The following is a 267,286-nucleotide window of genomic DNA, read 5'->3' on the forward strand; positions in this document are numbered from 1 at the left end:
TCTTAGAAGCTCAGTCTGCTTTTTCCCCTCTAGCCTCCTACTTCCTTTTCCTTGTGTAAGATACTCAGGCCACTGAATTAAATCATAAATCTGGATTACCAAGGTTTAGGGCAAGCTGATCCCCAGGGGAGTTAATCCCCTGCAAAACGTCATCAAGCAAAGGTGGGGGGGGGGGACGGGGAGTTCTCAAATTCCAGCTCAGCCAGGTGGGGTGGAAACCATTCCTGAGAACCCCAGCCCCCCTGCATTGGGCCACACCGGGAACTCCGGGATATGGCCTCTGTTAGGAGGGGCGTCATGCCAGTCCCCACACCCTGACATTGACCTGCACCCTGTCACCGGAGGGTCTGTTCCTCCTCACCTTTACCTGAGGGCAGGATGCTCCAGGAACGCCAGGTCCCCAAAGTACAAGATTTGTGTCCCACCTTCCAGAAAGTTTTCCTCACATCTGAAACCCACTAAGTAGATGTATATAATAGGTCATCCAGTTCAACAGCCTTGTTTCGTAAAATTAAAATTTTGTTTTTGCCCTTCCTTCCTCCCTGTCTCCTTCCCTTCCCTCCGTGCCTTCCTCCCCTTCTGCGCTGCATTTATTCAACAGTGATATATGAAGTTGTTGCTGTAGGTGCTCTTCCAAGCATGGGGCTCCCATGATGAATGAAATACACCAATCCCCGCCCTCCTCCCAGAGAACTTACATTATAAAGGGAGGAGACAGACACAGAACAAAATACATGATTAAATATAATCCTAGTTAGTATGGTCGAAGTTGGTAAGAGATATGGAGAAAAACGGAGCAAGAAGGTGGTTTAAGGGGTCTGAGAACGAGCAGGAGTCCCCATTCCATGCAGGGATATCAGAGAGTCTACGGAGCACCAGGGGCATATCCAAAGGAAGAGCACTTCCAACACAGTGTAGAGCAAATGCAAAGGCCCTGAGGCAGGAAGGTAGTTGGCTGTGTTGGAGGAATGGTGGGAAGCCATGGTGGTCGGACAGAGGTAAGGGGGTGGATTAGGGTTAAACCATGATGATGCAATGTTCTAGATCTGCACTGTTATGGTAGTCACTCACCACATGTGGCTACTGAGTTTTAAACCTGGTGAATGAGGCTGAGAAACTGAATTTTATTTTTATTCTGCTAAATCAACATTTTACAACACTGATTTTATGAATGATGTCAGGAGGGCAAGGGGAAGGGGATTCCACATAAGCAAGGCATAGAGGCTGGAGTCGGGAATAGGGCAGGGGCTGGAGTGTACTGAATGAGGGGGCAGAGGCAGGAAGTGTGTGAGGGAAGGCTGGAGACAAGGACAAGGCACATGTAGGATCTGGGGGGCAGGAAGGCCAGGTTTCCTGTGGCATGTTTGTATGTGACTGGCGTGTAATGGTTCTTGAGCCATGGTGGAATGAGATCTTCGGGCTTCTCCAATGTCTATGCAATGTCATTTTAGACAATCAGATTGGTACCGTGTGGCTGAATGGTTAAATCTATCCCCGATGTCTGCAGGCAGTGTGGGATAGTGGTCACAATTGCTCAGTGTTTTATGAAAGAGGAGGAGGGGCAAGAGGGGGGAGGGGGAGAGGGAGAACAATAACACGAGGATGCATCTGGGCTCACAGGGAAACAGACTCTGTAATCAATTACTGATGTCTGCCACTGGCATAGGGGAAGGATAGTCAAGGTAGGATTGCAATGAATTTTCTTTTTTTTTTTTAATTCTTTATTTAAATTCCTATACTGTTAACATATACTGTATTATTAGTTTCAGGGGTAGTATTTAGTGATCTGTCAGTTGCATGTAACACCCATTACATCGAGTGCAATGACTTCTCTACATTCTCTACCTTCTGTTTACTTACAAATTTATTTATTACTGATTTAACAAGTATCTACAAATGCTCCACCCAAATCTACCATTTCCCAGAAAGAGAGAGCAGGCTGCAGTTCCTTCCTTGGGCTCCTGGGCTGAGAATCTGACCTCCCCCCATGAGACTCACCAATGCCGTCACCAATGCTTCCTTCACCACATTCCTGTCCCTCCCCATCTCTCTCATTCCAAGAGGTACAAAAAGCAGCCCTGGGGTTAACTGTGGGCTCCTGTGGTTATGCCACATTTCCCTCCGTTTTTCACAAAGGACCAAGTGATCAAGCAAAATGGCAAACAAGGTATTTCTAAAAGCGATTAAACTTGAAAGACTCAATGAAAAAAACAAAGCAGGTTCTAAACTTGGTATGTCCGTCTTCCACTGAAGATATTTTTCCTCCCCTGGAAAATAAAATCACAAGCCAGCATTCAGGTAATAGGTATGCACTAACTCAAAACACAATGTGATTACCAAAGTACTATGTTGGTTTTCAAGACTGAGTCAGAAGATGAGGAGCTGAGACACCCCTGCCCTTCACCTGGCTCACAGGGGCTGGAAAACACTGACCATGAGCCCCTCAGCCTCACCTCTACTAATAGGTTTGGTGAAAGAGGGGCCTGAAGAAGATAGTTGTGCTCTGGATGTCCACTAAAAATGTTCTTCTTTCTAGCCACAGCCTGGGGATGACTTGTGGGTGTTCTTGGTTTGGGTTTGGGTTTTGTTTTAGAGAAAAAAGAGAGAGAGAGGGAGTGGGGGGGGGATGAGGGGAAGGGAGCACAGAGTCCAACTCAGGGCTCAATTTATGACCCTGAGATCATGACCTGAGCCAAAATCAAGAGATCATGACCTGAGCCAAAATCAAGAGATGCTTGACTGACTGAGCCACCCAGGCACAACAACATGTGAGTGTTTTTAAATATCTACCCTGTTAGGATGGTACCCAGAGCCCCAAGGCCACTCCTTTGCCTCTCCTCTACTCCAAGAAGATAATTTTCATGGCCAAGCCAAAATTCAGGAGTCATCCATAAGCCACATGCGTCCTAAGGGTATATAGTGCTAGAAACATGAGAGTTGTCCCCACATCTGAGGGAAGGGCTTCTGTTTGTGTTTAAATCCCAGAATCAGAGTGATTAGGTCAGTAGAACCAGCTATTTGAGAGTTTCCACAGGCCTTAGAATACTGAAGCCAGAGGAAAGAGCTAGAAGGGAGAGTGAGGTGGATCCTGTGGAGAGATTGGAAGACTTATGCATGGAGGTGGGGGAGGGACCCACATGATGGGGAGCAGAAATGACCCCACCTTTTCCTCCACTGGCTACTTAGTGATGGGGTTAGCAGATCAACAACCTGGTGCCATGTCCTCTGGGGACTGGAGAAGTCCTGGTGGTTTCCTTTCAAGCCCATCTTTTCTTCTCATGCTCTAGAGAAATTCTGTTTTTCTTGCACACCCAAGGCCTGCTGGTCCTAAAACTTGGCATGGTAACTTTCAGGGTCTGAAAGAGTTCGTCCACCTCCTTCTAAGTCAGGAAGCTGTCCCAGTCTCTCCCACCTCACCTCTGGGTCGTGGAGCTCATCCTGTTGGGAACCTCAGTGAATCATGCTGGAAGGACACTGCACTGCCCAGGGGTACATTACGCATCTCACCTTTGCATCAACAATACACCCAGGTGCGGTCCCGGTCATAGTCATAAGACGTTGCACACCACATAAGGTTCTGCTTTGTTCCTTTGTTGGTACAGTTAAAATAATTCTTGTTTTTATAGTTGAATGGGAAGTGGCATGGAAACCCAGGAACCAAGGAGGAAATTCCTAGGGAGAAGAAAGGATAGGACAGTGGTTCTCCCTGTACCTTTACACTGTGGTGAAGTCTTAGGCTTCGGAGCCCACCCTAAAATCAAAATTGGGTCCACAATACCTTTGCGTGTGTTGTTTGGGTGCTGCTCAGAGGCTCCCATTAGTAGAGAGAAATGCTGACCCAATCCTAAATCTCACAGAGATTTTCTTCCCTGGGAAGCTATTTGAGTTTAGTTCCATGGGGTGTGGAATGGGGAACAAGGACAGAGTGAAAGCACAAGGGGTCCTGGCAGGGGGAGAGACAAGGACAACATCATGTCACCAAGGGAACCAGGGAGCGGAGCGGAAAGCACGGAGAGGACGTAATACAGGGGCTCCTCTTTAATCCCAGTTCCTCAGTGTGTGAATCCTCCACATGCTAAAATTTATTTGGAAGCCAAATCAGTACTGGTGGGGTTTCTGTGGCCGTGTGGGGACACATAGTGCCCACATTCTTAGCTGAAGCCCAGCAAGGTGCACCCTGCCTCTTCCGTGCAAATATCTAGACCAGTGCAGTGCTGGAGAGCTGTCCAGGGTCCTGACGTGCAGGCAGGCTGCCTGCAATGTGCCTTGTGAGGAAATGTTATATTACATTTACAGAAAAATGTTCTATTTTCGTTCCTTAAGGGCTTCTGCCCTGATCATCCACCAAATCTACATTTTTTCTCCTTTGTTAGAAAAATTATCCAAAACATGCAATGGCACCGAAAGATTGACACATGACCTTTTCACGTCCTCCTAGAGTATTGTCTGAAGAGTCCCTAACAGTCACCTGATTCTCCAGCTCAGTGTCATCAAACTTTTTCTAGAAGTACCAGATGGTAGGTATTTTCAGCTTCGTGCCTCATACAGTCTCTTTCTTTTATATGGGTCCCAAGTAACGAATTTCACATACTTTTGCTTGTCACAAAATACCATCCTTCTTTAGACTTTTTTCTTTTTTCTTTTTCTTTTTTTTTAAGATTTAATTTATTTATTCGACAGAGAGAGATCACAAGTAGGCAGAGAGGCAGGCAGAGAGAGAGAGAGAGGAAACAGGCTCCCTACTGAGCACAGGACCCCGAGATCATGACCTGAGCTGAAGGCAGCGGCTTAACCCACTGAGCCACCCAGGCGCCCCAGACTTTTTTCAATCATAAAAAAATGTAAAAATGATTCTTAGGTTGGGGAACAAAAAAAAATTGGTCCAGCTCTGGCCCATAGGCAGGATGGGATTCACAGACCCCCTACTCTAGGGAAACAGGGAACTTCATCTCACTTACTACCTGCTGTTGCATTTGTTGGAGGCTCCAACTCTGGAACGTATAGAAAACTGATACATTGTGAATGATTTTTGTTCCATAGAGATGCCAGTAACTTCTGTCTGGCAGACAAGATAATCACAAAGGTTTGATTGCCCATTATACGTTAATGGATTTGATAGCTAACTTAACAGTCTTGCTTGCACTCAACATTCTTCTCTTCACTGACTTTATGTGTTTCTTATAATGTCCCCTGAATTAGCTTCACTATCCTTCTAGTTCCCTTATTAATAGCCTTTTTTCTTTAAGTAGGCTCCATGCCCAGTGTGGATCCCAATGTGGGGCTTGATCCTATGACCCTAAGATCAAGACCTGAGATGAGATCAAGGGTTGGATCCTTAACCAAATGAGCCACACAGGCACCCCAGATTTTTCTTTAAACCTTAGGAACATCTGGGTGACTCAGTGGGTTAAACCTCTGCCTTTGGCTCAGGTCATGATCTCAGGGTCCTGGGATCGAGCCCCCCATATCGGGCTCTCTGCTCAGCAGGGAGCCTGCTTCCCCCTCTCTCTACCTGCCTCTCTACCTGCTTGTGATCTCTGTCTCTCAAATAAATAAATAAAATATTTTTTTAAAAACCCTTAGCATGTGCTTACTCTATGTTTGTATAAGCAAGTGTTAGGTGTTTTGCATTTTGAAAATCTGACACTGGCTCCCTTCTCTTGGATCTTCAGCAGCCTGTACTTTGCCTGTCACACAGTTGCATTGTTTATGCTCTTCACCCATCAGATCCATGAGGCAGAGACCCTGAATTACTCATCGCCAATATGCCCACCTCCCAACATATGCTAAGTAGATGGATGAAGAAACCCACCCGTGCCCACCCAGTCCCCTTCCCCGGTTACTTGTGTCGGCACAGAGGCTCCACTTCCCATCCGCATCCATGTTCTCTGTGGTTGGGCACCAGAGTTTGTTGCTTTCATTTTCAACACACTCAGAGATCGTGCTATTTCTGTAGATGGAGGGGAAGATGCAGGGCTTGCTGAAAGAATTTCCCCCATACTCTGAAAATAATCATGGAAAGGTCCCAGGGACGAGAAGAGACAACAAAAAGAGCTTCCATTTATCACACATGAACGAGGCACCACGTTTTATCTCATGAAAGGCAACATAACATTGAACACACCCAAACGAGTTCCTGGTGATGTTATCAGGTCTACTTTGCATACAAGGGAGAACCCAAAATGTCAACCACTACACAGTTTACTGTCTATTTGAACAGAGGCTTTGTGTTCTATGGGCTTCATCAACAGAGTTATTGTGAGATTTAAGGATAAGGGTGGTAGGGACAAGGATACAAGTGATGGATGGCTGGGCCAAGGATAAATTAAGGTGTTCTATGGGATTAGGATTTTTTGAGAGCCAAGGGAAGAACATAGTGAAGATTTTATGAAGGAATAAGTGTGCTCCATGGATAGGTGCCTCACGTGAATCTTCATCCCAATGGAGGCAACACTACTTAGTGAGAAACATGGACACCACCGTCATATGGACTTGAATTCAAATCCTAACTCTGACATCACCTAGGAGTGTGACCTTGGGCAGGACTTAATTTTATTGCAACCATTTATTGAATAGAGAAGAAAATGGCATCTTATAGAGCTTCCATGGAAAGATTCAATGGGAGGTTATATGTAGAGGTCATGGATCAGAGTCTAATACAGAGAGGGCTCTAGAATGAATGGAGGTCATTAAGAAGTGAAGAGATTATTAAGGTGAAATGTTAAGGAAAGGTCCAGCACTTGGTGAATCTGTTTATTGGCAATTCTGGCAACAGAAACACTTGAAAACCAATGTGAGCCCATGGTTTTTATTCTCAGGTTAACTGGATTTTCCATGCTGACATTGGGGTCTTGGGGGAGTGTGGCCTCAGGACATTCTTGTCTCCTGTGGTTGTCCTAATGTACTCTCCAAGAAGGCATTTGGTTCCTAGAAGACTGCTCCCATTCTTCTTCTCTCCCCTGTGCTACCATCCCCTCAGGAGGATCATTGTTATTTCCCTCCTCCCCACCAAACACCCCATCCCTGCGCCAGTGCCTCACCATTGATTTCACAGTATTTCCACTGCTGTTTCTCATCAAAGCTGGAGGTGACAGAACACCACAGCCTTCCAAAGAAGCTGCCCTCCATTATGCAGGTGTTATGGGACCTTCCTCGATAGATGAAGGGGAAGATGCATCGTGGGTAATCTGTACAGAAAGAAGCCCATGAGTGGTTTCACTTTCTCGGCCATTCATGGGACAGTCATCTAATCATCCTTCCATCAGAAAAGATTTTATTCACTCATTTCATCAAGCATTTCATTAAGAAAGCCTTTTCCTGTACTTTCATCCTCAAAACTTCCCCAACGAAGTTCCCAATCTCAACCATGGTGTGCTGTACAAACAACATACTTCACTGTGTCTTAAAAATGAATCTCTTAGAAAATGACCTATAGGAATAAAGTCAAGACAAAGAATTTTGATGGTTTATGACCAACAAATAAAGCCAAGACCTTGACATACAAGGAATGCTGCCATTACCAAAAAGAAAAATTGTCAAGTGTCAGAGAGGTCAAATACAGTAAAATTATCATCTAGGTGCTGGTGTCTTATGGCAACTTCCATAGACAGATTGAATTTCCCACCACAAATGTAGGGCTACAAATATAGTTTGTATTTGTTTATAATGTTTATACAAATATAAACATTATGTTTATAGTGGGTGGATTTACTCACACTAAGTGAGGGAATCAGGGTCATTTGGAAATGATGGAGGGGTTTTCATAGACGAAGGGATGAAGGAAGACTTGGAGCAGGTGGCATTTGAGAAGAGGTTCTCACAATGTGGCGAAGCCAACCATGCAAAAACTGGGGATAATTGAGGTCCAGACAGAAGGAATAAAAGTGTGAGAGTTCAAAGACAGGAAGGAGTTCAAAATACTCAGGAAGCATGTCAGTCAGTGTCGCTGGAGCTCAGCAGGCAAGGAAGGGAGGGGAAGATGGGGACAGGAAGGGCAAGGTCAAGTGGAGCTTTCCAGACCAAGGTGAGGGGTCTCCTCGTCTTGCCCTCCTTCTTCTTGCCTTCCTCCAACTCTCCCCACTCCTCTTCTTCCTCTTTCTTCCAGCTGAGTCGTAGGAGTTCTTTTGGATATTTCAGATATTAACCCCTTATCAGATACACGTTTTGCAAACACTTTCTCCCATTCTAAGGTTGCCTTTCATTTTATTGATGGTTTCTTTCTCTATACTGAAGCTTTGTAGTTTGATGTGGCCCCACTTGTTTATTTTTGCTTTTGTTGCCTTTGATTTTGGTGTCAAACCCAAAAAATCATTGCCAAGACTGATGTCTCACAGATTACTCCCATGTTTTCTTGTAGGAGGTCTGTGGTTTTACATCTTGTGTTCAAGTCTTCAATCATTTTGAGTTGATCTTTCTGTATGGTGTAAAACAGGGTCCAGTTTCATTCTTTTGCATGTGGCTATGCCATTTTCCCAACACCACTGTTGAAGAGATTGTCCTTTCCCCATTACATATTTCTGGCTCCTTTGTCATAAATTAATTGACCATATATGCATTAGTTTATTTCTGGACTCACAATTCTGTTCCATTGATCCCTGTGTCTGTTTCTATGCTAATACCATAGGTTTTTATTACTATAGTTTTGCAATATAGCCTGAAATCAGGGCATGTGATACCTCCTGCTTTGTTTTTTCTTTCTCAATATTGCATTGGCTATCTGGGGGTCAGGATATCCCTCTAAGTGTGCCGGTGAGCCACAGAGGGCATGAGCAGGGAAGTAGCCTTGCCTGACTTCACATCCCAAAAAGGTTTCTTTGACTGATATGCGGAGAATCTATTGGAGGGAGGTGAGGGGGATTTGGGAAGACCGGTTAGGAAATATTGGCTGGCAGAGTTGATGGTGATTCAAGAAGGATGGAGACAGAGGAAGCAGATGCTCCCCAGAAGCTGAAGCTAGTATCTACTTTGAAGACAAAATTAAGTCTAGTTGGTGGGTCACCTGTGGGGTGGGAAGAAAGAATTAGGGATGACTCTGTTCTTCTATTTACACAGTAGTGGCACATTGTCCTTATTGAGGAAGCCTGCAAAAGAGCAGAAAAGCATCTGCACAGTAATATATGTTTAAGTGATATGAATATTGTAAGCTAATGTCACTAGGGATTGCCATGGATATCTGTTTCTGATCTCCATATTCCACTCACGAGAAGCGTCCTGTGAGGCAGTACTTAGAAATGACCATGGAAAACCGCTTCCCCACCACTATTCACAGGGAGTGAGATACCCACCAGTATGGGTTCAAAGAGCAGTACTTGGTTCAGAAGCCAGATCTGAGGGAGAAGATGCAAAAGATGCCTTCATCTAATAGGAGCCCTTGGTGACATGGCTGAAGGGGTTAAATCAAATGCAGGTTGTTGACTCTCAGGGCCTTGACTGTGTCTAGTATATGCAGTTCTGGCAGAGTTTTGTCCCCTTTTGTACATCTTATGCATGTTTGGGGACATGTTCCAGAATTCAAAAAAAAAAAAAAAACCCTCTAATTTTCAGGTTCAGTTTCTGCCAGTTGATCCTGATTTGCATTGTTTGAGCAATATTTTCAGCCAGGGATTGTACTGCTTCCAGGTCTGGTTTGGTTTTTTCTGTGTAATGGGGCTTCTTTGTAGTCATTTTTAGCTCTTGCAATCAAAGAGATTCTGCTTGGAGGTACAAGAGTCTGGCCACTTTCTAATATCTTGTAGGTTAGATAGGGTCATGGGTGCTTAATTACTTTACAACAATATTGCTTCTTTTTATTTCTCTTCTTCTGCAGTTATGGAATTATGTTGATTTATTTTGAGGTTAGGAATTTAGAATAGGTAATGTTCTTTATAAATTTTATTTCGGGATAGTAAAAAGGGTGTTATATTTATTATCAAAGGGAGAATTCAATCTAAGAGAGTCAAGAACAGTGGTACAGGGAAAAGTAGGTTCTAAATATTCAACACCTGGTTACTAGTAGGAACAATTAAAATGTCCAACAATAGGATATTGGTTAAAACAAAATGCCCTTTGTCCCGTGCACAAAAGATAGAAATCATACAATTACAAAAATGTCTTGGGCTTTGAGAAAAAAGTAAACAGAGTCTCTTAAATCCCTTCTCAAATCCCTTATACTTTGTCTCTGTTTTTCCTTATTAATTTAGAAAATCAAGAAAGAGACAAAGAATACGGTGGTTCAGAGAGCTCCATTTTCAACACTATCGTTTTTAACATCATTACCCCATTATTAGCATCCAGTGCTTGGCCTCCTGCAGCATTTCTAGGCACACAAACACGTATCATAACTCGTGTGCAAAAATATGATCATATTATACAAATCCACACATTCTCTTTTGTGACCCATAATTTGAGGAGGCCTCCTGAGGGGACAGCATGGCACTACTCACCGTCCACCATGCAATACTTCCACTGCCCATCGTAAATGGCTCTGGTTGCACACCAAGGGGAGAGGCTATTGGTTTTGATGCAAGAAAAGTAGGAAGACCCCTTGTAGATGAAGGGAAAGACACATGAATCTTTCTGATCTGGAAGAAAGAGAGACAAAACAGAGGGGCTTCATCACAGTCAAAGAGCCAAGGATGAGTTTTGGTTTGGTTCCCATGGGGGGGGGGTCTGAAGGTGACATGTGAAGTCTTAGCATCGAGCTTTCTTGTGACATATAAGGGCATGTCCAGCTTTGTTGAGACCAAGAGTACAGGGAAGGAGTCTCATAAACCATGAAAACAACCGGGATAAAGTTGTCCTCAGACCAGCAGAGCACCATCAACATTACAGCAAACACATCTGGTAAAGGTCATAATATCACGGTAGGTAATGGAAGGACACACATTAACTAATTCTGAAAAGCAATTTCATTTTGCAGTGCTCTTTTCAATCTTTCTGATGACAAAAGAGAAAACTTCATTTTAATGCTGCTATTTCTCTATCATGTCTCTAATTTTGAATAATCTCCCTTTTAACAACAACAAAAAGAGGGCAGGTCACAAGCTCAAAGCTGTATTGGGACAATAGCATCTAGTAGAATCTAATAATAGGATTTTGTTTTCACAGTATTTTTGTTTGCAATTTCTATTTATGGCAAGTAGTAGCATTTTTATAGATTATAGACCTGATGTTAACTATCCTTTAAAATAAGGGTGTTGGGGCACCTGGGTGGCTCAGTGGGTTAAGCCTCTGCCTTCAGCTCAAGTCATGATCCCAGGGTCCTGGGATGAAGGCCCACATCAGGCTCTCTGCTCAGCAGGGAGCCTGCTTCCCCCCTCCTCTGCCTGCCTACTTGTAATCCCTCTCTCTCAAATAAATTTTAAAAATCTTTTAAAAAAATAAAATAAGGGTGTTAAAGTGAAGAAGAGATCATATCTAAAGAAGAAGGTGGAGCCAGTGATGCTGGGGTGCAGATATGGCAAATGTTGAGGAGGTGGTACTTGGATGAGGAAAGTTAGAGAAATGCAACCCTTGGCCTTTGTATTCCTCGGTGTGAGGACAGGGACTTTGTCTTTGACGCAGTGTATCCTTGGAAACTAGAACAGTCACTTGCTCATAGGAGATGCTTAAGAAAGAACTGACAAAATGAAGATGGAAGTTCAGAAAATGCCACGTGAAAAAAAAAAAGCTAGACAGATTTCCTTAATGCAGGACTCATTAGCAGAGCCAGTATGCAAATGAGAACTGAATTAGCAAGAGGTGTATGGAGTATCTTAAATTGTCCTTTTCCCCAATCCCTTGATAGCTTTGGAGAATAATGTTCCCTGAAACACATCTTAGGAAATTCTATTCTAGGGGCGCCTGGGTGGCTCAGATGTTAAGTGTCTGCCTTTGGCTCAGGTCATGATCCCAGGGTCCTGGGATCGAGCCCTGCATCGGATTCCCTGCTCGGCAGGAAGCCTGCTTCTCCCTCTCCCACTCCCCCTGCTTGTGTTCCCTCTCTCACTCTCTCTCTGTCAAATAAATAAATAATATATTGAAAGAAAGAAATAGAAAGAAAGAAAGAAATTAAAAGAAAGAGAGAAAGAAATTCTAGCTCAAATTCTTCACATCATGGAGAAGGGAGTAAAGACCCATGTAAGATAAGGAATCATTTCAACTTAATGCCTTTTTTTTTTTTTTTTGAGCAGAACTAGAATGAGAACTAGAATTTTTTATCTAATGGTCCAAAATCATAGCTTTTCTCTTTGCCTTCATCCTGTGATTCCCTCCTCCTCTCTCTTTTTCCCTCCCACAAGGATATAACGAAGGCTTACTATGATAAAGACATTCTGATAGGTTATATAGTGTGTGTGCATGTGTGTGTATGTGTATGTGTGTGTGTGTGTTCCTATTCCAAACACGGTGAGACAAAGCTTCCGTGGACTCACTAAATGGGTTCCTAGCTCGAACCTATTTTTTGACTTTCTTATAGTTAGGTGGGGTCACGTGACTCAGTTACAACTCATGTGGGTGGAAATGATGTTAGCTACTTCCTTGCTCCCAAGCAAACCTCCATGCTCCTTTCTTCTGTCAGCTAGATATACAGCCATGGTTCTCAATGGAGAAAAAGACATTAGACAAAGTTTGGAGGCATTTTGGTTGTTACAGCTGGGAGAAGGGGATACTGGTAGGTGTACTCCTGGGATCTACTAGGTAGAGGCCAGGGTTGTTGCTAAACTTCTTACCATGCACAGGTTCCACAACAAAGCCAACTGGCCCCAAATGCCAACAGTGGCCAGGTTGAGAAACTCAGATAAAAAGGATGACCCTGCAGAGAACCTTGAGGCTCTAGGGGCTGGAGGAGCCATGATACAGAAGGATCCTGTGTCTCTGAATCTCAACAGAAGAGGCTTCCCACCACACATCCACATCGAAGTGCTAGCTGAGTTTGATGTGAACGCTACTGAGTTCAGCCACTGACGTTTGGGGATAGTTAGTCTGTTACCAATACAGATGAACAAGACATCCTCTCTACCTTCAACCTAGTAGCCCCATCTCTTCTGGATCAGATTCTTAGCCTGTATGATCTGACCTAAGCCATCATAAGGGTGGATGAGGGATGTCCTGGGAGGGGGTGGAAAGGCAGACCTCAATCTTTGAGCTTCGCTGGTGGGTTGACGCAAGTAGAGGCCTTGAACTCACATTGCGCTTTCAACCTCTGGGTCTCAGAACTTTCTGGTCTTGGTTTTATACAGTTGAAATCAGTTAATATTTGGAAAGTGCTTAAAAGAGCACATGACTGCTACCCAGCGAATGCTAGCGATCGTCACCATCACCGTCATCATCATCATCAATGATTCTCAGTCAGGGACACCACCAGAGCATAGGATGCTGGTGGTGAAGTGAGGGCAGGCAGATGCCCCCTTGACCCAGGATTAAGATTATCCTTGGGAGTTGTTAGTAAGAATCAACACATAATAGATACTATTAGCCATCTGCAAAGTAACCCAGCAGATGGTCTGATCTTCTTAACTGGGTTGAAATCCTCTCTCATCTGGGCCCTGCTGACCTCTCTGTTCTCACTGTCTGATTAACATTTCCTCGACCTTCCTCCATGCTCTTTCTTGTCTTTGGCATTTGGCTCATGCCCTCACCCTGCTCTTTTCTTTCTTCCTAGCCTTATTCCCCATTACTCAACCACACGACTTGGTTCAGTCCAGATTAATACTCTTCCACACTCTTCCAATACTCTGAGCCAATCTTTATCAATATACTTACCAAATAGTCAAAAAATACAGTTATCTGTTTCCATGTCTATCACTCCCGTTTGCTGTGAGGTCTCTGAGTATAGGGCATAAGTTTATTTACTGCCATGTTTCTGACCCATTGCACGGTGCCCGGCCTTTGGGAATCACTCAGTCAATGTGTACTGAATAAGTTAACCATAAATATGTGCCAAGTCTCGCCACAGGAATGTGGAGGTGGTCTCAGGAAGGTATGACCAGAATGAGACAAGAACTGGGAAATCTGGCATGGTTCCCTGTCTGAATAAACTCTGGGTTCTTAGCCTTTTGGGTCTCCTCAGTTCTTGTGAGAAGCCAGACCTTCTCTCGGGAAAACGCTCATAATTCCCTGCGGCAGAGACTGCTGTGGATTCAAAACCAGCTTCATCTTCCTCCTAAACATACTGTTCAAAGCCACATTTCCCAGACTCCCTTGCAGCTAAGCATTCTGTGAGTTCAGGCCAGTGGAAATGGGAGAAAGGAACAGATATCACTTCCTGGCCAAAAAAAAAAAAAAAAAAAAAAAACCTCTCTTCCAAGATTATCACACTCTTGGCTCTTGTCTATCAGCTGCAAGCAAAGAATCCACACAGCACCCAAAAGCCCTCGGTGTTGGTGGAGAGCCCCATAGCGGAAGGTGAATGGACCCCTGCTGACCAGACGCACTCTTACTGGGCTTTATGGGAACGAGAAATAAAATGTTTCATGCTAAGCTGCTGATGGTTTGGAGTTTGTCTGTTTCAAGATCTGTTCTCACTACCCTGGTAAGTGCACACCTTTTTTTTATACCAATCCGGGATTTCATGGACTGTAGTGCCTGTCCAGTGACCTATATTCCAAAGATATTAGAAATCTCTGGAATATAGAATGTGATCATTGAAAAATGACTACATGGGGGCACCTGGGTGGCTCAGCCATTGGGCGGCTGCCTTCAGCTCAGGTCATGATCCCAGGGCCCTGGGATGGAGCCCTGCATCGGGCCCCCTGCTCGGTGGGAAGCCTGCTTCTCCCTCTCCACTCCCCTGATTGTGTTCCCTCTCTCACTGTGTCTCTCTGTGTCAAATAAGTAAATAAAATCTTTTAAAAATATTATTTAAAAAAAAGAAAAAGGGCTTCATGGAATCCAAGTGCATGAAAATAGGAGTGTTTCTTGAGGGAGGCCCGGGTGGCTCAGTTGGTTAAACCTCTGCCTTCAGCTCAGGTCATGGTCCCAGGATCCTGGAATTGAGTCGCTCATCAGGCTCCCTATTGAGTGGGGATCCTGCTTCTCCCCCTGCTCCTCCCTCTGCTTATGCTCTCTCTTTCTCTCTCTCTGACAAATAAATAAACAAAATCTTAAAAAAAAAAAATGAGGGTTTCTTGAGCCTATCCAAGGGAAAGGGCTTGTCAGGTAGAAAAGGATATTCATTGTGGGGAATTGTTTCACCATAGCTTGAGTGAACTACATATAATCAGGGTCTCTCTTGGTTCTGCTTCTGTGTTTACCATATGATCTTTGGGGAGCTGATTTAGATTCCTAGATATATTAAGAGCATGGACTCACACCCACTAGAATGGCTACTGGGTTTTTGTTTGTTTATTTGTTTTGGGTTTTGTTTTTTTTTTGACAGAAAACAAGTGTTAGCAAGGATGTGGAAAATTTGAAACTTTATGCCCTGTTGATGGGAATACAAAATGATGCAGCTGCTTTGGAAAATAGTGTGGCAGTTCCTCAAAAACTTAAACACAGAATTACCATATGACCCAGCAATTCCCTTTCTGGCTATATCCCCCCAAAGAATTGAAAGTGGGTTCTCTTGGGGCGCCTGGGTGGCTCGGTCATTAAGCATCTGCCTTTGGCTCAAGTCATGATCCCAGGGTCCTGGGATTGAGCCCCGTGTCAGGCTCTCTGCCCAGCATAGGGCCTGCTTCTCCCTCTTCCTCTGTCTGCCACTCTCCCTGCTTGTGCTCTCTCTCTGTAAAATAAGTAAATAATTTTTTTTAAGTGGGTACTCAAGGAAGTACTTGTAACACCTAATGTTTATAACAGCATTATTCACAATAGCCAGAAGATAGAAACAATCCAAGTCCATCAATGGATGAGTGGATAAACAAAATGTATGTGTATGTGTGTACACACACACAGTGAAATATCATTCAGCCTTAAAAGGAACGGGAATTCTGACAGCTGCTGCGACATGGATGAATCTCGAGGACACTATGCTCAGTGACACAAGCCAGTCACAATAAGACAAGTACGATTTGATTCCACTTTCATCAAGTATCTAGAGCGGTCAAATTCACAGAGACGGAAAATAGAACGGTGGTTGGCAGAGCTGGAGGGAGGGCAAGTGTGAGTCGTTTAATGGGTACAGAGTTCTAGTTTTGCAAGCTGAAAAGAGTGTTGGCTCTTGGTTGTACAACAAAGTCAATGCTGTTCTACTGAACTGTGTGCTTCAAAATAGTTGAAATAGTAGATTTCAGGTTCTGGGCATTTTACCACAATCTAAGAAAAAGAGTGGAAGATCTGAGTTGGAGTCTGAGGACTCAATCTATTGGAATTATAGACACCCCTCCTTTTATGTAGAGAAAGAGGGAGACTGAGCGTACGAGTGGTGGGGGAGTGGCAAAGGGAGAGGGAGAGAATCCTCAGCAGGCTCCATGCCCAACTCAGAGCCTGACGCGGGGCTCAATCTCATGGATCTGAGCTAAAATCCAGAGTTGGATGTGTAACCAACTGAGCCACTCAGGCACCCCTAGAGCCCCCTCCTTTTAATTAACACATCTGCACTTCCTTACCATGTGCTGACCGCCATGAAAAATGCCCATGTCCATTATAGCCCCTACCCACTTATCTTGCTTCCCACATTTTCAGTTATCCATGGTCAAGGCAGTCCAGAAGCAAATGATTCTCTATTCTCCATCTCCTCTCTACCTGACTCCAGCAATCTTTGCTTTGGCCCCATTCGTTCTTTCTGGTTTCCAAATCCTCCCCATCATTTTCCAGTATACTCACTTCCACTTGTCTCAAAGGAGTAGAGGACGAAGGTCGTCCATCCCAACAGGTAACTGGACCATGGGTTCATCTCAACTGGCCTCTTCTTTCTGGTCTCAAGGAAGGGGAAAAAAAATTTTTTTTAATATTTTATTTATTTATTTGAGAAAGAGAGAGTGTGTGTGCCCAAGTGGCAAAGGGAGAGGGAGAAGCTGACTCCTCTCTGAGCAGGGAGCCTGACACGGAGCCAGGTCCCTGGACCCCAAGATCAAGACCCGAGCCGGAGGCAGATGCTCAACTGACTGAGCCACCCAGCGCCCCAGGAAGACAAAAATTTTGCTCCTATGTGTTCCTTCTTCTTCCACTAATTCCAGGGTTCGGTGTCACACATGCCATTTTACTTCCTACCCCTAGAGGGCAGTGAAGAATAATTTACTCTTACAGGAAAGAAAAAATATATCCACAGTCATTACGGAGGGGTCCTTGTGCTGGGAAGGAGAAACATAGTATTCGCTGAGCACCAGGCTAGGAGCTCAGCGATTACTATGTTTCTCCCTTCCAGGCTAGGAGCTCAACACACACTATGAAATGAAATGATAGCTAGTTTAATCCCATTTTACAGATGAGCAAGCTGAGGCTCAGAGAAGCCAAGTGATCTGCCTCAGTTGGTTACACAGCGAGGAAATGGCAGGATTCTAATCCATGTAAGTGGCTCCAAAGGCTCTACTCATCATGGGGGTCTTAACAGTAGCCTTAAACCCTCCTCGTGCTCACACCCACCTCCAGCTGGATATTAAAGTACCTTTATGATCCCCATTTACCATCCTCCCCAGCCTTAACTTCTACCTCCATTTGCCTCTGTGCCCTTTGCTTAATGACACATAGGTGTGCCGTTCTCCACAGAAACAGCAACCCAGGGTTGGAATGGGTGGTCTGGTTTTGTGTCGAGTTTCAGTTACTATTACCGCTCCTGCTGTCTACCTGGTATTGAGCGCCTGATGAGCAGGCATGACCAGCTCTGTTTACAGAAGAGCGAAATCAAGATTTCAGAGGGTAAGTCTAACCCTAACTTATCCGAGCACCGCAGATGGTAGGTGACAGACTTCGGGTTCAACGGCAGAACTGTTTACACCAGCGTCGGAGTTCTCAAGTTCAGTAAACCACTTCCCCTCTGTGGGCCTTTGTCTTCTCACCTGCAGAGCATAGGTTCATAACTCCTGGCTCTGGGGGAAGCCGTGAGGGTCCAGGCGGACCCTGATATGAAAGTATGTTTCCATTGTCAATTGTTAATTGTGTTCATGAATAATTAAGGCAAAGATTAGGGAAGCTCGGAGAGACATCAGATGACATCAATTCTTAAAAACAAATCTGAATGATGGGTTGGGAAAACAAAATCCCAAAACCATTGATTCCAGTCCTCCAACAGGACCAGGGTCTGAGCACCAGGGTCTCTGAACATACCCTTTCACTTGGCTTTTTGCTACATATGGGAGCATTTTCTGATTTCTCTCATTCTCTTTAACCACAGCACCATGCCCCAAACTTTTTTTCTGAGTAATGCCTCATTCACTGCCTACCGACTCATGACTAACCCTGACTGGTGGGTCAGACTCCAAGGTTGGACACCCCCCCCCAACTTTGATTGTGAAGGCTAGCTTGTCCTGGCTGAAATCCTGACTCTACCATTTACCACCCGGGTGACCTTCAGATTTACTTAAATTCTCCAAGCCTTAGGTTCATCACCTAAAAAATGGGGCTACTGGGGTGCCTGGGTGGCTCAGTTAGTTAAGCACCTGTGTTTGGCTCAGGTCATGATCTTGGAGTCATGGGACTGAGCCCAAAGTCGGGCTCCCTGCTCAATGGGGAGTCTGCCCCTTCTCCTGCTCATGATCTCTCTCTCTCTCTATCAAATAAATAAAACACTTTTTAAAAAAGATTTTATTTATTTATTTGACAGACAGAGATCACAAGTAGGCAGAGAGGCAGGCAGAGAGAGAGGAAGGGAAGCAGGCTCCCCACTGAGCAGAGAGCCCGATGCGGGGCTCGATCCCTGGGATCATGACGTGAGCCGAAAGCAGAGGCTTTAACCCACTGAGTCACCCAGGCGCCACTAAAATACTTTTTTAAAAATGGGGATACTAATCTTACCTACCATTTAGGCTTGTTATGACTAAGAGAGATCATTAAAAAAAAAAAAAAAAACAGGTAATACTGAGTGCTATACACTATTCTAAATTCATTATGATCCTGATAGTACCCCAAAGTGGGAGGCACCAGTATCTCTGTTGCACATTTGGGGAAATGGAGGCACAGAAAACTTAAGCGTCTTGCTGAGGATCACAAACCTCGAAAACGGTGGGGCTCCTACCTGAATTCTGACAACCTAATACCAGAAACTGGGCTCTTAGCTGCTGTGCGACGCTGTCTTCAGGCTTACCTCATGTGCACTAAGCCCACCAGAAGTATCAGCCAACATCATCGTCCATACCAGACCTCTCCAGGCAAATTTCACTTCTGAGTGTCAAGATTGTATTTTCACCTTCCTCCTGGATATGTCCATCTGGATGGCCCTCAAGCACCTCAGATTCCAAGACTGGGCTCCTGATATAAAGCCCCAAATATCCCTTTCGCCCACCCCCCCACACACATGACTTCGCTTAATTGCACTATGTTTCTTATGGTCTGAATGTTTTTGTCTCCCCCAAATTCATAGGTTGGAATCCTAACCCCCAAGTGTTGGCAATAGGAAGTAGGATCTTTGGGAGTGATGAGGTCATGAGGGTGAAGCTTCATGAGTGGGATTAGTGCCCTTGTCAAAGGGACCCTAGAGATCTCCCTTGTGTATTCCACCACACGAGGACTCAGTGACGAGGGGGTTATCTACCACGAAATGGGTTTTCCCCAGACCCTGGATCTGCCAGTGCCACGGTCTTGGACTTCCAGATAACCGAACCACGAGAAACCTGCTATTTCTAAGTCCCCCGGTGTATGATATTTCTGTAACAGCAGCCCAAACGGACTAAGTGTTCTTCCCCATCTCTCAAGTGGTCAGCCCAAGAGTAAAGCTTTCTCCATGTCATGTCTTAGCAATCATCAAAGCCCCGGTAGCTTCTACTTCCTGAAGGGCTCTTGAAACCAGCACCTTCTCTCTGTCTCTCCTGCTCCTGCAAAGCCAGGCTTTCACCTTCTCTCCCCCAAGCAGTGGTCATGTTCCCTCATGGATGTCCTGGCCTCCAGGCTCTCCTCTGTCCCATCCACAGGGCTGCAGATTGGGCCTCTCTTGGTGCTTGCTTCAAAGCATTCGTTTAAATATTACTGAGCCTGCAACATGCGTAGTCTGCAGAGCTCAGAGATGAGCGACAGCTGTGTGTGAGACAGGCCTGGACCCTGCCTTCGTGGGTCTGGCTGTCTGCGAAGGAGATAGGCAGGAAGGAAATAAACCAGAGACAAGCATGAAACTCTTGCTCATGATCGTGGTTATAAAAGAGAAGGACCAAGGCTGCCATAAGGAATAACTGGGGCAAGGTGACATCTGGTCAGGAGGTCAAGGGAGGCTTTTCTGAGAAGATGACACTGAAACAGGCTTGCAGGAAGTGTGGGATGTAGATGTGAGGGGAGCCTGGGGCAGTGGCAGCTCTTCTGGGCCAAAGAGGCAGGATGTAAGAAAGAGCTAGATGTATTTAAGGATCACCTGGAATGCCTGAGCAGGGAGGAGTGAGGCCTGAGAGATGCTTGATAAGGTGGATGGAGGCGGACCCTGCAGAGCCACCCTTAGATTCTAAATGTAAATGGAAGCCACTGGAGAGACTAAAGTGGGGGCAAGTGGCATCCATTAATTCATAGTTCTCCATCCCTTTTGTGATACAATCCACAGTCCCTACCATGGCCTTCCCTTCAAAGTTTATTCTTTATCACTCTTGTTCTCCCTTGATCTGCCTCAGCTACACTAAGCTTTCCACTGCTTCCAGCACAGGCCAAGCTTCCTTCCACCTCAGGACCTTTGCACTTCCTCTTCTTTCTACATGGATGCTTCCCCTTAGGTATCTGAGGTGTTGTATGTATGCAAGGAGCCAATAGGAACTGATAGTCTGGAATGTTAATGAGTCTCCTTGGATTGACATTTGGATATTAATAGAAAATGTTTGGGGGTGGTTCAAGACAATGGTTGAACCATAAAGTGAGCCATAATAGCCAGACACCCACGTCTGGAACATTCAGGTTAGGACCAAGCTATTCTCTGAGCACTGGCACATTCAAACGTTGCAGAGGACCTTTTGTCCTGGGCCGTGGGGTAGTTGGAGTTGGCATCCTGCCATTCTCACCATAGTTTTGGTTGATAGGATCTCTGAGAAGTGAGAATGAGCAGCTGAGGACAACTGTGAGACTCTCCATTTAAATGTTTTACCATAGATGTGTGTGACTTTCATAATTAAAAATAATAATTATGTATATGCACCCATATATATGTACATGTGCACATGTTACAGGTGTGTATACTTACACATATGCACAAATACACACACATTATATACATACACGTACAGGTGTTTGGATGTACACATGCTCACACACTAATGTGCAAATGGTTAAAATTTGGATAAAGCAATATGAGGCCATTCAAAATTACGAAATTGAAAATCTATAAAATCTATATAGATGTCTGGCTTTAGAATGTTAATTTTCAGAAGGAGCTATGTTGGACCAGATCTAGCAAACACCCACAGAGCAAAGCACATTGCTAGGGTGCCAGCATTTCACAGGGATCACATCCACAGCCCGTGTGGATACATCCCCGGAAGCTGGCAGAGTGATGGTGGGCAGGGCACTTCCTCATCCACAAAATGAGAATCATACCTACTCCACAGAGTTGTTGGATAAAAGATATAAAGTACTTAACACAGTGCCTGCTGTAGAGAAAGATCACAGTAGATATTGGCCATTAATGGTATGATGATGATAGTATCAGCCAGTCTTCTCTTCACCATGTTAGGCTTGTAGTAATTAATTCATTAAGTAAGTTTATTTGGGGAATGTTCTATGATAGTCTTCTTTCTTTTACTTTTTGTTATTTATCATCTTCCAAGCTTTTCTGAAAATGTTACCTTCTAGGGCTACCTGGGCGGCTCAGTTGGTTAAGCATCTGCCTTAGGGTCAAGTTATGATTTCAAGATCTTGGGATCAAGCCCCACATCGGACTCCTTGCTCAACAGGAAACCTGCTTCTCCCTCTCTCTCTGCCTCTCCCCAGCTTGTGCTCACTCTCTCTTTCTATGTCAAATAAGTAAATAAAATCTTTTTTTAAAATGTTACCTTCTAGGAAATGCTTTTCTTGCTTAATGATATTCTTCATTGTTAATATCATTTTATCCATCCTTCCACCCTCCACCCATCCTTCCATCCATCCATCCATCCATCATCCAACCATCCAATCATCCAACCATCCATCCATCCACCATCCATCCTTCCATTCTTCCATCCACCCATTCATCCATCTTTCTATCCATCCATCCATCCATCCATCCATCTATCCATCCACCATCCATCCTTCCATCCAACCATCCAATCATCCAACGATCCATCCATCCACCATCCATCCTTCCATTCTTCCATCCACACATTCATCCATCCTTCTATCCATCCACCCATCCTTCCATCCATCCATCCATCTATCCATCCACCATCCATCCTTCCATCCATCCACCAACCCATCCATCATCCTTCCATCCATTCCTCCACCATCTACTTTTTTATCCATCCATCGAATAAGTATTCCAGAACCCTACCATCTATACAGAGCAGTGGCAACTACCAAGAGGAACTGGATGTGATTTCTGACCTCGGTAATCAGAGATGAGACATGGGCACCCATATCTGTCACCCAACATGGAACAGCAAGGCCAGGTAGTATTAAGGTGCTAAAAGGGTCACCAGGGGGCAGCCTAGCCTACCACCTCAGCTTGCTGGTTCTCTTGAGCCAAAATGTCACAGTGGAGTCATGAGAAGAAGATGGCACTCAACCAACCAGGGTTGATAGCCCACCTCTCCCATTTATTTCCTGGGTGGCCTTGGGAAGATCATTTGACCTCTCTGATTTCCAGTTTTCAAGTTCTCATCTGTTAAGTGGAGATAAAAATCCAACTATGGAAGGTATGTGGGAATTACAAGAGCTCATGGACGTAAGGTCACTGAACTTTAATGTTGCTTCAAAACACTGAGTCCTTCCATTCTTTGGCCGCAGATGATGACTCCATGTGTGAAACAAAACCTCTGTGTGAGACCTCCTCACACATGCACACGCACGCACCCCTTCTATTACGTATTTAGACTGCCTTTCGAAGGAGCAGTAACAGGACCTCAGAAAGATGTCTGAATCTCAGCTTTCTGCTCCATAAAACAGGGAGAGTGAGCCTTACCTTAGAGGGACAGTGCAAAGATTCATGGGACCATGAAGACAGTAGTTGACTACCAGGAACTTAATAGGCAATTTGTCCGGGCTAGTTCTCTTCTTCCATCTCCTTTCCCCAGACTTGGGGAACAGATAGCCTTCCGTAGCTTTACATAGCTCAGTCAGTCTGAAGCCAGCCAGAGGTGGCTTCACCCACCCCTTTGAGTTGCCTAAAAGAGAAAGGAATCTGCCCCATACGGCCCCCTTCCCCACTTTCTCTGAACTTTCCTTCCCAAAGCTCCAGGGCACCATCCAGTATGGTGGCCACTGGCCACTTGTGGCTCTTGAGCACTTGAAATGTGGTGAGTTCTCATTGCCCCATGTTGTAAGTGTAAAATACTTACTAGGCTCTGGAGATGAAGTATGGAAAAGAGAAACATAAAAGTATCTCATTAAATTTTTTGGTGTTGATTATACATTAAATGATAATATTTTCAATATTATGATTCAACAAAAATATAATTAAAATAAACTAAACCTGTTCTTATTTGTTTTTTAATGTGGCCACTATACAATTTACAATGATATTTATGGCTCTTGTTCCATTTCCTCCAAAGGACAGCATTGCTCTAAACCCTCCTTCTTTGCTGTGGGGGGTGGGGGGGCAGGACCCATTTCTCACACCCCTCCCGAGTTTCTAGGTTGAGGTGTACCTTTGAGAGAAGTCCTTCTTGGCCCTAGCTGTCTCCACGAGCCCTCTTTAAGGTTGTGCTCCCCAAATCTCTGGATTGTTTGGGGATAGGCCCGACCGTTTTGGCCCCAACCTGTCTGTAGGAAGACACTGCAGCTCCCTAAAGGAAGGTTTGCTGTAACTGGTTACAACTGGGGAAATTTGGATGGGATAGCCCCATGGTTAATGATGCCCCAAGATGAGCTCATGCATATCCATGAGGCCCATAAAATTCAGTCATGTGTACATTAATGGGATCGTGCAGGGACTGGTATCATGAGCAAGAATATTTTTTTAAAGATTTTTATTTACTTACTGGACAGACAGAGATCCCAAGTAGACAGAGAGAGAGGAAGAGAAGCAGGCTCACCACTGAGCAGAGAGCCCGATGCGGGGCTCGATCCCAGGACCTTGAGATCATGACCTGAGCCGAAGGCAGAGGCTGAACCCACTGAGACACCCAGGTGCCCCAGGAGCAGGAATATTAATTAACAGAGAAGAAAGTGCTCCTGGATATGCAGCTACAATGAAGTGGGTAGGTTTTAAGTGAATAATGCGAGACCAAGTGCCCTAGAATTTTCTAGTGAGAAGGGAGGTGTGAGCGAATCAAACCACCCGCTCTCTGAGACACATCATCTCATTTTCCCTCGTTTTTAAATCCCATTCTACCATTCTGAAAATTTTGCCAGAAGTCCACAGCCCTGTCTTGGTATCTTTCAGGACTGACACCATTGAAATTTACCAAACATTACCACTGATCACAGGTAGGACCTCTTGGTTTTAAGGATGAAGAAATGGGGGCTCAGATGGGCTCAGGGACTTGCTAAAATCATCCAGCAAATATGTGAGGAAAGTGGAACTTGGAGCAGCTGAGTCTGGGGTCTCATGTGATTGTCACTTTGATGCCAGGTTCTCATCTCACAGGTTTGGGGGTTTTTTTCAGATAAGGGGTTTAAGGTCTCCGATGTCTGACATGGCAGCCTCCTTCCTGCCTTCCTCCTTCCAGCTCCTGTCTCTGTCTCCGCTCTGTGTCGTGGAGATCCACTCTCTCAGCCTCTTCTGAACCATCTTTCTTCCCCCTCTCCCTTTTGCTCTAAGCCCCGTCTCCTCTTCCCTCCTCTTTCTCTCTCTTTCTCTGGGTGTTGTTCGGTCTCCTCGTGTCATTCTGACTCGAATGTCTCACCGGATACATGTGCACACTTGTATGTATACGTGTGTGTGTCCATAAATTCGTGCATTTGGCTCTGTCCCTCCCTCTTTCTTTTTTTCTCTCAGTCCATCCCCCTGCCTCTCTTTCTCTCTCAACCATGCTTTATTTTATTTGTCTTTGAAGGTTTTATTCTTCAGTCATCTCTATACCCAACATGTGCTCAAACCCACAACCCCAAGATCAAGAGTCGTGTGCTCTGACAGAGCCAGCCAAGCGCCCCCAACCACTCCTTATCTTAAAATAAGAATGTAGGGGTGCCTGGGTGGCTCAGTGGGTTAAAGCCTCTGTCTTCGGCTCAGGTCATGATCTCAGGGTCCTGGGATCGAGCCCCGCATTGGGCTCTCTGCTCAGCGGGGAGCCTGCTTCCTCCTCTTTCTCCGCCTGCCTCTCTGCTTACTTGTGTTCTCTCTCTCTCTCTGTCAAATAAATAAATAAAATCTTTAAAGAAATAAATAAAAGAGGAATGTATGTTGGAATCACTGGAGAGCTTTATTTAAGAATAAAGTCTTCCAGGCTCCAGCCTCGACCTACTGGCATTTGTAATTTTTTAACAGCTCTCTTGAGATATAACTGGACACATTTCCTGTCTGATGACAAGTTTGGAGACAGGCATACACCTGTGAGACCATCACAACAATCAAGGTAACAACAGGTCCATCACCTCCAAAAGCTCCCTCCCATCCCTTTGTTTGTGTTTGCTTTGTGTGCAAGAACACTCAACGTGAGATTTCCCCTTAACAAACTGTTAAGCACATAGGATAGTGTTGCTGGGTATGGACACTGCGTTAGCTAGTTAGCTAGTTAGCTAGAGATAGCACATGTCCAGAACGTACTCATCTTGGGTGGCTGAAACCTTATACATGCTGAACAACAACGTTAGAGACCTCATCTCTGCCTCGGAACCACCAATCGAAAGGGAGCCCCAAGCCCTCCTGCGGTGTCTTCCAGCACCACGCTCTCTCATACACACAGAGCGAGCTACCATCCTCTTAGCTAGGATGCCAACATGGCTCTCTACTTCAAATGACTTTCCTGGTACCATCCATTCCTGCTTAGGGTGGAACCTTCATGAGGACAAGGCTGGCTCTCTTTTCCTCAGGCTTCCCATATACTGAGAGATAACAGGGCTTGACACACTGGTGGCGGCAACAGTGGGTGCCAATGGCACTTCTAAGGCAAGACAGGGCACAGTGGGGACGGCGAGGCAGAGAGCGTTCCTTGAAACGTTTCCTGCCTCCTTCTGTGGTGAAGAATTTTCCTCAATTCTTCCCCTTCGGAGGTACAGAGGAAAAGACAGTGAACTGGCACTCAGCCAGCCCTTCCCCCACTAGAACTTATTTAATCCCCCCCAACAAGCCCTGTCAGGCAGATACTATTAGTCCTGTCTTAGAGAAGAGGAAGTTGGGGACCAGGCTCACACAGCTGCTAAGGACTAAGCTATGAGCCGGCATGCCCGACCTCAGTTGCAGGACACCCTCCCATCCCCCCGACCAGGAGTGAGAAGATGGGCATCCTGAGGCTCAGGTGAGAGTGGGGCAGCAGGGGTAGGTGTTTGCATTGTCTAGGACTGACTTGGCCTTAATACCTAGCATACTCGAGGAATTCATGCAGATCATAAGAAAAAGGCAAAGAACCCAGTACAAATGTAGTCAAAGGGAACGAACAGGAGATGAATGCTGAATGGCTTATTTTGCAAGAGAGGAAGAAACACTCAATCGCATTAGTGTTCAGATAAACGCAAATTTAAGTAAAAGGGAGGAATCATCTGGTGTGAATTAGACAGAAAGTTTGGTTTTGATCATGTTATTTGGCTAAAATGTGTATTCAACTTTGACCTTTGGCCAGACGGTCCAATTGCCTCAGCCCATATCTTCCCTGGAATCCCCAACTGTTTGTTTGATCAATGACTTTTTTTTTCCTTTTCATTTTTCCAAAGAAGACAGACAGATGGCCAACTTGATCGGTGATTTTTGTGATCACGTCAGCTGTTTTCATTGTTAATATGCACAGAATGCGTTTTAATAGGTAAAACATCAGTAACACTAATGAGGCATGGTTTCCGATTCATTTTTCATGTTTACATTTACATTTAGATATTAAATATTAGATATTAATATTAAATTAATATTAAATATTAAATTAAATATTAGTATGCATTCTAGACATAAGGAGCAAACAAATCTTGTGTACTTTATATGTAGAGATTACAGCAGTGAGATGTGTAATTTGTTATGCAAGAGCAAAATGTGACCATAATCAATGTTACTGTTACAAAATAGCTTTGGGAGGGCCATTAATTTTGTATAAAAATTAGTTGTTAAAAACTTTCAGGGGCGCCTGGGTGGCTCAGTGGGTTAAAGCCTCTGCCTTCAGCTCAGGTCATGATCTTAGGGTCCTGGGATCTAGCCGCCCATCCGGCTCTCTGCTCAGCGGGGAGCCTGCTTCCTCCTCTCTCTCTGGCTGACTCTCTGCCTACTTGTGATCATTGTCGGTCAAATAAATAAATAAAATCTTAAATAAAAAAAAACTTTCAAACAGGCATATAGAATAAGGGAATTTATTTACAGGAAGATTAAGAAAGTTAGATTGTTAACTTTCAGAAGAACATTGTTGTCAGAGGCAGGCCCCTGGCCAAGGCGGCCTCCACCATTAAAAGATGGCGCCTGGCTAGTTGCCAGGTTAGGATTGCCTCGTGAGACTAAGCAGAACGCCCAAAGAGGAGGTAAACAGCATTGGTTGCTAGCGAAGTTGTTCATTTAGGTGCACAGCCTGATTCGCTCGCTCCTGTACCCTGCTCGCTGATTGGTCATGTAAACGTATATAAGTGTGTAGACTTGCGGAAATAAAGAGAGAGAAGAGAGAGAAGATGCATCCGAACCAGGGCGTCTTGTCGTCCTTGCGGGGCGAGGGCGATAAATGGCGCCAGCACCTGGGAACTAAATAAAGGAATCTTGCAAGGTAATCCGCAGGAAAGCGGGGAGTAAAGGTCCACAGGTAAGTGGGGACATTAGCCACGTTCAAAAGTGGGAATTCAGCGGTAAAGCGAGGAGTAAAAATAGAAAAACCTTGCAAGGGAGAAGTCCACAGGTATGCGGGGTAAAACCACGACAAAGGTGGTGGGAAACTTGTACAAGACCGCAACAAGAAGCGGGGCGGCCATAGAGCCGGGATTTTCTTATTAAAACAGCAGGTAATCGGGGAAGGGACCACGATCAAAGTGGTGGGAATCTTGTACAAGTCCTCAATAAGAAGCGGGGCGGCCTTAGAGCCGGGATTTAGCGGCGAGTCTTTAACGTCCACATAAAAGCAAAAACTGCTTGGGCCTTTTTGAATATAGTGGAAAAGGCGGCTCCAAAGTTCCTAGATGAAGGCTTGCTAAACATACCTCAATGGGACCACTTAGGGGAGGATTTGAAGAAACAGGATGCTTTAACTCTTCGCCTCAAATTTAACATAACAAAAGCACAGGCACGGGACATAGTAGTCTCCTGCAGAAATTGCGTGATCTTACTACCTGCACCGTCCTTGGGGGTTAATCCTAAGGGTTTGTTACCTAATCATATATGGCATATGGATGTCACACGTTTCAGAATTTGGAAAGTTAAGATATGTTCATGTCTGTAGATACCTGCTCTGGAATAATTTTCGCCTCGGTGCATACAGGGGAAAAATCCAGAGATGTTATCGCCCATTGCCTACAGGCTTTTGCGGCATGGGGAAAGCCACGCCAATTAAAGACAGATTATGGTCCAGCCTATAGCCCACAACCCTTTAAAGCCTTCCTACAACAACTTGACATTCACTTGATACATGGAATACCCTACAACCCACAAGGACAGAGTGTTGTGGAGCGTGCGCATCTTACAATAAAAAATGCGCTTTATAAACAAAAAGGGGGAATAGGGGACACCTTCAGGTCCCCTAAAGATAAGCTCAACACCATTCTCTTTATTTTGAATTTTTTAACGTTGGACAAAACGAGTAAATCAGCTGCAGACAGACATGTAAGTGATGCTGTCGCTTCCCCTAAGCCTATAGTACTTTGGAAGGACATCCTCACAGGAAAGTGGAATGGACCAGATCCAGTGTTAGTATGGAGTAGGGGGTCTGTATGTGTTTTTCCACAGGAAAAGGAGGCTCCAATTTGGATCCCAGAACGGCTGGTGCGTGCAGCCTTGCCTCCGAACACCAGTCATGATGCTGAAGATGCTGATGATAACTCTGGGGATGCTACACCTCCTGTGGCAGACTCAAGCCAGAGAGCTGTGAGCAGTGGTTAAAGCATGGCTTATCCTTTACCAGTGACTAACTCTTCTCTCATATTCCCTCCTCTCCCTTTGATGCATGGCAGGTCTGTAACTTGCTAGGAGCATGTACTGATATCTCAGCAGTGTCCATGTTAAATGGTGGCAAATTCCTCAACTGTTCTTATATGCGTCTGGCCACCATTCCTTTTCCTCTTAACAAATGCTAGTGAGCTGAATGATACATTGAATTGCACTAAGAATTGCTATCTTTCCCAGTGCTGGAATGTCACGGCCTTCAAGCTGGCTGTGATTATGCGTATCCCTACCCATGTTCCTATCCCAGTTTCCATTCCAGAGGACAAGTTACCGGTGGTGCTATCCAGAAAGAAGAAAGATTTTGGTATCACAGCTGCCGTTGTGACAGCATTGGCTATATCTACAGCAGCTGCCACGGCAGCAGCAGTCTCGCTTGCTGCAACTATACCCACTGCGGAAGCTGTGAACACCCTTGCAGAAGGAACGGCGGCTGCCCTTCAAACATAGACTCAGATCAATGCACATCTGCAAGCAGAAATCCTGATAGTCAACACCAGAGAGTGGATTTGGTTCAAGAACAAGTGGACATATGGGGGGCCCTATTGAGACTGGGATGTATAACACCCTTCCCGGCAATTTGTGTAACTCCCATAGCCTACAGAATGTCTCCCGACAGCTCTCCCAATACTTGCGGGGGAATTAGTCCGCAGAATTCCAAAACTATACTCAGCACCTGGTACTAGGCATAACAAGGATAAATAACACCAGAGTTGAGCTTGCAACCCTTCCAGAGATAATCAAAACATTGCAAGATGTGTTAATCTTTACGAAACAATGGGCTAGCATAATTGGTCTGATGATAATCCTCGTAGTGGGCCTGATTCTGCTAGTATTTGGAGGCGACAGCAACATAGGCAACAGCAAGCCATGGTGCAGGCCTTGTTAGCCATTGAGGTTGTGACATCCCCCCAAGTGTGGCTAAGTATGCTGGATCGGTAGTCAACGACGGGTAAGATTGGTGGGGGAAATAAACCAACCTAAGACAGGACGCAGATCATTGATATCTGCCATCTGATGACGGGTAAGGATATTCCCCGCCACTGACAACCTAAGACAGGCACGATCCCTGCCATAAAAGAAAAAAGGGGGAGATGTCGGAGGCAGGCCCCTGGCCAGGGCGGCCTCCACCATTAAAAAATGGCACCTGGCTAGTTGCCAGTTTAGGATTGCCTCGTGAGACTAAGCGGAACGCCCAAAGAGGAAGTAAACAGCATTGTTTGCTAGCAAAGTTGTTCATTTAGGTGCACAGCCTGATTCGCTCGCTCCTGTACCCTGCTCGCTGATTGGTCATGTATATAAGTGTGTAGACTTGAGGAAATAAAGAGAGAGAAGAGAGAGAAGATGCATCCGAACCAGGGCGTCTTGTCGTCCTTGCGGGGCGAGGGCGATACATTGTATCCCTTTAGGGTAAAATATTGGGATGATTTAAATGATTATAAACAAGGCAGAATAAGCAGAAAATAAGTGTTTATGTGTAAATAATTGCTCAGTACTCCACATTCATACTGCTAAACAAAATCTTTAGGAATCACATTTCTTCCCTGTAGGCCACCTGTCTTCCAAAAAATCCTGTTTCAGAACACTTTCAATAGTATGAACATAAATTAAAAGCATAATGACAGTTTTGGCACTCTTGCTGGTAACCGTGTGCAATCATCTTTCTTTCTAGATATAATAAAAATATTGATTTTTAATGAGAGACCCTAATACATTTTGTTCTCACCAATCAAACCTCTCCCCTCTCTCTCTGCCTGCCTCTCTGCCTACTTGTGATTTCTCTCTCTGTGTCAAATAAATAAAATCTTAAAAAAAAAAAAAAAAAAGAAAGAAGAAAAGAAAAGCAGGAGGAGGAAGGGGAGCTGAGAGGGAGAAAGAGCCCTACGAGAAGGGAGGGGAGGAGAGAAGGAGGAGCCTGGGGGAAGGAGGGAGGGGGGAGGGAGGAGGGAAGTGAAGTAGGAAGGAGGAGGCGGCGGCGGCGGTGTTGGCTATAAAGCCCTGAGGATGAGCAAGTCGCAAGTCGACCAGCAGTTTCTGAGAGGAGCAGCATGGCCTTGCCGGTGGGGTTCCTGTTGCTCTGGGTCTGTGGATTTCACCGTGTGGTCTGTCCTGACTATGAGGGTGAGTCGCGATGTGACACGTCGGGGGTGAGCATTGACAACTCGAGTCTTGGGGTGCCTGGGTGGCTTCGTGGGTTAAGCCTCCATGTTCGGCTCAGGCCATGGTCTCAGGGTCCTAGGATCGAGCCCCGCATTGGGCTCTCTGTTCAGCGGGGAGTCTGCTTCCTCCTCTCTCTCTGCCTGCCTCTCTGACTATTTGTGATCTCTCTGTCTCTGTCAGATAAATAAATAAATAAAACTTAAAAAAAAAAGGAAAAGAAAAACTGAGTCTTGCACATTTTCTGCCATATGTAATCCAACTTGAGTGTAAGAGCCATCCTAATTCCATGTACCCTAAAAGAGAAAAAGATACCCTCTCTATTTTTCTAGTATTTCTATTGAATAGACACACGCCACTGGTGGGCCTTAAAAACACACACACGGGGTGCCTGGGTGGCTCAGTGGGTTAAGCCTCTGCCTTGGGCTCGGGTCATGATCTCAGGGTCCTGGGATCGAGCCCCACATCGGGCTCTCTGCTCAGCGGGGAGCCTGCTTCCTCCTCTCTCTCTGCCTGCCTCTCTGCCTACTTGTGATCTCTGTCTGTCAAATAAATAAATAACATCTTCAAAAAAATAAAAATACTAAAAACACACACAAATATAAAAAGGTTTGACTAATAAAAATGAAAGAATCGGAAGGCAAGCTGGACGAGCCCATTGGCAGAGTCGTGTTCCTTCATAACCGCGTGTCTCCCATCTCCCCTACCATATTTTAAATGCTTTATTCGAGGCTTTGAAGATGGAACTGAGTTTTGGCAAGTCTGTTTTAGTCCTTTACCAAATCGTGTGGCCTTCAGTGATTGCGGATGACCATATAAGAAGGGAATTTCATCACAGAAGCATTTCCTACACATCTGGTGGGGGCGTCACGCAGACCTGGGAAAACAGTTATTTTGTGAAATTCTTTCAAAATGATGGTCTCGCAGGTCCTACGTGGAAGTATCCGCCAGGACACGTTTGCATTGAAAAGTAAATCGAATACAGTGTGGATAAACGTCTTAAAAAAAAGAGAGAGAGAGAGAGAGGTTCTTAGTGTGGCTGTGACCACTAATTTCTTACGTGTTAGAATGTTCTTTTTGTGCTTATGGAACAATAATACTTTTGTCTAGGACATTGATTTTTTCATGAGATACCACTTTTGTATGTATGTTAAAAAAGAAAAGAAAAGAAAGTATAAGGGTCAGAAGCTGGTTAAGATAGTCCTAAAATTTCTCCACTTTCAGTGCCTGGCCTCCTGAATTAGGAAGGTCACATTTTCCCACGTGACGCTCTCTCGATGCTGCCCAGTCTCAGTGAATGAAGACCCACAGGGCCCAGGCACAGTCTTTCCACTTACGTGGTGCTCAGCACACTTCTGAGTCTTTGGAAATGTTGCTCATTCACGTTGTCTGTCTCCACACACAAGTATCTGCTCCCCCGAGGTGAAGAGGGCCCCATTGTCATCTCTGGGGGCCAGCCACCCGGCCTGCGGGCAGTAAGATGCCTTCGAGAATAAGGGGCATTCTGCTCCCGGAGACAGAACATGAAAGCATTGGATTTTAGCATTTTAGAAGCAAAGAGGTAGGAGGCTTGGATCGCGCTGGGGGCACACGGTGTAGAGAGTAAGTGGCAAGAGTGACTACACCTGTGAGCCCACTGGCAGGTGAGGAGATGGAGAGGAGACAGATGAGCTGTGTGACCCCAACCGCCTTCATGCCTCGGGCAAGCCTGGAGATACGACTGACCTGGCAAGACTTCACAGAGGGTCCAGCTGAGTGATCCCGTTCTAGGACTAGACGCTGGCGGTGTACGTGGGTAACGTTTCCATGGTTACGAGCTGTTGGGGCGCACTCAGGGATGACACGACAGGGGGGTCCCTTACAGGAGGACCATCCAGGCGGGCAGCCCCTGACATGCAGCATGAACCCCCAAATTCTGGAGTTTTCACCTGCTGCCTGTTACCATTTCATGCTCCTGGGGGAGACACTGCCCGTCGGCCCACAGCTGAATTTCAGCAAACGCTTGTGCTAAAATACAAACCTTGCATTGCAAAAGCCTTTATCATTTTATGGGACCGGAGGGCAGGAGAATGATAGCCCAGCGCTCCCGGGGGGACCCCACTGGCCCAGAGCTGAGCAGCCTCCTGGCCACCTCTGTCCCACCTCCCTCCAGCAGGGGCTCCCATGTCCAGCCCCAACCTGGCTTCTCTGACTCCACCCTGAGTTTCTTCCGTGACCTCGGGCCAAGCTCTGCGTTCCCACACCCGACACAGGAGAATGTTTCTTGCTGCCCCCTCCCCGACGGATGCTGGGAGGATGCCAGGTTATTATTATTATTATTATTATTATTAATACCTACCACCAGCAGGTATTAGAGACACAGTATAAGTGTTTGGATTTAACTGCTAACAACATTCACAGAGGGCGTCTGTTTTGGATACCTCATGTGAAGTTTTGTCCTTCTGCCTCTGGCTTATTTCCTTTAGCCTGATGTCCTCCACGTCCATCCCTGTTGTTGCCTACGGCAGGAGTTCCTTCTCTTTGGATACTATTTATTTATTTATTTAATGAGTGTATTTCTCTCTAATTAATTTCCGCGGCACGCAGAGACTGCCTTCTCCTGATCCACTGTCCACCCGTCCGGGGATGGACTTTCGGGTGGTTCTCCCATCCTGGCTATTAGGATTCAGTGAGCGTGAGAATACAGAAAGCTCTTCAAGATCCAGATTTCAAAGCTTTTGGGTAAATACCCAGAAGTGGGATTGCCAGGTCACATGGTAGTTCTATTTTTAATTTTTTTGAGCAACCTCCGTGCTGTTTTCCAGAGCAGCCATGCTGTTTTATATCCCCTCCCCAGCATGTGCACTCTGTAATTCTTTGCCATCATGGTTAGGTCAGGTTTCCTTTTAAAAACCTTTAACTCACTGTATTATGGAAATATTCCCACATACTCAGAAGAATTGTCTATGCTGCACCCCTGTGGATGGCAGACAGAATTTCTAGGGTGAAGCAGAATCATATGCTAAGGGCACCTGGGTGGCTCAGTGGGTTAAAGCCTCTGTCTTTGGCTCAGGTCATGGTCTCAGGGTCCTGGGATTGAGCCCTGCATCGGGCTCTCTGCTCAGAGGGGAGCCTGCTTCCTCCTCTCTCTCTGCCTGCCTTTCTGCCTACTTGTGATCTCTGCCTGTCAAATAAATAAATAAAATCTTTAAAAATAATAATAATGGGAGAAGATATTTGCAAATGACAGTACAGACAAAAGGTTGATATCCAGGATCTATAATGAACTCCTCAAACTCAACCCACATGAAACAGGCAAAGATCAAAAAATGGGCAGAAGATATGAACAGACACTTCTCCAATCAAGATATACAAATGGCTATCAGACACATGAAAAAATGTTCATCATCATTAGCCCTCAGGGAGATTCAAATTAAAACCACATTGAGATATCACCTTACACCAGTTAGAATGGCCAAAATTAACAAGACAGGAAACAACATGTGTTGGAGAGGATGTGGAGAAAGGGGAACCCTCTTACACTGTTGGTGGGAACGCAAGTTGGTGCAGCCACTTTGGAGAACAGTGTGGAGATTCCTCAAGAAATAAAAATAGAGCTTCCCTATGACCCTGCAATTGCACTCCTGGGTATTTACCCCAAGGATACAGATGTCGTGAAAAGAAGGGCCATCTGTACCCCAATGTTTATAGCAGCAATGGCCACGGTCGTCAAACTATGGAAAGAACCAAGATGCCCTTCAACGGACGAATGGATAAGGAAGATGTGGTCCATATACACTATGGAGTATTATGCCTCCATCAGAAACGATGAATGCCCAACTTTTGTAGCAACATGGACAGGACTGGAAGAGATTATGTGGAGTGAAATAAGTCAAGCAGAGAAAGTCAATTATCATATGGTTTCACTTATTTGTGGAGCATAACAAATAGCATGGTGGACAAGGGGTGTTAGAAAGGAGAAGGGAGTTGGGGTAAATTGGAAGGGGAGGTGAATCACGAGAGACTATGGACTCTGAAAAACAATCTGAGGGGTTTGAAGTGGTGGGGGGGTGGGAGGTTGGGGTACCAGGTGGTGGGTATTATAGAGGGCATGGACTGCATGGAGCACTGGGTATGGTGAAAAAATAATGAATACTGTTTTTCTGAAAATAAATAAATTGAAAAAATTTAAAATAATAATAATAATAAAGAAGAGTTCTCCCTTAAAAAAAAAAAAAAGAATCATATGCTGAGGACTTGATATGTGTAATAAGTACGTTCCTCATAACAATCCCATGAGGTAGGTACAGTTATGGCCCTCGTTTTGTAGAAAGGGATCTGACGCACAGAGATGTCGAGTCATGGACCCAAAGTCACACAGTTAGCTGGGGATGAAGGAGCTAAAGAGTCTGAGAAAGTGTATTTCTTTTTTTTTTTTTACAGATTTTATTTATTTAGGGACGCCTGGGTGGCTCAGTTGGTTGAGCAGCTGCCATCGGCTCAGGTCGTGATCCCAGCGTCCTGGGATCGAGTCCCGCATCAGGCTCCTTGCTCCGCAGGGAGCCTGCTTCTCCCTCTGACTCTGCCTGCCACTCTGTCTGCCTGTGCTCGCTCTCTCTCTCTCTGACAAATAAATTTTAAAAAAAAGATTTTATTTATTTATTTGACAGAGATCACAAGTAGGCAGAGAGGCAGGCAGAGAGAGAGGAGGAAGCAGGCTCCCCACCTAGCAGACAGCCCCAAGCAGGACTCAATCCCAGGACCCGGAGATCACGACCCGACCCCAGCGGAACGCAGAAGCCCAACCCACTGAGCCACCCAGGCACCCTCTATTTTTTTTTTTTTTTAAGAGAAAGTGTACTTCTTTAGCTACACCTCTGCACCATCAGTTTACATTCTGAACGTGTCCTCCCCCTGGAATCCTTCCTACTTGTAAGGGTGAAAAAGTAAGTCATTTCTAAATGTCTTTTTCACATTGTGCTTCCTGCTCTGGGGGGTGGGGGGGTGCTTCATGTTCAGTACCAGTTGCCAGTTCGACATTTATAGGCAAAAACATAGCCATCAAGATCCTGTCTCTTTCAGTCTCAGAGAAGAGCGTTGAAGATCTGCAAGCAATGGACAGGCCATTTATGATGAAATGCCTTAGCCCTTTCTGGGAGGTTTCTTGGCATTTCAATACTTGCAAGACATCAGAGTCTCCTAAACTTGAATTCCGGAGCCATTTTTAGTGGATGTAAGTTCTCTACTGTTTGCGAAAATCGATTGCGAATTTGAAAGAGTCTTCCATCTCATTGGGGAGAAAATAATAATGATTACTGTAAGGAGAGAAATCCTTTATCACCGAAATAAAACAGGTGCCATGTGATAACATGGAGCCCCAGAAAATACAGTTAAAACAAAAGGAAAAATTACAAATCACCCACAATTACACTACTGAAAGAAAGCACCACTGAAATTCTGACGCAGCTCCTTCAAAATATTATCCTTACTGGATTATAATTTAGGAAAATATTTGCATTTCATTCTAGTCTAAAGGTTAAATCTAGTGAAATAAGTATTTGCTAAAATTTGTGTCTTTCGGGGCACCCGCCTGGCTTAGTTGGTGGAAGGTGTAACTCTTGATCTCTGGGTTGTAAGTTCAAGTCCCATGTTGGGTGGAGAGATTAATTTAAAAATAAAATTGTGTCTTTCAGATGATGATCCTCCAGCTGTAGGTGAGTTGATAAAAACTCTTAGAGTTGTTTTTTTAATTTGGCAATAAAATATAAAATCGTTCAATATTATGCTCCTTTTCCTGGCAAGAAATCATATTTTATGTCCTCATATGTAAGATTACGTACAATCTATGTTAAGAATAGTTAAAGAAAGGGGAGCCTGGGTTGCTCAGTCAGTTAGGCATCTGCCTTGGGCTTAGGTTATGACCACAGGGTCCTGGGATCAAGCCCCACATTGGGGTCCCTGCTCAGGGGGAAGCCTGCATCTCCCTCTCCCTCTGCTCCTCACCCTGCTTGTGCTCTCTCTCTCTCTCTCTCTCTCTCTGTCAAATAAATAACTTTTTTAAAATATTATTTATTTATTTATTTATTTGACAGACAGAGATCACAAGCAGGCAGAGAGGCAGGCAGAGAGAGAGAGAGGGAAGCAGGCTCCCTGCTGAGCAGAGAGCCCAATGCAGGGACCCAATCCCAGGACCCTGGGATCATGACCTGAGTTGAAGCAGAGGCTTTAACCCACTGAGCCACCCAGGCACTCCTCAAATAAATAATTCTTTAAAAAGAATAGATAAGGAAAAAGAAGAAGAAAGCAATTATAATGCTACTGTCAATTTTACTGTTAATATTTTTGAGTGACCGAATGTATCATCTCATACAACTCCATAATGGGCTTTTCTTTTTTGTAAAAACAGAGTCTTATAGAACATAATGAAATAGAAAATGCCTTTTGTCACCTAAAGATGAAGTTCAAATGTTTTCATATCTATTTATATGTTCCTCTTTGTTAATGTCTGCAGTATTATAAAGCTATGTATTGAAGGGGCGCCTGAGGGGCTCAGGAGGTCAAGCGTCTGACTCTTGATTTCAGCTCAGGTTGTGATCTCAGTGTTGTGGACTGAGCTCCTCTTCTGGCTCCGCACTCAGCGCAGAGTCTGCTTGTCCCTCTCCCTCTGCTCCTCCCCCTGCTCATGCTCTCTCTCTCTTTCAAATAAAAAATAATAATACTTTATTTTTAAATTCCCTTACTGATTGGTATTTTTGGATTGATCTCTATCTGAGGGGTTATTATCAGCTGTGCTGAAATGAACATTCTTTAAAAAAAAAAAAAGATTTTATTTATTTACTTGACAGACAGAGATCACAAGTAGGCAGAGAGGCAGACAGAGAGAGAGGAAGGGAAGCAGGCTCCCTGCCGTGCAGAGAGCCCGATGCGGGACTCAATCCCAGGATCCCGGGATCATGACCTGAGCTGAAGGCAGAGGCTTTAACCCACTGAGCCACCCAGGCACCCCTGAAATGAACATTCTTAACCCAAATATCACTCCGTCTGCACGGATGTATCGATTGTGACCAGTACTAGTTAACATTGTCAGGGGTGGAGGGGCCCTAAGGCAGGTGATATTGCAAAAAGGAAATAACCCATTAAGCAGAGAAAATAAGAAGTATAATTGTATGATTACATACTTCAAAAAGCCCTAGGAAAACTAGTAAATGTTCCTAGCTTCAATAAGAAAATCTGAACTATATGAAAATTAAAATGAAACTTAATAAGAAATTTTTTAAAAATAAGAGAATCTGGATGTGTGGCTAGATATAAGATAAACATGTAACAACCACTTGTTTTACCCTATACTGGTAAGAACCCAGTAGACACTCATAGAAAAGAAAATCATTCTATTTTATGTCAGTGACAAAAAACACTTTGGGGTTAAATCAGCAAGAAGTGTCCAGGACTGGGGCGCCTGGGTGGCTCAGTGGGTTAAGGCCTCTGCCTTCAGCTCTGGTCGTAATCTCAGGGTCCCGGGATCAGCCCCGTGCTGGGCTCTCTGCTCATCGGTGAGCCTGCTTCCTCCTCTCTCTCTGCCTGCCTCTCTGCTTACTTGTGATCTCTGTCTGTTAAATAAATAAATAAATAAAATCGAAAAAAAAAGAAAAAAAGAAATGTCCAGGACTTAAATAAGTAAATGATAAAATCATATTGAAGAACATAAAGCGAGTCCTAAATGACAGATCATGCCATGTTCTGGGTTGGAAGAAATAAGAATAGTGAAATAAACATCGGCTTCCAATTTTCTTTTTCAGAAACTATAATTCACTTTCCAGAAGTCAAAGGTAAGATGATCAGAAAACTTTTGTGATTAAAGGATATTTTCTTTTAATTTTGTAAAAATGGGGAGATCAGTGGGTTTTTTCCTGATAAAATGTTTTCTCTCTTTTTGTAAATTTGATAAAAGGAATTTGTAAACAGATAAAGAAAAACAAGAAATAAGAGTCACCCTGATCTTTACCAGCACTACTCTTTAATTTCTGCCAATAAACCAGAAAATACCTAATTTTAAAATTCACATGGGAAAAATGTCCAATAGTAATTAGGAATATTATGGGGGGGAAAGCGTTGGAGAAACGCCTTGTATTATCAGATATTTAAACAAACCATAACCATAGTAATATAAATAGCATATCAGCCAAGAATGCATCAAATAGTAATAATAAGTAACCTTTTCTAATGCTTGCTGGCTTCAGACCCTGGTCATTCTACTTTGTATCATCTATTTTAAAGCAAGACAGGAATAATCTGTTTTAAAGGTATACACCTGGGGCCTGGGTGGCTCAGTGGGTTAAAGCCTCTGCCTTCAGCTCAGGTCATGATCTCAGGGTCCTGGGATCCAGCCCCGCATTGGGCTCTCTGCTCAAGCGGGAAGCCTGCTTCCTCCTCTCTCTCTAACTGCCTCTCTGCCTACTTGTGATCTCCCTCTGTCAAATAAGTAAATAAAATCTTTTAAAAGATAAAAAGGTATACACCTTAAGATTGTATAAATACTTCAGGGTGAAGAAAATCCAGGTAAAAGGGCACATTGGTAGGAAACATGAATTGCTACTGTCCTTTGAGAAAGCAATATCCAATAACATTAACAGTTCATATGTGCGTTAACCTAAGAATCTTACTTTTGGGATTCCATTCTGTAGAAATAAATGCTTCAGTACCTAAGAATTTACATACATGAAAAGTTTGCTTCAGCTTTGCAGAGAGGGAAAACAATCTGAATACAGGAAATGTTGAGTCAATTTGGCAAAATCCGTATCACAGAATATGAATTGACATTAGAAAGGAGTTAGAGCTACAAATGTTAAAAGGATACATGGGGTAAGGGTTTTTTTGGGCTCAGGTAGGTGGATAGAGATGCCCTTCACGGAGGAAGAATATAAGTGAGAGAGAAAGATGATGAGTTCAATTCTAGAGAAAGTTCTGAACACTGTCTTAAATGGAGGCCAGGAGGGGGGAAGAAAAAGATACATTGGGGAGGATTTTTGTGATAAGCTAAGTTAGAAACAAGTTACGGATATAAAGTATGATTCATTTTACGAGGGAGCAAAAACTCTGTGCAGAGAGCCCATGTATAGTATGTATCCTGTGTGTGTCTTGTAGAGACTTACAGGTGTGTATACGTAATGTCCGTATACACGTTATGTCCATATAGGCATGGAGAAAACTGAATAGATACAAACTAGGCTATATACTATGTGTGTGTGTGTGTGTGTGTGTGTGTGTGTGTGTGTGTGTGTGTGTGTAATAAGGTGAAGAAAAGAGATGGAGGGGAAATTGTTCAATAGATAAGTCTCACATTTATGTTTCTAAGCTTATGAGAGTTTTCTGGAACTGGGGCCAAATGCTAAGCAAAATATATCAAGAGTGTTTATACCATGGAGAAAAGTGTTAAATGACTCAGTATTCAACAGGACCCCAGGGAGCAGCTCTCACTTCAGTGCAACCAGGGGAAGACAAAAGTCAATTTGTAGGGCACCTGGGTGCCTCAGTTAGTTAAGCGACTGCCTTCAGCTCAGGTCATGATCCCAGGGTCCTGGGATCGAGTCCCACATCGGGCTCCCTGTTCAGCAGGAAGCCTGCTTGTCCCTCTGACCTTCCCCTTCTCATGCTCTCTCCCTCTCTCTCTCAATGTCAAATTGAGATCGATCAAATGGACCGATAATATATTAAGAAAAAAAAGTAAGTTTGTAACATCCCAAGTAACACTCCCAGAGAAAGACCAAGAATTTTTGTTTTCTCCAGATGGCAAATGTTTCTTTCCATTCCATTACAAAAATGGAATATTCTATGACTGCATCAAGCTCAAGACGAAACACAAGTGGTGTTCCCTAAATGAGACTTACCAAGGCTATTGGAAATACTGCTCTGAAGACGGTGAGTGTCCGGCCTCTGAATACGGCAGGGAGGTTGGGTGATATTTGTTCAATAGGATCCACAAGAGGGCGCTGTACGGGGACTCCATGGTCAATGACACTGTGAAAAGGAGATCTGTGCAGGTAGGTCTCTGACAGTATGCAAATCACATTGCACCAAGGACATTATGAGAGCTGCAAACACATGACCTTGAAAGCAAACTTTTAGCAAAACCTCAATCTCCCACCAATATTGCCAAGCAGACGGTGCTGAATGCGGGGGAAGGGTTTGGGGGGGCACAGACATGTGTGCATGAGAGACATGGCAAAGAAGAAATAACAAAATAGAAAGATTTCTTATTCTGATTGCTTCCCTCCTCTGTAGACTTTGCAAAATGCGTGTTTCCCTTCTGGTACAGACACATGATCTACAGGGAATGTACTGAAGATGGGGATGCCTTTGGGAAAAAATGGTGTTCCCTGACCCAGCATTATAACAAAGACAAGATTTGGAAATATTGTGACTGATGGTGAGATTTTTGGGGAAGGGCATGAAAAGGTCTAATCATTCTCCTGAGAAGTAATCTTCAGTTTCTTTTGTGAAAGGAGAAACTAGGACCCTCCTTATAAGGCTTTTTTAATTTTCTTTCTTCCTGAGATATGAGTTGAAGGTGATCCGGCTGTTAATAATGGGGTTTTGGCTATGGATGGTGGATGATGAGGTTTTGATATGAAAACCTACATTCTGGGGCGCCTGGGTGGCTCAGTCGTTAAGCATCTGCCTTGGGCTCAGGTCATGATCCCAGGTTCCTGGGATTGAGCCCCACATCAGGCTCCCTGCACAGTGGGAAACCTGCTTCTCCCTCTCCCACTCCCCCTGCATGTGTTCCTTCTCTCACTGTGTCTCTATCAAATAAATAAGTAAAATCTTTTAAAAAATAAAATTAAAAAATTAAGATAAAAAATACATTTAAAAAATAATTAAAATGCCACAGAATTGGAGGGGAAATCACAGAGTATAACATGTGTACCCAATATAATATTTCTAATATTTTAAGGTGATTTTATAAATAGAAACGGATGCCTATCTACACATATATACATGGATAAGTCCCAGGGATGTGATGTCAAGCATGGTGACTGTAGTCTGCGGTGTTGTCGTGCATATCTGAAGGTTGCTGGAAGAGTGAATCTTGCAAGTTCTCATCCCAAGGAAAAGAATGTTTTGTAACTTTTTATGGTAACAGATGGTGACCAGACGGGGGTAATCATTTCACAGTGAACGTAATGTCAAATCATTCCATTGCTCACCCGAAACAGTGCTATGTGTCAATATAATTCAATAAAAAAACATATACATGAATATGTGTCAAATCATATTTTCAAATGTATTATTACTGTAGGTCATGGCGTCCCCTAAAAAAGAGTTTGGAAGCACTGTCTTTATGGACCCAAAAGACTCCTCATAATCTTTCATAAGAAACAGGAACCCCAAAAAGAATGTTGGTGACTTATCTTTCTAGTCTTTGAAATGGGCTTACTTGTAACGGGAGAGCCATAGAACGCACTGCGACCAAGCCAGGGTGTTGGCAATTAGTCCTTAAGGTGCACAGTGATTTTGGTTATTATTCTAGGCATCAGGAATTACTTACTAATCAGATCCTAGGGAATGGTTGGCCAGAGAGACATCTAGTGGTGATAAATGGATCATAGGGGTTTTTTAAGAAAGAAAATCCGTTGAAAATCAGCTTGCTATGCATGTTACATGGAAGAGCCAGAGCCAACCTCCTACCAGATTTCCAAGCATGAATTAGTCCACAGCCTTGATGCCCCTTGAATGATTGGGAGTCCGGACGACTGTGAAGCGGGCACCAGAGGCATACACTCTCAGCCTTCTTGGGAGACTTCCCCAATGGGGCACAGTGTTTAGTGTCCAGGAGAAAGGGAAATACATAAACTTTCCTGGGTCTCCTGAATACTGGTTCCAAGTAGAGATAAATTTTCAAGGACTCGGACCGCCACTGGAGTCCAGTAATTCAAGTGGAAGTTTCTAGAAACGTAAGACAAGAGTCCTCACTTAAGTTCACTTCACTCTTGGCTCAGTGCCATACTAACACACCTTGCAATTACTTTCTCAGGTCCTGGGAGTGATACAGTTTGGATAAATATCTTCACAACCCCCTGGTGGATCCTTTTAATAGGTAGCTTCTGATCTTCTTTTATCTTGGCATAATTTTCTTAGGTTATGTCTCAAATATTATTTTTCCCCCTTTGTCTTGATGTTCTTGTTCAGGGACACACATCGTAAGTTCCTTTATCTCGATCACACCCTCTATAACTCCCTTTACATTTTTATCTTGTTTTCATCCTTGTGGATGTTGTAGGGTTTTCGGTTTTGTTTTTTTGTTTTGTTTTGTTTTGTTTTTAGGATTTTATTTATTTATTTGTCAGAGAGAGACAGAGAGAGAACACAAGCACAGGGAAAGGCAAGCAGAGAGGGAAGCAGGAAGGAGCCTGATGTGGGACTCAATCCCAAACCCCCGGGATCATGACCTGAGCCAGAGGCAGAGGCTTAACCCACTGAGCCACCCAGGCATCCCTGCAGTGCTTTTCTTAATGCCCCTTCTTGAGTCTGCACTTAGATCTACTGTACCTTGGCCACATTTTAATTTAGTTTTCACTTTGGACATTTTAATTTCTTTTTCTCCATTTCCAGCTTGTTCCATTTTTCCCCCTCATTTTTAAAAATTCATTTTAGCTTTTCAAATTTCTAATTCAAAATGTCTTTCCTATCTTCAAATATTAATTTGAGGCTCTTTCACGCCCTTGGTTCATTTGCTTCTGGGGTGTGCCGGCCAGGAGGGAGAGATCGCTACCTTGTTGCTTTTCACCCTCAGAGGGGGGGGGGTTAATGGTTTATAAGATTCTTAGTTCAAGGGCGCCGTCTGCTGTCCATGCAGGGAGAGGCAGTTTCTTTCCTGAATGGCTTTTTGCTGGGGAGGTGGGGATCTCGGTGGTGGGATGGTTTGTGGTTTCTTCTATTTTGGGGTTCTGTTTTATTTTATAGTGCCCTAAAGTGTGCCCCTCCCTTTCTTTCATCAGCCAGCCCTCAAAGGCTTTCTCCCTTCTGTTTACCTTCGTGTCCTACAGAAAGCATCCCCATCAGCCACTCAGGTCTCTTCACTTCCAAGGTCCTCTGCTCGTGACCTTCTTTCTCTGATCCACTGGGATTCCTTTCCAGTTAGGGTGGAATTTCTCCTCTGGGGACCACTGTAACCATCACTATGTCTTTCCCAGAATACCTTATAGTTGGAACCACACAGTACGCAGCGTTTTAGGAATGGTTTCTTCCGATGCACGATATGCATGTAAGGTTCCCCAGTGGTTTTTATGTGGCTCGGGATAGTTCATTTCATTTTATCACTAATAATAAATATCCCATTGTCTGGATGTACTGGTTTATTTATCCACTGACCTGCTGATGGACATCTTGGTTGCTCCCAATTTTTGGCAGTTATGAATAAAACTGTTGTAAACCTCTGTGTGCAGGTTCTTATGTGGACATGAGTTTGGGGTTTTTTGCTTTGTTTGGTTTTGTTTTTTAAGTAGGCTCCCAGTGTGGTGCTTGAAATCACAACCCTCACATCAAGCCCAAGCTGAGATCAAGATTCCAACACTTAACCAACTGAGCCCCCCAGATGCCCCTGGATGTGCCCTTCCAACTCATTTGGATCATACCGGGTCATATGGTAGGAGCCAGTTTAGTTCTGTAGGAGACCGCCAGTCTCCGAAAGTGGTCGTACCATTTTGCATTCCCATCAACAATGAAGGAGAGCTCCTGCCGCCCCACATCCTTGCCAGCATCGGTGGTGTTGGTATTTGGATTTTAACCATCTTAATTAGGATGTGATGGCATTTCATTATTTTAACTTGCAATCCCCTAGTGACCAGTGATATTGATCATTTGTCCATAAGCTTCATTGTCACCTGTGTATCTTCTTTAGTGAGATATCTGTGCAGATCTTTTGCTCTTTTTTTTTTTTTAACTGGGTTGTTTGTTTTCTAATTGCTGAGTTGTAAGAATTCTTCATATATCCTGGATACCATCCTTTGGCAGACGGATGTTTTGCAAACATGGTGTTTCAACATCATTATATTTATTTATTTATTTATTTATTTATTTATTTGAGAGAGAGAGAGAGCGAGAGCATGAGAGGGGAGAAGGTCAGAGGGAGAAACAGACTCCCCATAGAGCTCGCAGCCTGGGACTCTAGGATCATGACCCGAGCCGAAGGCACTGAGGGCTTAACCCACCGAACCACCCAGGCGCCCTCCCACACCATTTTTTGAAAACACTACCTTGCGTCCATTGAATTGCATTTGCTCCGTTGTCCAGATTAGCTGACTCTATATATGTGAGTCTGTTTCCAGATTCTATCCTGTTCCATCGATCTACTTGTCTATTACATCATTAATATTGATTGCATTGTCTTGATTACTGTCTTAATCAGATTGGGTTTACAGTAAGGCTTCCAATTGTACCCTTTGACCAGCATCTCCCCATTTTCACTGCCCTTCTCCTCTGTTTCTGTGACTTCAACTTTTTTAGATTCTAGATATAAGTGTGATCATACTTTTTTTTTCTGTGTGTGACTTGTTTTGTTTCACATAATATCCTCTGGGTTAATTCATGTTGTCACAGATCACAGGACTGCCTTTTTAAAGGATGAATAATGGTTCATTATACATATGTACATTATATGTACATTTTCTTTATCCATTCATCCATCAATGGACACTTGGGTTGCTTCCATATTTGGGCTATTGTGAGCAAAGCTGCAATGAACATGGGAGAGCAGATACCTCTCCAGGGTGGTGACATTATTTCTTTTGCATAGAAACCTAGAAGTAAGATTGCTGGAGTATATGGTAGTTCAATTTTTAGCTTTTTGGAGATCCTCCATACTGTTTTCTACAGTGACTGTACCAATGGGCAAAGGACCCCAATCGACGTTTTTCCCAAGAAAACATATAAATGGCCAGTGGGTGTATAAAAAGGTGTTCAACATCACTAACCATGGAAATTCAAGTCAAAACCACTGAGAAGTCGTCTTATTCATGTTGGGATGGCCATCATCAAAATGTCAAAGCATTATAAATATTGGTGGAGGGGTGAAGGAAAGCAAACCCTCACATGTTCTTCTTGAGGAATCTACTAGGGGTCAGGCTTGAGCCCCTCGCTGGTGAAGCTCCAGGTTGAAATTAAGTTCCTCCTCAGTGGTCATCCACCTGCTTGGAGTAAAGCATGATTTCTTGAACTTAGTCGGTTCTGTCCAAAGGGTACACAGTAGCTTAGGGCCCTTTGGAATCAGACTCTATCGAATGTGAAACCCACTCCACATTTTTCCAGCTGTGAGACTTCCGACAAGTCACTTAACTTTTGGGGGCCTCAGTTTTTCCATCCACAAATTGGGTTCATACCTATTGCTTACCTGATAGAGGTTTTGTCTGGGTTGTAGAATGATCATTTTATTTTATTTTATTTTTGTTAAAGATTTTATTTTTATTTATTTGACAGAGAGACATCACAAGTAGGCAGAGAAGCAGGCAGAGAGAGAGAGAGGAGGAAGCAGGCTCCCCGCTGAGCAGAGAGCCCGAAGTGGGGCTCAATCCCAAGACCCTGGGATCATGACCTGAGCAGTAGGCAGAGGCTTTAACCCACTGAGCCACCCAGGTGCCCCTGTACAATGATCATTTTAAAATAAAAACTTTGTTATTACTTCCAGTAATAACTGGGGTGGTGACAGCCACAGTCAAACCCCACACTTACATGGGCCCTCCTTACTCTAGGCCAAGGATTGTTTAAATTGCTTTGCACATACCAACGCTTGTAATACAACACTCCTATGAATTAGACACAATTGTCATGTCCAGCTTACATGTCAGGAAAGTGAGGCACGAAGCATTCGGGTCACATAGCTAGTAAGTGAAACAGCCAGGAGCAGAATCGAGCAGCTGGACATTGAGCAGCTGTGTTCCTAACATGAATAGCGACTAATGGTGACGGTCTTCTCCGGGACAGAGGTGGGAATCAAACCCAGACTCACCTGACTTGAAGATTCACAGTATTTTCCACCCAACCAAAGGGCTTCTGTCCAAAATACATACCTGCATACTTTTTCCTGCAATGTTCCGCACACAGGGCGATCATGAGGACATCAAGGCGTGCTGACCGATTGGCCATTTGGCCCCGCTAAGGAGGCACTGCTTGCCTTGGGCAACGGGCCAGAGATGTTTGCTGGACGTCCTTGTCCAAATTTCCTTAAATCTGTTCTCTGCTCCTCAAAATCGGAAATCTGTTGTGTACGCCTGATGATTCACAGACCTGTACCCCTGGGGCAAATAATACATTATATGTTAATAAAATAATTAATTTTAAAAATCGGAAATTTTCAAAAATCGGAAATCTGGGAGGATCCTTCTCCTCTACTCTCTGTCTGGCATGAACATGAGAAACGCCTTTCCGAGTGTGACAACGACCACCCTGCCATGATCGTGTGGCCTGGGCCGCGTTCTGGCCTCACTGTTTTATTTCCTAGAACCCTCACCGCAGACCCCGCGGGAGGCGCGCTCTCATCTGTCATTCAGTGATGGCTACTGAGCATGCGCCGCCTGTGGGGCACTGGAGATAAGGTATTGAACTGGAGAAGGGCCTCTGGAGTCTGCAATCCAGACGGGAGAAATGTAATAAAGAAACAAACGCACAGGCATAGAAATGGATATGCATCTAAACACAGGTGTGAGTGCTGGAAATTGGGCCAGGGAGAGAGAATCCCTGTGTAAAAGATTACATCAGGGAAGAACGAGAGACAGAGTTATCTCAGGGTCGTGGAATCAAGCCCTGCATCAGCCTCCCTGCTCTGCAGGGTATCTCCTTCTCCCTTTCCCTCTGCCCCTTTCATGCTTTCTCTCTTGCTCACTCTCTCTCAAATAAATAAATAAATAACAGGGTATCTAAAACACTCACAGAGCTCTGAAGAAAGAGAAGGAAAGGGCGCCTGGGTGACTCAGTGGGTTAAGCCTCTGCCTTCGGCTCAGGTCATGATCTCAGGGTCCTGGGGTCGCATTGGGCGCATTGGGCGCTCTGCTCAGCAGGGAGCCTGCTTCCCTCTCTCTCTCTGCCTGCCTCTCTGCCTACTTGTGATCTCTCTGTCAAATAAATAAATGATATTTTTTTAACTAAAAAAAAAAAAAAAGAAGAAGAAAGAGAAGGAAGAAGTCCTGCCCTGTGTCTTCTAGGAATGGTGTTTCTGCAGGACAGACACACGATGAGATCCCACAGGCCTGAGGTCCCACAGTGTTTGGGGAGCTGCAGAAATAGCAGGAAGGCTGCTTGGTTTGGGTGAGCAATGGGGAAAGTCTGAGGTCAGATGAAACAGGGGCTTTGGCATTTTCCCCTAAGTTTCATGGATGCCATGGGGGATACTCATCGCAGCAGCAGCACACCTTGCTGTAGCTACTATGTAGCGAGAATGGAGCGGGTGCAGAGCTGCCGAGCAGGGAGCCTGGTCAGGGAGCTGTGTGCTGTGCTGGGGGAATCATGGTGCTTGGATTAGAGAGAGAGCATCAGCAGAAGTAGGATGTGGCTGGGTCCAGGAAACTCTCAGCTCCACGAGAGCTACCGATTAAAGGTAAGTTATCATTTGTTTGCCTATGGATATGACTCAACTTTTCTAGGAACTGATACAACTTTGCTTGTTACGTTGACTTTCAATTGATGCCCATCATCTCAGATTTTCCCATGGTTCAGACAAGCTGTAGCCAATGAGCTCATTTTGCACAGCTGAATCAGGCTGTTATGGGCTAAATTGTGGTTCCCAGCCCTGCAAATGTACACACAGATGCCCTAATTCCCAATGTGACTGAATCTGGGGGATAGAACCCATAGGGAGGTAATAAAGGTTAAAGTGAGGGGATAAATCTGGGACTTAAGCCAATAGGGCTTGTGTCCTTATGAGAAGAGACTCCAGAGATCTCTTTCTCTATATACAAGCATAGGGGAAGGGCCATTTACAAGTCACAAAGAGAGTCTTTACCCAGAAATCAAATCTGCCAGCACCTTGACCATGGACTTCTGGGCTCCAGAACTCTGAGAAAAGACATTTCTGTTGTCCAAACCACCCGGTCTGGAGTATGTTGTTACGGCAGCCCTTGCAAATTCATACATGGGGTTTCAGGAAGATGTATGCATCTTACCTACAATGACTCAACTCTCAAACACAACAGTGTCTGGAGAAGGGTAAAGGTCTATAGTGTACTCACTGTGGACTGGGTGGCTCTGAAACATGGTGGCTAACGTCCCCAACTACTAAGTGGGAAACCCAGAAGCTGAAAGTTAGTCTATGTGACATTAATGCCCATATATTTTCCACTGGGTCTAGAGCTGCCCTTACAAGGAGACCTGAGTCCAAACCCAGGGCCACTTTTGCAGAAGAGAAAGAGACCCATGTAATCCTCTCTCTGCTAGAATCATGGGTAATTTCTCTCTTGGGTCTCCCTGTGATTCACATAAAAACTCTAGACTCTAAGGTCACTTCTGCCCTTTGGTAGGTTTAGGACCTTAAGTGTTTGGGGGTTTTTTCCTTTCCTTTTTCTTTTTCTCATCTCAACTCTACAAGCATTGTTGGCTAGATACCACCTCTGATTCTGAAAAATATTTTATCACAGTTGGTTGAGTGCCTTGGGGCATAATGACGATTCAGTTGAGCAAGAAAGGAATAATGGGTCCCCTCTGATGACCATGACAGCCCTTCGAGAGGGTAGGGTGTTCTGGGTCCTGCTCAGAGTGTCCTGGACATGCCTTTAGGGAGTGGTTCCAGGTGAACCTCCAGAAGGTTCCTCACCAACACTGCACATACTTACCACCACCTCTGATGACCTCATGAAGATTCAGGAATATAACTTTCCATGATCTTTGGGAGAAGTGATCATTAGAACCTAGAGCATTTTTCTAAATTTACCCATGGGGCACCTGGGCAGCTCAATCGGTTGAGCGGCTGACTCAGTATCCACTCATGTCGTGATCCCAAGGTCCTGGGATCAAGACCTGCATCAGGTTCCACTCTCTATGAAGAGTCTACATCAGGATTCTCTCTCTCTCTCATAAATAAATCTTTTTTTTAAAGAAAAGAAACACTTTAAAAATAAATAAATAAAAATCAATAAAATTTGCCCCCCGAAAGGGAGAAATAAATCAAAGCCAAAGATGGTCTCTTCCCTGACAGCAGAAACTCCCGTATCTGCCACAAACATTAACTGATTTAAATAAGAGGAATGGAGAACGGGTCTCACATTGCCACTGATTTTGTTTGTAGCATCCGAAACAGTCATGGTTAGGGACTGGGAACAATGGTGTGATGGAAAATGATTAACTCAAGAAAGAAAAAAGGAAAGGATGGAAGAAAGGAAGGAAGGAAGGAAGAGTGAGGAGGGAGGAGAACGGAGGGAGGGAGGAAGGGAAAGAAAAGGAAAGAAGAGAGGGAGGGAAAGAATATTCACTGGGTTCTCCAATGGCATGTATGTAGTCCCAACATTTCAGAGATCTGGAGTACAGGCTCAGAGAACAAAAAGAACTCTTCAGAGCCACTCAGCTGGTTGCCTGGAGTGAACCTGTGCTCTGCCACTTTGGCCTCAGTTTCCCCAGCTGTCAAGCCAGGGAAACTGGGACATGGAGCTGTGTGAGACTCCTCCCAGCCTGGGGCGGCGCTGTTGCTTCCCAGGACTACCTACCGACTGACCTCTCTGGCTGCAGGAGAGGTCAGAGACTGTGTTCCGCTCCATCCCTTTTAGCAAAATAGCAAAAGGGGAAAAAGCAAACCCCACATGCTAGGTGGGGGACACGCAGCTTCTCCAGGCTTCGTGCCTTTATCAAAGTTTCTCCTGTTCCATTTTCTCATCTCTGTTTGGAAAAGGCAGATGTGGTTCTCACCAGTAGCCGGTCCCCCAGTGCTTACAAAGGGGCAGCAAGTGAGTGAAGTAACCATGGGAAGAACTTAGCTCAAACAGACGGACGCGCAAGGGTGAGGTGAGTGCCCTCCCTTCCCCACAGTCGGCCATGGTGATGCTTGTCTTGTTCCTCATCTTGGATTGCCCTAGGGGTCCACCAGGACACCCCCGCCCCCTTTACCGGTACTCACCTTTCCATCCCTCGCCTCTCGTGCAAAGTGTGCCGGCCTCTCCCCCCAGATCCCTCCAGAGGGGGAGGGGGTGACTGGGAGAGGGGTCTAACGTGGGCCACGCCCACACGTGGGAACTGGGTAAGCATCTGTCCTTTATGTGGGGTCCCTGGGTGGCTCAGTCATTAAGCTTCTGGCTCTTGTTTTCGGCTCAGGTCAAGATCTCAGGGTCATGAGATCGATCCCTGCGCTAGGCTCCGGGCTCAGGCTCAGTGCTGAGTTGGTCTGAGATTCTCTCTCTCCCTCTGCTCCTCCCTTCCACTCCCGTGCCCTCGCTCCCTTGCTCTCGCTCTCTCTTTCCAAAGTAAACAGAAAAATAAAATCTTTAAAAAAAGAAAAACAGTAATGAAGGGAATAAATGGTACAAAATGGATATGGAAAGATCAAGCAAGCTACGGAGCTGGAGCCGGAGTTCCCAAACTTAAGCATTGTGGCACTGGGGGGATAGGGGAGGGGATGGGGGGGGCGAAGGAGTTGCATTTCTGACTCGTGTGCAGGTGAGGAGGCTGGAACCGGTGCAGGGAGCCCACTCTCAGCACGTGCATTCTCAGGGGGATGTTGCTGATTCTTCTATGCACCCCCCACCCCGAGTTAGGGCGCTGAGAGCCTGCTGTGGAGTCAGTCCGGGTGCCCTGTGCCGGGAGAGCAGCTCCCGTGGGAGGGGCAGACGCTGAGAGTATAAACCAGAGGTGACACTGGCTCTGAGGCAGGCCGTCTACAGGTGCACGAAGGTGATGAGGAGTCCAGTGAGCTGGCTACCCCTGGCTGTCTGTGTGGGTGGGCTGAAAGCAGGTGGGTGAAGGAGGGAGCAGGGGTCACGCAGGAAGGGGAGACCCCCTGGGATGCAACGGTTGCGGTAAGCAGGGCAGGAACCGGATTCCACTGGGGTCTTTGACCTACAGCATTAACAGCTGGTGCAAAATAAAGGGTGAGGGGGCTCCGCTTGTATCAAGTGTCTGAGATTGTCAGACTCCCAGAAACACCGTGCGGAGGGGTGCACGCCAAGGCTGGGGAGAAGGGAGCCCGGGAGCTTGCTGTTCCGTGGGTGTAGGCTGAGGACCGTCTGCCCGCTGTTGGCAGGACTGTAATGCGGACTGAAACCTGTGTTAAGAAGGGAGATCTGCCGCAGAATGTTCTTACCACAACTTAAAAACAAAAATAAACAGAAATAAGAGAAAGAGGACACTTAACACGTGCTGCTTTGCAAAGTTCTCTTTCACGATCTCCCTTTTATCACTCAGTTGCTGTTTGAACCGTATAAATTGCCTCCCCAGGAAACAGATCAATTCAGTAGAGAGCAAGTGGTCTTTATCTCAGGTCGCCGTCGCCGGAGTAAGGATTAAAACCCTGGACGAGCCCTGCCTGCACCACGCCGGAGGGGTCCGCGTTGGTTCCCACTCCCACCACCCCCCACCCGGCCCAGCTCCGGAGCCGTGGAGACTGCGCATGCGCGGGGCACCCCGGGCTGCCCAAGCCCAGGGTGCTGGAATCTGCTCCAGGGTTTGGACTCTGGTTGAGAGATCTGGGGGGCTGGTTCAGAGAAGCCGGGGCTGACTCCGTTGAATGCTGCGGGGGAGCGGGGATTCTGTCTGGGTGTCGGCAAACCCTCCGGGAGGGGGAAGACAGAACAGCTCGAGGAGGAAGATTTGGTCAGTAGGTCAAGAAGCAGCAGCCACCCAGGGCACAGGCGTGGTTGGTAATCTGTGGCACAGGGAGCGGTGGAGGACCAGGGTTTCGGTGTCGGGCGTCGGGCGGCTGTGTTTTTCCCTTTCTCAAAACACAGGGGACACACTGTAGGTCCTCAGTCAGTATCTGTGGTCCTCAGTCAGCATCATTAGCTGGAGGCGGACCAGGAGGACCCGGTGGGAGGGGTCAAAACCATTTATCAAATGGTAAAAAGTAGTCATGTTTGGCCGGAGGCGCAGTGTGATAGTGACCTAAAAGCACAGTGACAGATGATCTGTAAGGATCTGGTGGGGTTCCGCCATATCAGTAGATGGGAATGGCAAGGACCTTTTCTGGGGGAACCGGCGTCTGCAAGAAATAGCCCGTTCCTTGGAACCAGAAGACCGAGGTGGTCAGGAGCCCAGGCCGCTCGCATTTTTGACTGTGGCCAATGTTTGGATGAAAGTGTCTCTCTGCTCTTTCACGTGTAAAATGAGAAGGCTGTGGGGATTACAGACCGCAGGGATGAGACATGGGCGAACATTAGTGGTTCTGTGGCAAGCCGAGAGCACTGCGACAAACAAAGCAGAAACTTCAGCACCCATGGTTTTATGCTAAAAGTATCCTAACTCACCACCAGCATCCAGAGTGGGGGCTCAGCTTTGTGGCAGCTCCCAGCAGGGTTTCAGGGACAGAAACAACACCCCCCAGAGGCAGGATCATTTTAAAGGCTCGGTTTCTGGAGCGCCTACCTATTCAGTTTTACGGCTTTGACAGTGATTTCCCTCTCTACACTTCCATTTGTGTACCTACAAAATGGATGTCATTGTCAATATGTAACCAAGAAATGTAATATATAATAATAATCCCAATCTTTCAGGGGCCGTGCAAGCAACCAGTGTTAAGTAGATAATTGGCATAAGGCACTAAATACGAAGGTGGACACCTAGAAAACTACCCCAGTGACTATTTATTTAACCATGCCTTCAAAATCGTTGATACGTTAGTTTCTTTCTGAAGAGCAGGGCTGCGATCACCTAACATTGGTGCCAGACAGCAACTCCTGAGTTAGAGTCTCATGTGAACCTACAAATGAGCATTGTTGTATCAGAGACAAAGTCAGGTTCATGGATTGCACAGGTAAGTCACTTGCCTGCACAGGTCATTTGCACTTGGCAATTCCAAGATGGCATCAATATCATGGTCAGAATACAGCCTCTGAAGTCAGACGTCTTGACTTTGGACCTGGTTCCTACCAGTTGGTGGTCATGTGACTCTCTCTGTTCCTATTTTCTCATCTGTAAACTTTCGGGGGAATGAGGAGGAAGAGAGAGCTCCAAATGAGAAGCTCTCCAAGGGCTTTTTTAGGTCAACTGAGGAGAACAGCTGGAACATGGCAACAGCGCAGCAGACATTAGTCAATGTTATTGGGTAACAAACCTTTGTATTTCTCTTCTAGTCTTTAGCAAGGTCTAACCTGGCTTTTATGGTCTAACCTTACTCCCCACAATGGACTCAGGGATGATACAAGAGCAAAATTTTCCAAGAAGTGAAACACTACAGAACAAAATCACCATTGAGGGCACACTGAGCAAACAGGTTGTTTTCCTGAAACGTTGACATGTGGGCAAAAGCTAGAACGTTTCCTCCAACCTTCAGACTTGTGGAATTTCAACCAATGATTGGGTGACACTAGACTTCCTCGAACTTACTCCAAGAAAGACCGTGGGGACAGTCAGAGCTCACACCTGAGTTAAGTTAAGGGGCTTTCTTGGATGGATGTGAGACATCTCCTCAGTTGACCTAAAACAACCCTCGGAGAGTGGCTACATGTACTTCAAGGTATTTTAATAGTCAGTAGTCGGGCACCTGTTTGACCCAGTGGGTTAAGCAGCTCAGGTCATGATCCTAGAGTCCAGGATCCAGTCCCAAATTAGGTTCCCCACTCGGCAGGGGGTCTGCTTCTCCCTCTGACCTTCCCCACTCTCTTAGTCTCTCTGAAATAAATCATAATAATAACAATAATATAAAAAATAAAATCTCTAATAGTCATTAGTCTAGGAATGGAGTATTTTAGGAGCTGGGTCTAAATTTTATTCATTTCTTTTCACTTTCAGAATTGATTACCCATTTGCACCCGCCGGTTCTAGGTAAGAAGACATCTCTTCATTTGTTAGTGTCTCAAATGTTAGCCTCACCCACAAAACAATGTCATGATCTTGGAGATCCTTGTACTTCCCACCATTTTGCTCTTCTGTTATTCTTCCAGCTGTAAAGGTCCTCCCTGGTCATGACAGCCAAATCCCAGATTGATAAAATTCACCCATTTTAAGTGTACCATTCAATGATTTTTTAGTAAATCTACAGAGGCATATAAACATCACCACAATCCAGTTCTAGAACATGTTCGTCACCCCCAAGAAGACCTCTCGTATCCATTTGCCGTCACCTGCCTCCAAATTCCCATCCCCAGGCACAGGCAACCACCAGTCTCCTTCCCGTCTCTAGAGATTGGTCATTTGTGGACATTTCATATAAATGGAAGCCTACATGTGATCTTCTGCATCTGCTTTTTAAGTTAGAAAGTGAGTCATGGAACTCTTAACTGCTCACGTTAGCTAACGTTGTCTCAGGGTCTCAGTTTTTGAAAGAAGTGGCCCATTTCCACCTGTGCATGACTGGTACTCAGTTTTAACCTACACACATGAAATTGGGGGTTTGGGGAGAGAAATGCAGAGGTGGGAACACTTTGTGGGGTAGTCAAGCCAGGGAAAGGGACATTTGAGTCAGAAAAAATTGGTTGGTTTCTTAATTGCTTCAGTGACCAATTACTTGTTTGAGGGTTGAACTAACGTATCCTCTTGGCTTTTGAGTCAGAAGGAAGCTGTTTTCAGGGCAGTTGGCAGGCAGCAGCGTCTCTGGGTGTAGGGATCGCATGCTGAGGACCAAAGCTGACCTTTGCAGGAGTTTCATGACAATACCCAGTTCACAGGACTGATGTGGGGATATCATCGCGTGCATTATTGCTTGTAAACTATGTCCAATCCGTCTAGCAGAGAGTAAGCTATATTCTGTAACTACATAATAATAACTAAATAATCATAAGCATAACAATTACTAATGGTATACAAATTGTTAAATGATTTAAATATTAAATGATAAATTTCACAATGACAAATAACATGGTTAAATATTAACATAATAAAGGTGCTAATATAATTGTTAATAAATAACATATTATTAAATAGTAAATCTAAATAACATATAGCAATATAAGTAGCATATAGCAATATATATATATATTATAACATATATATAATATATATAATGAAAATATAAATAACATATAGCAAATATAAACAACATATAGCAATAAATTAATCTGGGTCAAAATTACTTCAGGCTTATGAAGGGTCAACCAATATTTATTCATTAAGTCTCTATCATGTGCCAGTCCCTATCAGTTGATATCGGGTCTAGCTTTGGATAAGATACATGGGGTCATTTCTGACAAATGAGAAAGACTCTGAACAATTCATTATGCATTAAATAATTAAAAGGAATGGGAACCTGTATGAGAGTGCAATACAAGTGGATCTAGCGCAGTCTGGATTTTCCAGAAGGTTCCATGGAGATTCACATCTAGGCTGAACCTAAGAAGAGGGTTAAACAGGCAAAGGGTGTGTGGTTTTCCTGCCAAGCAGAGAAAGTCTTCGGTAAATCCCCAAGGCAAGAAAGATGGCGGCACCCTCAGGACACCTAACAAGGGGTGAGCAGAGAGAACACAGGAAGGAAAGTCCAAGGTGAGGCTTCAAGTCCAAGAGCGAGCAGAGTATTGTGAGCCATTTCAATGCTGCTTCTGATTCTAAGAGCCATTTGGTGTTAATAGGTTGTTAATTGGCTGGTCTTTGCGAATGGACTTTCTCTCCGCAGTGTGGAGATGGATGGAACAAATAGGTTGGAAGCTTCCAGAAATAAGTTATTGTCATGGTCAAGGCAAGATGCAACGCTACGGTAGTGATGAAAGTGCAGAGAGAATAGCTTCGCGAGATACGTGGGAGCCAATTCTGGCAAGCTAACAGTTTTACTTTTCTGAGAGAGAGGGAGAAAGGAGACTATGAGAAAGACTCCAGAATTTCGGCTTAGGAAATGAAGTGTGGGTCCTCTGCTCATGGGTATTTTGTGCCACGCACAGGGAAGACAAGTAGGAGAGACCAGCCCCATGCAGACACAGGGCAGCGGGTGGGCGAGTGTAGTGCGGATCGTTGGGATGGACGTTAGAAAGTTAGTTCCCCTTGCAAGCTTGCCCCACACCGGCATGTTTCTTTTCTTCCAGAGTTTGTTAACAGTACGTGTGTCTTTCCATTTATGTATGGCGACTCCATGTACTACAACTGCATCTCCCTCCACAGCGATTATGACTGGTGCTCACTCGACAAGAAATTCCAAGGCAGATGGCGGTACTGCACGGGGAAAGGTGAGCGTCGCTATGACGGGCTGTCTTGGATGCCAGGGATCCAAGATTCGACTGATAGGAGCTGACTGTGTGATTTTGATGTTGGGTAAACCCGAGTCCGAATGACTGTTCTCTTGTGTTGACCACTTTGAAAAGAGCTGGGTGTGGGAGACAAAGCACGGGTTTTGAGTTTAGTGATGGTTGATCCCAAAATTTGCCATGTTCATACTTCCGCTTCTGCTCCTTCCTTTCTCTGCAGATCCCCCCAAGTGTGCCTTCCCCTTCCTCTACAGAAAAAAGCTCTTTTATGAATGCACCAAGAATGGCTATGTTTTGAATCGGAGTTGGTGCTCATTGACAAAAAATTATAACCAAGATGGGAAATGGAAGCAGTGCTCTCCTTTTGGGTGAGTTGGCTGGTTAAGAAGGCTGTGTGTGTGTGTGTGTGTGTGTGTGTTGTGTTGGGGGGAATCTCTTAAAGTGGGGAACTTTCTAGGTTAATGAAAAGGGAAGGTTGAGGTTTACATTACCCAGTAATGGATGAGATTGGGGCTCAGCAAACATTTCCAGTAAAAGGCCCATTCATAAGTATTTTAGACTTCGCAGGTTTTATGGTCTCTCACATACTCAACTCTACCCAGTAGCACAAAAGTAGCCACAGGCAATAAAAAACAAATGAACGTGGCTGTTCCAATAAAACTTTATTTATAGACCCTGAAATTTGAATCTCATATAATTTTCAGGGGTCGCAAAGTTTCAATCACCTTTTGACTTCCATTTTTAGCTAAAATTCACTTAAAAATAAGAAAACCAATAGCTCATGGGTCATAAAAACAGTCCGTTGAATTTGGCCTCTGGGCTCTAGCTTGCTGGTCCCTGGATTGAGCAACCTGTCCTTGACCCTGTGAGGACAAAAAAATGAGGCTAGTTTCCATTAAAAAGAAAACACGAGGAGAAGAGCCTGGTCGACAGACCACAGAGAGCTCACTCATCTCCATGCTCTTAAATTACAGTGAGGATTTTTACTGAGTGTAAAAGAGTGTCTTAGTCAACCTTCACGATGACCTCAGGGAGTGATTACAGACATGTGTTTATGCCCACAGAGAAATGAGGAAACAAGGCTCAAAGGAATAGATTATACCCAAACTCAGTGTTAAATCCCATCATCTTTTTTTTTTATATAGTTTATTTATTTATTTGACAGACAGAGATCACAAGTAGTCAGAGAGGCAGGCAGAGAGAGAGAAGGAAGCAGGCTCCCCACTGAGCAGAGAGCCCGACGCGGGACTCGATCCCAGGACCCTGAGATCACGACCTGAGCCGAAGGCAGCGGCTTAACCCACTGAGCCACCCAGGCGCCCCTAAATCCCATCATCTTAATGAGGCTTTGTGCAAGCCACTTACTAGCTGTTCCCATTAAATGAGCCCCTACGATAGGCTCAGTTATGAACTTTCCACTCATTACCTCTCTCCCCACCAAAATTGCCTTTTTATGGATCTGGAAACAGACATCGAGAATATGCCCATCGAGATCATGACCTGAGCTGAAGGCTTAACCAACTGAGCCACCCAAGCACCCTGACTTTTATTTTTTAAATTCCGATTTTGATTTACACAAGTGATGCATGAACTCTTGCTCACTTCAACATTGAGGCAGCACGTGAATATGGGTAAAACGTTACCCCTTCCCTGTCCCACTCACATCCCTCTGTTTCCTACTCTCTTCCATGGCAGAAAATCCAACCAACCGCTCAGGACATGCTCTTCTGGGTTTATTCTAGGCATTTACACAAAGATAACAATTTCAAGGTCCTTTAAAACATGAATGAGTAATACTGTTTCTTTTGTTCTGTGACTTGATACTTGATCTTCATTTAAATATACACATTATGGTGATTTTTCCACCTGAATTCATAAAACTACCTCCCTTTTCTTCATGCTTTCACCAAATTTCAAAATACAGATATACTATTCTATGAGAGTATAACTTGTTTGTCTTCAATGGTTACCTTCCACATTGCTTTTTAAGTGAGTGTGCGAGGGTTGGCTTTTTAAAAGTTATTAGTAGACTAACTGAGCGGAATCACAAGGTCAAAGGGTATGTACATCTCGAGGGTCTGTGTTACATTTGGGGTTATTCCAATTTATCCTCTGTCAACATTACAGGACTGCCTGTTTTTAACTTTCTTACCACTGAAAATAACCAATTTAGTGAATCTGTTCAAATAAAACTGTGATTTGTGTTAAATAATCAAGAAACTAAAATGATCAATAGTGGCATACTGAACTTCGAAGGGAGAGAGAAAGTCTTAAGCCTTCCTATGGCCACTGATTTACAACACATCTCTCTTTCTCCTGTTCTACTTATTCATGCTAGTTAGTTCTGGGTAGACCAGATCTCCCATCAGAGAGGCACCTGATCATTCTGTCTTGAAGGGTGATAAACTGATACTATCCAAACCTCTGTTTTTCTTCCACAGTCTCTAAATGAGTCTTGGTGTCCTTGAGGAGACAGAAGTTATAGGACTCATCAGCTGCCTCTCAGAATATATCATTTCCCTGATTATTATGACAATAAAGATTTGGTGTCTCTAACCTGTGGATGACTCCTTTTGTTGAAAAAAAAATAAGCCATGAATAGTGTTCAGTGGTAATCAGTACACTACTGACCGTGGTGGGGTGGTGAGCCAGGGGGACATTTGTGGGGAAGAGCTTGCCTTCAGATCCAAATCCTGCTGAATGGCTAACTGTATGATCTTTGGTAAGTGAAGTAAGTTCTCAGAGACTCAAGCTTCTGCTCATGGACTTTTTGAAGTATAATATACACTTTGAATTTTTTTTTGAGGCAAAATTTATGACATAGAATTGCCCATTGTAATGTGAACAATTTAATGGGACTTAACTTCATCGAGATGTTGCACAAACAACACCTCTACTGAGATCCAAAACATTTTCACCACCCCAGAAGGAAACCCCGTACCCATGAAGCAGACAGTCCCCCTCGCCTCTCCTCCAGCCCTCAGCCACCACTCGTCTTCTTCTGCTGTCACTATGGATTGACCCATTCTGGATGTTTTATATAAGTGGAATCATCCAATACGTGACTTTTTGTGTCCGGCTTCTTTCTCTTAGAATAATGTGGTTTTTGGGGTTTGTATTTTTTGAAGTGAACATAACTTCAAGGTTTTATTGTCTTCATAATATAACAAAATATGAAACTTAGAACTGGATCACTCGGCCCTTCTTCTTCTTATCTCCTCCCAGTTCAAAATGTTTGCATCTCTTAGTAGCCAGCGTTCTCTTAAATCTGCAATTGGGCTCAACACATTCAAACCTCAGCACAATATTCTTTTTTTTTTTTAATTTATTTGACAGACAAAGATCACAAGTAGGCAGAGAGAAGAAGGAAAGCAGGCTCCTCTGTGGAGCAGGGAGCCCGATGCGGGGCTCGATCCCAGGACCCTAGGATCATGACCTGAGCCGAAAGCAGAGGCTTTAACCCACTGAGCCACCCAGGCACCCCTCAGCACAATATTCTTTATAGAGTTAGCCTTTTTCCGGAAAATCAGCTTAGTCTGCCCACCATAGCCACTCTGCTTCCTGTCATAATGTCACTTTCCCTGGGCATAAAGAGAATCTTTGCCTTTCTTGTACTGTGTCACTTTGTGGGGTTAATGCTTGTCACACTTCTTGCAGAAAAGTCCAGCGGGTTTAGGAACATTTACCATGTTTGCGAGAGGGCTATCAGCACCGAAAGCTGGAAGAACATTTCTGAAGCTCGTCCATTTTGTCGCACACATATCCATAGTTCACTTCCTTTTTTATGGCCAAGTAATATTCCATTTTATGGCTATACCACATTTGATTTATCCACTAATATGTATATTTTATAAAGCACATAGGTGATGTGTGTAGAGGCAGGTGAATTTTCACAAACTAAATGCTTCACGTAACTGACAGTTACTAAGAAACAGGTCATTTCTGGGGCTCCTGGTGGCTCAGTCGGTTAAGTGTCTACCTTCATCTCAGGTCGTCATCCTGGGGGGGCCTGGGATCAAGCCCCAGGTCAAGCCCCTTGCTCAGTGGGGTGTCTGCTTCTCCCTCTACCCCTCCTTCCCACTTGTGATCTCTCATGCTCTCTCTCAAATAAATAAAATATTTTTAAAAAATGAAACCATATTGAGACACTGGGTGAGTGTTGTAAGTATAAGACGAGGCGGCGTATAAACAACAGAACAACAGCAGTTTATTTTTCATGGTGCAGGAGGCTGGAGGTCTGAGATCAGGGCGCCAGCATGATCCCGTGAGAGCCCTCTAGCGGGGACAGGGGTGGGGGGATGGGCAGACTTCTGCTTGTCTCTGAACAGGGTAGAAGAGGGGGAGCTAGCTCTCTGGGACCTCCCTTGTAAGAGCCCACTCATTATCAATCCATTCGCCCTCCTGAACTAATCAGCTCCCAAAAGCCCCCCACCTCCTAATACCATCACTGGGGGCATTAGGGTTTCTAGATAAGAATTTGAAAGGGGGGGCGCCTGGGTGGCTCAGTGGGTTAAAGCCTCTGCCTTCGGCTCAGGTCATTATTCCCGGGGTCCTGGGATAGAGCCCTGCATCAGGCTCCCTGCTAAGCAGAGAGCCCGCTTCCCCCTCTCTCTCTGCCTGCCTCTCTGACTACTTGTGATCTCTCTCTGTCAAATAAATAAATAAAATCTTAAAAAAAAAAAAAAAGAATTCGAAAGGGGCACAAACTTCAAGCCCTAGCACTAGCAGAAATGCAAAATCGTAAGCCACTCTGGAAAGCAGGCAGCCTCTCAGCAAGTGCTATGCTCTCCATAAGTTCAATGTCACATTCTATGTCCCGCTCACTTGACTTGCGGTCATTACGCTCCTGATATTTGAGCTCCTGTAACACTATTTCATTGCACAAATGCCCCCAAACTTAGTTTATCCTTTTCATTCCTGATAGGTATTTGGGAAGCTGCTCGCTTGGGTTTATAATCCTTAATGCACCTTCGACTGTATCTGTCTGTACATGTCTTGGAGCACGTTTCTTTCGGATACACACCAAGGACTGGGATTGCCTGATCCTAAAATGCGTGAACATTGCAATTTGGTGACTTCGGGTCACTGCTTTCCAAGGAGATTGCTCCGATTTAAATTCGAACCAGCCACTGTTCCAAAATCCTTGCCAAATTAGTATTTTCTAGCTTTTTGGCTTTAAATTATAGGAATGGAAGCAAATATTATGTTACCTCTGTCTTTTTCCTGTTTTCCTCCCAGGAAAAACGCAGAGCCTCTCTCCCATCCTGCCCAAGGTCCTGGCTCAGAGGCGGCGGTGTGTGGGTGCCCCCTGGTGGCCTCAAGACATCACAACAGGCTTCTCTGTCCCCTCAAAGGAGGCCCTGAAGGAACCCCATCTTTTTTTATTTAAGATTTTTTATTTATTTATTCATCAGAGAGAGAGAGAGAGAGCACACAAGTAGGCAGAGGCAAAGAGAGAAGCAGGCCTCCCACTGAGCAAGGATTCCCCCCCCCCACCAAAGTGGGACTCAATCCCAGGACCCCAGGATCATGACCTGAGCCAAAGGCAGTGGCTTAACCACTGGGCCACTCAGGTGTCCCATGAAGGAACCCCACCTTTGATCTGACCTGTGTCTCCAGGCACATTGTTTACCGTGACAACAATATTAAAGCTATACTAGTTTAGAGGTATTTCCTGTTAGGCACTTATCTAGAGGAATTTTAGGTAAAGACTAAAAAAATGGGGGGGCTTTAATTTTTTACAAACAAAATCATTGGTGGATACTGTGTTCGCTTACTATAAAAACAACTACCCTTAAAAACCTTTCTTTTTTGTGGCACTTGACTTTTTTTAGATGGATTTTAGCCAAAAGGGTGATGTAGTGTTCCATGATTCATTATGTATAACACCCAGTGCTCCCTGCAATCCGTGCCCTCCTTAATACCCACCACCGGGGTCACCCCTCCCCTCAGAAACCCTCAGTTGGTTTCTTGGAGTCCACAGTCTCTCATGTTTCATCTCCCCCTCCGATCTCCACCCCTTCACTTTTCCTTTCCTTCTCCTAATGTCCTCCATGCTATTCCTCATGCTCCACAAGTTAGTGAAACCATATGATAATTGACTTTCTCAGCTTGACTTACTTCACTCAGCACAATCCCCTCCAGTCCTGTCCATGTTGATGCAAAAGTTGTGTATTCATCCTTTCTGATGGCTGAAGAATATTCCATTGTGTATATGGACCACGTCTTCTTCATCCATTCATCTGTAGAAGGGCATCTTGGCTCCTTCCACAGTTTGGCTATTGTGGACCTTGCTGCTATGAACACTGGGGTGCACAGTAGAGTCTTACCTCTACCCACTGATGCCATGGATGCCAGCAGACCTTGCACCAAGAGGGAGCCCTCTGGATCATAGGGGTCACCATGGGTCCCTCCAGATCAACAATGTTGGCTAGCCGTGTGATTGAGTGATCCACGTACCATTGTATTTATTTATTTATTTATTTATTTATTTAGGTTGGAAAACAATAATTCTTGCTCTGGTTGCTGCTTTGAGGGATACAGATATAAGGGAGTCCCAAGACCTGCCTTTAAGAATTTACCACTCCCTCCCCTCCTTCCTGAGCTGAGCAGAAGGTCCAGATGCTTCCCCTCTGGGATGGTCCCGATGCAGCCCAGGAAAGTTTCCTGGGGGATAACAAAGTTTCTTGGATTCAGAGGGGGCAGGGGGCCTGGGGCTGTTTAGGTAAAAGGTGAAATGTAATTAGAAAGGTGAGTAGGGAGGGATCTGTGCTATTTAATCTGCTCAGGTCCTGTGCAGCTGGTCAAGGCAAAAGAGAACTGTCTCCACTGTTAGAAAATCCGTCGATTTGCCATTCCATGGTTTGCCATTCCTGGCGGTTCCCAGGGTCAGCAGCCTCCCTCCCTCTGACCAGGGTGTGAGTCTGAAGCTCATCTGACCCCTCACCTTACTCCCCCCCCCCGCCGTCCCCCAGAAGGCTTCAGGGATGTTCCTGATCTCAGCTCCCTCGCCTGGGATAGATGCAAAATTAGGTATCTCCCAGGGACAACTGGAGTGGGGTTTGGGCGGTTTGTGTGTACATTTAGTAGGGTCTGTCAGATAAGGACCAGCTTTCGGTACTTCCCAGCAGTGTCTCCACATTCGAACCATACACACACACACACACACACACACTCTCTCTCTCTCTCTCTTCTACTCCAACCCTGACACACACACTTCTCCCCTTCCCCCTTCCCCCTCCACAGACATGGTCACATGAGTGTCCCTCCCCCAAATCTGATCTAATTCTCTCTCTGCTCTGCTGAGGCCCTCCCGGCTTAAGAGGATTGGAGTATTTGCTAAATGGGACCAGGACAGGGTTAGAGAAACAGCTGTGGGGAGACCCAGGGGCCAAGATGGCCATGGCGGGGGGCGGGGGGGGGGCAGTAGAATTTGGGGAGGGAGGAGACAAAGAAGCCGAGAGAAGGGGTGAGGGGTTCTCCTGGAGTGTTGGGGGGGGTGGATGAGAAGGTCAAAGAAGGGCATAAATCTAGCTGACTCTGCAGTAGAAAAAGCGTTTCCAAGAGGACCATGAGCTCTATTAATTTTCAAAGTATCAATCCCTCAAACAAGATCCAGATTAAGTCATTAGAATTAAAAGCTGCAAACCAGGTTCCTGGATACATAGTAAATATATCAGCCGAACCCTCTATATAAGACAAACAGATCAGAAAAATAAAATATTCAATTGTCATCTAAAAAGTCAGGCATAAGAGATAAAACACTGCAACTATACCTCCAGAAAGACGTCTGTAAGACCTCTGCGGATAAATAGGAACATCTGAACAACCAAATGAAGGAATAAATACTATCCATTGATCGGAGCGCTGGTATGGTAAGGATTCAGTTCATCCCCAGACCACTGACGGATGTCATGCAATTTTGATTAAATTCCCCCACAAGGCTGCTTGAGGACTTTAGTAAGATCTCAGAGCATCTCTGAAGCAGAGGTCCCGTGGGATACCTGGGAGCCAGGAGAAATGCCCACAGGGGCCCCTGAGTACCAGTGGGGACACACAACAGCATGACCTGTGGGGACCACAGTGGACACAATATCCCATCTCAGCGGGTGGCATGGGGGGGGGGGGTCCCAGTGAGAAGGAGTAATCTGGGGTGCAGCCTGACCCGCCACCGCTGTCCCCGCCCACGTGGAGGCGATGCATGAAGCCGAAGCCGAAGGACCCCCTAGTCCCCTCTGACCCCGTGGGAACTGCAGGACTCCGTGGGGACAGATTGCCCTATGTATCCAGTAACAGCATCTGAGTCACTTGTCCTCTGGGAGGTGGGGAGGCGGGCGTGGGAGGTGTCCTCTCCCTCTTGGGATCTGGATATCAAAGGGAAAGAGAGAGGGTTCCTCCAAGGGGTCTTGGGTAAGAGGGGCGCTGTGAAATCGGGGGCCAGGACGGGGTCTAGAGAAAAGTCTGAGGCAAAGGGGTTCTGAGGCCTGGCTGGGTCCAGGGCTGGGACAGGGGTGTGGGTAGAGGGGACACGCCTCGGGGAGCCCCGCTCTGGGTCCCGCTGGGCAGGCGGAAGCTAGAGCCGGGAGACCCGCGTGGGCTGCGCCCAGCCACACTGGAGACGCCTGGGATCCCTGGGAACGCGAGGCAAGCAGGGCCCGGGGCCCGGGTGGGGACAGGGAAGGGGACAGGGACGGATGCGGGGACTCTATGGCCCCTCAGTGCAGCAGGGGGTCCCAGCCTCACCCTTTGGGCAGTCGCTGAAGCCTGGGAGCTTGGCCCACCTGGAGGCAGGGACAGAGGGGACAAGGAGAAGGTGTGAAAAAGGGCTTGGCTCTGGCCAGGGGTGGGGTTGCTCCGGAGAAAAAATCAGGCCTCACACTGCTCCCTATGGCCCCAAGTCCAATTTGAGGCCCCTGGGATGTGGAGTGCAGGAAGCTACAGGGTCAAGTGCAGGGGGCAGCAGGGGCAGGGCATGGGCACCCCGCACCCCAGGGGCAGGGCTTCACCGAGGCCCTGAACGCTGGTGCCTAGAGGCCCAGCCCCGCGGCTTCAGTCCAGGCGGGATCACGTTGGCGGGTTTGGACAGCACAGGGGCTTGGCTGAACTTGGGGTCCGGTCCGGCTTCTACACGGGGGCCCCTTGTTAGCCGCGTGAGCCTCTGGCCTCAGTCTGCTCGGCGGGCTCGGGGGAGGGCCCAGCCCCCACGAAGTGCCACCTTCCCAGTAGATCTCGTGAACACTGAGGACCCGGGCGCGGGGTCCTACCCGAATTTGCTGTTCGTCCAGGTGGAGCCTGGCGGCCAGGGCGAGGCGCTCCTGGTGGCTGGGGTAGCGGTTCCTCGCGAAATGTTTCCTCAGCTCCCGCAGCTGCGCCTTGAGGTACACCGTGCGCTTCTTCCGGGGCCTCGGGAGCCTTTGGGGTGCTGGGGGCCCTGAGCAAAGGACCCAGGGTCAGACAAGCCCCGGGTCTGAGCCCCCAGCCCGCCGCCGCCCCTCCCCCGCCGCCGCCTGGGCCAAGCCGGGTGAGCAGGTGGGAGGCTCCGGCCCCGGGGTGGGAGCACAGCTGCGGGTGGGCGGCGGCGCGTGGCCCAGACGCCCTGCGGGCTCGGGCCCAGGCTCTCCCGCTGCCGGCCTAAGTCCCTGCGCGTGTCGGGGCCTCGGTGTCCCCGTCCTTGAAACGGGCCGATTACAGGTCCTGTCTTGTGATTCCCGGGCCCGCAGCCACGGAAGGCGGGCAGGGTGGGCGTCCCAGGCTCAGGCGGGCTCCCACTCCCACCTGCCCCCCAGCTCCTCCCTCGAAGGGCCAGAGCCTCGCTCACACTTGTGAGGGGGCGACTGCGCCCTCTGCTCAGCCCACCCCCAAGAACTTAAGCCCAGCTCCAGCCCCACAGAAGTCCCCACAGCACAGTGTGGGACCCCCTTCCCGGACGGGGGTCCCTCCCCAGCCTCAGCCCCGGCTCTGGCCCCTCAGGCAGGCCCAGGCGCACCTGCGGGAGGGCCTGGGGCCATCATCCTCCGCTCTCCTCGCTCCCCGGAGGCCTGTGTGTGAGGTTCTGCCCCCAGGACCCGGGGCTTAAATCCCACCGGCCAGCGGTGCCCACCCACACCCCTCCTGAGGGGCCCGGAGCTCTCCCTTACTCAGCCCCCTCGGCCCCGCCCCTGCCGGACTCGCACGGAGCCAGGGATCCTTTCCACCCTGTGGGTGGGGGCGGGGCTGGGGGCTGGGACCTCCGAGAACCCCCCGCCTGGGTCCCACCCTCGGGGGCTCTCGCCCAGGGGAACCCCACGTTGCCCATCATGTGGGGTCCCCGTCGCAGGAAAGGGCCCCTCCAGCCAGCGCCCTGGGGTCATCCCATCCCTGCCCAGTCCTGGGAGCCCCAGTCACCGGCTTCCCTGTCCAGTCTCCATCCTGTCCTGCCGGCTTGGTCCAGCAGCCTCTCTGCTTGCCCCCCAACACCACTCTCGCCTTCTGTTTCCTTCTCTAAATGGCCCCCTCTAAGAGTCCTGAACAGAGAGGAGCGCAAAAACACGCTGGCCCCCGATGCTGGTTTGGATCCGTGCTGGTTTTCCTATGGGATGGAGGCCGCCGGGGGTGCAGGTGGACCCCCCCCTTCCTCTTAGTGAATGAGTGAACAGGCTGCTCCGAGTACGGACTCGGGACTCGGGAGCTCGAGGGGAGACCAGCTCCTCGAACGACACAGACCCACATCTCAGCACCAGACGGGCTCCTCCCTGGCGCTGGGTCTGCTCAGGACTGGAGTCCGGGGAGAACACAGCTTACAAGGCTCAGGGCTGGGGGAGGGCTGTTATTGTCATGAGCGGGAGATGAGGGGTAGGTAGGTTGGGGGATCAGACACAAAATGAGGGAAAACAAAACGTTCTTACTGGAGGTTTGCCTGAGTGTCTCACGGGGCATTCTACCGTAAGCGGACATTCGTGCCCCTTCCTTTCTGGCAAGATTCTGGCTTAATTGGACATCTTTTTCTCCTCGGGCAGATAGGAACCCACGGGTCACCAAGTCAATGGCTCTGCTGTCCACAGGGGGCATCTAGCAATTTCCTTGGTGTAGAAGATGTAGCTGGAGGCCACCTTCTCTCTCATTTTTTTTTTCCTGAAAGATTTCATTTATTTGAGAGAGAGAGAAAGTGAGCAGGAGAGACAGCGAGCACCTGCAGGCAGAAAGACAGAGGGAGAAGGAGGGGCAGGATCCCTCTCTCGTTTTGTTTTGTTTTAAGATTTTATTTATTTGTTTGACATAGGGAGAGAGAGATCACAAGTAGGCAAAGAGGCAGGCAGAGAGAGAGGAAGGGAAGCAGGTTCCCTGCGGAGCAGAGAGCCCAATTCGGGGCTCGATCCCAGGACCCTGAGACCATGACCCGAGCCCAAGGCAGAGGCTTAACCCACTGAGCCATCCAGGCGCCCCGCCCTCTCTCGTTTTTAAAAGAAGGTAAATGTACCATTTTGTGGATGAGATTGGCCCAGACTGAGAAGAAGGGTCTCCCTGGGGTTGGCGGGTAGGATGGTGAGCACACTCCCACCCGTGTTAAGAGTTAACTTGCTTCAAGCTTCTTGCTTGGTGACCTAAACCCCTCGGTTTGTAGCAGAACTAACTAGCTGCTTCCTTGAGATCCTGCTGCCCGCTGACTTTGAGGCACAAAGGACCAGGCTTTCCAGAAGGGGAGCCCTGGAAAGCAGCCTCAGGTACCTCAGTGATTGGTTCCCGGTGCAGGGAAGAGTCCGGATGTAACTTGTTGGGCTGCTGAACCAGTCCGTACTGGGAGACACCTGGGAGCCTTGAGGACTGGCAGGTTATCGGGGGAATCTGGAAGCCTTCAAGGACAAATGGTCCGGTGCTGAGCACCAGCTTTGCCTGCACACAACCCCCTCACCATATCCCACACCTTCCCCTTTAAGCCCTCCAGCTCCCTCCAGGTGAAGAGGGTGGTCTTTGAGATGTGGGTCCACCATTGTCCCTAATCGCCAGCCTCCTCAATAAGGCCACCAATGTCCTTTCCCACCAATGTTTGTGTCTTGAGTATTGGCTTTCCAGCCACAAACAGCCAAACCTGAGTTTGGAACCGGTCGTCTCTCCAGTGACAGGGAGATGGGGAGTCTGACTGTTTCGTAGGCTGGTTTTCTAGACAGACTTGGTGATAGCTGTCAGCGTCCCTGAGCCAAGGCTGTCAGGAGGACGCCAGGAGGTGAGCACATGTGGGTTTAACATCTCACACATATGGGCATCTCAATGAGACCCACACAGGACACAGGCTTGTATTTTATTGGGGGAGAAGGGGAAGGTTCAAAGAAAAGTGATTTTTATTATTTTTTTATGATTTTGAATTGAAGTCAGGGGGATGGATGCCTGGGGGCCTCAGTCATTAACCGTCTGCCTTCGGCTCAGGTCATGATTCCAGGGTCTGGGAATGCAGTCCCAGGTTAGCAGGGGCTGGCTGGGGGTGGGGGGAGCAGAATGGGGAGTTAGTGTTTAATGGGAACAAAACAGTGACGGTCACACAACACTGTGAAAGTACATAACACCACAGCCTTGTGCATTTTATTTTTTTTTAAGATTTTATTTTTTTATTTGACAGAGATCACAAGTAGGCAGAGAGGCAGGCAGAGAGAGAGGGAGAAGCAGGCTCCCCGCTGAGCGGAGAGCCCGATGTGGGGCTCGATCCCAGGACCCTGAGATCAAGACCTGAGCGGAAGGCAGTGGCTTAACCCACTGAGCCACTCAGGCACCCCGCCTCCTGCATTTTAAAACAGTAAAAAGGATACATTTTGCATCCTGTAGATTTCACCACAGTTTTTAAAGAACGTATTATTTATTTTATTTTAGGGAGCAAGAGCAAGCTGGGGGCATGGGGGTGGGCAGAGGGCGAGGGAGAGAATCTCAAGCAGACTCTGAGCCCGGAGCCCCATGGGGGGGCTCCATCCCACGACCCTGAGATCAGGACCTGAGCCAAAACCAAGAATCGGACGCTCCACCCACTGTGCCGCTCCGCTGCCCCTATTTTACCACAATTTTTGAGGAAGGAAGCGAGGCTGTGCTCTGGGTTGGATGATGCCCGGAAAAAGAGGTCGGGCTGTAACAGGACGCCGCCTCTGGAAGGCCAGGAGGTGCTGGGTCGGGAGCCGAGGTTAGCAGGGGTGTCTCCCGTGCTAGCCTGTGTGGGAAACAGCCCTCTCTTTGGCGGTTGGGACAGTGTTTGTGTTTCTGCTCGGGAGAACCACCTGTTGCAGCCACTGGGAGAACCCACCCCTGGCCCCGCAGCTTTGTCCTCCCCGCCCCCACCCCCCCACCGCCGCAGGCAGGGTCCCTGGGTGTAAGCCGGGGCTCCACCCGGGATCACAGACCACACAATCAGGATTGCCTGGAGAGCCAGCCTCTCTCCGCAGCACCTCCTGGCGGCGGATATTTGAAATCTGTGCACGTCAGAATCCCCTGGAGGCTTGTTATAACCCAGACTACCCTGCTTCTCCCGCTCCTCCGGTTTCTGGGTTTCTGATTCTTAGGGTATGGGGGCGGAACCCCAAATTTGCATTTCGGACAGGTTCCCAGATGATGCAGATGGAGCTGGTCTGAATCAGAGACGAATCAGGGACCCAGGGACCCTACTTTGAGAACCAGCTCTGTAGGAGCCGGCAAGCCTCCCTCTTCCACCTGGGCCCCTACCCCTGGTTTTGGTCCCAGACCTTAGCTTCTCTTAGGGGCAGCAAGAGACCAGCCAAGCAGAAAGAGGAGGATGGAGAGGCAAGCCACCGCAGAGTCTTGCCTGACCTTGGGAGAGCTTTGAGGTTATCCGAAAAGAGGAGAGTGCTAAGAGGTAAGACAGGCAGATAGGAGCAACAAAGGCAAAAACAAAAGAGAGAGAAATTCAAATGCATTTTTCTTAAACGCCAGGCACTATTCTAAGTGCTGTATCATCTTTAACTGGGGTCTCAGCTGGCTGTACCCCCAGCCTTAGTCCCTCTCTCTGTCCGTCTGTCCTGCAGACGGTGGACAGGACACCATCCTCCATTCCTCAGAACCCCCTAGTGGCTTGCCACTCCCTTCCACATACATTCTTTGTACTTTCGTGCCCTCAGAATCTTCCCTCGTGCCCCAGATATCCAGCTTCCAAACTCCAGTCCGGTTTTTAAGACTGTTTCCTCCCGTCCGTCCATCTCTCCACTATCTTTCCATCATTCCCCCTCTGCCTATCTATATCTCCACTGGTTCTGAGAACAGAGATTTCTAGAACCAAAATTAAGAAGCAAACCAGAGAGCCCAGAGAGTGCAGACATCTGGGCAAGAGGACACGGGTATGATTTTGCCCACAGCTGGGAGTGATGGAGCTGACACCCCACAACCCGTCCCCGCCACCCCACCCCGCGGGGGGCAGAGTAAGGGTCTGCATGACATTCCTCAGGCACTTTCTTTTCTAAAGAAAGGCAAGGGAAAAACAAAAGGTTAATTTATAAAGATCATAGCCCTACAAGACAGGAGTCCCCAACAGTTTGCAAACGTCTTTGTGAAAGAAATCTACAAGAAAACCTGGAAGTTAGTTTATTGCTAGACCGTCCATAGACTCCATTTCCTGGGGCTCTAACATCACCCCACACCCTCCACATTGACATAGAAAACCAAGGTCAAAGGAAATGCAGCTCAAATTAAATTTCCTTCTAACCTGCAGCCCAGTGACGGATACTTGAGGCAAAGTATAACCTTCCTCCAGGAAACTCCCAACTGTCTCAATGTTAAGGCTTTGCTAGAGGGAAAAGCAACCTTAGCTTGACAAGGGCAAGGCTTCCAGTATCTTGTAGGTCCTCTTTAGCCTAGGAAAGTTCTTTGGCAAACCTCCCTTCTTCCTTGCCTCCCCAACTCCCAAGTATATAATCCGTCACCCTTCACAACCCAGAGGGAAGCCGGGGTCCTGTCCCCTTGCTTTAGTATATGTGCTGCCGAAGGGAGCACTGTCCCCTTGCTTTAATAAAATAACCTTTTTGCACCAAAGATGTCTCAGGAATTCTTTCTTGGCCGTGGGCTCCAGACCTCACCCACATCCAAACACTGCATCAGGAGGACAACGGAGGAGCTGCAGAGTCTGCGAACCCAGAAAAATCCGATAAAGGCTATGTGCAAAAGAGTCCTATAGAAAACATTATGTTTAATGTTTAACGTTTAATTAACAGGACTTAGGGGCTGGGAGATCTTTCCTGGCACTCCCTGAAAATTCCCCACAGCCCAGTTAGGATCACTGTTACTGTATAATAATGTGAGAGGGAAGCCTGGCTGGCTAAGTCAGTAAGCGTCTGCCTTTGGCTCAGGTCATGATCCCAGTGTCCTGAGATCAAGCCCCACATCAGGCTCCCTGCTCAGTGGGAAGCCTGCTTCTCCCTCTCCCACTTCCCCTGCTTGTGTTCCCTCTCTTGCTGTGTCTCTTTATGTCAAATAAATAAATAAATCTTAAAAAAAAAAAAAAAAAGAATGAACATGAGATAGGGCATTATGAAAAATCCTACATTAAGATATCAAAGATCATAGGGTGCCTGGGTGGCTCAGTGGGTTAAACCTCTGCCTTCGGCTCAGGTCATGATCCCAGAGTCCTGGGATGGAGCCCCGCATCGGGCTCTCTGCTTGGCAGGGAGCCTGCTTCCCCCTCTCTCTCTCTGCCTACTTGTGATCTCTGTCTGTCAAATAAGTTAATAAAGTCTTTTTTTAAAAAAAGATGTCAATGATCATAAAAGGATATTGTGAATGATTGTATGTCTAGAAATTTGAAAATTTAGATGACAAACTCCAAGCTAAACACAACTTACCCAAGCAAGCACATATACAAATTAAAAGTCCAAATAGTCCTATTAAAGAAGAATAATCCAGGGGTGCCTGGCTGGCTCAGGTGGTGGAGAGTGTGACTCTTAATCTCGGGGTCATGAGTTCGAGTCCCTGGTTGGGGTAGAGATTACTGAAAAATAAATAACTAAATAAAAACACAAGTACATTATTTTTTTAAAAGAGGAGTAATCCATAATTAACATTTTTCATACAAATAACACGCCTTGACCATTTGGTTTTGCCCAGGCATTTCATAGAACAATTGAGAAGAAAATGACATCAGTCTTATGCAAGCTTCCAGAGAACTGAAAGAGAGGAAACATTTTCCATTTTGTTCCATGAGGCCTTGATATCTAAAACCTGGCAAGAACGCTGAGATAAAGGAAAGTTATAGATCATGGAATCAAAGTCCTAGACAAAATCAGAAGGAATCCCGCTCATATAAAGGATAATTACATCCTGACCAAGTTGAGTTTATTCCAGGAACGCAAGACAGATTTAATACTTAAATACCAAGGGAGGCAATTTGTCACATTAATATAATAAAGAGAAGATCATATCATCCCAATATAGGTAGGAAGAACCATTGATAAAACTCAAAATCCAATTTTTAATGAAAAATAACAAACTTTTATTTTTTTATTTTTTAAAGATTTATTAATCAATACCCATCCCCCATCCATGTGATAACTTGTTGCATTTTCCTTCATGGGATACTTAGTGAAATTTTCCCTTTAATTTTTTTTTTTAATGGTTCCCCCGGGGTGATACAGCTAAAGCCCATTTTCTGGGTCAAACGGAAGACGTTTTTCAGTGAAAACCTAGAGAAAGAGTAGTGATTGTGAAAGGGGGTATCTTCCATGAATCCATGGGAGTCTCAGAAGAATTTGGAAGTTCCCAGAAGTGTGGTCCAGAAAGATAAGAACAAAAGGAACCAAGACTGGATCTTCTTTTCTTTTCTTTTTTCCAAGTTTTTATTTATTTATTTGACAGAGACACAGCAAGAGAGGGAACACAAGCAGGGGGAGTGAAGAGGCAGAAGCAGGCTTCCCGCTGAGCAGGGAGCCCGATGCGGGGCTCGATCCCAGGACCCCGGGATCATGACCTAAGCTGAAAACAGATGCTTAACAGAGCCACCCAGACGTTAAAGATGGTTGGTTTTAGGCTTTCTTCTTATCTGGATCTGCTATGTCATTTAATGCTACAGCCAAATCAAACGGAAATTAGGAGATCGTGAGCAAATGTTTGCCCACAAATCTGACAACGTAGAGAAAAATGGACAAATTCCTTGAGAAATGCAACTTTCTGAAACTGACCCAAGAAGAGATCTTAAAATACAAACAATGATATGTCTGTTAAGTGAATTAAGCACATAATTGCCTCCTACAAGAAAACCCCAGACCCATATGCTTCACTGGAGAAGTCTACCTCCTACTTAAGGAAGAAAGCCTCCCTTGCACGGAAGTCCCCTCCTGGCATCTGTCTTGGCTTTTTCCCCTACCTAATCCCTTCCTCTACTGTTCTTTCTGGGCTCCCTCCCAGAGCACACTTTCCTCTCCAGGTTCCACCCCCTCCTGCTGCCCCCCATCTCCTCCCTACTCTGAGGGGCTGAAACCAGGATCCCCGAGGTCACACTTCCACAAGGCGTAGCAACAGCCACACCATCCTCCCCGCCGCCCAGCCTCTGTTCCATCTTCACCCTGAAAAGCACCGGGAAGGCTGGGGCTAGACCCCGATTGCCTTGGGAAGGTTCTTCACCCCCTCCTGGCCCATGAAATAGGGGAGCTGGGGGATGGCCCCCACCACGTGAGCCTCTAATGAAGATAGGGGGAGGGGTAAGAGAAATTCAAGGAAAGTGCCTAACTGTCCCTAGCACGTCATAAGCACCCCATGAAGCGTTCGGCTGTGATTTTACTATTACTGCATGTCCTAGGCACGATTTACTGCGGAGGAGGGCATCACTTAGTTAAAACTCACTTGTCAGGGGCGTCTGAGTGGCTCAATTGGTTAAGCAGCTGCCTTTGGCTCAGATCATGATCTCAGGGTCCTGGGCTGGGCTCCCTGCTCAGTGGGGAGTTCGCTTCTCCCTCTGTTCCTCATCGCCACCCACCCCCACCGCCACTCAAGTGCTCTCTCTCTCTCTCAAATAAATAAATAAAATATTTTTAAAAAATAAATGAATAAAACTCATCTGTCTCCCCAGAGCCCCTCCCCCAGGGAGGAGGGTCATGTGTCCGAACCTAATCCCTGCTAATTCCCGGCCATTCTGCTGAGGCCATTCTTCCAATCGTAAGAAGATTGGAGCATTTGCTAAATTAGTCCTGTTCGGGGACAGAGGAGACAAGCAGGGAGGGGCTCAGAGAGCAGGAGGCATGGAGTGGGGGGAGGACCCAGACATATGGGAGTGGGGGAGAGACATACGCACACCTGAGCTTGAGACTTCGGAGGAAGGGAGAAGGAGGGAGGACCCAAGTCGGAGGGGAGGGGAGAAACGCCAGCAGGGTCTGGAGGCCCCAGCAAGATGAATATAAAGCCCAAGTACCTCTTCCTAGTGGTGGGATCTTGGCCAGGTCCCCTGACCTCCCACAGCCTCGGTTTTCTCATCTGTGAAATGGGGAGCGTAAGAGTGTCTTATCTGATACACATAGCATCTCTCTGCTGGATTGTTCTGAGAATCAGCAGTCTTTGGACTGGCTTTCTCCAGTGTCTGGCCAACAGTACATGCTCTGTGGGTTTTTCTTTTTTCCTTCCATTGAGGTATAATTTATATCCTGCAAAATCTACCCATTGTAACAGTACAGTTTGAGGAGTTTGAACCATCCTATATGGCCATGGAGCCACCACTGTAATCGAAATCTAGGACACACCCGGGGTGACTGGCTGGCTGGGTTGGACAAGCATGTGACCCTTGATCTCAGGGTTATGAGTTCGAGCCCCATGTTGGGTGTAAAGATTACTAAGAAAATATAAATAAGCTCTTCTTTTTTGTGGCCAAGTAAGAGTCCATCAGATGGGGCGCCTGGGTGGCTCAGTCGGTTAAGCATCTGCCTTTGGCTCAGGTCATGATCTCAGGGTCCTGGGATCGAGTCCTGCATGGGGCTCCCTGCCCCTGCTTCTCCGTCTCCCACTCCCCCTGCTTGTGTTCCTCTCTCGCTGTGTGTCTCTGTCAAATAAATAAATAAAATCTTTAAAAAGAAAAAAAGTCCACTGGATGGCCTGACCACATTTTGTGTGTCCATTTAATAGCTGATGGAGGTCTGGCTTGTTTCTTTCCTTTGCCTATTGCAAACAATGCTACAATGAACAGGAACCCTCAGGCTTTTGCTTGAACACCTGTTGTCAGTTCTTTGGGGTATATACTTCGAGGTGAAATTAATGGGTCGCTACCCAGTTCCAGAACTTTTTTGTCCCTTGAATAGAAACCCATACCTGTTAAGCAGTCATTCCCCATTCCGTCCCTCCCTGCCAGCTCCTGGCACCCAACCACCCTGCTTTGCCCTCCCTGTGGATTTGCCTCTTCCGGACTGTTCATATGAATGGAATCCTACAATACGTGGCCTTTAGTGTCTGCTTTCCTCTGTGAATGCCCTGAACTGCACACTTCAAGGTGATAATAATGGAGGCACCTGACTGCCTCAGTAGGTAGAGCATGAAAATTTTGATCTTGAGGTGGTCCGCTCGAGCCCCAAACTGGGTGTAGAGTATACTTAAAAAATAGAATCTTTACTTAAAAAAAAAAAAATAAGATGATTGTAATGGTCAGTTTTATGTGCTGTGTGTTTTACAACAAATAAACTTTTATTGGGCTCTTACCACAGACCAGAGAGAGGTTCAAGACTAGGTACTTAAGAAAATGATCTCATGGGGTGCCTAGGTGGCTCAGTGGGTTAAGCCTCTGCCTTTGGCTCAGGTCATGATCTCAGGGCCCTGGGATCGAGTCCTGCATTGGGCTCTCTGCTCAGCAGGGAGCCTGCTTCCCTTCTTCTCTCTCTGCCTGCCTCTCTGCCTACTTGTGATCTCTGTCTGTCAAATAAATAAATAAAATCTTAAGAAAAAAAAAAAAGAAAGAAAAGAAAATGATCTCATTTCATTCCCTTGAGGTAGGTTTTCTTGGTGTTACAGGAGGGGAAGCTGAAGCTGGGAGAAATGAATCACCTGGATCCTGGGACCAGAAGGGGCCAACCCAGGCTCTGATAGCAAGTGTGTCTGACCTCACCAACACTGTGTCCCCCTCTGCACACCCCACAACACACGCACACGCAGATCTTAACCTGGGGCTCCTCTAGGACTGAGAGGGACAGAAGCAGACAATGATGACTTAACATTTGGAGAAACAGAAAAAGGAGCAGAGAAAACAGAAAAAGGAAAAGGTACAAATCCAGCAAAGAGGAAGGGGGGCCTGGGAGTCTGAGGGACAGTCAGAAGGAAAAGAAAGAGAGAAGCAGAGGTGAGAGGGACATGGCAGGGACCCGAGGCTGGCGGACAGGGAGGGCCTGTGTCCTCACATGGGCCACTGATTCAGGATGCGTGGCCACCCCCTCCCCCCCTCCTTGCAGAGGGAAACTCAGGGACCCAGCGATGTCACAGCAGATGGAAGCTGGCATCTGGAGCCCATGTCCCTGATTAATTGGCTTTAGGGAGCTACCAAGGAAAAGACAGTGACCAGACAGAGAAAGCACATGGACAGACCCATCTCCCCAGAGACGGGGGGTGGGGGCAGAAGGAGAGGGATGGAGTGACCCCTTTTTCTACCTCTCCTGGTCTGCCCCTCCTCAGAAATTTTAAAAAATAAAAATCACCCAGACTTTAAGCGGGATTGAGCATTTTAATCATTGTCACTCTGTGGGTGGCCTGGAGGGAAGGAGACCGGAGTCCCAGTGAGTGAGAAAGGGCACCCAGAATGAGGGGGCTCCCGGCTGCTTCCTTTTCCCCCTTGTCACTCATCGGCTTTAGGAAGTAGAACCTCTGCCATCCCGAGTTCAAGAAGCTGGCCCCAGGAAAGGAAACTGGACTCTCCTAACTGATTCACCCCTACAAATTCTGCCTGGACCGCCCATCCCCCACTCCAGCTGGCATCGTCCTTGTCTGTTTGTGCCCCACACTGGACTCTGAGTCACTCCCAGGTCTAATGTCCCAGAAGCCTGCATGACTCAGGCCCATGAGGGATGGTCCCGGGTGTGCTGAGGAACCTACCCTTGTGGGTTCTAGTGATCTCAACACGCCCGTCAGAGGGCTTGGGGGTCTGGGCCATGTGGACCTCTCTCGGCCTGGACCCAGAAAACCCATCTGAGGCCTCCTGACCTTCCTTCCTGCACGGAGGGCCTGAAGCCATCTCCTACCAGCCCATGAGGGTAGATGGCAGGCTCTGCATCCCTGACCTCAGATCAGACCCTAGAAATCAGCCACAGTGGGAGAATTGACACCACAGAAATGGACAAAGGCTACAAATCAGAGCTTTTCCTCTTCTTTGGGGCGGGTGGGGGTGGCTCGTGGTCACCATGTACCAGAACACCACCTTCCCGCCCTACCTCCAGCTGCCTTGTGAAGCCCCCAAGGAAAGACCCATGGCTGCTGTCTCCCCCAGGGCCGAAAATGAAAGAAAAATTCAGACTGAGGAAGCAAAGGCAAACCACCACACTTCCAAGAGCGTCAACATGCTTGACTCCTTAAAATTCTCTTGGTGCTTGTCTCTGTCGCTGAGGATCAAGTCCTCATGGGAAGAAAGACTCCCCCCACCCCAGAGGCACTCCCTTGGGCCAGGCTCTCTGGTCCAGTCCCCGCAATGGGAACAGGAAACGGAATCTAAGAGAGAGACTGTGTATTTGAAATGCAGGCTTCCTCCAAATCCACGTGTCTTCCCCCCATGCCTATCTCTTGCCCATTTACAGTTGGGAAGCTGGCCACCTCCTCTTCCTTTTTGAAATACCCACAGCTAGAGTTGGGGCTCACGGTCGGCCCCAGTCCTAACCACCACGGTGCCTCCAAAGCTCGGATGAAATTCACCTTTAGAAAATCCTCCAACCAAAGGAGGGGCAAAGGAGACATGAAACAGGCAGCTTGCCTTCCCTTCGCGCACCAAATACGCCCATTCTCACCGTCCGGAAGAATGTATGAGTGATGCAATGTCCTTAAGAAGAAACTAAGAAGAGAAGAAGATGAAAAAGAAGAAGAAGAAAAAAAAAATATATATATATATATATATATATATATATATATATATATATATATGTATATGTATCAAAGAGCCCCCTAACCTATCATACAAAATCTGACCTGTGAAATCTGTAACATGCCAAGTGGATTGTTTTAATTGAACTGGACAGTTGGCCTAAGCTTCCACGATGGGGCTGCTTAAAAGACTGTCTTTGGATTTTCTAGAAGGATCTCTAGACATACGCTAAGCAAGCGTCCCAAACGGAAGGTATGGAATTGAGCCTTCCCACCTGTGTCTGTTCAAGGGCACCTCGAGGCCAACCTCTCCAGGACCCCCCACATCAACCACCAAGGGTGGTTTAATTCCGTCCCGGGGCACCCTCTCAGCACCCATGTCAGGAGTCTGGGGCTCATGGTTTAAAACGGCAGCTGGGTTGAGGGTTACTAAGTCCTACTGAACTGCCCCCCAGAGAGCGAGAGGACCCTCCTCGGGGCAGGGGGAGACAGGGATGCGGGTGGGCTGCTCCGCCCATGAGTCCAGAGGGGCCACTGCCTTTGGAGGGAGGCCCGACCCCGCAGACGCCAGAGAGGGTTTTCTACAAGATCTGAAACTTCCAGGCACTCTGGTCCTTGTAGTCCAAAGAATCCATAGGGTTGTAGGTGAACTTCCAGGTGCCTGTGGGGTCCTTGAACTCCAAGCTGTCCACAGGACTGTAGGTGCCGTAGCTCTGGCCGGACAGGGAGGTGGGGGACTGAGCCAGGGAGGGCCCCACGGAGGGGCCAGAAAGGGGGCTGAGAGCCGGGCCCCCCAACTGGGGCACCATAGGGGAAAGGTAGGGATCCAGGCCGCTGAAATAGGAGCTCGGAGACCCGTAGGCTGAGGGGGAAGAGCAGAACGCAGAGGCGGGGGCGTAGGTCATGGCGTAGGGCGCGGAGGTCAGAGGCGGCCCTGAGGCCACCAGGCCCGCCCGCTGGGCGTCCGGCAGCGGGGACTCTGAGGCCGGGCTCCAGATGGACACCGTGGCCACGGCTGTGGTGGGGGAGCCTGAGGGGCCGGGGAGAGGGGGGCTGTAGGAGTCCGAGATGCCCAGGGGGTCTGGACAGACGTCCGAGGAAGATCTCGGTGACATTCCTGCCTTCCTCTTGGCAGGCCGGGCCTTGGTCTGTGCACCCGGGGGCTGCGGCTGCTGCTTCTGCTGCTGGCGCTGCTGGCGGCATTTTGCTCTGCGGTTCTTGAACCAAACCTGGGGGGGGGGCAAGGGGAGATGGGGTGGGTGAGTGGGGAGGGAGCCCAGAGAGCCCCCACGGTGCCCTGAATGATGGCGTTTATGGGGGAGGCACGTCCCAATCACACCACCGTACCTTGCCGTCGGTTATGGGGCACCCCGTCTGTCCATCCGACCTACCATTCACATCTGCAATTATCCACACATGCACAGTCATAGGCACACACGTATTATCACACATGCACATGTGCAGGTAATCATGCACACACACACATGCAATCACACGTACGCCCGTATGTACACTTATCCATCCTTCCGCATAATCAATCACCATGCACGAACTAGGACTTTGGGGATGCCTCTGTGGACGGACCTTCTTGTCAAGGGCAACAGGTTATATACATCGACAGTAAGTATGCTGCATAGTATTTTAGAAGGTGATCAATACTTGGAAAGACCCCACAGAGCGGGAGGAGGGAGCAGCAGGGTAGGGCCCCCGGGGACATTGCACCTGTAAGTGCGAGGGTACAGCTAGGTCTCATTGATGGACACGGTGACCTGATCGGTCAATAAACAAAGGCTTGAGCAAAGTGATGGAATAAGCAACTCCAGGTAGAAGGAACAGGGAGTGCAAAGGGCCTGGGGCTGGTGTGTGCGTAGCAGGTGTGTTAGGGGAAGAATCGGCAGATGTGGCTGGCAAAGAAAGTGGAGGGAGGGGTGAGGGGCAGTAACGGGGACGAGGGGTCATATTCAGGCCATACATGACTTTGGGTGTTACTCTAGGACTACTCCCCCTCTCTTCACTCTGGGTCCCAGGAAGGGCTGGAAGACACCCAGGGCTCGGACCACCCCCACCTGAACCCGGGACTCAGGCAGGTTGATCTTCAGAGCCACTTCCTCGCGAGCATACACATCCGGGTACTGAGTCTTGGCGAACAGGGCCTCCAGCTCCTCCAGCTGGCTCCGGGTGAAGGTGGTCCGCTCCCGCCGCTGCTTTCTCGGGGCACCTGAAGCAGGGACAGGACAATAGGACCATCACGGGACCTGGACCTGCCAGTCTCTTTGTCCCCCGGCGGGAGGTCCTGAGGTCCGGTGGAATGCCGAGAAGCCCTCCCTGGGCATTCATCTGCCCACCTACTTCCTGACCTTGTAGACCTCACTCTGTCCCCCTGCGAAATGGGGCCCCTCTTTGCCCGTCATCTTGGGGCTCATGCCTCACCCCAAGAACTGGCTTTAGCCCTCTAAGGAGGTGTATGAGTTCGGTTTTTATACTCTTTCTAAAATTTCTTATGCATGAAGGCATGTCCAATTGAAACACATAATCGAGAATATTCAGCTCCTTCTAGTGTAGAAGAGTGACAGGTCCACGTAGAAGGAACCCTTCCTAAATTGTTATGAACGCCCCTACACTTTCCTGCACCCCTAAAGGACGTGGAGAAGTGTTTAGCAAATTGCAAATGACTACATATAGTCAGTATGTGACTCCAATATTACCCTGGCAAATTCCCAGCTTCTTCCTGAGGGAGGATAAGGGACCCTAGGGGTCACCGAGAGCTGGAGGGAGGTGGCATCGGGAGAAGGATGGTACTCACTTGGATAGGACACAGCTTGGTGCATCAGATCCACGCTGGGACCACTCAAGGCCAAGGCGTTGACCGAGTAGTGGGGCCCCGGGTTCATATACGCCATCATGATCTTTGGGGACACCGCGGCCCAGGTCCACGGCCCTGCAAGATAGGAGGAGGCGCTCAGGCACTTCCCAGGTACCACGTGGTGCCCGACAGGCTCAGGTCCAAGTCCTGCTTCAGACTCTTCTTAGGTGTGTGCCCATGAGTACGTATCTCTCTGTGCCTCAGTTTCCCCGCCTATTGCCCTCTACTTAAGATGGGCAAAGCTTCCCCAAAACCCCGTCCGCATCAGCAGCTGAAACTGGAATGCCCATCCTAGGCCCCAGAAAAGATGTTCAGCCCCGCAGAGAATCACGGACAGCAGGGCCACCCCTTGCTTGGGACCTGGAGGTTTCTAGAGACATGGGCATTTCCCCCATAAACACCGGAAGCGTCCCGCACAAATTTGGGATGGCAGAACAGCATGCAGACAAGTGAAAGGCGATCTTCCACGACCACGTGTGACCCATCAGGTGGGCAAAGGAAAAGAGGAGGTCCTTTAGCTCCAGTGCCAGCCTGAGTGCAGAGAAGCAGGCGCTCCGGTGTCCAGTCAGGAGCGGCGTCTGAATATACTGGAAGCATTGATCAAAGTGAAATACCATCTTTCCTCTCCCCGCCATACACTCCTCCCCGGGGCTGTTTGCCTTCAGGGCAACTCCGTCCCCTCCAGGGAAAATGAGAATGCAAACAGTATTTCCATCCTTAGGCGGCTGGGAGGGGAAATGCACCGCGTACCAGCTCCTTAACCGAGCCCCTGACTTTGCGGTCATCAGCGAACAGCAGGGGGCGCCCCTCCCCACTTGCAAGCGGATATTTGCACAGACTGCAAGCGGAGCCTGCCAGTGCCCAAGTGTCCAGTCGCCCAAATGTGGAAGCAGTCCCTTTGCCCACCAAAGGGGAGGTAGGAAGTAAATGATGCAAGTAGATGATGGCGCATGTATTCAAGGGAATTCCATGACGTCACTAAAAAGTGTAAGGCTGCAGCGAACTGATTCTTAAAGTTCTCTAGCAAATAGTTACGAGAAATGATCCCAAATTTGGCAATAAGAGGGGACGCGGTGTCATTTCTAGATCATCCTGGGAGCCTGTTTCGCAGAACCCCTCCCTGCTCCAGGGTTAGTTCATCTTCTAAGGGACCAGATCTCTGTTCAGGTTGCTATTTGCTATGGACCAGCGAGGGGAGTCTGATAAGGGAAACGGTAACTTGCAAGAAGTTTGGTTGCAAAGGATTTGTCTCCAGTAGAAAGGATGACCTTAGGGTTACAGAGGATTCGCTCTCCTGCTGTCCAGTTTCCTTTCTGTTTTCCACACGTTCCCTGAAGAACGGTATGAGCCTGTATTCCTTGACTTCTCCCTTGGAAACAGCTGGTCTCATTTAATAACTTAAATAAATTTTTAATCAGGTTTTTCAATTTTGTTAAAATTAGAAGCACCTGGGGTGCTCAGTCAGTTAAGTGTCTGCTTCGGCTCAGGTCATGATGATCCCAGGGTCCTGGGATCCAGCCCTGCATTGGGCTCCTTGCTCCTTGCTCGGCAGAGAGCCTGCCTGCCTCTCTCTGCCTACCTCTCTGCCTACTTGTGATCTGTCAAATAAATAAATAAAATCCTTTAAAAAAGATATTTAATTTAATATATATTAGATGATATATACATATGTGACATATATATTGTCAAAGGAAAAGATGTGGTGCTGAACAGTGCGTATAGCAGGCTACCATCCGTGACTTTTAAAACAAGGCAGCAATTATATATAATATAGTGTGTGTGTGTGTGTATGCATATGTATGCACAGAAAATTGCCAGGAAGAACACAGGATACCGCTAGAAGTGAGGCTTTCTGGAAAGCGCTATATCCAAGCCTCGTTTCTTCAATTTGGATTGCCTTGTAACCATAGAGACATATAAGTTTTTCAAAAACAAAAGCAACAATAAAGTCTAAACAAAACAAAAAACCCTAAGACCCTTTCCGGGGCTCCCTATGACCCCTCCCTATGACCCCCAGTCTCTCTGGGTGTGCGCATAAGCCTTCCCCTGAGCCACGAATGCCTCTTGTCCGGTCCCTGTCACCGCTAACCCCGTCTCTTCCTGCAGGCTCCAACTCCACATCCCACACGCTAACCTGGATTTCTCTTGCTCCCTCTTTCTGTCTCTCTCTCTCTCTCTCTCTCTCTCACACACACACACACACACCAATATTTCAGAAATAAGTAAAAGGAAAAAACAGAAGACCTTTGCCTTAGCTCCTTCCCCCTTTCTGCTCCCACGAGCGTGTCCTTCTCACCTCCCACTTGGGGGGTGGTGCTCTATTTATCATAAATTGGGGTCCTACTGCCCCTCCAGGAAATAGTTTTAATATTCCATCTAGCTGTAGGAGATGGGGAGGTAGCAAGAAATGAGGCACACGGCATCTCTGTTCTCATGGGATCAAATTCCTGGGAAAACGAAATGGGGTAATGGCGTAATGACGGGGTTTGGGGCGAGGGGAAGACAGCTCATCTAGACGGATGGTCCGGGAAGACCTCTCCGTGAGGAGAGGACCCTGGGGGCTAAAAAGCGACGGGCTCCTCGTCCCATGGGGAGACACCTCCAGGCAGAGGGAACAGCAGGCAGCTGCGAAGGGTCCTGGGATTGAGCCCCGCATCAGGCTCTCTGCTCAGCGGGGAGCCTGCTTCCTCCTCTCTCTCTCTGCTTGCTTGTGTTCTCTCTCTCTCAAATAAATGAATAAATAAAATCTTTAAAAAAAAAAAAAAGCCGCTTTAAATCCCAAGTAATGGTGGGCATTCTAGGAAGCCCCCAATAATCCCCCCCACCCCACGCCGGGGATTCAGCCCCTTGTGTTGTCCCTTCCTACAGAGCAGGGCTGCCATGGGCTCCCCGTTCAGCACTGCAGAAATGACAGAGGGACCTCCAAGGCTGGTGCCGCTCTGGGGATAGGCAGCCGGGGTCGTGCGGACATGCCAAGACCAAGAACTGAGGTCATAGGACCAAGCCCCCTGGGGAAAGTCATTTCCAAAGCATCAGGCAAGCCGGCCAAGGACTCAGCCTTGGCCAGCATCAGACTACATACAGCAGCACAAAGAGACCTGGGCCAGCATTATGCAGTGGGGCCGCCCGGGGATCCCTGTCCCTCAGACACTGTATGGGACCAGAAGTGTTTGATGCGCTAAGCGACTAAGTTTTAGTGTAACTCGGTACAAGGCTAGGGCCAACTCACACACCAGCCTTCTCTACGCTGGACACCCTTCTACACCCTCTGTCCTCAGCAGAGCCTGGGGAGGCTGACGCGGCATTCCTGTTATGCTCCCATTTCACAGACGGGAACATCTTCAGCCTCAGGCCGGGCCACTTGCCCAGGGTCACACACAGATTGTCAGTGGGGACCTGGGATTCCCACCCTGGGATGGAGGCTCCGGAAGGCTCTTCTCCCAGCACCCAGCATGGGTTCCCTCTGTCCTCTCCCTCTTCCCCAAGGGGGCGAGGATGCTTCATTGGAGCTTCTGGGGGGTGCAGAGAAAAGGAGATGGGTAGCACTGCCCTGCTAGGGTCCAAGGGCATGGCCCGGAATGAGAACATCCAAGCTCATCATCTTCCCCATCGACCGTGTGAGGGGCTAACCAGGCTACATGGTGGGCTTTCCAGGAAAGCACGGCCGTCTCGTGCTGGGCTGAGCCACCTACAGACAGGAACTCCGAGCGTGGGGCAAGGCAGGTGCTCCCCCAAGACCAGGCAACTGGTCATGACAGTGCCCTCCAGGACTGAGCATCTGCTGGCTCGTCAGACAATCCACGAGTGCTTTGTGGACAAGACGTCCTCAAAGAATAATAAACAAAAATATCGTCGGACAACCACTGAAATGTTTCTCTGGGAACAAGATGAGACAGATAGCGAGCGACGTCATGGCCTCGGGATTTCCCCGCTCCACTCCGTACAGGCTTTGGATGTCCCGTCCTGGGAAGCCCAGACAGCAACGGTGATGATGTCTACCTTTTGTTGAGAATTTCCAATCAGCCTGACAACAACCCCATCATCACCCTGCCAGGCGAAGTTCAAGGCAATGATACAGCCTTGTCCCAAAGGTGGGCTGAGGGACACCACTCTCCCTGCCCTGGGGACCAAGGTGCGGGACCCGAGGCTGGCATTCCCGGGGTTCACAGGCTCCCACCTGAGCAGGTGCTCTGACAGGTAAGGCCTGAAGGCTCACGCCCAAGCTTGTGAGTCGCCAAGGAGATGGTCCCATTCTACAGGTGGGGAAACCAAGCCTGAGGGGTGCAGAGGACGGTAACCACCCCCAGTCAGGCAGCTGACAACCATGGGGACCTCACCATCCCCCAACTTCTCAGAGACGCACTGAGGGCCTCGGGAATAAGATCTCAGGGAACAATCATCCTGATAAAACTCCCTCCAGTGTAGGTCCTACTATGATCCTTGCTTCACAGAGGCAGAAACCAAGTCTCAGAGAGTAGCATCCCCTGCTCTCGACCCCCAGATCTGTCCCCAAGTCCCCCAAAGCAAGATGAAGCCAGCTGTCTCTCCTGGGCTCATGGCAACCCAGGCCTGTGACAGCCTCCCCATGGCCCTTCATGGCAACTTGTCATTGTCAACACTTAGAAGACAAGGAAACTGAGACCCAGGGAGGTCATGTGAATGACCCAAGAACACACAGTGAGTAAAAGCCAGGCTTTAAGCCCAGACCCAGGGGGACCCACATTAGCCGTGACAAGACTCCCCCAGCTCAGCCGCATTCAAGGTCCTCCTTTGCCTTGTCCGAGCTGCCCCCCTGACGCAGATGCCCTCGTGCCCTCCTGCTGCGCTCACAGGTGCCCTATACTTCCAAACACCACGATGGGGCCTCCATTCCCTAGAGAAACCTGCAGCAAACATTGCACACCCCCTCCTCTCGGCCCTATGCCTGGGCGCTGAGATGCAGACACTCACCTTCCAGAAATGGGAGAGGGTTCTCCTGGTGGCCCAGGTCCTGGACAGAGTCAGCAGGTAGCAGAAGCTGAAGGAAGCGGGTCCCCTCAAATGGGGAGGTTTTAAGCCCAGGCTGGGAGTGATGTCATTTGCGGTGGCCTGGATCTCAGAGGGTAATCCTGGCCCCTGGTGGGGGACTTGATTGGACGCCAGGAGGTGACATTGGCTGGGAGGGGGAGGGGCCCCCATCTGCCTAATCCCCTCCCCTCCTCCCTGCAACATCTTGGCAATTAGGGCTGATGGGGATGGGAAGCCCCAGCTCCTGCCTGAGACCAGGAGCCCCCACTCTTCAGGGAAGTTCTTCCGAAGGTCTAACTGGTGTCCCTCCCACTTTGGCGTCCCATCAAAGAGGAAGGAGAGAAGTGCGGGGTGTTCTGAGAGATTATTTGAAAAATAAGGGGCACAGGGCTTTCTGCCTCCCCTCCTGGGCCACCCTTTGTCTCCCCAACATTCTGTCTGCGGACTAATTCAAACCTGTCTGGCCCCATTATTCGTGGCTTCTGCCTCAGTTTCCCCTTTTCTCTCTTTGAGTCTCGGACTCTATCACTCTGGTCTCTGAACTGTCTCTGTGGGACATCAGCTTCTCCTCCTCCCTCTCTCTCTTCCTCCCTCCACACCACTGGTCTTTGTTTGGGAGCTCTGTGCCTCAGTTTCTCTCTTCCTTGGGCCTCCAGCTATGCCACTCCTGCCCCTTTGCATGTGTGCCCCCTTCCTCGCCCTCCAGCTCGGGTCTCTCTGTCCCTGTGTCCCTGTCTGTCCACCTGTCCCCGCAACTCCGGCCAACCCCATTCCTCTGGGCTTCTTTATCCAACCCCCAGGTTCCAAGTTCTAGTCCTGTTTCTCTCTCTTTTTCTCCAACACCTCATCTGACGGTAGGATTTTCGTTTTCCTTCTCCCAACTTTCCCTCCAATTCTGCTTTCTCCCTATCTTGGTAGCCTCTCTTGCTCTGTACTTCCGATTGTCTTTGTTTCCATCACCCTCCCTGGGTCTGTTCTATTTCGCCGTACACCAGAGCCTGCACACAGGCGTGCCCCCAACCTCGCAGGGTATATACATGGGAGAGATGGTGGTAATCCTGCCTTGTGGCTGGGTCATTGTGTCTCACCATAGGGGCTCTTTCTTTCTCCACCCCCAAGAACCCCCTGCTGGGAGTGGGGGGAGATTAAGGCCAGCAGCCTGGCTGGGGAATCAGGGCTGGTCTCATTAGCTTGAATGGGGGAGGGGGGGTTGGGGATGACAGGGAGAGAGGGAGGGGCTGTCTGACCCTCAGTGACCAGTCAGGAGGCTACTGATGGGACAATCCAGTGCTGTTAACAGACCATCCTGGCCCTCCGGAGTAGGGAAGGAAAGGAGGCCGAGCAGGGACAGGGGGAGAGTCCTTATGGCCCCATGGGAGAAGAGTATCAGCGTCTCCACATCACCTCCTCCTGGGACTGGGCACCCATCTACCCATGGGACCCCCCCCACCCCGGGTGGGAGGGTGTGCAGAGGTGTGTCTCAGAAGGTCATGCACATGGCCCTGGGGGCAACTGAGTCCAGATTCAGGCCTTTCTTCTTCTGAGCTGGATTCCTACCAGGAGAAGTCGCTTTCCTTCTCATCTCCACCCAGCCATCTAGGAAGAGATTTTGACATTTACCCTTGCCTACTCCCTTTTTCCTCACGACTCACTGCCAATCCATCCCTAAATCCTGTCATCTCTTCTTTCAGCTAATTGCCCCTCTGCAAACATCAAAGCTCTGCTGGGAGACGTTCAAGGAGACCCAAGTCAAGAGTGAAATAAACCAGGGACTGGGAACCTCCATATTGTTAAGATCTGTCAATGCTTCTTAGACTAATCATTAGAGTCCCAGCAATCCCAACCAAAACCTCTCTAAAGAGTGTATTTTTTTTTTTTTAGAAACCGACAACCCCATTCAAAAATCTCTACGAAAATATAAAGAATATAGACTATCGAAACAATCTGGGGAAAAAAAAAAACTGGAAACTTCTATTACCTGACTTCAGGACTTGCTGCAAAGCTACCGCACATGAGGCAGCATGATACCGGGTAAGGACAAGCAAATCAATTAAGGGAACAGAATACACACTTCAGAAAATAGCCAAAACTTCGTGGTCAACTGATTTTTGACAAAAATGCCAAAGCAAGTCTACAGGGAAGTCTTTTCAAGACATCATTTTGAGCAATACAATATCCACATAAGAAAAAAAGAAGACAGAACCTCAATCACAAGACACAAAAACTAATTTGAGAGCCATCACAGTCCTAAACGTGAAAAGTGAAAGTAAAATGTTCCCAGGCGTGGAAAATAAATTAAAAAAAATAAAAACAGAGAAATGTGTTTCTTGATCTGAGGATAGGCAAAAGTCTTTTAAACAGGCCACAGAAAGCAATCACCACAAAATAGAAAACTGATAAGTTAGAGGTGATCAAACCTGGAAAACTCTGCTCTTCAAAAAACGTCATTAGGTACAAGAAAATGCTAGGCACAGTCTGTTAGGAAGCATTTGCAAAACATACAGGCTAGCAAAGACCTTACATCCAGAATACAGAATATTCCAGAATACTCCTTCAATTCAGTAATCAGACCATGGGAAGAAGCACTTCATAAAAGATATCCTGATAGCCCATGAGGACACACACACACACACACACACATTCTCGACATTGTCATCAGGGAAACACAAATTAAAACCACAACAGCATGCCACAACACGCCCACCAAAACTGTCAACATGATAAAACCCGGAGTGGAGAGGGGGTACAGACTGCGAAGTGGCCTGAGGGAAACTTTACAGGCAGTGCAACATTGTGTTATCTCGAGAGGCACGTGAGAGCACCAGTTTGTCCAAATGCAACAAACTGATCATTTAAAATGGATGTATTTTATTGACGTAAATAGTGCCTCAATTAAAAAAAAAAAAAAAAAAAAGAGGATGAGGGAAGTATCATTATCTCCGGTGTAACCTGTTCTCATTACCTGGTACCTGGACCAGGGGAAGCAGAAGCAGGTTGCAGCAGGAGGCCCCGCCCGCAACGCGGAAGCCCCGCCCCTCCGTCGGCCCCGCCCCTACCCTCCCCCCTCGCAAAGCTCCCGGGCCTGGGCTCAGCGTGGGAAGATCAAAGCCTCAACTCCGGCCAACACTAGAAGAAAACCCACCCTGTGTCCAGCTCTGTGCGATCTGGCTTCTAACCCCTCAGTCCCCTTCTGTCCCTCTGGCCTCTTCCTGTCCCCAAACAAGTCAAGCGCAGGAAAGTAGCCCAGAGGAGACTGGAGGTCATGAGTCCCCGACAGGGTCCAGGGTCGTGGGGCAGCCGGGGTTGACAGACCCTGGGGGAGATCAGACAGCCCCGGAGACAAAGGGAGAAACAGGAGGGCTGTAAAGAGCAAATCAATATTCATTTGTTCAATAATTAAATACTCGGAGAGATGTATAAAAGCAAAGAATCTCGGGGTTCTTCAAGGACTGCCCAGGCCCGCAGGACTGCAGCAAGAAGGAGTGGATTAGATTGTGGGGGTCCCTCCCCCTGCACCTCGTAGCTTCCTAGCACACTCTCGTGGCTTTATTTTCTGCAAAACTCTTAACACCCTCTTGTCTCTCCTCCGCCTCTCTCAGAGGACGTTAGCTCCAGGAGGGCTGGGACCTTGTCTGTCTGGGACAGTCCCAGCACACAGCAGGTGCTCAATAAAGGAGTGGATGAAGGGCCGAGTGAATGGCAAAGGGGCAGAGACACGCACACACAGGGCAGAGGTGGGGTTTGGTTTTACGGAAAGGAGAAAGACCTGGGATTTCCGCAGGAGTCAGTGAGGTCCGACTTGGGAGGGCCCAACTGTGTCTGCGCATGCTTCGCACATCACATTATTGCTGAGTTGGTTAGTTCAGGATCTAACTGTCCCTGAAACCCAGGTTTTCTCCACGTCCCATGCTGGGCAAGGTGGCATCCACCCCAGCTCCTTGTTCCCACAGGACAGGGAGCCTTCCGGTCTGCAGAGCAAGGGTGAACCCCGTGGAGCTCAAGGAATCTTCCCAGAACTCATGTGCAGAGTCACTTGGGTCTGGGTTGAAAACCTGTCTTTCACTCAGTACAGGGTCTGAGCAGTGGGGACTGGAGGTCCTCAGGCTTGTCAGCTGTCTGACTAGGGGGGGGGCACTTTCCTCTGCACCCCTGAGGCTCAGTCTCCCCCTCTGTAAAATAGGCTTACCTCCTTGACCACCCCCAACGTGGGTAGGAGCCTCCAGGCCTCACCTGTCAGAGCACCTGCTCAGATGGGAGGCTGGGCCCAGTGGCTGTTGATCATTGGGAACCCAGAGCACCACCCTCGGGTTCCAGAGGTTGGCCCCCAGGGCTGAGAGAGTGGTCCCCCTTAGCCCATCCTTTGGGATTTTGAAGCATCACGTTGCTTTGAAATTTGCCCAGGTTGCAGAAGACTTAGGCATTTCAGAAGGGAAGGTAGCCTTCCCTTCTGGCTATTCATCCATGCATGACCCAAGACTCGGTTTCATCAGTCGCCAGGCAAATGGAAGTGAAAACCTCACAGCGATACCTCTGTGTCCCACCAGATGGCTACAATGAATGCCTGACAATTCTAAGTGTTGACTTGCACATGGCTGGTAGGCACTGGTGGAGTAAGGCACTCCAGCCCCTCTAGGAAACCACGTGGCCATACCGTTAAAAGGTGAATGTGTGCCTATTATGTAACTCAGCCATTTCCATTCCTTGGTCCGTACCCAACAGGAACACAGGCTTATGTCATGAAGAAGATCAGAAGAACGTTTAGAGCACATTGTCACAATAGCCCCAAACAGGAAGCACACTCAGAGACTATGGTATCGTCCCACTGACACCATTAACATCTGGCACCCCAGGTCTGTGGGGTTAGAAGTCAAGTTGAAGTCATTGATGAGGGGAGGCGGAACAGGTGGAGAGATACAAGAAAACGTTCTTGGGGGGCCCTGGTGGTATCCATTTCTTATTCTTTATTTTTAAAGATTTATTTATTGGGAAGGGGAGAGGCAGAGGGAGAGGGAGAGGGAGAGAGAGAAAATCTCAAGCAGACCCCCGCTGTGTGCAGAGCTTGATCTCACGCCCCTGAGATCATGACCTGAGCTGACATTGAGAGTGTGATGCGCCCCTGGTTGGAACCATTTCTTGATCTGGGTGTTGCTAACTGAGTGTGTTCACTTTGTGAAGATTTATAAAGATGTACTCCTCTTCACACATAAAAGAGACATAGACAGACATGTATATGTGTGTTGCATGTATTATATTATATATCCTAGATCGCATGACCTTATACATTATAGGCACATCACATATTACATTTATCTGTGTGTGTATGCATGAATGCACAGAACACACAGGGTCCTGGGGATACAAGCCCTGTAGCAACTAGACCACAGGGACACACAGGGTTCTCAAAGATGGGGTTCTTGAGGGATATAGGGGTAACGTGGCCAACCAACTCAGTTTTCTTGGGACTGTCCTGGGTTAGCCCTGGAAGTTCCATATCCCAGAGACCCCTGAACCCAGGGAAATGGGGTGAGTTGTCCCCATACTTTGCAGAGGGGATGTTGGCCAAGCTCAGGGGTAGGTTTCCATATGACGGCTGGACCCTTCGGGGTGGTGACCCTGCTGGAGGCATGGACCGCTCTGGAGGTGAGGGTTCTCAACACCAGCCTTCCTGGAAGGAACACGGAGACTGAGAGAGAGGAGTGCCTGGCCCACAGATACTCAGCTAACAATGAAGAGACACAATATCTGGGTCTTTGCCGGTTTGCCATCAAAACTGTGCCTGGGGCGCCTGGATGGATCAGAGGGTTAAACGTCTGCCTTCAGCTCCGGTCATGATCTCGGGGTCCTGGGCCCCACGTTGGACTCTCTCCTCAGCGGGGAGCCTACTTCCCCCTCTCTCTCTGCCTGCCTCTCTGCCTACTTGTGCTTTCTCTCTCTGTGTGTCAAATAAATAAAACCTTTAAAAACAAAAACAAAAACCCATACCTGGGTCTGAATGGGGTTTTCACGGAGGATGGACATACCTCTGGATCCTGTCCAGCTCCCAAAAGTTACCAAAGATACTGGTTATGTCAGTTGCTCTGACATAACTTACTGTATTAGGCATTAAAACTGAGGAATTTTAAAAAATATTTTAAATGCTTTTCAATTTACTTAAAATGTATTTTTTTTAAATAAAATATATTTAAAATTCTATGTTAAAATTTTTTTTGATGATTTCCTTGGACACCGCAAAGCTGCGTGATGCCCCGTGTCAGAAGAAGACCTCACTCAGGGCTCTACGTAGACTCCTGATGGGTCAGAGCCTTCCAGAACATTCCCAGGTCATTTCTGAGGGCCCCGGTCCGATGCCCCCAGACCTCCATACCTATACCCCCAGAACCCCCTGTTACTTCCAAAAAGACAGAGAAGGGAGAGTGGATAGGAGGAGATCAGGAAACCGGTTCATGATAAATGTTTAAAATCAACAATGTTGGCCTCCTCCTAACCCTTTTAATACAGTTTCCTAAACACCACAGGTGCCTCTCTCTCTTCTCCTCTCCCTGCTCTGTCCACCTCCTGGCTCCCCATCTCCTCTGCCGCCCCCCTGTGGCCATCCTGGTCCCTGGGTCTCCCCAGCAGCAGGCTCTCTGACCCTGTCCAGGTCCCCATTTAGCAAATGCTCCAATCCTCTTAGGCAGGGCAGGTCTCAGCAGAGCAGAGAGAGAATTAGATCAGATTTGGGGGAGGGAAGGGGGGACACGTGACAGGCCGTGGGGGGAGGCCGGACAGCCTGTCCAGATAGAATGAAAACTCCTTCTGCTTCTCTGAAACCCCACAAGGTCTGAGACCTCTCGCACACTGAGCTCCCCATGCCTGGAATGTTTTCTCCATCTTTGGCTCTCACCTTCACGGTCAGCGTGGAACCTAAGGCTTCTGTCTACATTTCCAGATCTCGCCTGCCCATAGAGACCCTATTTTCTCCGCCAGAATTATTAATTCCTGACATGTGTGTTTTTAGGAGACAGAAGTTGACCGCCCTCAGCCACCGCATCCCCTGCGTCCTTCCACACACAGCAGCACGGACAGCGCTTAGACTACAAAAGGGTTTTCAGAGCAGAGCAGCAAGTCGCCCCCCAGGACAGTCAGTTCCTTTAAGCATCTGATGAAGGTTCTGGTCCTCTTCCCAATGACACCATTCTGTAGAGACACGCCCTACCCCAGGAACTCACAAACCACATTCTTTCCGAAACCTTCTGAACAGGGAAGGGCAAGACATCAAGAACTTGTGGGGACAGACGGCTGTCTGGTCAGGGAACCAGCACTACGTTTCTCTTCCCACATACCTTGCACTTGGCTGGGAATTTTTGAAACTCTTCCCCCACCTGAAGAGATGCGGACCCTTATCATAGCCTCTCCCTGTAAAGCTCAGATACAAGTTGACTTTTTTTTTTTTTTTTTTTTTTTTAAGGAACCCAACATGGGGCTTGAACTCACGGACCCTGAGATTAGGACCCAGGCTGAGATCAAGAGTCAGACACCCAACCAACTGAGCCACCCAGGCACCTCAGATGTGGCTTTTGATCTCAGGGTCGTGAGTTCGACCCCCGTGTTGGGTGTAAAGATTACTTAAAAATCTTAAATTTTTAAAAATAAGGACATTTTGCTTAGTGAATAAGCCAGACACAGAAGGACAAATATCACACGATTCTACTTACATGATTTAATTAGTCAAATTCATAGGGTGGGATAATGGATTGGACATTACCAGGGGCGGAGGGAGGGCAGAAGGAGGGGTTCTTGTTTCTGCCCCGGGGAGGATGAAAAAGTCTTTTAAGTATGGGCAGTGGTGATGGTTACACAATATTGTAACCACTTAATATTGTGATTGTACTTAATGCCACTAAATTGTATACTTACGAATGGTTAAAATGACAAATATCACGTATTTTATATATATATATAACCACAATTTTTTAAAAGATTTTATTTATTTGGGCGCCTGGGTGGCTCAGTGGGTTAAGCCACTACCTTCGGCTCAGGTCATGATCTCAGGGTCCTGGGATCAAGTCCCACATCGGGCTCTCTGCTCAGCGGGGAGCCTGCTTCCCTCTCTCTCTCTGCCTGCCTCTCTGCCTACTTGTGATCTCTCTCTGTCAAATAAATAAATAAAAATCTTTAAAAAAGAAAAAAAGATTTTATTTATTTATTTGACAGAGGTCACAAGTAGGCAGAGAGGCAGGCAGAGGGAGAATGGAGGAAGCAGGCTCCCTGCCGAGTAGAGAGCCCGATGGGGGGCTCCATCCCAAGACCCCGGGATCACGACCTGAGCTGAAGGCAGAGGCTTTAACCCGCTGAGCCACCCAGGTGCCCCTATATAACCACAATTTTTAAAAGCACAAAAATACTAAAACATATTAAAAGCTTTCAATATTCTCCCAAAGGACACTTGTTTACAGTGTAAGAGCTGAAATGAAATGGCTGCTGGAAACAGCATGAAGTCAATTGCTCGACTGCTCTGCATGTGCCTGTGAAGGGCCCCGGGGCAGGGGGGGGCGGGGGGAGGGCAGGGAGCATTCGTTTTGGGGGTGACAAAGAAATTTTAGCGAGTAGGCAGATTCACCAATACAGAATGCATGGGGGGGTGTACTTCAAAAAAATGAAGGAGGAAGAGGAGAGAGCAAAGTCCAGAGACACGGGGAGAAATGGCAATCACAGAAAGCCCAGAAGGTTCTAGAAGGCAGAGGCCAACTCCCCCGCCCCCATCTGTCCATCTCTCCAAGGTTGCCTTCAAAGTTCTGCTTGCTTGTCTTTGACCACCCTGCCTGGGGCCCCCTCTCACTTGGGAAATGATGCCTCAGTCGCACGGAGTGCAGGGAGCAGTCTGGCGGTCTGTGAGCATCTCCTAGGCCGAAAGCGGAGAGGAGCCAACCTTACTTAGAGGACCCAAATCAGGGCTTGCCTGGGAGGGGGTGCAGAGAAGATAAGGAATTGACTGATGGGGAGAGAGCCATTGTTTCCATTCTGATTGAATAAAAAAAATCAATGGATTAATTATTTCTTCTTAGCACAGATTTCCACTCACTCCCTTCAGACCTCCCTCTCTGTTTGCGCGGGTAGATTCTGGGCTACCGACAACTTCCCCATCCAGCTGAATCTGGGAAGCCCAATGAGGAACTCCTGCTCCCCCAGCTGGTTTCCATCCAGCCCTGGAAGGAGTCAGGTCGGAAGAACCAACAGCCCAGCACTCACGTGCTCCACGCAGCACCCAAAGCCAGAAACTGTCCTTGTTTTCCTGCTTGCAAATCAAACAAATAATTAATCATAATAATAAGTGGTAGAAAAGAGAGAAAATGCACATCCTCCTTAATCCCTGGTAATTACCCAGGGATTATGGGCATTTTGCTGCTGTTGTTAAGTATATTATATATGTATGTGCATGTGTATACTTATCTTTTGAGTGTGCTTATTAAATCCGTAAGTCTCAGAAGTGAACAGTGTCTCCGAGACATTATTGGGTGTCGGAAACTGCAGCTCGTTCAATCATTTAACACAGTAGTCATTCACTTTGTACCTTTCTAATTCTAGAATCAGATTCTAAATCTGATTCTAGATGTTGTTTGGCAAAAACAAAAACAAACAAACAAACAAAAACACCAGCAACAACAGCAAAAAAAGCAAAAACCCAACAAGGACCCTGTGTTCAGGACACACTTATTTTGCAAAGACAGACCTCCGCCACTCAAAACAAAATAAAAGATACATTACAAATCATCAACGGTTACTAAAAGTTCTATCCCTGATTCCTTTTTTGCTGTTAATGAGCTTTCCGCAGTCTGGGATGGCCAAATAGTATTTAATCATCTTCTTGGTGAACATGAGCTCCTGTAATGAACTCCATTCCCTAAAATTTCAAATAGGTGTGTTGGTGCCTATTCACAGTAGACAAACAGCTCCCAGGATAAACCTCTTATGATAAGACCGCTGAGTCAGAGGGCACTGTGCTCATTCGATTCTTTTATCAGATCCTCACTGGCACCAACTCAAAAATTCTCGGTTACCAACCTCTACCCCACCAATGGCAACAGAAAGCCACGTTCCCATCCTCCGTCTCCCCTCCCCCAGCTCTAGATGTAACCCGTCCCTCGGATCTTCAACAATCCCACGCACAACATAACAAACACTGCATTAATGTATTTTTTATTGATCTATATCCACATACTACAAAATCGTCCTATTTAAGGTGTACAATTCAATGTTTTGTCTTTTTTCTTACTGTACGTCCATGACCACGATCAACCACAGACCATGACATCGCCTCAAATCGAAACCCCGTAACCATTCAAAGTAGTCCCCATTTTCCCCTGCTGCGGCTCCTGCGGCTCCACAAATCCAGCTGCCGTGTCCATGGATTTCTCTATCGTGCACATTTTATGTAAATAGAATCGTACATAGGTGACCTCTTGTGTCTGGCTTCTTTCCCTTCAGGTGACATCTGCAAGGTGCATGAGCACTCCCTTGTACGGCTGGAGTTAAAGAATATTCCACTGTATGAACATACACATTGTGTCCTGTCACCAGTTGACGGACACCTCGGTTTGATTCTACCCTTTTGCTCTTCTGAATGGTGCTGCCATGACTTTCCTGTATTTCGTGTGTATTTGCACAGCCTAACTGAGCTTGTCCCTCCATTGACGCCTCTGTTGGACAAATGCATTGCTACACAGTGAAACCTAGGAGGGCAGGGACATTATGTCCCTGACGACCACTGTGTTCCCAGAGTATTTGTGAAGTGTTCCACCTGTCTGATGAGGAAGAGATTATGGTACTTTCCACCAAGGAACGCTAAGCAAGGGATAGCCATTGACCCCCACTCTCTCACCCACATCACCCGGCCCCTGGAGGAGTCACCGTGAGTGATTAGTCCTTTCCCCACTGTGATAAGGGGGCCTGGGTTGGGGGCTGGGACCTCAGTGGCAAGACAGCCTTGGTCCCACCCTCAGGGGTCTCTAGCCCAGGGGAGCCAGACCTACAATAATGATGAGCTACGCCTACAGTAACGATATTCGTATGCTTTATTAAATTTTGAACTTGATCTTTTGTGTGATACAGTCCAAAACCATGAGAAGGTCAGATTCCCCATCCCCCCATCCGCCAACCCAGGCGTGACCCTTCTTCTCCGCCGTGCCAATCTACCAGCAAAATGTTATTTCATTTGCTTGTTTAAATTTTTAAAAATATTTTATTTATTTATTTGACAGAGAGAGATTGAGAGAGAGAGAGAGCACAACCCATGGGAGCAGGAGAGGAAGAAGCACGCTCCCTGCTAAGCAGGGACTCCATCCCGGGATCCTGGGATCATGATCTGAGCCAAAGGCAGATGCTTAATCGACTGAGCCACTCAGGCATCCTTCATTTCTTTTATTTATTTTTAAAAGATTTTATTTATTTATTTATTTGACAAAGAGAGATCACAAGTAGGCAGAGAGGCAGGCAGAGAGAGGTGGGGGAGGCAGGCTCCCTGTCGAGCAGAGAGCCCTATGCGGGGTTCAATCCCAGAACCCTGAGATCATGACCTGAGTCAAAGGCAGGGGCTTAACCCACTGAGCCACCCAGGTGCCTCTCCTTCATTTCTTTTAAAAATGAAAGAGAAGCTGGCCTTGGGTCACATCTTCTACACCAAGGAAATTGCTAGATGCCCACTGTGGACAGCAGAGCCATTGACTTGGTGACCCGTGGGTTCCTATCTGCCCAAGGAGAAAAAGATGTCCAATTAAGCCAGAATCTTGCCAGAAAGGAAGGGGCACGAATGTCCGCTTACGGTAGAATGCCCCGTGAGACACTCAGGCAAACCTCCAATAAGAACGTTTTGTTTTCCCTCATTTTGGGTCCGATCCCCCAACCTACCTACCCCTCATCTCCCGCTCATGACAGTAAGAGCCCTCCCCCAGCCCTGAGCCTTGTAAGCTGTGTTCTCCCCGAACTCCAGTCCTGAGCAGACCCAGCGCCAGGGAGGAGCCTTTCTGGTGCCGAGATGTGGGTCTGTGTCGTTCGAGGAGCTGGTCTCCCCTCGAGCTCCCGAGTCCAGAGTCCCCACACGGAGCAGCCCGTTCACTCATTCACTAAGAGGAAGGGGGGGTCCACCTGCACCCCCGGCGGCCTCCATCCCATAGGAAAACCAGCACGGATCCAAACCAGCATCGGGGGCCAGCGTGTTTTTGCGCTCCTCTCTGTTCAGGACTCTTAGAGGGGGCCATTTAGAGAAGGAAACAGAAGGCGAGAGTGGTGTTGGGGGGCAAGCAGAGAGGCTGCTGGACCAAGCCGGCAGGACAGGATGGAGACTGGACAGGGAAGCCGGTGACTGGGGCTCCCAGGACTGGGCAGGGATGGGATGACCCCAGGGCGCTGGCTGGAGGGGCCCTTTCCTGCGACGGGGACCCCACATGATGGGCAACGTGGGGTTCCCCTGGGCGAGAGCCCCCGAGGGTGGGACCCAGGCGGGGGGTTCTCGGAGGTCCCAGCCCCCAGCCCCGCCCCCACCCACAGGGTGGAAAGGATCCCTGGCTCCGTGCGAGTCCGGCAGGGGCGGGGCCGAGGGGGCTGAGTAAGGGAGAGCTCCGGGCCCCTCAGGAGGGGTGTGGGTGGGCACCGCTGGCCGGTGGGATTTAAGCCCCGGGTCCTGGGGGCAGAACCTCACACACAGGCCTCCGGGGAGCGAGGAGAGCGGAGGATGATGGCCCCAGGCCCTCCCGCAGGTGCGCCTGGGCCTGCCTGAGGGGCCAGAGCCGGGGCTGAGGCTGGGGAGGGACCCCCGTCCGGGAAGGGGGTCCCACACTGTGCTGTGGGGACTTCTGTGGGGCTGGGGCTGGGCTTAAGTTCTTGGGGGTGGGCTGAGCAGAGGGCGCAGTCGCCCCCTCACAAGTGTGAGCGAGGCTCTGGCCCTTCGAGGGAGGAGCTGGGGGGCAGGTGGGAGTGGGAGCCCGCCTGAGCCTGGGACGCCCACCCTGCCCGCCTTCCGTGGCTGCGGGCCCGGGAATCACAAGACAGGACCTGTAATCGGCCCGTTTCAAGGACGGGGACACCGAGGCCCCGACACGCGCAGGGACTTAGGCCGGCAGCGGGAGAGCCTGGGCCCGAGCCCGCAGGGCGTCTGGGCCACGCGCCGCCGCCCACCCGCAGCTGTGCTCCCACCCCGGGGCCGGAGCCTCCCACCTGCTCACCCGGCTTGGCCCAGGCGGCGGCGGGGGAGGGGCGGCGGCGGGCTGGGGGCTCAGACCCGGGGCTTGTCTGACCCTGGGTCCTTTGCTCAGGGCCCCCAGCACCCCAAAGGCTCCCGAGGCCCCGGAAGAAGCGCACGGTGTACCTCAAGGCGCAGCTGCGGGAGCTGAGGAAACATTTCGCGAGGAACCGCTACCCCAGCCACCAGGAGCGCCTCGCCCTGGCCGCCAGGCTCCACCTGGACGAACAGCAAATTCGGGTAGGACCCCCGCGGCCCCGGGTCCTCAGTGATCACGAGATCTACTGGGAAGGTGGCACTTCGTGAGGGCTGGGCCCTCCCCCGCGCCCGCCGAGCAGACTGAGGCCAGAGGCTCCCACGCGGCTAAAAAGGGGCCCCCGTGTAGACGCGGGGCCGGACCCCAAGTTCAGTTCAAGCCCTGTGCTGTCCAAACCCGCCAACGTGATCCCGCCCGGACTGAAGCCGCGGGGCTGGGCCTCCAGGCACCAGCGTTCAGGGCCTCGGTGAGGTCCTGCACCTGGGGTGCGGGGTGCCCACGCCCTGCCCCTGTAGCTTCCTGCACTCCACATCCCAGAGGGCTCGATTTGGACCTGGGGCCATAGGACAGTGGTATGAGGCCAGCTTTTTTTTTAATTTATTTAAATTCAATTAATATATAAGGTATTACTGGTTTCCGAGGTAGAAGTCAGCAGTCTTCTATAACACCCAGCGCTCATCACATCACGTGCCTCCTTAATGCCCGTCCCCGGTTACTGCATCCCCCCCCCACCTCCCTCCAGCAACCGTCGGCTTGTCTCCTTCTCTGATTTCCTCTTGTTTTATTTTTTTCCTCCCTTCCCCATGCTCCTCTGTTTCGTTAATTAAATTTCACATAGGAGTGAAAGTATATGATACTTCTCTTTCTCTGATGGACTAGTTCCATCCAGGTCACTGCAAATGGCAAGATTTCCTTTTTGATGGCTGCACAGTATTCCACTGTAGATCTCTACCACGTCTTCTTTATCCATTCATCTGTCGATGGACATCTGGGGTCTTTCCATAGTTTAGCTATTATGGACATTGCTAGTTTAAACATTGGGGGGGCAGGTGCCCCTTCAGATGGCTATGTTTGTATCTTTGGGTAGATCCCCAGTAGTGCGATTGCTGGGTCGTGGGGTAGCTCTATTTTCAACTTTCTGAGGAACGTCCATGCTGTTGTCCAGAGTGGCTGCACCAGCTTGCCTTCCCACCAACAGTGTAGGAGGGCTCCCCTTTCTCCGCATCCTCGCCAGCATCTGTCATTTCCTGACTTGTTCATTTGAACCCTTCCGACTGGTATGAGGTGGGATCTCATTGTGGTTTTGATCCGCATTTCCTTGATGAGATGGGGCTTTTGTCCTCCCAGTAGCCCCACCTCTGGGACAGAGGCAAGCCCCTTCTCACCTCTTCCTTGTCCCCCTGTCCCTCCCTCCAGGTGTGGTTCAAGAACCATCTGGCCAGGCACGCCAGGCTTCAGGGACTGCCCATAGGGTGAGGTCGGGGAGCCCGCTCTGCACCCCAGAGCCCTGGAACTCCTGCCTCTGATTCTATCCCTGTGCCTGACCCCTTCCCAGTCCCTTTTGCTTTCCCTCCTCTGATCCCTGTCCCCACCCCTGTTCCTGCCCCTGATCCTGCCCCAGTCCTGGCTCCTGGGAGACCCATGTTCCCAGGGAGCATCTGTGTCTACAGCCTCCACCAAAACTGGTGGGACCCAGAGCTGGGCTCCCAGGACCATGTCCCGGCTGCCCAGGCCCTTGTCCCAGCCCTGGACCCGACCTGGCCTCAGAACTCCTTCTCCTCGGACTTCTCGCCACGTCCCGTGCTGGCCCCTAATTTCACAGCACTCCTCTTGCCTCAAGACCCCCTGGAGGAACCCTCTTTCCCCTTGATGTCCGGATCCACCGAGGACAGTGACTTGGACCTCAGGAGGTTACTGGATTTATAGGGGAATCTGTCCCCACGGAATCCCGCAGTTCCCACGGGGTCAGAGGGGACAATGGTTTGATCGGCCTGCAGATGGCCTCATGTGAGTGGGGACAGGGGTCACGGTCAGGAACACACTTCCCTTTGTCCCGCCCCTGCCCTCAGAGGTGGCCTCTCATGTTCACAGCAAACCCACCCCCCCTGTGAGTGTCCCGCCAGCATTATATAGGGCGCATGTGGACATCTGTGTGGGATCCTAGGGGTCACGTGGTGGAGCCTCTGCTTGCCTCCTCTGTTTGCTTCACCAACGCTTCAAGAGCTTTCTACCATCCTTCACCAGCCGGGTTCACCCAGCTCTCCTCTGGTGGGGGCCTTCAGAAACATTTAGGATGTTGGACCTTTCAATGCTTGCCAGTCAGCTGGTTTGAGCCTTCACTATGGTTTTAATATTCATATACTGCTGATCTAGAAGTTACGCCTCACACGTCTCACACATCTCACACATCCTCGGACTTTAGGAATATTCACAAGGGGTTTGTTTTTTTTAATCCCATTTTTTTTTTTAAGTAAGCTTTACTCCCCGTGTGGGGCTTGAACTCAGGACCCTGAGGTCAAGAGTCACATGCTCTACTGCCCAGAGCTAGACAGGGCCCCATTTTTATCTTTAACCCATTTATCCTTACCTCCTTCTTGATGATAATGTATTGCAAATATTTTTCCTATTTGTATTTTTTTCATAATTTTAATAAATAAAATTCCGCTATTTGAATGTTGTCAAGTTCAGTGCTTCTCATTATGTCATTGTGGACCAGTTTCTTCCTTTTTCCTTACCATCCCTGGCATGGTGATATGCTGGAAAGCAACTACACTTATTAACAAAAAGGAAAAATGACTTTCACAAGAAAAGCCCCATTTTCAAGTCGACATAAAAGTTTACAAAAGCTGACATCCCTGGGTCTACATGCCTTGTGGAAAAGTGTAGAATCTGTGCACAGAGGGCACAGGGTTGAGAACCCTGGGATACTGCTTTGACTATAGCTTGGGTGTGATTTGGTTTCATTTGCTTTTCCTGCTTGAAGTTAATGCTTTTCACTTTTGCTTTCTTGTTTAAGAACGTTTTCCAGTGACGGGTGGGGGGCGGGTCTTTCATTAGCAGTTGGTCCTAAAGATATTCTGTTTTGTTCTCTAAAATCTTTATCTTATCATTTTATCTCGTGTTTAGGAGGTCTTGAATACATCTAGAATTGGTTCTGTATGGTGTGAGGTAGGGATTCGGGGATTTTTTTTCTTAGCCCTCAGGGATTTTCAGTGGTCAGTTGATGACGAGCCTGGTAATTTGTCATACGTGGGGGACCCTTTCACCTATGGGTCAGTATCTACAAAATCTATATTTGGGGTCCGCCATCTCTCTACCCTTCCACCAGTGTGTACTCCCTCTTGGCTCCTGCCTCTAGTCTCTCTGCTGCCCCCCTGTGGCCATTCTGGCCCCTAGGCCTCCCCACAGCAGGTTCTCTGACCTCCTCCTGTTCCTATTTAGCAAATGCTCCAATCCTCTTAGGGCAGGCCAGCCTCAGCAAAATATAGGGAGAATTAGCAGGGATTTAGAGGGACATGTGACAGACTTGGGGTGGGGGTGAACAACTGCCAGGATATAATGAAACCCCTCCTGCTTATGAGAGAGCCCCCAGTAGGAATGTACACAGAAAAACACCCTGAGACCCCATAAGGAGACTGAAGGGCAGAGTAACAGGTAGAGAGAGGGTAGAGATTGGGGGGGGGGGGCAGAAAGAAGGGGAAACTGAGGCACCGGAATTTCTTGCTCTCAAAACCAGAACATGCAGCCCCCTTCCCCCAACATGTGTCACTTCCCATGTGACAGCAGCTGTCCTGTGTGCTCTAATACCCTTACAGAAAGGTCCTTTAAGGCAGGCAGCTTAATCCCTTGCCTCCTGGAGGTCACACCAAACATCAGAGCATCCGAGTGCCTTTCCGAGAAGACAGCAAGCGCCCAAGCTCCATGAGCCAGCACCAGGCAGCCCAGCTGGAGAGCATAGCCCTTAACCTGCACCAGCAAATTGTGCCAAGCCCATCTGCTTCTTGGACTCTTTGGAATAGGACATGTGGACAGCTGGACGTCCATGAGACTCTGGGTACCAACCATACCCTCTCCACGTGTACGAGTGGGAGTCAGATGGAGTGTGCCATTTATTTGCTCCACAAAGAGCCTGATTTCCAGGAAGCGCTGAGCAAATAGGTGGTCTTACCCTTCTGCCACCAGACAACCCCCATCCCCACAACTCTTCCCTCTTCCTCCACCTCTCTGCGCTGCCTGCCCCCATGTTTCCTCTTCCTTCTCCTTCTCTGGTTCCTGCCCACACCCACCCAATCCTCCCCCTCCATCCCCAGGCTTCTCCCCAGGAGGTTTCCTTGGCCTTGACCTGACTTACCACCTGCCCCCACCCTCTTAGGCCAGGTCAGCATCTACAGAATCTGAGACTGTTCGTAGCAGCTTTATCCATGGTGGACAAAAATGCAGACAGAGCAAGGGGATGGATCCAAAAATTATGGTCTGTCCATACAGCAGGTGCCATTTGGCAATGGAAAGAACAAACTACGGATACACACAGCAACAGGGGAGAATCTCAAAATCCTTATACCGAGTGGGAAAGAAAACAGGCACGAGAGACGATATGCTGTGTGATTTTGTTTCTGTGACACTCTAAAGGAGGCAAAAACGCATCTGTTGTTACAGAAAGCAAGTCGGTGGTCGCTGAGGTTGGAGGCTTGGAGGGAAACACAAGTATGCCCCTGGGATATTTGGGGGAAGTGGGACTGCTATTGAGTCAGTTATACCTAACGTGTCAGACCTGCACACTTTAGTGAATGCAAATTAAATAACATTTTTAAAGGTTTAAAGAAAGATTTTTTTAGAAGTGTGTAAGCTTTTCATGTGAGGGTTTCTTGGTAAGAAGGAGGGATTTGAGAAGGATTAAATGAGCCAAATCATATAATTTTTATTTTATTTTATTTTATTTTTTAGAGAAAGAGTGGGGGCGGGGCAGAGGGGGAGAATCCCAAAGCAGGCTCCACACCCAGCACCCAGCATGGAGCCAGACGTGGGGCTCGATCTCACGACCCTGAGCTCACGACCTGAGCCCAAATCAAGAGTCAGATGCTTAACCAACTGAGCCCCCCAGACACCCAAATCATATAAATCTTAACTGAGCCTGAGCATCTTAAGTGCTCAGCAAATAGAATCCGCCATCACAATGGTTAAGGATAGCATCACGTAAAGAATTTTCTCGGTGTCTGCCTCTGCCTCTGTCTCTCTCCACCCCTCGCCTGGTGCGTTCCTTCATGCCCTTCTTGTCTGGGTCCCCAGTCTCCATGGCTCACTCAACTCCTCCCAGGCTCCCATCTTCTTCCTGCCTCCTGACCCCTTCCCTTCTCTTTCCCCTCATGCATTTTGGGCTCTCTTCTCTCCTCTGTAGCTCTCTCACCCCGCGTCTCTGTAGTGTAGAGTGACGCAGGGCCGGACGAGACCAGCAGCACCAGAAATCTGCTGTGTGACTTGGGGCAGGTGACAACACCTCTCTGAGCCTCAGCAGGTAAAGCCAGACCCACAGCAGGGCTCCCCAAAGTGACTTCCTCCCAACGAGCACAGGCAGGGAAGGAGAGAACCCGGACAGACCCTACCATGGCCAGATGATTGTGTAGCCTTGATCTGATGTGACCTCCACAGTCTTCCTCCCCAGACCCATAACCCCAATCTGGTCATGAGAAAACCTTCAGACAAATTCCCACAGAGGGGCATTCTCCAAATATCTGACCCATACTCCTCAACACCACCCAGGTCATCAAAACGAGGACAGACCGAGAAACTGTCACAGGAGACGCATCATGTAGTGCCCCGGGTGGGATCCTGGAACAGAAAAAGGACATTTGGGAAAAACTAACCAAAACCGAATCAACTAAGGGCATTCGTCAATGAGAGTTTATCACTGTTGGTTCACTCATTGTAATAAACGTACCTGCTAAGGTAAGGTGTGAATGGAGCGCTGGATACGTATTTTCTCAATTTTTCTGTAAATCTGAAATCACCCCCAACCCCCAGTCCTCCTTTCCAGAACTTCCCCCTCCTTCTGTCCTCTCTGGCGGGACCCCCGCTTGCCCCCTCTCCTGGGGCGCTGTCTCCCCAGCTCCCCTTTCCCTCTGCTGCCCCCCTGTGGCCATCCTCTGCAAGCAGTTCTCTGACCCTGACCGCTTCCCTTTAGACAAGGTTCCAATCCTCTTAGGTCAGGACAGCCTCTGCGAGCAGAGAAAGAATTAGATCTGATGGAGGGAGGGAAGGGGGGGGGCACGTGACAGGCTGTCAGGGATTGGCGGACAGATATAACAGAGCGGACAGGCCCCGGGGCTGCCTGGGCTTAATGAAACTCCTCCTGCTTATCCAACAGCCACTGGACAGACACTGAAGGGCACAGGGGAGACAGATGTAGAGGGCGGGGAGACCAGCACAGAAACACTGGCGTGGGCAGCGTCTGGCGTCTTGACCCGCTGAATGCCTGCAGATTTCGCTACCTCTCCTCTAGATTTCTAGGGGGACGGGCTATTGCCTTCAAACAGCATCTCCTTCCCAGGGTGACCCGCAGTTTTTCAGGGACAAGGCTGACCCCAGTTCCGAGGCAGGGAAAAACTAAAACAAGCCTGCAACACCTTGTCCCCCGCAGAGATGCGAAGCTCTCAAGAGATTGCTGGGGTTCTATGTCCAAGGGTCCAGGGGCCACCTCCAAGAAGTTCAGTCTGATCTTCAAAAGAAGTCCGTCTGGCACAAGTTGAGAGAAGTGGAGACCCAGATGGGTTCACAGAGGCCCTCAAAAAAGAAAGAAAGAAAAAAAACTGGAGAAAGTTGTTGAGGCTCTGGTGTACTATTCCAGACATTGCTATATTAGGAAGAATTATGTATTCCTCTCGCCTTTCTTGTGGAAACTGTAGTTCAGTGTAAACAAATAGCTAAAGAAGGCATGTTAGAATTAAGCTACCTTGGGGGCAACTGGGTGGCTCAGCCTTTGGCTCAGGTCATGATCCTGGGGTCCTGGGATCGAGCCCTGAGTTGGGCTCTCGGCTCAGCAGGGAGCCTGCTTCTCCCTCTGCCTGCTGCTTGTGTTCGCTCTGTCTGACAAATAAATAAATAAAATCTTTTTTAAAGACCTTGTTTTTTTCTGAGCAGTTGTAGGTTCACAGCAAAGGAGAGCAGAAAACTCAGGGAGTTCCTGTATACCAACCACCTGCCTTCATGCACGCACAGTCTCCCCCAAATCGACACCTACGATAGTGGTACTTCTGTGGCAATCAGTGAAATTCTATTGACATGTTGTCACCCAGAGTACACGATTTACATTAGGGTTCATTCTTGGTGTTGTGCATTCTGTGGGTTTTGGCAAATAATGACAGGTATCCGCCATTCCAGTGCCCTACAATACCCTACACGTATTCCCCACTGCAATGCCCTCACTGCCCTCGAAGTCCTCTGTGCTCCACTGGTACCTGGAAAACTCTGATCACTCTACTGTGTCCATGGCTCTTCCTCTCCCAGAATGTCTTGTAGTTGGACTCACACTGCACGTAGCCTTTTCAGATTGGCTTGTTTCAATTAGGAATATGCATTTAACTTGCATGAACACAGGTACTCAGCTAAATGAGCCACCCAGGGGCCCGCAGAATAGGCATATCTATAAAGCAGATTGGTGGGTGCCAATCAATTGGGAGGGAGGAAGGATTGAGGGGTGGGTGTTTACTGGGTTCAGTTTCTTTTTGGAGTGAAGAAATGTTCTAGAACTGGAAATTAGTGATATTTGCTCATGATTGGAAATATATTAAATGTTACCCAATCGATCGTGTACCTTAAGATGGTCAAAATGGCAAATTTTGGGTTATGTGTATTTTACCTTGATTCAAAAAATTGAGGGGGGGGACAGGTACAAAAAAAAAAGTGTACTGGCAGGATGTCTTCCTCTTCCTTCCTGTTTTGGACACAGATGTGATGCTTGGAGCTGCAATGGACATCTTGCCGTCATAAGGCAAAACAGCAAGTACATAAAAACTCAACAAACTAAAGAAAAGAGAATAGAGAGAACGATTCTGAAACCTGAATCCCATTGTTGAGTTGACCACCAACCTCAAGAGTTCTTAACTATACATGGCCTTGGGGCCCCTGGGTGGTTCAGTAGATTAAAACCTCTCTGCCTTCAGCTCAGGCCATGATCTCGGGGTCCTGGGATTGAGCCCCGTGCTCAGCAGGAAGCCTGCTTCCCCCTCTCTCTTTGCCTGCCTCTCTGCCTACTTGTGATCTCTGTCTGTCTATAAACAAAATCTTTAAAAAAAAAAATACATGGCCTTGAATTTCTTTTAAGTAGGCTCCACCCCCAACTTGGGGCTTGAACTCACCACCCTGAGATCAAGAGTCAAAGGCTTGGGTGCCTGGGTGGCACAGTGCGTTGAGCTTCTGCCTTCAGCTCAGGTCATGGTCTCAGGGTCCTGGGATCGAGGCCTGCATCAGGCTCTTTGCTCGGCAGGGAGCTTGCTTCCTCCTCCTCTCTCTCTCTCTCTGCCTGCCTCTCTGCCTGCCTGTGATCTCTCTCTCTCTCTCTCTCTGTCAAATAAATAAATAAAATCTTAAAAAAAAAAAAAAAAAAACAAGAGAGAGAGAGAGAGAGTCGAAGGCTCTATGGGCTGAGCCAGCCAGGTGCCCCAGTAAATATCCTTGAAGTTAAAATATATATATGTTTTTTTTAAGGTGGGAGGAACTGCCCGGCATGAGGCGCTGTAACGTGGAGCCACGTGGAGGTGGGGCTGATGGGAGAGGAGAGTTCAGTCTTTCCCCCAGATGGAGAAAAGTCAGGAAGGGCAGGGAGGCAAGACAGGCAGTTCTCTGAGTCAGAGGGAAGAGGCTTCAGAAGCACGGAGGGCAGACTCTCCCATTTTGCACTTGACCCTGGTGACGCCCAGCCTCCCCCTGGGGTTGCCTGGACCCCACATTCCCATTTCCCTCGCCTCCTCCTTCCACTAAATCATCACCCTGAGAGATAAAGACACTTGTCTGAGGTCCCATGGCCAGCAAGTATTGAAGCTGGGATCGGTCGTAGACTAAATGGAAGGGGCCAGAGAAAGAAGAGATGATATATTTTTCCCTCTTCCGTATTTATTTGAAAAGGGTCATGTCACTACACCGAAAATGGTGACTCGCTCCGCTAGACGAGTCTCAATGACCAGAAGGGATTCCATGTGGATGATGCTCTGGTTACCCGGAATGATAGGGGTGCAGTTCTCAATATGGCCACACGGAGTCGCTGTTGGACAAGAATTCACTGTGTCTCCCCGTTCAGGAAAGGAGGGACCTTCCCGGCTGCCTCCTTTTATTTTCTTGAAGGTGTGAATTGTCCCAGTTTAGCAAAAATAGGACCATGGCACTTTCCCTCCCAGGCACAAGATAAACTTAAAATAAAAGGACCGGGGCAGATATTTCTAGCGCTCACCGATTATTCAGGCTCACCTCCCCTTCCTGAATACAAGAAGAACTGCAGTCCCCAGCCCTGCGGGGCAGATGGGCGGGGCCGTGCGCCTGTTCTGGCCAATGGGCTGCGAGGAGAGGGGATGTGCGTCACTTCCTGGCTGACGCCTTTAAGAGCCGGTGCGTGGGCCTCTCCGCTCTTTCCCGGGCAGGTGCGCTGAGGATGCTGTGGGGTTAGAGGCAGCGACAGGGCTCTCCAAAAGTTTAGATCTGCAATTGCTCTATAAGGGAACCAAACTGGGTGGCTCAGTCCGTTAAGCGTCTGCCTTCAGCTCAGGTCATGATCTCAGGCTCCTGAGATCCAGCCTTACCTCAGGGGTCTCTGCCCAGTGGGGAGTCAGCTTCTCCCTCTCCCTCTGTGCCTGCGCTCTCTCTCTCTCTCTCAAATAAATAAATAAAATCTTTTTTTTTTTTTAAATAAGGTAACCCCTCGCAGATGCCATGCGTATTTGATTGTAACTTTTTTTTTTTTTTTTTTTTTTTTTTTTTTAAGATTTACTTATTAGAGCTAGAGCATGCACCAGGTAGAGGGGCAGAGGAAGAAGGAGAGAGAGAACTTAAGCGGGTTCCACGCTCAGCACAGAGGCAGATGAGGGGCTCGACCCCACTACCCCAAGACCACCGCTCCAGCTGAAACCAAGAGTGGGATGCTTAACGGACTGCTCCACTCAGCCGCCCCTGAGTAAATTTAAGTAAATAAAATAACACACTGAACTCCTCAGTGACACTTGCCACATCTCACGTGCCCGAAAGCACCCTGCGGCCCGCCACTAAGTGTTGCACGGAAAGGTCCATCCTCACAGAAAATTCTGCTGGACAGTGCCTCTCCAGACCACGGAATGCACACACAGAGGACGGCTGCCCTGGAGAGGACTTTGCTTCGGTTGTGCTCATCTGCTGAGACCTGGGTTTGCTTTGTTTCCGCTGAAGCATAACCCAGCGTGGCCTCACCCATCGGACGTCTCGCTTGAAAGACCAATTGCCGGTTGGCAGCACAACACTAAGCCAAATGGAGAAGTGAGAGCTGCGGGTGGTGTCACCAGGCAGCCCCCAATATGAGCCGAGCAGGCAGACGGGGTCGAGGTCAGGCTCCAACAAGTCTTAGCTGCCCACTTTCTGTGATCTGTCTTGACCTGGCTTAGACCTCAACCACAAAGAATTGCTTCCTAAGAAAAGCACCGGGATCGTTAGAAATGAAGACCTGCTCAGGGGTGTGGAGCACTCTTTCTCGTCGCTGTTGTTGGCGGTTGTCCTGTGACTTCTCCCGGATACTGCGGCAAACAGACCCGCGCAACACAGGCACAGCCTCGTGAGCCATTGGCATTGACTTCAGACAAGAACCACGGTGTCTCTGGAGTGAGAGGCTCAGGTCTGAGAGTTCACCCGATGAGCACTGTATCTGAGTTGAGGCAAGTGCTCTCCATCCTTCCAAAGGCATTAAGAGCTCCCCAGTCCCGAGGGAATCTAAGGGTCTGTGTGTGACCCGCCACCACGGAGGTTGTAAAATACCATTGCCATTGACCCTGCAATCTCACTTCTAGGCGTCCGCACAAAGGAACCGAAGGCAGTTCAGACACACCCCTGTGAGCTCGTGGTCTCAGGGGCAGGATTCATTCACAGGGGCCAAAAAGTCTGGAAAAAAGCTAAGTGCCCATCGGCGGAGGAGCGGACAAACAAAAAGGGGCGGTCCCTACAGCGGAATATTATTCAGCCGCGAAAAGAAATGCTGATCCATGCTACTAAGGGGATGAACCTCGAAAACGCTAAACTAAAGCGAAAGCAGCAAGACACAAAAGGCAAAGCCTTGTCCGATTCCGTTGATAGGACATCTTGGGACTAGGCACATGCCCAGAACCGGAAAGCAAATTACTGGATGCTCGCGGCGGGGAGGGGAGGGGCTTCCCTCCGTGGTGCCCATGTTCTCAGATGGTGGGTGCTGATTGCTTTTATCTGTGAATTTAGTAAAACCGTCAAATTAAGACACTTTCAAAGGGGTGAGTAGGGCCACCTGGGTGGCTCAGTGAGCCAGCGTCTGCCCTCAGCTCAGGTCGTGATCTCGGGGTCCTGGGATCGAGTCCCACATTGGGCTCCTTGCTCAGCGGGGAGCCTGCTTCTCGAGCTCTGCCTGCCCCTCACCCTCTCTCTCTAACAAAATCTTTTTTTAAAAAGAAGGGGGAATGAGTTGTATGGTATGCGTTGTATCTCAATAAAGCTATTTTTAAAGGTAAAGAGTAACATTCGTTGGACTGTGATCTCTTCTGTTTCTCCAGCTCTGTTCCTCTGGTCTCCAGCCCATGACCAGTCCCGAATGCGGTTTCGTGGGTGTCTCCAAATCAACAGCCTCATAGAATGGGATGTTTGCATCTAGATGCTTTTTTGTGGCATCTAGTGGGGTGGGTGTCCTCACCTCGCCCATGCCACCCGATGGCCCGGCTCAGACGACCTGAGAGAAGAATTGAGCTTAATTCGGTGTGACCCGTCTGCTTCAGCACGATCCAGAGTTGGGTTCACAGAATTGCCAGAGCTCCCACTCTGTCCGCCCACAACGAGGCGTTGGAGCGGACAGAACAGCAACATCCTTGTTTGGGGGGCTTTTGCAAAGATCCTGGTGCACGGTACACAAATGAAATTTTGTTTACGTGTTTTGGTGATTTCATTTTTCCAGGACATGTACAAACATTTAAGATAGAAACGGGCCTCCGTGAAAGGGGTTCCAAGATATCAAGTGGGTGGTCTGTTTGAAGCGAGACTGGAGGGCCAGCCTCCCTGTGGGTCTTATAAATGGTCCAGGCCCAGAAGGAGCTCCCAAGTGGGCTTGAGACTCCTGATCACTGCCCCCCCCCAATCCCCGACAGTCCCAATGCTGTGGTCCAAGGGGTACCCGAGTCTCCAACTCCCCAAGTGGCCCTAACACCCAACCCAGCACGGAGACAGAATGACAGCTGACCATGGGGTCCTCAGCAAGCTTCGTCCACCAACGACATCCGCTCACCTTTCTCTACCAGGGGCTAATCCAACTTAACCAATTCCTAATTCCACCGTCAAGGGCGATAGCCCACTTAGGATCCCAGTCCCCTAGCCAGTCGGCTCAGTGCTGTGACTCACTCGAAGAGCCAACAGAACAGAGCATGGGAAGCGCTCTCTGGGCTCTGAAGGTGGTGACCAAAGCCGGCTCTGCTGTCCCAGGACTCCCCTGCTTTCTGTCCCATGGCTGCTGGAGTCACCAACCCACCCAGATGCGGAGGAGGGGGGCGTGCCCTGGCTCTCATGGGAGCCCCGTCATCATGGGCTGCCATCAGTGCCCCCCACCACCCACCTCAAGCTCACACACTGATGCCCAGGTTCCACGAGCAAAATGGAAACTCGCAGAAACGTTCCATTAAACTCACCCAATGTTTAATGAACAGTGAACCATAGACAAGTCTGCCGAAATCTGCAACTCACTCACCTGGATCTCTCTCTCGCCACCACCCCCCAAGAAGGAAGCCAGGAGCAGGACCACCCCAAATGCCAGAGAGTAGCCAGGGGGCTGGGGGATGCAGGGAAAGGGTGGGGAGAGGAAGGAGCAAGGCAGAGTGCGAAGTTACACTCCTGGGGGGGCACACGTGTGCCACACACACACACACACAAACACACACAGGCAAGGACCAGGGGCGTCAGTCTCAGCCCCCACTCAGCGGCCGCAGGAACATCAGGGAAAGACCAGGCGTCCACGAGACATTTCAGTCCTTCCCGTCATGAAGCGTCTGCCAGCAGGGGCTGGGCCAAGGTCACTGGACTGTGCGGAGAAGAGGCGGGGGAGGGGTGAGTTTACAGGGACCAAGACCAGTGGGGACCCCATGATAAAGGAAGACAGACAAGTGAGGGGCAAAATGCAGTCCCAGGGAGAAACTGATGCACGAAGACAACAATGCCCATGGGAGAGAAGCTGTAATCCAACGGGGAAGGTGGGCCAAGACTTCGTTCTTAATAAATTTGGGGGTGGGGATGTGCTGCTGGGCAGCCACTGGCAGGAGAGTACACCTGTCACCTGTGCCCCACGGGGACACAGCTCTCCAGACAAGCTGCCTACTGAAATGGGGTTTGGGGATGCCTGTGCCAGCTGCAAGCCCCAGAAAGACCTCTTCATGGCTCCCAACCCGCAGGACCCACCTGGCCACCAGCTCCCGGGAGCCGGGGGAGGATCTCAAAGCACTGGGAATGGAATGTCCTGCCTGGGTGACATCCCAGTTCACCTGGGGTCTTGGGCTACGGTGCCCAGCTATGCTAATGACATGATTTAAAGCGGGGGAGCCTTGGACCACAAGATAACCGCTCCTGCTTCTGGAGGGGCCAGAGGCCAAGGTCAACCACGGAGGGCGAGCTTCCCTGTGGTGATACTCCGACCATGGGGACAATGAGGAGTCCTGATGCCGCCCCATACTTCTGCTCTTCACTGACTTTCACGGCTACCCTGCTGCTATGATCATCGTACCACCCGTGTAACTTGGTGAGTCCCGAGTGTCCTTCTAGCGAATCCCTGAACCCGAGGGTGGTCTCAGGGACCCCAGAAACTGCACACACAAAACATGCAAACAAGACCCAATGCTCCCTCTCTCCTTTCCCCAACGTAAGTCCCATGTTTGCTCATGTGGGAGGAAAGCATCCACTGACGGCCCTCCCTGGAACCCCAGGCAACCCCGGGCTGATGTCAGGGGCCACCTGTCAATTCCCACTTCCAGCTTGAAGAACTGAAAGCCCCGCCCCCACCCTCACAGCTGCCAGCACATAACTGAGTCAGCTCAAGCCGCTTTGGAATTACATAATTCTTGACTTTCTCTGTTTAGCGGAGCTTCATCTCAGAGCTGCACAGGAGGCAAGATGCTGCTCTGTATCGTATTAATTCAATCTTCGTGTTCAAGTTCACAGCCAAGGTGACCTCACTCTGCTCTGCTAAAGAACTCTAGGAAATGGAACGTGAGTTTCAAGCATTTGAAAACCAGTTTTCTGGACCCAAGTTTCCTGGGGACAGGAAATTGGGTCTACTGTTTACTGACGGAAGGCGGGGATGCTCAAAGAGAGAGAATGGGAGAGTGCTTCCAGGCTCTCGGCCGTCAGGAGCCAGAACCTGGTTCTGGAGTGGGCTAGCATGGGGTGTCCAGTTTTGGCAGTTGGGGCTCATCTGGAACACACTGACTTGGAAACGGGAAATCAGGCTCAGGAAGTCCTGAAAAGCAGTTCCGTGATCTAGAGAATACAGACAATGCTACCCATTCTGGATGGTATCAGGTTAGAAACGAGTCTTAGGTTCGGGGTATGTGGACCGCAGTGTGTACGAGCTGGGACCCCCTCACCTCTGCCTTCAGGGCACATTAGCCCTGAGCCAAGGCAGCCTTGACAGCGGCTACCAGCTTCAGAAACTTGCTCTCTGTGTCCACGTAGCCATCACCTCTCTGGGGAGTGGAAGAAGAGGAAAGCAGTGAGATCCCAATGCCCAGCCAGCCTGAGAATAAGACGAGAAAGATGGATGGACAAACAGCCAGCCATACCTTCTTGGAGTGAACCAACTTCCCAGCTACCATCACTTCAAAGAAGCCGGTGGCCTGGGGAGTCCCCTCGCCGCACTAGGGAGAGAGATGACGTTGGAGGGGTGGAGCGGCCCACCTGGGGACACCTGCACCTATGGGGTGAAGGGTGGGGCCAGCCCGAGCCACCTGAGATACTGGGATCCCGACCCCCTCAGGGCTGAGGGACACACAAGGAGACCCATCTCTGATTCTCCTCCCCACCACCAAGACTCACGATGTCCAGGCATCCCGGGAACTCATCTTCTAACTTCTTCTTGAGTTGAAGATACTGCAAAGGAGGTGCGGGGGTGAAAACGGGGGTCAACAGGGGCCACGCCGGCTCGCCCTCCTCCCTCATCTCCCAGGGCCACCCTGGGGCTGGCCAGTCTGCTTACCTTGGACTTGTAGCCTCAAGCGCCACTGGTGGGAGGGAGTCCAAGAGAGTGGGTTCCAGGGGAGAGAGGGAGACGGTGGGGATCCAGAAGAGGAAGGAAGTGGGGGGGAGAGGCAGGTGGGTGGCAGACGGAGACACAAAGGGAAATGGAAGGGGGCCCAGAAAGACATGAAGAGGAACGCAGACAGACGACAAAGCCAAAGAGGGGACAGACAGAGGAGAGGACAGACACACAGAAAATGTTGACAACGGCACAGGGACAGGAACAGGAGGCAGACACCCACACACACAGAAAACCGACACCCAACAGAGGAGCCAAGCAACAGAGAGGGGGCGCAGAGCAAGGGGGTGACAAGGAGAGACCACAAGTATGAGACACAGGCGGAAGGAAGGGAAACAGAAAACGGGTTAGGATGAGAACCAGAGAAACAGCATCCCCACCCACAGCCCAGGGAGGTGTCCTGAAAACCTTCACTCCTGGATCCCCAGGTCCTCCCAGCCCTGAGGCTGGAATCCAAACGCCTCCCCAACCCCCACAGCAGGCTATTTCAGGAGTGGAGTCTGGCACAGGCCTCCTGGGGGCCTCAAAATCACTCCTCTCTCTGTTTTCCGGAGGGTGAGGGGACATTTCTAATGGGCCCGGGGCCAGCAGATCTCAGCCTTTCAAAACCAGAAGCTGTCCCAGGGCATTTGACTCACGCTGGGACGTGACACACCCCCGGGACATGACCCACCCCCACCCTCCCCTATAACGAAGGCAGAGCTAATATTCTCCTGCAAGCACTCTCTGGGAGGAGAAATGTGCGGAACGTGCATTTACTAGGCGCCCACAGGCAGGCCTGCCTATGCAATTGGGGCGGGGGTGTGTGTGTGTAAGGAGCAGTCAACGAGAAAATCCCCTGTCCACTCGGGACGTTTTCACGCTAGCGAGGAAGCTGGATCAAACATGCACTCCCTTCCGCGGGCCCTACCAAGATCACTCTCTCTCTCTCTCTCTCTCTCTGCAGATGGGGAAACCCAGGCCCGAAAGGGAGGATTACTAACGATGGGCACCCACCGTCTTCATTCCTTTCAAACCCACGCTTCTCGAACCTTCCCGACTCTCGCCGTCCCCACCCCATGACTATTCATGGTACTAGGGGAGGGGAACCCTCAACGTGCAGAGAGGTTCCGCTCCCGTTACAAAGGTGACCTCCACCCCCAGCTCCGCAAACGGAGCCCCCCCGGAGTCGAGTGTCTTAAATAGCCTCACACGTGTCTCGGTTCCACCTTCGGAAACCTGAGCTGTCCTGAACGCCACGGACCCGGGAGGTGGACCAACGCCCTTCCTTCGCGCCAGTCCCCTCACACCCACCCCACCCGCAGGGAACCCCTTTTCTCGGGCAGGGAGCCCCGTGGGTCCAGCCCCCAGCCCCCAGGGCCCAGCACCGTCGGGCCGAGGAGGGGTGCGGGCGGGGGACGCGGAGGGGGCCCCCGGCCATCGTGCTTACCAATAAACGACTCGGATGGCGAGGGCCATGGCTGGGGACCGCAGCATGGGCGGGACGCGGACTGCGACCCACCTGCGGCTGGGACGGACGCACTCGGCGGCTCCCGGACCTCAGCACAAAGGTTGTTACTCCGCTTTCCACGGCGCGAACCAACGCGGGGGGGAGCGGGGACGGCGGGGGCCGACGGGCCCCCACGGCGGGAGTGCAGGGACCCTGTGACCCGCCACCCTGAGACCCCACACAGCCCCTTCCCTTCCCCTGCTGGGGTCGGGCCGCGTCCGACAGGAGCCCCAGGGGAAGCCTCTGCGCGACCCCTCCCGGCCCCCCCTCCGGGCCGGAATGGTACAGCCCCGCGGGGCGGGGTTCGGACCGGCGGATCCGTAAAGAAAACGGAATTGCCAAGGAAGGTGGTGGTTTTCCAGTGTGGGCCGGGAGGGGGGGCTCTCGGGCCCCTTTTCTGCCTGGGAGAGGGTGGGAGGACCGAGCCCGAAAGCACTGGGGGTGCGCAGGGGCGCGCCGGGGAGGCCCAGGTTTCCTGCGAGCGCTACAGGGTCGCCGCTGCCTGATGCGAGCAGGGCCGCTGGACTGGGCGCCTCCTGAGCCGCGAGGCGAGGGGGTTCAGGAAAGTGCTGGAAGCGGGCACCTAGCTAAGGGATTAATTAGAGCGTGGGCGCCTCTCCGAGCCTCAGTTTCTCTGTGCGGAAGATGGGCGTAATCGCCTACAGGGATGACTCATTCATTTACCAAATATGTAGTGCGGACCCACCTGCAGCCCTGGATGAAAATGATGAGGGAGCAGGAGGCTGGCTGAGGACAGAGCAAAAGCTGGCGCCTTGCACCCCCCCACACACCCGCTCTCCTCCATAATATGTGTAGCATTCCTCAGGCACCCCTGACTGCCATAAACGATAAACAAATAGTTAACTTGCAGAGATCACAATCCTGCAAGACCGGAATCTCCCTTGCTCTACAAATGTCCTGGAGATCTACAAACAGGGAGGTTACCTTATCAATAGCACAAATTTCCAGAGGCAAATAACTCTCAGTTCCTCAAGCCCTGATGACTCCCTCCCCATCATAAAGGAAACTGGTGGAGGCAGAGGTAGAAGGGAAGGTAAATGATATCAGGATCATAACACCCCACCAAGAATCTCCCAACTATCTTGATGTTAATGGCTGACCTAAGACGACATTGATCAAGCCACAAGGGCAAGCCCCCCCCCCCCACCCCGCCCTGCACCTTGTAGGCCCTCGTTAGCATATGAAACTCCGTTGAACCCTCCCTTCCCCTCACCTTCCCCCAACCGCAGGGTACGTAACCTGCCATCCCTCACAGCCCGGGGCAGCAGCTCTTCCTGCCCACGGGTCGTCCCCGTGCTTTAATAAACCACCATTTTGCACCAAAGATGTCTCAAGAATTCTTTCTCGGTCATCGGCTCCGGACCTCAGCCCACCGAACCTCACCTAGGTTCTAGAACTTCATCAAAAATATAGACAAAATCCCTTCCCTACTGGGAGTGATTTAGCCTGCCGGCTGGAGGACATGAGGGGGTTGGTGAGCGGGTATATGGCACTTGTGGAAGGCTTAGTAGAGACCAAATCAGCGGAGATCTTCCTGCCCCCGCTTCTGTCTCTGCCTCCTGGTCCTTGGTCCTCGCTTGCTATAACCCTGGCTCAGGGTGGATGGCAGACAAGGTTCAAGTTCCACTCCCCCTCTGTTGTGTGACTTCTGATCCCCCTGGTCTTGGAAGGATAATAATAAGCCTGGGATATAGAGCACCCAACAGGGCTGTGTGCAATCAATGGCCCCTAAACAGAGATCTTCCAGAGCCGTCAGAACAAAAACCCAAATCTTGGCACCGTCTGCCCTTGTCTGGTCCCATCCTTCCCTCCTTGCCCCATCTCCCAGTGCCCTAGCCACGTCGAATCACCGCAGTCCCATCTCAGACCTCCCCTGCTTTCCTCCTTCTCCAGCTTGGCACGTGCTGGTTTCTACCCTCTCCTGCTGCCCGAGTCTGGCTCATCGACAGTAATCAGCTCCAATGTACTGTCTGTGGCCAGCTAGACCCCCAGACCTGACCTTGACTGCCCACCTGCTGGTACGCATCGACCTTTGTTCCACATTTTCTCTTAAGCTCCTCTTTTCAGCTTGTCTCTTAACTCTGGCAGATGGAAAGCAAAGCCACTCCACCAGCCATAGCAATTGCCCTAAAAAGACTTCCAGACCCCCCAGACCACCCTGGGGTGGGGTTAAGCTCCCCAGACTCACACCTGAGCAGATGGTCAGAGGATGGAGTGATCTCTAAAATGACAAGTACAATACTGAAATCTCCACACAAAGAGGAGCACAAGCCTCATTTACACAACAGCCAACACAGCATGTTCGCTGCACGTTGCCTTAAAGCGCAAGCGCGATCTTGTGCCAGCCTCTACGTAGGATGAACTACTCATCCTAACCCTACATGAAAGAACCCACTGAGCCTTGCTTGGGAGTCACTTTTGGAAGCCCTTCTCCGTGATCTCCTCTTATTTGCTGCAAATAAACTTGTCCTTGTCCTAGTGTCGTTTCTGACTCATGAGGAGAGAACTCAGGGTGGTTCTGTTACAATATTATAAGGAAAACATTGTGCTTCCGGGGAAAGCTGTGCCTTCTGCATAGTACATCTGTATTTGTTTGTCTGTCATCACTGAGTACGTGGCTTAAGCCACTGAGAGTTGGTTCCCGGTTCTAGAGGTCGGAAACTGGGAGATCCAGAGACGCCTGTCTAGCTCAGTCTGTGGAACGTGGGACTCTTGATCTCAAGGTTGTGAGTTTGAGCCCAAAGATGGGTGTACAGGTTACTTAAAAATAAAATCTCCGGGGCACCTGGGTGGCTCAGTGGGTTAAGCCGCTGCCTTCAGCTCAGGTCATGATCTCAGGGTCCTGGGATCGAGTCCCGCATTGGGCTCTCTGCTCAGCAGGGTGCCTGCTTCCCTCTCTCTCTCTCTCCCTGCCTGCCTCTCTGCCTACTTGTGATCTCTCTCTGTCAAATAAATAAATAAAATCTTTAAAAAAAATAAAAATAAAAAAAAAATAAAATCTCCAAAAAAAAAAAAAAAAGAAAGAAAGAAAGAAAGAAAATAAAATAAAATCTCCAGGCGCCTGGGTGGTTCAGTTGTTGAGCAAGTGCTTTAGACTGAGGTCGCATCCCAGGGTTCTGGGATCCAGCCCCGCAACAGGCTCCTTGCTCAGCAGAGCACCTGCTTCTCCCTCGCCTGCTGCTTCCCCTGCTTGCACTCTCTCCGTCTCTCTCTGACAAAAAAATAAATAAAATCTTTTTAAAAGTTTAAAATTTTTTAAAAATTAAAATAAAGTAAAAAATCTAAAAACAAAAAAAAAAAAAAAAAAAGAAGAAGAAGAAGAAGAAGAAAAGAAAAGAAAGAAGATGGAGATCAAGGTGTCCATAAAGTTGATTCCCTCTGAGGGCTGGGAGAAAGACTTCATGCTTTTTTCCTTGCTTGTGGTGTTTTGCTGGCTATCTTGGTGTTCCTCGTAAAAGCGACACTTGGCTCTCTGCCTTCATCTTTACATGGCATTGTGTGTGTGTGTCTCTCTCTCCAAATTTCCCCATTTTATAAGGACATAAATCATGTTGGATTAGAGACACCCCCCCTCAGTCCAGTAGGACCTCATCGTAACTACTTATATCCGCAAAGAACCTATTTCCAAATAAGATCACATCCTGAGGTCCTGGGGGCTAGGACCTCAACATACATGAATCTGGGGCAGGACACCATTCAGCCTAGAACAAATCCTTCCAAGCTGTGGGCTGTTTTATAATCCTGTCCATTGGGGCGCCTGGGTGGCTCAGTGGGTTAAAACCTCTGCCTTTGGCTCAGGTCATGATCCCAGGGTCCTGGGATTGAGACCCGAGTTGGGCTCTCTGCTCAGCAGGGAGCCTGCTTCCTCCTCTCTCTCTCCTGCCTGCCTCTCTGCCTACTTGTGATCTCTGTCTGTCAAATAAATAAAAATTAAAAAAAAATAATCCTGTCCATTTCGGATACGTGGAAGCAATGCACAGTAATTCTCCATGTGGCTTATAAACGACAAACATTAATGGAGGGGAAGGGGACACAAATATTCAGGCCATAGCACCTCCCCAAATGTTCTGCCTCCAATATTGGCTTCAACCTTCCCGATCTGTAAATGTGTCTGTTCTTCGAGCGTCCTCTGAACAGGGGAGGCTCAGCCTCGATCTCACGTTCACTTTTAGATCTGCATGCGTCATGATTTTCCCAAAACTCATCTTGTAACAACCGTCCTCCAGCAAGGTCTCCTGAGCCTAGGTCAGGGTCGGGGTCCCCTCAGTGCTCCCCCTTCTCTGCTGCCGTTACCGCTCTAGTTCTCACAGGTCTGGTGACCCCTGGCTTTCCCAGCACACCCAGCCAGTGGCCGGGCACAGCACAGAAGCTCTGAGTGTTTTGTTGGCCAGGCTCTGGGTTGAGACCTTGCCAGGAGCTTCAGAGAAAAGGAACACCAGCCCCCTCTTCTGCCCTGAGAACAAAGGGGTCTCTTGTCCAGAAGTTGGGGAGGCCGGAAGAATTAGTGGTGGCTTTGGGGGGCTGGGACTCTCCCTCTCTCTCACACACATGCACATAGACCAATGGTAACACACAAGGACTCACCCCCCCACCCGGGTACACAACTGCGCAGCCAACCAAACAGCAACCCAGCCGGAAACACAGTAACACAACAGCCCACACCTCTCCAGTCGGCCACACAATGACACCAAAGGCACACCAGGACCTCTGTAGACCACAGCTGAGCTGGGGCCACCAAATGTGCCAGACCCAAGGGCAGCCACCCCCACATGCACACAGGGGACACACAGCCACACTCCAGACACACAACGCGATCCAGCCAGCGGCTCAGCAGCTCACCCCAAGATCCAGCTCACTGGGGACATATGACTGCAGACAAGGCACATCCTGCAGAATGAGGCCCCAAGCGCCGACACACGTCACAGGGTCACTGAGGCCAGCCGGCGTGGCCTCCCCAACCCCGGCAACACACAACTCCACCCACCCAGGACACAGAAACAAATATGTACTACGTGAGGGGCATCGTGGGCTCTGGGAAAGAAAATAAAGCCAGGAAGGGTGGTGGGCAGGGCTGGGGCAGCGAGTTTTATAAACAGAATGAGGAAGCGGCTATGTCCTTCATGAGAGCATCCTGCCCTTGAAGAGCCAGGAACTGTGATGGTCCCATTTCACAGATGTGCACCCTAAAGGCACTCACCTGAGGCCGGGTGAGCCCAGCGTCAGGCTACAGAACCAGCTACCTATGGGCAAGATGAGAAAAGTGGGGTCAGGTTGAGTGGGGCCCAGGTGGTGTTCTCAGGGACCCCAAAAGCCCTGGGGGTGAAAGAGGCCTGAACTTCTGAGGGTCCAGGACACCCAGCCTCTGCCTGTCCAGACCCCAGGGAAGATGTTGCTCAAGGCTTTGTGTCTGATGTGTCCCTGGAGCATGACATGCCGACCCCTGCCTGTTCTTCGATGTCTTCAACACCGGGTGCAGGCAAGGCCAGCGGCCAGGCCACCTCTGTCTGTCTGTCTGTCTGTCATTCTGCAGGGAGTCAGGGCCTCCCGGAGGCTCCTTTTCATTCCCTCTGCCCCCATCCCCAAGCCCCCCAGATGGGGAGGACCCCGTCTCCTCCATTCTTGGGAGCCACATGAGCCGAGGCCCCCTTTTTACTGGGGTTATCGATCTTCTAGGTTATTAGTTTGTAAGAGTTCTTTACATATTCTAGCTCCGAGTCCTTTGCTGGAAATAACGTTTTGCAGACACTTTCCTAGTCGGCGGTGTGCCCTCCCGGACTCACAGTAGCATCTTTTGGAGAGCAAAGGATTTTAATTTTGATGAAGTCCCACTTGGTTTTGCTTTAATCATGCTTTGTCCCTTTTGGGTGTCACACCTAGGGTATCTCTGTCAAACCTAGGGCCACTAAGATTTCCTCCGATGTTTTCTTCCGGAAGTGTTTGTGGGTTTTTTCCTCTACTTTTAGATCTTGTGTTTTCTTTCCCTCATCTGGCATTTTATTTTTTTTTTTTAAGATCTTAATTTATTTGTCAGAGATAGAGAAAGAGCACAAACAGGAGGAGGGGAGGGCAGAGGGAGAAGCAGGATCCCTGCTGAGCAAGGAGCCGGATGGGGGACTGGATGTCCGCACCCTGGAATTGACCTGAGTGAAGGCAAACGCTTAACTGACTGAGCCACCCAGGTGTCCGTGTCTTGCCTGGCTTTTTATCTTGTCCAAACCAATCACTGCCACCAGGCCTCTGAGCAGCGTGGCAGGGGCGGGGGGGGGGGGGGCAGTGCAAGGAACCGCCCGCGCTAACCTTCCGGGTTTTTGAGCTTGGGAGCTTGGCCCTTGCCTTACAACTGGGAAATTGCCTGATAAACATTTCCCTCCGGTGATATAAAACTTCCCTAAATGATAAGTGGGCTCACCGAGCCTCAGCCCTTTGTACAAAACAATATGGTTCACACTGACACCTGCTGTCCTTCTGGAAGCCTGGAGTACCCGCCAGGCAGATGGTGCCCACGTACCAGCCCTCCGCCAAAGCCTGCAGCTCCGAGGATCTAGTGGGCTTCCACGGGCAAAAGCGTTGCGCGCAGGTGACGTCATGTTCGCTGCTGGGAGGGAGCGGCAGATGGATCCCTCCAGACAGCACCTGTCCGATCCACCGTGTGTCCTTACTATGTCGCTGTCATCGGTCAACTAGATATGGACTCTACAGGCCCTTCTGGCGATCCTCAGAACGCGGTGCAGGGGTGTGGGGGTTTGGGGCCCCCATCCCCACAGGGGATCCTCGCCGGACCCTGATGGAGAGGAAAGAATGTGGAAGAAAAAGTCAGTAAGACCCAGAGTTTAACACGTTGTTTGACTGTGTTTGGGCTTGAGGGACCTGACCGGAATCACTCTAGGAAATGAAAATTCTAACTGCGCTAGGTAGGGAGACAAGGGGCCGTTTGCACAGAGGTGGGGTCTAATGCAAATTCCAAATGCCTATCTCCAGCCCCTCATTTCCAGATTTTTGCAACCAACTGTCTACTTGGCACCTACAATTGGGTGTCTAACTGGCACCTGAAACCGCGACTCCAGATTCCCCCCAAGTCCTCCCCTCTTCCTCTGTCCCCTGCAGCCTGTCCCCCTACAGGCCACCAGGGGCGCCAGACCCACGTCTGGCAGCTCAGAACCCTCCATGGCTCCCGCATTACCTGGTCTAAGTAGAGTCCTCACTGGGGACACAAAGGCGCTCATCTCCAAACTTACCCCCTCCTTACAGAGTTTTTTGGCTTTTTAAAAAATTTTTTAAAGATTTTATTTATTTATTTGACAGACAGAAATCAGTAGTGCCTAAGTAAGTGCCTAAGTAAGTAGGCAGAGAGGCAGGCAGAGAGAGAAGAGGAAGCAGGCTCCCTGCTGAGCAGAGAGCCCAATGCGGGGCTTGATCCCAGGACCCTGAGACCATGACCCAAGCAGAAGGCAGAGCTTTTTGTTCTGAATTAATCATTTTAGAGCGTGCAATTCAGCGACTTTTAGTACCTTCAGAGCTTCTTTCTAATTTTTAAAATGATCCTTAAGATTCTTAAGTTTAAAAGATCCTTAAGGGCTCCTGGGCGGCTCAGTCAGCTGAGCACCCAGCTCTTGATTTCAGCTCAGGTCATGATCTCGGGGTCGTGAGACCAAGCCCCACATCAGGCTCCACGCTCCGCTGGGAGTCTGCTTCAGGTGCTCTCTCTTCCCTCTTCCCCTCCCCCCCATGGTCACGTTCTCTCTCTCTCGCTCATAAATAAACCTTTTCAAAAAATGAAAAAAAAAAAATATGATCCCAAGTAATTATTTCTTCTAGGAAACGACGGCGATGAGGGATGGGAGGTGTGTGTATGTCTTTTTTTTGGGGGGGGGGTTATTTATTTAACAGAAAGAGAGACAGCGAGAGAGGGAACACAAGCAGGGGGAGTGGGAGAGGGAGAAGCAGGCTTCCCACCCGGATCAAGATACAGATCATTTCCATTTTCCAAGAAGTTGGCTCCTGCATCTTCCTTGCCAGTTTCCGGTAGCCTGACCTGCATCACCACACATCAGTCTGGCGTGTCCTGGGGCTTCAGGTAAATGGAATTGGAGGGCCCGCGTTCTTTATATCCCGATGCACACGGATGATACTCCGATGGGTGGGGAAGGGGACCGATGGATGGGTCAACAGATGGAGAGAGAGACCCACTGATGGATGGAGGGGGTGAACTGATGACCGCTGGCCACTGGGTTTCTGGGTAAGGTCTCCGCCTGGCAATAGGGGAAGACACAGGGCAGGGGAACAGTGTGGGATAGTCAGGCTTGAGGCTTGACGCCCCTTGCCCACAGCAAAGTGACAGGGACCTGTACAGCAACTGTCTGCGAGCTTCTGGCCTCATCCCTGCGCACGGATCGGCGGCCGTCCTATCCTCCCGCTGGCTCTCACCCTTTAACCCTGCTCATCCGGCCGCCCCCTCCAAGGTCTGGGACCCCTGCTCACCCCACTCCCTCTCTCCACCTGGTCCAGGCCCAAGTGGGGGTTAGTGACCAGTGTGGACATGTTAATCAAATTTCATCGGCTGACCTGGACCTTCGAGCCTCCAGCCTCAGCTCACTGACCGGCAGACCCCCAGGAGACCCTCTGGGCGGACTTACAGAGACTTCTCGAATCTGCTCCTCCTCATTCGGAAAGCAGCAGCTTCCTCCCACTTGGGTCTAGCTTTTATCCCACTTACTGCAGTGTGGCCCTTTGAGGGGTCCTGAGTAGGGGCGACGCTGGAGTTAGGGTCGCGAGGGAACCACCCCCCCCCCCACGGCTGGCCCCAGGCGCCGGCTCTTGGCGCCTCCTGGCGGCCACCGTCTCTATCGCATCTCCGCACGCTTCCCCCTTGAACTTGGGAGATGCTGCATTTTGACGGTCCAAACCAGTCCCTCAGAGAGGAGGACGTTAACGTTCACTCAGAACCACTGGCGGCGCCACGAGACCCCTCCCCGCACGGTCATCAGGGGCATCCACCCCCTGCCCTGGATCCCCCGCGGCAGGTCTCAGCAATCCAGCCCCCCGACCCCCTCCCTCCCACCTCTGCAGAGCACCTCCATCCATCCAAAAGTTCTGCCTGGAATATCCTTGGTGTTATCCTTGATCTCCCTCTGGCCTTCGCACCCATACCATCTGTGCACTCCACCTTCAAAACCTATCAGGATTCTAGCAGCTTCTACCTCACCGATTCCACACCGGTCTGGCAGCAGCGTCTCCCGCTTGGACTACAGTGGTTGCTTTCTCACTGGGTTCCCTGCTGCATCTCTGGCCCCCTAGAATCTGCTCCCCACCCACAGTCAGAGGGACTCTTCTCACGTGGTCCCTATGGCCCAGCACAATCTGGCTACAGGGTGCATCAGGGAGCTCACCTTCCACGCTCTCTCCTTGGTTCACTTGGTTGCAGGTAGAGGAGTCTCCCTCGCCCTTTGTGAAGTTCCCAACCTCAGGGCCTTTGCACTGACTGTTCCAGGCCCCTGAAAATTTTTCCCTGTGATATCCACAAGCCCCCCCCCCCACTTTATTCCGGTCTCTGCTCAAATGTCAGCTACCAGGAGAAGACTCAGTATTTTGGCTTAGTACTTAGGTGGCTGAATGGGGCTGGGGACTTTTAAAAATTGTATTATTGCTGTTGAAGGAAAAGGAGGAATCCATCATGGTGCCAGGTTTCTGACCAGGGGGGCTCCTGTGAGTGTCATTCTAGAGTTCAGGTCATGGGACTTTCAATCATCACTCGACATTCCCTGCACCCGACGCCCCAGATTCTGTGGACATGTAGAAAAGATACGGCACAGAGTGGTGCAGGCATACTCAGCTGTCTGTGCTGCTGCCTCACTCAAGAAAGGCTGGGCTCTCCAAGGGGAATGGAGAAAGTCCTGGCTGGACTCAGACTCTCAGCAAGTCTGTGTGGCCTTGGGTAAACCTTTGCCCTCTCTGGGCCACCATCTCGTTTGCTGGCAAATGAACACAGCAAAAATGTCAGCTCTTCACAGTGGTTTACACTCACACAGACCTTAGAAATCTCTTAGTATTTTAAACATGATTTCCCTGAGTATGAAAGCAACACGTGGTTGTGCGGGGCAGGGATCAGAGTCTGGGTGGGGCCCTCAGGAATGACTCCCAGGACAACAGCATGGAACCCCGAGGCCACCACTGCCGGGAGCGCTGGGTGCAAACATGACCGGCCCCAGTCGTGACCCCGGGGGTGTCTTCTGCCACCCCGAGTCTCTGGAGGGGGTCCACCTGCTGGCACCTGCTCTGTGGCGAGGGGAGGTGGTCAGGCGGGCCCACCTGGCACCTCCACTGTGGGCAACACGGGAGGAATTGAGGAGGTGCAGGAACATGACAGAAGGAGGAAGAACCCCCCACGATCTACCTGCGGGGGCAGAGCCTCCAGCGTCCTCCTCCGCGCACGTGTTTCCAGACAGCTACAAATTGGTGAACATCCTGCAGTGCTCTTGGCCCCTTGAACGGTTCTGGGAGACAGATCCTAAGTGTTTCCCCAGCTCATTGCACTTTCGTCTGAAAGCGGACTCTTCACGAATGGCGGAGCAATGGCCTGAGTATAGACACCCCACTCGTATATAACCGTGTCCTGCCCTTGCATGTCTGGACTATTTCTGTTTTTAATGTCCCAAACAGCGCAACAGCAGACACCTTTATTTGCATCAAGGGCTCTGTCTGCTTCTGAATTTCCGCTTTTAAAAAGGCTTCGCCCATTATGAAAATAGAAGGGGAAAGAATCCCCTGGAATCCCCCCCACCCGAGAGACCCTGGGCACCAAGGGGTTTGGATCCAGTTGGGCTTCTTTGCACAAAGCATCTGCACAGACACAGAGGCTGCTTATCACCTGCACGTCTGCCCCCTCGGTCCCCTTGGTTCGTGGCAGGAGCCATGAGCCGCTTCCTTCCATTCTGCACCGCACTCTACCCCCCAACATCCCTGCACACGGTGCCTCTCCCCCAGCTTCTGGCTGCTTCCTTAGGGCCCTTCCCGAGAGAGCAATTAGTCGGTCAAAAGGTAAGAGCGTTTGTGAGGAGTCTTTGGCACGGACTGCAAGTTTCCACTTAAATTTTTTTTTTTGTTTTTTTCCCTAACATTGTTATAAGAGCAAACACTCAGGGAGCGCTAACTCTGTGCTCTGAACTTTCCCCGGGTGGACTCCCTTAATCCACATCATAAGGCACAGTGAGGTATCATTATGCCCCTTTTGCAGATGGGGCCTCGGAGGCACAGAAAGCTTGAGTAACCTTCACAAGGTCACGCAGCCAGGAAACCAGCTCCCAAATCCAGGTTCCTGATCATTCTTTCATTTGTTGGTGTCGGGACAGTCAGAAGCAGATCGAGATTTTGCAGTGCCTGGAGCTTTCACCATTTAGGGGAACCCACTGCAGGTTAAAGGATGTTGCAGACTGAAACCTTCAGGTGCAGGGCATGGAAGGAACCCCGGGGACAAATCTGTGGCCCTGACACTTGAACTCCAACATCGCGCTGAGGTGCCCCCCTCCCCACCCAGCTATGCTCTTTTCAAAACATGTCACTGTCTTTGTTTTATGAGGCATCCAGGCGTCTGTCCACTTAACCCCCCTATTGTTCTATGTGTTTCAAAGGAAGTTCCAGACCTGAGTGTGGCCTTCAGCTTGCAAATCTTCAGGAGCTCAGAGTTCAGCATTTTTTCTGCCTTTGATGTAAAATTCAGATGCGGAGTGTAATTTACGTGCAGAAAACCGCCCCCATGTATCTTTGCCACAGACCCGTGTTCCGTCCGCAGGGGAACAGACGCATTTCCCCAGGCGATGGAGCAGCACGAGCTTCCGGAGGGCTCTGCCTAGAGTCCGGGCTGTGGGGCGTGACCTTGAACCCAAGTCCCCCCTATTTGACACAGGAGCTGGTGGCTGGCTCTGGCCATTAAGAGTTTCCTCTCTCGAATGGGTTTCTGGGATTTCGGGGTCAGAGGCTAAGGCTTACGGCTCCCTTCACGGAGTGGCTCTCCTGCTCACCACAGTGGACGGTCCCCCGCGCCCTCCCCAGCCAGGCGCGCGGACAGCCACTCTCCTGTCTGCACTACATTCCTTATTTTCACAAGGGGATGCGGGCGGAACAGGAGCCGCTCCTTGAAGCCGTGACGTTCCCCAGGATGCGAGAGGAAGTGGGGAGGTGAGGGCCCTGACTTTGGTCTCTCCCTTCCACCCACTTCTTTCATAAACTGCTTGCTCGGCTTTTATAGACACTGTGTCCCCGTGAAACGTCTCCAAGGGCCACAACAAAAAAGAGGGAAAGGCTAACAGAACACGACACTGTTTTCTGACAGGGGATACTGGACACAAAGTAAAATGGCAACGCCCTGGGGGAAACGTCTGGAACGTGCAGGACGGACTTCAAGAGCTGTAACAAACAGAGCTCCTCCAAGTCAACAAGGAGAGGACAATCTAGGAGGAAAATGGTCCGAAGGTTGACGCCAGCAGAGTGCGCCAGTGAGTGATACGGACACATAGACTCAACCTCAAGGACCACCATATGGGGTAAAATGAGAACCGGGAGATCCTACAGTCGGAGAGCTCCAAGCAAACAAGTGGGCTGCTGTGTTGCTGGCGGGTAAAAACCAGCCCGTCGTATGGGGAGAGGATTTCACGGAATCTATCAATAAGCTCTGCCATGTATTCGCCCTCACAGCCCAGACATCACTCCCAGGTTCCCATCCTCCGGATACATGTGGCGCAGCCCAGGACGACCCTCCTTCCCGTTTCCTTAGATGGGCCAGTGGGAGCCAGAGTCCTGTGAGTCACACACTCACACCCTCCAGTTCTAAGCAGCTGGAAGGAAGTAAAATAAAGGAGCGCCCTGCACACACACACAAGTTCTCCCAGACACACTGAAAAAAGCCGAATACAGACCCACTTACAGTGTGATCATTTCCAAAACATAGAAAGATTAAAAAGCCGTTTGTTCGATGTTTCCATGTACACGTATAGAGTTCAATGAACTCACACATGGGACATACCAGAATCGTTCAGCCTGAACTGCGGTGACAGTTACTTCCGCAGAAGAGGGACGGGCTGGACTGGAACACAAAGGCTCCAAGCAACACACGGTGCTGCGGTACCTCCGTGCATGGGGTCAATGACACAGCAGGAATGTGGGCCTTTGTTACCTGGAGAAAAAAGGTTTTTCAAAAAACTCCTTTTTAGGGGCACCTGGGTGGCCCAGTGGGTTGAGCCTCTGTCTTTGGCTCAGGTCATGATCTCAGGGTCCTGGGATCGAGCCCCACATCAGGCTCTCTGCTCAGCGGGGAGCCTTCTTCCTCCTGTCTCTCTCTGCCTGCCTCTCTGCATACTTGTGATCTCTGTCCCTCTGTCAAATAAATAAATAAAATCTTTAAAAAAAAAATCCTTTTTAAATTGGTGTGGGGAGGAGGGATCAGTCCCTTCTGATGTGCCTCAGGTCCATCACCTTTCGGACAGAGAGGACTGGCCACCTCCTGCAGGGGGAATCCATCCGCTTGAAAGTACTGTAGGTTTGGGGCACCTGGTCTGAAGCTGAAGCGTTTGTCTTTGGCTCAGGTCATGACCCCGGGGTCCTGAGATTGAGTCCCACATGGGGCTCCTTGCTTAGCAGACAGCCTGCTTCTCCCCCTGCCTGTGCTTACTCTCTCTCTAATGAATAAATAAAATCTTTAAAAAAAGGACAGCAGGTGCTCGGCGACCATTAGAACTGCCCATCGCCTGTGCAGCAGGATGGCAACCGAGACCTGCCTCTCAGTCACCTGGGCAGAGACGTGGGCCATTTCCCTCACACCCAGCTGTGATCCCCACTCTCCCTTCTTGGCTCCCCACCAGCCGGCGAGCCCCATCTCCTCTGCTCCCTTCCCCAAACATCTTGCTGCGCCAGGCTTTGGTGGAGATGAATGTTCTGGTACCGGCACCCCCAAAGTGCTAGGGAGGGACAGAGAGAGACGCTGCCCCCAGGAGGGGGACAAGTCACACGTGAGCCCGAGGGGTCAGCCAGCAGTGATTTATTGTGGGGTAGGGGCTCCGGCATCCGTGGTGGCTACAACCTGGGGACAGAGGAGAGGGGGCTGAGGGTGCGGGGGCGGAGGAAGAGCCCCACGACCTCATCCCCTTGACACCGGCCAACTCGGGTTTGGACCCTTCCATTTCCCTCTGGGGATCCTCCCCCGCCTGGACTCTGGGTTCAAAGGCATCTAGTGCAGTGTCCCCTCCCAAGTAGGACCAGGGATCCCACCAGGAAGGAGGAGCAGACTGGGGCTCCTTCTCCTTGGGCAGCTTAGAGGGGCTCCTGCCACTGCCCGGAGCCCCGTCAGCCAGGCAGGGAAGGGGGCGCCACTCACTGGATCTCGCGGAACGCGCGCTTCTCCACAAGCTTCACTTTGTACTTGCGCTTGAACCTGCAGGAGGGAACGGAGCGGTCAGTGGCCAGCAAGCCCACCAAGTGCAGGGGCGGGAGGTTTCCCAAAGCCCTCACTCCCCGCAGCAGCCCCGGGGACCCTCACTTGGCTCTCTCCCGGGGCTCGATCATGTTTCTCTTCTGGAAGCTCTTGAAACGGTCGCGGAGAATGTTGCCTTCCGGCTGCGGGACACAGAGAGGGAGGCCTCAGTTGGGGGGGCCCATCCTGACCCTGGGCTGGTGGGGTGATGTGGAGGGACTCCTGGGCTAGGTCCGCAGCACCAGCGGGATGGAGGCTGAAGAGGCAGAGAGCGTGCCAGGCATGGGGCAGCAGCAGCATGGGCAGGGTTCAGACCAACAGGGTGCGCAGCCCCTGGATGAATTAGAGTTGGCTGCAGCCCTGAGCTAGGCCCAAACCGCAGGGCCTGTGGCCGTGGCGAGGCACCCAGGGCCACTGAGCAGGTTCTAAGTGCGTGCAGGACAAGACCGTGCTGAGCTTTAAGGAGACCTGCCCAGCACTGAAGGGGAGAAAGGTGGGGCCAGGACCCCAGTGGCTGCTTTGGGACCCGGCTGGGAGGGCCTTCCACAGGCCGTAGGCTCCAGTCATACCAGCGGGCCCCTCAGCCCCGAAGACCCCGTGCCCTCAGCCCCCAGGCGTCAGCCCAACCGGCCCAACCCGGGGGCAGCCGTGATGTCGCCCATAGCCCCTGCGGGCACGGGGAGCAAGGATGGGTATCATCACTGGGCACGGGGGTCTCCCCTACAGCACAACACCCCAGGCGGGCAAATACCTTCAGGGTCCTGAGCGAGTCAGACAGCTCCGAGCTGAGCTGCACGTCGATGTCGGGGGCCTGGTATCTAGAGAAAATGGGCAGGGGTGTTCAGGGGGTTGGCCTCACCCAGGGCAGCAGGCCTTCCAGAACAGGGGGCTCTGTGGGGAGATGATCTTCCAGGAGGAGGCCAGGAGGGAACTGGGACCCCAGATCCCTGCTCCCCACCCCAAGCCAAGCCTCACTTGAGCCGCCCCAGCCTGCGGGGTCTGTCCGCCTCGGCCAGCCGCTGTGCCTGCCGCCGCTCCCGCCTCCGCGCCAGCTCCGCCAGCCGCCGTGCCACCTGGGCCTTGATCCCACGTAGCCTGAAGAGCTCCTGGTGCCGGAGCCGGGCTGCCCGCACCTCGGCCTGCTGTACCCGCTGCAGCAGGGCCGGGTGGAGTCAGGGACCCGGCCGAGCACCATCCCCTGGGAGACCTCTCCCCTGCTGAGACCCCTCCAATGCCACCTCCCCTGACTTCCCAGCAGTTTCCCGAAACCACCTTCCTTACCCACTGGTGGTCTGCAAATCCCACACCCCCAATATAAGCATCAGGGCAGCAGAGACTCGATCTAGAACATGCCCTGTCACATCCTGAGCCCACACGCTGCCAGAGAAGCAGCAGGCTAGAGCCCACAGTGCTCACCATCTTCCGTGCAGCCTTCTCCCGCCGCCGCTGTTGCTCGGTCTTCTTCTCCGCTGCAGCCAGCCGCATGGGTGCTGGGGAGGCCTCCACTCCTTCAGCCGGCTCCCCTCCAGCCTCGGGCCCCGTATCCTGGCCCTCACCTGGCTCCCCCTCCCCGTCTGACTCCTCCAGCAGCCCCTGACACAGCTCCTGGAACGCAGACTCCTGGGGGCGGGGGGGGGGGGGGGTAGCGGCGTGTCAGGGGCAGGGTGGGGGGCGGAGGGCAGGCAGGGGCAGGGCGGGGCAGGCAGGTGTGGGCTCACCTGGGTGGCAGGCTGCTCCGAGGCGGGCAGCGCCAGCCGCCTTTCCAGCTTCTCCGCCTCCTTCTGCCGCTGCAGTTCGACCTCGTGGGCCGCCCGCAGCAGGGTCTGGGAGTGGGAGGGGAAGGGGTCAGGGCTGAGGACCCAGGGACTTACAGACAAACCCAGCCTCCCACCACTGTGCCCCAGGCCTTCCTCCACCCCACCCCACCCCCGCGCTGTCAGGGGGTGCGCCCTCCTCCCGCGCCCGTCTGCTCCGCCAGTTCTCTTAGAGGATGGCCTGATCCCTGATCTCTGCACTCGGTAGTTTTGTTCATGCAAAACGCAGAACAGGCAAACATGTAAAAAGACAGGAACGACAATGGGGGCCGCTGAGGGAAGATGGGGCGGGGGGTGGTGATGGCTGATGGGCGCCAAGTTTCTTTTGAGGGGATAAAAACATTCTAACATACTGGTGAGGGCCACTCAGGCCACACAACTCTGCAGAGATGCTAAAAACCATTACATTCCACGCAGTGAGTGGGCGAGTCCTAAGGCGTGGGAGCACTCTCTCTGACACAGTTCAAAGAAGAACAAGAGACACGGACCAATCTTCCCATGTTCTCCCCCCACAGCCAAGCCAGCCTGTGGGGGACGGCGACGGCCTCCGCCTGTGACCGGCCTCCTCCTCCTCCTGCTCGGTGGCGGGCGCTGGCTTCGCCCACACCGTGCATCAGGCGCAGAAAACTGCTCGCTCTGTTCCGGGTCAGCTAAGGGGCCCATTCGTCATGAACGAGGTGGAAGGGCACTCGCTCAAGCGTCCCCCGTCTGCTCCACAATCTCGATCTGTCTCTGGGAACCTGTGCTCCCCGAGGCCAAAGAGTGTCCCCACTGCTCACGATACCCGCGCTCAACGGACACCACGGACATACAGTGACTCTCACAGCCAGGTGTCCGCTGGTGACCTAGCCTAGACCTTAGAAAAATCTCACCGGCTCAGACTACTACCATTTCTTTGAGGCCTTTTGCATCTAAGCCCGTGGACTTCCCGAAAAGTGGCATGGCGTGGTCTCATACACCCCCAGGCCTTTGTACACACGGTCTCTGGTACACGCCTGAGAACACCCATTCCCCTTGCTCCCCACAGCAAACTCCTCCTCAGACCTCTGGTCTAAGCTCTGATATCCCCTTCCTCCAGGAAGCCCTCCCTGACCCCCAAGGCTGGGCCTGGCGACTCCTCTGGGTTCCCTCATCCCAGCCCTCTGGGTCATCACTGTCTGTCTCCCCTGCTGGACCATGGGCCCCAGGAGGGGAAATGGGGGGGTCGCCTCAGTCACTGTCGACTCCCCAGCAGCGGGCAGACACAGGAGCCCAGGGAGGCCAAGCCAACCAGGTGGCCAGGCCACAGCTGAGGAGCGGCTGCATACCTGGTGGTCCTCGAAGGACGGGTTGTAGGAGGCTCCAGCCGGTGTCACCTCCACGGCAGGGACCTGGGAAGGCTTGGTGTGCAGACGCGGCGGCCGCTGGAGGAGGACAGGACTTATGAAGGCTGGCAGCCCCGCAACTCGAGAACGTGCATGCGCTGAAGCCGGTTCTCCAGGCAGGGAAGGTGGCAGAGGCCTCCGCAGCGCCCACGAACCTTCCAACTGGGAGGTGCCGGTGGGTCCGGCGTCTAAGACAATGGACACCTGCTACCCAGCTGCCGCGCTACCCAAGGGAGCCACAGCCCCAGGACGAGAAAGCTCCCTGCGGGGGGTGGGGGGGCCCTGCCTGCCTTTCCTGAGAAAAGTCCCCATGACCCCTGTGGTGGGCACCACTGATAAAAACATGGGTACAGGGCACCTTGACTCTAGTCCTCAGTCTGTCATCCTGACATCTGCAGCAGCCTTGGCAGAGGATGGGAGATGGTCTCTGTCATTCAGAGCACAGGACAGTGGACAGAGGGCTGGCAGAAGCCCCTGGTGTGGCCCGGCCCCTGCCGGGAGCTTGTGACAAATGCAGAAACCCGGGTCTACCAGGCCCAAATCTGAATCCGATCAAGACCTGTGCCTCAACAAGACCACGGCAGGGATAGGGGATGGTGGTGGATGTCCCTCTGGCCTTCGCCCAGAAGCCTGGGAGTAACCCCAGAAGCCTCCGGCCTCCACCCACTCCCCACACCCAACTGCCCACCTGTCAAAGTGCTTCTGCCCCAGGGCGTCATCTTGGGTCCCCCCTCCCCGATCCTGGCACGTCCACCCACCACGATCCCGCCTCCTCAGAGCTGCCACCAGGACCCCACTCTTCTATGCAAAATCACTAACAGGAAAACTCCAAAACCCAAGCTCCTTCCCACCAGGCCAGCCTCCTCTGAGCTGTTACTCAGCCCCGCCCTTGTACTCCCTCGTTCCCTGCCCGGAGGCCCTGTCGGCAGAGGCCCCTTCTCAGGGAAGCTTTGCTCATCCCCCAAAGCACCCCACCGACCGCCAGCACGTGGCCCTCTCCTCTGGAGGCACCAGCTCGAGGCCTGGCTCCTGCACGCACGGTCTTGGCCCCCGGCTGAGACCGAGGTTCTAGGGCCCTAGTGCAGCGCCCACCACCCCAGCCAAGGACTGGTCGCCAAGGACCTCTGTGCCACAGTCTCACCTTCACCCCTTTCTTCTTGGTCTGCTCCAGGAAAAAGGCATCCTGGCCAGCCAGGGGCCGCTCCAGAGGGTCTGTGGAGGCATTATAGGGTGGCTGCTGGGGGCTTGCCAGTGTGGCCTAAAGGGCTCCCTCCCACCCCTCCACCCAATAAAGACAGCACCAAAACATGGACAAGGGAAGGACGGACTCTCAGACCCCAAAGGGTTTTGAACGCCAGGCCAAAGAGCATATGGACAGGTCCCAAAGCAGAAGAAAGCCAAGGGGCAGGGGGCAGCCCTCAGGAAAGGGAAGCCCAAGACACTGAACTCTGTGGAGGATCATCGAATTGCCGGCCAATACCTCCCTCTGACCCTGTGCTCTTGTGCAGCACACAACCTGTAAAACTGTGCATGGCAGCCTTGTCCCCACCCACAAGTAACAGCAGGGGCACTCACTGTCTTTGGCCCAGAGATCATAGAAAGGCCGCTCGACGGTGTCTTGGGGCCCGGGCTTGGCTTTGGTAGCGGGAGGGTTGAGAAGCCGGGCCTGTGCCCTGCGCACCTCCCGGGGCAGCTCGCCCTGCTTGGCCAGCTTCTCCCATAGCTGCTCCTTCCGTTTGAGCTTCTTGGCATTGGGGACCTGGTGAGCGAGGACGCTGGGTGGAGGAGAAGTAGCACAGATGGATAAAGCAGAGGCCTAAGAAAGGGCCCAGCTCCTCCCACTCAGGCTCTGCACCCCCACTACCCAGCAGCTCCTCTCCCAAGCACCCCGTACAAGGTGCACCTCCTCTGCACTCCTCCTGCCTCTCCCACCCAGCCAGGTCTATCTCCAGCTCGGGCCTCTCCCCTGACCCGAGAGCCAACAACGTGGGGGCCTCTGCAGGTCTCCCAGGAACCTCACACATCATTTCAAAACTGACCTCAGTTGGTCCCCACAGCCGCTCCTCCCATACCCCCATTTCAGGAGTCTACCCCGTCACTCATCCAACCTCCCCTCCTTCACAGCTGTCACTAAGCCAGCCTGCTGGGCCTCCCGATGGCTCCCAGCCATCCCTCCTCTCCATCCCCAGAGCTCCTGGCTGGGCCGAGGCCCCGGCCCCCACCTCATTTCCTCCAACCCACCCGCAAAGGCCCTGTCGGATCCCATCCCTCTCCTCCAAGTGACGCTCACCTGACCTGACCCCCTCCCCCCGGAAGTAAGTGGCGGCTGTTGCACAGGACAAGAAGCCAGAGCCCAGCAGGAAAGACGGGTCAGGGGCGGGGGGCGGAGGGAGACACTCACTCTTTGGGGGCAGGAACCTTGGATGTGTTCTCTAGGATGAGGTCAACACGAAGAGGTTTCTTGAGAAGAAGTGATCTTTTCTGGCTTTTGGTCCTCTTCTTCAGCTCTGGGGCTGGGAGAAAGGAGAGCAGTCGAGGGCTCGGGCTTCCTCACTTCCCAGGAGCAACTCCCCACCCACGGCGTTTCAGCCCCACAGCAACCATCAGACCCGCATCCCAGGGCAGACGAGGAGGCCCCAGGCTGGCCCCAGGCTTCTACCTGGGGAAAGAAGTGCCCAGAGTGTCCAAGCTCTGCCCAGCCCCCCCACTACACCCATTTACTGGGCCACCTGGAAACAGCCCTGTGCTTGGAACAGAGAGAGGGTCAAACCCACAGCCCTGTCCTCTAAGGGCCTCCAGACAAGGCAGGAAAACCAGGAATGCTAACGAGAAAGAAGGTGACCAAGGAACACTGAGGCCCAGGGAGCTGAACTCGGGACCCAAAATGGCTGCTTCTCAACACGATGCTTTTCCACCTTCTCTCACCTGACAGTGAAAAGCAAACTCCAGGACCAAACACGCTAGGACAGAACCCACGTCCTTCCGTTTCCTAGGCTACGTCCTAAAGACTTCACTCCTCTGTGCTTCCAAATGGGAACCTTATACGCCTAACTCACGGGGTTGTCTGGAAAGGTCATGACTGCAACAGCAAGAGGCACCGTGATCACCTGGGAAAGCCCGCAGTCACTATTACCTTTCTTTTTCCTCCCTGTGTCCCCAGGACCTGAAACTGAGAGCCACGAGTCGGTCAGTCACGTGTCCCTGGAGCTGCTATGGCACCGGAATGGAGCCCGTAAGCCACGGCCAGACTAACAGGCCACGAACAGTGCCTCTTTCTTTTTTGCCAAAACCAGAATCTATCAACTGCTTCTCCTCTGTTCCCAAAGAGACTTCATACTCGCCAAAGCAGGCCTTCGGGATTTCCCTACCTGGTCCCTGGGGCAGGTCCTGCCTTCCCCTTGCTGTTCACATGCCCATCGGCTCCCTCCTGTGAAAGGTGACCTCTTCAATCATCACCTCTCACTCGCTAGCTTAGTCTCCTGCACCTCAAAGCAGGTCCTTTTCTGCTCACGGAAACAGACCCTCTCATGTTCATTGGAACCGATCCCTGGACTGAACCCACACTTGCTCCCTAAGGGCACCCTGCTGTTAAAGAGCTTGCCATTTGCTCATTAAAGACCCTTAGCTTTTTTTCTAGCTCCTGGTTAAAGCGATTGTCTATTTTTGGTCTGTTCTACTTACCCTTGGAAAACCTACTATTCACTCAAACCATCCATAACTCACCTCTCCTGCACTGTTTCAGCAGTGCCCCTGCCCCGCCTTTCGGCAAATAAACCAAATTAAGACCAGCTCCTTACCTACTTGTTAAACTAGATCTTATTCATACTCAAGCATGTCTTACTAAAACAGGTCTCATTCCTTCCAGCTTTTCTGCAAGTTAATGAGAGGGCTGCTCATTTACGTCTGATCTACTCACAGGCAGACCCCTGCTGGCTTCCGTGCACCAGATGGAGACTCGATGAGAATTGCCAGACTGAAGACTGAGAGCTCGGATACCCCAAAATAAAAATCTGACTTGTTAGTCTTTCATTTCAGATCCTCTTGTTTATAGTAAAGACCTTTCCAGGCGGATGCCTGCCACCCAAGCCCTGTCAATCATAGCGACTAAGATGGACTATACAGAAGGACCGAGCGGGCACCACCGAAAGCTGTTCCTCACCCTTTTTCTTGGAGCCGGTGTCCACGAAGAAGAGTTTCTCATCCGGGGCCTCTGATATCAAGCCACTGGGAGACAGGAAGGAGAATGTCAGCCAGAGATGGGGAGGCTGCCAGTTGCTAGGGAGGGAGGCTTAACCTCTCAGGGGGCCCGGCTTTCCTCTAGTACTATGCACATTCAGGCACCTTCTTCCCGCCATAGGATTCCACCAGACTGAGGCCTTTCCCTTAAAATCACAGAACTCAGTACTTAACAGATCACAGCGCTTAAAATATCGTAATATTTCATTCTCAGCATTACACAAAGGTGGGTGCACGGGACGCACTTAGGCTACAATTACTAGTCACTTGCCTGAATTATAATTTAACACTGGGGGTCCTGTATCTGGTAACCCAACCAAGACCCTCAACCTCACCTCAGAGGGCAGAGACACGATACAGACACGCGCAGCACCCCGGATGTCCCCCCCCCAAGCACGCTTGGCCTCGTACCCCGCCTGGCCGAACGTGACCCAGCTCCCGGAAGTCCCGCCCCACGCACCCGCTCGTGCGCTCCTGCAGCCGCACGTCCTCCAGGAACTGGTCAACTTCCAGCCCCAGCGGCTCCTGGGCGAGCCGTCGCCAGCCTCGTTTCCTGTTTCTTGGGCCTCGCCGACGCCGCCTCAGCGCCGGGTCCACCGAAGTGGGACGGAAGCCCAGGAAGCCAGAATCGGCCTCGCTTTTCAAGCACGGCGTGCTGCCACGGCCACTGCCTCCCGGCGCCATCTTGGCAAAGGAAGCATTCGGTCGCCGGCGCCCCAAAGCCCGTTTCTGGCTTGCGCGCGCAGATCTCCCGCCCCCTCCCGTGACCTACTTCCGGTAACCGCAATCTGGGTAAAGTGAGTGGAGCTGCCAAGGGGCGGGGATAAAGGGTAAATGTCTCCTCCCTCTTATGCAAATTCCCGTGGGCCTCGGGTCGTGGGTTGGCGGCTCCGGCCCTGAGCAAACACCTCTGCGACCGCCTAGGAAAACTTTTAAAATCTGCGTATATTTTTAGTTTTTAACTTACTATTTATTATTTTTAATCCAGTTGTCTTAAAAAGGAAAATCAGAACCGTCCGTGGCGGATTCGGCGAAAGACACGCTCCAGTCTCAGAACGCTTGTGTTTTTAGTGTTCTGATCCTAGAATCTTGGAAATCTAGGAGCTCTCCAAGTGCCGAGTTGGGAGCACAGAATCTCCTATGCAAAGAGTGTTAGAAACATACAGAGTTGCCAGTGCAGGCTGGGAATCATAAATCCTGGACAAGGTGCATAGCTGTGCCTCACTTTCCCCGTCTGTGAAATAGGGACAATAACGGTACATCAGCCTTGTAAGTCTTTCAGGAGAGGAAACGAAATAATAAACCCACAACAGTGTAAGATTGTACTTGGGTGGGTGGGGTGCCTGAGTAGCTCAGTCGGTTAAGGGTCTGCCTTCACTGCGGTCATGATTTCGGGGTCCTGGGTTCAAGCCCCAAGTTGGGCTCTCCCGCTCCCTCTCGCTCTGTGCTTTCTCTCTTTTTCTCTCTCAAATAAATAATTGTCTTAAAAAGAAAAAAAATGTGCCTGGTATCCAAATGTTAGCTATTGTTACTGGCTGGCCCCCTGAAGTTTCATCTTAGAATCAACTAATCCTTGCTGTTTACAAATAAGGAAGGAAGCTTGGAGGCCCTTGGGCGCTGGCAACCATTCATAGGGATCCAGGAAGCCCAGAGAGGGAGGGGGCCACGCCGGGGATCGCACAGCGGGATCTTTGCGACCCGCCCTGGAGCCCCCGAGCCGGGACTAAAACCTGGGATTCAGCGCGAAGTCCGTGCAGCTTCCGAGTGCCCGCCAGGGGGCGCTGGGAGCCGCGAAAGCTGGAGAGCTCGCGTGGGCGGCAGGAGCGCGAGGTCAGCGTGCCCCGGCCGCGGTGGGTGTGGTCGGGGCGTGGGTCCGGGGCTCAGCCCGCGGGGTCCGCAGGCCGAAGCCCCCGGGAGAGAGCGCGTGCGCACACATGGTAGTCCCTGTGGACAGCGTCACCTCTCCTCCAGGAGCCAGCTTGTCTTCGGTGTTACGTGTCAGGGGTGGCGTCCCAGGTGGCGCACGCTGGCGGGCCGGGCGGGGGCGGGGGGTGTTGGCGGAGGCACGATGTGCCCGAGCCCGCGCGATCACAACCCCACGCCCCAGGGCTTGGTTCCCAGGCCCCCGCGGCGGGAGGCGAGAGAGAGGGCTGTCCCGGAGGGAGGGCCCCAGAGTAACTTTTCTTCGGAAAATATGTCGGTCTGGCCCCCAGCCCAGGCCTGAGTCATCAGACTCTGCAGCATTGAGTCATGGCCTCCAACCCCCCGCCCCGCTTCTGGGACCTTGGAGGGGAGACCCCCCCCCAACCAAACTCAAGCCCTGCCCGGGGCTCTCCTTCCGGGGGAGTCAGGGAGAGAGCGATTCCCCCCCCCACCCCGAGACAGCGTGACTTCCACGTGGAAAGAAGCCTTGGCTTTATTTGCTCTGTGGGAACGCTGTTTGCTGTTCGGTTCACAGGCCCCTCCTAGGCATGGGGTCGGAGCAGGGCGGGGTTGGGGGGTGGTGCGTGCTGATGGGTGTGGGAATCCCCGAGAGCATCGTGGGGGGGCATCATCCCCACCTATGTCACCCTTCCCCATCTTTCCCATGGGATCCCCAAGCACTAGTATATGGTGAAGGCACCAAAGGGTAGAGGGCAGGACGGGAGGGGTCCCTTTAGGGAGGAGAGGGGAGGGCTATAGCACCAAGAGCCCCTCCCCCCAACACATCCCCAGAAAGGGGACTAAAATAAAGCCCAGGCGCCTTTATCTCTGGTAGGGGCTCTACTTAAATAGGGGCTGTTGGCAGAGGAGCTGTGCCTCAGTCTACAATTCAGGCCACCAACGGTGGGGAGCCTGGGGGAGGGGACCTCCAGGCTGGGTTTTCAAACCAGGGTGGTGGGCGGAGGCCAAAAATACCTCAAAGTGGGCACCCAGTCTGGGCGAAGCAAAGCTCCAAGGGGCTTTTCTGTTTGCTGAGAATCCTTATTAAAGAAAGGGGTGTGCCCAGAAGTGGGCAGAGGAGCTGAAGAGGGGTCCCTTTGAGGAAGTAATGTCTCCCCTCTGAGCTCCCAGGTCCCAAGGCCTGAGAACAGGGTGGAGTTGTGGGCTGGATGGGCAAGAAGTGAGGAAGGGGGTCTTTGTGTTGGTTATTGCAACCGGATGGCCACTGAACTATGGGGAGAGGCAAGGGGTTCTGTCCAGAATTGGGGCTCAGACTGGTTAGGGCCGGGTGTGTGTCTGTGTGCATTTGTGTGACGGTGTGGGTGCTCTCTCCTGAGGATGTCAGCCCCCTGAGGGCAGATGCATGTGTCTGGGTTGCTGTCTGCTGTAAGGCCCGGGCCCCAGAACAATCCCTGCCCATCCAAACGTAGTACGTGCTCAATAAATACTTGAATGAACAATGATTGAATCGACGCCTCTGTGTGTGGGTGTGCACGCGCGTGCGCGTGTGTTAATGTCCCCATGATGTGCCTAAGTGTACGTGAGGGTAGGGGGCATGGGCCAGGCAGAGAAGCCTTGCCCCTCCCCTGGTCCCCATGGTCTGGCGGAGGGGAGTGGAGAGAGGCCCAGCTGTACAACTGAGAAGGTGGGCAGGTGGCAAGCGTGCAGGCTGGGGTGGGGGTGTGCGTGCAGCCGGCTGGCGCTTGGGGCCACAGCAGGGCAGGAGGGAGGGAGGGAGGGCTGCTGGCTCATTCCGCAGAGCCCTTGTGGCGCCGCTTAGAGGGCGGCACGAGGCGGCGGGGCAGGTTGGCGGGCAGCCCGTGGCCCTCAAGCTTGGCCTCGATGAGGTGGCTGGCTAGAGCAAACTCCTCGTCATCCAGCATGCCATCCCGGTCGACGTCGCTCAGCTTCCAGATGCGGCCCAGCACCGAGTTGGGGAGCTTGGTGCCCACCATCCAGGTCTTGGCCTTGGTGCCGCTCAGCTTGCCATCGGCCGGCGCCAGGTTGTAGAAGATCTCATCGTACTTGGACTTGTCCTTGGTCACTACCCACTCGGCCTCGTCGTCCGAGCCCTCCTCGCCGTCCTCCAGGGCCTCATCGGGCCCCCGCTCCACGAATGGGCCCATGTGAGTGCCCTCGAAGGCGCCGCCCTGCACCCCCACCTCGGTGCTCTCCAGCTCTTCCTGCCGCAGCAGCGGCATGAGCTTGGCGATGTCGTGGGTCAGCATCTCGTCCAGGGCTTCCAGCAGCTTCGGCTTCAGCGAGTGGAACTTGGTGAAGTCGTGAGCCATCAGCATCTCCTGTTGCGGGGGAGGGGGGAGGAGAGAGGAGCCCTGAGAAGTCAGGGGGCAGCGGAATTCTTGGGCGGCAGGTGTTGACGGAGAGGTGCGAACCTGTACAACCCGCCTGTCCCAGTCGGACACCCACCGCTCAGAAGAGACTGGGGCAGCGGGGTCCTGGGGGCCCTCCCCCTGTGCCAGGCATGCCCCCAGAATTACTGGACGGGGGGCCCTCTGATGACTTGCCAGCTGGTAGAGAAGGATTTCAATATTCCGATATCAGTCCCAGCCTTTCCTGAGCACAGCCCTGGCTCTAGCCAGCCTCTGTGGCACCCCAGGCTGCAGCTGGCCGGCACCCCCACCCTGGTGCAAATCGAGAAAATTCCATTCCTGCCGTTAGTTCCGTCACCCCATTTCACAGAAACGGGGGAGCGTGGCTTGCTGCCAAGTTTGGAGGTTTAGCCTGGGATGGCCAGATTGTCAGGAACTTGGGGGACACCCTGCCCACAGAAGATGACTTCTTCTAGAGCAGCCATGCGGCTGGATCTGTAGTCGTGCTGCTTCTGTCCCGCGGCCCCTCTGAGTCGCCTGCACCAGGAGACTCACAGCACAGACCGATCCGTTTCATGGACCGCACTGATTTCCAGCACCAAGGCAGAGAAGCCCGCTGATCTGGACACAAAGGGGTAGAGGTTGGCGGGGGTCTGGACTCCAGGGCCTGCCTGCCCAGGTCCCAACCCAGTTCTGCCACCTAGGAGCTGTGTGTCCTCAGGCAAGTGACTTCACCTCTTTGGGCCTCGGTTTCCACATGTGTGAAACGGCTCAATAACATTAGCGCTCCCCTCCCTTGGGGGGTAGGAAAGGCTAAATGAATTCATCTGGATAAAGCGTTCCAGAACTGTCAGTGTAATCGTATTAGCTGCTGTTTATCTAGCCCCGTGCTTCCCAACAACAGGAGATGTTGCCCTTCCCCAGTGGATGCTTGGCAAGATCTAGAGACATTTTTGATTGTCACATCTGGGGCATGCTACTAGCACTAGAAGCCAGGAGGATATGAACATCCCGCAATGCCCAGGACACCCCAGACCACAAACGCTCTGACCCCAAATATCAGTAGTGCTGAGGCTGAGAAACTTGATCTAGACCCCCAGCTTGGTGCCACACACAGGTCTCTAGAATTGTCCTTTCCAGTAGAGGAGCTACATGTGGTTATTTAAATTTAACTGAGCTAAAACTAAATAAAACCTAATGGGGCTAGCGGCTACCAAACTGGAAGTCAGAGTACAGAACATTTCCATCATGGCAGAAAGTACTATTGGACAGCACCATCCTAGAAAGTGTCCTTAGAGAGACTGGACCAGGAGCTTTCCGCCCCTTCTCCCTCATCCCTCCTTGCTGGCTGGGAGGCATACAGAATGGCTGGAGTTTGGGAGCCATTCTGTACCATGTAGGGATCTTGGAACTGGAGGCCAGGGATGGGAGGAGAACGGAGAGAAAAGGGGACGCTGTCCCTGGCTCTGGAAAGCACCAAACCAGACCACCTTCTAGGACTTTATGGAGAGAAACAAACTTCCATCCTATTGAAGCCGAGGTTCCCTGGGGTTTTGTCTTCATTTCCTTGTCCTAACTCACAAAACCGTGCCCTCAGGGAACCATTTGCAGGAGGTGCTTTCCAGAACCTGCCCTGCATCCCTTCTGTTCTCAAGGCCCCACCCTGAAGCCCACAGAAGCTGACCCCTTCCGCCTCCCCGACGCCCCCCATGCCCCTCCAAACCCCGCTCCTGGGGACAACCTCCCACCTGCATCTTCTGACAGTCCGGAAAGTCGCCGGGGGATATGTGATGCTCCAGCTGGATCTTGGCAAAGATGACGGGCAGCTTGAGGATAAGCTGCTTCTTCTTGTTCTCCTTTCCAAACACGGAGGGCATCTCCTTCTTCAGGTAGCTGATGATGTATGCGTGGACCTGCGGGAGGACAGTGTCATCACCCGGGGCCCCGAACCCAGAGCTCCTGATCCGCGTGGCCCGGAGGGGGCCTGAAAATGTGCATTCTGACCCTTCCAGGTGAGAAGCTGCTGCAAGAGCAGAAGGGCCCCTCCTTTCCTAGGCAATCCACTCCCCACCCCCCATCTACATACCAGCTGGAGCCTCTGCCTAGATTGCCTTGTCCACATTCCTGGACAGCTCCGTCTTTTGACGCCCAGCAGAATCTGGGCCCGGACCCCATCTGTTTTCACTGCTTCCCACCTCAGGGGCCAGCAACCCCATGGGCCCTGGCAGCACTGCCAGCCTGGGGAGACACAGCAGGCCCCCCACTGGTTTTCTGGCTTCTCTTGTCCCTACCATGCCTTCTCCAGGCAGCAGCGGCTGCAGAGGTCTTTCTGATTTTTAGGAAACAACACCAGATCATGAGACACAGCTCCAAAGTCTCCATCTGCTTTTTATCCAAGTACAAAATTCCGACCATAGCTGACAAGTCCCTACGGCAGCAATTCTCAAAGTGTGGTCCGGGGAACCCCAGGGATTCCCTCCCCTCCCCAACCTCTTTCAGGGGTTCACATAGTCAAAACTATTTTTATTACAATACCAAGGTGCTATGTGTCTTTTGTGCTCCCATTCCCCCTCCCTGGGTTGGGGGGGCAGTGGAGTTTTTAAAGCCAACAGGATTCGTGATACTGTAACTGACTGAGTGCAGGAACAGATGTGAAAATGCAGAGGTCTTCTCAGGAGCCAGACATTTAAGGGACTTGCAAAAATGTAAAACCGGGCCACCGTCCTCTGTAATTTTTTGTTTGTTTGTTTGTTTATTTGGAGATAATTTTCATAAAATATATGGGACTTAGCCCATGTCCTAGGCTTATGGTTATTTAAAAACTGATCTTCTGGGGCGCCTGGGTGGCTCAGTGGGTTAAAGCCTCTGCTTTCGGCTCAGGTCATGATCCCAATGTCCTGGGATGGAGCCCCGCATCAGGCTCTCTGCTCAGCAGGGAGCCTGCTTCCTCCTCTCTCTGCCTGGCTCTCTGCCTACTTGTGATTTCTCTCTGTCAAATAAATAAATAAAATCTTAAAAAAAACCCCTGATCTTCTAATATCTACTATCCTTATTAATATAAGTTGAACTATCATAACTCATGCATAACATTTATAATCCACTAACTGCTGCTTACTAATAGTTACATGGTTATTGTTGGTTCAGCAATAATACTAGATGAATATTAAACATTTTCTTCAGTTTTAACTTCTGGTATGGCCAATGTAGACAGATTCAACCCATGTACCCATACAGTCTTTGGGGCGCTCAATCATTTTCAAGAGTGTCATTTGCTCCTGTGACTGAAAGTTTTGAGAACTGCTGCCCTCCAGGATTTGGCTCCTAGTGTTTTATCCCATATCCTTCACCCTTCCCTGCAGCCCCATGTCAGCTTCCTCACCTGCCATCTTTGTACCAGCATGCTAATCTTTTTCTTGCCACAGGGCCTTTGCACATGCCACTGTCTGCCTACTACTCTGCTCTGATTTCCCCAAGCTGGTTCCCTCAGTATTTCCTCACAGAGGCCAACCTATGAGAAGCAGGTGCCCCAACCACCGCCATCCAATTATTTTCTACTGTCACTTCCCTGGCCCCCATGATGTTTATTGCAACCCATCCTTATTTTGCTTATCTCGTGGCTTACTTATTCTGTCTCCTTTCATCAGAATGGGAGCTCCAGGAGGGCTGGGACCTTATCTGTTCCCTCTGTCCCCAGTACCGGCAAAATATGCACAGAAAGCACTCAAGAAATACTTGTGGAGGGTAGCAATGAACTTGGGAACCTTTGAGCCCCAATCTCCAAAGTTATCAAAAAATAAACAAGAAGGGCAGAATTGTGAACATTCGCATTTTTGAGCAGGAAGCTCAGTAATTAACTGCATATGCTCAAATAAAAATAGACTATATCTGTAAAAAGACACAAGAAACTCCTCATGGGGGCTGCCTCCAGGGAAGAGGCACTGTGAGGCGGTGGGGGCAATCAGGACTGGGAGGGAGCATGTTTAACCCAGCTTAACTGCTTTACCATGAGATGGTCTTAAAGGTTCAATGGAAAACATTCGTTTGAAAGTTCTCTCAATGAATCATAGGTTTAGAATGCTAAACATTTTGGCGGTCCCTGGCTGGTTCTAAAACCTCATGTCCTCCCAACTCCACCACTCTGCCTCCTCCAGCCACCCTGGGCTCCTCCTTCCAGGCTGTTCTGCCTCAGGGCCTTTGCACTTACTGTTCCCTCTGCCTGGTAGGGCCTCCCCCAGACCATCACTCTCCCTCCTTCAGGTTTCTACTGGGAGACCCTCCCTGACCTCCTTAAAACAGTCCCTTGCCAGTTTCCTTTCCTCTGCTTCATTTTCCTTCCTGATCCTTATCACATACAATACTGTATGATATTATAGATTCATTTGTTTAATACCCACTTCCCCAGTAAAAAGTAATTCTACAAGAAAAAAAAAAAAAAAAAAAAAACAGCATTAACTCATTTGTTCCCTGCTGTAACTTCAGGGCTCAACAGAGTGCAGAAGCATGTTGTAGTGCTCGGTAACTGTTTGTTGAATGAATATCACGGGGCTGCCTCAGAGAAGCTTGGTAAGAAGGTTCAGGGCATCTTGGCCTCTTTGGAATCAGACCCACAAGATCTTGGCCTCCAGTATCGCAAAAACAGTGAAATCACCCCTTCTCGCAGCTATCACTTCAACCAAAGGGCAGCGCCGGGTGACTCATCCACTCCCTATACGTACAGACGGGGAAACCGAGGCACTGAGGGGTAGCTACTCAGAGTCCTGAGTGTTTGGGAAGGTAAATGGTGTGAACTGTTGCTCGATGGCCAGACCAAGTGTGCCGGAATCACACGTGGGGAATGGGTGGGTGACATGGTACAGCGGAGGGGCATAGGGAGGCTTGGTCATAGTTGGACCCTGTGTGAGGGGCACTGGAGAGCCACAGACGGGTCGAGGGAGGGAGGGGAAGGAATGGTCCCTAGGGGTCCGGGGCCAGTGGGGCAGGGGCGTGGTCAGGATGGTGGGCGGGGCCTGTGAGCGCGGGCCAATTGATGTGAGGGGCGGGGCCTAAGGCGGCTCCTCGGGGACCCAGAAGAGGGAAGGCGGGAGGGCGCTGATGGCTTTTCCAGAGAGGAAGCGGGGGAAGGTGCCAGGAAGAGATAAGGTGGGAGGGCGGGCTGGGCCGGGGCGCGGGTCCCGGACTCCGGGGTTTGTCCGGGTTTCCGGAGCCGCCTCCTGCCCGGCGGGGGCACCAGGTGTCCGGCCCGGCCCCGCCCCTCTGTCCCACGGCCCTGGGCCCCAGCTCCCGCCGCTGTCTTCGTCCTCGAGGGGCCGGGGGCCAGGGGCCAGGGGTCCGTGGGGGACCAGGGCGAACCAGAGTAGGGCCTCAGAGAGACACGGAGGAAGACAGAGAGGGAGAAATAAGAAGAGGGGAGGAAGAGACAGAAGGAGAGAGCGAGGAGAGAGGGACAGAGACTGAGGGAAGGGGAGAGGAAGAGCCCGAAAGAGAGAAGGAATAGGAGGGAAGAGATGGCCGCTGGGAAAGAGGTAGAAATGAGGAGAAACACACACGGAGAGACAGAGACACAGAGACGGTCCAGAGCCTGGGAGGGGGAGGAGGGAAAGGTGGATTCCGAGGCCCTGCTGGGCCGCTCCCTCCCAGGGAGGATTCCTGGGGTGGGGGTAGGGGCCCTGACTCACCCCTTCTTTGCTGCTCCTTAAACCAACACCTCAGGCTCCTCCACCCCCCATAGCCTTCTAGGCCTCCCTGCCTGCCCGGTTTCCTGCCCCACCTCCACCCTGGCAGCCTCCCCTGTGAATGTTCCATTTGGCCTCCAAAATCGCTCTCAAACCAGTGCTCTCCTCCCCCTCCCAAAGCCCTGCTCTGGATCCAGGCTCCTCTCTGTTCCTCGGTCCCCAAGCTCCTCCTTGGTCTCTAGCCTCAGTCTAACAGCCCTTAAATTCCTCTACCAGAAGGCAGCCTGAGTGAGACCCTATCTCTCCTGTAATCTGAACCCTTCCATGGCTCCCCAGTACCCTCAGGACAAAACGCAGGTTCCAGGCCACAGCCCTGGGTGGTCTGACTCCCACCTCACTGGGCTCAGATTCAGTTACTTGCACTGTCTACACAGGGTTCAACACTGACAATTTCCCTCTTCCTTGAACTGGCCACCTTCTCATCTCTGGTCCACGCACTTGTTGGTCCCACGGTCTAGAATTCCTTCCCCTCCTCATCCTCCCTTTCCTCCACTTTGCAGCTCAGATGCCATCTCCTCCAAGAAGTCCCCCACCCCAATTCCCCATGTACCAGCCCGGCCCATGATGGGTCATCACTGTCTGGGGATGAGTCTGTCTCCTCCCCTGAATTTCCTTAGTCACTGCTGTGTCCTCAATACCACCTAACGCAGGCTGGGCATAGGGGAGGTTTTGTCAAATGAAGAGTGTTGGTTCAACGCCATTCATTCAATACATATTCACTGAGCACAAACTCTGTGCCAGGTGCTGGGGATACAGCAGCGAACAAATCGCGACGTCTGGCTCAGTGGCGCTTTCATGCGAGTGGAGACAGGCAGTAAACCCAGAAGCCCAGTGAATGGGCAATGTCCGGCCAGGCAGCAATGAATGCTATGAAGGAAACTACAACAAGGATAAAGCAAGACTCAGAGGCGCCTGGGTGGCTCAGTGGGTTAAAGCCTCTGCCTTCGGCTCAGGTCATGATCCCGGGGTCCTGGGATGGAGCCTCGCATCCGACTCTCTGCTCAGCAGGGAGCCTGCTTCCCCCTCTCTCTCTGCCTGCCTCTCTGCCTACTTGTGATCTCTGTCTGTCAAATAAATAAATAAATAAATCTTTGGGGGGGAAAAAAAGAAAGATAAAAAGGATAAAGCAAGACTCACATGATGGGAGCCGGGAGGGACTTACAGTCATCAGAAGGGAGGGCAGACAGGGAAATGTTCTGGAGCTTGTTGAGCAAAGACTTGAAGGAGGTGGGGAGTGAGCCAAGTGGGAGGGAGGCAAGGAAGAGGTGGTTTCCAGGAAGCAGGAAAAGTACGTGCAAAGGCCCTGAGGTAGAAGCAATGGGAGGCAGGGCAAGGGCAGTTCCTGCCCCCATGCTCCAGCCTTGCCTGCACATTCCACACACACACACACCACACACACCACACCCCATGTGCTGCTCACCCGCACCAGCCGGGCCCTCTTCACCAGGTCGTTGAGCTTGCGCAGGGCAGCGTGACGTGGTAAGCCCTGGATGTCTCGGAAGAGGTCCTGCTCCTCCAGCTCAAAGAGGCGCCGGTTGTCCGGCACCAGGAGGGGCTGGGACCAGAAGGAGCCGATGTAGACGCGCAGCACCTCGGGCGTGCCCACCACCTTGCCCAGCGCCCACATGAGCGCCCCGTAGACGCGCATCAGCTGCTGGGTCTCCACCATGTCCGCCTTGTTGAGCACAACGCGGATCTTGTCCTCATGGCCCCGCAGGGCGCCGATGGCCTCGGAGAACTCATCAGAGATCTCCAGCTTGTGCGCATCAAAGAGCAGGATGATGAGGTCCACACGCTCCGCGAACCAGCGCAGCACGGCTGGGAAGTCGTAGCCTGGAGGTACACAGAGGAAGCGGTGGAAAGGGCTGAGGTCAGCCCCGCACCCTCCAGCCTTTCGCAAGCATTCACTCCTTTGGATGGACAGTGGACTGTACGGATGTTCAGGTTGTTAACTTTTGAAAACCTTCTCTGGGCGAAACAGCCAAGGCCCCAAGAGTATCCTGCAGCTCTGCACCCACCCCCGCACCCAGAATTAAACCATCCCTCTGGCCCCAGGCCCTCAGAATTACCCCATCCCTCTGGCCCCTGGCTACAGAGGGCCATCATCTGCCCCCTTTTCATTCATTCCTCAGGCAGGTATTAGTGGCATGCCCCCGTCTGGATGTACGGGTTGTTAAAATACTGAAGTGTTTCTTAACAGACTCCCTGTGCCCCTATGAACCTCCCCCTACCCCGGGGGTCTTCCAAGTGCCTCCATCACCCCAGCCCCTCCCTAAGGCTTCTGGATCTCCCCACAATCCAGCAACTGAAGAGTTCACATTGGCTCTAGTTCGGCTCTCACCAGAGGAGATGGTAAATATTTTGAATTTATTTAACAATATTTACAGAGAGTCTTTTGTGTGCCAGGCCCTATCCTGGGCACCCAGAGATACCACAGATGACACAGAGACAAGTCCTGGCCTTCATAGAGTACCTGTCTCAAGAGGCTTCATTCATTCATTCATTCATTCATTCATTCCTTGGTTCATTCATTCATTCACACCCTTCGCTTTTGCTGCTCACTCACATATTCAGCAAGCGAGGCTTAGGAGAGCAGAGAGGAGCCACGGTGGGTGGAGTGGGGGGGCAGGCCTGACTTAGCGGTCAGGAAGTCCTGGGTTTGAATTTCACCTCTGCCCAACCCCCCACTCCCCCCAGCTGTGTGAACTTAAGCAAGTAGGAAACCTCTCTGAACTTGTTTCCTCTTCTGTAAAATGGAGGTCCTAACAGAATGCGACTTGGAGGGCTGTTGTGGAGATGAAATGAATATAAATGAGCTAATATATAATATACCAAAAAAGCTTATCTGTAAAGAGCCTAAAACAGTGCCTGTTTTAAAATGCATGAGCTCGGAGTGCCAGGGTGGCTAAGTCGTTAAGCCTCTGCCTTCAGCTTAGGTCATGATGCCAGGATTCTGGGATGGAGCCTGCTTCTCCCTCTCCCACTCCCCCTGCTTCTGTTCCCTCTCTCGATGTGTCTCTCTCTCTGTCAAATAAATAAATAAAATCTTTTAAAAAATAAAATAAGTAAGAATAAATTACATGGGCGAGCTTTAGGCATGTCAGTGTATACCTGAATTAAACTGTTAAAATAGGGGCAGCCTGGGTGGCTCAGTAGGTTAAGCACGCCACTCTTGGCTTCTCAGGTCGTGCTCTCAGGGTTGCGGGATCGAGCCCCCCATTGGGCCCTGAGCTCAGTGTGGATCTGCTTGAGATTCTTTCCCTTCTCCTTCTCTCTCCCTCTCGCTCTTTCTAAAAATAAATAAATAAATAAATAAATAAATAAATAAATAAAATCTATAAAAAAATAAACCGTTAAAACAAGGAAACACAGGGGCGCCTGTGGCTCAGTGGGTTAAAGCCTCTGCCTTTGGCTTGGGTCATGATCCCAGGGTCCTCGATCGAGCCCCGCATCTGGGCTCTCTGCTCAGCAGGGAGCCTGCTTCCTCCTCTTTCTCTGCCTGTCTCTCTGCTTCCTTGTGATCTCTGTCAAATAAATGAATAAAATCTTAAAAAAAAAACAAAAAACAAAAAAAAAAAACAAGGAAACACAGTCTGGGAACTCGGTAAATGCTCAACAAGTTTTAGTTGTGACACATGCGGGGTGCAGTGGAGGTCTCCCTTCAGGAACTGTCCCCAGAGCCATCCTGGTCCTGTTCTCTCATTCAGCTCAGGCACTGAGGACACAGACCCGTTCCCAAGAGTGGTCAGGCCAGGGAGGGGGAGCCTAGAGAGACTTAGGAGCCCAGTGGGGGCACTTGACCCAGCCTTGGGGAGTCAAGAAGGGCTTCTCAGAACCGGGGACACCGTGGTGACCTGGGGGACAAGGTGCTACCTGTCAGAACAGGAAGCTGCTGCTGACTCCCCTGCCATTGCTGCTTTCTCTCCCTGAATCATGGAGTTGGATCTTCAAAACACCCTCGGGAGACAGGTGCTTTTGTGATCCCCATTTTCCAGATGAGGAAACTGAGGCATGGACAGGTTGAGGGAATGACTCAAGACACATGGGTGGGAGGTGTGGAGCAGGAGTCTGCATGGGTCCCTATGCTCTAGTGAGGAGTGGGTGCTGGGGGCACCCTGTCCAGCAGGAGCAGGGTCCTTGTGGCCCCTTGGGACTTGATGGGGTGGGGGAGGGGGAATCTGCTTGTGGGGAGAAAGTGCCAGGGAACTAGGACCTCCTTCCCTCCCCAGCGTACACACACACACACACACACACACACACACAAGCCAGGATTTGGAAAGTGTGTCTCATGCAAGGCGGGAGGAAGGGAGGGAGGTTGAGTCAGCGCGGGAGCAGGAGACGTGGCAGAGTCCCCGGGGTGCACAGCTATGACACTCACCAGGAACACAGTTGACCGCACACCCAGAGCGCCTACTGTGTGTCGCACACCGAAGTGCTTCACAGGTTTGACACTGAACGTGAACCCCCCGTGCCACCTACAAGGCTGAGGCTGTTTTTACCCTCCTTTTACAAATGAGGAGACTAAAACAGGGAGATGAGTGGCTTGCCCAGCGCCCGTGGTTTAAAAGTAGCAGGGACCAGATTTGAACCCCACCAGAGACCCCCCCCTTTGCTTCAATCACACAGGGAGAGGCAGCCAGCCACGCCTCCCACCAATGCACGCACACGTGCGCACACATCCTGACACAATCATAGCCACAGGCTCCAAGATGCGGACTCCCATACATACCCTTGTGCTCTCTCCAACCTCCCACACACTTGCACACAGACAGACCGACAGACTCTCCTCCTCTTCCTCTACCCAACCTGCCAGGGAAAGAAACCCCGTTCCCTTCTTTCTCCTCTTCCCACAACCTCGGCCCTGACCCGGCTCCCCTCACTGCTCTCTCCTCCTGCTCCCACAGGCCCAGCTCCGGGGGGCGGCGCCCCAGGAACTCCCAGCCCCTCCCTCCTGTCTTCCCCCTCGTACTGGCCGCTCGCCCTCCCATTGCTTCTGCAGCTGCCCCCTGCTTGTCTCCCAGGGGGACCCGCGCCCGCTGGGCAGCAGCCAGGGACGCCGTCACCCTCCGCTCCCGCCCTGCCTGGTGGCCCAACCTCCTGTCCCCTCTGCCCCACAAGGCAGACTCCTTTTACCCAGTCCCAGGCTGGCCAGGCAGACACTGCGGGGTGGCTGGGGGGGGGGTGGGGTGCGGGCTAGGCAGGGGTGGGGGCCGGCTCCCCCGGAGGCCCCATTGGAATTCACCCTCAGCCGCTCCCCCTGCACAGCTGTTTATAAATTCCAGGCCCGTCTTGGCCTGCGCCCAGATTCCCCCTCCCAAGCCTTGCTCAGCCCCATCTGCGGCCCAGAGGTGAAGCCAGGAACATGCCCAGAGCCCAGGGCCTCCGTGCTCGGCCTCTTGCCTCCTCCCTGAGTCTCCTGGGTCTCTCTCTAAGGCTGCCCACACTTGGGATCTCTCTCTGACTTCGCGTGTCTCCCTCCGTCTCTCTTGATCTCTCCCTGCCTCATCCTCCAGACCAGCCCAGACACGGAGCTGAGGCCTGCTCCCACGTGTGCACGCCCATGCCTCCCCTGTCCCCTTGGCATGCACAGACATGGAGCAGCACAGCCTTCCACGGGCTCCCTTTTGCCACCCAGCCAGCTCTGCGCCAGCTGACGCAGGCCCATGTCCGAGCAGAGAGCCAGCTGCCGTCTCCCTCAGACCCAGGAGTCCGGGCCCACTCACCCCGGCTCACTCTCTGTTTGGCGCCTGACAGGATGCCCGGGGTGTCGATGATACTGATGCTCTCCAGGACCTGATTGGGGAGCTGGGCGCACATGAACCTGAGGCAGAGGGAGAGCCGTGGGTCAGCGCAGGGAGAGGCAGGAGAGGACCCATAAGAAGGGAAAACCAGGACAGCACAGTGGGGGACTCAGGTACAGAGAAGGGAAGAATCTCAAAAGATCGGGACAGAGAATAAGAACCACAACCAAAATAAATAAATAAACAAGTTAATTAATTAACCCAGAGCTGATGTTTACTGAGCACTTATTCTATGCCTTGTGCTGTGCTAATAAGCACCTCATACAGAAGTGGGACTATGGTTACCCCCATTTTCCAGTTGAAGATAAGAGAGGCACAGAGAGGGTGCCTGGGTGGCTCAGTGGTTAAGCCGCTGCCTTCGGCTCAGGTCATGATCTCAGGGTCCTGGGATCGAGTCCCGCATCGGGCTCTCTGCTCGGCAGGGAGCCTGCTTCCCTCTCTCTCTCTCTCTGTCTGCCTCTCCGTCTACTTGTGATTTGATTTCTCTCTGTCAAATAAATAAAATAAAATCTTTAAAAAAAAAAAAAAAAAAAAAAAAAAAGAGAGGCACAGAGACATGAAGTCACCTGCCCAAGGCCGCCCAGGTAGAGGGCAGGTGGACTGGGGCAGGCTGGCCACCGGCTTCAATGGAGGAGGCAGGAAGGGGGAGGAGAGGAGGGAATTGGAGCGCGAAAGAAAGAAACAAAGGCAGGGGTTGGGGGGCAGAGGCAGGGAGATGCACCCCTGCTTCTCAAGCTGCACACCTGTTGAGGAAGGTGTTCCCGAAAGGGTTGAGCTTGCGGAAGGGCTTGTCCGGGTCAACCACAAGGGCGTTCCCCGGCACGGTGCCCTCGGTGTCCCCATGCATGACTGCCACGAAGCAGTCGGTGGTGGGCTCGGGCCCCACGCGGGAGCCTGGCACCTCCTGCTCCAGCAGGTACTGGATGAAGCTGGTCTTGCCCGTGCTGTACTGGCCGGCCACCAGGACCATGGGCTTGCCGTCGAAATCGGCATCTTCCAGGGCTGGCGAGTGGAAGGCGCCGAATCGGTAGTGCTCCTCCAGGGGCAGCAGCTTGGTGCGGTAGAGCTCCTTGAGGGACGAGGTCACTGTGCGGATGGCCTCGGGCTGCTGGCCCCGGGCACCGCCCCGCTTCATCCAGCTGAACATGGTGGCTCCACGCTCCCCACTGGGCTCGCTGATGGAGATGGGCACAGGTTGGGGGAGATCTGCCTGCAAGAGGGGCACAGGGTGTGTTGGGGGCCTGCCTCACAGAGGAGGAGGAGGAGAAGGAAGGGAGCCGGAAGGTGGGATGGGTGGAGGAGGATGGGAGAACTGGCTGGGGGTGGGGTGGGGGCAGCAGAGAGCACGGGAGGGCAGGAGGTGAGGGTTCCCGGAGGAAGATGGTGATTTCAGCTTGAGGAAGAGAAAGAGATGAGTTGTGGGATGATGGAAGTAGCAAGACTGATGATGGGAGACCAAGGGATGATGAGCACCAGATGCGGACACAGTAAACTGACCACGGATCAGCAAACTCTGGCCGAGCTGACTTTTGAACAGCTCCCTTCCATGCACAGCAAGGATCCTGTGCAAGACGGGCAGAGAGGATGGTGTGTGCCAAGGCCCCGAGCTGGGAACGGCATGGAGCAGGTTGCGGGACACAGGAGGGGTGAGAAATAAGGCTGAAGGGTTGGCTGAGTGCACCCAGGTCATGAGGGGCCTCAGGTGATCCCAAGAATATGAAGATTTCTGATCACTGCATGCCAGATGCTGCTCTAACTCATTTAATCTTCCTAACAATGTGGTAAGGTAGGGCTATTATTATCCCCATGTTTCTGATGCACAAAGGAAGCTCACAAAGATAGCAATAACTTGTTCAAGATCACTTGGTTAGAAAACGCTCAGTCTGGGACACCAGGCAACCTGACCTTGGAACATGTACTCCTATCACAGGTCTGTGTTAGAGAGAATTGCCAACTCAGCAGCAACAAGCACCCCCATCCAGACTGTGTTTTCAGTATCCTCTTACTATCTTTTCATTCTCTGTAGGATCTGTAGTAATGTCCCCTCTTTCATTCTTGATATCAATCATTTGTGTCTTTTTTTTTCTTTTTTTTTTCTTCCTTGATCAGTCTAAGTGGATGCTTATAATTTACTGATCTTTTCACAGAACCAGGCTTTGGTCAGGTTGGAGTCTCCAAATACCATTTTCCATTAAACAAACAAAAACAGAGCTTCTTGTAGAAATGACTGATTCCAAGGCCGGAGCAGGAGAACAAAATGAGCCTGATCAGGTAGTGGGAAGGTGGGCAAAGATGTAAGGGACATGCTACTGGGAAATTGGACCAGCCTAAAGGAGTTCCCACTGGCCAAAGATAGGACGATTTGAGCATCAAAATTAACTGCATATCAAAAATGTTAAAACCCATAAAATCACAATGATACTTAAAGGAAAATAAATATATAGAGAGGAAAAGGAGTAGAGGGGAAAGAGTGTCAGAGAGATAAAGGAGAGGCGGGAGCTGGGACCTGGGATGTTGGCAGAGAGGGGCAGGCCTGGGTGGTGTCCTGGGCAGGGAGGGGTCTGAGGGACATTTTAGAGGTAGCTGGACAGGCCATTGCGTTGGCGAAGTAGCAGAGGAGCTCTTGAGTGGGAGGAGGGGCCAAATAGGACAGAGATGGGTGAGGTCAGTAGAGGGAGACTCCAAGGAGGGCATCTCTTCTGTCTGAGAGGATGGGAAGACCACTTGGGAGTGGGAGCAACTGAGCACGAGGGGAAGGAACAGGGAGGTCAGGGGGGCACTGGCACAGGCTGGAAGGAGCTGGAGGGAGACAAGGAGGTTTCACGGAACGGGGTGCTGAGGAAGCGCTACACACTGCGGGGGGTGGGGATTGAGAGTCTTGGGGGCGGCAGGGGAATAATCAGGCTTCTAGGCTCCGCGGACCGGGCGGGCTTTGGCAGGCGACAGTGGCGGTCGGGGACCACTCACCGATGGGCGCGCAGGCGGCTGCACCGGGCGGCGGGCTGGACGGGGGTCCCGCGGGGATCCGAGGCGCCCGCGGAGCGGCCTGTGCTCCAGGTCCTGTCCCGAGCCGTCTGAGCCGGGTGGGGCCCAGAGCCGGGAGGAGGGAAGGGAGGGGCGGGGGAGGCGGGACCAGGCGCCCCCCCCTCCCTAAACGGGAACCCGGCCTCTGGAGCCCCCTGGTGGACGGTGGCAGGGCGGCTTCTCGAGATGGGTGAGTGCGAGGCTTTCAATCCCGGTTCAAAATCCAGATCTCTGCCGCTCCTCTTAACCTGGGAATGCTAATATTAATACTACGACTAACAACCACAGCAGCAGCAGCAGCAGCAGCAGCAGCAATAATAATAATAATAATAATAATAATAATAATAATAATAATTTTAAAACTTACCTGACTTCATGAAATTCCTCTTCTCACAACCCATCCTGGCTTCTCTCTTGAGAACTCAAAGTAAAAGCCAAAGCCCTCAATGGGGCCCACAAGGCCCTACGCGCATCTGCCTGTTCCCTCTGCCCTCACCTCCCTCCTTTTCCCCCTGGCTCACTCTGCTCCAACCACACTGACTCCTTTGCTGCTCCTCAAGCACTCCAACAGCCCTCCAACTTCAGGGCCTTTGCACCTGCTCTTCCTGCCACCTAAACGGCTCTTCCCCCAGGGATGCGAACAGCTCACTCCCTCCCCTCATTCGTGTCTGCTCAAATGTCACCTCTTCACAGGATCCCTTCCTGATCTCCCTATTTAAGGCTGCCCCCCCCCCATCCATCCATCCATTTTCACTGTTTTATTTTTCTCCAAAGTTCGGATTATTCCATATTTCTCTGCCTAAGTGACTACCTCCCTAGCAAGAGCACAAGCCCTCCGAGGACTGGGATTTCCAACTGGGTGGTTTTCTGCCATGTCCCCAGGCTAGCACCGTGCCAGACACACCAAAAGGACTCAGTAAATATTTGTTGATTTAATCTTTCCCGATCATTGAATGTCTCCTTACATGCAGATTTATTAGTTAAGAGCATTAGCTCATTGAGTTCTTAGAATGTCCATGAGATGTGACAATCGTTATCCCCATTTTACAGATGAGATAAATGAGTCCCAGAGAAGTGAAATCAAAAAGCACAGAGAGATCATTCAGGGCTTAGAGCTGTACCTGGCCCCTAGCAGATGCTTAAAAAAAATCAGGTCTTATAATCCAGATCTGGAGCTGAGTTTTCTCTCTCAGCATGGGAGTCAGAGCCTTGAGTCAAATCCCAGCCCTGCTACTTGCTTGCAAGAGAACGTCAGGGAAGAGATTTTGCCTCTCTGAGCCTCAGTTTCCCCATCCGTCTTGCTACACAGGACCATTTCCTTTGGGTCTTTGTTCAGATGGTGCCTCCTTTGTGAGTCCTACCCTGACCCGCCCCAACGCCCCCCACCCCAGTTCCTACTTCTTTTTCCTTCCTAGCACTTAGCACCATCAGCCAGAAGAGAGATGTTCCTTATTTTTACTTTTATTTTTACTTCTTTATGAGATTTTATTTTCATGTATTTATTTTCAGTGTGACTTATTTTGAATATTTCCCTACAGGAATGTCGGCTTCTCACAGGCAGTGGCTTGGGTCTGTTTTGTTTACTGTTGTCACCCCAGTGCCTAGAACAGGGTCCAGCATCCAGTAGGCACTCAGTTAAATAGTAATTGGCTGAATTCAGTAAGGTACATAATGGGGAGGGGGGTGCCTGGGTGGCTCAGTTGGTTAAGCATCTGTCTTCCTGGCTCAGTTTGTGATCCCAGGGTCCTGAGATCGAGCCCCCGCATCAGGCTCCCTGCTCAGCCCGGAGCCTGCTTCTCCCTCTCCCTGCCACTCCCCCTGCTTGTGCTCTCACTCTCTGTGTCAAATAAATAAATAAAATCTTTTTAAAAAAGGAGTCAACTGTATTCCATAAAGAGGTATATGAATATAATATATTTTATACATAATTATAATATATAATTATAATACATGATCACATATAATGCATAACAGAATATATATTATAAATATTTAATAACAGGCCTGAGTATAGTGGTGACTAACGTTATTATAGCCAAGAGCAAGGTCCTCTTCTAGAATCTTCCCATGGGGCACCTCCCTTCCCCCTCAGAGGCAACCCCTCAGATGAGTTTCGGGAGGGTCTGTGAATTTGGACAAGGAGAGAAAAATGACATCTGGATCTTTCACTGAGATTTCACGGTTTCCATCAACCATGAACAAAACAAAGCACAATGATATCAGGGGGACTTGTGTCACTGCCATGGGGGGGAGTGTGGCAGTTTTCACCACATCGTGGTTATTTTGGAGATTCCCAGTGATTGTTTACTCGCCGCTGATGAGACCACCACTAGCTCTTTCTAATTAGTGTCTTGATACAAGAGCTCTTATTACCGTGTCACAGATTCATGGTGGGGGGAGCAGGGGCTTTAAATACACTGACAGCTGGATCTCAGGATAATTGGCCCCCTTGTCAACTGCCCTGCCTCCTTTTATTTTTATTTTTATTAATATTTTATTTATTTGAGAGAGAGAGAGCCCATGAGTGAGGGGGGGAGGGGCAGAGGGAGTGGGAGAAGCAGACTCCCTGCGGATGGGGGAACCTGATGCGGGCTCAACCCCAGGACCCTGAGATCATGACCTGAGCCCAGGGCAGAGGCTTAAAGGACTGAGCCACCCACGCACCCAGGACGATCCTGCCTCATTAAATAGGCTTTGAGCTCTCAGTTACTGTGGCTACTGTCTTGTGTCCCTGGGTCACTGATCTCTGAATCAGGGAGTCTCCGTGTGACAAGTCTCCCTGTGCTCTTACAGCCCCTGGAGCCCTCTTTCCAAGGCATAAGCTCACAGTTTTGTGGGTTTTTTTTTCCCCCCAGCTCTCTCCCTGCTCAGCTGTCAAAACCTGGTGGAGAAATTCTGGCATATTCTACAACACGAAACCTTGGGGACATCATGCCAAGTGGAATAAGCCAGTCACAAAAGAACAGATACTGTCTGATCCCACTGGGGAGGTGCTGAGAGCGTCAGAGCCATTGGGCCTGGATGCAGAATGGTGATGGGCAGGGCTCGAGGAGAGAGAGATGGGGTGTGTGGGGTTAGAGTTTCAAGTTCCAAGGTTAGCCAGTGGTGGTGTTTGCACAACGTGAAGGGAGCTACTTAATGCCACTGGGCAGTATACTCAGAAATGGTTAAAGTGGTCAGTTATATTATGTCGTGTGTATTCTCCCACAATCAAAGAAAAAAAAACAAAACAGATGGAGCAGGTGGCCAGCCAGAAGTTAGGGATGAACTTTGGATGCTGTCAGTTTAGGGTTCCAATCCTGCTCTGTGCCCAGGTCTCTTTTTTCCCCAGATGCCTCAGCTACAGAAAAGGGGACGCCATACGCACCCACCCAGCTGCTTCTGGGATCTGGGAACAAGGGTCTATGAGGTTTGGTGTCCAGTTTGGTCTCCAGTGAGGGGTGGCTGGGGGTGTGTGTGGGGGGTGGGAGGTGGGGTGGTTCTGGCTCCCTCGTTGCCCTCTCAGAAAGGCCTGTTCTTGCCCCTCTCTCCTCACCTCCCTGGAAGCTGGGAGTGCAGAGGCCAAGATTATGGGCTTGCAGCCAGACCGCCTATGGTGCAGCCCAGCCTGCCACTGACTGCCCCGGGACCTCAGTTTCTTCATCTGCAAGATGGAGCTATCAGTCCCCACAAAAGGGGACTCTGGGAGGACCAGACAAAACATCCTGGGTGAAGGGCTTGAAAGAGCGTCCACGGTTAAGTGTTCTATAGCTAGTCATCGCTGATCCTCTGCTGGGGCTGCATGGAGTCAACCTTCCAGAACCAAGACCCCAAGCCTGGAGAAATCACCCGCAAGCTTTTTTGCGCAACCACGTGGGGTGTCCCGGAGCGCGCGGGGATCCAAGGATGTTAAGAACTGCGTTTTCGCGTGGGGTAGTAGATACAGAGCTAGGAAGGGGGACTGTCTCTCCCCCCACCCCACCCCGAGACCCTACATACCAGCTTGCCCGCCACCAACACTCCCAGGGCCTGCAGAGAAACTGGGAGCATCAACCTGGTCCAGCAGCGTCACTGGGCACCTGGACCTTAGCAGGGGCCTCTTGGGGGTGGGGTGGTGCTCCGGTTCCGCACTCGCCCCACCCCTTTCCCAAGCGGCCGCCAGAGGGCGCTCAGAAAACCGAGTCGGCTCCAGCCCTTGGCTTCGCACCTTCGAGGTGGTTCCCCCCCACCTCCCCACATCACTCAGCAGAATCATCACCAAGAAGCACAGGGTCCCACACCACAGACCTGCTTTGCTCCCTCCCTCCCACTCTCATCCCCCAGCTTCCAGCCACGTTGGCCTCCTTGCTGTCCCTCAACGCTATAGACATTCTCCTGCCTCCTTCCCACCAAAATCTCCCAGTGGCTCCCTCCGTCACTTCATGTATGTCTCTGCTCACATGTCACCTCCTCAAAGAAGTCTTCCCTTCCCACCTGATCCCGGGTGCCTGAATGTGCAGTTACACAGGTTGTCCACTGCGCAAAGCACTCACTGAAGGGGTGAGAGGCGCCTGGAGTCCACCTCACATTCAGTCCTTCAAAACTCAGTGCCCAGGAGAAAGGGGAACTGCTTTCTAGTTCGCACAAAGGCGTTCTGGTTTGGGACTAGCCTCATCCATTCTTCTACCCCTTGTTATGAATTGTGTCCTCCCCCTCCCCCAAGGGGATGTGCTGATGTCCTAAACTCCTGTGCCTGTGAAGGAGATCTTATTTGGAAACAGGATCTCGGCAGATGTAAGCAAGTGAAGAGGAGAGTATATTGGAGTCGGGTAGGCTATTGTTCCACATGGTCTCTCTCTCTCTCTCTCTTTTTTTTTTTAAGATTTTATTTATTTATTTGACAGAGAGAGATCACAGTAGGAGAGAGGAAGGGAAGAGATCACAGAGAGAGGAAGGGAAGCAGGCCCCCTGCTGAGCAGAGAGCCCGATGTGGGACTCGATCCCAGGACCCTGAGATCATGACCTGAGCCGAAGGCAGCGGCTTAACCACCTGAGCCACCCAGGCGCCCCCCACATGGTCTCTTTTTAAGAAGAGACACCAGCGCCAACAAAGGATGTAGCCACAGACTAGGAACACCTGGAAAGTGGAAAGTCAAGGAAGGATCCCCCTGCAGCGTTTCTAGAGGGAACATGGTGCTCGTGGTGCCTCGATGTGGGATGTCCAGTCTCCAGAAGGGGGAAGAATAAATCTCTGTTCTTCTTCTTCTGCTTCTTCTTTTTTTTAAAGGTGTATTTATTTATTTAGAGAAGAGAGCAGGCACATGAAAAGGAGGGGTAGAAGGAGAGAGAATCTGAAGCAGATTCCCTCCTGTACGGAGTCCAAGGTGGGGCTTGATCTCATCACTCCACAAGCTGAAACCAAGAGTCGGCGGCTTAACCAATTGCGCCATCCAGGCACCCCAAATCTGTCCTTGGAGGCCACCCATTTCCAAGGGCAGCCACAGGAAACAGCCTGCTTTTCCTCCCTCCATCCCACGCTGTTCACACTCATAGGTGATCCTCATTCTTTGTGGATGCCCTATCTGTGAACTCATCTGCTTGTTAAAATTTATTTGTAACCCTCCCCAAACTCAAAGCACCTTCATAGACGTGTGCAGAGAGGCAAAAAATCTGGGTCACCCAACATGTGTGTTTCCAACTGAAGTTGAATAAAGCAACGCTCTACCTTCTGGTTTCTGCTCTCATGCCCAAGAAGCGTCCTTTTCAAGGCCTGTTTCGCACTGTGGTTTCACCTTTTTGTGCTTTTGTTGGTGACTTCACTGTTTAAAATGCCCTTGTACTGAAACATTGTCCTGCGTGCCGAAGGGGACAAAGCTGAGATGTGTCTTATATAGAACATAACTGTGCTGGGGGCACTTGGGTGGTTCGGTCTGTTAAGCCTTGGCCTTCGGCTCCAATCATGATCCAAGGTCCCAGGTTCCAGCCAAGAGTCAGGCTCCCTGCTCAGCGGGGAGTCTGCTTCTCCCTCTGCCTGCCTCTCCCCCTGCTTCTCTGACAAATTAATAAAATCTTAAAAAAAAAAAAAAAACACACACGTGTTAGATGAGCTTCGTTCAGGCATGAGTTATAGTCTGTTGGCCATGAGCCCAATGTGCACTAATCTAGAATATATTATTAAGGTGTCTTTACAGAAATACACACAACACAAGGTTATGTATGAAAACAACTTACAAAAATGTTGTGACTGGAGGTTTGTAGGAAGCTAGCCCTGTATTTCCTCCAGGAGCGGTATTTCAGTATTCTCCAATTCCAAGTTCACAGAGACCACAGAACCTTATAGGGGAATGCTGAGAACTCCCCATTTGGTCTCGATGTTTTCCATCTGGTTTCTCCACTAAGAAGTCAGCTCCCCTCGGGTAGGGACTTCCATCTGCCGTGTTCAGTGGCACCCATGAGCCCAGACCAGGGCCCAGCACCCCGAATATGTGTTTAACAAATAAGATGTGCAATGAACCCTCACAACCTCCGCCCCGCCCCCGCCCCTGCAGGTAGGGACCCAACCCCCAGACTTCAAACAACTCCCACCCCCTAAAGACCCAAAAGTAACTGGGCTGAGATGGAGTCAGTACAGTTTTAAAAAAAGGATCAGTTTTTAATTTACAAGAGTTCTAAATGTACAGAATTCTCCTTTAAAAAAATTGTTATACACAATAAATACAGTACAAAAAAATTTATCTTACAGTACTAGTTTTGTCTCCGAGATTTCAAAATCTGGCGCGGGTGGCTGGCGACAGGAAGAACAGAGGGAAGACTGGCTGGGGAGGAATGGCGGGGTGGGGAGGAAGACCCCGGTTTCCTGTTTTGGAGGTGCTCGGATTTCAGTCGAGGGGCCGGGAGGGTTCGAAATCTCACTCTCTCTCTCGCTCACTCGAGCACACACACAGGGACACGGGACACGGAACTGGACGCACACATGCGGATGGGACACAGGTGCCCGCGGGCACAGCCCTCCGAGGAGGGGGTCTGGGACGCTGGCTGACGCCCGCCCTTCCCTGCATTTCCTTTTACAGCCTCTGGGGGGCGGTAGGGAGAGGCTGAGCGAGGCTCACAAAGGACCCTCCAGGCTTTGAGCACCTTCGACGCCTCGATCTGTGCGGCCACACGGACAAGCCCAGTACCGGGACACGCGGGAGCAGTGGGAACGACCAGGTTACCCCCTTCCCTGGCAAACACACGTGTGTCCCCCCCCACCCCACCTTCCCCACGGAGGGGCGGAGTGTGGCAGGAAGCGGGAAGAAATAGGAAATGACACACCGGGATTACCCCCACCTTTGGCAGGGGCACATTTTACATTACAGCCTCCTCCCCTCAATCCACGACCCCCACCCAACAACCCGGCTGACGCAGGAAGTGGGGGAGGAGGCCTTTGTGACTCAAATAACTTAGGCAAGAAAAACTGTCAGGGGATCCCCGGCTCGCGTCCCCCACGAGGCTGAGGTCAGGCGCCCAGAGGCCTCCCTGCCCCCCGATGTCCGCGCGCAAACACACGCGCACAACTTGGGAGGTGTGTGTGTCGGGGGGAGACAAGGAAGCGAAGACCAGCCCGGTGTTATCTGTTCAACGTCCTGGCGCCGAGGCCACCGTTGTGACTGGAGGGCGGGTAGGCCTCTGGCCTGTGCAGGGGCGCCGGGGAGGCAGGCGAGACGGCTGTCGGGGCGGCGTGGGGATATGGGGGTGCAGGTGTCCGCCCCGGGGCCTGCTGGAGGTTCAGGATGCTGTCGATAGCGCTCTGGAGGTGTTCCGTGAGCGTGTCGTCCTGCGGGCTGTCGCTGGAGAAGCTGGCCTGGTCCACGTCGGGCGACTCGGACTTGCGCCGCTTGGCTGGGGGCGCCTCCCAGCCGGGGTCCCGGCTGCCGCTGCCCTGCCCGGCGCTGGCCGCGGGCTCCGGGGGCGCCCCCTTCAGCATGCGCTGGTACAGCTCGTCCTCCACCGCGGCCAGCTCGCGGATGAGCCCGCTGGTGGCCTCGTCCACTTTGGTGGGCAGCTGCGCGGGGCTGCTGCCCCGGGCCCTGACGCTCCCGGCCCCCTCCCCGGCCCCGCCACCCAGGGCCTCCACGTTCTCGCGGTACGTCTTCCGGAGGGGCAGCCGGGGACAGTGGGGGGCCTGGGCCGCGGTGGGCTTGCGGTCAGTGGTGGCAGGCGGCGGGTGGTCCATTGTGCCGTTCATCTGGCCCGTGGCAGGGGGTGGCGCGGGGGGCCGGGGTGGGGGCTCCGCTGCCTTGAGGGCAGCAGGGGGCGGGGGCTGGTGCACGGGGTCCAGCGCGGTGTTGTGGACGACCTTGCTGAGCCCGGCTTCCTGCTTGATCTTGAGCTTGAGGCCGATGCGGCTGCGGGCCTCATAGGTCTTGATAGGAGGCCGGTTGCGGGAGGGCATGGGACCGTCCTCATCAGCATCCAAGGAGGAGGCAGCGGAGGAGGATGCCCGAGCCCAGGTCACCGAAGGGGAGCCACCCGCCCCACCGTGCCGAATCACCAGCTTGGTTGGCAGGTGCAGAGGCGGCTGGGTGGGGACCCCGGACACTGAGGATGGTGCTGGGCCGTGGCCAGGGAGCCGGTGTCCCTCGGAAGAGGCAGCGATGGGGAGGCCAAGAGAGCGCGAGGAAGACACATACTCGTCTGCAAAATGGAGGAGGGGGGCCGGGCAAAGAACAGCCACGGGGGCAGGGAAAGCATGAGACGCCTGGGGGAGCACAGCTAAGAGGAGCCCCCGCGTGATGGGCATCGACCATCTGCCAGGCCTGGGGCCAAGCCCTTGGCTCATCAGACTCTCAGGACGCTTTGCTGGGTACTGCTCTACTCAGCAATTCCCAAACCCCCGAACCTGCAAGCAGGAGCTCACGCCTCAGAAGGGCCCTTAAAACCTGCAAGCACCTCAGTCCTGACTCTAGTCCCCCGCTTTTCTGTCCCCCTGGGGGTGGTGGAATGTCCCAGCCAGGAGACAGCGGAATGGACACACAGGGATGGAGGAGAACCAACTCAGCTCTCTCCAGTCCCAGAGCCCAGAGGTCAGAGTAGACCTCTGCCACGGCAGGAAGGTGGGGGCACGGGTGTCGCCCGGTGGTGGAGAAAGGTCGGGCTCAGGTACCTGTCCTCCTGCACCCAGATCGAATTCCTCAGTGAGGCAGGAGCTGGGGACCCCTCTCCCACCCCTCCTTTCCCCTCTCCTCTCACCGGGCTTCTCCTTGGCCAGCTGTTTGTCCAAGGCAAGGGTGGTCTTCTCCTCCTGAATGAACATTCGGTCGATCATCACCATCTCCGCGGAGGGGCTCACCCTCTGAGGGGAAAGAGGGGCAGATCGGCGGGGGGAAGGAGGAAGGCGGGGAGGGCACATGGGCAACCCAGAAAGATGGGAGCGGATTCCGAGCTGTCCCTCTTGGGATCAGACTTGCACCAGCCTCCTTCCCTTCCTCCCGGAGCTTCGAGGAGCAGCCCCCGCAACCCTACCCAAATGGGCCCTGCGCAGGGCGAGGGGCGAGGGCAGGGTCTCCCAGGGAAGAAGGGGCCAGCGCCCTACCCGGGACTCCTCCAGGAGCAGGAGGCGGTATTTATTGAGCATGGCCTGGGTGCGTTTCAGCAGCTGCGTGGACACGGTCTCAAACTCCTCATCCACTGCGGAAGAATAGGAAAGGTCCCGAGGCACAGACACTGGAAAGTGTGGCTTATCCGGAGCTGAGGTCTAGCAGACGCACTGGGGTGGTGCAGCTGCTCCCCCACCCCCACCCCACGCTAGGGACCAGGGAGGGAGAGTCCTGGGGGAGTGAGGTGGACAGGGTGGAGGGCTCACCTTTGTGGTAGTCGCTGGGGGAGGGGAGTGCACCCTGGTAGACATGGTAGGGAAGGAGGCGATGCAGGGCGTCCTCAAAGGAGGGGAAGGCTGTCTTGTAGTCAGGGTGCAGGACGGAGCCCTGATGTTTGTGCAAATGTTCCAGGAAACTGGGGGGCAGGGTGGGGAGAGGTCACACACACACAGCTGGTGGTAAGGCCAGGAGAAACCAGACCCTGACCCCGACCACCCCCCGGGGCCCCAACACAGACAGCAGGGAAACGCGCTAATGTGGGCAGGATGTGCTCATTCTCTTCCATGGCCTCTGGCGACAACCCAAGGGACCAGGTGCTATCATCATCCCCACTCTGCAGATGGGGAAACTGAGGCCAGGCAGAGTGATGTTTCTCCACCCAAAACACAGAGTGGGGAGGAGGCCGAGCTGGGAGCGGGCAGAGCCGGAGGCCAGGATTTGAAACTCATCCTCCTCATGCTATACCCTCTCCCGCCACCTGGGGTCAGCACGTCCTTATTCTGCCTCAAACGGGTCACCAACCCCAGGTAAGGTGGGAAGGACAAGGAACAGAGGGAGGAAAGAAGGGAGCTTGGTCCGCTGGGTGGTACAATCCAGTTCTCTCCCGGTCTGTTTTCTACCACATCGGGGGGCAGTGAGTTACGTCTCTTTATTGTGTGATTCTCTCTCTCTCCCCCCAAATATGCTCATTTCCACCCTGAGCTGAAGACTGACCCGCACCACACCACTGGGGCCGGAACCCTGCCTTGTTTCCAGAACCCAGCAGGGCGCTGAGCATTTGCTAAACACTTGATGTGGAAGGAAAGCAGGAGAGGGAGAATGCAGGCAAGCACCCAACATGTACCCACTGCCCTCCCAGACCCCATCCATCCAGACACCCCTCTCTCCACCCCGCACCCAGCCAGCCAGCCAGCCAAGCACCTACCCCAGACCCCATCCATCCAGCCTGCATCCATCCATCTAGCTAAACACCTGTCAATCCGTTTATCCAAATCTACCCATTCAACCGCCCAATCACCCATCTATCCAAACACCCATCCGTCCACCCAAACACCCTTCTATCCAGCCATGCGCCCTCCCCAGACCCCCTCCATCCATCTATCTAGCCAAACACCCCCCCGCCCCCCCTGGCGCCCACAGAGACCCACATTCGTCCATGCACCTTCCTGGACTCCCCTCCACATCCACTCCCCCAAACACCACCCATCTTACCACAGTCACAGGGGATCTGCACCTGTCACCCTATCGTCACTACTATCCTCACCTCACTCTCTAGAAGGGAAACTGGGGGTCTCTGAGGGAAATTATACTGCCCCAAAGCACACAGCTAACAAGAGGCGGCTCCCAGGCCTACCAGAAGGCGCAGTGGGGGGGGGGCGCACAGTGCTGCGACTCACCAGGCCTCTTTGCTAGGCTGCAGGGCCGGGGTTTTCTTCAGACTGCCCATCTTGCTCTCATACTGCGGGGCAGAGAGGTGAGTGAGAGGCAGAGCCGCAGAGAGGCCTTCCCTTGGCGCCCTGAGCCCCCTCCAACCCTGCCTGTGACCAACAGGAGAGCTGGCCCCCCTCTTCTATCCTGGGGTGGGGTCCTGGCCCCAGCTGCCGGAGGCACTGTCTGGCACACTTTGCCTGGCTCCATGGGGCTTGGCTTCCACCGGACTCTTGGTCTGGACACTGGGCAGGCTCCCTCCCTGCTCATCAGATCAAGGCCTTGGCTGATGGTCCAGCATCTGGCCCACCTGGCTGTCCAGGTTCCCTCTTTCTGCCTGACTCCACCTACCAGGCTGCTAGAGGGGATCTCACCCCGGAGGCTGCCGGCACTGGGTCCCTCTACCAGCTGTGTTCTTGTCTTTCTGCCTCCCCCTACCCATTTCCCTGCAGAAGGTCTCTGCCTCAGTTTCCCCCACACTGCTTTGTCCCCTCCATTCTGGGCCCCCCACCACGTGACTTCCCAGCCCTCCCCCCTCCCCCTGCACGGTCTAGGCTCTCACCACCTCCTTTCTCTTGCCTTTCTGGGCCAATGGTCTCCCCACGTCCCTCCTCCTCCAGCCTCAAGCTCTCCTTGCTCCTGCCCCCAGTGATGGCCTCAGGGACCCAGGCGAGCCATTGCTCCTCTCATCACCCTGTGTCTTGGTGTCTGTGGGTCTCCATCTGTCTCGCTCTCTGGTATGCGCCCACCTGGGCTGTCCTTGTGTTTGACCCACTGCCCAGTTTGCTTTCTGATAGCCTTTCGGTTGGCCTGCTCCGCCCCGCTTGGCACGTCCCCAGCTCCCCTGTGACAATGCTCTGACCCTAGATGCCCCACCCCCATGCTGGTGGCCTCTTACCTGCAGCCCGGAGGACTTCCCTGGCCCGGCGGCGGCGGCCTTGGCCACACTCAGGGTCGGGAGGCTGCTGGCAAAAGCTTTGCCCTCGGCAGGAAGCAGGGGAGGGAGGCCTGAGGGGTGGGGTTGGAGGCAGACAGGGCTCAGGGTCACTGGCACAAAGGCCCCTCCACAATGCGATCCCCAAGCCTACACCCCGCTCTCTTCTAGTCCTCTGGCCTCGGCAGTGCCGCTAGCCCTGAATTGAGTGCCCCCCTTGGATCTGAGGCGACAGCCCTTCCTCTTCCACCTTCCCTGTCCTGTGAGGTCTGGGGGAACCCCTCGGGCTCACACACCCACAGCTCTGCCCCAGCCCATCCCCCTCCCCCTGCCCGCCCATCTTCAGGCCCCCCCACTTCTCCTGCATGGGCTACCTCTCCCCTACCTGCAGTGGCCATGGGTGCCGGGGCAGGGGGATGGCTGGGGGCGGTGGGGGTCCCAGATGGGGCCTGCCCGCTGACCAGCACAGAGGCAGTGGGGCTGGCGAGGGGCCCCAGGTTGGCGGAGGTCTGCGGGGCGGCGGGGGCCCCCCCGGCCTTGTTCTGGAGAATGATTCCGGACGGCACCTGAGGAGGGGGACAGGTGGTTGAGGGGTAGGGGGCACACACTAGGAGGGGCGGCGGCCAGGCACCAGGGCTGGGGACACAGAGACAGCTGGACAGCTGGAACGTGGGAGGGCCTCCCCACGGGACCAGGAGGGCAGGGCTGGCGGGGTAGGAGGAGGGCTGGTCCCCGCCTCCGATTACCTGGTGAAACCTCTCCAGAAGAGCCTTCGGCTGGGGCAGCGCCGGGAAGGGGGCAGTCACCATCTGGAAGGTCCGAGGAGGCGGTGGGGGGGGCACGGCGGGCTCAGGGACCAGGTGGAGGGTCGGAGGGGGCGTGGGGGACTTGTGGGGCCCCTGGCTGGGCGGGAACTGGAGCTGGAAGTCAGGGGGCGTAGGGGCTGGCAGCCTGGTGGCCACATCCGTGGAGGCCGCGACAGAGGATGTGGAGGCGGGAGGGAGGTGGGGAGCTGGGGGCAGCGGCCCCTCAGGGGGTTGGGATGGGGGGCACAAGGGGGGCTGGGGTGGGCCCGGGGCAGCAGGGGCTGGGGTGCTGGCAGGTGGGGGGACTCCCAGCTGGTTCTGGATAACAAAGATGCCAGGCAGAGTGGGGGGTGCCTGGGGCGGGGGGCAAGGGTGCAGGGTGGGCTCTGAGGGTGGGCGGGACAAGCTCTGGGGCTGGGAGGGAGGGCGGGAGTGGGGTCGAGAGGGGGGTCGGGAGGGAGGCCTGGCAGGATGTGGGGAGGGCAGGTGGGGGCTGTCTCCCAGAGGGGCCTGGTGAGGTAGTGACGGGGACGAGGAGGGGCCTGGGCCCTTCAGCGGAGCCGCTGCCGGGATCTGGGCAGGGGAGGGAGGTAGAGGGGAGGGGGCGGGGGTCAGAACCAACCTTGGCTCCCATTGCCCCAAGACACTGGGGACCCCAGCCACGCCCACCAGAAACCCTCCTTCTTAGTCACCCCTGTCTTGAGAGAAAGGACCCCGCCGCCATGGCTCTCCTTCCCACCTCTCGTTTCTGAACTCCCCACTTCGCCTTTCTACCTCTGCCCCCCAACCCCACCCCAGCCCCCATCTCTGCCTCACCCCTCCACCTGCCCCCGCCTCATCTCCAGACCTTTCCCTCTGCTCTCGCCCCCCTCCCCACGTGCCCCCCTCCTCCCCCACCCCCCAGATGAAGGGGAGCTCTGCAGGATTTGGGGAAGCAGCAGAGGAAGCGGTGGCGGCGGCAGGGGGCACCACACCAGCTGCCCAGCGGGGAGGCAGAGGGCTGGGGAGCACGAGCACAGCAGCGGAGGGGAAGGTGGTGGCTGGAGCGGGGGTGGGGGGAGGTAGCATCCCGGCCACCATCCCCATGGCGCCTGACTGTCCAGGTCCCCCCACCTCCCCCCCAAGAATGGACACCAGCACAGATGGAGCGGCTACAGAAGGCACGGGGCAGGGGTGGGGCCAGGTCCCCCTAAGTGTCCGTGACCTCTGCCTCCCTTTGCCTATGTGGCTATGGCTGCGACTGCAGGCCTCCCGGGTCCCCTGTGAGCATGCAAGTATGGGTACGTGTGTTTGTGTGTGATCAGACTCGCACAAGACATCCGGGCACTAGCCTGTGATCCGTCCCCTGTGACCTTGCTGAAAACACACCCTAGACCTGGCACCTCCGCACTGCTCTCCCGCAGAGTCCCGACCTCAGCAGCCACAGTTGCCCCAACGACTACCAGCCAGCTGAGTCCCTGACACAGGGTGGGTTGGGTACCTTTTGATGGTCGCCAAATCCATACCCCGGGGACAGAGGAGAAACTGAGGCCAGGGAGCCAAAATGGCTGGTCCCAAGGCTCCCTGAGTCCCAAGTCTCCCTCTCGACCTCCAAATTGTCCAAGGATGACTCAGGCTCACAGGCCCAAGGCCACCAAAGCTGCCACACTCCAAAGCTGGGGCTCTTTACCGTGAGCTCACGATACCAAGGTTACGACTTGCCTGATGCTTCCAACACCCCGCCTGAGGCTGCCCTTGAATAACTCTGGCAATTCAGAACAAAAGCCCCCAAACCAATCCACCCACACGCATGCCCAAAGGCAGCCCCCTCTAAGATGAGATGGGAGGTGCCCTTGGCTCTCAGAAGGGCTGCGGAGGTTGTCGCTGGGACAGCACTCTGGTCTGCAAACCAAAAGGGTCGCACGCTGGTAGACCTGGTAACCCGCCTTCTAGGATCAGCAATGAGAAGCACCACGGGGCTCCTCCACTGTGGAAGCATTTACAGTCAAGAACGGAGGAAAACAACAGGTTTCAGTAAGGGGAAAGAAGACAGCTGGCCACATCATGAAGCCCTGGGCAGCATATGGTGTGGAGAAAGAAACACACCCGAAAGTTAAGAGCAATTGGGAGAGAAACACATGACAGGATCGCAGGACGACCGCTGACTTTAGGCTGTGCACAGTGGATAAGGGTATTGTCTCAGGACTGAATCGGCTGAACCTGATGATTGTGCCGTGGTCAACTAAGAGAATGTTCCTGTTTTCGAAGGTTGAGATGTTAAGGAGTAAAGGAGCAGAACGTCTGCAATTTATTCTCCAATGATTCTGAATAAAAATGTGTACGTATCGAGAGAACGGAAGAGAAAGTGAATTAGCCAGACACTGACGGTGGAAAAATCTGGGCAGCAGCCAGATTCCAAGGCAGGATCCCCACCTCCTCATTATTCGGTCTCCCCCGCACGGTCCCCAGGTTGATTCCTGGGACCAACCGATTTCATGAAAGTGATTTGATACTACTTCCAAGATTCAGTTATAAAAAAGGGTGGTAGATCATTTCCTTTGGGGAAACCGACTGTGGAGCATGTTACAAGCTGCCCTTTGGAGAAGCCGGCGGAGGGAAGAGCTGAGGCATGTTCTCCAGCCCAGTCGAGCCTTCTGATGACCGCAGCCCTGGTTGACTAGAACCTCACAAGGGATGACGAGGCAGCACCTGCCAGCTAAGCTGCTTCCAGACTCCTGATTCTTACAAGCTACAGAGAAGTTAATGTTTGCTGTTTAAGGCTGCTAAATTTGGGGGGAGGGTCATTTGTTACATGGCAACAGGTAACTAATATATGTGCGTAAAGAGTAAAGAACTCCTGTGAGTTCTCTGCACAGCGCTGCTGTTTGAAATTCTAAGTGTTTAAAAATAAAAACTGAAAAAAGTAAGCTCGCACTCATTAAAAGTATAGACTAATGCCCCTCTCCCCCAATCAGATCAAAATCCCAAATGATACACTGAGGGTAAACAGCTGCAATTCACAGCATACACAAAGCCCATTTTCATCATATATAAACAGTCTCCAGAAATCACTAAGAGTAACAACTGGTGAGAAAAAGTGGCCAAGGATATGATCAGACAGTGCAGTGAGAAGGAAACACAGAAGGCTTTGACAGTCCAAGAGACACTCCAGCCTCATTTGTAATATGAGTAATGCCCATTGAAAGCACCCTCTGGAACCTTCTTTACTCATTGCATTAGGAACAAACCAGGTCTCATAAAGACACCCTCTTCTACCGCCTCTGAGGGTTACTGGCACAATTTGCCACAACTCCAGGACAAGGCAATTCAGCAGCAGCTGCACAAATTACAAGAAAACATTTGCTTTGATCCAGCAAACCTGCTTCCAGGAAATGATGCAACAGAAGCACGTGCATATGTAGGAAATGACAGGTCAGCAAGTTGTTTACTACAGCTGTGTGGGGAGGGACGGAGCCCGGACTTGGCTGGTGTGCATCTAAATAGCATTTATGGGGGAGAGGAAGGACACCGCTCTAACAAGATCAAGGAAACTCTCCACATGCTGACAAAGCTCGCACGCAATGTGCTACCTTCTGGGCGGACAGAAATGGGAGAGAAAGGTAAACCCACTTTTACTCTAGGCTGTGCCTGCGCGAGGAACTGGAAAGATAGACGGCAGCTAAGTAACTTTTTCTGGAGGGGCAGGTGGGCTGGGAACATAGGCACAGCTTTGGGACACTTTCCCCTTTCTAAAAAAATTTTTAAAGAGAGAGTGTGAGAAAGAGCACAAGCAAGGGGAGAGGCAGGTAGAGGGAGAGGGAGTAGCAGGCTCCCTGCTGAGCAAAGAGCCCGATGTGGGACTCGATCCCAGGACCCGAGATCATGACCTGAGTCGAAGGCAGATGGCTTAACCAATCCCCTTACTTTAAAAAAATGCTTTTTGGAGCACCTGGGTGGCTAGTCCATGAAGTGTCCAACTCTTGATCTTGGCTCAGGTCATGATTTTAGGAGAGTCATGAGATCAAGTCCCATGTTGGGCTCCATGCTTAAGGTCCCCTCTCTCTTTCCCTCTGTCCCTCCTCCTGCTTGGGCTCTCTCTTTCTCTCTCAAAAAAACCCCAAAACTGCTTTTTGATGACTGAGTCATGTGAAGGTGATACCTAATTCTAAAAATTTTAAATGTTTTAAATGGCTGGGAAAAAAAAAAATTAGGCTAAAAGAAAACTTCAGGGGCACCTGGGTGGCTCAGTGGGTTAAGCCTCTGCTTTTGGCTCAAGTTATGATCTCAGGGTCCTAGGATCGAGCCCCACATTGGGCTCTCTGCTCAGCCGGGTGTTTGCTTCTCCCTCTTCCCCTCCCCCTGCTCATGTGCTCTCTCTCTCTGAAATAAAAATCTTTAAAAACAACAACAACAAAAAAAAAACTACCACACGAGGGAACTGTTCACCAGGAAATTCCAGCTGCCCAGCTAGAGCTGGCAAGATGTGTTCAGATTCATGCAGAATTCAACAGAAAGCGCAGAGGGGTGCTACCCAGCAGCCTGGCGGGGAGCAGAGTGCGTGCTGATCTGGGACTGATGAAGCTTCTGGAAGAAGCCTGCACAGGCATAAACCCCAAGGAGGCGTGACGGGGTTCGCACTTTCCACAGACTGTCCGGGAAGCACTTATACCCTCTGAACCAGCCGTTCTGTTTTTAGAAATTTACCCACATGTACATGCAAAAGCCCGGGCACCTGAAGAGTCAGAGGAGGGTTATTTGTTGACACACACAGGAAACCACCTGGAGTGCTCTCCCTCAAGCAGGGAACCAAGTCAGTCAGTCACGGTGGGTCCGTGTAACGACAGTAAGATGGCAGCAAACTTTCCAACTCAAGCCGGTCTGGCCTGCCTGGTCTGTCATTTTGCATGATCCACAGGCTGAAAGCGGGTTTTACATTTTTAAATGCTGGGAGAGAGGGGCATCTGGGTGGCTCCATCGGTTAAGCACCCGACTCTGGATTTCAGCTTGGGGCATGATCTCAGGGTCGTGAGATTGAGCCCCGGGTTGTGCTTTCCACTCAGCAGAAGTCTGCTTGAGTTTCTCTCTCTCCCTTTCCCTGGCTCTACCCCCATGTGCATTCGCTCTCCCTCTCTCTCTTTTAAATAAACAAATATATTTTTTTTAATGGTGGAAAAGAAATCAAAAGACTAGATTGTGATTGGTGACAACGATATGAAATTCAAATTTCAGTGTCCATAAATAAGGTTTTATTGGTACAGGTCTGTGCTCACTGATGTGTGGTCTGGGGTGGCTTGCGTGCAAAGCCTAAAATGTTTACCCATGGCCCTTTGTAGTGTTTCTCTGGCTTCCTTTGGTTTGAGGCACTTTCAATGTGCCTGACCCTGTTCAAGCACCTTAACCTGTATTAGCTTATTTATTCCTCATGACGACGCTATAACCTAGATGCTGTTTTCCTCATCCTCATTTTCAGGGAAGAAAACTGAGGCACACAGAGGCAGGGGACTTGGCTAAGGTCACTGAGCCTCTAAGTGGCAGAGTTGGGATTTTGGAGTCCCAGTGCCTAATGACTACCCCGGACGGTGGCTTTCAAATCACATCTAGTGTCTGTGAGTAATGGCTCCTGGCATTTTGGTGGGTCACGACCAGCATTTAAGAACAGAGGGGGGGGGCACCTGGGTGGCTCAGTGGGTTAAAGCCTCTGCCTTCGGCTCAGGTCATGGTCTCAGGGTTCTGGGATCGAGCCCTACATAGGGCTCTCGCAGAGAGCCTGCTTCTTCCCTTCTCTCTCTGCCTGCCTATCTGCCTACTTGTGATCTCTGTCTGTCAAATAGATAAATAAAATCTTTAAAAAAAAAAAAAAGAACAGAGGAGGGGTGCCTGGGTGGCTCAGTAGGCTAAACATCTGCCTTCAGCTCAGGTCAGGATCCTAGAGTCCCGAGATCAAGTCGTGCAATTGGGATCCCTGCTCAGCAGGAAGCCTGCTTCTCCCTCTGACCCTCCCCAGCTTGTTCTCTCTCTCTCTCATATAAATAAAATCTTTAAAAAATAATAAAAATAAGAACAGAGGAAACCAAATACAAAATATCAGCGTGCATTGCACACTGTATTATCCCGTGGGAGCTGTTTTGGTGATATGCACATGTACATACGCATGCGTGCATCCCATGGGGTGCTGTCGAGTGGGATTCTCATGCAAGTCGGTGGTCCAAGAGATCTGGCCAATCAAACAAAGCGCAGTTCAAAAGAACGGGACAGTGTGCTTCTGCGTGTAAGGAGGGAGCACGTGCACACGCAGGCTGTCACGTCTGGCTGGATCCGAGCTCAGACGAGGGAGGTCTGTCATGTGCACAGGATGGCGGTGCCCCACCCAGGTGACTCCGTCTCTCAGGGACACCTGGCAATCTCCAGCGATCACCACAGCTGTCCCACCTGCAGCAGGACCGCTGCCGGCAATAAACGGTTGGAGGCTGAGGGGTGCTACCATGCTCAGGACAGCCCCCTGACAACACAGAACAACCCGGCCCCAAGTGTCCCTAGTGCCTGTGTGATAAGGACACGGTGGGGCTCCACAGGGAAATCCAAGGGGGTGGGGGTCTACAAGGGGGTGGGGAGGACCAGAAATTCCATGAACAGAAGACTCACTTTCCCTGTGTGCCCTTTGTCTGTAAACTCAATTTTTAAAACCACGTCTGGGTAACACTCTTTGAATCACAACAACAAAGCATGTGTGTGTGTGTTTTAAGCCTACCGTAAGCCATACAAAGCAGGCCTTAAGCCTCCTGAGTAGGACGGTCAGTGTTGCCTCCCTGAAAAGTCAGTCGGGGGCCCCCATCGAGGGCCAATTTCAAGAGCTGGGGATTGACGACAAAACCCATCCCTGGAGTGTGAGCCCCAAGAGGGCAGGGCTGCCTCCCCTGTACCTCTCTGCAAAAGGCTGGGTACAAAGCACGCACCAGGAGAACGGGGGCTGCATGAAGGACCCACCTCCAGTCTGGGAGCAGCTCTAGTGCATGCGCACGCACACAAGTTTGTACGTCGTTGGTATTTATGTGCATCTGTATTCTTTGTTTAATCCACTCACTCATCTGTCCACCTGTCCGTCTGTCCATCCATCCATCCATCATTCATCCACCCTCCCCCACCCCCACCCCTCCATCCACTTGCTTCCCCAACACTCATCAAGAACTCCCCTCATGCAGTGCGGCATTGCAGGCGCGAAAGGGGCAGCAGGGTGACCACGTGTCTAGCCTGGCGCCGGCCCGCAAGGGGATGACCAGGATCAGCTCATGGGCACAGCTGACCTTTCCTCTTAAAGACCATCCACAGCTTCTTTACTACTCTTACTGCAAATGCCAGGGATCTCTGCTCATCGAAACGCTGAGGACTCTGTGTAGAGCTGCTGTGAGGTTGGTGGCTCTACTCCCACTTGGCGGACAGGTAGACCAGGTCCCGGGAGCGTTTCATGCTGAGCAGAGCTGGGATTCGTGCTCAGGTCTGGCTTTCTTGAGACCTCAGCTGTTCTGGCCACTAACCATTCAGGTTTAAATCCAGGCCCTACCAGTGGGGTAACCTTGGGCAAGCTACTTAATCTCTGTGCCTCAGTTTCCTCATCTGTAAATTAAGGAGAATATCTTCCACCTGCCTGATGGGAGCTTTCAATGAGACAATGCTTGGAAAGGGTTTTGAATAGCACTTAAAACAGAAATGTTACGATGCACTTTAGTTTTTACCATGATGCACTTAGTTTTTACTGTGATGCCCTCCTCTTCATGCCTCCAATCCCTAAAGTAAGCTCCAGATTATGGCCCGAATCCTCCAGCATCCCTCCATCATTGCCGGGACCACCCTGGTCTTTGAAGCCCTGTCATCTTGACCCACGAGGGTCTCTGGACTTTTTTTTGCCCACTAAACCATTTTCCAATGAAAGCCAGAGGGATCGCTGAAAATCGTTACCAGCCCATGCCATAGTCCAGTTGAAAGCCCTCCACTGGTTTGGCCACGAGGCACTGCCAACCTCTCTGATCTGGCCTCCCTCCACTCCCCTCCAGCCTACTTTCCATTCCTTGACAACCCAAGCTTGTCCTTGCCTCAGGGCCTTAACACATGCTATTGTCCCTCCCCACAATTTCTCTTCCTTGGAGCCTGGGCTTAAATACAACCCGCCCCCCCCCCCCCCCCGCAGTTCCTTCCCGTTTTCCCTAGAGTGGATTCCTCCCATGTCCCCCATGGGGACCCTGCTCCCTTCAATGCTTTCATCTCCTGGGCTCTTTCCCTACAGCTGACCCACATCTCCGAAAACACTCTCTCCCTTTGATTGCACTGCGGCATACTCAGCACGGAGCCTCACGTGTTGGGCGGACTCCTGTGAGTGTGCTTGATTTCATCAATAAATGATTTCCACCACTGATTTACCCAGTTCTACAACCCCCTGGTACAGCTGATTGTGGGAGGCTCAGGGAGGGGAAGCCGCTTGCCAGAGGGACCTCAGCCAGCACTGGACCCACTCTAGAGACGCTGCTTCCAACTTGAGTCACTCAAAGGCCAGGAGACTCCTGACCTCTTGTCCCTCCACTTCTGCTTCTTTCTCCTCCTGGAGGAGAGATGGTCTGAGGCCACCTTGGCCCCGTGTCCCTCTAGACTGTGTGAATCTGGACCAGATCCTGTTCTACCCCACAACAATAATAATGATAATAATAACAAGTATTTCTTGAGGCCTTACTCTGTGCTAGCATACGTTAACTCACTCACTCCTAATAGGCCTCTAAGAAAGTATTATTCCCATTTTCCAGATGAGGACGTCAAGGTCCAACAGTTATGGGGAATTGCTCCAGGTCAGCACAAGGCCAGACACATACTAAGTGCCCTCCTTCCCCAAAGAATCTGTTTAAGGAAACAAGAAACTGGTTGCTTAAGGTCACATGGCAAGCAACAGAACTGGACGGCGAAATCATGGCTGTTTAAAGCCAAAGCCCATGCTGCTTTCTGCCACCCTGACCTTGCTGAGGTCATTCCCTCTTCTTCCTTTTACCTACCTCCTCTACCTATCCTTTCTAAAAGAGTATAAAATCCACCCCTGCAGAATAAAAGGGGCTCTCTCTAAACTATCATGTGCTTATGACTCTTATGAGACAAAGGCAAATTTTCCTAATATGTAAAGAGTTTCTACAAATCAACAAGAATAGGACCACTCACACCAAGTTTAAATTTGGCAAGGGGTATGGGCTGATGATTCCAGAGAAAACATAAACAGCTCCACATCTAAGAAAACCTGCCCCACCTCATTCACAGTAAAAGAAATGCAAATTAAAACAAAACAAGGAGCAGCTTTTCACCTTACAAGACCCGCTAACTTCAATACACCACCGAGGTTATGGAAGAACCGGCACAGGCAACAGACTACTGATCAAGGACAAACCCAGTGGTAACTCCCCAGAGAGCAATCTGCAGAGAGCAATCAACACTGCATGTGCAAATGGCCTCCGATGGACCCAGCACTTTCCTTTTCAAAAACAGTGACATATGTACAGTTATCCTCTGCGGCTTCACTCATCACAGCTAAAGACTGGAAGGGACTTAACCACCTGACAGCGGGAGTACCGTGCGGTCACACGGAAGAAGAAAGAAGGAAGTACCGTCTCCAAGATGCATCTTTCAATGATCAAAAGCACAGAGCTGCCTAGTATGTTACCACATTTGTAACAATGGGAGGGAAAGAATCGGTGCCATTCACCTTGTCCATGTGTATGTGTATGCATGTGCCCATGTGCAAGAAACCGCCCTCGGGGAAGGCAAGCAGCTGTGGTTCAGGAGAACGGGCTTTTCAGCAAGACCTCTGGTAGCTTTGGAGATAAGAGCCCTCTGAATGTCCTGCTTACCTGATATGATACGAAAATGAGAATTCTAGCAAACACCTGCCTGCCGTGTGTCCCTCTGCCTAGAGTGTGGGCTCCCCCCAGTGTGGCCTGGGTTCTAGGAGTCCATCACTGTCAGAAGACTCTCGGGAACTATCCGGGGAGCAAAGGAGCACCCTTCCCAAGCCAGCAAGACAGAGAGGCAAGGCAGGGCAGCCAGAGCGGGGAGGAGTGAGCAGGAGAAGGAGTCGCAGGGGCAAGGCTCTGTCTGAGCTGGGACAGAGGCTGCTGGGATTTGTCTACCTGGGGGGCCGGCGCTGGGGAAGCCTGGCTGTCGGGGGCCTGAGGGCCGAGGCCAGCTCCTTTGGCGATGGGGGTGCTCGGGGCTGGGTCTTGGGCGGGAGGCGGGGCGCTGACTATGACCGAGGCGGGCACGGAGAGGTGGGGGCCGTCTGCGGAGAGGGGCTGCTGGCTCCTCTCCTGAAACGGGGAGCCCGCACAGGGTCAGAAGGCCATCCTGTGGACCCGCGGCCTCCCCAGGATCCCAGCCTCCCCAAGGCTCCAGAGAGCAGAGTGGTGGGAACTGGGCTGAGGGGCACCGAGAGGCTGGGCACAGAGGGCAGGGTGGCCAGGAGCCCCGGGATCCAGGCACCAGGGAGGCCGCAACCCCAGCTCCTTTGGCCTGGGGCCCCGCCCATCTTCCAGCCGGCAGACACCCGCCCCATCTGTCTGTCTGTCTGTCCTTGTCTTGCCTGTTCTCTCTGTGATTCTTGTGCCCTCCAGCAAGAGGACGGATGATCAGTCTGTGAGCCAGTCGGGCCCCCTCTTTGCCTGTGTCAGTCCCTGTCACCCTTTGGCTTCCCCAAAGGGGACGCACGTACTGGGCACAGGGGTGCCACCTCGGAGATGCTCTTCAGACCCTGCCAGACCCTCCCCAGTTGCTGCCTCCACCACACATAGTTTCAGCTCCAGCTCTGGCCCCTCTCTGCAGCACACCTCCGTCCCCTGCCCGCCCCCACGCCAATGTCCCTGCCAGCCCATCCCCAGTTACCTGGGGCAGGAACATCTGCAGGGAGTCCTGAGTGAGGATGGCCGTGGTGGCGGCAGAGGGCGGCTGTCCCAGGACGATCTTCTCTGGGCTGGACGCCAGGCCTGGGCTGGGCTGGGGGGTGGTGGCCTGAGGCGGGGCGGCGGCCTGAGGGGTAGGGGCCTGCGGGGGCGGTGGTGGCGGCGGCTGCTGCTGCTGCTGCTGCTGCTGCTGCTGCTGCGCTGGTGGCTGCTGGAGGCCCAAAGGCAGAGGGGTGCTGACCGCCGGGGGTGCCTGGGGGGCTGTCTGCACCGCAAGAACAGGTGTGGCCTCCCCCGTGGCGGCAGGGGTGGCCGGCTGTACCAGCCCGTCGGGGGTGTTGAGCATGGCCACGGCACTGGGGGGCAGAGTGACGCCCTGGAGGACAGTCGTGGCGGCAGGGCCGGTGGGGGCCGGCTGGCTCTGCGTGGGCAGACTGCCCGCGGCCAGCGACACAGGCATCTGGAAGAGTGCTGGCTGGCCCACCTGGATGGGGGCAGCCGAGAGGATGTGGGCGGCACTGTGGGCCCCGGAGTGGGGGGCCAGCACGGGGCCCAGGCTCAGTGGCCCCGCCAGGTTCTGGTTGGTGAGAATGGGGTTTGCGATGAGCTGTCCGCCCGCGTGTGGGGCCGCGGCTGCCAGGATCTGCCCGCCAACGTTGGTGGGCAAGGCCGAGAGCGTCTGGGGGAGCTGGACGGCAGGCGCACCCGGCAGCAGGAACTGGTTCTGGCCCGGCAGCATGTGCTGCGCGGGGATGACGATGCTGCTGCCTTGATTCAAGAGGTGGACGCTCATGGGCTTGCTCAGGGCCCCGGGGGGCTGGGGCGGGGCGGCCCCGGTGGTGGTGGCAGGAGGCTGCTTGAAGACATTTGCCTGCAGCGCGGGTGCGGGGAAGCCCGACAGCACCACGTTCTGGCCGGCCTTTCCTGCTGCCATGAAAGTCAGGTTCTGGGGGGCCTTGGGCTGCTGTGGGAGGCCCCCCGCCTCGCCCTGGATGGTGAGCGTGGTGCCCGCTGGAGCGAAGGGCTTGGGTGTCAGCTGGTAGAGCTTGGGGGGCAGCACGCCAGCGGGCTTCGGCTGGATGGGTGTGGGCGTGCGATGCAGGATCACGTTGGGCGCTGGGACCAGCGGTGATGTGCCAAGGCCAGGGGCCACCGCCAGCGGTTGCCCCGAGGGCGCCCCGCCGGCTGCCGCCGTGGCTGCCCCTGCCCCTCCAAACACCGAGTTCCCGTTGAGCGTGGTGGCCACAGCTGTGGGGAGATTCTTCTGGATGACTAGGCCAGCCCCCTGGGGCGAGACGCCGGCAGACGCCAAGGTCACGGGCTCTGATGGGCCGGCTGCCGAGGCCAGATAGCCGCTGACAGGCACCTGCTTGGCGAGGAGCTGGGAAGTGGGCGGGTTGAGTGCCATGACAGGCTGGCCCACCACCTGGATGGGGGCCAGGCCAAGCGTGGCCGCCGTGGCGCCCCCGGGGCTGCCGTTGGGCAGACCCTGGAGGCCTGGGATGGGCTGCAGGGTCACGTTGCCCAGGCCCACGGGCTGCAGGAAGGGCTGGACACTCAAGGCCTTGTTGACCACATCCTGGGGCGGCACCAGGGCCTGGTGGGTCAGCACGGTGGGCGGGGCCTGCAGTCCCAACAGGTCCGGGCCGCCCGGGAACAGGGCCTGGGGCCCAGCGGCCACGGCAGCAGCCCCTCCAGCACCGGCCGGGCCGGCTCCACCATCCGCAGGCTGGAGGGTAGGCAGCTGGAAGGGACCCAGGTCCAGCTCGGCCTCAGCCTCAAGTGTCTGCTCAGTGATGTTGGCCTCTTGGAGGCTCTGCTGGAGGATGTCACAGGGCTGGTCGGCGCCGCCACCGCCCCCGCCACCGCCCCCTGCGGCCGGTGACCCCAGGATCGCATCCTCCAGGAAATCTAGGTCCACGCTGGGGGCCGGCTGCGTGGGCTCTGGGCTCAAGTGGTTGCCAGAAGCTTCTTGCACGTGGAGCTGGAGGCCGGGTAAGATGGGAAGGGAAGAGCGGAGGTTAGCGAGGGGCTGGCTCCGGGCACGGCTGAACCGACAGGACCTGCACTGCCCGAGCAGTACGGGCAGAGAGAATATTCCATCTGGAAGGGGCTGGACCTAGGTTCAAATCCCAGCTCCGCTGAGCCATACAACCTGGGCTCAGTCTGGCCTGTCGCCCTGTCTATACACATCCGTAGGACGGAATAAAGCCCATCCTTTAAAAAGCCAGAAGGGCCCATAATACTTAATCTGCAATTCCAAAGCAATTTGAGACTTGCAAATGTCAAATTTCAAAGCAATCTGAAAACTGCAAATGTCTTCCTAACTCTTCCAGAGTAAAACCTGACCAAAAGTGACGTAGTGCTCTTGGGGAAGGCTATGCTTTGTCCACATGACGGGACTCTTTTGGACCATGGGAAGGTGAGCGAGTGTGCTACGTGACACTCTGCATCACCTTCCTGGCATCTGGAAAATTCTGAATTCTGAAATGCGCCTGGCCCCAAGGGTTTCGGGTAAGAGACCACGGCTGTGTTAATGGCAGCCGCAGCTATCCCCATGAACTTGGTTTTGTGTGGGAGGCGCTGAGCTGGACCCGTCTTCAGGACCCCCACACTGCCCCAGATCACGATCCAGGAGGAGCACAATCGATACGCGTGTGACCATTTGAGCAAATACCGCACAAGCGATAATTAATGCTTAGAGCACAGAACCCTCGCTGCTATTCGACCAGAGAACAGATCAAAACTTGGGAGTTTAAAAGGATGGGAGGTCAATCCCATGGAGGGCTGACCGCGGTACTTGACACCCGCAGGTGTGCGAGAAACCCTCACCTAACATGACGATTATGCCTTCCATGTTGTCGTTGTCAGTAACAAGCTCAGTGAGGCTGGCACTACCCCATCCTCCTTTCCCAGATGGAAGGAGGGGAGTGCTTGGGAGGAGGGGGTCCCTACGCAGTCCCCAACCCAGAACCAGGTGGTTCTGAGTTCTTCACCGCTAAATGGCCACAACCAAACCCACCTCCCAGGACGGGCGTGACATTTGCTGACCTCACATCAGGGAGAACCTGACCAAGGACTTTACAGGTGTTCATACTGTGAAAAATAAACTGTTCCGCATATATTTTTAGAGTTGTGGGCACTAAATAAAAAACACTGAAAGGGACTTGGCGGCACATAGTAAGTGTTCAGTGAATCCTAGTTACGGTGACCATGAGGGAGGGGGGAGAAGAGCTGGGGGGGGCGGGGAGGTGGGAGAAAGGAGGTGGGGGGAGAGAAGGAAGAAGCAGCAGAAGGGAAGGCAGAGGGGGAAGGACAAGAGGCACAGGCAGGCATAGAGTAGGTGCTCAGTTAATGTCCACTGCTGTCCCCACTCTGGGCTCGGTCATCACCCCCGCCCCCACCTTGGTTTTCCAGATGGAGACGGAGGTCTGCATTACTTGATCCCCTTCCCCTAGGTCACACCCCACCGTGGCTAAGCAAGGACAGGCCCCCAGGCCCCCATACTCTCTGCTCCCGAGAACAGTGTCCCCCGGTGAGCCCCAGAGCTGGCACCTGCCCAACTCCCAGGACCCTCACCTCTTCTTGTGGGCAGAGCCAGATCATCCCACTGTGGCTCCCCTCTTGCCCCACACTGCTGTCAGTGACTGACCCCACCATACCCCAACCCTCCACCTGGCAACATGCCCCAGGGGGACAATCATGGGTCCGTCCCTCTCACCATTAGGACCTCCCTCCCTCCCTCCTGCCACCACCAGGGGCAACTTGAGCCATGACCAAGAGCCTGGGGCCCTCCCAGAACCCCTGGGCCACTTACCCCAGGACCTTCATAGAAGGCACTTTGGGCTTCCCCGGGGTTATCCAGGAGGTCATCACCATCGAGCTGCAACAAGACCCGCCCCCACCCAAGGTCAACAGTCAGCCAGGCAGCCCGCAGGCCTTGCTCTAGAACAAAAACCAATTTAAAGTTACACTGCACCAAAGGAAAAAGACGGGGTCGGGGTGGGGGACAAAGAGTACGGGACATTGCCCCTCTGGAACAGAGGCCCCAAAGAATGGGGCTCAGCAGCATGTTCGAAACCCAAGAATCTTGCCTTCATGCCTTTGCCCAAGCCATGCCCTGTCTTCCCCCTTCATCTCTCCAGCAGAAGGTCTGTCAGGACCTGTCACTGTCACCGCCTCCTCCCAATAGCTACCTTTCCCCCCGACAAAGTCACTCCTTCCTCTGGGCGGCCCAAGTCACCGGCATGCCCCACTGTCCGGGCACCCAACATGCCACGCCACACTCATCTCCAGGAGGGCAGGGACCGGGCTGATTCCCAGGGACGTCTCTAGTGCCAGAACAGGGCCTGGCATCCACATGGATGCCTGCTGAATGTCTGTCTGTAGCAGAGCCTCCCTGGTTTCTCTCTACGTGGACGTCTCCCCAGAACCCGAGCCGGGCACAGCCAACAGCTTTCCTTGGGGAGCCTGCCCCAAACTCCCCACCTCTGGGGACCCAGCTCACTCTGCAGCTCAGGCCCAAATCCAGGGGCCAACCTGCCACTCTCCTCCTTGACATCTCCACCACCAGCACATCTATCTGACTCTGCCCCTGGAGAGACCCCAGAGCCAGCGCCTGCCACCCCCTCCATGGCCTGCCCTGACCAGCCTCAGCCCACTGCACTTGCCCCCACTCCAAAAATCATCGACCATTTCTCCTTCTAAGATTCCGTTCACTTCCCGGGGAGTGTAGGCTGGCTTGGTGACCCACTTCTAGTGAGTACAAGGTGACAAAAGGGATGGTGTGTGACTTCAGAGACGAGATCATAAGAGGCACTGAGCTTCCTCCTGGCTCTCTCCTTTGGGTCCCTCACTCTGGAGGAAGCTGCCTGCCCTGTCGTGAGGATGTTTGAGGATCCTGTGGAGAGGCCGCTGTGGTGAGGCCCCGAGGCCTTCAGCCCGCACCCGAGGGAAAGGACCATCGGAGAAGCATGGCCTCTGGCCCCATATGAGCCTTCAGATGATGGTGGCCCCAGACAACATCCTGACTGCAACCTCAGGACAGACCCCAAGCCAGAGGGACCCAGCTGAACCACTCCCTGAGCCCCGACCCTCAAAACTGGGAGAGCACCGACAAGTTGTTATATGTCACTAAGTGCTGGGATAATTTGTTACGCGGCCCCAGATAACCAATACACCTCCTTGTGGCTCAGCACTTCCGCTCCACCCCACTTTGTTCCAGGCCCTGCATGTCCTGTGACTTCTGTTCATGACAGTCTCACCACTACTAGCCTCCCTTCTGTCTGGCCACACCAGTCTTCTTTCCACTCCTCAAATACGGCAAATTTTCCTGTATTTCTACCTGTTCCTCCCCTGCCCAGAGCACCATGGAGGCCTCCATCTGATCCTTCAAGGTCACGTTCAAGGTTACCTCCCTGCCCACGCTAACTAAAGAAGCCACCACCCCAGTCTCCCATTCGTTTTGTTTTAAACCATTTCCATTGTGTGGGCGACATTCTTATCTCTTATTCTGCGCTGTCCGAGATCACCTTGAACAGTTACTGCTCTATTTACTAAGGAAACATATAGGGCGTGAGGGCAGGGATTTGTCATCTCTTCTGCTCTTTCCATAACCCAAGGGCCCAGCTCCCAGAAGGCATGAGGCAGATGTCTACTGAATCAGGGTACAGGTCTCTTAGCCCCCCAATTCCACAGTTCCCTAGCCCAGGAAGGCCCCTGCCTACCCCCGCACTCACCTTCTCGGATCCATGTAGGAAGTCATTGAGGGCCTGAGGGTCACTGAAAGACAGAAGGGGAGAGACACTGAGGAGGTGAGGGGTGGGGAAGCGGGGAGACAGGGAGGGCAGAGGGAGTCCGTTACTCACCAAATCACGTCTAGTAAGCATCTCCCATCCTCATCATCCATCGCCACTGAACCGGGGGCGGGGAGGGGGGGCAGGAAGGGGGAGGGAGACAAGGTTAGATGTAGGCAGCATGTGCCAGGACCCTCCCTTCCAGGACAGCTCACTGGAACCAAGGTCTTTGGAAGGTCAGACTTTCTGTTCCCTTGAGCCTATGGGTGTGGCTGAGGCTGGTGACCAGCCAGAGCGAGCTGCCTTTCCCCTCTCCCGCCCCGTGTCTTCCCAGCATGTGATGCCCACAGTGAGGACATCCACCGAGACAGAATGAGCCCTGATCACACAAGCAGGCCTGTGCTGAGTGCTTCACACACCCATAAATAGGGCCCCAGAGCCTGTCATTCAGCTCCAAGCCAGCAGGGGGCAGAGCCAGGCCTTAAGCCTGAGTCTGGGCTGCCGGGCCTCCCTGGGACTGGGTCAGGCTCAGAGCAAGAGTGTGACAGGGGTCTGCCCTGCATACCAATGGTCCTAAATGGTTCAGGTCATCTCTGAACAGTACCTTGGAGAATCTGACAAAGGCAAAAGACCCTTCTGCCAAAAACATGCAGGTGGGCCAAAACTGTGACACACACTTTCCCAAGGGCCGTGGGACATACATGCACACCCCAGGGGCCTTGGGTCAAAAAGCCCAGCCTAGAACATGCCATGCGAAGCTAGTGGGAACATCCCCCTGAACACACACACCAGTGACTCTCCCTTCCAGAGCTGGCCATGGGGACCGTCCCTGGAGGTCCTTCCCAGGCTCTGGCTGCACTTGGCAGTGGTGACAATAGACTCTCTCTGGCTCCATATCCCAGCCCCACCTATGCTTCCTTCTTCCCGAGTTACCACCAGGTCTGTGACCTACAAGCCCTTCCCTTCCCGAACAGCCTAGGGCAGGGGTGGGGTGGGAGGGGAAGGCCCAGCCAGGGGACAGAGAGGCTAGACCTGCAAAGAATCCGGAAAAAATGGTAAAATGGGAGAAGATCCCACCTGCAGTTGGTAGGGAGGCAGGGGAACGGTCCAGATGACCCCGGGGGCCGAGACCAGAGGGGGAGGGACAGAAGAGTTTCTAAGCCAGTTTCTAAGTAAGGAAGCCAGTTTCTAAGCCAGGCTCTGCCAAGGAGTGTTCCTTCCTCCCCTGGGGGTCGTGGAGAGCCCAGGGAGGTACAAGGAGGGGCAAGTACCCCTCCGGGCACCAACTGGGACCCTTGGCCCGTTACCTGCGCTACAAACGAATCATGAAGGGAAGGAGGGGGTGTCCACTCCAGGTCTACGCGGGGCCCCCAGCTGGGGACTTGGGGAGTGTCCTTTTGGGGGCCAGCTGTGGAGAGAATAAGAGGCTATAAGAAAGTCCGTGGCAAGAAGGATGGGGGAAGGGAGGGAGTGGGGAGCTCAGGACAGGGGCTGACCAGACCACGCGTGAGGAGGTAAGAAAAGAAGGGGTCACACTCAAGTTTAAGAGGAGGTGAGACGACACTACATGTGATCCCATGTGACACCCACACACAGAGCGCCGGGTAGAGCACTACACAGCCGTGTGTGCCCCGGCAATGTGGGACGTCCCATGACGTAATTTACTGACACCTGGACCTCATAAAACACAGTCAATTCTCGTTACCTGAGGCACTTGCATTCCGCACAGTTGCCGTGAGCACGTGGCTGTGGATTCTGGGTCCCTGATCCTGGGAGGGGGACACAGGGGGCCTCCTGCGAGCCTTTGCTCACATGCACATCAACGCAGTGATACACAGCCTCAGTCTACCGTGTCTCCGTTTATGGACACCTCATGTAATATAAACTGTTGGTTCGTTAACTCCAAACCCACCACCAACAGCTCCGTGACTCAGGCCTGAAGGACGCTTCTCGAACACACGTGCTCCTTCAGAGGGCGTATCCCGGCCTTCCCGCACTTGGGGACACCAGGGAGCACTTCAGCCCTATGCTGGTAGCTGTTTTCAGCAGCAAACCCCCACAAAGAGCACAGACATGGAAAAACCACGGCACTCGACAATACGGGAGCTGAACCAAGACGGCAAAAAATAGCCTTGTTCCACCCCGGTGGGCACATGCGCTCAGGGCCACTCAAATTTTTCACAAGTCCCCCGGGGACCATGGAAATGCATCCATATCGATCTGCAAGTTACAGGTATTCTCGAGCAGGCAACTTCACAAATACAGAATCACTGGTAACCACCATGATGATGGTGCCCGCCCACCACTGTTTTTTTGTGTGTGTGTGTTTTTTTAAGATTTCATTTGAGATAGAGTGAGTGAGCAGAGTGAGAGAGAGAGAGAGAGAACAGAAGCAGGGCCAGGACAGAAGGAGAAGCAGGCTCCCCCTTGATCAGGGAGTCTGGCGTGGGGCTCAATCCCAGGATTCTGGGATCATGACCTGGGCTGAAGGCAGAAGCCCGACCACTGAGACACCCAGGCACCCGTCCAGCACTGGCTTTAAGTGTTCTACCTGTAGGAACCCATTTCACCTTCTCTAGATCCCTGTGAGGCTGGCACTTTGATGAGCCCTATTCTGCAGATGGGGAAACAGAGGCTCAGCACAGCGCTCAACACACCCAAGAGCCCTCAACTGGCAAAGGGGCCAGGCTGGGGTTTGAGCCAAGGCAGGCTTGTTCAAAGTCCCTGCCCTTAACCACTGTGCTGCGCAGAATCCTCTCATCATGCTGCTTCTCTCCAAAATCTAAAGCAAATATGGCAAAAATGTCAAGATTAGATGAAGCCGGGTGGCAGCCTTTGTTATCATTGCAAGAATGCTTGGAATAGTTCAGATTTGAAAAAGCGAGAGGAATGGGAGCACCCAGGGTTTCCCCTCTTGCTTGGCAGGCCCAGGCCCTGGAAAGATCTAGAAAGGATCTGCCATGGGATCCTGTCCCAGCTAGATTCCAGATGTACTGCCATGGCTTGAGGGTGTCCATGAGCTTGAGAGGTGGCTTTGCCTCAGCAGCCGGCTTTGTGTGGGGTCTTCCCTCCCCCCTGAACTGAGTTTCAGGTGCGGCCAGGCTCTGCAAACCTTAGGCCAGCAGAATTAGAGCTGGGAGTGGGTGCTTCCTGACCAGGACACTCCACATGGAGTCTGTGGGTGAATGCCCACTGGGAGATTCCTGACGTCTCTGTGAGAATTTTTTTTTATTTGTGTGCATATATGTGTGCGTGCGTGTGTGTGTGTGCACGCATTTTAAAATTTCTTTATTTATTTGAGGGAGAGGGGCACAGAGAGAGCAAGTCCTCAGGCAGACTCCCCGCTGAGCACGGAGCCCGACTTGGGGCCTGATTTCACGGAGATCATGACCCGAGCCAAAAGCAGGAGTCGGCGCTCAGCTGTGCCACACAGGTGACCCCATTCGTGCATTTTCATTCCACTGAGGAACAGCAGAGAAATGAAGGGGGGGCTTTTAGGCAAGAGGGAAATGCTCTGCCTCACGATGGGGTGCCCGTTCCATGAGGGTTTAAAATGTCACAGCTCAGATCTGCACATTTAAGTTCAAAACATTTAAATCTGATCTTAAAAAGTTCTAAAAAAACCAAATTGTCACCATTAGGTGGTAGTGGGCAGGGAATTGGGGAGGGCCGGGTGTGGCAGGAAATTGATCATGGTTAAGACTGGGTGAGGGGCACCTGGGGGCTTCATGGTACCGTCTTTGTCAGTCTGTACATTCTGGAGAGTCTCCACAATAAAAGGAAAACAATATGTCAACAATCAGCAGGTCTGGTACCTCGGCCTCCCGTGTCTCCCATCAGGTTGATGCTAAGAGGTCCAGCATGAGAGGACAGGGCCTCGAGACCAGGGTTCGGGTCCCCACCCCACCAGGCATGGGCTATGGGACCCTGGGCAAGTGACTTCACCTCTCTGGGCCTCCCTATGTCCACTGGTCAAATGAGTGGAAGTGTAGTCCACATGGCAGCTGCTGGCATGGATTCCAGCCTTGACCTTGCTGTTCTGGGAGTTGGCTAGCCAGAAAAGGTCAGGGGCACAGTGGCCCCCAGCTTCTACCCTCTGCCTCCCTGACCCTTGTCTCATCCCCCCTGCCATGGTCTTCACACTGATCACACTGATTCCCAGGACCTATCCTGGATCTCAGAGGTTGGAAATTGGGAGAGGGGCCAGAGTTGCTACATTTGGAATAAATGCTTCAGATTCCAGCGCAGCTGGATGCCAGTGGCTCACGGTGGGTATCAGGTGCCCCCGGACTGATGAAAGTCCCTTGTGGGATGGCGGGGTGGTATCCCAGCCACCCCAGTGCCCACCCCTGCACTGCCACCTGCTAGCTGTGTGCCCTATGACCAGTTACTCAGACCTCCCCCCGCCTGCCTCAGTTTACCCACCTGGAAAATGCAGATAAAGGTACGTCCCCCCACCCCCCCACCGTGGGACTGTTCCATAGGAACGCCATTAATCATCACACATGGTAAGTATTTTGTGCGTCAAATATCCCGCTGTAACAATTTCAACTGCCATTGTGAACATGATCTCATGGGGCAACCCTCAAAGCTTTCCGGCCCAAGCCGAGAAAAAAGTTGGGGAAACTTGGGGAAAAAAGTCCCCAAGCTTTGGCCTTGCCACCTGTTGCCAGGTGCCCCACTGTCACCCTGAGCACTTTTGGAAGGCTTTATATACCACCTGCTTTGGCCCTGGGTTGTGCACACGGTCCTACTTAAACCGCCAGAGACCACATCTCCTCGAATCCTTACAAGCCCGTTCTTACCCCCAATTCTCAGATGAGATAAATGAGGCTAAAAAGAATGGTTATGGAGAAGCCACGGCCAAACACAGTGGAGGAAACATGGCCACGTGGGGCTAAGGAGGTACCCTGCAGCCCTCAGTCCAGCAGGCAGAGGGAGGCTTGAAGGACACAAATGAAGCTGAAAGAGAGAATCTGAACGCTGCCTGGATATTTGACAATATTAAGAAATTGTGATTAAGATTCAAAGCGGACAGGGTGCCTAGGTGGCTCAGTCGGTTAGGCGGCTGCTCTTGGCTCAAGTCATGATTCCAGGGTCCTGGGATGGAGCCCCTGTGTTGGGCTCCTTGCTCAGCAGGGTGTCTGCTTCTCCCTCTCCTCCCTGCTCATGCTCTCTGTTGCTAGCTCTCTTGCTATCTCTGGCTTTCTCTCTCAAATAAACAAATAAATAAAATCTTTAAAAAAAAATGATTCAAAGTGGAAGGGTGCCTGGGTGCTTCAGGCACCCCTCTCTTTTTTAAAGATTTTATTCATTTATTTGACAGAGAGAGACACAGCAAGAGAGGGAACAAAAGCAGGGCATGTGGGAGAGGGAGAAGCAGGAGCCCTGCTGAGCAGAGAGCCTGATGCAGAGTTCGATCCCAGGACCCTGATATCATGACCTGAGCTAAAGGCAGATGCTTAACGACTTGAGCCACCCAGGTGCCCTGAAGCGTCCGACTCTTGATCTCAGCTCAGGTCTTGATCTCGGGGTCATGAGTTCAAGGACTAAAATAGGCTCCACTGAGAGCGTGGAGTCTACTTTAAAAAGAAAAGGTTGAGGGGCGCCTGGGTGGCTCAGTGGGTTAAGCCTCTGCCTTCGGCTCAGGTTATGATCCCAGGGGCCTGGGATCGAGTCCCACATAGGGCTCTCTGCTCAGCAGGGAGCCTGCTTCTCCTTATCTCTCTCTCTGTCTGTCTCTCTGCCTATTAAAAAAAAAAGAAAAAGAAAAAGAAAAGGTTGAAAGTGTAATAATGGCATCGTGTTATTGTTTTTCTTTTTCACTAGGGCCCTTACCCGATAAAAACATACCCTGAGGGATGCCTGGGTGGCTCAGTGGGTTAAGCCTCTACCTTCGGCTCAGGTCATGATCTCAGGGTCCTGGGATCGAGCCCCGCATCGGGCTCTCTGCTCAGCAGGCAGCCTGCTTCCTCCTCTCTCTGCCTGCCTCTCTGCCTACTTGTGATCACTCTGTGTCAAATAAAAAAATAAAAAACCCTGAAATATTTAGGGATGAAATGGTAAAATGTCTGGGATTTTGCCCAAAAGAACCCAATTGTGGGTGTTCGGGGCAGGGGTGGGGGCGGGCACACAGACCCACGCGCTGACCAATACAGCTGACCCCAGCCACATGTGGCTACGTAAAAATTCAGGTTAATTCAATGGAACTGGGACAGAGGACTTCAATAAGACATTTCTCCAAAGAAGACAGACAGCCAGCCACAGGCATGTGAGAAGATGCTCAAGATGGTTTATCGTTAGGGCAATGCAGCTGGGACCACAGATATCAGCTCACACTCATTCCGATGGCTACTATCAAACACATACAAAGTAAAACCACCCCAGAAAACACACATTGCTGAGGATGTGCGGACACTGGAGCCCTCAGGCCCTGCTGGTGGGAATGCAGACTGGCGCAGCCGCTGTGGAAACTGGTCCGGCGGTCCCTCCAGTCAAAATACCACTACCTCATAATCCAGCAAGTCTGCTCTTGGGTATATACCCCTGCTGTCCCTCTCCCCAACAAGAACTGAAAAAGGAGGGTCTCGGGCAGATCTCAGGGCATCCCTTGTCACAGTAGCGTGCCCCACAATCGCCAAAAGGTGACAACAGCCCGTGCATCCGCAGACAGATGCACGGAGAAGCAAGACCGTGGTGCCGACTTACAGTATTATCCAGGAAGGACACCCAGACACAGACCCAACACAGATGACCCGGGAGACATCGCGCTGCCTGCAACGAGTCAGTAGACAAAGAGACCCACGCTACACCATCCGACGTGTACCGTGCACAGAGGCAGAAAGCGGAATGGTGGCCACCAGGGGCCAGGGAGAAGGGGGCATGGGGAGTTACTGTTTAGTGGGCGCGGACAAAGGGCAAAGGGTTCTGGAGGTGGACGGGGGCCGCGGCTGCACAACAGGGTGAGCGACCCAATTCCACTGAACTGTACACTGCACAGTGGCTGTAAGGTCGGGGGGTGCCCAGCTGACCCGGCGTCACGAGTTCGAGCCCCACAATGGCAGAGAGAAGACTTAGATACAATGTTAAAAAAAAAATGGCTAAGGTGGCCAATTTTACGTTATGCGTCTTTCACCACGATTAAAAAAAATAAGAAAAATTTTTGGGACACCTGGGTGGCTCAGTTGGTTAAGCGGCTGCCTTCGGCTCGGGTCATGATCCCAGCATCCTGGGATAGAGTCCCATATCGGGCTCCTTGCTCAGCAGGGAGCCTGCTTCTCCCTCTGCCTCTGCCTGCCATTCTGTCTGCCTGTGCTCACTCTCTCTCCCTCTCTCTCTGATAAATAAATAAATAAATCTTAAAAAAAAAAAAAAAAAGAAAATTTTTAAAAAGGACAATGAGGAGTATCAGAGATTTTTTTAAATTCCCATAAGAGAGTTCAATGACTTTAAGATGTATCCTCAATCCTGCTTACCTCATTTTTAGTGGCTGGGGCAGCATGGATTGGGAACATTTCCATCATGGCAGCAAGCTCTCTCACTGGACAGAGCTGATCTGTAAGAGGGGCAGCAACTGAAAAGGGATGCAGGTGGCTGATGGACCGGAGGGGGGTCCCTGTACAGCTGTTCTCTCTACTTGGTGCACATTTGAAATTTTCCGCAATGAAAAATGCTTATTTTTTTTTTAAAAGAAAAAGACAATTTTTAATACCAAGTAGCGAACGTCTGTCTGATCACTTATTGTCTGTTTTGTTCTCTGCGGGACGCCCGTGCCTGCACGGGAGCAGCTCCGTAAATATTTGGGGAATGAAGAAATGAGCATACCGCTCTCAGACAAATCCATTCATTTGTTCACAGCAGCCTGGTGGTAAGGGCAGTTATGAAGTATGCACGGCATGTCCAGCCTGGGGGATACTCTAATGAGCAAAAGCACACTCAGTCCTTGGCCCTGGGTGGGGAGGGGAGTATGACCCGTGGTTCTCCATCAGGGGTGGCATTACATGCCCCTCTCCTCCACACACACATACCCGAAAGCTATTAAAAATAAAGGTGACTGGGGGCCATGGTTAGTGTGCAAACTGTCCACCTGGGAGTGGAGCGGAAGCTTTAAGAGCTGTCTCACAGCTCTGCCTGAGTCCCACAACAAAGGGGACAGACACATGGACCCACGAGGTTATGACACGAGCCTTTGGCACTGAAAGCCCTGGAGGAGTGGGGCTCCCTTGTTACTGCACAAACCCAGCCAGAGCCAACCGAGGCACCCCAAAGAGTCCGCACTGCCCCAATGCTTCCCTGGGATCGGCCCTCGTGCTGACGTCACACCCCTGACCCCTCCTGGTTGCATGAGGCGGGAGGGACGCTGCCTTGAGCATTACAGCTCAAGCAAGATGCAGGGACTCGGGGGGTCAGGACACTTGCCCCAAACCATACCGGTGGCCACAGTGGTGGTGGGGGTGGGGTGGGGGTGGATAGTCAAGATTCGAACTCAGACCCTGTGATGCTGAAGACCTCATTCCTCACCACCATGCTATAAAAAGCAGGACAAGCCGGGGCTGAAAACCACACGCCGCTCGCGAGAACAGCCCTGACGCAACAATGACAAAGTGTCCTTCCAGAAGATCGTGTGAGTGCCTCCTGCGCTGGGGAGGCGAGTGGAGTTCTGCATTGTCATTGGGAGGCAGGCACGCGCCAGATCGCCCGGCAGGACGCGGGAGTCAGAGTCTGGACTCCAGAAACAGGCTCCTTCAAACTGCCCAGCAACCCCTGTGGGGGACGGACAGACAACCAACACTCAAGTCCACAGCCGTCTCCTCCGCCGATGGGGACGGATAGGAAGAGAAACCCATGTGGCAAAGCCCAAGTGTTGTTTTCCAAGCCCCACTTCCCCAGCCCTCCCCTCCCTTACTCACAGAAGCCTGAAGCCTTGCAGGGTAACACTTGCCAATTCTGAGATGTAAACAAAGCCTGCTCTGAGTCAGTCTTTTTTTTTTTTTTTCCAAAGGACGGGTCACGCCTTGGAGGGTTGTGAAATCAAATGAGCAGGTTGTGACCAGGAGTTTTATTTTCCCCTCTTAATTAAATAGTATGGGGCAAAATGGAACGGGACTGCATAGAAAATATTAAAAGGCACCATCCGTGGTTAAGCGTTAAATATCAGTTTGTGAGATTGGTTTCAATTATGTTTGTCTGTATGTGGACGTATTTCCTACTGTGGATTGAGGTCCAAACGGCTTGAAAATAATTAGACTACACGAGGGGCACTCTTATCCCTTGTATCATGTGTTCATTTTCCTAAGCTTCCATGTAGACAGGGCAGCCACGGTTCTGCAACTAGGAAGAGCCAAAGGACACAGACCTGGGGAGAGTTTTTCTTCCAGAATATAAAGACAGAGCTCCTCTAGGGAGAAAATCCTCTGTTCTCCATTTCCAGCTTCTAGTACAGTTGAGAAGACTGGAGCGGTCGTGGCCATTTTGTAACAATGAGGCAATAAACCTAGGGCAGATAAGCCCACCAGCAGAGGATAGCCATTGGGAGGACAGAAGAAGGCTGGGTTCTTAACAACTCCTCATGCACTGCCTGCCTCCGGACTTCTTAATTCTTACAGCTCAAACCACTATTAGGTTTTCCATTATTTGCAGCCAGACCTGAGCCGACCACTTAGCTTGCATTTCTAGATATCTCTGCAAACCACTGCAAGGACTCTCTCTAGCTCCCACAGGTGGTCAAGGACAGTCCTCTGTGTGGGACTGACTGTGAGGGCTCAGCAACATGGAACATGGCTGGCGGAAAGGGGATCTGAAAAAGAGATCAGTCTGATCGCAAAAGCAGCCAGATAGTCTTCTCCCTGGTCCCATACTCTTTGCAGCAACTCCCCCTAAAGGATGGGCTCTGTCACCCACTCTTAGACGTCGGGCTGGCCTTCTGACTCACTTTGGCTAACAGAATGTGGCAGAAGTGATGGTGTGTCTTTCTGAGGCTATACCTCAAAAGACCCACCAGACTTCTGTTCTCTGCCCAGGTGCTGTGTGATGAAGCCTAGGCTAGCTCACCGGGTGACAACAGTCACATGCCCATCACCTCCCATCGTCCCAGTAGACATCCAGTCAGGTTCCAGAAGCAGAGCCACCTCGCTCGCCTTCAACTGACCACAGACACCAAAGCAAGACTAAAAATACACAGCTGTACCCAGTCCAGATTCCAACCACCGGGAGCATGGCTTTAACAGTGAGACAAGCAGTCTTCCTGCTAAGTGGGGAGGCAGATGCGGGGCTCGATCCCAAGACCCAGAGACCATGACCTGAGCCAAAGGCAGACACTCAACTGACTGAAGCACTCAGGCGTCCGGTGGCTAATCTGTTAAGCAGCAATAGTTTGGGGGCTGTTTGTTGCGTAGCAGCAGCTAACTGATACAGCCCTCTCCAGAAATGAAGGACCAATCTTGGCCTCACACCTCTGACTCCACCTGAGTCTTATCCATTCACTCACCTCCCAAACCTCCCGGAGCCCTCTCCTCCTCTCCATGGCCACTATTCCTACTCACATCGAGACCCCCATCATTTTTCTTTTCATCTATTTATGCACCCAGCCTGTGCTAATATCCCGCTTGCCCACAACTGACTGCACCTGTGGTTAAAATACTCAAACACAGGGCGCCTGGGTGGCTCAGTGGGTTAAGCCTCTGCCTTCGGCTCAGGTCATGATCTCAGGGTCCTGGGATCGAGCTCCGCATCAGGCTCTCGGCTCGGTGGGGAGCCTGCTTCCTCCTTTCTCTCTGCCTGCCTCTCCACCTGCTTGTAATCTCTCTCTCTGTCAAATAAATAAATAAAACCTTTAAAAAATATACTCAGACATCTCCATTCTGAAATACCTCTAGGACCCAGCAACTGCAGTGTGACACCAGGCACCACCTAATCTGTGCTAATGGTCTACTGCTTGTTACGAATTTTAAATTTATTTTATTTTTATTTATTTTGAGAGAGAGAGTGAGTGGGGGTTTGGGGTGAAGGAAGAGAGAGAGAGACTCTGAAACAGGCTCCACACTCAGCACAGAGCCCTATGTGGGGCTCGATCCCACAACACTGGGATCATAACCTGAGTCAAGATCAAGGGTCAGACACTCAAACAACTGAGCTACCGGGTGCCTTGCTTGTTACAAATTTTAGATGTTACTATATTCATTCATTCATTCATTCATTCAGCACCTCCTATATTTCTGCCGGGCACCAACAGACTGGAGTGGGCAATGACAGCTCAAGTGCATCAGAAAAACATCAGTCAAACCACATACAAACTTCATCACCCTTCCTGCTCCATCACCCTCTTCACCACCAAAGCCAAGGTTTGCAGAGCACTTACGAAGTGGCTGGTGCTGATCTAAGCGTTCCATCTTCCTACATTTCATTCTCACAACAACTCTTGTACTAAGTGCCATGACCCTCGTGCCCATTTCACAGCTGACAAAACCGAGGCAGACAAAGGGGTTAGGTAACTTGCCCAAGGTCACTCAGTTAGCAGAATGGTAGAGCCAGGATGTGAACCCAGGCCAACGGGCTCCCAAGCTCGTGGGAACTATGCGAGAGTGCCAGGCTGACAAGGTGCTCTCACCCCAACCTCCAGGGGAACATTCCCTGCAGTGAACTTATACTGCCCCACCTCTTATGCCTTCTTCCCCTTACACTGTCCTGAAGCGCCATAGAAAACTCAGTTCATATCCCACATGGCCTGGTCCAACACTGAGTGATGAGTTCCTGCAGTGGATCTGACCTACCACAATGCCCAGATGCTGCCCTCTTCCGATTTTTCCCATGGCCTCTGTAGCACATTGAATAGTAGTTCACCCAAATGATAGGTCTATGACCCCAGAGCTGTGAATATGGTCTTCCCCATTTGAAAAAAAGGGTCTAGATGTATCCTGGGTATACAATATATATACACAAACAACTATGTATAGTTGCACAGGTTGTTCCCTATACAAAGGAATTAAGTCATGGGGATAAGTGCGGCCTCAAATGCAGCTGAGGCTCTGCTCACACCAGGAAGACCCAGAGAAGGGCAACATCCACCTGGAGAAAGGACTCTCTTCTAGTTCACACAAAGGAGACGAAGGGACTGTGCCCTCCCAGAGAAGGCACCTCTTCCAATTCCACTGGAAAGCTCAATAAGAGCTAGCTTGGCCCAGGCTATGTAGCCACTGGCATGCTGTGTCTATTTCAAAGTAAAAAAAGGAAAACAGGGAAAAAATGTTGATTCCTCGCCCACTCCCACCCCTCTGGGGAAGAGAGAGAAAAAGCAATTTGAAGAGCAATTAAAATCTACACCATCTTTATTTTCAGTGACCTTTAGAGTTCTAAAATCATTGAATTAGTTTAACAACATAAAAGCGTGCCCTATAAAACTTGGATTGCTCATAAAGCGACTGGTGTCTAGTTCCTAAAAGCCTAGTTTAACCAGGTAGTTACACACTAGAATGTTCTGCACCTCCCCCCACCCCCCACTTTCTACCATCCACCACTGTTCTAAATGCAGCTATAAAGCTGCGGGTTTGCCAAGAAAACCAGGTATCTCAAAAGGTTTTACATGTTCTCCTGAACACTGGTTTAAAAAAGAACAGAGGAAACTCCCAAGAAGGTGGGAAACAGGCAGTGGGGTGGGGGAAGGGAACAAAAGGAATAAATACACTGACACGGGGCCTCCTGTGGCATTGGTCAGCAGGGAAGGCTCCGAGGTCGGGACCAAGTGGAGCTCGGAGGAGCGAAAGGGAAACAAAAACTCCAACAACACTGCGCATGCTTTAGGCCACTGGGTCCTAAACTTGAACATGCATCAGAATCACCTGAAGGGCTTTTAAAGTAAGGACTGGGTTTTGTGCTCAGAAGGGCTGGGGCAGGGCCTGGGAATGTGCCTTTTGAACAATTTCCCAGGTGATGCAGATGCTGCTGGCCCAGGGACCACACTCAGGAGAATCTCTGTTCTAGAAACTTCTGTCTATTCATTTTCCTCCCAGGGCTCTTGTTCTCATACTACACAAGCCACTGGTTCCTAGCCAATGACAAGGTTGTGTTTTGGGGCAATGGGCCTAAAGAGGTGGTGGCCCATTATCCAAAGCCACTCCCAGCCTGACTTCCTGGTCAACAGAACTTGCATTTGGTTTCATTCAGCAATGTACCCGCTCACGAGGATGAGTCACTACAAGCATAGGCCTTTGCCCTGTGGTCAGAAACATCCTTCCTCATCCTCTTTGCAGTTAAGTTGTAGACATGGGAAAGATTTTTACATTTGGATAAAGAGAGCCCTACATTGGGAAGACTATTTGCCCCTGCTCCTTCTTCCTCCTTAAAAAACTGACGTGAAGCATGATGTTAATGTCTGGTGCTGTGGCAGCTATTCTGTGCCCCAGAGGGAGGAGGTCAAAAGAGTCAGATCCCAGCAGCCTGGCAATCCTGAGCTGCCCCAAATCCCTAGAATGGCCTACTAGACACCTTGTTCCAGAAGAGAATGAAAAACCTGGCTTAATTTAAGTGAAACATACACCTACTCTATGACCTTAGTGAAAAGAATGTGTATGAAAGCATTTCCGCAAAAAATTTTCACACCAGCCATCTTTACCAGCCCCAGACTGCAAACAGCACAGATGTACACGGCCTGGTAAATGAAAAAACAAACCATGTAACAGCCCACACAGTGGACAGTAAAAGCGACTACGCCACCGTTACCATACAGAAACACGGATGAATCCCAAACGCATCCTGATGGAGCAAAGGAAGCCAGACGAAGAAGACCACCCACAGTATGATCCCGTCACGTGAAGTTCCGAATCAGTGACACCCGTGGGAAGAAATCAGAGCTGTGGTGGCCTCAAGGAGGCAGGCAGAGGGACAGAAGGAGGGGGACTCTTCCCCGATGGAAATGTGCTGGATCTGGATCTGGGTTAATGGTTACCTGAGTAAGATCTGTCAAAATTCATCACGCTGTGTACTGAAGATGTGTGCATTTGGTTGCATGTAAATTATATCCCAATAAAGCACAGCCAGGATATAAAGGAGGAAAAAAAAAGCCGTACAATCGATTCTTGTTATTCATGGTAGTTATGTTCTATAAAGTTACCACGATCGCTGAATTAGGGAATCCTGAACTATCGCTCCTGGGGGAAATCAAGGGTTAGGTCCCTGTGAGCCTCTGGTCACATTTCCATCAGGCGATCAATACGTAACCTTGTTTTATGTGTGTTTCCGTTTAAATACACCTTATTTAATAGATATTACTGACTGGGTCCCAAGGAACTCATGGCCCACAGCACTATAACTCACGTCTGAAAGAAGTTCGCCCTGCACATGTGTTTTCTACATGAGGCACTTTCCAACCTTCTCGCCCTAGGCGGGGGGGCATTTTTAAATGGGGAAATCACCACCACCCAGTGCACTGATGTGAAAAACAGGGCGCTAAAGGTTAGACCACAAAAAGGGCACTCGTTTGCAGTGTGGGAGCTGAAACAAGAAGGCAGACTGTTTTCTTTTTCGATCTGCACTAGGAATGGGCACACAGGAAGACTCGAAGTTTCCCCCCCACCGCTCTGTGCATGTGTGCAGACAACCAAGACAGTGCGGGGAGGACCGATGGCTGGTTTGCAAGAATGAATACAGAGCAAGGGGATGAATTCATGAATATGGCATCTTTAAATAATGAGGCTCTCCAGATACTAATGCATGTATCCCTTACTCACAACTTCACTTATGTACCAATCTCACTTCCGTATCCTGCAGGTACAACGTGAGGTATGCAACCTTGTAAATGTCCCCGGCTGTTGTTTATAACAGCAAGATACTAGAAACAATCCACTGGCCATCAGTAGAAAACAGGTTGAACAAAAAACTACGATCTATCCAAACAGGGGAAGACATTTGTTAAAGAAGTGTTGTTTTTTTAAAATAGGAATATTATTTAAGCCATCGCCGGTCAGGTAAACTGTTACTTGTAGCCAAATGTGTACAGACCAAAAGCTACTACTCCACGGTAAAAGGAAGCGCTGGGATTTGAACCCAGATTTCATGGACACTGTGACCTGGATGGTTTTCTGATGCCTGTCAAACCCCGGACGCCTGAGGATCTGCTGGCAGCGAGTTACTGTCCTCCCCTCCACCCTCCTGCAGTGAAACGCTTTTCTTCCTGGATTCAAGCACAGCTTTCTAATTGCTCATCAGAGCGGAGCTGTCTTCAGGAACCAGCTAAGCCCAGTGGCTCCGAGACACCACGCTTCCTCCTGTTTCTTAATAAATCTGCCATCCTTCCCTGGGTTTTGCAACCAGCACCGTCCGTGTAGAGATGCCCGTGAGTGCTGCCTGAAGTGCTGCGGGGGAGTCGCTCACTGCCTTCCTGCTTCCTCTCCAGTTCCTTCTAAACTCGGTTCCCCACTCAGTGGCCAAAAAAATGATTCCATTTTATTTAAGGTTGTGTCGTTTCCAGCAGCACCGGGGAGGCAGCAGCAAAGACAACAGACATCCCTGCTCTCCTGGAGGGGGCACTCTGCTGGCAGGAGTCAGACCACAGAACATAAGACATACAGCAGAGTGGGCAGTGGCAAGGATAGAGGCGAAAGGTGGTGGGGGAAGGGGGTAGGGAAGGAGGGGGATGCACTCTTAGTAGTGGTCAAGATAGCCTCACAGATAAGAGGAATTTGAGCATATGTGGAGAGAACAGAAGAAACGTGGACACGTGGGGAAAGGCATCCAAGGCAGAGGGTACAGCAGATGCAAAGGCCCTGGGGTGGAAATGCACCAGGGTGCTTGAGCAATGGTAAGGAGATGAAGAGGGGTCAAAGAGGCAAGTTCAAAGGCCAAACGATGGGGGGCCCGGTGGGCCAAGGTGAGGACCTGGACTTTTATTCTGAAGAAGCCCAAGAGATGGGAAGGCTCGGAACATGTGGGCCATGATCTGACTCAGGTTTTCACAGGATCCCTCTGGCTGCTGAGTGGAAAATGGATTTTAGAAAGTGAGGATGGGGCAGGCAGCCCAGAGGCGAGACGCTGGTGGTAGGGGAAGAAGTGAAAACTGGCCAGATTCTGGATCTGATTGTAAAGCAGCAGAGACTACAGATCCACGGGCTAGGGGTGGGGGGGGGGGGGCAGGGAGAGAGCAGAATCCAGGGCCCTGCAGAGTTTGAGAGGGATTGGAATAAACGGGATAATTGAGAGCAGCCATGTAGGACATGCAAACACAGCCTTATACAAGCTGCCTTGTTTGCTCTAGCACCTTCTTCGGTGAAGACATTTCTGTCTTAGGTATTCTGATGGTCCCAAAGCTAATAATTACCTGGGTTAACGCACCCTACCCAGGACGAGGGGTGTGTGTGTGAGAGAGAGAGAGCGAGAGAGAGAGCACGTGCATGCGTGCTTGGAGCCTCAGAGAGAGAAAGGGCTGCAGGGGAACACACAGGCCAGAGCTGCGCAGCCTTCCTCTCACAGAAATGCCTTTTGTATCTTGTTTCAGGATCTGTGCTCCACCCCAAATCTAAAGAGTTTCTAAGTTTACATCTGACTTCGAATCCGTAAACTATCTTGGGGTATAAATGGTAAAAATGGAAAATGGTAAAAATCCATTTTCCACGGTGTGAGGTAGGGATCCAAAATCATCTCTTTCTATACGGAGGACTACTTTTTTGGCACCAGCTCCATGTACTGTGTCCCCCCCTTACCCACTGGTCTAACCAGAGCCCACTGTGTCTCATGACGTGCTCACACATGCCTGCCTCTCGTCTTGGGCTCTCTGTTCTGTTCCATTGGTAGAACGTCAATTTCTATTTATTCCCTAACCTCAGAGATAAAACCGATTCAGCCGGACAGGTAATCGATATATGGATTGACACTGGGCAAAGGTGACAAGGTGTCAAAGATGACAAGTGAGGTGTCTCAGGGAAGGGCACAGGATCCCCAAAACGGACAGCGGGATGTCCTTTAGCCTGAGAATACACTCCAGACTAAGTTGACTTATATATCTTACACCACTGACCTTAAACTAATCCTCATAATAGAGATGGAAGGCACAAAAAAGGGCTCAAAAAGAGACCAAAAGATTAAAAATAAAGTATAGACACAAAAGCTCACATATCATATAATTCCATTTAAATGAAATTAGATGGAGGTGATGGTCACATAACGTGTATATGTGTACTTTATAATAAACAGATGACAGCAAAGAGCCTGGACTTTGCAAACCGACCTCTTGGGTTCAAATCCCACTTCCGCCACTTAACTGATGTGCTACCCTGGGTGAACTACAACAACCTCCTTGTGCCTCAGTTTGCTTCTCTGTAAAATCAGGTTCCAAGTTGCGCCCCTCCCCAAAGAGTTGTGAGTACAGAAATGAGTCGACACGTGCAAATATATCTACATGTAGTCGAATGCTTACCATCTTCACAGCCAGGAGCAGAAAATCAAAAGTACTGTGCTCTCAGTCACAGCAATCAAGGTCAGTCACAGCGATCAAGGTCAGTCTCACCAGTCATAAATCAAGCTGACAGTGTGCAGTACCTTTAATATAACGTGAGGAGAAGTGTACTTCACCACTGTGGTCTTCCTTTCCCAAACCCTAACTGCCAGTCTAATCACGAGAAAAACATCAGACAAACCCCCAAGTGAGGCACAGTCTCCAAGATGATCGACCGGTACTACTCAAAACCAACAAGGTCATCAACAGTAAGGAAAGTCTGAGAAACTGTCACCGCCAACAGGAGCCTCAGGAAACATGATGATTAAATGCAGTGTGGTTTCCTGGACGGGATCCTGGAACAGGAGCATCAGGGGAAAACTAGGCAGATCTGAGTATGTTCTCCAGTTGTGTGATGGCAACGGACAGTGCTGGTTTCACGGTAACACCGTACGATGTGAACATTAGGGAAAGCGAGGCGCGGGCTACACGAAAGCTCTGCACACTTCTGCTGCTTTTCTGATCTAAAACTATTTGAAAATTAAGACTTTATTACAGAAATAAAAACCTCAACGGTCTTCAACGAACCTGAAAGTGTTGGGGGCGCAGCTCTGGCCAACTTCCTGAGGCCTGAGCTGCACTTCTGAGGGTCCACTTGAATGAAGGTTCAGACACGCTGGGATGTGCCAGTCCAGCACAGCTCCAGAGCAAGGCGGGGCAGCCCTCCGCCTTCCTGTGTGGCCTTATCAGCTTCTGTCCCCTCTGTCCCCCTAACCCTGCCCTCTCATCCCCATATGGCAGTTAAAGGGCTCGCATCAGAACCCCAGTCAGACTGCGCCCCTCCTCTGCTCAGAGCCCTTCCAGGGCTCCTGCCTTCCCCAGTAAATCTGCCCCCACTTCCTGTTGCTGTCTCTCACCCTCTGCCCCTCATCCATACCCTTCTGACCACACCAGGTGCATGCCTCCCACAGGACCTTTGCACGAGCTGCTTCCTGTCTGGTAGGCATTTGCCCTTACCTCCTTTTCTCTACTGTCATCCCATGAAGACTCAACCCAATTCTGTCTACAGCTACAATCCCTACCCGCCCCCTGGGCATTTCCACCTCCTCGCTTTGCTCTCTCTCCTTCACAGCGCTGATTACTATCGGACATGTTGTAAATGTGATTTATCTTATCTGCTGTCTGTCTCCACCAGGAGGGGATGAATGCCGGGTCTGTTTTGTTCACTTTGTGTAAACTCTGACGGAATGACTGAGGGGGACCATTCTCAGTGACCACAGCAGACGCTGGAGAGTGTAGGCGCCTGATTCGTCATTGACCAGGGCTGGGGGAGGGAGGGGGGTGGGGGGACCCATGCCTAGGCTGGCCAGAGACCCATGGGGCTGGGCTCAGAATGGAGGACTGGCTACTAGGATGGGAGGGAGGCCCGCGGCGCCCAGAAGAAACCTGTGTGAGCTGGAGAGGAGGTGAGAGGTCTTGCGGGGGGACGTCACAGCTCGGGTGACAACTGTGGGCTCCTGTGGGCTCCAATGAGCCCGATCTGTTGGGGAGGGTACTGAGTCTGGGCTTCAGCCCAGAGAGCTGCTCAGAGGAGGGGAAGTGAGCAGAAGTAAGCTGGGGTGGAGGTGCGGGAAGGAAGGGCACTCTGGAGAGACAGAGGGCAAGCGAGAGGAAGAGAGGTGGGCACAGCTCCACACCTCAGTGCAGGACACTCCACAGGACTTGTTTGCTTCTCCCATCCTGCGCACTAGCCCAGGAGGCAGATTACTCCAGTCACAGTCTACACCCATGGTTCTTGCCCACTGAGTGCCAGGAGCCACCACAACAAGGAGGGTGACCAGAACTCTGGGCAAATGTGCAGAATGCCCCCTAGGGGGCGAGAGCACCTCCTGTGAACCAGGTCAAACCCAACAGGACCCCCAGGCAGCGACTCCCCATCTACACTGACCGCATGGGTGTCCAGCGTCTGGGTACCATGAAAGAGAACAACTGTTAAGTCTGTAGAGCAAGTGTGAAGGAGCTAAAACCAGCAGCAAGGACCACAACCAAGGCTTTCAGTCCTCAATGAGGAAGGATTCTAGAACACATGATGTGGGACACGCAGGCATCAAGAAGGGAGGGGAGCCTACAGGTAAATTCTACCTGGTGTCACACAGAGCCTGGGGCTACTCTCCGTGTAATTCCGCCCTTATGAGTAATGGCAGATGGGGACCAGAGAGCGCGTTCACAGCACCCCTGAACTGCAAACAACCTAGATGTCCCACCAATGGGAGGATGTGCAAATGCCCTGGGGTATAGCCACATAATGGAATACTACGCAGCAACGAAAAGGGAAGGACCCATGACTGATCTACTCACACGGGAGGATCTCAAAAACACGACACAGACTGAAAGAAAACACTACCATAGGATTTGATACATCAGGTACAAACCCAGGCAACACTCATCTGTGGAATTATAATGGGGATGGAGGCTCCTGGTGAGGTGGGCATGCGGGACGCAGAGGTCAGGGAGCAAGGTAAGTCATGCTCTGTTTCTCATCTGGGAGCCGGTTCCATGAGTGCATCCAATCTGTGAAAATTCACGCAGCTGCCCACTTAGGATATGTGCGCCTTTCTGTACAATTCAACAAAAAGATCCCCCGAAGAGAAGAAAACACTCTCACACCCTTGTCTACTCCTGATAGGATGCAAAATGGAGCAACTGTGTGCCATGCTGGTTGTTCATGCATGTTAAATGTATAGCCACCCCATGGCCCAGCAATCTTACTCCCGGCGGATGCCCAGGAAAAGTAAGAACACACATCCGCAGACAAAGCAGCACGCGGATGTTCAGAGCAGAATGCTTCCTAACAGCCCCAGAGGTGGTAACAAACCAAATACTCATCAACGGATGAACAGAGAAACAAACTGCGGTTCATCCGCACAGCGGAGTATTAGCTGGCAAGGACACAGGAATGATGTCCTGACCCATGCTACGACACAGAGGAACGGAGAAACCACCGTGCAAAGTGAACGAAGCCAGACACGGAAGACCACCTGTTCTATGACTCTGCCCACACACAATGTCCAGAATAGACACGTCCACAGGGACAGAAACTAGATCAGCGGTTGCCAGGCGTCGGGCAGACGGGAGGGATGAGAGGACAACCAAGGGGCTCAGGGCTTCTTTTTCAAGAGGAAAATGTTCTAAAATTGACACTAGGGATGGTTACACAACCCTGCAAATGTATGAAAAAACCATAGAACTGTATGATTTACATGGATGAGTTGTATGGCATGAAAATTTTATCTCAACAAAGCTGTTGGTTTTTTCCTTAAGTATCTATGGGGAAGTGTGCCTGGGTGGCTCAGTCAGTTAAGTGTCTGCCTTTGGCTCAGGTCATGATCCCATGGCCCTGGGATCAAGCCCCACATTGGGCTCCCGGCTCAGTGGGGAGCCTGCTTCTCCCTCTGCCTGCTGCTCCCCACTGCTGTGCTCTCTTGCTTGCATGTGCTCGCTCTCTCTCTCTCAAATGAATAAAATATTTAAAGAAATTACAAAAATAAAAGAAGTATCTATGGGGTAAGGGTGGGCAAAATGGGTGAAGGGGGTCAAGAGGTACAAATTTCCAGTTCTAAAATAATTCACAGGGATATAACACACAGGACAGTAACTACAGGTAATAATATACTGAATATTTGCAAGTCGCTAAGACAGTAAAATCTAAAAAGTTCTCATCACAAGAAAAAAAAATTATTTCTGTATGGTGACAAATGTCCACTAGACATACAGAGGTGCTCATTTTTCAGTACACAGAAATAACGAATCAATACCTTGCACATCTGAAACTAATATTTCATGTGTCAAATAAGCCTCAATATAAAAAAAAGAAAAAGTAGGGGTACCTGCGTGACTCAGTCAGCTACATGACTGGATTTTGACTCTCAGGGTCATGGGATCAACCCCTGCATCAGGCTCTGCCCTGGGCATGAAGCCTACTTAAGATCTTCTCTTTCTCCCTCTGCTTCTCCTCCCCCTCCTCCATGCAGTCAGGTCTCTTTCTCTCTCTCAAAAAATAAAAAGATAAAATAAAGAAAGAAGGAAGGAAAAGAAAAGAAAAAGAAAAAGTAACATGTATGATAGTATTCGTGGACCCTTTATTTCACATTTCAAAGAAGGCAAAGTAGCAAGTACTTACTGACCACCTCAAGTCCCCTGTTTATCCTATGTTACACAGTGAAAACTGAGCATGCCCCTGGTCACGGAACAGGTCTGCTTGGAAGCTGGGCTCCCAGCTCTCTCATGGCTGGTTCCTTCCAAGACCCCACTCTGTGCCCAGAGGGAAGCAAGGAGGAACCAGCATGGGGGGGGGGGGGCGCGGTTGTGGTGCCTGGGAGAGACCTTCCGAAACTCTCCTTTGAGCCTCTGCTACAGCAAATGCCTCCTTCCGCTTCGCTGAAAGCATCCGTAAATTCACTCAAAATTCGTATTACGCTTGAATTTCTTGGATGTTCTCCCCACTGGTCTCTCTGTCCCCACCCCACCAGCATCTGGTTAGAAACTGAGTCGGCTAATGTGCCTTATTGGCTGAGAACCCTTAGGTTCCTGTCTCACTCACAGCAAAAACAAAGTCCTCTCTGGGACCCATAAGGCCCCATTAGATGTGCCATGGTACCTTCTGCCCTCATAACCTGCTCTCTCCCCTTGGTTTGCCCAGCTCCCACCACATGGGCCTCCTCAATATTCTTCAAACTCACCAGGCACCGACCTGTCTCAGGGCCTTTGCACTGGCTCTTCCCTCTCCCTGGACTGCTCTCCCCCCAAACCTTACACAGCCTATCCCCTAACCTCCCTCAGTTCTCTACATAAACATCAGCCTCAGTGACCTCACCTTCCCTGACCACTCTATTTAAAAGTGCAGCCCAACCCCCTGCACCATGAGCCCTCTTATCCTGCTTTATCTTTGTTAAGAACACTTACTGACATCTGACATAGTAAATATTTTACTGGCTTATCTTGTTTACTATAGATCTCTGAAGTAGACACTTGAGAAATATTTGTTAAATATTGGGTAACTGTGCACAGTTGTGCAGGTTGTACACTGCACAATCCCCCTGGCCCTTCCACTCCCACCCCTCAGGGAAGCAGTCCCATCTCAGGACACTGTAGATTTGTGTATACATATGACCACAATTTTCTGGCAGATGGCAGAAAAGGGTCATGAGAAAGGGGCATCTGTTTTTAGTTCCACAAAAGCACCACATGGGCTCATGGAGGCCTGAGTTAAATAAATAGGCAAACTGCTGCTTCAGATGCGGCCAGAAAGCACCACACACTCCCAGACTCCATGGGCTGAGATCCCCCTCTGCTATTCAAGGATCTGTCTGACCTTGGGCAAGTTACTTCTCTCTGCACCTCTGTTCTACTTTGGGTCTACGGGAACTGTAACACTCCCACGATATGGGTGTGAGGCTTAAACAAATCAATATGTACTGAGTACACGACCTGCAGCTCAGAGGACGTGCTGGAGAAGCGTGCACTATTATCACAGCAGCTATTGTTCCCAAATCCCCAGGCTCAGGCTTCGAAAAATACAACTCCAGGTAGGGGGTGGGGACCAATCTTAGATGCAATGCGTTTCTGCCTGGTTTGTGCTCGACTGAGCCGCCCCTAGGTTTTGGGTTCGGAGCCACCTTGAGGGGCTCTGGGGATCCAGCCTTACTCACCGAGGTCTGATCTCCTCCCAGGGACAGTGGGAAACACTGGTGTCCACATAGTGGGGTGGAAACCCCAGCTCCAGGGGCACAAGCTCTCAGCAGGCATCCCTGACCCGTGATGTGTCCGCCTGGCCAGTTCCCAAAATGCCCCTAGACTGAGCTTGACCTCCCAAATGTTCCTCCTCTCTTTAGCTCTCAACACATACTTCACTCTACTCAACTGTGTAAGAATGAGCGCCCCGAGGGCAAGGGGGATAAAGCAGATCGATTGGGAGGAATTATGCCAAAACTTACACTAACGAGGCTATGCTACTCCAAGTGACAGAATTACAAGTCACTTTTGTGTTCTCAGCATTTCTAGAACTTGTATATTCCAATGTCATCTCCCCGCTCCTTTGTTCCTTCTAATGATCTTGTACTGGCTTTTTTTTTCTGTTGAGAAACTGTGTTTTGCTTTCACTTTTTATCGAAACCGCATGCCTCCCAGACGCACGCGTTGTAAGTCCCACAGATCGTCCCCGAAACATGCCAGCTGCTGGGATGGGACCAAGATGAGCTCAGGCCGGCCAAGTGTCCCTTTGACAGGAAGAACCTCAGGGTGGTCAAGAGAGCAGGTTCTGACCATCCCAAGCAGGGATCTGTAACCTGAGTGTCTGAATCTCACGAGGAGGAACCAGAAGGCAATGGAGGTGCCTCCTGCAAGACAACTGTTCTGGATCCTTCCAAAAGGCAATGTCACAGAACACACAGAAAAGCTGAAAAGAGCCTCCCAACTGAAGGGAAAGAGATAAGATAAGCTAAAATGCACTGTGTGATTCCAAACAGCATCCTGTGGGTAGTTGGAGGGGGGGAGATCCAGCTCTTCGGGGAGTTACTAGGACAACTGACAAAACCAGAATACAAAGACTTGTAGACCAGATAAAGAGTGCTGGGTCAATGCTCAACCAGGAGCACCTGATCAGTATCCTGGGCTTACGTAGGAGAATATCCTCCGTCTTCTGAAACACACATCAAAGTGTCCAGGGCCAAAAAAGCACGCAGTCCTGTTCCTAATCTCTTAACAGCTTAGGAAAAGAAAGAAGAGCGTATGTGTGTTGTGTGTGTATGTGTGCAGTTCTGGTTGGACTGGCCCATTTTTCAGATGAGAGCACTGAGACTCATGGGCAAAATAACTTTTGTGCCCCTGGCCTGCAGAGCAAAAGAAGAGGAGGGTGACAAAGGAAACATGATATAATGCTACACACCCGTGAATCCGGAGAAAAATTTCTCTGCGTTATTTTTTTTTAATTTAAGATTTTATTTATTTATTTGACAGACAGAGATCGCAAGTAGGCAGAGAGGCAGGCAGAGAGAGCGGAGGAAGCAGGCTGCCTGCTGAGCAGAGAGCCTGATGAGGGGCGAGCCCTGAGATCATGACCTGAGCCAAAGGCAGAGGCTTTAACCCACTGAGCCACCCAGGTGCCCCTGTGTTTGTTATTCTTAAAACTTGTCCAGAGATTTGAAATTTTCTTCAAAATAGGAAGTCCAGCCGGCTCTGGGGCCACACTGCTTAGATCTGCCCCTGGCTCTGTCCTTCTAGGCTGTGCAACCTCGAGTCAGTGACTCCCCCTCTCTGTGCCCCCTCTTCTGCATCTATAAAACGGACCTCACGGGCCAGCAGTGTTCTGCACGAACATGCATAGTGGTATTTTACTACCAATCTACATTCCAACGGGGCTTAAACAGTCTCACCATTACCCCTGTGTATCCTGTGTATGGACTGTTTTAGGATTTCATGAGTCCACACACCAAAGACATCAAATGCTCAACGTTGTTACCACCATGAGCGAACTAAGGCCACGAAAATGGATGCCTCCTTTGCTTCTCCCTTATCTCTCTGTCCATGGACACCTACCGGGGGGCTGGCTCCTGTCTGGTGCTAGGGAGCTTGGCGACAGCACTGTGGACCATGAGATAGGGCCCTGTGTCCTCGGACATGGGTGCTCCTGCAAAGCCTGGACCAAACCCCATTCAACTGTGTCACTCTGACAGGATACTCTGAGAAGCCCCAGATACAGATCTGGTTTACACAGAGTCCCTCTGTGGCCAAATTTTAGAAAGCCAGAGACATGTTCTGTAAGAGACACCCAGGTTTCCAGCTCTTCTTGAAAAACTGGAATATCAGCCCTAGAACGAGAAGCGAGTGGCACCCGAATGACCCCTTCAGACAAAGGACAGGGGTGCAGTGACACGAAGAAACCGACCACCCGATAAAAAAGATGACAAACAACCTGATTTCAGAACGAAATAAGATCAACAAGGGGCACAGAAGCCAACAGAGACGTTCAACCTCTGTAGTCAGCAGGCAGATTTAAACTGTGACCATAATGAGACAGCACTAGGTACCCAACAGAATGTCTAAAATGAAACGGATGGACGCCAGCATGCAGTGGCTAACAACGTGGACAGAGCCACTGGAACTCTTCAGCCTTGCTGGGGGTGACTCAAACCATCACAGCCTCTTTGAAAAACAGCAGGGGCAGTTTCAACTCCCATGAAATACATCCTTATCTGCCTTAGTCCTACACTGAGGTATTTACCCAAAAGAAATGATAGCATGTGTCCACACAGAGGTTACCACATGGAAGTTCACAGCAGCCACCCTGGTCAGGGCCAAATGCTGAAAACAACCCAAAGGTCCACCAAAAGGTGAGCAGATAAACAAATCATGATCTACCCACATGATGGGAATCTGCTCAGCCACGAACGGGAGCCAACGACTGACAAAGCCATCACAGATGAAACTCAGAATCACTCTACTGAGTGGCAGAAGCCAGAAGATGAAGAGTCCATGCTGTGTGAATCCATTTATATCAAATTCTAGGAAAAGAAAATCAAATCTGTTGTCACAGAAAGCAGATTTCACTGTCTGAGCTCAGGAGGCGGGGAGCACTGACTGAGAAAAGGCAGGAGGGACTCTTTGGGAAAGGCAAATGTTGTGTCCTGACTGTGAAGGTGGTTTATAGGATGGTACCATTTGTCAAAATGCAGCCAATAGTACTCTCAAAATGGATGTATCACATTGTATATAAATTATATCTCCATAAAGTTCATGGGAAAAAAACAACAACAACAAAAAAAACAACCCAGACTCTGACTGGTCTGTCTGGTTTCAATCCTGGCTCCATCGCTTACTTGCTGTGACCTGGGGCAAATATCTTCAATTCTCTGTCTCAGGGCCTTTGCACTTGCTATTCTTGTTGCTGGGAACACCCTTCCTGAAGACCACAACAGCCCTGGCCCCCTGGCTTTCAGGTCTTTGCTCCAATGAGAGCTTTCCAGGGAGAGCTAGTTAAAATGGCCACTCACACCACCAGCCCTCTCCTCCCACTTTCCCTGTTTTGTTTTTTCCCCGCAGCACTCAGCACCTTCTGAGGGGTCCTAGAGTGGGTCTCCCCACCCTCCCAACAGGCCAGCTCCCCAAAGGCAGGGAGCTTCGTCTAGTTCATGACAGCACCTGCCTGGCACATCGGAGCCACTCTAAAAAACTGTAGAAGTAAACAAAGGGATACATATTACTCCCACGTGGGGATATGAATTGTAAACAATGATAAAGGGGAAAAGTGCACCTCAAATGGACAATCAGAGCGGTGAAGACACGGACTCCAGGTCACTCAGCAAGTAAGGCAAGGTGTGGAGCTGAGCTGGGGTCCTCCCAGCCGCCCCAGGGCAGTCTGACTCCATCAAGTGCCTTCACTGTATCCTGCAGTCCGCCCCAGGGGAGGGCGTGATCGAGGATCTCCAAGAGATCCAGATTTTATCCCCTGAATAACAGGCAAGAGGGATTGGGGATTTCTGTATCAGAAGACTAGTTCCTCAAGACCAGGCACTGTGAGGCTGAGAGACCAGGGCCAGATTGGAAACTGATCAGAATTCATGACACACATGCCCCCCCCCCCCATGGAAAGGCGCCCTACATTATCCGCCGTCAGGGCCTCCCAAATCAAAACCATAATGAGCCACCACTTCACACCCACTGGGATGATTATAATAAAAAAGATGAAAAAATTAGAGTCCTTGTGACTTATTGATGGAAAAATGGAAAATGGTGCAGCCGCTGGAGAAAACATCTGGTGGGTGGGTGGTTCCTCAAGAAGTCAACAGAGACTCGGCGTATGATCCAGCAATTCCGCTGGCAGGCGTACACATCCACGCAAGAGGAAAAACGCATGTCCACACGTGTGCTGGTATGAGAACATTCACAGTGGCACGACCCGCAACAGCCAGAAAGCAGAAACAGCACATGCGCTCCTTGACCACTGGGTGGGGAAGCCATAAGCTGCAAATCCACAGTGGAATATTATTCAGCCGGGAAAAGGCAGGCAAGTACTGATCCACCGCTACAGAGCAGGAGAACCCAGAAACACCACGCTGAGCGAGGAAGGCTGGGCTAGAAAGACCGCACGTTGCAGGAATCCACTTACATGAAATCTCCAGGACAGAGGCAAATCTACAGAAATGGAAAGCAGATTCATGGCTGCCAGCAACTCCCAAGGGGAAAGGCAGGATTTGGGGAAATGAGGGCACCATCCGAGAGCGTGGGTTTCTCTCTGGGGTGATGGAATACTCCAGAATTCGATGTGGTAATGGCCACACAACCCTGTGACTATACTAAAAAAAACCCATTAAACTGTCTACCTCAAAAGGATGAATTTTATGGCATGCAAATTACATCTCCATTAACAAAATGTAAAAAGTAAAACAAAACAAAAGAAAGCACATCCCTTGATGATACCAAACGATTTTAATTTTCTCAGATTTGGTAATGTCATGGTGGTCACGGTAGAAAATGCTTATTGTTCTTTAAACACATACTAAAGTATGTAGCATTGACCTGGGATTTAAAATCCTTTAAAATCCTTCAACAACAACAAAACAGAGATCAATAAAGCCAGCATGGCCAAATCTGGATGTATGTGGAATTTGGGGATATAAGTAACAGGAGTTCATTACGCTGCTGTCTCCACTTTCCGGTACATCTGGAAATTTTCATCATTTTGGTTTTTTTTAATTTGCTCCCAGCGATTCTACCTCTGGGATTTTAACTGAACAGCTCTACTCGCATTCACGCAAATCAATGCTGTACAATTACTCACAGTTGCCTTGTTCGTAAGAGACTGTAGCTAACCTAAGTGTCCAGCAAATGGACACTGGTTCAGTAAGTTAGGGCTCTCCAATGGGATACTATGCAGCTGTGAGAGGCCCTGAAGTCAATAAGGTAGAACCTCCAGGATATATATATATTTTTTAAAGATTTTATTTATTTATTTGACAGACAGAGATCACAAGTAGGCAGAAAGGCAGGCAGAGAGAGAGAGAAAGGAGGAAGCAGGCTCCCTGCTGAGCAGAGAGCCTGATGCAGGGCTTGATCCCAGGACCCTGAGACCATGACCATGAGCCACCCACTGAGCCACCCAGGCGCCCCCAGAATATGTTATTAAAAGAAAAGAGCAGAGCAGTGTTTGAATACCCTGTTATTAGTGCCTTAAAAAAAAGTGTGTGTGTGTGAGTGTGTATGTCCACATGCCTGTGTGCAATGCTCACACATGCATGGAACATCTCTTAGGAAAGACTAAAAACTATAACCATTTTACCTCCAGGAAGAGGATAGCTCGGAGGGAGAGAGGGAGACTTTTCACGAGAAATCTTTGAGACCATTCGAGTTTTGTACTTGAGCATGTATACCCACCGCTCCCAAAAATAAATAAACACATACATTTTTAAAAAGCCCTCAAGAAAAGCTGTTTCCTAAGTGTGGCTGTGTCCCCATACATCCCCCCTGGGGCTGGATTAGAAGGATCAGGTTGTCCCTTCTGCTCCCTCCCTTGGGGTGGGCAGCGGGCACCAGGCTGGGGCCAAGGCCTCCCTCCAGGGAGAGCAGAAACAACCCATGGGCCCACCCAGGGCCCCCCAGGAGCGATTTCCAGATTCATACTCCCTTGGCTCCCTCTGGGGGAGAGGGAGATACAATACAAAAAGAACTGAAGGAAGAGAAAGGAGAAGAAGAAGGAGGAGGGCGAGGGAGGAGGGGGAGGAGGAGGCCTGAGCGCCTGTGAGAACAAAGCAAGGACAGGCCTGGGCAGGAAGCCGCGGGCAATACCAACCCCCACTTCAGCAGAAGAAATGGCCACCAAGAAGCTTTATTCATAAGCAACAACAAACTGGAAAACAATCCAAATGTCCATCGACTGATGAATGGAGAGACGCAATGTGGTAGGTCCATACAACGGAATGTTATTCAGCCATAAACAGGAGAGAGGCCCTGACACACGCTCACAACACGAGTGAACCTGAGCACGTCATGCCACGGGAAAGCAGCCAGACACAAAAGGCCACATAGTGTAGGATCCCGTGTATAGGAAATGACCAGGGCAGGCAGATCTGCAGAGATGGAAAGTAGATTACTGGCTGCCCAGGGCTGAGGGGTGGGGGGTGGGGAAGAAATTAGGTACAGAGTTTCCTCCTGGGTGATGAAAATGTTCTAGAACTAGATTGTGGTCACAGTTGCACAACTCTGTGAATATACTAAAAACCACTGAGCTGTCCACTTGAGGAAAAAAAAAGGAGACATTTATGGCAAGCAGATAGCTTAACTGTGAAGAAGAAAATGAAAAGAGAAAAACAACAACAGTGGGAATGAACTAGGGATGAGAGGCAACCGTATAGACGGACCTTAAGAACATTCCACTGAGTGAAAGAAGCCAGGTGCACAAAAGGCCACATAGCATGGTGCTCCACGAAATGTAAGCTTTACATGAAATCTCCAGAAAGGCAAATCCACAGAGACAGAAAGCAGATTAGGGGGGGTGAATGGGACTGGAGTGGGGACAAAGACTTCATGACTATAGGATTTCCTTTTGGGGTGAGGAGAACATTCCAGAAACCAGAGAGTGGTGAATATCCTAGCCAGTGGATGGTACAACTTTAAGTGGATGAGTTTTATAGTATGTGAATTATGTCTCAATAAAGCTGTTTAAAATTTTAAGCAAGGGGAGAAAAAAAAGAGAGAGAGAGAAACTGGTCACGTGAACCTCTCACCACCCCAACCCATTCACTCACTCGGGGGATCTCCCATCACTATGGCCCCCAACCCCCCAACAGGCCTGGTTAAGAATGGCAGAACCAGGACTCCCACCTCCAGTCCCAGTTGTATCTCCTGGGACCCCCGTACATGACACAGAGCTCCCTGTCCCCCCACCCCTGGAGCCATCCTGGGTTGCTTTCATTCCATATCCACAGCTGGATGGAGGCACCACGACGGTGGGCACCAAGTTTTGGCTTCATATTCTCCTCCCCCCACCAACCCGAGCCCAAAATGGGCAAGACGACATAGAAACCACAAAGGAATGTGAAATGTGCAGGGTTTGTAGAATTTCCTAAGTGCAAAATGCTGATTTCAGAAGCACAAACGCCTTTATACAGCAACAAAACAAAACACGGACACTTTCATACTTCGCTAGAAAGTAAACACACACACACAGGAAACCAGACTCGAGGGACAAGATCAGAGGGAACCCCCGCTCTCCCCACTCCCCATCTACCACCACCTGCTCTTTCTGGGGCCTCAGGAGGTTAAGTTGGTAAGAGGTAAGGTTTAGGTCTGGTATCAAGCAGGGAGGAAGGAACAACCACATTGCTTGTAAGCAATTCTTTTTCCCAGAGCTACTGGGAAGGGTTTTCCTGGCTCCAGTTTCTCTCCTCCCCAACGCCCCCCCCCCCCACTTTGTCCTTCCAGTGCAATACTTGTGCTTTCCCACTTTGGGGAAAACACCTTTGACTCATTCCCTCCACAACACATACTTAGTGAGCACCCACTGTGCCCTGGGAGACCCCTCCAGTAAAGAGGAGCACCATACCTTCGTAAACAAACTGATCTATAACCTAATCTCTGCTGGTGGTAAATGGCTAGGAGGCGATCATGATACAGGAGGAGGGAATGATGGGGAAGGGGAGGTTTCTATTTTAAAATAGGGTCCTGGACAGAAGTGACACTGAAGCAGAGACTGGAATGAAGTAAGGAGAGAGCCATGCAAATACATGGGGCAAAGCACCTCGGAGAGCTGAGGGAATGGTGCAAAGGCCCTGAGGCAGGACAGTGCCCAACAAGATCACTGTGTGGTGAGGACAGGGCATCAGTAATGATGTTAGAGAGGGAGTTGGGGAGGGGAAGAGGCATGGGAGGGCCTGTGGATTTTGTTCTAAATGCTCTCAAACTGGGGTTGGGACCCATGGGGCATCGAGGTAGTCCTCTCAGGAGCCCAGGAGTTGCCCATACAGTTCAAGTCAAACAGCTAATCCAGATGCCTCATCTGCTAGTACTGAGTCCTTCCCATCCAGTCCACTGCCTTTGCTAGCATCAACAAAAACACATCAACTGGGTGAAAGCTATTGCATGTTCCCCCAAAACCAGGTTTTCCTCCTAGATGCACTGTGGGACTACCTTTCCCAGCATCCCTTGTAGCTGGGTGTGGTCACATGATTACACTCCGCCCACAGGAAAGCAGGCGGAAGCAACATGGGCTCTTTCCAGGTCTGGCACATGATCTATTCCACCATACTTCCTTATCCACGGTGCACCCCACAGACTCAGGGGATGGCAGAACCACAAGAGGGAAGGCATCTGATTCCTCAGTGCCTCACAAGAGGCTGGCCGACCAGAAACACCCTCACTGGTCTTTAATGTGCAAGAAGAAAACTTTCACGCAAATAAGGACTAGTTGTCACAGCAGCTAGCAGGACCCCCACTGACTCACACACCCACCTAACAAAGGCTGGTCAACCTGGCAGCCTGCTCGAATAAGGAACCTCTTGCAGAAGTTCCAGAAAGGGAAGCAAGGAGAGGGGAAACTGAGTCTCTACGTGCCTTGAGGTGTGCCCAACTCAGAAGAGACTAGAGCAAAAGTTCAGGGCCGCACCCAGGGCCCAAGAGTTTATGTCCCCAAAATGCTCTCAGCCACGTCAAGTTCATATTTGGAAAAGAAATGCCAGCTCCACAGTCAAGGATCAGCCTCTATCCCAGCCTGACACCACATCAAGGATGAGAGTCCCAATTTATAAACCATAAGGACTATTCCCGAGGTGCCGGGCCACCCCGAAACCCTGCACAGTAGCTCCCTTTATCCCATAGATGAGGAAAGCTGACACCTATAGCCGCTAACCCAACAACCGGAAGTGCAGGGCCCCAAGAAGTGGGAGCCTAGAATAGAAGCACCTCAGTGATGCCAAGCACAGTGCCTGGCACACAGGAGGTGTGTAGGGAATACCTGTTGAATAAATGAACAAACACTTCTTATTTTCCCTTTTTCCAGATGAGGCAACGAGGCTCAGAGAGGGCATGTCACTGACTTGAGGTCACCCATTTGCTGGGTGAGGGGACCAGGTTGTGGGTCAAGATCCAACCCCAAGCACTCACCCTCCCTACTCTGCCAGCCTGCTCCTAATGCCTCTCACCCCCAACCCAGAGCCTGAACCGGACCAGCTGAAAGCCTCAGGGCTTTTTCTCAACTGTTCTCAACTCCCCCCATCACCCCTGCCCCAGTACATTTTCCTTCAGCTTATTCACATCCTCCCAAGTTCCTTGCTCACTAAGTATTCATCCATTCAGCAATTAAGGATGAAGACGCATGCGTGCCAGGCTCTGTTCTAGAAACTGTGGGGGGCGAGTGAAGGGGGAGGACAGCCATGAACAAAACAAAAATCCCTGTTTACCCAAAGCTTACGCTTTTGACCAGCATTAGGGCAGAGACACAAAAGGACAATGCAACCTATCATACCACGTATTTACAAATTAAATTTCCATGTATTTCATTTCTATCTATTAAATAAAAATGTAGGGTGCCTGGGTGGCTCAGTGGGTTGAGGCCTCTGTTTTGGCTTGGGTCGTGATCCCAGGGTCCTGGCATCGAGCTCCACGAGCTCCACGTCGGGCTCTCTGCTCAGCGGGGAGCCTGTTTCCCTGTCTCTTGTCTGCCTTTCTGCCTACTTGTGATCTCTGTCTGTCAAATAAATAAAACCTTTAAAAAAAAAATGCAACATGCACTCTAAATTATATCTATAAATGTTAAAATAGAAATGCCATGTTATGTATGAAATTAGTTCTATTAAAACCATTTACAAATATTGTCAAATATTGATATATATAAAACAATAAAATATCAAATAGATGGTAAGTCAGAAGTTGCTAAGTGCTATGGAGGAAAAGCAGAGAGACAGAAGGACCAGGGCTTTGGACAGTTTTAAATAGGGTGATGAAGGCAGGCATGTGTGAGGAGGAGGGACCCAAAGAAGAGGGGGACAGCAAGTACAAAGGCCCTGAGGTGGACAAGTCAGGACATACTGCCTGACTTGAGGAAGGAGGCCAATGTCACTGAAGCAGAGTGAGCGAGGGTGAGTAGTTAGTGGAAGACGAGCTTAGATTGTAAGCCAGGGACCAGACTGCGTATAACAACAGCCAAACTTGCGTATGAAACAACCCTAGTGTCCATCCATAGAAGAATGGATGAACAAAACATGCTTGATCCATGCAATGGAATACTACTCAAGACTCAAAAAAGAATGGAATTCTGATCCAGGATGCAATGCTGATGAACCTTGAAAACATGAGGCCAGGTGAAATAGGCCAGACACAGAAGGACAAACACTGTAGGGTTCCACTTAAATGAGGTGCCTACAAAAGACAAATTCATGGAGACAGAAAGGAGATTAGAGGCTACCAGGGGCTGGCGGGAGGAGGAATGGGGAGTTCCTGAGTAATGGGTACAGTTTCTGTTTGGAGTGATGAGAACATTCTGGAAATGGACAGGGATGATAATCGCACAACACCGTGAAGGTGCTTAGTGCCACTGGACTGTATACTTAAAAAAGGTGAAAATGGTAAATTTTATGTTAAGCGTAACTTACTGTAATCACAAAGTGGCTGACACTGTACTCACACTGGGTTGGCTATATTGGGCAATGCTCTAAAAGCTGTATGGATCTTAATTCATTTGCTAACCCAATGACTCTTTTAGAGAGGAACCTTCTAGACCAGGGCTGCCTGAGAGAAATATGATGCAAGTCATATACATCATTTTCTAGCAAAAAGAGCATGTGAGTTTCAATATGTTAATTTAATTTAATTTAACTAGGGGAGAAGGGGCAGGGGAGGGAGAGAATCTTAAGTAGGCTCCATGCTGCCCGGCACGGGGCCTGACACAGGGCCCAATCTCACCATCCTGAGATCCAGACCTGAGCCGAAATCAAGAGTCAGAGGCTCAAATGACTGAGCCACCCAGACACCCCTGAATATGTTAATTTTAATAATATAGTTTATGTAACCTGAAATTTACAATCATGATCATTCCATGTGTCATCAGTATAAAATCCTTAGTGAGGTCATTTATACCCCCTACCCACTTCATGCTAAAACTTTGAAATCTAGGGTATATTTCACACTCGGCTCTGCTAGTGTTCAAGGGCACATGTGGTCCGTGGCTGCTGCACCGGACAGAGGAACTCGGGGCCACTGTAAGGACTCTGGCTTCCCCTGGGAGTGACAGGAGCCACAGGAGGGACGTGAGCAGTCTCAGGTTACAGCAGGGTCACTCTGGCCATCTAAGGGCGGGGGTGGTGGTGTTGGGGTGGTGGGAGCACCAGGAGGAAGAGAGGCAGTGGCGCAGGTGGGAGGTGACAGGGGCTGGACCAGGCTGGGGGCAGACAAGGCCAGATGCTAGAGACATTCTGCAGGCAGAGCTCCCAGGCCAAGCTGTGGGACTGACCAGGAAGAGGAGACAGGAGAAGAAACCACCAATTCGACAACGTGAATATACTTAACACTACTGAATGGTTTAAGATGGTGAGTTTTATGTTATGTGTTGTTTCCTAGAATAAAAAAAAAAAAAATTAAATTTAGGGGTACCAGGGGGGCTATGTCGGTTAAATGTCTGCCTTCGGCTCAGGTCATGATTCCAGGGTCCTGGGATGGAGCCCCAGATCTGGCTCCCTGATCAGCGGGGAGCCTGCTTCTCCCTCTCCCTCTCTCAAATAAATAAATAAATAAAATCTTTTTTAAAATAGATTTAAATTTAAAAGAGAGAGAGAAGAGGTTTCAGAGATGCTGCCAAAGTACAGAGCCCAAGGCCACTGGGAGCCTCGTGCTGCCACTGAGAGATGGGTGACAGCCGGGAGGGAGCAGCCTTGGTTTCAGTTTTGGTTTTGGGGTGGGTGGGAGGTGGGGAGTTTGGTGCTGAGGACTTTAAATCTGGGGTGCCTAGTAAACAAGCCAGGGCGGGGATTTCAGCAGAGGGGTACAGGCTGCACACACAATGCCAGAAACCAAGGGGAGAGGGAGTAAGATCCTTGCCCTGGCGTCCCTGCCCTTCATCCTCGCTCCCCTGACATTTACGGGACTTGGCCTCTCTCGCCCAGTTCCCACAGATCTGGCCCCGCAGGGAGCATCGACCTCAAGGGCAGGCTCCCATCCTCTGGCCCATCACTCCATCCCCCACCCTGTCTTCCTCCTCCAACGCCAGCCGCAGCCCGACACAGACTCCAGGCTCCGCAGGCTTTCGGAGAACGGGTTTCCAGAAGCCTCACCACCCACTTGTGCCGCCCACCCTGCTTCCTAGCCTGCAGACCCCGTCAAGGCTTGACACGCCTGCTCATTAGATCGTCTAGCAACGAGCAGAGGAACGCAAGTAGTAAATATAATCCAGCAGACGGCCTGAAGACGCCGAGCTTTCCGTGCACTGTGAGACCCCCGCACATGGTTGGGTGGCTCCCGATCGCTCCTTCCAAACCCGTGGGGTGAGATGTGCCCTGAAATGCAGCTTTTTGGCTGCCTCTGCAGGAGGATAGCGCGCACACGCATCTCTCCTCAAACACCCTTGGCTCCGCGGGGGCACCCTGGGATTGAACACTGATCCTTTTGCAGCCAAACGTGTGAGCAGTCGCAAGCGGTATGACAAAGATGGACCAGGAACAGCCCGGCTTCGGGTCAGGTCCTGCTGCCCACCGGGGGCTGTTGGGGTGCCGCCGTGGGCGTCACTGAGCTTGGGGTTGGCGCGTGGATGGCACATGGATGGCTCGCCAGCCGTCCTAAGTGGGGAGGCATCTTCATGTGCCAACCGGGGAGGCTCCCCAAAGGCCCAGAAGGAGGCAGCCCATGGTTTCTGGGTCGGAAAACCCAATTTCAAATTCCCGCTCTGCCATGCTCTTGACCCCTGGCAAGCAGCCTCATTTCCTGGGGGTCTCGGTCCTGGGGGACAAGGAAGGATCTGGCTGGTGCCGTACAGGCCTTGAATGAATGCTGGTGACAGCGCCGATGAAAGCAAGAGTAAAAGGGGCTCAGCTTTACCAAGCCTGACTGTGGCCCTGGCAGGAACCGCGCTCTGTGCTGACAGCATCTTGATGTTGAGGACCCTCTCGTCACGCTCCTGGGAGGCAGGGAGCGTTTACTTCTAGCTTTTTTTTTTCTGAGTGAGAGAGAGAGCAAGTGGGGAGGGGCAGAGGGAGAGAGAGAATCCCTGGCAGTCTCCAAGTACAGCGCAGAGTCTGATGCGGGCCTAGATCTCACAACTCCAAGGTCACGACTTGAGCCAAAGTCAAGAAGGGCATGCCCCGCCGACTGGGCCACCCAGGCGCCCCTACTTTTATCCTCTTTTAACAGAGATCTGGAGTAACCTGCCCAAGGAAGGAACAAGCTGGGACCCCAAGCCCAAGTTTATCTGACATGGGCCTTAAACATTGTCCAAAACTTGGGTCAAGCCTGTTGGGTCTGCCTGTTCTGATGCTGATCTCTCCCCTACTCTGGTAACAAGCTAGTCAAACACCAACGCGTGTACTCTCTGCCCTCCTGTGAAATCCTCCCAAACGAAGCTCCACAAGGGAGGTACTGTTATTTTACCCATCGGTAGCACCCCCAGTATGCCCCCGCACTGATGGGGAGCCCACACATGGAGTCCCCAGACCGCTACAGGATGTCTCCTGGTCCAGCTAGATCGAAGGCCACCTGGGACGTGCCGGACCTCCTCCACCATCTAGAATATCTTCAGGCCTCTCTCCTTTTTTGGTTCCTGTGAAAGCTTCTCCTTCCTTTGAGCTCAGAGGCAGTTCTAGAAGCTGGCCTGGGACTCGAGGACTGAGAATAATGTAAGCAGCAGGACCTGGGCCATTTCTCACCAGTGTCCCTAGGGCCCGGCATGGGCCCGGCATGGGCCTGGCACCAAGCAGCCACTCAGTAAATCCTGGCTGCTGTTTGCAAGGGGTGCGAATGGTAAAGCCTTTCTGGAATGCAATTTGGCAGGACTCACCCAAGTCTAAATGCACACTTCCCCCTGCCTTAGCAATTCCTCTTCCAGGAATCTGGCCGGTAGAAACACTTTAACACAAGTGACTGAAGAGGTAGATACAAAAATGTTCGGTCGGGTCACTCCCCAGCTCAAAAGCTTCCCATGGCTCCCACCTTAGTAAGAATTGAAGCCCACATGGTAGTTCAAGGCACATAATGAACACTCTAGAGCAACAAAGAGGTAGCATGAATCAGCTAATAATGGAGAAAAGACGGGATACTAAAACACTCATTTAATCTAACAGCAGCAAGGGATGAGAAGAAAAGGCACCAAAACACATAGGCAATAAACAGAAAACAAACGGCAGGACAGGATATTTAAATCCAGCTGCGTCAAAGAGGACAATAAACAGAAGTGGTCTGAAGGGGGCTTCTCAAGCCGAGCAGGTTCACGTGACAGCTGAGCACGTGACATGTACCTAGTCCAAACACAGAGGCGCCATGTGCAAAATACACACTGGAGGGGCGCCTGGGTGGCTCAGTCCGTACAGTACACAACTCCTGACCACAGGGTCATGAGTTCAAGCCCCACACTGGGTGTGGAGTCTACTTTAAAAAAAAAAAAAGAAAAAGAAAAAGAAATTGGAATCCTTGTGCATTGCTGGTGGGAACAAGAAATGGTGCAGCCACTGTGAAAACCAGCAGTACTTCCAAGTTCAACACAGAATTCCCACAGGATGCAGCAGTTCCACGCCCAGGTGTATGTCCAAAAGAACCCAAAGCAGGGACTCGGATGTACATCAACGTTCACAGCAGAGTACTTGCCACAGCCAATAGCTGGACACAACCCAAATGGCCACTGAAGCATGAACGGAGGAAAAATGGGGTGTATACAGACAACGGACTATTATTCAGCCTTAAAAGGGAAATAACACCGATCCAGGCTGTAGCCCGGACGAGCCTTGAGAACATGACGCCGAGTGAGGGAAGCCAGACACAGAAGGAGGACTACTATATGACTACTCTTCTGTCAGGTGCTGAGGGAAGGCAAATTCATGGGGACAGAAAGGAGAATAGAGGTTCCGAGCGGGTGGGGGGAGAGGGCGTATTTAATGGGTAGAGAGCTTCTGTTTGGAACGAAGAACAAGTTCTAGAATGGACAGTGGTGACAGTTTCACAACTCTACAGACAGACATGCCACTAAACCGCAGACTTAAAAAAACAGTTAAAATGGGGGGAGGGGTGCGTGGGTGGCTCAGCTGGTTAAGCATCTGCCTTCAGCTCAGGTTGTGATCCCAGGGTCCTGGGATCAATCCCCGACAAGTACGCTCTCGCTCTCATAAATAAATAAAATCTTTAAAAAATATACTTAAAATGGTAAATTGTATGTTCCATGTATTTTGCTGCAATAAAAAGACTATAAATATCTCAGTGACTTCTACATTGATCCCATGTCCGTATAAAAATATTTGGGATATATTAGATTATATAAAATATACTCCCTTTAGTTTTCCATCTCTTTCTACCACAGCTACTAGAAAATTTAAAATAACATGTAAGGGGCGCCTGGGTGGCTCAGTGGGTTAAGTCTCCAACTCCTAATTTCGGCTTAGGTCACCGTATCAGGCTCGTGAGATCAATGGGGGATGGAAACTGCTTAGGATTCTCTCTCTCTCTGTCCTGCCCCCCCAAGCACCCTCAAGTAAATAACTTAGTAATTAAAATACAAGAAAATAATGTGTAAGTGGCTAGCATTTCATTTCTACTGGACACCGTTGGTCTCAACATTACAACCATCCAATGGACATTGTTGGACTGCAATGGTATCTCCAAGAGACACACTTTCAATGTAAAGATACCTATAGGCTCAGAGCAAAAACTGGAACTTAACTATAAAGGGCATCCTCAGAGCAGAGGTTAAATAATTTAGGGAAGGCTTCCTAGCTGCTAAAAGAATGAGATTCTAGACTACAGACACGGAACCAACTCTAAGACGTCTGTTCAATTTAAAAAGTAAGACGTAGGGGAGTGGGGGGGCAGACAAAATAAAAATAATTATAATATGGTAACTACACTTCCTATAATGAGTGGTCCCTAATGCACAGAACTGTCAAATTGCTACATTGTACTAATACAGGTTGAAACTCCTAGGATATTGCACGCAGACCATACTCCCAAGTGGAGAAAGAGGTTCAGATCAATGAACACATAAAAATAAGGTGTGGCGGAATCGACATAGTCTGTGCGATCAAAGGGACAAAAACGTATACAGGGAGAAGAGCTGTGGATGAACCCCAAATTCCTCGCAGAGTCTCCTGTGGAGAGGGAAGGAAGGGGGGGCGGGGACAAGACGATCCAGTAAGCAGTGTTATTACTTACACGCCTTTCTTCCTCGTGTAATAATTCATACACAGCCGCCCTCAAAACCCCAAAAGCTAAGAGTTAGGGAATCCCATTTTAGCCTTGGGGCCCCACATGTCCCTCCCATTTGCAAGCGCCCTGGAAGCAAGTCAAACACGGTCCAGTCTGATATCCGCCAGGCACCATGCTGCTCAAGTGTGTGGTTCCCCATGTCCCAAACCCGGGTCGTCCCCAGCTCACCCCCAACCCCGCCCACCCCCACCGCCGAGCAGCAGTGGCCTCAATAGGGCGCTTGTCAGAAACCAGTTCAGGTTTGAGAAACTGGATCTCTGGCATGTCCCAAGCTGCCTGCACCAGCAGGCCCAGACTAAAGGCTGGCTGGTGACAGTCACAGCCCAACGCAGGGACAGCAACAGCGAGCAGAACTTACAACGGGCTTACGAGGCACCTGACCGCACATGAGCTCAATCCAACTCCACAGAGGGTCGCCCCTCCCCCACCAGGTATTTCCCATCTCTGACCAGGCATCTCCGGTTCCAACCTTCAGAGGGCTCTGACAACCATCCTTCTCCTTTCTTCCTGACTCCCTTGGGGGCACCGCCAGGCGGCCGGGGGTGTTTCACCTTACTCAGTGTGGGCTCCCCTCTGAAATAGCCAGCATTTCCAAACACCTACCATGCCTACCGGGCACTGCCATGAACGTGGGGCTGCTGCTGATGGTGAGGTCACCGAGCCGGAGGGCTTGCTGACTGATGAGGAAACTGAGGCTCGGAGAACTGGTGGGGCCGGGGGTGGGGAGCTCTGGCTCTCCATCCCCATGGGTGGCTCCAGGCCAGCGCTGCCTGCAGTCCTGACCTTCCAGCCCTCAAGGGCCCGGCTGACTCACACGAGCTCACAAGCAAGCTCTCACACACACATCCGCCGTCTGGAGGAAGCTGGGCGGCTGCCTCGCTTATGTTAATGAAGACACCACAGAGGGTAAAAAGAGAAAGAGGAGGGAGGGATGGAGCCCTGCTGAGCCAGGGCTCCCGAAGGCTGAGCTGAGGCCCAAGCTGGATCTCAGGGCAAACCCGGGGAAGGCTGAGGGTAGTGGTGGGGGGGGAAGGGCAGCTTCCGGGATTGTGGCTTACTCATGGTGTGGGGGGTGGGGGGAGGCTGTAACTAGGAAGTGGCAAGATTGAGGGCTAAAGACCTGTGCTGCAGCTGGTGGGGGGCAAACCACGTGCGGGGGGAATCCCCACTCTGCCCGTTAGCAGCTGTGTGACTGGGCAAGTCACTTAACCACTCTGGGCCTTGGCTTTCTCATCTGTAAAATGGGGATGCTCACTCACTTGCCTCTGCAGGTTCTCCTGTGCAATGAGTCAGTCCTGGTAAGGGGCCTGGACTAGTGCCTGGCACAGTGCTGCTTGTTAGGCTTGTTGCTACACGGACAACCTGGGCAAAGCTCCTAACTGGGTCCACATCCCCCGAAATCTTTGGCCCGAAGCCGCAATGTGGCGTCAAGTGTGCGGATCTCTGGGGAAATGTCTGCGGTAAAAGGTGACTCTCCTGTAATGAGTGGCGAGCAGGAAGGCTCGCCCCCAGCCACCAGCTGGCAGTACTGTGGGGCACCCCGCACCCCACCCCGGCCACCTCTGTTCCTGTCCCCAAGCAGCCGCACACTGCACGGACCCCCACCCCCAAAGTCCTTCCCAACTGTACCACCTTTCTTCTGCCTTTACGCCCTGCTCCTTCCTCACCTTCTGACCTTCAAGAAAAGGTGACTCCTGAGCCCCACCCAGTACCACCCCCTCCTGCTCTTCTAGAATCTTCCTTGGCTCCTTTCCTTTCCTCTCCTGAGACTGAGCCTGCTCAGCTCCTAAAAAGAAGCTCCAATGTGCTCGTCCCAAGACCCACAGGAAGGTGGCCTGGCCCTCACTGGTTCAAGAAACCCTGATCACAGGCTTATTCTCAGTCAGGTGCTGGGGAGGAATCCTAACCCGGGAACAAGCTCAGTGAAGTGAAGGCAATGGGCCGGGGGTTGACAAGGAAGGCTTCCCGGAGCAGGGGGGACCTAAGCAGAGGCCTGTTGGAAACAGAAAGGAGTTGGGGAGGTGGAGGGCACAGCAAGGGCAAAGGTGCAGGGGCAGGAACCAGCTGGGGCACGAAGAAGGCAAGGGGTAAAGGTCAGGGTAATTCAGGCCACCAGACCAGGGTTTTGTCAGAAGAGGGAAGGGGCAGACCTACCTGAGGGCACTAGGGAGCCAAAGAGTGCAGTAAGAGTTTATTTTTTTAAAGGTCTGGCTGCTAGGAGCTCTCGTCTTCCTTCTATCATCCATCCATGACACCATCCTTCCCCTTCCTCTGGCTCTTCACCCTATTCCTGTCTGGGTTCTGCCCCTACCTATTTCTCAGACCCAGGAAGCCCCCCTCAAGTCCATTTAAGCTAAGACCTTTCTGGAAGCTCTCCCTTTGCTCCTGAGACGGGGACAGTGCCTGATCCCAGCCCTCCTCTTCTCGTCCTGTTTTGGCCACGAAAAGTTTCACCAATACACAGTGGAGCTGATTCTCCATTCACTCCGGTCCTCTCCCTGGGGAACTGTCCCCATCCCGGGGGACTGATCACTCAACATCACCGTCTCTCACGCGTGACCCCAACAGTTCATCCATTCTGCATCTCTCCCCTCTGCGTCCCTCCACCCTCCAAGAGGGTGTTAAAGCAGTTCTCCTGGGGTCTGGGAATAGCCTTGAGCCCAAAGCCTGTCCTCAAGAAACCCCCTCCTCCAGGAAGCCTGGCCTGATGCCTCCTCCTGACCTTCCCAAGCTCAGGAGCATCCCTGAGAGGAATTTCACCTTGCAGGGAAGATGGATGAGTTTGTGGCTTCCCTGGAGATAATGCCCCCCTGCTTCAGAAAGGTCTAAATGAGGGGCGCCTGGGTGGCTCAGTGGGTTGAGCCGCTGCCTTCGGCTCAGGTCATGATCTCAGGGTCCTGGGATCGAGTCCCGCATCGGGCTCTCTGCTCAGCAGGGAGCCTGCTTCCTCCTCTCTCTCTGCCTGCCTCTCTGCCTACTTGTGATCTCTCTCTGTCAAATAAATAAATAAAAAAAAAAAATCTTTAAAAAAAAAAAAAAAAAAAAAAAAAAAAAGAAAGGTCTAAATGAGACAGGACCATGGAAGGGAAATCGCAAAGGGCTGGCCATGGTCCAAATGTGCCCCACAGGCTCCGACTCCTGCTGGAGAGCACACGGGGACCACAGATAGGGCTGTGGGGAGGCAGCGATGGCAGGATAGACAATGTGCATGGAAAGGGCATCTGGGGTGGCTGGAAGACCCATGGCTCCCCGTCCCAGGGGAGGGGATTGCAGGCTGAGCCCTGCAACTCTGAGAGGTGGCCTTCTGAGCAAACTGGGGCCCTGAGATGAGCACAAACACCTCTGGTGATTTGGAAGCAGGTGGGTCACTGCTGGAGAACCAGCACACGGATCCCAAACACAGGCTCTGACCTCCCCTTTCTCTACCACTGTGATACGTCCACCATTCAGTCAGTCAATCAGTCAACAAACATTGGGGCTCAAGTGCATGCCAGGAGCTCAGAACACAGAGCACACTGTTTCTCTCCTACTGCAGTTTAGAGTCTAGGGAAAAAGCCAGGCCTGACGAAGAGCTCACAGGAGACCTACTACATCCCAAGCGGGATACAGAGGGGGGAGGAGGGGCTGGTCAGTGAACTGGGACGGTGTCCCCAGATCAGGGTGCTGGGGGCCCAGGCAGGGTAGCCAGAGGAGGAGTGTTCGGAGGCTGAGACTTCCTGAGGGAAGGCGGGTAGGGTCTCTCTCTGTTGAGAGAAAGAAGGTGACAGCCTTCCTGTGCATTCCTGCTCTGTGAGCAAAGGGAAGGCCCACGACACGGCTAAATCTGAAAGCCATGCCACCGGGCCAGAGATGCTCAGTGCCAAGGACCTCACACCGCAGTGTGTAAAATTCGAGAAGAGGCCACGTGGACCCATCTCGAGGGACACAGGCCAGAGCCATCGAGCAGCCGTGGGCAGGGGAGGGCAGTGAGGGGACTTCTGGCCCATGCTGAGAACATTCTGGATCTTGACAGGCATGTGGGTGACACAGGCGGCCACGTATGCCGAGATGCACTTCGACTCCACATCTGATCACATGTAAATTATCCTTTGATGATGGGAGGGGGGGGGCGGGGGAGACATCACTCATACATATGTACGCATCTTTCCCTCAACACAGGAGGGAGGTCACTGGGCACATTCTGGGGACAAGTCAGGCCCCTGTGGCAAGAGCTTGCTAGGGGAGGGTAAGGAGCTTAGAAGGCCCCTCACCCAGCCTGGGGGGGTGGGCGCAGTGTTCAAGGATGGGTAAGGTCCCACAAAGGACAGGAGGGAGGTGTCAGTGCAGCAAAATGTCACAACCCCTTTGTGAAGCGGGAGCTGGGGGCATCTGCCTGTCCAGCAGGGGACAAGAGGCAGCACCCATCCTCTGGAAAGGGGGCTCCTGGGAGCTACCACTGCAGGTGTCCTGGGGGGATGGGCAACACTTTGCCTCCAGGCTGCAAAGCACTAGGGGCTCCCTCCAGGGCCGCAGGGGTCATGAATGAGGATCCGGGGAGCCACAGACAGACCTTTTCCTCTCGCTCTGTTTCCAAGCCAGCCTGGAGCCTAGGGGACCCAGGCTGTTAAGGAAGGGGGTCAGCCAGAAGTCAGCAGCCCCCTCTAGCTCCTCCAAATATAAGAAGCACTCCGAAGGGGACGTACAGAGGGACGGAGGGGTCAAGAGGAGGGGACCGAGGCGGCTGAGCCTGTCCAGGGCTCCAAGGACACTTCCTCTGACTCTCTTTACCCTGTGGTTACCCTCAGTCCAAGTGCACACAGAATGTCTAATGACAGTGACTGTGACAATGACCGCCACCAGCTGCTGAGCCCGTCCTCTGAGCAAGGCACTGGTAAAACGCTTTCCCGTGCGCGATTCACAAAACGGATGCCAAGGCTCTCAGAAGAAGCTTCTCGTATTATTATATGCTCCTGATTCTCCAACCTGGGTTTAGAGATGGGAAATAACTTGCTCCAAGTCACAAGGCTGGAAGGGGCCGCAAGAGGACACAAACCAGGACAGCCGACCCAGTTGCCCTCACCTCCGGGGTCATCCTGTCCATCACCCTGCCACTGGCCCAACTTCTCCAACTCGCCCGTTACAGGGACATTTCTGTGCGGAACGGCAGAACGGTGGCCCACACTGGACATACTTGTGACAAATCCCAAGCCCATGTCATCAGAAACACCCCAGGATCCAAGCCCCAGGGTAGCCAAGACCAGGACCTCACCAAGGTCCCAAAGAAGGGAAAGCAGAGAAAAGACAACCTGCCAAAGCCCATTCCCCGCCACCTCAGTGTTCCCAACCTGGGAAATGGGCTTCATGCCTCCTCCCTCACAGAACAGGACAGATCCTGGAGGCGCTGGAACAGATTCTGGACCCCAGAAACAGCAGTACCATCAGTAATATAATTGAAATGATATAAAGTCTGGAATTTGCTTAAAAGCATCTAGCAGAATAAAACCGAAAAAAAAAAAAAGGAAAATTGGGGGTAAAGTAACAGACAAAAAGAAAGATCAGCAGAAATCTGCTGAAGCTGGTGATGGGCACAGAGGGGCCGATTATGCTTGCCACTTTTGATGGGTGCTTTAAAGGGGTGCCTGGGTGGCTCAGTTGGTAGGGCATCTGACTCTTGATTTTGGCTCAGGTCATGATCTCAGGGTCATGGGATCAAGCCCTGCATGGGGAAGGGGACGGCCCACACTAGCAGGGAATCTGCTTGAGATTCTCCCGCTGACCCTTCTCCCTGCCTCGCTCGCTCTCTCTCTCAAATAAATAAATAAATCTTTAAAATGCCAATATCGATTGCCCACGGTTTAGGGGGAAAGCAGTATGAACCTAGGTATCAGATCTCATGGGAGACTTTCCTACTTCTCTTAATCACCATCATATTTTTTTTAAAACAGGCTCCATGCCCCGTGTGGGACTTGACCTCATGACCCAGAGATCAAGAGTCACACACTCCCACCAGCTGAGCCAGCCAGGCACCCCAGCGCTAACATTTTTTGAGCCCCTACCATGTGCCAGGCACTGTGTTCGGCACTGAACGTCCATGAGAAGCCGGAGGCAAGTCTCCTGTCATTAGCAGTCTTTCCATTGGGGAAACTGAGGCACAGAACAGGGAGACCCAATCCATTCCCAGGGTCACGCTGCCACGCGTCATGCCGGAGCAGTGTGCTCTGTGCCCTCTGCTGCCATGCGGCTTACTATGCCAACACTGTTCCCCATGTGCCTTCAGGGAAGACAAGGAAGACCTTTCAGAGCCCGGAAGTCAGCCCGGGTCCCACGGCAGAACAGTCATCCCAGTGAATATAAAGGCAATGTCGGTTGCTGGTTTCTGAAGCCTATGCCTGTCCAGCTTGGGGGAGCACAGCCCCCATTCAGCCCTCACGGCAACCCTACAAGGGAGCCATCGTGGGCCCATTTTACAGAGATGGCAACTGAGACTCAGAAGAGGGATCATTTGCTATAATTAAGTGGAAAAGCAAGCCTTCCCTCCCCTGCCTGCCAGTTAGGGGTCACAGCCAAGAATCTGGCAGGCTCCCACCCCAGGAGAAAGAACTGCTGAACAAGGACAGTTTAACACCACCGAGGACCGATAAGGCTACCTATGCACTCTATGCATGTTGTGTGTGTAACCCTCAGGACCTTCCGAAAGTTGGCACTGAGATGAACCCATTTGGTAGAGGGGAACACGGAGGCCCAGAACCAGCAAGCTCCTCGCCTGCAACCATTTGACCAGCAAGAGGTAGGAGTGAGGATTCAAACCCACAGACGGCTGGCTTCCAGAGTTCATGCCCTTGACCTCCATACCAAGTGGCAAGCGCACAACGCAGGCCACGGGCAGAAAGGAAGATACCAAGAGGTCACAAGAGGCCAGGACACCCGAGGAGGAGAGGAACGACTTTGTCCAAGCACAGCTGCAAAGGTTACCTCCAAGGAAAAACTAAATGACAAACCGCAGACTCTTAATCCAGGGACCCCCACCTCCAGGAGTACATCGCACGGGAATACCCAATTCCCACGAAGACACGGGGACGCGTGCTTCCATCCCCGTGCGCCGGGAAACGCTTCCGCATCCGTGTTAAGGACACGAAGGTCCACCCACACCACAGAATACCGCACAGCCAAGAAAAAGATGGACGAAATCCTCCCTCTGCTGTGCAGCCAGGGAGATAAAGTGAGAAAAAGCAACTTACAGGGCAATGGGGAAAGCATTTGAAAGATATCTTTTTTTTTTTTTTTTAAAGATTTTATTTATTTGTTTAAGAGAAAGAGAGAGCATGAGCGGAGAGAGGGGCAGAGGGAGAGGGAGAAGTGGGCTCCCCGCTGATCAGGGAGCCCAATGCAGGACTCGATCCCAGGACCCTGGGATTGTGACCTAACCAACTGAGCCACCCAGGCACTCCAAGGAATATTCTCGAAGACATACACACGATTATAAATATGTGTGCACGGAACATCAGGACTGGGGAGCTGCCTTGGGGTGGGGAGGGAGAAGGGAAAGACTTACTATGTATTTTGAATTTCTCTCCTGTGCCACTTGAGGGGAGGTGGGAAGGAGAGACAGAATGAAGCTGCTTCCTCCTTGGAGTGTTTGCAGACCACCCAGACAGAATTACTCAAATCCCATAGCCGTGAACCCAGCCCTTGAGACAACACTTGCCTCCAGCCTCCTGGATGGGGTCCCTGACACATAGTAGGCTCTCAGGAAGCTTAACTGGAAACCATTAAAGAACAAAAGCATTCTCCCCCGTCTCTCATGCCAACAGATCCCAAGCCACCACGAAGCCACAAACTTGGACACAACACTAATTGTCACCAAACAAGAAATGTCTGAGAAAACTCTCTCCACTGGGGGACTCTTGCGTGTCACCGAGACACAAAGGCTTCAGCCGATGGGAACAAAACCATAATGCCTGGTACGCGAGGCAGGGGAGGATTCGGAAGGAACGAGCAAGGAGGGAATCCTTGGGGACAATTCAGCCAAACATCTCCCATGGGTCTCTGGGTGAAGCATCCTACTCTGGGGAGCCAACTCCAGCAGCCCCTCCGTCTTCCAACAGGGGGGACAAAACTCAGATATAAAGAGGGAATTAGTAGGGAGCAATTCATTCTGGATGGTGGGGGGAGCTGTTTCCCTCCTGGACGTAGCTGAGGTCAGTTGTTTTCATGGAGCAGGTGCCTGCCAGGGGAAGGACCCAAAAGAGACCAGAGCAAGATAACTATGCCCCCTACCCCTCTCCTGGCCGGGCGGGGCAGGGAAAAAGGCAGCCCCTCATTGCTGTCCAAGCGCAGGCCCGCTGGAAAGGAATGCCATGTCTTCCTGTTTCCAATTAACTCCCCCCCCCACCACCACCAGCAGCCCTCTGCATTCTTGAGACCAAGAGTCAAGACAGCCACAGGGGAGAGCTGGGAGTCCTGGCGGGAACTCCACTGGTGGCTGGGCCTAGGGCTAAAAGGCAGCCCCCCAGAACCTGGGGAACCCCACCCCCACCCCAGAACCTTCCTACCAGGCCTCAGTGCTTGCCGCTGACCCCCTCCACAGCTCTTGGGGGTGGGAGGGGAAGACCCCAGATCCCGAGGGAAGGCTGGGGAAGGCCCCAGAGGCCTCTGGGAAGGAAGTGGGGGGGCGGAGCCCAGTCCTGTCCCTCTAGGGCCTTACTCATGCTCCTCCACTCAAAAAAAAAAAAAAAAAAAAAAAAAAAAAAAAAAAAAAAAATCAGTTCCTATTTTCAGGAAACACTCAGGCTTGAGGGACCAACCTGGATGTTTCCCACAGCCCCTCTCCTCCTGCCCCAAAGGAATTATTATGCCTCAGGAAGGAAGATATTTACACATCAAGGATGGGACTGCCAGATAAGGGACCAGGGCTCTCTCCAAGCATAGTCTCCCCAAGCTCTGCTGACACATGGGGAACCCCTCTCCCACTCTCTTCCAGTCTCTGCAGTCTGGGTTGTGGTCCCCTCCCAGCCAAGGAACGGGCTTTCCCCAGGCTCAGTTTTCTCATCTGTAAAATGGCGAGATCATCCACGTTACCCTCTTCACTGGGCGGGGAGGGGCCTCCCCAGCCGAGGGGCCTCCCCAGTCCCGCTCCCTCAGCAACCCCCCCCCCCAAGTTTATTCAGCATCAGTCTGTCCTGAAGGGGAAGGGTCCTGTTCAGAGAGCTGGCAGGGGGAATGTCACTGATTTTCAGATGGCCCTCACCGCTCCTCCTCCCCCCCCCCCCCCATAGCTACAGAGACCTCCTTCAGGCCTTTTGCTACTGTCTCAACATCCCTTCCCATCCCCTACAGGCACACCTAGCCTGCCTGCTGAATGACAAAAATAACACATTTGGATAATTCCCTCACCCACCTCAAGGTCATCTAAGGGAACTGTAATTATCATCACCTGCAGATGAAGAAACTGAGGACGAGGGACTCAAGGGACCCGCCTAAGGCTACACAGTGGGACAGGGGGTCTGCCACCAGCCGTGGGGAGGATGGGAGAGAAGGTTCTCTGCCAGGGTGCCACGGAAGATGGCAGCACAGAGTGACCACAAAGGTCCCCAACAGCAGCTCGGCTTGCCTGCTGGTGGGGCTAAGTCCCAGCTCAGCAGGTGGAGGAAGAGAAGGATGATGGTAGGGCCAGCTCCCAGGCGCCTCCCCCCTGGGCCCCCCACCCAGCCAGGCCTGCGGCACCCCTTCCCAACCCACACACCTCTTAAGTCTCAGTTCTTGCCAGTAAGCGCTCTACTCCTAGCCACATGTGAAATGATTCTGCTCTCAGCCCGACTGCCAGGTATCTTTACTCCTTCCCAAAAACCAGCAAGGAGCGGAGGTGAGAGGGGAGACACCGGGTGACCAGACACATACACACACACGGACAATAGTTCCTTCCAGGTTATTATTACATTTGAGACCAAAGTCAAGTGAAATCAACAGTACAAAGTCCCAAAAAGGGGTACAGGAGAACTTAACAGTCTTGAGCTCAGTTGGAGAAACCGGAAATGGTTGCAAATTGGCACTGTGTGACCCTGGGCAAGTCACTGAACCTCTCTGAGCCTCCATTAGCCTGTCTGCAAAATGGGAATAATCACTGCTCCTACTTCCTTTGGGGACTGTGGCCAGTGTGTAGCAGAAGCCAATCCATAAGGCTCCCCGAGGTAGAGAGATGTTATTTCAGGCTTCTAGGAGTGGAGGATCTACAGGCGAGGGCACAGTCGGTAAGTCCCACTAGACATATCAGCACAAGGGAAGGGGATCATTCCTGAACTGTCCAACTCCCACTGTTCTCACACCACCCCACAGGTCAGAGTTGTCCAAGCCCCTTATGCCCACCCCGGGTGAAAGTGCACAGAGAGCGCGAGCGAACTATGTCCCTGCCAAAGGCATCGGCAGAAAGGAGATGCAAAGGAAACGCAAACACTCGGTCCATCCCGAGTTATTATTCTATCCGAGGGCCGTGTGACAAAAGGGGCTGATTGTCCGGACTTGAGGCTGGGCTCGGACTGCAGCCCACAGCCTGGGAACACCAGAGGGCTGGGACCTGTCACCCCAGCCTCCCTGGGAGAGCTGACACAGGCGGCCTCTGACCCCACCTCCCAGGAAGTTCAGCTGCTCAGAACCACAAAGCAAAACAAAGGGGCGCGGAGAGGAAGGAGCCACCGTACCTTCCGATCAACCGCTGGCCCCAGAGCCCCAAGCCCCAAGCCCGGAGCCAGAGCCCGAGCAGGAGACCTGGCGCGGCTGCTCGCCCGGCTCTCTGCTGGCCGCTGACTAAGGCCGGGGCAGCCCGTGGTCCCTTGTCTCCCCGCGGCTGCCCGTGACAGGAGCCGGGGAAGCAGACGAGGGGCAGCCAGGGATGGGAAAACCAGATGGCTCCATCCCTCCTCCCTCCTCCTCCATCCCTCCCTCCGGGTGCCCGCGGGCCTGGCCGCCCTCCGCAGGGGCCCGGGGAGGCCGCGGGCCCCGCTCGTCCGGGCTCACCCCAGGGAAAGGGTTGCCTTTGTCTAAAGGTCACCACCCGAGCGCGGTGCCCGGGCTGGGCCTGGTGCCTCCCATTCCCAGGCCGAGGGGGTAGAGATGGGGGGCCGCCCCAAATCTCGGGAGGTGACAGGGGTAAGGCTCCCCTCCCTCCCCTCCCCCTTCCCGTAACGGCCCCCTCCGGGACCAGCCAGCTAGCGGGGGAGGGGGTCAACTCCCTTCCTCGCTGGGGGTTGGGGGACCAAGTCAACTCCTTTCATTGTTTAGGGGCGGTGGGGAGGGGGAGACCCAACGGCCTCCTTCCGCATCCATCTCTCCCCAGCCTGCCGGAGGCCCCGTTTCTTCGCGGCACCCCCGGCAGGGATTTGGGGAGGGGGCGCAGAGGACGGCGAGAGGGGGAGATGAAGGCTCGCCACCTCCGGCCGAGATAGCACCAACCGCTGCCCCATTGCCCTCTTCTTCTCCGAAAGGCGGGGAGCAGGGTAAGGGGAGGGGGCCCCCGGGCCGGGGGAGGGGGGGGTCTCCCCGCCCCTCCCCCCGTGGAACGTTAGGTCTCGTTTTTCCTCCGCTCCATTGTATCCCCGGCAGCCGGCGGGAGGGCCGGGGAGGCACCGGGCGCCGGGTTTGGGCAGGGGAGCCCGGGGTGGGGGGGTCCCCGCAGGATCGGGGCGGCGGTGATGGTGGGAGAGACGCGGGGGGTGGGGGGGCTGCCGGGGGTGGTGGGCGCCGAGCAGAAAAAGAGGCAGCGGGCGCTGCGCCCCGGTTGGGGGGCTGAGTGTGTGAGTGTCGGGGGGGTGGGTTCGGCCCCGGCTCCGGCTCCCCCCACACACACCCTCGCCGCCAACCCCCACTCCCCCCTCGCTTTTGCGCCCTGTCACAGCCCCGACTCGCAGGTAGAGAGAGTTAAGAGATTTAAAGAGAAATTGCTACATTGTGAGAAACTCACCCTGATGTTTGAGCAGCCGTCGGCGCGGGGTCTCCGAGACGGCCCCGCACGGGCTGCAAAGGGAGGACCCAGAAGGGGCCGACCGGCCGGGCCGGTCAGCGCACTGCCTGATCGCATGGCGGCCGCCCGGCAGCCTCCGCCAGGGCCCTGCCGCCGCCCCGCGCCGCGGCCCGGGCGCCCCGGACCCGCGCGCGCTCCGGGGAGGACCCCTCGGGTTTGGAAAAAAAAAAAAAAAAAAAATTAATTAAATGCAAAAGAAAAAAAAAAAAAAAACCTTGCAGGTTTTGTGTCCGCCCCCCCTTCCTCCTCCTCCTCCTCCTCCCTCCGCCCTCGCCGGGGGACGGGCTTGGGGGAGGCCCCGCCCCGCGCTCCGCACACCAGCCCCGGCTCCGGTCGCCGAGCGGCGGGCCCGGGAGCGAATGGGAGGCCGAGGACGCCCCGGGGGGGTGCCTTGCGCGCCAGCACCGCCCCCTCCCCAGCCCCAGTCTCGGGGGTTTGGGGTCGCGCCTTCCCAGGCTCTGGTAGAGTCGGCGGACTGCCGCGCACGGCGTTCCGGGTTAGGGGAAATGGCTGAAGGGATTCGCGTTCCCAGACCCCGGGCGTCCAGCCCGCTGGGGAAAGGGGTGCCGTACGCCCGGGGCGCGCGCTGGACGCGGGGGACAGTCGCCGGGCGGGAGGACGCGCCCAGGGCGGGTGCCGAACGTTCGAAAAGGTAGCGGAGTAGAGGATAAAGAGGGGGCGCCTCGCCGTTGGAACCGCGAAGGAGCCGGGAACCGGAGCGAAGAGGGTGGAAGGCGGCGGGCAAGGGGGGGTGTTTGGGGTGACCGGCCCCCAATGGCTTGATCACTCACCTCAATCGGTCTTTGCTGACCTGCGACGGCCCTGGGGTGGGGGGCGCCGGGAACGCGGGGTCCAACTTCAGAGCTTCCTAGAGGCCTCGCGGCCGGCGCTGATGGGATTCCCAGAAGCCCCAGGACGTCTCGGTGGTTTTGGGTCCGTTTCCGCCCCACCAGTCCGAGAACGCCCTGCGGGCGGGACACTTAGATTCCCGCGTTCGTTCAGGGAACGCTCGGTGGGCCCCTACTGTGTGTCCTGTGCGGTGCTGGGGGCCCAGCGGGGACCCAAATGGCCCGGACCGGCCTGCCCTTAAGGGGTGCACAGGCCTGGGAGGCCTCTCTATAGGTTTTTTATTACCTTCGGTCTCCTCAGTGCCCTAAAAAGCTCCGTGCACAGAAGCTGCTTAATAAATGTGTGTTGAATGAATTAATGATGGAGAACTGTGTTTTAAGTTTTAGTATTTATCCTACTATCTTGGTGGTACCCTTCATATTTTTTAAGATATTACGGGCCCTGACTCCAACCGGTGAAGCCCGCGGTTCCCGTTCTGCGTTTGCCGCGTCCTTGCTGTGTGACCTTGGGCGAGTGACTTAACGTCTCTGTACCTCCATTACCTCATCTCAATCATAGGCCTCACTTCACAAGGTCGTTAGGACCAGATACGCCCTTGTGGAGATCTGCACCTGGTAGGAAATGCCAGATCAGTGCTGACCATTTGTGATTATTATGTAGAAAGTAAACTTAATCAGCTTTGGGTTACCCCAAACAGGAGACAGTGGTGAATAATCCATAATAATAATAAGTTACAAAATAATCCGTAACTTCTATTGGGATCGTACTGGAAGTATGAGACCCTTTGGAGAAGGGCCATATACACTTGGACTTGTGCAGCTTGCCCTTCTATTTCCTGCAGTTGAGCTCCAGGGCCAAGCACAATGTTTTCAGACCTCAGTAGTGCCCACTAGGAAGAGACCTCTAGCCACCGCCATCTAGAAACCTTGAATCCCAGTTTACAGCGTAGAGAAGTAAATTGGCTTTGAGAGGGGAAGTATTTCGGACTAGTGTCACACAACCAGGAAGTAGGACCTGATTTGAGCTGGGTGGCACTTGGGTCTGTCAAAGCTGCCAGCCCCCACTAGGAGAGCTCAGCACTTGAAGACTGGTTAAAAGTAGACTGCAAAAAAAGACCTAACTTCACTTACCCCCTGCATTGCACGGCAGGGGGACACTGTTATCTGCACACCTCTCCCCCCCCAAGAACACTGCCTGGTTTTTCATGCTCAAGAAATTCTTTGGAACAAAGAGAGAATACCCACCCTTCCACAGTGACCTCTTTGGAAGACAGTCTTGATACTATGCCACTTGGAATGGGCCTGGCTAGATGTAAAGGAAGCCAAGAAAAAGTCAACCCCAAACCTAGCCATGACTGGCCAAGCCCTGGGGGATCAAATGTCCAAGGCCAGTGTAGGGGTCATTATTGGCCCAAACGAGAAGTGACCTGCTGTCTTTTGGGGATGGTACCCATTATCCCTTTGAGAATCCCACATAAGTCAGGAGTTCTAGGTTAAGGGCTAAGTTGGTGGTGAGACCCAGATAGGTTCAGCTCCTTGTGGGGGCCAAGCCAGGACATCCTGGCGTTTGTTCCATCACCAACTGGCTCTGAGTCATCAGATGAACTTGGGGTGAGTCACTTTTCTTCCAGCTCCTCCACTTTCTCATCAGTCCAATGGGAGTGTATAGTCAGACACCGAGAACCCCCCCACCCCAGCATTTTATCATGAAAATTTTCACACGTGGGAAAGTGATGAACACCTAATTATCAGCCACTGAGATCGGACTGTCAGTGTGTCACTCCACTGACTTCATCACACATCTGCAACTGTCCTTCCATCAAATCTGTCTTATTGGTCCATGTGTTACAGACATGTGTTACCTCCCCCTTAACTCGGTTAACCAGGTAATGCTAACTTCCCACTCTGATCAAGGCTCTGATGAGCAGAGTAACCCTCTGGGCCAGGTGCTGGCTCTCTTTTAAACCTCAATTCTATCCTCTATATTTGTGAAGGAGAAACCGATTCAGAGAGGGTAAGACACCAGATCAAGGTCACAGAGCTTGGGAGTCAAACCCAGCTCCGTGTCCCCTGGGTCCGAACTTTGTATGAGGATCACAGAGAGGCTGAAACGAGACAAGGATCCTGACGGTCATAGGGACAAAGCAGTGTACAGATGTGAAAGATGAGGACCAGACCTATCCTCAACCAGCAAATAGGCTACATCTCTGTGTTCTGCTGCCCCTCCCCACCCCTCTCCTCCCCTCTCCCCACCTCCGGGTCCTTGCCTCCCAAGTTGGGACTTAATCCCATATGGGTCACAGTATCTCCTCTTTCCTAACATAAGGCTGGGCAGGTGACAGACACCTCATAAACGTTTGCTGAATGAATAAGGGGGTCCAAACAAGTTTTCTTTTAGGAAAACGGCCTCTCTAGGCCCTTGTGGCCCTCTCAACAACAAGCAGACTTAGACATTGGACCTGAGCTTATTAAAACGCCACAACCCCAACACAAACTTGGATTTCTGCCCTTCATCTCAACACTTAATGGGACTGTTTTCATTATAACCCAGCAGCTGAAAAGGAACAGCAGGAAACCCACTATTGGCCATGGAAGGATCCAGTACATTGGAGGACTAAGCCGCCCTAACCCAGGGTTTTTTTCCACTTCAAGCCCGCTGGTTGCAAGTCCTCTTTGCGTTCCCAATCCTCCAGCCAGGGCAGCTCTCCCCGCCCCCCAACGCCCTCTTGCCCAAGTATCACAGCATTTTCTGTCTCATCCAGTCCCACTGCTAGTCCTTCCTCACCCCACCCTCAGCTCTGCCAACAATCCCCTTTACCTCTAACTGAGGCCTGCCCCTCCTACCAGCCCTGCACTCCAGCTCCCACCTTGCAGGACCCTCACCAACGTCTGGCCTGATCGCCATCTCCCTACAGAGAAGGGGTGGGTTTTCTTGGGTTTGTCCCTCTGAAAGTCAAAACCCGGCCCGCTGCGGCCCGTTGCGGCCGGTTGCGGCCCCTCCCTCGCACGGGCCGCTGCAAAGTTGAGAACTTCGCCAATCCAAGTTCTGTTTCTTGATCTGGGAGGATGCTGGTGTTCTTGGTTTTCGTTTCAGCCGCACACTTAACGATTCGTGCACTTTTCTGTATGTATGGAACACTTCAGTAACAAGAGGAAACAAAAGAAGAAGCCTTGCCCGATTCTAAAACACCCTACGGTCCCTTCAGGTTTCGTTTCAATGGGGTTTGAGAAGAGAAAGTTTCCATCAAGGATCTCTCCAAGGACCCGGGTTTTAATCGCGAGGTGAGGAAAGAAGGGGAAATCAGAGGGCACTAACTCCCATCTCTGCCCTCAGACCGCGCCCTTTAAATATGGCTCGTACAAGGGGAGTGCGCTGCCCCAGCTCCTGGCCCTACTAGTCCGCTCGGAAGGCCGACGCCGAGAGCGAGAACGAAATCAGGCAGCTGCGAGCCCAACCCGGACTCGGGTCCTCAGCGCGGCAAGTGCGGGGGGCGGGGTCTGATCGCCCATTGGCCCAAGCCTGGGGGCGGGGCCACCTCTCTGTCCCACCCCCGACCCCTACAGGGTTCTTTGGGCCTCGCGGAATTATTCATCGGGGGGCGGGGCCTGGGTTTGTTTACACGCTGCCATTGGCTGGATTTGAATCGGCCCGACTGCGGGCCGGCCGCGGGGCGGGGCTTCGGAGGGCCAGGGCCCGCGCCTGACAGCTAGGACCCGCGCTGAACGCGCCGCGGATGCAGTGGGGTTCGGGCTGTGGGGGTACCCTGGGCAGATGCGGGTAGCGGCGGTGGGTAAGTTGGAGCTTACGCTCATTTCTCGACAAATGCTAATCAAGGATCGGGTTGGGGAGCATGGTTTTTGTTTTCATAAAAACGCCTGAGAGGTGGAAAAAAACACAGAACAACACACGAACCAAGAAACAACCTAACTGTCCATTGATGGGGGACTCGTTAAATAAACTGTGGCCTGACCCATAATGGGACACGAAGTAACTCTAAAATGAGGAAGCCATACCCGAATCGACACAGCACAAGCTATATATCCGGTCAAGAAAAAAAAAAAAAAGCCAAAGAGGGGAGCAGAGTGTATAATGATTTAAAAGTGGGGGAGTGGGTGAAAAGAAATACAAGCTTTTGCTTCTCAAAGGCTCAGAGTATCTTTGAAAGCGAAAACAAACTGGTAACAGCATTTGTCCCTGGAGAGGAAGACAGGGTGGGGGAGGGTGGATCTTTCTGTACTTTTGCACAAAAGTTCGAACCTTGTATCATCCATTCAAAGAAATACATACACTGTAAACAAAAATACTGAGTTCTGAGAACTCTCCCTTTGCACCCTCCCACCTTGCCCCTACTGCCTCTGGGGAAACTCTTGACTTGGCTATAGAGGCTGTGGGCCCCAGACCTGCACCCCCTGTACCCCAACAATGGCCTTGGGGGTTGGGGAGGGCCTGGCTGGGAATGAGTGTCTTCAATAACTCCTGTACTACCGCATAGCCAGACCCAACGAAGAGAGTGCCTTTGTTGTTTTAAGCAATTTAGTGATCACCCTGGGGATTTAACATCCTAAGGGGCTGCCTTAGCTGTGCTTGGGGGACCATGAGGAGAAACAAACCTAACCAAGCCCTTTTAGGAAAGAAGCATAAGAAAATCTAGGAGAGGCCCCTTTAAGAAGGGTAGTCAGCCTCACTGATAAACCCCTTCTGAGGTTGTAGGGATCCACTGACTGAATGGGCAGAGGGGAGCCCTGTCCCTGGTTTTGACTTGCATGAAAACTCCCGTGTTCTGGGAGATCTAGGGAAGAGGATGAGAACAGCTTCCGGCAGCTAATGAGTTTGGGACTGTAACAGTTCTCACTTGCGAAGATTTCCTCTGCATAAATTTCGATGATCCGGGGTTTGTGAAACATTTAGTTTGCCGTGAAAGTCACCCAAGCCTAGAGTGAAAATTTGCCCATCTACAAGATATAGTTATGGCCAGTCCTGGTGTTTAAAGTCAGTGAATGCCTGATCAAGTTTTAGCAGATTGGACAGTCTAATATCATCCCTGGTTTACACACATGGAAACTGAGTCACAGAGAGGTTACAAAATTGCCAAGATCAGGCTGCGTGGGGACTCGAACCCTGCTCCAAACCTCATACTTTTAACTGCCTTATTACACTTGCCCCTAAAAACTGTTATGTCCTCATGGAGGTGAACTGTTTTGCAACTATCTTCTGTGGTAGAGAGTTTTTTTGTTTTTGTTTTTAAAGGTTCATTAATTTATTAGAGAGAGAGCATGGGGTGGGTGCGGGGAGAGGAACAGAGCATCATCACCATCACGGGGGCCTGATCCCACCAGGTCCATGAAATCATGACCTGAACCAAAATCAAGAGTCAGATGCTTAACCTAATGATCCACCCAGGTGCTCCTCTTTTTTTTTTTTTTTTTTTTTTAAAGATTTTATTTATTTATTTGACAGAGAGAGATGACAAGCAGGCAGAGAGGCAGGCACAGAGAGAGGAGGAAGCAGCCTCCCTGCCGAGCAGAGAGCCCGATGCGGGGCTCGATCCCAGGACTCTGAGATCACGACCTGAGCCGAAGGCAGTGGCTTAACCCACTGAGCCACCCAGGCACCCCCTGTTTTGTTTTTAATAAAAGAATTCCTGGCGGTTCTTTCTAAAATTCTAACACTAGGGCAAAATTTTTTAAAGTACCGTTCACAGAAAAAATGTTTTGCCCTTGGCCCTTTTACCCATTAAACATTTATTTATTGCATATTATGTGCCAGGCACACTTCTAAGCCTTTCATACACATCAGCTCACTGAATCTTTGCAACAACCCAGAAGTCAAAAGTGTTACTACTCTCACCGATGGAGAAACTAAACTACAGAGAAGTGAAATAAACTGGCCCATGTCCCCACATCTCCCTACAGAAAAGAGAAAAAGAAGAGCAAGGAGAACAGGCAGGACATGGCTGGAGAGAGAGGAAGGTGTCCAAAGTTGCTAGGAGAAAGGAAAGAATGGGGGCTGACAGGTCGTGATGTCAGGGATCCCAGCATTGAACCCCATATTGGGCTCCATGCTCAGTGGGGAGTCTGCTTGGAGATTCTTTCCCTCTGCCCCTCACCCCCTCAAATCAATAAATAAATCTTTAAAAAGAAAAAAAGAATGGGAGCTGAGATAAACCTTTGGATTGGCAAACGTGGAGAAAATGGCTTTTAGGGGAGGTGGAATGGGGCGGGGGAGGGGAGCTGTGGGTAGTTTGCAAAAGGTGCCCAAAGTCAGCAGTCACCAGGGAGATGCAAACCAAAACCACAGTAAGACACTCTTCCACGCTCGTTAGAATGGCCATGATGAGAAAAGGGGACAAGAACAAGTGTTAGCAAGGATGCGGTAAAATCAGAACTGCCATACACTGCTGGTCGGTAAAATGCTCTAGTCACGAGTTTGGTGTTTCCCTCTGTAACCAGCACATAGAATCACCATAGACCCACTTCCAGTTATACACCCCCCAAATAATTGAAACCACATGTTCAAACAATAATTTGGACAAGACTGTTCATAGCGGCACTACTCACAATAGCCAAAAGGGGAAAACCCATGCATCCATCAGTAGATAAATGAATAAACAAAATGTGGTGAACCCATGCAATAGAGTAGTATATGGCCCCAAAAAGGAACCAAGTGCTGGCACCTGATATAATGTGGATGCACGCACAATGAAAATATAAGGCTGGGCTCCTGGATGGCTCAGTTGGTTAAGCTTCTGCTTCCAGCTCAGGTCATGATCTTGGAGTCGGGGGATCAAACCCCACGTCCAGCTCTCTGCTCAGCAGGAAGCCTGCTTCTCCCTCTCCCACTCCCCTACCGGTGTCCCCTCTGTCGCTGGGTCTCTCTCTGTCAAATAAACAAATAAAATCTTCAAAAAAAAATAAAAGGTTAAAAATTGTAATATGCAGCTAAGAAGGAAAGCAGTGGTGTTGAGCACAGACGGCTTTAAAAGTAATTCACGTGGCGGTGTATTCAAGGAGAGGAGCCAGAAATAGCTGGAGAGGGGCCAGGTGGAGGGAAAGAAGAGGGACATCGGGGGAAGTGGAAGAGAAGTGGAGTCCAGTCAGTGCACCTGCTCTGGAGGGATTAGAGAGAGCCCAGGGCAGACCTCATAAAGCTCTCCCAGGTCTATGGAGGATACAGACCCATCCCCAGTGTTGTCAGGGCTGGCATGGGGGACGAAGGGGGGGATCTGGGAGCCCAGAGCCCCAGCCTGGGGTTCAGAAAGTCTTCCTGGCAGAGGACAATTGATAAAGAGGAGTTTGATAGGAAAACATAGTGCAGGGAGGAGTGTTGATTTTCTGGGCCCAGAGTGGAGAGAGAGCCCAGAGTTCCTGAAGCACAGATGAGACTTGACATTCCCGATGGAAACGGTGCTAGGGCTCCCTAGTGCCCTTGGCAGAAGGGCTCCACACCCTGAGGCAGCTCAGCACTGTTCTTTCAACACAGGTTCCCTGAGCCCCTGCTCTGTGCCCCACACTGTGCAGGCGATGCTGGGGACACTGGTGATGGTGACACACCCAGCCCTGCCAGACCCCAGCAGGGGAGGGACAGGAAGGGGGGAACAGACATAAAGCAAACTATTCCCCAAGTGATAGCTATTAATTAGCCTGGTGGCTGCTGTGGAAGGTCAGGCAGAGTTAAGCTGGACCCAGGGGACTTCTCAACTTCTGGGATTCCCAAAGGACTATTTCACAATTTGTGCAGAATACCGCATTTACTGTTTATATTTTTAATTTGTTCTTTCAACCAGCTTGGTTTTTTTCTTCCTCAAATGGGTTCCCATGGGGCTACCTTAGGCTCATCCTAAGCACCAATAGTCATGAAATCGCAGGTGTGTTGGACTGGTTCCTTCCTTCCCCCCAAGACCCCGCCTCCCTGGCATGCATTAAAATAAACTCATGAAAATAAGTCACCTGGAAATTATCTCAAATGCTACTTTGGGAGCCCAGGACCTGATCTCCAGGGATTAAGGGTGATCTTCTGCAGGAAGTCAGTTGTAAGCTAAAACTCCAAGGTGATAGAGTTTGTCCAACAAGGGTGGAAGGGAAGAGCAGGTACAAAGGTCCAGAGGCAGCACTGGCAGGGTTAGAAGTCAGGTCAGGCTGCTGGAGTGTTGGAAGCTTAGCTGAGCGAGGCCAAAGGACTCTGTGTAGGTATACCATGGATTTGCGGTCTGATCCCAAAGACGATACACAGTCATTGAAAGGCTTGCTGTCAGCATCGTTACTTTTAGTCACTATGCAATTCCCATACCATAAAACTCACTCATTTTAAGTGTACAATTCACTTTTTTTGTGAATTCACATTCACAATTTAAGTGTACAATTCAGTGGTTTTCCGTGCATTCCCGAGGCTGGGCAACCATCCCCCCTACCTAGTTCCAGAACATTCCATCACCCAACAAGAAACGCTATACCCAGCAGCAGTCACTCCCCATTTTCCTTCCCCACCAACCTTAGGCAACCACCAATCTGCTTTCTGTCTCTAGGGATCTGTCTGTCATGGACATTACACATAAGTAGAATCAATCATACAAAGGGGGCCTTGTGTGGCTGGCTTCTGTTACTTAGCATAGTGTTTTCCAAGTTCACCCATGTAGCCAGGATCAGTAGGTCATTCCTTTTTATGGCTAAGTAATATTCTGCTGATTTGGTATACCAAGTATACCACATCTGGTTCCCACGTTTAGGTAATAGTCATTGGGGCTGTTTCCACTTTTGGGGTTTTGGGGTATTGGGAATAACGCTGCTTTGAACATCTATGCCCAAGTTTTTGTGACAACACAGGTTTTCACTTCTCTTGGGTATCTACCAAGGAGCGGAATGAATGTTTTTGTTCTTGTTTTTATTTTTATTTATTACTTATGTGTTTTTCTTATGGGTTTACTTATGGGTTTTTCGTTTAGATGTTAGTTATTTATCTGAGAGAGAGACAGAGAGAGCATGAGCAGAGGAGAGGAGCAGAGGGACAAGCCGACCCTCCACTGAGTGCAGAGCCAGACACGGGGCTCAATCCCAGGACCAGAGATTATAACCTGAGCCGAAGGCAGACACTTAACGGACTGAACCAGTCAGGCGCCCCCTGTGTGGTTTGGTTTTGTTTTGTTTTGTTCTGTTTTTTAAAATAGACTCTGCACTGTGCTCAAAGTTTGAACTCTTGCCCCTGAGATCAAGGCCTGAGCTGAGATCAAGAGTCCAGCACTTAACCGGCTGAGCCACCCAGGCACCCCCTGTTGTCTTATTTTTCACCTGAAATAAGATCAAACTATAGAAAACTAGCAGGAAGGGTAAAAACTCTTCCCTCATTTAATTTAATTCATTAATTAATCACATTTTGCCACATTTGCTTTACGTCACGCCTTTCCGAACATTTGAGGCTACTGTGCACCTTGTGTCCCTCGATCCCCATAAACGCCTTGGCATGGAGCTACAGAACAAAGAGATTCTCTTCCGCAACCCCAGGACCATTAATGAAATCAGGAAATGGAACCCTGCCACACTGTTTAATCCACAAATTCAAATCTTTCCATTCATGTCTGTAATGTCTCTTACAGCAATGTGCCGCCTGGTCTAGGATCTCGCCCCAGACCCTGCACTGTTCACAGTCACATCTCCGAAGGGTCTTAGGAAATGGGGAGCCTTGATCAGCTTCCCCTCTTTGACTGTCGTGGGGGGAGGAGATTGGAGCAGGGAGAGAAGAGGAAGCAGGAGGAGAGTGAGAAGGCGGTGCTCACAGCCAGAAAGAAAAATTGAGGAACCAGATGGATCTTGGTTCAAACCGTGACCCAGCGATTCAATGACAGTGGCCCTGGGCAAGTGACTGAACCTCAGTTGTCTCATCAGAAGAATGGGACCAACCCATAGGCTCGCTGTGAGAGCAGAGCCCCGGCACCTTGGAGCGAGCCAGCCCCTGGCACATCCTGTCATCCTCATTCTTTCCCTGCCAGTTACCAGGACTCGGAACAATCCCAGGTGCCCCGGATCTTCAGACGTCCTTTTTGGCTCCTCACAAAAAACAACGGGCTAGAAGCAGGTATTACCATCATCTACGCATTATAGAGGAGACATGCTCATTCTTTCCAGGTGCTCTAGCAGAACACCCCAGACTGGGTGACTTCCAACCAGCTGGAGTCTCTTCCTCACAGTTCTGGAGGCAGGTAAGTCCAAGATCAAGACTCAGGCAGACTCGGCCTCCAATGAGGACCCACTTCCTGCTTCATAGATAGTCTGCGTCTTCCTAGGTCCTCCCGTGGCGGAAGTGGGTCTCCTGTATGGAGTCATTAACTTCATTCAGCAGAACTCTACCCTCATGACCCTACTACCTTTCCCCCTCAAAGGCCCAGCCTGCAAATACCATCATTCTGGGGAGGTGGGGAGGTTTTACCCTATAGATTTGGGTGGGTGGGGGGAGACACAAACATTCGGTCTACAGCAGGAGGAAACTGAGGCACAGAGAGGCCACCCAACTAGTCAGCAGCAGAATCAGCATTAACAAGCAGACCACACACCCCCCCCACCCATACGTGCAGTTGTCGCCAGTCTAGGCAAGAGAAGATGGCAGTCTGGCCCAGGATGGGGATGTGGGGATGGAAACAGAGGACTGACCCCCCAGCCCAGGAAAAACAGTGACTGACTGGGGAGGGGGCTGAGAAAGCAGAAGTCTAGGCCGAACCCCTCCTGAGCACTGGAGGAGAAATACCTTCTTGAGGGAGATGGAAGGAAATGAGAAAAGGTTGGGAAACCAGAGGAAGCCCAATCCTGAAGTATGTCCTGGGGCCTTCAGCGTCCAGGGATGGGTGGAGGTGTGGTTGGGGGCTTGGGGAGTGAGGAATGAGACAGAGTCCCCAGAGGATACCCAAGGGACTCACAGGACAAATTGGAGAACAGAGTGAAGCCGGAAAGCAAGGAGTGTTGGGCAAAGGGTCTGTGGCAAATGGGACTCAGGCCTTAGCAAGCTCAGAGGAAAGAAACCAAGTCAGAAAAAGCAAATCTCCATCTCCCCTACCCCCAGGCCACCCTATGCACCCCTCGCCAGTGCAAGCCCTTTGCTACAGGACTTTGTGGCTCCTCCCACAAGAGGTGAGCTCTACCTCTTCATGACCTGACCTGGAACCCGCAGCTTGCTCCGGCCAGCGAAATGCCCCAGAGCGACAGACATGCGTCCCATGACAAGGCCCCAAGATGTCTGAGAGTTGCTCCTCTCTCTCTTGCTCCTTTGCTTTTGCCACCAGAACGTGCCTGGGCTAGCCTGCTGGATGGATGTGAGAGGGATGTAGAGAAGAACTGAGTCATCCCAACCAAAGTCATTCCAAACCAGCCAGCCTCTAGCTAACCTGCAGGAGGAAGGCAGATGCAGGAGTGAGCCCCACCCAGCTCAGCCGAGCCTGGCCCAGATGAGCAGAATGGTCCACGTGAACCAAATATATGTGAGAAAAAAAATAATAAACAGTTATTGTCTTAAGCCACTCTGTTTTGAGATGGTTTGTTAGGCAGCTGTAGCTGACTGATACAAGGGACAGACTAAGAGCTGAGATAAAGGTGTGGGCATCCCCAAGACCCAGTACTTTAGGCTTTATTGAATGACAAAGGAAATCCAAGATTCTCTCTTTCCTTCAAACTCCCCTCCAAATTCTTATTCCAATATGCAAGTCTCCTCTTTCCTCTAATAATACAGTGTATCCCCCTTCTAGGGATGCCGGATTAACACTTTAAGAGAGAGACAATTGTCAGAGAACGATGGCTTTGGAGCTCATGCCATCTACGAGCTGAGAACTCTCGCGACCACTTAAGTAAAGGACCAGTGGTCTTAATTTCAAAGGAAGTGACGGTCTTCCTGAATTTGGGGCAATGAGCTGATAGGTCCTGGTGGAAGGGAGGCCAGCACCAAACTCAGCCACCTGTATCCCCCGTACGAAGATGGCTTTGACCCATGTCTCCTTGGGTGCATCCCTTCTTTTCAGTGGGGAGTTTGCTTCTCCCTCTCCATCTCTCAAATAAATAAATAAAATCTTAAAAAAAAAAAAAAAAAAAAGGTCATTCTGCAAGGCATCCAATGACATTGACTGTCATCAAACAAAACAGAAAACAGAGCAATCCCTTCCCCCTAAAAGGATTGTAAGGAGAGGGAGCTGAAATGACTCACAACACATCTCCGCCCACTTCCCTCCCCCACCGCCATTAATCAAAGACATTCATGGCTGCTTCTTCCTGACGCCAGTCTAGTGTTAAAGAGTGCAGGCTCTGGAAGGAGGCCTCTGGCTTTGTTTTCCCACCTCTGCCACCTACTGGCTGTGTGCCTAGGATAAGTCACCCACCTCTCTGTGCCTCAGTTTCCCCATCTGTAACAACTGTCCTCTGAGAACGGAGTGGATGTGAAGGGCTTGGGGATGGTACCTGGAGCTTTTGTGTCATTCTTAGTGATAAGCCCTGTCGGGTAGGGGACACAGGAACCTAGGGGACACAGGGCCCAGTCCTTACGGAACAAGCAGAGGAGATATGTTTAGTGCGTAGTTACACAGCGAATGATTTAATTATAGTTAAAACCAGAATCTGATCACCTCTGTCCCTACTAACCGAGTCCAGGCCGCTGTTACTGCCTATATGGCCGGGTGCGATAGAATGTTGCTCCAGGTGAGGCTCACGCAGCGTCTGATGTTAAAAATCACTGGGGAGGGGCGCCTGGGTGGCTCAGTGGGTTAAAGCCTCTGCCTTCGGCTCAGGTCATGATCTCGGGTCCTGGGATGGAGCCCCACATCAGGCTCTCTGCTCAGCGGGGAGCCTGCTTCTTCCTGTCTCTCTCTGCCTGCCTCTCTGTCTACTTGTGATCTCTGTCGTCAAATAAATAAATAAAATCTTAAAAAAAAATTTTTTTTTTATATCACTGGGGAAACCTTGGTGGGGAGCTGGGTGTTCACAGTCTTGAGGCATCCCCTCCCAACATGGGCTAAAGAGGAAAGGCTCCTTGGACGTTGAAATCCGTCTGTGATTTTCGGGTCCCCCTTCTAACCAGGGTGGAGACATTCCCATCTGCCTTTCTTCTTTTCTTTAAGATTTTATTTATTTATCTGACAGAAATCACAAGCAGGCAGACAGAGAGAGAAGAGGAAGCAGGCTCCCCACCGAGCAGAGAGCCCGACGCGGGACCCAATCCCAGGTCCCCGAGACCATGACCTGAGTCAAAGGCAGAGGCCCAACCCACTGAGCCACCCAGGCACACCCCCGCATCTGCCTTTTAGAAAGGACCACAGCAGGTGGAGGTAAGGCTGGACTCTCCTGGGAGGTGGAGATGAGGGAGAAAGATAGGGAGAAGATGGAGAAGCTGATGTCAAATAGGGAGAGAAGTGGAAGGAAAGGGAAGAAGAGAGGAGGGGAGGGGGAATGGGGAGAACTTTGATCCAGAGGGGACGCAAGCCGGGGTTTGGGGGTTGAAAGGGAAGGGGGCACAGAAGGGGAAGAAGATGAGGGGCTTGTGCACTGGGGATGGGCAACAAGGGAATCCGGCTTCATGACTTCAGTTTGCCCACAAGGAAGTGTGGGACAGGGTCATCAGCAGGAGGGCAGGTGGAGGGTGTGGGAGGACTGCAAGGACACCTTCCTCTTTTGAGCAAGCAGGCACCCGAGCCTATGGCGAGGATGCCCTGTGCCTGTGTGAGGTCTGTGATTTCTCCGGTTCAGGTAAAACCCGTTGGGCTGGCTGGGTGGTTTCTTCCCACCGCGTTCAGCTGGCGGAGAAGACAGATGGTTGGTGTTTGGCCAGGTGTGTACTGCCGAGGAAGAGGGGGCGAGGAGAGTGGAGGTGCTTGAAGGAAGTGAGTCAAACATGCAAAAAGGGGAGGAGGGCTGAGTCAAGCAAGGGTGGCGGAGTGGAGAAACCAGGGGTCAGGGTGGACCCCTCACACTTTCTGGAAAGGCTTTTTCCTTGGCTTCACTGGGGTTCCTTCCACTTCCCTGATTCCCCCCTTAGCAGTGTCCTCACTGACTGACCCCTCCAATGCCCTACAATTTCCAAGTGCAAGTCAGCCACCTCGCCTCCCCTTTCCTGTGCCTTCCAAGGGTTCGGTGACCACAGATAACTTTGATCCCAAAGTGAGAAGCACTGTCCCAACCTGTTGGAAAGGTGGTCTGCAGGTAAGTGGGGGAGTGGTGGGAGGCGAAAGGACCATGGGGGCAAGCCTGTCCACCAATACCCCAGAGAGAGCACAGGGAGGGTCTGACTTCAGAGACGGGAAGGTTTCCTGTGGCCATTGCAGCGACTTCCAAACCTGACTATACACCAGAGTTGCACGGGCAGCTTAAAAACCGAAAAATGCTGGGGTGTCTGGGTGGCTCAGTCAGTTAAACGTCTGCCTTTGGCTCGGGCCATGATCTTGGGGTCCTTGGATGGAGTCCTACATCGGGCTCCCTGCTCAGCAGGGAGTCTACTTCTCCCCCTGCCCCTCCCCCTGCTTGTGCTCTCTCTCTCTCTCTCTCTCTTAAATAAATAAATAAGAAATCTTTAAAAAACAAAACAAAAGAATGCCCAGGTCCACAGCTGCTCAATTAGTTCACCATCTCTGGGCCTGAGACCAGGCTGGCCCTCGAACAGTGCACTTGCCTCCTTTGCCATTCTGTTTGGGGTTGGTTGTGCAAAATTTGGTCACACCAGGGAAGAAGCTATTGGAAGGTGGTGATTTTTCCCTCCCCTCCCAGATTCTCCTCTGCGATTATGTATAATCAACCTTGGGACAGCTCTCATTATCACCCAGCATATTATTGATATTAATATTTTTAAAAATATTTACTTTATTTATTTTAGAGAGGAGGGGAGGAGCTGAGGGAGAAGGAAGGAGAGAGAATTCCAAGCACACTCCGAAGCCCAACATGGGCTCAGTCCCCGGACCCGAGACCACGACCTGAGCCAAAATCAAGAGCTGCTTATCCAACGGACTGAGCCAACTGGGCTCCCCTTAATATGAATATTTTTAAGGTGAGATATTTGGAGGAAAATTGAGGAAATATGAGTGTGGACAATATATTAGATAGAAACCACTGAATGAGTCTTAATATGCTCATTTATCTTCTGGTCAAGCCTGACCCAGAACCATACATGAAAGGAAAGTACGAGAAATGAGAAACGGGGCTCCAACAGAGCTAAGCTTCACGGTATGAAGCCACAGCAGGCACAGAGGGGCATTTTTGTAAATGTTAATCAGATTGTGCCCCACCCTCCATGTGGCCTTTCTGTGGATGTGGTGTGAGCTATCCGAACCCCTTCCCAGGGCCCAGCAGGGGCCATCACCTGCCTCCCTAGCCTCAGCCAGTACCCCTGACCTGCTTGCCAGAACCACTCCAGTCCTGGAGTGGCTGGAACTCCTCAGACCTCTTCCTGTGTCATGACCTTTGGACTTGAAGTTCCCTTTGCCTGGAATTTGTGCTCTGCACGCTGCATGACTCTTTCAACCTTTGGGTCTCAATTCACATGCCACCTCCTCCAAGAAGCCTTCATGGGTCGCACTACCCAAGGCAGCATCTCTCAGCCTTCAAGGTACACATGAATCCCATGGGAATCTTTCTAAAATAAAATGCAAGGCCTCCTAAATCAGGGGGTCTGGGATGGGGCTGAACTTGTGCCTTCTAGTGCTGCTGCTGGTGTGCACACCCTGGTTTGAGGAGCGAATTCTCTAAAGCTGTGTGTTTCTTCCTTTTATAGCTCTCACTATACCCTGGAGTTAACCTGTTTTTTTTCTTGCTGATTTACTCCTACAACACAAGAACTTGAACCCAGGAGGCCGCAGAGAAGGTCTGCTTGTTCATAGCAGCGTCCTGGCACAGAGCAGGTGCTCCGTATTCATTAAATGCCTGACTGCAGGGGACTCAAGGATACAAAGAGAGGGTCCCCAACCAGAGGATAGTGAAGGGTAAACTCACTCTTACAGTGAGATAACGGAGGTGTGGCAGAGTACCGGGAAGGCTTACCAACAGGTCATATTTCTTCTTAATTATTTTTTCAAGTAAATCTCTACATCCAACATAGGCCTCAAACTCAGGGCGCTGAGATCAAGGGTCACACGCTTCACCAACTGAGCCTGCCAGGCACCCTGAGGAGGATTATTTTTAAAGAAGGCTAATCTTGACTCTGATACTTAATCTTTATTATATATATATATATATATATATATATATATATATATATAATAATTTTTAAGATTTTATTTATTTATTTGAGAGAGAGCGTGCGTGAGCAGAGGGGAGGGGTAGAAAGAGAGGGAGAAGCAGTCTTCCTCGTTGAGCAGGGAGCCTGATGCAGGGCTCAAACCACCCTGAGACCATGAGCTGAGCCGAAGGCAGACGCCCAACCGACTCTGTGTCTCTTTTTCTCTCTGAAGTCTCTCAGTCATAAAGTTGGAAAGGGTTGTCTTAGCCCATTTGGGCTGCCAGAGCAAAAAATATCATAATCTGGGTAGCTTACAAACAATAAACATGTACTTCTCACAGTTCTGGAGGCTGGGAAGTCCAAGGTCACGGTGCTGGCAGAGTTTCTGCCACTATTATCTCACGTGGCAGAAAGGGTGAAGGAGCTCTCTGGTGTCTCTTAAAAGGGCCCTAATCTCATCAGTGAAGGCTCAGCCTCCTGCTCTAACCATGCCCCGGGTCCCACATCCTGATACCATCATACTGCCGGAGTAGGTTTCAGCAAAAGAATGGGGGGGTACAAACATTCAGCCCAGAGCAGGGTGGGTCCTTTTCTCTCATCTCCTATGAGGTTAGCACATTACTGGAGGCATAACTGGACACTAGTAAATACGTGCTCAAATCATGTTTATTCATTAAGGTACCTGAAGGTCACACTTGAAAAAAATTTAATAGCAAGTGATGGTTGAGCATTGTCGAAGGCAAATATCACGTGATCCTCTTTTAGTGCAATATCGTTGGTTTCCCCTCTCCCCTGCCCTCAACCGTCCAGTTCATACAAACTCCCAGATGCCCCCATGCACAAATCCTGGGGGAGAGGGAAAAGCCTTGGGTCCAGTAGTCAGGACAGATGCACCTGGCTCTGTTTCTGCCACGGACTTGCTGTGTGACTTGGGGCAAGTCGCTTGCCCTCTCTGGGCCTCTGTTTCCAGATCTGTGCACATTGAAAATGTTGGACCCAAATGGCCTCTCTGCTCCTTTCCAGTTCTATGTCCTATTCCATTTTCCTAAACTGAACTAAGTTTTCTCTGGCGGTTTTAGGGGAATTCTGAGGCTGTGCCTGGGAGAAGAGGACATGTCCTCAGGGTGGGAAGGACCCTGGCCTGAGGAGCTGACCCCCTAGAGTCATGCTGCCAGCCAGCACTATGAGAAGAGATCAATGACATACATTCAATATGATTCACTGAGGGCTTTCTACACAGTCTTCCCGTTTCCCTGAGACTGCCTACTCGAATGGGTCGCCCATAGATCCTGTGGGTCAGGGCCTGGGTTCAAATCCAGATCTTTGCAGCCTGACTCGTCCATTTACTAAGTTCAACTTTCTGGGCCTCAGTTTATGCATCTGGAAAATGGGGGTAATAATAGTTTCTGCTTCAGAGGGTGTGTATAAGGACTCAATGAGTTAATATATGTAAAGCATTTCAAAGATGGAGCACGAGTGATCCCAGATCTCATGCCCCTTCTACCAGGCGTCCAGTCTCTGGTGGGAGGCTGTTTTTCCCCTATGCTTTGAGCCCGAGCTCAGTCCTATCTCCTCACTCACCCCTCCGATCACCCCTTGTGCACCAGGCACTACGTTTGGTATCTTCACATACGTGTTGCAAGACTTGTCATGATTACAAGGGGATCATAACCATGGAACACAAAGACGGGAAAATGTTATTTCCTTTAACACTTTAAAATTTCACTTAACTTAGGGGTGCCTGGGTGGCTCAGTGGGTTAAGCCACTGCCTTTGGCTCAGGTCATGATCTCAGGGTCCTGGGATCAAGCCCCGCATCAGGCTCTCTGCTCAGCAGGGAGCCTGCTTCCTCCTCTCTCTCTGCCTGCCTCTCTGCCTGCTTGTGATCTTTCTCTGTCAGATAAATAAATAAAATCTTAAAAAAAAAGAAAAGAAAAAAAAGAAAACTATTAAAAATTTTTCATTTAACTTAGCTTTTTATTTTTATACTCTATTTTAATTTAAATACTAATAAGGTTTAATCCAACAGCTGAATAGTAAGTTCACTTTCATGAGCACATTTTCATTTCATTTCAATCAATATTTCCAATTTAATTTTAATCAATGCACCTAAATTAATACCCTTTAATTTAATTTGACAGTATGATTTGATGTAATTGTAATTAACAAGTTTTCATTTATTAATAAGTTTTTGCTTAATTAATAAGTGTTAATGTAACTTTAGTATGTTTTAATCATTATTCATATATGTTAGTGTAATTAATGCATTTTGGTTTCATTTAGTACATTTTTTTTAAAATTTTGTAGAAAATTGAAATCCTTACTGATTATGCTGACGTCCTCCTCCATCCATCTCCCATCCCAGTCCCCTCCTCGGAAGGAACCACCGTCATTTCTGGGTCCTCTGACAGCCTTGTACGCATTCGCAAGCATCTAGCCGCGCCCCCCCCCCCCCGCCCCCCACACAGCCCTGCCAGAGCAAAAACAGTATCTTCAGTCGTAGAGGTGACAGAGGCAGATGGCTGCCCACCCCAGGGCCATCCCCGCCTTGTCTTTGCTTACAGAACCTCAGTTTTGTTTGGGGGCAGTAATCCCTGGACATCGATTCTGATTGGCCCAAGCCAATCAGCTCTGTCCCATTCCTCTTGCTTTCTCAGCCTCCATGCTCCTGTGTTTGGATATATGACCCTTCTTCCACAACCTACCCCTACCCTCTCACTCCCCCACCACCTCCCTGCTCTGTCCAAGACCGCTTGGAGGATTTCCGAAAAATGCTACCGCCACTGTAATGCTGCGTGAAATACCACCACCCAACCTCAGTGGAATGCAGTATTAAGCATCGCTTGCTCATGCTTCCGGAGTCTGCTGGGAATAAGCTAGGTGGTTCTGCTGATCACCGCGGGGCTCATGCGCATGTCTGGTGGCCAGTGAATGCTGAGCGGTGGACACTGGATCAGGCGCCTAGAGCAACTTGACTGCTCCACGTGCCTCTCCTTCTCATCTTCTAGCAAGCTAGCCTGGGCATGTTCTCCTGGTGATGGCAGACGTTTGACAATGCAATCTCACATGCCCAGTTCAAACTTCTGTTGGTGTCACATCTGCTAATATCCCATTGGCCAGGACAAATTCCATGGCTAAGGGCAGAGTGGGAGGGCACTACAAAGTCCACAGCAAGCACACAGGGGAGAGGAGGAGAATAGGGCAGTTGTTGCAATCTGCCCCAGCATATCTTCCCACCTAAAAATATTGAGTCTCTTAAGAAGACAACCATTTGCTCTTGCTCTTTGTCCTTCCCACTTGGGACAATGGAGTGAATATGTAACGTGGAGAGCTACAGCAGCCACCTTGTGACCATGAGGCAACAACAAGGAGGATCAAAAACGCTGGTACTCTGGGGACAGCACACAGCAGAAGGATATGCAAATCTGTGAGGATATGCCCGAGCTGTGGAACCAAGTCACCTACATCCAGTAACTGGTAGCTGAATATTCTTTCTTCTTACAGATGAACTCATCCTAATGGAAATAGTTTGATTCCTGAGCTCTGAGCATGCCCCTTATCGAGAAACACCTACCTCTACCCCGCCTCTACCTCAACACTTGACATTCATATTTTCCAGATATAACCACAACACCATCTACCATCCTACACTCTTACAATCTCTGACAATGTGACTTTTGCTTGCTTCCTATTAACAGTCAGGTTTGTATGTTCCTTCCCTTTGGATCTGGGAAGGTTTAGGACTATAGCAGAAGTGATGTGTTATCCATTGAATTACATCCCCTCCCAAATTTCTCCACTGAAGTCACAACCCTCAGCATCTCAGAACAAAACTTTACTTAGAAATAAAGTTAGGGTGTGGTTATACTGGAGGAGGGGGGACCTCTAATCCAACATGACCAGTGTCCTTATGAAGAGGAAATATTTGGACATAGGCATGCACAAAGGGAGGGTACTATGTTAAGGTGAAGGCAGAGGTCAGGATGATGGAGAAGCAAGGAGCACCAGGGATGTCGGCAAACCCTTGTGGTCCTTCCTTACACCAGTCCTAGAAAACTAATACATGGATCCATGGGACTTTTGGGGAATGGTCATAAAAAGGCAAATAATATTTGTTTAGCTCTCTTGGGATGTGGCCTTTGGAGCCCTGGGCTGCCATGTACGAGGTTCCAGTGTCCTGGGGCCGCCATATTGGGAAGAAGCCAGACCACATGGAGAGGAAGTGTTGGTGTTCTGGGCCAACAGCCTCGGCGGGTCCTGGTCAATGCCAGCATCAAACACCAGCTGGCAGTGATTAAGCTTTGGAGACAACTCCAGCCCACCCACCATCTGACTGGAACTGCATGAGAGGCCCCGAGCCTGAATGCAGCCAATCCCCCCCACATAAGACTTGTGAACAAAATAAATGATTGTCATTATTTAAGCCACTGGTTTGGGCAGTTTTTTAATTCGGTAATAAATAATCAGAACATTGGCTATCTCCTAGACTTCCTTAAAATGTCACTCAAATATCCCTGGCTAAGAAAACCTTTCTTGACCCTCCAGTCTTGACCAGATTCTCAAGGCACACCCTCTCCCTCTCATGGGTGCTCAGTTTCTCCTTTGTAGTGCTTGTCACCATCGTGATCAGCTGCATGATTATTTGTTTAATGTCTGTCTCCTCTGGGGGCTGTGTGGGCAGAGTCTGACAGACCTAATTATTTACAACTCCAGGACCTAACTCATTGGGTCCAAACATGTCCAAGACTGAGCTCATGGCTGTCCCCCACTCTGCCATCTGTTCCCCACCTCCTGCTAGCACTCCCCTCTCTGTGGCTGGCACTACTCTTCACTCACCCAATTGCTTGGCTCGAAAATTCTGGAATCAGCATTGACTCATCTCATTCTCTGTCCTCAGCAAATCCTCTACCTTCGAAACCAGCCTCCCCTAGAAGTTAGAAGCAGAACTTCCATGGGACCTGGCAGTTCCACTCCTGGGTGTATGCCCAAAAGAATGAAGACAGGTGTTCAAACAAACACTTGTATGTGAATGTTCATAGCATTGCTCTTCCTAGTCAAAAAGGCAGAACCAACTCATTGTTTTGAAGGATCATCCATGTTGTAGCGCGTATCAAGCCTTCGTTCCTTCCTATTACCAATTAAGACCCACTGTATGGTTCCACTGTGTTTGTTATTCACTTATCAGCAGATGGCCATTGGGCTGTTTCCACCATTTGGCTTGGTTGAAAAACACTGCCATAAACATCTGTGTACAGATATATGTAAGGACATTACTAGGGGTTCTTAAATAGGCAAGAGTGACAATATCAGGCCATGTTCTTAGATGAGAGGAGATGATGGATCTCGAAAGAACTTTCGGTGGCGGGTGCCATAGCTAATCAACTTTGAAATTCCAGGTCCCAGCACCGCAGTGACTGGGGGTACTCGGTGTATGATGGCGGAGGGCACTAAAGTCCAGAGAGGGGTGCATGAGCCTATAAATGACTTCAGAACCATAGACTATTTACATATCAGAACTCCTTCTGGGTGCCAAGCATCTCGCAGGCTGCCCCCACCCCGCCGTGGAGAAGTTGTGGGGGGCTGAGCTAATCTGACGTCACCATAGGTGTCGAGACTGGTGAACAAGGAAAGGATGTTTGTGTTGTTGCTGTGGGTTCAAATTGTACTTTGGACCTATTCACACAGGCACAGGGCTGGAGAGGAAGGAGCCTGGATTAAAAGACCGGAACACGGGCTCCAAACCTTGCTCTGTTCTTGTATGGCATAGACTTAACTCGGTAGCCTGGGATGTTGCACGCTGTACAGAATAAAGGGGGATTTAGCTCTTGTCCCTGGCTCCTAGGAGGTAAAACCTTTAAGCCCTTGGTCTGTCTGGCTTCAGGTTTTTTGTTTAACCGCGGTCTTAGCTCACCTGGAGGTAGCTTGACCTCTGGAGGAGGTGGAGACTGAGGTCAGGCATCCAGGAACGCTGCACGCTGAGGCTCAGTGGAGCTTTCCTAGTTGGCAACAGCTCATGCCTGTTGTCCCACATCGTGCCTGGGAGAAGTAAGCCCTGTCTGTTCCATTGCAAGGGACAGCTGGGAGTTCGTGCCTGGTGTCGCTTGGACCCGAGCTCCTTTTACTTTTTGCCTCTCCCTTCTACTGTCCCATGGTAACCATGGGTACAACAGGCTTGCTGGGTTCTGCCATCCTTCCAGCCAATCGTTAAGCCTGAGAGTATCCTTGGGGACTCCTGGAGTCCAGTCCAGTCCTTAACATGCTGTGTCATCTCTTTCCCATTCACACCTGCCCATCCCACTGCCTCCCCATCCCCAAGCCCTGTGAGAAAGCTCGGAGTGATTTTTTCCCCCCCTCAGAAGACACTTGGCAAGGTCTGGAGGCAATATGCTTGTCACACTGTGGGGAGAATGTGCTCCTGGCCTCTAGCAGGGAAAGGCCAGAGATGCGGCCAAACATTCTACAGGACAGTCCCCAAAACGAAGAAGGATCTGACCCCTCCAAAATGATAACAGCACTGAGATTAAGCGCTCTGCTCAGGGAACTCCCCATGGCCTACAGAACACGGTCTGCAACTCCTCCACCTGTCGCTTTCCATGCAAAGTCTTCCCTTCCATGAAACAAGGTGAGTCATGGTACTTGCATCTCGAGCTTAGTGGGAGGATGAAGTGAGATTTGCATATTAGAATGTAGAGAGGAAGGCTTGGTCCATGACACGCACTGTTGAAATATTTCTTGTTACGATTGCTGCTGTGGTTACTATTTATTATTATTACTATCATTGTTATTGTTATTATCATACCTTCAGTCTTGGAGCATCAGTTTGCTGCTACCAGATCTAAGTCTGGCCAGTCTTTGAGTTTCCCAGCCTCATTTTCCCTTTCTTACCCTTTGTCCAGGGAGATTTTCCCTTTCCCCCCAACCACACATCCTCCACGGACATGTTTCAGCCAAGTGTCTGGTACATGGGAAGCAACTGATAGTTGTTGGGCCCACTGATTCCATAATTCACTGGTCCTTTAAGATGCAGATTAGGTCTGGGACTTTTTTTCCCGTTGGCTTCAGTCCTCATAACATTGTCTTTCCTCCTACAGCCCGTGGAAGCTCAGCTCCTCTGTTAGCAGTTAAGCAAATGCCGCTGGTGTTGTTCTTTGAACATTCTGAGCTGTGCGACATCACATTGGTTTACGACAGGCGGGCGTGCCCAGCCCTGCACAGATACAGAGATACAAAGATGAGTAAGAGTGTGTTCACTCTTCAACTAGATTTTATGGTCAAGTATGAAGGTACTAAGGATTCTCGATTTATTCTCTCAGTTGACAAATACTAAACACCTGTGGTGGTAAAAAGGATGGGTTTATTCCTGTGACTGCCTCTTCCTAGCTGTGAAAACTCGAGCAAATTACTTAACCTCTCTGAGCCCATTTCCTCATGGGAAATGTTGTGAGGGTTACGTTAATACAAGCAGAGCTTGATAAATGCTTTCTATTTATATTATTCATTATAATTTGGGGGACCAATGGTCAAGCAAATTCCAGTTTGCTTGGAATTGAAGAGCTTCGGGAGGACATGTGGTTTTCAGGGCTAAAATCAGGAAAGTTCTGGGCACCTGGGACTGAGTTGGTCATCCTGATAGAATCCTGTATTTTTAATAATAGTATTCATTATTATAGATGATAATGTCTAAAATAGCTTATATTTATTTATTATTATAGATGATAATGTCTGCTGAGTGATGCCAGACCACACTTTCAAAGAGCATATAGTCTGGGAGGAGATGCAAAAGAATGACAAAAATAACACAAAATATTTAGTAACACATGAAAAAAGCTAGAAAGGTTACTCAAATAAAAATACCTACCCTAGGAGGCACCCCAAAGAGTGTTTCACTCGAGCAGAGAGTCGAAAGTTATTTGTTGAATGACTTGCAAGATGGTCGAGCACAAATGGAGGGCTCCATATTTATCGGGTCAAAGAAGCTGTTCTAGTCCCCTCCGCCCCGCTTTTTTTTTAAGCCAGAGGAATAGTGTTCTATTCCCATGGACTTGGATTTCCATGGCTAAATATTAAGAAGCAGGGATGTTTGCTTGCTTTTTTTTTCCCCCTCTCTTGGCATTAGGGTTGTTCAAGTCCTCATTTCAATGAGAAACATCTCGCCAGTATCCCCAAGTACTGTGTTTCAGGGTAGGGGAAAGCCAGTCATTTTGATCCTACAACAGCCCTCCCACTGATTCATTCGCTTCCCAAAGGTGAATGTGCGTTCAGAGTGCAGCCACCCTTCCCTTGAAAGTGTCTAACGGAGCACCCCCCAGTGTTAGTAGATTCTTGGAACAAAAATAGTGATTCTCCAAGTGTGGCCTCCCACCCAGTAGCAGCCACATCATTGGAAAACTCATTAGAAATTTGCATTCTCCGGTCCCACATCAGACCTCCTGAGTCAGCCCTCCAGGTTCACTTTTGAGAAACACTGCGTGAGACAGAAGAAGCCAAAGGAAGTCTTCTGTGAAAGAGATGTAGGGGTGCTTTTTTACTCTCTAAAGCTTAAAAATACTGAGAAGTTCAGTTTTTATTTAATGACTTTTTTTTAAAAAAGATTTTATTTATTTATTTGACAGAGACAGAGACCGGGAGAGAGGGAACACAAGCAGGGGGAGTGGGAAAGGGAGAAGCAGACTCCCCGTGGAGCAGGGAGCCCGATGTGGGGCTCGATCCCCGGATCCCAGGATCATGACCTGAGGCGAAGGCAGAGGCTTAATCTACTGAGCCACCCAGGTGCCCCAGTATGTTCACCTATTTTAATAGGTTTACCTATTTTTGATGAATGAGTTAAGTAATGGTGCTTTAAGGTTAAGCACTTCACTCCTTGTATGGCTGGATCTTATTCCATTACCAGGATCTACCACGTTTAGCTTATCCACTCATTGGTCCTTGGACATTTGGTTGTTTCCACCTTTTGGCTATCCTGATGAGTGCCCACAGGGGCTTTTTAAGGCATCTTTATCTGGGAGGGTCATCTTGACGGGAAATGCCCTTCCACACACAAACTATAAACATCAGTCTCCACTAGAAAATGGGGACAAAAGGCCATCCGCCCAGATGCCAGCCTCTCCCCTAGAGAGAAGACAGCCATTCTGAGACGGGCTCTAAAGACCTTCCTCCCCTTAAAAAAAAAAGATTTGATAAAGACACAGTGAGAGAGGGAACATAAGCTGAATGAGTGGGAGAGGGGGAAGCAGGCTCCCCACCAAGCAGGGAGCCTGATGCAGGGCTCGATCCCAAGGCCCTGAGATCATGACCTGAGCCGAAGGCAGAGGCTTAACCCACTGAGCCACCCAGGTACCTCACTTTAACTGTTTGTGAAAAAAATGAAATGTATGTCCTAAATTGAAAGCAGGTGTTTAATTCCTGTCTTTGCAAATGGAGCCACATCTTCCTGCCTTAGGGCCTTTGCACTTGCTCTTCCCCCAAATATTTTTATAGATTCCTTTCCTCACTTCCTTCAGGTCGTTGCTCAGTGTAACTTCACCAGAGAGACCTTCACGGACCTGTATCAAATAGTATCCTCTGACAATCTCCATCCTCTTTCCTTATTTTTTCTTTCCACACTGCATTCTGAAGGTATTCGCCTGTCCCCAGTTAGAGGTATGCTTTTAGTACCGGAGCCACTAGCTACCTGTGGCTAACCTTGAAATGCCACAGGTCTGGATTGAAATGTCCAGGGTTTCAAAAAAAAAAAAAAAATAGGCAACTTGCTGAAAATTTTGTATTGGTTACCTACTGAAATAACCTTTTGGGTTAAATTGTATTATTAAAGTTAATTTCACGTTTTTGTATTGTTTCATTAGGACAGCGCTACTCCAGAACATAAGCTAGAGCAGGGTTGTCTGCCTGACTCAGACGCAGGTCTAGCTTGGAAAGAAGCTCAATAAATATTTGCAGAACAAAGGAATCCAAAAGTAGAATGCCGGTCTTTTTCTTCTCCTTTCTGTTCTGTCTACCCCAGGGACCCATTTTCGAAATCAACTAAACTTTACTGAGGTATCATTTATGCAAACGTCACCCGTTTTAAGTGCACAATCCAAGAATTTCTAGTACATCCACCCTGTTGTACAACCATTGCCGTAACTCACTTTTAGAATCTTCCCATCACCCCAATCCGATCTCCTCGTGCTCAGGTACGGCGGATCCCCAGTCTC

The 267,286-nt window shown here is 51.1% G+C and overlaps 7 protein-coding genes, 2 long non-coding RNA genes and 2 other non-coding genes across 20 annotated transcripts; 3 read left to right on the top strand and 8 right to left on the bottom strand.

Moving 5' to 3' along the window:
• Nucleotides 1–3,514: 3,514 nt before the first annotated feature.
• On the bottom strand, nt 3,515–16,798 carry ELSPBP1 (epididymal sperm binding protein 1). Its single transcript, XM_059153434.1, has 5 exons — nt 16,720–16,798; nt 10,422–10,559; nt 7,041–7,187; nt 5,844–6,002; nt 3,515–3,672 (listed from the first exon to the last, which is right to left on the bottom strand). Exons 1-5 carry the CDS (start codon nt 16,787–16,789, stop codon nt 3,515–3,517), a joined length of 672 nt encoding a protein of 223 aa, XP_059009417.1. The 5' UTR covers nt 16,790–16,798.
• Nucleotides 16,799–39,230: 22,432 nt separating this feature from the next.
• BSPH1 (binder of sperm protein homolog 1) lies at nt 39,231–41,919 on the top strand. The gene is made up of 3 exons (XM_059151245.1): nt 39,231–39,324; nt 41,282–41,413; nt 41,777–41,919. Exons 1-3 carry the CDS (start codon nt 39,231–39,233, stop codon nt 41,917–41,919), a joined length of 369 nt encoding a protein of 122 aa, XP_059007228.1.
• Nucleotides 41,920–53,092: 11,173 nt separating this feature from the next.
• On the top strand, nt 53,093–58,148 carry LOC131818820 (uncharacterized). The gene is made up of 4 exons (XR_009348943.1): nt 53,093–53,275; nt 55,409–55,441; nt 57,628–57,768; nt 58,007–58,148. It is a non-coding gene; the product is annotated as an uncharacterized LOC131818820 (long non-coding RNA).
• A 22,203-nt stretch (nt 58,149–80,351) lies between these two features.
• LOC131818691 (cone-rod homeobox protein) lies at nt 80,352–82,673 on the bottom strand. Its single transcript, XM_059153323.1, has 3 exons — nt 82,574–82,673; nt 81,837–81,988; nt 80,352–80,999 (listed from the first exon to the last, which is right to left on the bottom strand). Exons 1-3 carry the CDS (start codon nt 82,671–82,673, stop codon nt 80,352–80,354), a joined length of 900 nt encoding a protein of 299 aa, XP_059009306.1.
• Nucleotides 82,674–113,743: 31,070 nt separating this feature from the next.
• Nucleotides 113,744–122,806, bottom strand: SELENOW (selenoprotein W). 2 transcript variants are annotated; one of them, XM_059152652.1, is made up of 6 exons: nt 122,715–122,806; nt 116,306–116,330; nt 116,146–116,199; nt 115,893–115,967; nt 115,698–115,796; nt 113,744–114,142 (listed from the first exon to the last, which is right to left on the bottom strand). In XM_059152652.1, the coding sequence occupies exons 1-5, from the start codon at nt 122,759–122,761 to the stop codon at nt 115,716–115,718; spliced, it is 282 nt and encodes a 93-aa protein (XP_059008635.1). In that variant the 5' UTR covers nt 122,762–122,806; the 3' UTR covers nt 113,744–114,142; nt 115,698–115,715. The 2 variants fall into 2 exon arrangements, with proteins under 2 accessions (XP_059008635.1, XP_059008634.1); XM_059152651.1 differs by lacking the exon at nt 122,715–122,806 and adding an exon at nt 117,795–118,021.
• A 7,981-nt stretch (nt 122,807–130,787) lies between these two features.
• Nucleotides 130,788–140,461, bottom strand: NOP53 (NOP53 ribosome biogenesis factor). Of its 6 annotated transcripts, none has more exons than XR_009348578.1 (13): nt 140,208–140,461; nt 139,671–139,735; nt 137,913–138,024; nt 137,087–137,286; nt 136,653–136,723; nt 135,455–135,550; nt 134,052–134,156; nt 133,750–133,953; nt 133,309–133,484; nt 133,085–133,151; nt 132,400–132,589; nt 132,238–132,294; nt 130,788–131,040 (listed from the first exon to the last, which is right to left on the bottom strand). XR_009348578.1 is itself a non-coding variant. In XM_059151399.1 (13 exons), exons 1-13 carry the CDS (start codon nt 140,429–140,431, stop codon nt 131,037–131,039), a joined length of 1,458 nt encoding a protein of 485 aa, XP_059007382.1. In that variant the 5' UTR covers nt 140,432–140,460; the 3' UTR covers nt 130,788–131,036. The 6 variants fall into 6 exon arrangements, 4 of the variants coding, with proteins under 4 accessions (XP_059007382.1, XP_059007380.1, XP_059007383.1 ...); XM_059151399.1 differs by having other exon boundaries at nt 132,400–132,476; nt 140,208–140,460; XR_009348577.1 differs by lacking the exon at nt 130,788–131,040 and adding an exon at nt 131,887–131,943.
• Nucleotides 132,932–133,041, bottom strand: LOC131819027 (small nucleolar RNA SNORD23). Its single transcript, XR_009349030.1, has one exon. It is a non-coding gene; the product is annotated as a small nucleolar RNA SNORD23 (small nucleolar RNA).
• LOC131819023 (small nucleolar RNA SNORA54) lies at nt 138,660–138,782 on the bottom strand. Its single transcript, XR_009349026.1, has one exon. It is a non-coding gene; the product is annotated as a small nucleolar RNA SNORA54 (small nucleolar RNA).
• Nucleotides 140,462–142,145: 1,684 nt separating the features above from the next.
• Nucleotides 142,146–158,633, bottom strand: EHD2 (EH domain containing 2). The gene is made up of 6 exons (XM_059151395.1): nt 158,501–158,633; nt 156,277–156,743; nt 155,456–155,553; nt 151,153–151,565; nt 145,749–145,913; nt 142,146–143,970 (listed from the first exon to the last, which is right to left on the bottom strand). Exons 2-6 carry the CDS (start codon nt 156,678–156,680, stop codon nt 143,419–143,421), a joined length of 1,632 nt encoding a protein of 543 aa, XP_059007378.1. The 5' UTR covers nt 156,681–156,743; nt 158,501–158,633; the 3' UTR covers nt 142,146–143,418.
• Nucleotides 158,634–165,141: 6,508 nt separating this feature from the next.
• BICRA (BRD4 interacting chromatin remodeling complex associated protein) lies at nt 165,142–241,269 on the bottom strand. 4 transcript variants are annotated; one of them, XM_059153708.1, is made up of 15 exons: nt 240,873–241,269; nt 189,541–189,641; nt 188,306–188,351; nt 188,177–188,219; nt 186,256–186,321; nt 182,422–184,422; nt 181,674–181,850; nt 171,481–172,113; nt 171,120–171,300; nt 170,699–170,808; nt 169,770–169,831; nt 168,360–168,508; nt 168,090–168,184; nt 167,747–167,849; nt 165,142–167,191 (listed from the first exon to the last, which is right to left on the bottom strand). In XM_059153708.1, exons 3-15 carry the CDS (start codon nt 188,344–188,346, stop codon nt 166,125–166,127), a joined length of 4,728 nt encoding a protein of 1,575 aa, XP_059009691.1. In that variant the 5' UTR covers nt 188,347–188,351; nt 189,541–189,641; nt 240,873–241,269; the 3' UTR covers nt 165,142–166,124. The 4 variants fall into 4 exon arrangements, with proteins under 4 accessions (XP_059009691.1, XP_059009692.1, XP_059009690.1 ...); XM_059153709.1 differs by lacking the exon at nt 240,873–241,269 and adding an exon at nt 240,022–240,062; XM_059153707.1 differs by lacking the exons at nt 188,306–188,351; nt 240,873–241,269 and adding an exon at nt 228,693–228,933 and having other exon boundaries at nt 188,177–188,209.
• LOC131818927 (uncharacterized) lies at nt 238,730–240,106 on the top strand. Its single transcript, XR_009348977.1, has 3 exons — nt 238,730–239,210; nt 239,398–239,557; nt 239,956–240,106. It is a non-coding gene; the product is annotated as an uncharacterized LOC131818927 (long non-coding RNA).
• Nucleotides 241,270–267,286: the final 26,017 nt, after the last annotated feature.

This window comes from Mustela lutreola, chromosome 16 (assembly GCF_030435805.1).
Source record: "Mustela lutreola isolate mMusLut2 chromosome 16, mMusLut2.pri, whole genome shotgun sequence".
Lineage (NCBI taxonomy): Eukaryota > Metazoa > Chordata > Mammalia > Carnivora > Mustelidae > Mustela > Mustela lutreola.

What these genes read in the sequence shown, in the direction of transcription:
- EHD2 (XM_059151395.1), bottom strand. Translation starts at nt 156,680, where the DNA reads ATGTTCAGCTGGATGAAGCGGGGCGGTGCCCGGGGCCAGCAGCCCGAG. An exon ending in GGGAACACCTTCCTCAACAG is followed by an intron (nt 155,554 to 156,276) that starts GTGTGCAGCTTG and finishes CCTCTGCCTCAG; the next exon opens with GTTCATGTGCGCCCAGCTCC. An exon ending in CAAACAGAGAGTGAGCCGGG is followed by an intron (nt 151,566 to 155,455) that starts GTGAGTGGGCCC and finishes GTGTACCTCCAG; the next exon opens with GCTACGACTTCCCAGCCGTG.
- BSPH1 (XM_059151245.1), top strand. Translation starts at nt 39,231, where the DNA reads ATGTTCTGGGTTGGAAGAAATAAGAATAGTGAAATAAACATCGGCTTC. An exon ending in TCACTTTCCAGAAGTCAAAG is followed by an intron (nt 39,325 to 41,281) that starts GTAAGATGATCA and finishes TGTTTTCTCCAG; the next exon opens with ATGGCAAATGTTTCTTTCCA. An exon ending in GAAATACTGCTCTGAAGACG is followed by an intron (nt 41,414 to 41,776) that starts GTGAGTGTCCGG and finishes CCTCCTCTGTAG; the next exon opens with ACTTTGCAAAATGCGTGTTT.
- NOP53 (XM_059151396.1), bottom strand. Translation starts at nt 140,431, where the DNA reads ATGGCGCCGGGAGGCAGTGGCCGTGGCAGCACGCCGTGCTTGAAAAGC. An exon ending in AAGGTTCCTGCCCCCAAAGA is followed by an intron (nt 137,287 to 137,912) that starts GTGAGTGTCTCC and finishes TCCTCCACCCAG; the next exon opens with CGTCCTCGCTCACCAGGTCC. An exon ending in CGGAGCAGCCTGCCACCCAG is followed by an intron (nt 133,954 to 134,051) that starts GTGAGCCCACAC and finishes CCCCGCCCCCAG; the next exon opens with GAGTCTGCGTTCCAGGAGCT.
- LOC131818691 (XM_059153323.1), bottom strand. Translation starts at nt 82,673, where the DNA reads ATGATGGCGTATATGAACCCGGGGCCCCACTACTCGGTCAACGCCTTG. An exon ending in CCAAGCTGTGTCCTATCCAA is followed by an intron (nt 81,989 to 82,573) that starts GTGAGTACCATC and finishes TCCCTGCTTCAG; the next exon opens with GTGCCCCGAGAAAGCAGCGG. An exon ending in TGCCTGAGTCCCGGGTTCAG is followed by an intron (nt 81,000 to 81,836) that starts GTGGGGGTGGTC and finishes CCCCCCCCCCAG; the next exon opens with GTTTGGTTCAAGAACCGCAG.
- BICRA (XM_059153707.1), bottom strand. Translation starts at nt 228,714, where the DNA reads ATGGCAGTGCCCGGTAGGCATG. An exon ending in ATGATTCGTTTGTAGCGCAG is followed by an intron (nt 188,210 to 189,540) that starts GTAACGGGCCAA and finishes AGTGACCCTCAG; the next exon opens with GCCCTCAATGACTTCCTACA. An exon ending in CCCCAGCGACTACCACAAAG is followed by an intron (nt 168,185 to 168,359) that starts GTGAGCCCTCCA and finishes ATTCTTCCGCAG; the next exon opens with TGGATGAGGAGTTTGAGACC.
- ELSPBP1 (XM_059153434.1), bottom strand. Translation starts at nt 16,789, where the DNA reads ATGAACCCATGGTCCAGTTACCTGTTGGGATGGACGACCTTCGTCCTC. An exon ending in GAAATACTGTGAAATCAATG is followed by an intron (nt 6,003 to 7,040) that starts GTGAGGCACTGG and finishes GATTATTTTCAG; the next exon opens with AGTATGGGGGAAATTCTTTC. An exon ending in GAGCCTCTGTGCCGACACAA is followed by an intron (nt 3,673 to 5,843) that starts GTAACCGGGGAA and finishes TCTTCTCCCTAG; the next exon opens with GAATTTCCTCCTTGGTTCCT.